General features: G+C 29.5%; 6 protein-coding genes across 10 annotated transcripts; 2 read left to right on the forward strand and 4 right to left on the reverse strand.

Annotated features, from left to right (window-relative positions):
* Positions 1–53,986: 53,986 nt before the first annotated feature.
* LOC129971277 (dynein light chain Tctex-type 1-like) lies at positions 53,987–65,437 on the reverse strand. The gene is made up of 5 exons (XM_056084898.1): positions 65,357–65,437; positions 61,008–61,055; positions 57,981–58,101; positions 55,307–55,384; positions 53,987–54,087 (listed from the first exon to the last, which is right to left on the reverse strand). The coding sequence occupies exons 1-5, from the start codon at positions 65,435–65,437 to the stop codon at positions 53,987–53,989; spliced, it is 429 nt and encodes a 142-aa protein (XP_055940873.1).
* A 359-nt stretch (positions 65,438–65,796) lies between these two features.
* On the reverse strand, positions 65,797–77,632 carry LOC129972866 (venom protein 302-like). The gene is made up of 3 exons (XM_056087167.1): positions 77,451–77,632; positions 70,381–70,510; positions 65,797–66,009 (listed from the first exon to the last, which is right to left on the reverse strand). The coding sequence occupies exons 1-3, from the start codon at positions 77,498–77,500 to the stop codon at positions 65,851–65,853; spliced, it is 339 nt and encodes a 112-aa protein (XP_055943142.1). The 5' UTR covers positions 77,501–77,632; the 3' UTR covers positions 65,797–65,850.
* Positions 77,633–82,089: 4,457 nt separating this feature from the next.
* LOC129972468 (uncharacterized) lies at positions 82,090–95,974 on the forward strand. The gene is made up of 3 exons (XM_056086612.1): positions 82,090–82,386; positions 92,289–92,506; positions 94,528–95,974. Exons 2-3 carry the CDS (start codon positions 92,295–92,297, stop codon positions 95,243–95,245), a joined length of 930 nt encoding a protein of 309 aa, XP_055942587.1. The 5' UTR covers positions 82,090–82,386; positions 92,289–92,294; the 3' UTR covers positions 95,246–95,974.
* Positions 95,975–97,006: 1,032 nt separating this feature from the next.
* Positions 97,007–138,143, reverse strand: LOC129972407 (ATP synthase subunit O, mitochondrial-like). Its single transcript, XM_056086532.1, has 9 exons — positions 138,013–138,143; positions 123,297–123,367; positions 118,345–118,392; positions 114,236–114,346; positions 112,859–112,931; positions 106,856–106,915; positions 101,369–101,481; positions 98,276–98,362; positions 97,007–97,222 (listed from the first exon to the last, which is right to left on the reverse strand). Exons 2-9 carry the CDS (start codon positions 123,324–123,326, stop codon positions 97,109–97,111), a joined length of 636 nt encoding a protein of 211 aa, XP_055942507.1. The 5' UTR covers positions 123,327–123,367; positions 138,013–138,143; the 3' UTR covers positions 97,007–97,108.
* Positions 138,144–138,449: 306 nt separating this feature from the next.
* On the forward strand, positions 138,450–175,051 carry LOC129971464 (insulin receptor substrate 1-like). 4 transcript variants are annotated; one of them, XM_056085252.1, is made up of 14 exons: positions 138,450–138,505; positions 139,396–139,565; positions 140,188–140,503; positions 142,343–142,488; positions 142,573–142,715; positions 147,158–147,370; positions 148,381–148,500; positions 149,138–149,230; positions 149,302–149,396; positions 151,286–151,441; positions 153,521–153,739; positions 156,317–156,432; positions 160,229–160,318; positions 170,872–175,051. In XM_056085252.1, exons 2-14 carry the CDS (start codon positions 139,428–139,430, stop codon positions 172,306–172,308), a joined length of 3,282 nt encoding a protein of 1,093 aa, XP_055941227.1. In that variant the 5' UTR covers positions 138,450–138,505; positions 139,396–139,427; the 3' UTR covers positions 172,309–175,051. The 4 variants fall into 4 exon arrangements, with proteins under 4 accessions (XP_055941227.1, XP_055941226.1, XP_055941225.1 ...); XM_056085251.1 differs by lacking the exon at positions 138,450–138,505 and adding an exon at positions 138,512–138,752; XM_056085250.1 differs by lacking the exon at positions 138,450–138,505 and adding an exon at positions 138,512–138,706.
* A 1,995-nt stretch (positions 175,052–177,046) lies between these two features.
* Positions 177,047–243,273, reverse strand: LOC129971422 (phosphatidylinositol 4-kinase beta-like). 2 transcript variants are annotated; one of them, XM_056085176.1, is made up of 14 exons: positions 243,069–243,273; positions 221,371–222,164; positions 201,401–201,518; positions 198,733–198,864; positions 196,827–196,915; positions 196,566–196,741; positions 194,698–194,788; positions 192,663–192,805; positions 190,594–190,815; positions 189,450–189,608; positions 186,432–186,614; positions 183,893–184,158; positions 182,072–182,204; positions 177,047–178,680 (listed from the first exon to the last, which is right to left on the reverse strand). In XM_056085176.1, the coding sequence occupies exons 2-14, from the start codon at positions 222,089–222,091 to the stop codon at positions 178,375–178,377; spliced, it is 2,739 nt and encodes a 912-aa protein (XP_055941151.1). In that variant the 5' UTR covers positions 222,092–222,164; positions 243,069–243,273; the 3' UTR covers positions 177,047–178,374. The 2 variants fall into 2 exon arrangements, with proteins under 2 accessions (XP_055941151.1, XP_055941152.1); XM_056085177.1 differs by lacking the exon at positions 243,069–243,273 and adding an exon at positions 235,521–235,722.
* Positions 243,274–243,793: the final 520 nt, after the last annotated feature.

The following is a 243,793-nucleotide window of genomic DNA, read 5'->3' on the forward strand; positions in this document are numbered from 1 at the left end:
TTTTAAAACCAGATTTACACAATACTTAAAACTTATTGCCGAGTCTTAATAAGAGTCTTTGACAATTCAGAAGCTCTCGAGGTACGAGTCTTGGTGGCTAGATCAGCAGGGTGTGTCATTGTATTTTGCTGGTCTTCTGTTCGAATCTCGAGATCGACAAATAATTTATAATTTTTCTTTTTTTTAAATAAATTTTATCTTTATTTCTCCATTATTCATAGAGTTACTATGAATCATTCCAAATCATATATTTCAAAACAATATTATAAATTTAAAATATTTCTATATTTTATCGGAATTTTAAGAGTCAAGTTCCCGCATATGCGCAGAATCTATTAATATTCTTAGCATTGCTCTTTTAAAACCAGATTTACACAATACTTAAAATTTATTGCCGAGTCTTAATAAGAGTCTTTGACAATTCAGAAGCTCTCGAGTTACGAGTCTTGGTGGCTAGATCTTCATGGTATGTCATTGTATTTTGCTGGTCTTCTGTTCGAATCTCGAGATTTACAAATAATTTATAATTTTTCTTTTTTTTAAATAAATTTTATCTTTATTTCTCCATTATTCATAGAGTTACTATGAATCATTCCAAATCATATATTTCAAAACATTATTATAAATTTAAAATATTTCTATATTTTATCGGAATTTTAAGAGTCAAGTTCCCGCACATGCGCAGAATCTATTAATATTCTTAGCATTGCGCTTTTAAAACCAGATTTACACAATACTTAAAACTTATTGCCGAGTCGTAATGAGAATCTTTGACCCTTCAGAAGCTCTCGAGGTACGAGTCTTGGTGGCTAGATCGGCAGGGTATGTCTTTGTATTTTGCTGGTCTTCTGTTCGAATCTCGAGATTTACAAATAATTTATAATTTTTCTTTTTTTTAAATAAATTTTATCTTTATTTCTCCATTATTTATAGAGTTACTATGAATTATTCCAAATCATATATTTCAAAACAATATTATAAATTTAAAATATTTCTATATTTTATCGGAATTTCAAGAGTCAAAATCCCGCACATGCGCAGAATCTATTAATATTCTTAGCATTGTGCTTTTAAAACAAGATTTACACAATACTTAACTTATTGCCGAGTCGTAATGAGAATCTTTGACCCTTCAGAAGCTCTCGAGGTACGAGTCTTGTTGACTAGATCGGCAGGGTGTGTCATTGTATTTTGCTGGTCTTCTGTTCGAATCTCGAGATCGACAAATAATTTATAATTTTTCTTTTTTTTAAATAAATTTTATCATTATTTCTCCATTATTCATAGAGTTACTATGAATCATTCCAAATCATATATTTCAAATAATATTATAAATTTAAAATATTTCTATATTTTATCGGAATTTTAAGAGTCAAGTTCGCGCACATGCTCAGAATCTATTAATAAGCATTGTGCTTTTAAAACCAGATTTACACAATACTTAAAACTTATTGCCGAGTCGTAATAAGAGTCTTTGACCATTCAGAAGCTCTCGAGGTACGAGTCTTGGTCGCTATATGGGCATGGTGTGTCCTTGTATTTTGCTGTCTTCTGTTCGAATCTCGAGATCGACAAATAATTTATAATTTTTCTTTTTTTTAAATAAATTTTATCTTTATTTCTCCATTATTCATAGAGTTACTATGAATCATTCGAAATCATATATTTCAAAACAATATTATAAATTTAAAATATTTCTATATTTTATCGGAATTTTAAGAGTCAAGTTCCCGCACATGCGCAGAATCTATTAATATTCTTAGCATTGCTCTTTTAAAACCAGATTTACACAATACTTAAAATTTATTGCCGAGTCTTAATAAGAGTCTTTGACAATTCAGAAGCTCTCGAGGTACGAGTCTTGGTGGATAGATCGGCAGGGTATGTCATTGTATTTTGCTGGTCTTCTGTTCGAATCTCGAGATCGACAAATAATTTATAATTTTTCTTTTTTTTAAATAAATTTTATCTTTATTTCTCCATTATTCATAGAGTTACTATGAATCATTCCAAATCATATATTTCAAAACAATATTATAAATTTAATATATTTCTATATTTTATCGGAATTTTAAGAGTCAAGTTCCCGCACATGCGCAGAATCTATTAATATTCTTAGCATTGTGCTTTTAAAACCAGATTTACACAATGCTTAAAACTTATTGCCGAGTCGTAATGAGAATCTTTGACCCTTCAGCAGCTCACGAGGTACGAGTATTGGTGGCTAGATCGGCAGGGTGTGTCATTGTATTTTGCTGGTCTTCTGTTCGAATCTCGAGATTTACAAATAATTTATAATTTTTCTTTTTTTTAAATAAATTTTATCTTTATTTCTCCATCATTCATAGAGTTACTATGAATCATTCCAAATCATATATTTCAAAACAATATTATAAATTTAAAATATTTCTATATTTTATCGGAATTTTAAGAGTCAAGTTCCCGCACATGCGCAGAATCTATTAATATTCTTAGCATTGCTCTTTTAAAACCAGATTTACACAATACTTAAAACTTATTGCCGAGTCTTAATAAGAGTCTTTGACAATTCAGAAGCTCTCGAGTTACGAGTCTTGGTGGCTAGATCGGCAGGGTATGTCATTGTATTTTGCTGGTCTTCTGTTCGAAACTCGAGATCGACAAATAATTTATAATTTTTCTTTTTTTTAAATAAATTTTATCTTTATTTCTCCATTATTCATAGAGTTACTATGAATCATTCCAAATCATATATTTCAAAACATTATTATAAATTTAAAATATTTCTATATTTTATCGGAATTTTAAGAGTCAAGTTCCCGCACATGCACAGAATCTATTAACATTCTTAGCATATTGCTTTTAAAACCAGATTTACACAATACTTAAAACTTATTGCCGAGTCGTAATGAGAATCTTTGACCCTTCAGAAGCTCTCGAGGTACGAGTCTTGGTGGCTAGATCGGCAGGGTATGTCTTTGTATTTTGCTGGTCTTCTGTTCGAATCTCGAGATCGACGAATAATTTATAATTTTTCTTTTTTTTAAATAAATTTTATCTTTATTTCTCCATTATTCATAGAGTTACTATGAATCATTCCAAATCATATATTTCAAAACATTATTATAAATTTAAAATATTTCTATATTTTATCGGAATTTTAAGAGTCAAGTTCCCGCACATGCGCAGAATCTATTAATATTCTTAGCATTGCTCTTTTAAAACCAGATTTACACAATACTTAAAACTTATTGCCGAGTCTTAATAAGAGTCTTTGACAATTCAGAAGCTCTCGAGTTACGAGTCTTGGTGGCTAGATCGGCATGGTATGTCATTGTATTTTGCTGGTCTTCTGTTCGAATCTCGAGATTTACAAATAATTTATAATTTTTCTTTTTTTTAAATAAATTTTATCTTTATTTCTCCATTAATCATAGAGTTACTATGAATCATTCCAAATCATATATTTCAAAACATTATTATAAATTTAAAATATTTCTATATTTTATCGGAATTTTAAGAGTCAAGTTCCCGCACATGCGCAGAATCTATTAATATTCTTAGTATATTGCTTTTAAAAAAAGATTTACACAATACTTAAAACTTATTGCCGAGTCGTAATGAGAATCTTTGACCCTTCAGAAGCTCTCGAGGTACGAGTCTTGGTGGCTAGATCGGCATGGTATGTCATTGTATTTTGCTGGTCTTCTGTTCGAATCTCGAGATTTACAAATAATTTATAATTTTTCTTTTTTTTAAATAAATTTTATCTTTATTTCTCCATCATTCATAGAGTTACTATGAATCATTCCAAATCATATATTTCAAAAAAAATATTATAAATTTAAAATATTTCTATATTTTATCGGAATTTTAAGAGTCAAGTTCCCGCACATGCGCAGAATCTATTAATATTCTTAGCATTGCGCTTTTAAAACCAGATTTACACAATACTTAAAACTTATTGTGAGTCTTAATAAGAGTCTTTGACCCTTCAGAAGCTCTCGAGGTACGAGTCTTGGTGGCTAGATCGGCAGGGTATGTCATTGTATTTTGCTGGTCTTTTGTTCGAATCTCGAGATCGACAAATAATTTATAATTGTTCTTTTTTTTTTAAATGAATTTTATCTTTATTTCTCCATCATTCATAGAGTTACTATGAATCATTCCAAATCATATATTTCAAAACAATATTATAAATTTAAAATATTTCTATATTTTATCGGAATTTTAAGAGTCAAGTTCCCGCACATGCGCAGAATCTATTAATATTCTTAGCATTGCGCTTTTAAAACCAGATTTACACAATACTTAAAACTTATTGCCGAGTCTTAATAAGAGTCTTTGACAATTCAGAAGCTCTCGAGGTACGAGTCTTGGTGGCTAGATCGGCAGGGTGTGTCATTGTATTTTGCTGGTCTTCTGTTCAAATCTCGAGATCGACAAATAATTTATAATTGTTCTTTTTTTTTAAATAAATTTTATCTTTATTTCTCCATTATTCATAGAGTTACTATGAATCATTCCAAATCATATATTTCAAAACATTATTATAAATTTAAAATATTTCTATATTTTATCGGAATTTTAAGAGTCAAGTTCCCGCACATGCACAGAATCTATTAACATTCTTAGCATATTGCTTTTAAAACCAGATTTACACAATACTTAAAACTTATTGCCGAGTCGTAATGAGAATCTTTGACCCTTCAGAAGCACTCGAGGTACGAGTCTTGGTGGCTAGATCGGCAGGGTATGTCTTTGTATTTTGCTGGTCTTCTGTTCGAATCTCGAGATCGACGAATAATTTATAATTTTTCTTTTTTTTAAATAAATTTTATCTTTATTTCTCCATTATTCATAGAGTTACTATGAATCATTCCAAATCATATATTTCAAAACATTATTATAAATTTAAAATATTTCTATATTTTATCGGAATTTTAAGAGTCAAGTTCCCGCACATGCGCAGAATCTATTAATATTCTTAGTATATTGCTTTTAAAAAAAGATTTACACAATACTTAAAACTTATTGCCGAGTCGTAATGAGAATCTTTGACCCTTCAGAAGCTCTCGAGGTACGAGTCTTGGTGGCTAGATCGGCAGGGTATGTCATTGTATTTTGTTAGTCTTCTGTTCGAATCTCGAGATCGACAAATAATTTATAATTGTTCTTTTTTTTTAAAATAAATTTTATCTTTATTTCTCCATCATTCATAGAGTTACTATGAATCATTCCAAATCATATATTTCAAAACAATATTATAAATTTAAAATATTTCTATATTTTATCGGAATTTTAAGAGTCAAGTTCCCGCACATGCGCAGAATCTATTAATATTCTTAGCATTGCGCTTTTAAAACCAGATTTACACAATACTTAAAACTTATTGCCGAGTCTTAATAAGAGTCTTTGACAATTCAGAAGCTCTCGAGGTACGAGTCTTGGTGGCTAGATCAGCAGGGTGTGTCATTGTATTTTGCTGGTCTTCTGTTCGAATCTCGAGATCGACAAATAATTTATAATTTTTCTTTTTTTTAAATAAATTTTATCTTTATTTCTCCATTATTCATAGAGTTACTATGAATCATTCCAAATCATATATTTCAAAACAATATTATAAATTTAAAATATTTCTATATTTTATCGGAATTTTAAGAGTCAAGTTCCCGCACATGCGCAGAATCTATTAATATTCTTAGCATTGCTCTTTTAAAACCAGATTTACACAATACTTAAAATTTATTGCCGAGTCTTAATAAGAGTCTTTGACAATTCAGAAGCTCTCGAGTTACGAGTCTTGGTGGCTAGATCTTCATGGTATGTCATTGTATTTTGCTGGTCTTCTGTTCGAATCTCGAGATTTACAAATAATTTATAATTTTTCTTTTTTTTAAATAAATTTTATCTTTATTTCTCCATTATTCATAGAGTTACTATGAATCATTCCAAATCATATATTTCAAAACATTATTATAAATTTAAAATATTTCTATATTTTATCGGAATTTTAAGAGTTAAGTTCCCGCACATGCGCAGAATCTATTAATATTCTTAGCATTGCGCTTTTAAAACCAGATTTACACAATACTTAAAACTTATTGCCGAGTCGTAATGAGAATCTTTGACCCTTCAGCAGCTCACGAGGTACGAGTCTTGGTGGCTAGATCGGCAGGGTGTGTCATTGTATTTTGCTGGTCTTCTGTTCGAATCTCGAGATCGACAAATTATTTATAATTGTTCTTTTTTTTAAATAAATTTTATCTTTATTTCTCCATCATTCATAGAGTTACTATGAATCATTCCAAATCATATATTTCAAAACAATATTATAAATTTAAAATATTTCTATATTTTATCGGAATTTTAAGAGTCAAGTTCCCGCACATGCGCAGAATCTATTAATATTCTTAGCATTGCTCTTTTAAAACCAGATTTACACAATACTTAAAACTTATTGCCGAGTCTTAATAAGAGTCTTTGACAATTCAGAAGCTCTCGAGTTACGAGTCTTGGTGGCTAGATCGGCAGGGTATGTCATTGTATTTTGCTGGTCTTCTGTTCGAAACTCGAGATCGACAAATAATTTATAATTTTTCTTTTTTTTAAATAAATTTTATCTTTATTTCTCCATTATTCATAGAGTTACTATGAATCATTCCAAATCATATATTTCAAAACATTATTATAAATTTAAAATATTTCTATATTTTATCGGAATTTTAAGAGTCAAGTTCCCGCACATGCACAGAATCTATTAACATTCTTAGCATATTGCTTTTAAAACCAGATTTACACAATACTTAAAACTTATTGCCGAGTCGTAATGAGAATCTTTGACCCTTCAGAAGCTCTCGAGGTACGAGTCTTGGTGGCTAGATCGGCAGGGTATGTCGTTGTATTTTGCTGGTCTTCTGTTCGAATCTCGAGATTTACAAATAATTTATAATTTTTCTTTTTTTTAAATAAATTTTATCTTTATTTCTCCATTATTTATAGAGTTACTATGAATTATTCCAAATCATATATTTCAAAACAATATTATAAATTTAAAATATTTCTATATTTTATCGGATTTTCAAGAGTCAAAATCCCGCACATGCGCAGAATCTATTAATATTCTTAGCATTGTCCTTTTAAAACCAGATTTACACAATGCTTAAAACTTATTGCCGAGTCGTAATGAGAATCTTTGACCCTTCAGCAGCTCACGAGGTACGAGTCTTGGTGGCTAGATCGGCAGGGTGTGTCATTGTATTTTGCTGGTCTTCTGTTCGAATCTCGAGATCGACAAATAATTTATAATTGTTCTTTTTTTTAAATAAATTTTATCTTTATTTCTCCATCATTCATAGAGTTACTATGAATCATTCCAAATCATATATTTCAAAACAATATTATAAATTTAAAATATTTCTATATTTTATCGGAATTTTAAGAGTCAAGTTCCCGCACATGCGCAGAATCTATTAATATTCTTAGCATTGCTCTTTTAAAACCAGATTTACACAATACTTAAAACTTATTGCCGAGTCTTAATAAGAGTCTTTGACAATTCAGAAGCTCTCGAGGTACGAGTCTTGGTGGCTAGATCAGCAGGGTGTGTCATTGTATTTTGCTGGTCTTCTGTTCGAATCTCGAGATCGACAAATAATTTATAATTGTTCTTTTTTTTAAATAAATTTTATCTTTATTTCTCCATCATTCATAGAGTTACTATGAATCATTCCAAATCATATATTTCAAAAAAAATATTATAAATTTAAAATATTTCTATATTTTATCGGAATTTTAAGAGTCAAGTTCCCGCACATGCGCAGAATCTATTAATATTCTTAGCAATGCGCTTTTAAAACCAGATTTACACAAAACTTAAAACTTATTGCCGAGTCGTAATTAGAATCTTTGACCCTTCAGAAGCTCCCGAGGTACGAGTCTTGGTGGCTAAATCGGCAGGGTGTGTCATTGTATTTTGCTGGTCTTCTGTTCGAATCTCGAGATCGACAAATAATTTATAATTTTTCTTTTTTTTAAATAAATTTTATCTTTATTTCTCCATTATTCATAGAGTTACTATGAATCATTCCAAATCATATATTTCAAAACAATATTATAAATTTAAAATATTTCTATATTTTATCGGAATTTTAAGAGTCAAGTTCCCGCACATGCGCAGAATCTATTAATATTCTTAGCATTGCTCTTTTAAAACCAGATTTACACAATACTTAAAATTTATTGCCGAGTCTTAATAAGAGTCTTTGACAATTCAGAAGCTCTCGAGGTACGAGTCTTGGTGGATAGATCGGCAGGGTATGTCATTGTATTTTGCTGGTCTTCTGTTCGAATCTCGAGATCGACAAATAATTTATAATTTTTCTTTTTTTTAAATAAATTTTATCTTTATTTCTCCATTATTCATAGAGTTACTATGAATCATTCCAAATCATATATTTCAAAACAATATTATAAATTTAATATATTTCTATATTTTATCGGAATTTTAAGAGTCAAGTTCCCGCACATGCGCAGAATCTATTAATATTCTTAGCATTGTGCTTTTAAAACCAGTTTTACACAATGCTTAAAACTTATTGCCGAGTCGTAATGAGAATCTTTGACCCTTCAGCAGCTCACGAGGTACGAGTCTTGGTGGCTAGATCGGCAGGGTGTGTCATTGTATTTTGCTGGTCTTCTGTTCGAATCTCGAGATTTACAAATAATTTATAATTTTTCTTTTTTTTAAATAAATTTTATCTTTATTTCTCCATCATTCATAGAGTTACTATGAATCATTCCAAATCATATATTTCAAAACAATATTATAAATTTAAAATATTTCTATATTTTATCGGAATATTAAGAGTCAAGTTCCCGCACATGCACAGAATCTATTAACATTCTTAGCATATTGCTTTTAAAACCAGATTTACACAATACTTAAAACTTATTGCCGAGTCGTAATGAGAATCTTTGACCCTTCAGAAGCTCTCGAGGTACGAGTCTTGGTGGCTAGATCGGCAGGGTATGTCTTTGTATTTTGCTGGTCTTCTGTTCGAATCTCGAGATTTACAAATAATTTATAATTTTTCTTTTTTTTAAATAAATTTTATCTTTATTTCTCCATTATTTATAGAGTTACTATGAATTATTCCAAATCATATATTTCAAAACAATATTATAAATTTAAAATATTTCTATATTTTATCGGATTTTCAAGAGTCAAAATCCCGCACATGCGCAGAATCTATTAATATTCTTAGCATTGTCCTTTTAAAACCACATTTACACAATGCTTAAAACTTATTGCCGAGTCGTAATGAGAATCTTTGACCCTTCAGCAGCTCACGAGGTACGAGTCTTGGTGGCTAGATCGGCAGGGTGTGTCATTGTATTTTGCTGGTCTTCTGTTCGAATCTCGAGATCGACAAATAATTTATAATTGTTCTTTTTTTTAAATAAATTTTATCTTTATTTCTCCATCATTCATAGAGTTACTATGAATCATTCCAAATCATATATTTCAAAACAATATTATAAATTTAAAATATTTCTATATTTTATCGGAATTTTAAGAGTCAAGTTCCCGCACATGCGCAGAATCTATTAATATTCTTAGCATTGCTCTTTTAAAACCAGATTTACACAATACTTAAAACTTATTGCCGAGTCTTAATAAGAGTCTTTGACAATTCAGAAGCTCTCGAGATACGAGTCTTGGTGGCTAGATCAGCAGGGTGTGTCATTGTATTTTGCTGGTCTTCTGTTCGAATCTCGAGATCGACAAATAATTTATAATTGTTCTTTTTTTTAAATAAATTTTATCTTTATTTCTCCATCATTCATAGAGTTACTATGAATCATTCCAAATCATATATTTCAAAAAAAATATTATAAATTTAAAATATTTCTATATTTTATCGGAATTTTAAGAGTCAAGTTCCCGCACATGCGCAGAATCTATTAATATTCTTAGCAATGCGCTTTTAAAACCAGATTTACACAAAACTTAAAACTTATTGCCGAGTCGTAATTAGAATCTTTGACCCTTCAGAAGCTCCCGAGGTACGAGTCTTGGTGGCTAAATCGGCAGGGTGTGTCATTGTATTTTGCTGGTCTTCTGTTCGAATCTCGAGATCGACAAATAATTTATAATTTTTCTTTTTTTTAAATAAATTTTATCTTTATTTCTCCATTATTCATAGAGTTACTATGAATCATTCCAAATCATATATTTCAAAACAATATTATAAATTTAAAATATTTCTATATTTTATCGGAATTTTAAGAGTCAAGTTCCCGCACATGCGCAGAATCTATTAATATTCTTAGCATTGCTCTTTTAAAACCAGATTTACACAATACTTAAAATTTATTGCCGAGTCTTAATAAGAGTCTTTGACAATTCAGAAGCTCTCGAGGTACGAGTCTTGGTGGATAGATCGGCAGGGTATGTCATTGTATTTTGCTGGTCTTCTGTTCGAATCTCGAGATCGACAAATAATTTATAATTTTTCTTTTTTTTAAATAAATTTTATCTTTATTTCTCCATTATTCATAGAGTTACTATGAATCATTCCAAATCATATATTTCAAAACAATATTATAAATTTAATATATTTCTATATTTTATCGGAATTTTAAGAGTCAAGTTCCCGCACATGCGCAGAATCTATTAATATTCTTAGCATTGTGCTTTTAAAACCAGTTTTACACAATGCTTAAAACTTATTGCCGAGTCGTAATGAGAATCTTTGACCCTTCAGCAGCTCACGAGGTACGAGTCTTGGTGGCTAGATCGGCAGGGTGTGTCATTGTATTTTGCTGGTCTTCTGTTCGAATCTCGAGATTTACAAATAATTTATAATTTTTCTTTTTTTTAAATAAATTTTATCTTTATTTCTCCATCATTCATAGAGTTACTATGAATCATTCCAAATCATATATTTCAAAACAATATTATAAATTTAAAATATTTCTATATTTTATCGGAATTTTAAGAGTCAAGTTCCCGCACATGCGCAGAATCTATTAATATTCTTAGCATTGCTCTTTTAAAACCAGATTTACACAATACTTAAAACTTATTGCCGAGTCTTAATAAGAGTCTTTGACAATTCAGAAGCTCTCGAGGTACGAGTCTTGGTGGCTAGATCGGCAGGGTGTGTCATTGTATTTTGCTGGTCTTCTGTTCGAATCTCGAGATCGACAAATAATTTATAATTTTTCTTTTTTTTAAATAAATTTTATCATTATTTCTCCATTATTCATAGAGTTACTATGAATCATTCCAAATCATATATTTCAAATAATATTATAAATTTAAAATATTTCTATATTTTATCGGAATTTTAAGAGTCAAGTTCGCGCACATGCTCAGAATCTATAAATAAGCATTGTGCTTTTAAAACCAGATTTACACAATACTTAAAACTTATTGCCGAGTCGTAATAAGAGTCTTTGACCATTCAGAAGCTCTCGAGGTACGAGTCTTGGTCGCTATATGGGCAGGGTGTGTCCTTGTATTTTGCTGTCTTCTGTTCGAATCTCGAGATCGACAAATAATTTATAATTTTTCTTTTTTTTAAATAATCTTTATCTTTATTTCTATATTATTCATAGAGTTACTATGAATCATGCCAAATCATATATTTCAAAACAATATTATAAATTTAAAATATTTCTATATTTTATCCGAATTTTAAGAGTCAAGTTCCCGCACATGCACAGAATCTATTAATATTCTTAGCATATTGCTTTTAAAACCAGATTTACACAATACTTAAAACTTATTGTCGAGTCGTAATGAGAGTCTTTGACCCTTCAGAAGCTCTCGAGGTACGAGTCTTGGTGGCTAGATCGGCAGGGTGTGTCATTGTATTTTGTGGTCAAGTTTCGAATAAATATAGAAATATTTTGGTATTAAATTTTATTTTTGACGTATATGATTTCGAATTATTCAATTTATCTCTAGGAATGATGGGGAAAACTAGCTAAAATAAATTTAAAAAAAAAAGAAATATATATAAATATATTTGTCGGCTTCGAGCCTCGAACTGAAGACCTGCGAAACTAAGCACTACACTCTACTGATCCAGCCACCAAGCCTCGTAACCTGAGAGCTTCTGAAAGGTCTAAGAATCTCACTCCGACTGTCCAGTAAAATTTTAATTACGGTGTCAATATGGTATAAAAGCACAATGCTAAGAATACGAATGAATTCTGCGCATGTGCGTGAACTTGACTCGTCAAATTTCAAATAAATATAGAAACACTTTTATATTAAAATTTAATTTTGACGTATATGATTTCGAATTATTCAATTTATCTCTAGGAATGATGGTGAAAACTAGCTAAAATAAATTTTAAAAAAAAGAAAAATTTATAAATATATTTGTCGGTTTCGAGCCTCGAACTGAAGACTTGTAAAACTAAGCGCTAAACTCTACCGATCCAGCCACCAAGCCTCGTAACCTGAGAGCTTCTGAAAGGTCTAAGAATCTCGTTACGACTGTCCAGTAAAATTTTAAATACGGTGTCAATCTGGTCTAAAAGCACAATGCTAAGAATACGAATGAATTCTGCGCATGTGCGTGAACTTGACTTTTCAAATTTCGAATAAATATAGAAATATTTTGATATTAAATTTTATTTTTGACGTATATGATTTCGAATTATTCAATTTATCTCTAGGAATGATGGGGAAAATAAGCTAAAATAAATTTTTAAAAAAAGAGAAATATATAAATATATTTGTGGGCTTCGAGCCTCGAACTGCAGATCTGCAAAACTAAGCGCTACACTCTACCGATCCAGCCACCAAGCTTCGTAACCTGAGAGCTTCTGAAAGGTCTAAGAATCTCACTCCGACTGTCCAGTAAAATTTTAAATACGGTGTCAATCTGGTGTAAAAGCACAATGCTAAGAATACGAATAAATTCTGCGCATGTGCGTGAACTTGACACGTCAAATTTCGAATAAATATAGAAATATTTTGTTATCAAATTTTATTTTTGACGTATAGGATTTCGAATTATTCAATTTATCTTTAGGAATGATGGAGAAAACTAGCTAAAATAAATTTAAATATATATATATATATATATAAATATATTTTCGGCTTCGAGCCTCGAACTGAAGACCTGCAAAACTAAGCGCTACACTCTAAAGATCCAGCCACCAAGCCTCGTAACCTGGGAGCTTCTGAAAGGTCTAAGAATCTCATTACGACTGTCCAGTAAAATTTAAAATACGGTGTCAATCTGGTCTAAAAGCACAATGCTAAGAATACGAATGAATTCTGCGCATGTGCGTGAACTTGGCTCGTCAAATTTCGAATAAATATAGAAATATTTTAATTTTAAATTTTATTTTTCACGTATATGATTTCGAATTATTCAATTTATCTCTAGGAATAATGGGGAAAACTAGCTAAAATAAATTTTTTCAAAAAAAGAAAAATATATAAATATATTTGTCGGCTTCGAGCCTCGAACTGCAAATCTGCAAAACTAAGCGCTACACTCTACCGATCCAGCCACAAAGCCTCGTAACCTGAGAGCTTCTGAAAGGTCTAAGAATCTCACTCCGACTGTCCAGAAAAATTTTAAATACGGTGTCAATCTGGTATAAAAGCACAATGCTAAGAATACGAATGAATTCTGCGCATGTGCGTGAACTTGACTCGTCAAATTTCGAATAAATATAGAAATATTTTGATATTAAATTTTATTTTTGACGTATATGATTTCGAATTATTCAATTTATCTCTAGGAATGATGGGGAAAACAAACTAAAATAAATTTTTAAAAAAAGAAAAATATATAAATATATTTGTCGGCTTCGAGCCTCGAACTGAAGCCCTGCGAAACTAAGCGCTAAACTATACCGATCCAGCCACCAAGCCTCGTAACCTGAGAGCTTCTGAAAGGTCTAAGAATCTCACTCCGACTGTCCAGTAAAATTTTAAATACGGTGTCAATCTGGTCTAAAAGAACAATGCTAAGAATACGAATGAATTCTGCGCATGTGCGTGAACTTGACTCGTCAAACTTCCGATAAATATAGAAATATTTTGATATTAAATTTTATTTTTTACGTATATGATTTCGAATTATTCAATTTATCTCTATTAATGATGGGAAAAACTAGCTAAAATAAATTTTTTTAAAAAAAAGAAAAATATATAAATATATTTGTCTGCTTCGAGCCTCGAACTGCAGATCCGCAAAACTAAGCGCTACACTATACCGATCCAGCCACTAAGCCTCGTAACCTGAGAGCTTCTGAAGTTTCTAAGAATCTCATTACGACTGTCCAGTAAAATTTAAAATACGGTGTCAATCTGGTCTAAAAGCACAATGCTAAGAATACGAATGAATTCTGCGCATGTGCGTGAACTTGACTCGTCAAATTTCGAATAAATATAGAAATATTTTGATATTAAATTTTACTTTTCACGTATATGATTTCGAATTATTCAATTTATCTCTAGGAATGATGGGGAAAACAAGCTAAAATAAATTTAAAAAAAAAGAAAAATATATAAATATATTTGTCGGCTTCGAGCCTCGAACTGAAGCCCTGCGAAACTAAGCGCTACACTCTACCGATCCAGCCACCAAGCCTCGTAACCTGAGAGCTTCTGAAAGGTCTAAGAATCTCACTCCGACTGTCCAGTAAAATTTTAAATACGGTGTCAATCTGGTCTAAAAGCACAATGCTAAGAATACGAATAAATTCTGCGCATGTGCGTGAACTTGACTCTTCAAATTTCGAATAAATATAGAAATATTTTAAAATTAAATTTTATTTTTGACGTATATGATTTCGAATTATTCATTTTATCTCTAGGAATGATGGGGAAAACTAGCCAAAATAAATTTAAAAAAAATGAAAAATATATAAATATATTTGTCGGTTTCGAGCCTCGAACTGAAGACTTGTAAAACTAAGCGCTAAACCCTACCGATCCAGCCACCAAGCCTCGTAACCTGAGAGATTCTGAAAGGTCTAAGAATCTCATTACGACTGTCCAGTAAAATTTTAAATACGGTGTCAATCTGGTCTAAAAGCACAATGCTAAGAATACGAATGAATTCTGCGCATGTGCGTGAACTTGACTGGTCAAATTTCGAATATATATAGAAATATTTTGATATTAAATTTTATTTTTGACGTATATGATTTCGAATTATTCAATTTATCTCTAGGAATGATGGGGAAAACAAGCTAAAACAAATTTAAATATATATATATATATATATTTGTCTTCTTCGAACCTCGAACTGAAGACCTGCAAAACTAAGCGCTACACTCTAAAGATCCAGCCAGCAAGCCTCGTAACCTGAGAGCTTCTGAAAGGTCTAAGAATCTCATTACGACTGTCCAGTAAAATTTCAAATACGGTGTCAATCTGGTCTAAAAGCACAATGCTAAGAATACGAATAAATTCTGCGCATGTGCGTGAACTTGACTCTTCAAATTTCGAATAAATATAGAAATATTTTGATATTAAATTTTATTTTTGACGTATATGATTTCGAATTATTCATTTTATCTCTAGGAATGATGGGGAAAACTAGCTAAAATAAATTTTAAAAAAAAGAAAAATATATAAATATATTTGTCGGCTTCGAGCCTCGAACTGAAGACCTGCGAAACTAAGCGCTACACTCTACCGATGCAGCCACCAAGCCCCGTAACCTGAGAGCTTCTGAAAGGTCTAAGAATCTCATACCGACTGTCCAGTAAAATTTTAAATACGGTGTCAATCTGGTCTAAAAGCACAATGCTAAGAATACGAATGAATTCTGCGCATGTGCGTGAACTTGACTCGTCAAATTTCAAATAAATATAGAAATACTTTTATATTAAATTTTAATTTTGACGTATATGATTTCGAATTATTCAATTTATCTCTAGGAATGATGGGGAAAACTAGCCAAAATAAATTTAAAAAAAAAAGAAAAATATATAAATATATTTGTCGGTTTCGAGCCTCGAACTGAAGACTTGTAAAACTAAGCGCTAAACCCTACCGATCCAGCCACCAAGCCTCGTAACCTGAGAGATTCTGAAAGGTCTAAGAATCTCATTACGACTGTCCAGTAAAATTTTAAATACGGTGTCAATCTGGTCTAAAAGCACAATGCTAAGAATACGAATGAATTCTGCGCATGTGCGTGAACTTGACTGGTCAAATTTCGAATATATATAGAAATATTTTGATATTAAATTTTATTTTTGACGTATATGATTTCGAATTATTCAATTTATCTCTAGGAATGATGGGGAAAACAAGCTAAAACAAATTTAAATATATATATATATATATATTTGTCTTCTTCGAACCTCGAACTGAAGACCTGCAAAACTAAGCGCTACACTCTAAAGATCCAGCCAGCAAGCCTCGTAACCTGAGAGCTTCTGAAAGGTCTAAGAATCTCATTACGACTGTCCAGTAAAATTTCAAATACGGTGTCAATCTGGTCTAAAAGCACAATGCTAAGAATACGAATAAATTCTGCGCATGTGCGTGAACTTGACTCTTCAAATTTCGAATAAATATAGAAATATTTTGATATTAAATTTTATTTTTGACGTATATGATTTCGAATTATTCATTTTATCTCTAGGAATGATGGGGAAAACTAGCTAAAATAAATTTTAAAAAAAAGAAAAATATATAAATATATTTGTCGGCTTCGAGCCTCGAACTGAAGACCTGCGAAACTAAGCGCTACACTCTACCGATGCAGCCACCAAGCCCCGTAACCTGAGAGCTTCTGAAAGGTCTAAGAATCTCATACCGACTGTCCAGTAAAATTTTAAATACGGTGTCAATCTGGTCTAAAAGCACAATGCTAAGAATACGAATGAATTCTGCGCATGTGCGTGAACTTGACTCGTCAAATTTCAAATAAATATAGAAATACTTTTATATTAAATTTTAATTTTGACGTATATGATTTCGAATTATTCAATTTATCTCTAGGAATGATGGGGAAAACTAGCCAAAATAAATTTAAAAAAAAAAGAAAAATATATAAATATATTTGTCGGTTTCGAGCCTCGAACTGAAGACTTGTAAAACTAAGCGCTAAACCCTACCGATCCAGCCAACAAGCTTCGTAACTTGAGAGCTTCTGAAAGGTCTAAGAATCTCATTACGACTGTCCAGTAAAATTTTAAATACGGTGTCAATCTGGTCTAAAAGCACAATGCTAAGAATACGAATGAATTCTGCGCATGTGCGTGAACTTGACTGGTCAAATTTCGAATATATATAGAAATATTTTGATATTAAATTTTATTTTTGACGTATATGATTTCGAATTATTCAATTTATCTCTATTAATGATGGGAAAAACTAGCTAAAATAAATTTTTTTTAAAAAAAGAAAAATATATAAATATATTTGTCTGCTTCGAGCCTCGAACTGCAGATCCGCAAAACTAAGCGCTACACTATACCGATCCAGCCACTAAGCCTCGTAACCTGAGAGCTTCTGAAGTTTCTAAGAATCTCATTACGACTGTCCAGTAAAATTTAAAATACGGTGTCAATCTGGTCTAAAAGCACAATGCTAAGAATACGAATGAATTCTGCGCATGTGCGTGAACTTGACTCGTCAAATTTCGAATAAATATAGAAATATTTTGATATTAAATTTTACTTTTCACGTATATGATTTCGAATTATTCAATTTATCTCTAGGAATGATGGGGAAAACAAGCTAAAATAAATTTAAAAAAAAAGAAAAATATATAAATATATTTGTCGGCTTCGAGCCTCGAACTGAAGCCCTGCGAAACTAAGCGCTACACTCTACCGATCCAGCCACCAAGCCTCGTAACCTGAGAGCTTCTGAAAGGTCTAAGAATCTCACTCCGACTGTCCAGTAAAATTTTAAATACGGTGTCAATCTGGTCTAAAAGCACAATGCTAAGAATACGAATAAATTCTGCGCATGTGCGTGAACTTGACTCTTCAAATTTCGAATAAATATAGAAATATTTTAAAATTAAATTTTATTTTTGACGTATATGATTTCGAATTATTCATTTTATCTCTAGGAATGATGGGGAAAACTAGCCAAAATAAATTTAAAAAAAATGAAAAATATATAAATATATTTGTCGGTTTCGAGCCTCGAACTGAAGACTTGTAAAACTAAGCGCTAAACCCTACCGATCCAGCCACCAAGCCTCGTAACCTGAGAGATTCTGAAAGGTCTAAGAATCTCATTACGACTGTCCAGTAAAATTTTAAATACGGTGTCAATCTGGTCTAAAAGCACAATGCTAAGAATACGAATGAATTCTGCGCATGTGCGTGAACTTGACTGGTCAAATTTCGAATATATATAGAAATATTTTGATATTAAATTTTATTTTTGACGTATATGATTTCGAATTATTCAATTTATCTCTAGGAATGATGGGGAAAACAAGCTAAAACAAATTTAAATATATATATATATATATATTTGTCTTCTTCGAACCTCGAACTGAAGACCTGCAAAACTAAGCGCTACACTCTAAAGATCCAGCCAGCAAGCCTCGTAACCTGAGAGCTTCTGAAAGGTCTAAGAATCTCATTACGACTGTCCAGTAAAATTTCAAATACGGTGTCAATCTGGTCTAAAAGCACAATGCTAAGAATACGAATAAATTCTGCGCATGTGCGTGAACTTGACTCTTCAAATTTCGAATAAATATAGAAATATTTTGATATTAAATTTTATTTTTGACGTATATGATTTCGAATTATTCATTTTATCTCTAGGAATGATGGGGAAAACTAGCTAAAATAAATTTTAAAAAAAAGAAAAATATATAAATATATTTGTCGGCTTCGAGCCTCGAACTGAAGACCTGCGAAACTAAGCGCTACACTCTACCGATGCAGCCACCAAGCCCCGTAACCTGAGAGCTTCTGAAAGGTCTAAGAGTCTCATACCGACTGTCCAGTAAAATTTTAAATACGGTGTCAATCTGGTCTAAAAGCACAATGCTAAGAATACGAATGAATTCTGCGCATGTGCGTGAACTTGACTCGTCAAATTTCAAATAAATATAGAAATACTTTTATATTAAATTTTAATTTTGACGTATATGATTTCGAATTATTCAATTTATCTCTAGGAATGATGGGGAAAACTAGCCAAAATAAATTTAAAAAAAAAGAAAAATATATAAATATATTTGTCGGTTTCGAGCCTCGAACTGAAGACTTGTAAAACTAAGCGCTAAACCCTACCGATCCAGCCAACAAGCTTCGTAACTTGAGAGCTTCTGAAAGGTCTAAGAATCTCATTACGACTGTCCAGTAAAATTTTAAATACGGTGTCAATCTGGTCTAAAAGCACAATGCTAAGAATACGAATGAATTCTGCGCATGTGCGTGAACTTGACTGGTCAAATTTCGAATATATATAGAAATATTTTGATATTAAATTTAATTTTTGACGTATATGATTTCGAATTATTCAATTTATCTCTAGGAATGATGGGGAAAACAAGCTAAAATAAATTTAAAAAAAAAAGAAAAATATATAAATATATTTGTCGGCTTCGAGCCTCGAACTGAAGCCCGGCGAAACTAAGCGCTACACTCTACCGTTCCAGCCACCAAGCCTCGTAACCTGAGAGCTTCTGAAAGGTCTAAGAATCTAATTACGACTGTCCAGTAAAATTTAAAATACGGTGTCAATCTGGTCTAAAAGCACAATGATAAGTATACGAATGAATTCTGCGCATGTGCGTGAACTTAACTCGTCAAATTTCGAATAAATATAGAAATATTTTGATATTGAATTTTATTTTTTACGTATATGATTTCGAATTATTCAATTTATCTCTAGGAATGATGGGGAAAACTAGCCAAAATAAATTTTAAAAAAAAGAAAAATATATAAATATATTTGTCGGTTTCGAGCCTCGAACTGAAGACTTGTAAAACTAAGCGCTAAACCCTACCGATCCAGCCACCAAGCATCGTAACCTGAGAGCTTCTGAAAGGTCTAAGAATCTCATTACGACTGTCCAGTAAAATTTTAAATACGGTGTCAATCTGGTCTAAAAGCACAATGCTAAGAATACGAATGAATTCTGCGCATGTGCGTGAACTTGACTGGTCAAATTTCGAATATATATAGAAATATTTTGATATTAAATTTTATTTTTGACGTATATGATTTCGAATTATTCAATTTATCTCTAGGAATGATGGGGAAAACAAGCTAAAACAAATTTATATATATATATATATATATATATATATATATATTTGTCTTCTTCGAACCTCGAACTGAAGACCTGCAAAACTAAGCGCTACACTCTAAAGATCCAGCCAGCAAGCCTCGTAACCTGAGAGCTTCTGAAAGGTCTAAGAATCTCATTACGACTGTCCAGTAAAATTTCAAATACGGTGTCAATCTGGTCTAAAAGCACAATGCTAAGAATACGAATGAATTCTGCGCATGTGCGTGAACTTAACTCGTCAAATTTCGAATAAATATAGAAATATTTTGATATTGAATTTTATTTTTTACGTATATGATTTCGAATTATTCATTTTATCTCTAGGAATGATGGGGAAAACTAGCTAAAATAAATTTTTAAAAAAAGAAAAATATATAAATATATTTGTCGGCTTCCAGCCTCGAACTGAAGACCTGCGAAACTAAGCGCTACACTCTACCGATCCAGCCACCAAGCCCCGTAACCTGAGAGCTTCTGAAAGGTCTAAGAATCTCACACCGACTGTCCAGTAAAATTTTAAATACGGTGTCAATCTGGTCTAAAAGCACAATGCTAAGAATACGAATGAATTCTGCGCATGTGCGTGAACTTGACTCGTCAAATTTCAAATAAATATAGAAATACTTTTATATTAAATTTTAATTTTGACGTATATGATTTCGAATTATTCAATTTATCTCTAGGAATGATGGGGAAAACTAGCCAAAATAAATTTAAAAAAAAGAAAAATATATAAATATATATGTCGGTTTCGAGCCTCGAACTGAAGACTTGTAAAACTAAGCTCTAAACTCTACCGATCCAGCCACCAAGCTTCGTAACCTGAGAGCTTCTGAAAGGTCTAAGAATCTCATTACGACTGTCCAGTAAAATTTTAAATACGGTGTCAATCTGGTCTAAAAGCACAATGCTAAGAATACGAATGAATTCTGCGCATGTGCGTGAACTTGACTGGTCAAATTTCGAATATATATAGAAATATTTTGATATTAAATTTTATTTTTGACGTATATGATTTCGAATTATTCAATTTATTTCTAGGAATGATGGGGAAAACAAGCTAAAATAAATTTTAAAAAAAAGAAAAATATATAAATATATTTGTCGGCTTCGAGCCTCGAACTGAAGCCCTGCGAAACTAAGCGCTACACTCTACCGTTCCAGCCACCAAGCCTCGTAACCTGAGAGCTTCTGAAAGGTCTAAGAATCTAATTACGACTGTCCAGTAAAATTTAAAATACGGTGTCAATCTGGTCTAAAAGCACAATGATAAGTATACGAATGAATTCTGCGCATGTGCGTGAACTTAACTCGTCAAATTTCGAATAAATATAGAAATATTTTGATATTGAATTTTATTTTTTACGTATATGATTTCGAATTATTCAATTTATCTCTAGGAATGATGGGGAAAACTAGCCAAAATAAATTTAAAAAAAAAGAAAAATATATAAATATATTTGTCGGTTTCGAGCCTCGAACTGAAGACTTGTAAAACTAAGCGCTAAACCCTACCGATCCAGCCACCAAGCCTCGTAACCTGAGAGCTTCTGAAAGGTCTAAGAATCTCATTACGACTGTCCAGTAAAATTTTAAATACGGTGTCAATCTGGTCAGAAAGCACAATGCTAAGAATACGAATGAATTCTGCGCATGTGCGTGAACTTGACTGGTCAAATTTCGAATATATATAGAAATATTTTGATATTAAATTTTAATTTTGACGTATATGATTTCGAATTATTCAATTTATCTCTAGGGATGATGGGGAAAACTAGCTAAAATAAATTTTAAAAAAAAGAAAAATATATAAATATATTTGTCGGCTTCGAGCCTTGAACTGAAGACCTGCAAAACTAAGCGCTACACTCTACCGATCCAGCCACCAAGCCTCGTAACCTGAGAGCCTCTGAAAGTTCCAAGAATCTCATTACGACTGTCCAGTAAAATTTTAAATACGGTGTCAATCTGTTCTAAAAGCACAATGATAAGAATACGAATGAATTCTGCGCATGTGCGTGAAATTGACTCGTCAAATTTCGAATAAATATAGAAATATTTTGATATTAAATTTTATTTTTTACGTATATGATTTCGAATTATTCAATTTATCTCTAGGAATGATGGGGAAAACTAGCTAAAATAAATTTTTTAAAAAAAGAAAAATATAAAAATATATTTGTCAGCTTCGAGCCTCGAACTGAAGACCTGCAAAACTAAGCGCTACACTGTACCGATCCAGCCACCAAGCCTCGTAACCTGAGAGCTTCTGACAGGTCTAAGAATCTCATTACGACTGTCCAGTAAAATTTAAAATACGGTGTCAATCTGGTCTAAAAGCAAAATGATAAGAATACGAATGAATTCTGCGCATGTGCGTGAACGTGAGTCGTCAAATTTCGAATAAATATAGAAATATTTTGATATTAAATTTTATTTTTGACGTATATGATTTCGAATTATTCAATTTATCTCTAGGAATGATGGGGAAAACAAGCTAAAATAAATTAAAAAAAAGAAAAATATATAAATATATTTGTCGGCTTCGAGCCTCAAACTGAAGACCTGCGAAACTAAGCGCTACAATCTATTGATCCAGCCACCAAGCCTCGTAACCTGAGAGCTTCTGAAAGGTCTAAGAATCTTACTCCGACTGTCCAGTAAAATTTAAAATACGGTGTCAATCTGGTCTAAAAGCACAATGATAAGAATACGAATGAATTCTGCGCATGTGCGTGAACTTGACTCTTCAAATTTCGAATAAATATAGAAATATTTTGATATTAAATTTTATTTTTTACGTATATGATTTCGAATTATTCAATTTATCTCTAGGAATGATGGGGAAAACTAGCTAAAATAAATTTTTTTAAAAAAAGAAAAATATATAAATATATTTGTCAGCTTCGAGCCTCGAACTGAAGACCTGCAATACTAAGCGCTACACTCTACCGATCCAGCCACCAAGCCTCGTAACCTGAGAGCTTCTGAAAGGTCTAAGAATCTCATTACGACTGTCCAGTAAAATTTAAAATACGGTGTCAATCTGGTCTAAAAGCACAATGATAAGTATACGAATGAATTCTGCGCATGTGCGTGAACTTGACTCTTCAAATTTCGAATAAATATAGAAATATTTTGATATTAAATTTTATTTTTGACGTATATGATTTCGAATTATTCAATTTATCTCTAGGAATGATGGGGAAAACAAGCTAAAATAAATTTTTAAAAAAAGAAAAATATATAAATATATTTGTCGGCTTCGAACTGAAGACCTACGAAACTAAGCGCTACAATCTACTGATCCAGCCACCAAGCCTCGTAACCTGAGAGCTTCTGAAAGGACTAAGAATCTTACTCCGACTGTCCAGTAAAATTTAAAATACGGTGTCAATCTGGTCTAAAAGCACAATGATAAGAATACGAATGAATTCTGCGCATGTGCGTGAACTTGACTCGTCAAATTTCGAATAAATATAGAAATATTTTGATATTAATTTTTATTTTTTACGTATATGATTTCGAATTATTCAATTTATCTCTAGGAATGATGGGGAAAACTAGCTAAAATAAATTTTTTAAAAAAAAGAAAAATATATAAATATATTTGTCAGCTTCGAGCCTCGAACTGAAGACCTGCAAAACTAAGCGCTACAATCTACCGATCCAGCCACCAAGCCTCGTAACCTGAGAGCTTCTGAAAGGTCTAAGAATCTCATTACGACTGTCCAGTAAAATTTTAAATACGGTGTCAATCTGGTCTAAAAGCACAATGCTAAGAATACGAATGAATTCTGCGCATGTGCGTGAACTTGACTCTTCAAATTTCGAATAAATATAAAAATATTTTGATATTAAATTTTATTTTTGACCTATATGATTTGGAATTATTCAATTTATCTCTAGGAATGATGGGGAAAACTAGCTAAAATAAAGTTAAAAATATATATATATATAAATATATTTGTTGGCTTCGAGCCTCGAACTGAAGACTTGCAAAACTAAGCGCCACACTCTACCGATCCTGCCACCAAGCCTCGTAACCTGAGAGCTTCTGAAAGGTCTAAGAATCTCATTACGACTGTCCAGTAAAATTTTAAATACGGTGTCAATCTGGTCTAAAAGCACAATGCTAAGAATACGAATGAATTCTGCGCATGTGCGTGAACTTGACTGGTCAAATTTCGAATAAATATAGAAATATATTGATATTAAATTTTATTTTTGACGTATATGATTTCGAATTATTCAATTTATGTCTAGGAATAATGGGAAAAACTAGCTAAAATAAAATTTTTTAAAAAAAGAAAAATATATAAATATATTTGTCGGCTTCGAGCCTCGAACTGCAGATCTGCAAAACTAAGCGCTACACTCTACCGATGCAGCCACCAAGCCTCGTAACCTGAGAGCTTCTGAAAGGTCTAAGAATCTCATTACGACTGTCCAGTAAAATTTAAAATACGGTGTCAATCTAAAAGCACAATGCTAAGAATACGAATGAATTCTGCGCATGTGCGTGAACTTGACTCTTCAAATTTCGAAAAAATATAAAAATATTTTGATATTAAATTTTATTTTTGACCTATATGATTTCGAATTATTCAATTTATCTCTAGGAATGATGGGGAAAACTAGCTAAAATAAATTTTAAAAATATATATATATATATAAATATATTTGTCGGCTTCGAGCCTCGAACTGAAGACCTGCAAAACTAAGCGCCACACTCTACCGATCCAGCCACCAAACCTCGTAACCTGAGAGCTTCTGAAAGGTCTAAGAATCTCATTACGACTGTCCAGTAAAATTTAAAATACGGTGTCAATCTGGTCTAAAAGCACAATGATAAGAATACGAATGAATTCTGCGCATGTGCGTGAACTTGAGTCGTCAAATTTCGAATAAATATAGAAATATTTTGATATTAAATTTTATTTTTGACGTATATGATTTCGAATTATTCAATTTATCTCTAGGAATGATGGGGAAAACAAGCTAAAATAAATTTTTAAAAAAAGAAAAATATATAAATATATTTGTCGGCTTCGAACTGAAGACCTACGAAACTAAGCGCTACAATCTACTGATCCAGCCACCAAGCCTCGTAACCTGAGAGCTTCTGAAAGGACTAAGAATCTTACTCCGACTGTCCAGTAAAATTTAAAATACGGTGTCAATCTGGTCTAAAAGCACAATGATAAGAATACGAATGAATTCTGCGCATGTGAGTGAACTTGACTCGTCAAATTTCGAATAAATATAGAAATATTTTGATATTAATTTTTATTTTTTACGTATATGATTTCGAATTATTCAATTTATCTCTAGGAATGATGGGGAAAACTAGCTAAAATAAATTTTTTAAAAAAAAGAAAAATATATAAATATATTTGTCAGCTTCGAGCCTCGAACTGAAGACCTGCAAAACTAAGCGCTACAATCTACCGATCCAGCCACCAAGCCTCGTAACCTGAGATCTTCTGAAAGGTCTAAGAATCTCATTACGACTGTCCAGTAAAATTTTAAATACGGTGTCAATCTGGTCTAAAAGCACAATGCTAAGAATACGAATGAATTCTGCGCATGTGCGTGAAATTGACTCGTCAAATTTCGAATAAATATAAAAATATTTTGATATTAAATTTTATTTTTGACCTATATGATTTGGAATTATTCAATTTATCTCTAGGAATGATGGGGAAAACTAGCTAAAATAAAGTTAAAAATATATATATATATAAATATATTTGTTGGCTTCGAGCCTCGAACTGAAGACTTGCAAAACTAAGCGCCACACTCTACCGATCCTGCCACCAAGCCTCGTAACCTGAGAGCTTCTGAAAGGTCTAAGAATCTCATTACGACTGTCCAGTAAAATTTTAAATACGGTGTCAATCTGGTCTAAAAGCACAATGCTAAGAATACGAATGAATTCTGCGCATGTGCGTGAACTTGACTGGTCAAATTTCGAATAAATATAGAAATATATTGATATTAAATTTTATTTTTGACGTATATGATTTCGAATTATTCAATTTATGTCTAGGAATAATGGGAAAAACTAGCTAAAATAAATTTTTTTAAAAAAAGAAAAATATATAAATATATTTGTCGGCTTCGAGCCTCGAACTGCAGATCTGCAAAACTAAGCGCTACACTCTACCGATGCAGCCACCAAGCCTCGTAACCTGAGAGCTTCTGAAAGGTCTAAGAATCTCATTACGACTGTCCAGTAAAATGTAAAATACGGTGTCAATCTGGTCTAAAAGCACAATGATAAGAATACGAATGAATTCTGCGCGTGTGCGTGAACTTGACTCGTCAAATTTCCGATAAATATAGAAATATTTTGATATTAAACTTTATTTTTTACGTATATGATTTCGAATTATTCAATTTATCTCTAGGAATGATGAGAAAAACTAGCTAAAATAAATTTTAAAAAAAGAAAAATATATAAATATATTTCTCGGCTTCGAGTCTCTAACTGAAGACCTGCAAAACTAAGCGCTACACTCTACCGATCCAGCCACCAAACCTCGTAACCTGAGCGCGTCTGAAATGTCTAACAATCTCATTACGACTGTCCAGTAAAATTTTAAATACGGTGTCAATCTGGTCTAAAAGCACAATGCTAAGAATACGAATGAATTCTGCGCGTGTGCGTGAACTTGACTCGTCAAATTTCCGATAAATATAGAAATATTTTGATATTAAACTTTATTTTTTACGTATATGATTTCGAATTATTCAATTTATCTCTAGGAATGATGTGAAAAACTAGCTAAAATAAATTTAAAAAAAAGAAAAATATATTAATATATTTGTCGGCTTCGAGCCTCGATCTGAAGACCTGCAAAACTAAGCGCTACACTCTACCGATCCAGCCACCAAGCCTCGCAACCTGAGAGCTTCTGAAGGGTCAAATTATTTCATTACAACTGTCCAGTAAAAATTTAAATACGGTGTCAATCTGGTCTAAAAGCACAATGCTAAGAATACGAATGAATTCTGAGCATGTGCGTGAACTTGACTCGTAAAATTTCGATTAAATATAGAAATATTTTGATATTGAAGTCTATTTTTGACGTATATGATTTCGAATTATTCAATTTATCTCTATGAATGATGGAGAAAACTGTCTAAAATAAATGTTAAATATATATATATATATATATATATATATATATATATATATAAATATTTGTCGGCTTGGAGCCTCGAACTGAAGACCTGCAAAACAATGCTCTAAACTCTGCCGATCCAGCCACCAGGCCTCGTAACCTGAGAGCTTCTGAAAGGTCTAAGAATCTCATTACGACGGTCCAGTAAAATTTTAAATACGGTGTCAATCTGCTCTAGAAGCACAATGCTAAGAATACGAATGAATTCGGCGCATGTGCGTGAATTTGACTCGTAAAACTTCGAATAAATATAGAAATATTTTGATATTAAATTCTTTTTTTGACGTATATGATTTGGAATTATTCAATTTATCTCTAGGAATAATGGAGAAAACTGTCTAAAATAAATTTTTTTAAAAAAAAAAAGCAAAAGTTATAAAAACATCTGTCGGCTTTGAACCTCAAAACGAAGACCTGCGAAACTAAGCGCTACACTCTGACGATCCAGGAACCAAGCCTCGTGATCGGAGAGATTCTGAAGGGTCTAAGAATCTCATTACGACTGCCCAGTAAAATTTTAAATACGGTGTCAATCTGGTCTAAAAGCACAATGCTAAGAATACGAATGAATTCGGCGCATGTGCGTGAACCTGACTCGTAAAATTTCAAATAAATATAGAAATATTTTGATATTAAATTATATTTTTGACGGGTATGATTTGGAATTATTCAATTTATCTCTACCAATGATAGAGAAAACTATCTAAAATAAATTAAAATATATATAAATATAAAAGTATTTGTCGGCTTTGAACCTCGAACTGAAGATCCGCAAAACTAATCCGAATACTTTGCGAATCCAGCCACCAAGCCTCGTAACCTGAGATCTTCTGAAGGGTCTAAGAATCTCATTATCTCTTTCAGTAAAATTTTAAATACGGTGTCAATCTATTCTAAAAGCACAATGCTAAGAATACGAATGAATTCTGCGCATGTGCGTGAACTTGACTCGTCAAATTTCGAATAAATATAGAAATATTTTTATATTAAATTTTATTTTTCACGTATATGATTTCGAATTATTCAATTTATCTCTAGGAATAATGGGGAAAACTAGCTAAAATAAATTTTTTAAAAAAAGAAAAATATATAAAATATTTGTCGGCTTCGAGCCTCGAATTGAAGACCTGCGAAACTGAATGGAATAATTTAACCACCCAGCCACCAAGCCTCGTTACCTGAGATCTTCTGAAGTGTCTAAGAATCTCATTACGACGTTAAAGTAAAATTTTAAATACTGTGTCAATCTGGTCTTAATGCAAAATACTAAGAATACGAATGAATTCTGCTCATGTGCGTGAACTTGACTCGTAAAATTTCAAATAAATATAGAAATATTTTAATATTAAATTCTATTTTTGACGCATATGATTTGGAATTATTCAATTTATCTCTAGGAATGATGGAGAAAACTGGCTAAAATAAATTAAAATATATGTAAACATAAAAATATTTGTCGCCTTCGAGCCTCGAACTGAAGACCTGCAAAACTAAGCGCTACACTCTACCGATCCAGCCACCAAGCCTCGCAACCTGAGAGCTTCTGAAGGGTCAAATTATTTCATTACAACTGTCCAGTAAAAATTTAAATACGGTGTCAATCTGGTCTAAAAGCACAATGCTAAGAATACGAATGAATTCTGAGCATGTGCGTGAACTTGACTCGTAAAATTTCGAATAAATATAGAAATATTTTGATATTGAAGTCTATTTTTGACGTATATGATTTCGAATTATTCAATTTATCTCTATGAATGATGGAGAAAACTGTCTAAAATAAATGTTAAATATATATATATATATATATATATATATATATATATATATAAATATTTGTCGGCTTGGAGCCTCGAACTGAAGACCTGCAAAACAATGCTCTAAACTCTGCCGATCCAGCCACCAGGCCTCGTAACCTGAGAGCTTCTGAAAGGTCTAAGAATCTCATTACGACGGTCCAGTAAAATTTTAAATACGGTGTCAATCTGCTCTAGAAGCACAATGCTAAGAATACGAATGAATTCGGCGCATGTGCGTGAATTTGACTCGTAAAACTTCGAATAAATATAGAAATATTTTGATATTAAATTCTTTTTTTGACGTATATGATTTGGAATTATTCAATTTATCTCTAGGAATAATGGAGAAAACTGTCTAAAATAAATTTTTTTAAAAAAAAAAAGCAAAAGTTATAAAAACATCTGTCGGCTTTGAACCTCAAAACGAAGACCTGCGAAACTAAGCGCTACACTCTGACGATCCAGGAACCAAGCCTCGTGATCGGAGAGATTCTGAAGGGTCTAAGAATCTCATTACGACTGCCCAGTAAAATTTTAAATACGGTGTCAATCTGGTCTAAAAGCACAATGCTAAGAATACGAATGAATTCGGCGCATGTGCGTGAACCTGACTCGTAAAATTTCAAATAAATATAGAAATATTTTGATATTAAATTATATTTTTGACGGGTATGATTTGGAATTATTCAATTTATCTCTACCAATGATAGAGAAAACTATCTAAAATAAATTAAAATATATATAAATATAAAAGTATTTGTCGGCTTTGAACCTCGAACTGAAGATCCGCAAAACTAATCCGAATACTTTGCGAATCCAGCCACCAAGCCTCGTAACCTGAGATCTTCTGAAGGGTCTAAGAATCTCATTATCTCTTTCAGTAAAATTTTAAATACGGTGTCAATCTATTCTAAAAGCACAATGCTAAGAATACGAATGAATTCTGCGCATGTGCGTGAACTTGACTCGTCAAATTTCGAATAAATATAGAAATATTTTTATATTAAATTTTATTTTTCACGTATATGATTTCGAATTATTCAATTTATCTCTAGGAATAATGGGGAAAACTAGCTAAAATAAATTTTTTAAAAAAAGAAAAATATATAAAATATTTGTCGGCTTCGAGCCTCGAATTGAAGACCTGCGAAACTGAATGGAATAATTTAACCACCCAGCCACCAAGCCTCGTTACCTGAGATCTTCTGAAGTGTCTAAGAATCTCATTACGACGTTAAAGTAAAATTTTAAATACTGTGTCAATCTGGTCTTAATGCAAAATACTAAGAATACGAATGAATTCTGCTCATGTGCGTGAACTTGACTCGTAAAATTTCAAATAAATATAGAAATATTTTAATATTAAATTCTATTTTTGACGCATATGATTTGGAATTATTCAATTTATCTCTAGGAATGATGGAGAAAACTGGCTAAAATAAATTAAAATATATGTAAACATAAAAATATTTGTCGCCTTCGAGCCTCGAACTGAAGACCTGCAAAACTAAGCGGAGTACTCTGCCGATGCAGCCACCAAGCCTCATAACCCCAGAGCTTCTGAAGGCTCAAATTATCTCATTAAAACTGTCCAATAAAATATTAAATACTGTGTCAATCTGGTCTAAAAGCACAACGCTAAGAATACGAATGAATTCTGCGCATGTGCGTGAACTTGACTCGTAAAATTTCGAATAAATATAGAAATATTTTAATATTAAATTCTATTTTTGACGCATATCATTTGGAATTATTCAATTTATCTCTAGGAATGATGGAGAAAACTAGCTAAAATAAATTTAAAAAAAAAAAAAAAGGAAAAATATCAAAAAAATATTTGTCTGCTTCGAGCCTCAAACTGAATACTTGCAAAACTAAGCGGAATACTTTACCGATCCAGCCACCAAGCTTCGTAACGTAAGGTCTTCTGAAGGGTCTAAGAGTCTCATTACGACTTGCACAGTAAAATTTTAAATACGGTGTCAAAATGGTCTAAAAGCACAATGCTAAGAATACGAATAAATTCTGCGCATGTGCGTGAACTTGATTCGTAAAATTTCGTATGAATATAGAAATATTTTGATATTAAATTCTATTTTTGACGTATATGATTTGGAATTATTCAATTTATGTCTAGGAATGATGGAGAAAACTGGCTAAAATAAATTAAAATATATATAAATATAAAAATATTTGCCGGCTTCGAACTGAAGACCTGCGAATCTTAGCGCTACATTCTGCCGATCCAGCTACCAAGCCTCGTAACCTGAGAGCTTCTGAAGGGTCTAAGAATCTCATTACAACTCTCCAGTCAAATATTAAATACTGTGTCAATCTGGTCTCAAAGCACAATGCTAAGAATACGAATGAATTCTTCGCATGTGCGATAACTTGACTCGTAAAATTTCGAATAAATATAGAATTATTTTGATATTAAATTCTATTTTTGACGTATATGATTTGGAATTATTCAATTTATCTCTAGGAATGATGGAGAAAACTAGCTAAAATAAATTTAAAAAAAAAAAGAAGAAAAATATATAAAAATATTTTTCGGCTTCGAGCCTCGAACTTAAAACTTGCATTACTAAGCGCTACACACTGCCGATCCAGCCACCAAGCCTCGTAACCTAAAGGCTTCTGATGGGTCTAAGAATCTCATTACAAATCTGCATTAAAATATTAAATACTGTATCAATCTGGTCTAAAAGCACAATGCTAAGAATACGAATGAATTCTGCGCATGTGCGTGAACTCGACTCGGAAAATTTCGAATAAATATAGAAATATTTTGATATTAAATTCTATTTTTGGCGTAAATGATTTGGAATTGTTTAATTTATCTCTAGGGATGATGGAGAAAACTTGCTAAAGTTAATTTTTTAAAAAAAGAATAATATATAAAAATATTTGTCATTTTCGAGACTAGAACTTAAGACCTGAAAAACTAAGCGGAATACTCTGCTCATCCAGCCACCAAGCCTCGTACTCTGAGATCTTCTGAAGGGTCTAAGAATCTCATTACGGCTGTCCAGTAAAATTTTAAACACGGAGTCAATCTGGTCTAAAAGCCCAATGCTAAGAATACGAATGAATTCTGCGTATGTGCGTGAACTTGACTCGTAAAATTTCGAATAAATATAGAAATATTTTGATATTAAATTCTATTTTTGACGTATATGATTTGGAAATATTCAATTTATCTCTAGTAATGACGGAGAAAACAAGCTAAAATACATTTTAATTAAAAACGAAAAATATATAAAAATATTTGTCGGCTTCGAGCCTCGAACTAAAGTCCTGCAAAACTAAGCGGAATTCTCTGCCGATCCAGCCACCAAGCCTCGTAACCTGAGTGCTTCTGAAGGGTCTAAGAATCTCATTACGACTGTCCAGTAAAATTTAAAATACGGTGTCAATCTGCTCTAGAAGCACAATGCTAAGAATACGAATGAATTCGGCGCATGTGCGTGAATTTGACTCGTAAAACTTCGAATAAATATAGAAATATTTTGATATTAAATTCTTTTTTTGACGTATATGATTTGGAATTATTCAATTTATCTCTAGGAATAATGGAGAAAACTGTCTAAAATAAATTTTTTTTAAAAAAAAAAGCAAAAGTTATAAAAACATCTGTCGGCTTTGAACCTCAAAACGAAGACCTGCGAAACTAAGCGCTACACTCTGACGATCCAGGAACCAAGCCTCGTGATCGGAGAGATTCTGAAGGGTCTAAGAATCTCATTACGACTGCCCAGTAAAATTTTAAATACGTTGTCAATATGGTCTAAAAGCACAATGCTAAGAATACGAATGAATTCGGCGCATGTGCGTGAACCTGACTCGTAAAATTTCAAATAAATATAGAAATATTTTGATATTAAATTATATTTTTGACGGGTATGATTTGGAATTATTCAATTTATCTCTACGAATGATAGAGAAAACTATCTAAAATAAATTAAAATATATATAAATATAAAAGTATTTGTCGGCTTTGAACCTCGAACTGAAGATCCGCAAAACTAATCCGAATACTTTGCGAATCCAGCCACCAAGCCTCGTAACCTGAGATCTTCTGAAGGGTCTAAGAATCTCATTATCTCTTTCAGTAAAATTTTAAATACGGTGTCAATCTATTCTAAAAGCACAATGCTAAGAATACGAATGAATTCTGCGCATGTGCGTGAACTTGACTCGTCAAATTTCGAATAAATATAGAAATATTTTTATATTAAATTTTATTTTTCACGTATATGATTTCGAATTATTCAATTTATCTCTAGGAATAATGGGGAAAACTAGCTAAAATAAATTTTTTAAAAAAAGAAAAATATATAAAATATTTGTCGGCTTCGAGCCTCGAATTGAAGACCTGCGAAACTGAATGGAATAATTTAACCACCCAGCCACCAAGCCTCGTTACCTGAGATCTTCTGAAGTGTCTAAGAATCTCATTACGACGTTAAAGTAAAATTTTAAATACTGTGTCAATCTGGTCTTAATGCAAAATACTAAGAATACGAATGAATTCTGCTCATGTGCGTGAACTTGACTCGTAAAATTTCAAATAAATATAGAAATATTTTAATATTAAATTCTATTTTTGACGCATATGATTTGGAATTATTCAATTTATCTCTAGGAATGATGGAGAAAACTGGCTAAAATAAATTAAAATATATGTAAACATAAAAATATTTGTCGCCTTCGAGCCTCGAACTGAAGACCTGCAAAACTAAGCGGAGTACTCTGCCGATGCAGCCACCAAGCCTCATAACCCCAGAGCTTCTGAAGGCTCAAATTATCTCATTAAAACTGTCCAATAAAATATTAAATACTGTGTCAATCTGGTCTAAAAGCACAACGCTAAGAATACGAATGAATTCTGCGCATGTGCGTGAACTTGACTCGTAAAATTTCGAATAAATATAGAAATATTTTAATATTAAATTCTATTTTTGACGCATATCATTTGGAATTATTCAATTTATCTCTAGGAATGATGGAGAAAACTAGCTAAAATAAATTTAAAAAAAAAAAAAAAGGAAAAATATCAAAAAAATATTTGTCTGCTTCGAGCCTCAAACTGAATACTTGCAAAACTAAGCGGAATACTTTACCGATCCAGCCACCAAGCTTCGTAACGTAAGGTCTTCTGAAGGGTCTAAGAGTCTCATTACGACTTGCACAGTAAAATTTTAAATACGGTGTCAAAATGGTCTAAAAGCACAATGCTAAGAATACGAATAAATTCTGCGCATGTGCGTGAACTTGATTCGTAAAATTTCGTATGAATATAGAAATATTTTGATATTAAATTCTATTTTTGACGTATATGATTTGGAATTATTCAATTTATGTCTAGGAATGATGGAGAAAACTGGCTAAAATAAATTAAAATATATATAAATATAAAAATATTTGCCGGCTTCGAACTGAAGACCTGCGAATCTTAGCGCTACATTCTGCCGATCCAGCTACCAAGCCTCGTAACCTGAGAGCTTCTGAAGGGTCTAAGAATCTCATTACAACTCTCCAGTAAAATATTAAATACTGTGTCAATCTGGTCTCAAAGCACAATGCTAAGAATACGAATGAATTCTTCGCATGTGCGATAACTTGACTCGTAAAATTTCGAATTATTATAGAATTATTTTGATATTAAATTCTATTTTTGACGTATATGATTTGGAATTATTCAATTTATCTCTAGGAATGATGGAGAAAACTAGCTAAAATAAATTTAAAAAAAAAAAAAGAAAAATATATAAAAATATTTTTCGGCTTCGAGCCTCGAACTTAAAACTTGCATTACTAAGCGCTACACACTGCCGATCCAGCCACCAAGCCTCGTAACCTAAAGGCTTCTGATGGGTCTAAGAATCTCATTACAAATCTGCATTAAAATATTAAATACTGTATCAATCTGGTCTAAAAGCACAATGCTAAGAATACGAATGAATTCTGCGCATGTGCGTGAACTCGACTCGGAAAATTTCGAATAAATATAGAAATATTTTGATATTAAATTCTATTTTTGGCGTAAATGATTTGGAATTGTTTAATTTATCTCTAGGGATGATGGAGAAAACTTGCTAAAGTTAATTTTTTAAAAAAAGAATAATATATAAAAATATTTGTCATTTTCGAGACTAGAACTTAAGACCTGAAAAACTAAGCGGAATACTCTGCTCATCCAGCCACCAAGCCTCGTACTCTGAGATCTTCTGAAGGGTCTAAGAATCTCATTACGGCTGTCCAGTAAAATTTTAAACACGGAGTCAATCTGGTCTAAAAGCCCAATGCTAAGAATACGAATGAATTCTGCGTATGTGCGTGAACTTGACTCGTAAAATTTCGAATAAATATAGAAATATTTTGATATTAAATTCTATTTTTGACGTATATGATTTGGAAATATTCAATTTATCTCTAGTAATGACGGAGAAAACAAGCTAAAATACATTTTAATTAAAAACGAAAAATATATAAAAATATTTGTCGGCTTCGAGCCTCGAACTAAAGTCCTGCAAAACTAAGCGGAATTCTCTGCCGATCCAGCCACCAAGCCTCGTAACCTGAGTGCTTCTGAAGGGTCTAAGAATCTCATTACGACTGTTCAGTAAAATTTTAAATACGGTGTCAATCTGGTTTAAAAGCACAATGCTGAGAATACGAACGAATTCTGCGCATGTGTGTGAAATTGACTCGCAAAATTTTGAATAAATGTAGAAAAAATTTGATATTAAATACTATTTTTGACGTAGATGATTTGGAATTATTCAATTTATCTCTAGGAATGACGGAGAAAACAAGCTAAAATAAATTTTAATTAAAAACGAAAAATATATAAAAATATTTGTCGGCTTCGAGCCTCGAACTAAAGTCCTGCAAAACTAAGCGGAATTCTCTGCCGATCCAGCCACCAAGCCTCGTAACCTGAGTGCTTCTGAAGGGTCTAAGAATCTCATTACGACTGTTCAGTAAAATTTTAAATACGGTGTCAATCTGGTTTAAAAGCACAATTCTGAGAATACGAACGAATTCTGCGCATGTGTGTGAAATTGACTTGTAAAATTTTGAATAAATGTAGAAAAAATTTGATATTAAATACTATTTTTGACGTAGATGATTTGGAATTATTCAATTTATCTCTAGGAATGATGAAGAAAACTGGCTAAAATAAATTTATATATATATATATATAAATATTTGTCGGCTTCGATCCTCGAACTGAAGACCTGCAACTCTAAGCGAACACGCTTCAGATCCAGCCAGCAAGCCTTAAAGCCTGAGAGCTTCTGAAGGGTATAAGAATCTCATTACGACTGTCCAGTAAAATTTTAAATACGGTGTCAATCTGGTCTAAAAGCACAATGCTTAGAATACGAATGAATTCTGCGCATGTCCGTGAGCTTGACTCATAAAATTTCGAATAAATATAGAAATATTTTGATATTAAATTGAATTTTTGACGTATATGATTTGGAATTATTCAATTTATATCTAGGAATAATGGAAAAATCTGGCTAAAATAAATTTTTTAAAAAAATTAAATTTTAATTAAAATTTTTATTATGCTTTCAAAATTAATAATTTATGAAAATATTAGCTCTTGCATTTTTTAAAAGTTATTTGTGAATATTATTTTTGCTTTGATAAAAAATGGTTACAGATGCTAAGAAGATTTTAACATCATGAGACCCCGATGAGTCATCTGTGACTAGACCACCAATAACTCCCTGCTTTACCGCCCCAACATGATTCTCCGACCCAGTTTTTGCTAATTAATTCTATGACTTAAAAAATTCACTCTTCTCTCTATTTTTCTTATATTCATAAAATAACTTATACATATATTATTTCTGATTTAGCACAACCTTCTTAATATGTAATGTCATTGTTAAGCCATTTTTCTTCCATCCAATTTTTGTGACCGGTGGATAAGATCCTTTAAATGAAGAACTCTGCCCTACCTCCACAAACTGGCAAAATTATTACAGATTCATTAATATCTATAATTTGTTTTATTTTAATTAATGTGCCAAAATTTGTAGCAAGTATTTTTATTGTTGCAATGAAATAAAAACCTTATTTTTCACTTACGGGTTTTAAACGTTGCTGAAGTTATGATTACTTACTGTAGATTGTTTTTTTTTATATTGTTGTGCATCCATCTTTTGAAATTCACATGCAGTGAAATACCTTATAAATATTTCCAATGAAATTCGTTTGAATTGTTCAGAAATGAAGAGCATGGAAGCAACGGTCTGAAAGGGTAATTCTTAATTGCTGGACACATGCAGCTAAGTCTCGTTTTTATCTACGAGATAATTTACTAATTTTAATTAAAAAAATCATAATATTGTAATATAAAATAATCATAAAAAAATCATAATATTGTAACTTAATAAAATGGGTACAATTGAAATTTTGATTTCATTGATGGAGTAAGATGAAGGAAAGATTTTTCGTAATATTTGTCAGCAGAGAAGTGCATGGATTTATGAAACTATTTCTGCACTGACTATGAGTCATTTTTACCAAGATTTGTGACAAGATTAGGAATGATATAAGAAATTGACATTCAAAATATTCACTTATTAAATATATGAATGAAATGATGATTTTTATCAGATATAAGCCTCGTGAGTAAATGGATACATTAATATGTTTTTTATTTAAGTATTAAAATTAACTTTAAAAATTTATTATTTCAACTTTTTTTTAATTATTTCAAAATAAGATAATAAGTCAAAAATATTCAAGTTAATAATATTTTCATCAACATATTATCAATTAAATATTCACCTACTATATATTGACAAAAGATTGTTTTATTATTTTCAGAACTTAAAAAAATGGAATGAAAAACAAAAATCTAAAAACAAACAAAAAAAAATAATACAAATATTTATTTACAATTTTCAATAACAGATTTATTTCCGAAATGAATGTAGTATTTTTAAATTATTAATAATAAATTTTTATAATTTATTTTAATCAGAGAACTGTATATTCATCCATTATATATATAATATGCGAGTAAAATGCTTACAACTAAAAATTAGAAAAAAAAACTTAATTAAAATTCACTGAATGTCAGTAAAAAGAATGTATTATATTTGTAAGGCAATTTGATGAATGATAATTCCTTTTAAATAATTTATTAAACAAATTTTTCTATTACTAATAAAAATTTATAAAATCATATTGAGGAATTTTTTAAAAATTTATTTTTGAACAAATTCTATTTTCTGTAAACATTGCAGATTAAAATACAAGTTATTAGTTCTCAGAGCGAAAACCAACTTCTTAGTCGAAAAACCACATGGCAATGGCCCTGCGTCGACAGATTTATTACTTGATTGATTAGTCAGTACTATTCAAAATCCCCGGTGTTTAGGGGGTGGTGATGGTCGAGACGCGGGAAAGTTTACCCCCTGTTGTGAATGGTCAGGGGAAAACAAAAACATATCAGGCCGGTTTACGAACGTTCTGCCAATTTCTTATCTAGTAAATTGTATTCAACCTTTATTTTGACTGAGGCCGTTTTAAGAACATTCTTAAGCTAGACAGTCGGCTCTGGATGAGTTAAAAATGACATCAAATATAGTTTCCTTAAAAATTAAAAACCTAATGTGTACGAATCTAGTATATTTAAGATTAATAGAAAAAAGATTTTTCTTCCGTTTCCTCATATAAAATTCGTCCTTATAAAACAATTTGTTAAGTTGGTTTGGTTTGGTTTGATTTTTTTGGCGCAAAAGCCATTTTTGAGCATGCTGCGCCAAGCAAATGGTAAGAAGACAGGACAGACAGTGAAAGCACACATGTTAAAATATAAATCGAAAGGTATCCAAATACGCATGCAGAAAATTAATGTGCAAGAAACAATTTGTTAAGAATTCGCTAAATAACTTTGTGAACAAATAAAAGTTTACAATTTGGTGCCCCTTGATTTTTTGGCGAATTTTTTTTACGCCAAGATCGGCACCAATGGGATTTTCGGTCGGTAACCCAACAATAATGTTAAATAAAAAAAAAAAATCTGAAAATATTTTGTTTTCATGTTTTTTTTTTTTTTTTTCCCTAAGCGGTGAAATTATTTTGTGAAAAATTTCTACATGATAGAAAAAAATAGATCCCATTACGGAATCAGCATTGAAAATAATGCAATGCAGTAATCAAATCTATACAATTATTTGAAAACATTCTTCTCCAGACGTCTTTGATAATTGAGATAAATATTTCAATTGCGTCTAGACGTTGAGATTTCAACATGCAATACTCATATTCAGACCTAGAAGGAAATGATGAGTCATTTAAATTACTTTCAAATGCAGGTTCTAATTGAGGTATTTATTTCATCTGATAAGGGATGTGCCCAAAAATAATTCCAGAGACAAGTAAATATGTATTTGAAAGAACAGCATATTTCAGTTCGATTACATTTGAGAAGAATAAAAGGACTTTTAAAAAACTGCTGATTTTAAAGTAATTATTAGAATCTCAATAAAAAGAAAGTATTAGCTGCATGTATTCTGAACATTTTTTCATTTTAAAAAGGCATTTATTGAAAAAAATTGGTACAATATATATCAATCAAAGTGTTTTTCATCATTTTCTACAACTTTTCCGCATTTTCGTCCAATAGGTCTTGCAACCGATTGTCTTCAAATTTTTTGGTCTTCCAGGCATTTCTTTTTCATTGGCATCAAAATCACTACTCTTTTTTAATTTAGTGTTTAGGCCGCATTTTTCCAAAATCCGCCGCTGATCTGCAGAGGAGGCGATGCTTCGATTTATTCTTTGTACAAGGAGTCTGCTTTGAAACAATGCTGGAAGCAGAGAATCTCTCCTCATAGGGATGGAGATTCGTGAGAAAAAATCGTTGGATCTCGTGACGAACATGGTCGGCTGGGGCTATATTCTAGGAGACTATTCGATATGATATCCATTCGCTTAGTATTATCTATTATCATCTCGGTCTCAGTATTATTTCTCGTATCTATTCGCTCAGTGTTCTCCATTACCACCTCAGTTTATTTTTCCTTGTTCTTTCAAATACCACCTTTGAATTCAAACTTGTGCACTCGCTCCTAATTATCAAGCAAGCCGATTAAAAATAAAATCCAACCCAAATTAATAGAGCTGAGGCATTAAAAGAAATAATATTAATCCAATCAATTTGCCATGGAAGTGCAAAACATGGGGAAAATATATTGCAATAATTTTATTGCTTTAAAAACAGCAATATGGGACTTGATAAGAGAGGAATGGAAAGGAAAGTTTCATTTTTTTTATGTTTAATTAAAAGACTTTTATTTCTACATTAAGAATATAGATATTTTAAAAAAAATTTTAACAAATTAGTTGTAGAATCTTAAGATAGCTTAAATAGGACCATTGAAAAGAGGCATAAACTTAAAGACATATATTTTTAACTAGTCATCTTTGAAGAACAACTGGTTCTCCGGGATTAATGGTTGTTGAAAATTTCATTTAAATATCCTGTTGAAATATTTCTAACCTTCAAATAGAGATCAGAAGCGGCAGCAGCAATTTTCCGATGAGGGGGGGGGGGGCAAGTAACATTTCTCAAATTTAGCTTCCAGATATCACATAATAATCAATTTTACATTTTAAAGTAATTAGCTTATATAATTATTAAAAACTAATTATAATAAGTAATAATTATAATAGTAACTATAAGTAATAATTCTAATAGTATAATAGTTACTAAGCAATTTCCTTAGTAACTTTCTTTAATTTTTAATACAAATTCCGTTAAAAAAATTTTTTTAATATTTGATGTTTACTGGCCTTTATAGCCAGATGATCTTGATTTCTTGATGCAAAGCTCTATAGTTATCAATTCAGAAAAGATTAAAAATAAAGTAGAATAATTAAAATCAAATAACCAAATGAACAAACAAAAACTAATAAAAAGCGTCAACATATTTTTGATTATAAGTTTAATACTGAAATATTTGTTAGATATATTTATAAATAAAGCAAAAAGGCAGATATTTCAAGACAAGGAATTTAAAGTAAGATAATAAGGTTCTCATTTGCAAAATTTTAAGTAATATAACTGAAAAACTTGGCATTTCAATTTATGGTTATTATTTACATATTAACGATCTATTCTCTTTTGTTTACTAAGTCTCTCTTTTTTAAAAGATTCATTAGAATTTAATATATTAGAAAGAGTCAGAACTGACAAAAATCATATATATATATATATATATATATATATATATATATATATAACAGCTTGAGATATTTAGCCAATCGGAGCTGAGGGGAATGAGTGATTTTACAACTTCCCTCGGCCATAAATGTATAAGGGTCAGCCTATTTTAGCCCCCTTTTTAACAGATGTGGTGTATTATCAAGTTACAAGAATCTGGTAAATGTTTCCAATGTACAAATAAGAAATTGCTCTATTTGCCATATAGTAGTGTACACATGAAGAAGAAGTAGTGCACTGTCGATGCTTCAGAACAAAGTTCTTAAAGATTTAGTCCAGAAAGGCGCACATTTTACTGAGGAGGAAGAAAACTCAGTAAACTATATTTTTATATTATGTTTATATTTTTTTAACGTTAAATCTATACATTAAAGAATATGGGCATATCTGAATTACAGAAATGTATATATATTTTTATACATGTTAGTACTTGCTATTAAACTCCTTTTTCAATTATTATTTACTTCTTAATTCTTTTGTTATAAATTATGTTACACTTTTTTAAAAAAAATCTTTTTATATAGAGAGAAAATGTAAAACTGATGAATTCTTTTTAAGTCATTCGGAAATGAAAATATTTAAAAAGTATATTTTTAATTTTAAAAATTGTATTTATGTGTTCTCTACTCGTCAAACTATCTTCAAAAACTCGGTGAAAAAATTGCCAGTATCTTGAGAGACTTAAAAATGTAATCTTAATATAAATGCCGTCCCTGCGGCTGTGTGTATATGTTTTGGATCTTCAGAACTGCACCGAAATAAATCAAACCTTGTATACTTATTCTTTAAAAAAGAGAGAGACTACTGTTAACTTTTCGAAGTATGGAAGGTAATCAAATATTCAATTACTTAGAATACATCGAAATTGTAACGTTTTTCTGCAGTAACTTCGGTGCAAATTATTCTACAAGAAATGTTTTTATATCATCTTAAAATTCAAACTTCTTCCTTTTCAATGATGCAGTTTCCTTTCCCTTTTCTCAAATTTTCGCCAATTTTTTTTTCCAAATTTAAGAAACAATTAAGTGAATGCTGACGATTGTGAAATAAGGAATTTTATCGGCATTTTTAAAAAATAATCTGGTTCAATTGACATTCTGATTTTAATTAAAAACATGAGACGCCAAAAATATTATGTATATTATAATATTTTATATAAGAATGATTTTTTTTTAAATTTTAAAACTATTACTAACGAAGTATTTTGATTGCGAGCAACGTTGGATGTATAAACTAGTAGTTTAATAAATGAGTACAGACAGAAAACGGGAACAAACAGAAATCTACAGAACATTGTCAACCCCTCTACATAAGGTCAAGGACGAATATATCTCTCTCTTTTATCCTTGAAAGGAGTGTCGGAAACGAACATCCCCTTCCATGAGACAAGTGTAACTATTTTTCGAATTACTGTTGCAATTCTCCCTTGCCCCTTCTTTTGTGATGGCAGGGCACGTTCTTTATAGAAGGAAGAAGAATAGAAGAAAATTGTTGAGTCTGTCAGCCAACTAAACAAGAACAGGACCTCACTGATTTGCAAGCACTCGCATCTGAGAACATAAATTTTTTTTAAAAAATATTCTGAAATTTAAACGAATGTTGATTTTATTTAGAATATGTTCAAGTAGAATGACCCTATAAAAAAAAAATGTCTTTGCACTACAAAAAAAAAACAAAATAAAAAAATTCTTGGATATCCCTGAAGTTGTAAGGGGCCTTAGGCAGTAGCCTATTCGATAATCTAACCATGTAATCACCAACCTAAAAACCTAAAAGAATTTCTGAATAAGGATTTCAACCAAACAATAGGCATTAAAAATATTTTCCAAGCACGCGCGCAGGAACCACATAAAATGTGGAGAATATAAGGGGATGTGATTGTTTTTCAAGATGGACGGAGAAAAATTTATAGCTTTAATATCTTGTAAATATTAAAGTTGTTTCGTTTATAAATGTCATAATATATGTAAAATGCGCTCGTAAAAAAATGAGCTATTTAACATGTAATTATATATACGTGCATATTTAGATTAAAAAACGACTACATTTTATTCAAAAGCAATAAGATATTGAATTTGAGCTGCCTTATTTTTATTTTTAATTCATAAGTTATAGTCAAATACTTTTAGCCTTCAGGGCTCTTGTAAACTAATAATTTCAAAAAAAAATCTTAATTTCGTATTTGTGTGCATTGGTTTTTCTCAATATATTATAAATGAATATTCTATGAACGACTTCTTTAATCATCTTTATATTAAGACACTTCATTCAAAGTGCATTAAACATTCAGAAGTATTTGGAATTATATAATTTTTAATACAGTGTAATTGGCAGAAGAAAAAGGAAAATTGCACTCCATTTTGCATAATTATAATATTGAACATAGAATCTAAAAAAAACTGAGGCACTAACTCCTTGAACAAGTTAAGTGCATATTTAGATAGATTATTTAGTACATGTGTACATGAGTGTATATATGTATATATATATTTCACTTATTCACCTGATATCTTATCGCATGTACTTAAAAATGCGCAAACGTCATTGGTATCCGTCAGTAATTTCTCAGCAAAAAAAAAAAAAAAAATTGCAAACGCAATATTTTATTCACTTGTCGTTTCGTCGGCTTTTCTGCCAAATGTGATGCAAATTATAGGCTCAAGTTATATCGCATATAGTATACCGTTATATTGCAGGAAAGAGCTTAAAAATGCATTGCTTTCAAAATGTTTCCTTATTACTGAGTTTTGAAGCTAATCCTAAATCGTAAGAGCAACAAAATTAGAAAATTTTATTAAAACGATGCCTTAAATTCTAGTAATAAAAAGTAGAAAACGGAAATTTATTCGAGATGGAAATATAAGCTGAATTTTCATGCCTTGATCATAAACAATAGATAGAAATTCAAAATGAAATATGATATACAACTACGGAAAGATTGGAGTTTCACTTCAAAAATGAAATATTTTGTCATAAAGTACACAACAAATATTATTTAAAAAATCTTTAAAATTGACAAAAAATTGAGACAATTGACAAAAATATTAATATCAATCAAAAGATAAATCTTCGAATTTTAAGGCAACGTAAAAATTATTTTTGTTTTGTAATATTTTCATGCGTTGTTGTTGAATAACTCTAAAATTTTGCTTAATTCTTAATTAATTAAAATTTCAAAAGTTATCTCCGAAGTGCACACTCCCACCCTTCAAAGTAAGTTTGAGTAATGCCACGTTTGATAGTTCTAGATCAAACGGTCTGTCCAAAAGAGTCCAAATAGACGCATTCATCTTTATTAGTGATAGAGAATTTTTTTTAGCTTGACAGAAATTGTTGAAATTCGATATAAGCACTTGTTGCACAGAAAGAAACACCCAGTAAAAATTTCAGATCGATGTCTGCATTTGTTTCTGAACAATTCAACTTTATAGGGAAAAAATAGGGGAGCGTTGAAAATTGCTTATTAGTACTTTTTTATATGACAATCAGCATAGCAGAAAAAAACATTTTATCTGAAAGTAAGTTATACAACTTCAATATATATTATACAACTTCAATATATATATAAATAATAGATTTTCAGAAAGAAAAAAGAAGGGAAAATTATTTATATGTGGTTTCTAAAAGAAATTAAACTTTGTTTGCGAGCTCAACAGTATGCAGCCTGGCTATCGAAATCATTCGTTCAAAAACAGTAACCGAGTCGATGTCAAGTTTCAAATTTCACTTTTTACACTTCTTTCTTAAAAGTGGCATTATAAAATCATCTGAATACGTAGAACAACACTTCTAAGGTAGGATTTTTTTTTCCAAGTTTTTCACAATGTTAATTCCGACAACTTATAAGCATTTTCCGACAATCCTGTTGGGTTTTTTTTTTCGATGCATTTGAACTTTACAAAAATAATGGAAATATCGATATGAAATTTTTACCAAGTGTTTACTATTATGTAACACGCACTGAAGTGGAATTCTAAAAATTTATATCCATTCAAAAAATACTTTAAAAAATATATTTCTAAATTTATGCCTTTTTAAAAATTTTAGTTCTGATCTATTCAAACTGTTTTAATACTCAATGCACATTTTATAGGCCTTTTTAGCATATATGACTATTTGGTTAAAATGTTTCTCTTTATACAATAATTTTAATTCGTTAATAATTTTTAACTAATTGATTAATAACTTTTTATTTAGCCGATGTTCAAACTTTCCTGCTCCCAGCCTCTTTACTTAAAAGCGAAAGGCGCAGAGGGATTAAGAGAACAAACTAAGCGAGGGTGGCTTTAAACTGTCCGATCTTTCATATTGCCTGTCTTCTGGGAATCTCTTACAAACATTGTTTCTTTATCCTCTTGAATCCTGGGTTCAAAATGACAAACTGGATTTGTTTTGCAGTATTAACACTGCAGCTGACAGATTCGCAAACAAGCCTGAATTCTTGTAAACAACCGAGTGACAAATAAGTTTCTTCCTTCAGAAACATCTTAATTCTATAATAAAAAAGAAGAAGAACAGTAATATTTCTGCTCGCAGACGAAAATGCGTGGGAAATCCTCTTCCACTCAAAGAAAAATCAACTATTGTGAAAGTTTTGAGGGAAGAACGATGAAAATGTGGCAGTCTTTTGAAACCATGGATGTAAAACTTTCAGGCAATGGAGTGGTGCTAATTTTTGTTTACTATTCAGAAAGCACAGCTGCCAAAGAGGCTTTACATACTAAGTGAAAGCCCACAGAATCGTCTTTCGTCGAAAATATATTCAGAAAGTTCAATTGTGTGCACTGGGACTGAATTCATCCACAAACCCAAGTAGCTTCTATTCATAGAATTCTTAAGATACAATTTAATATATAGAGTTCGGGAAAGTAGTTGATAATATTGCATTCAGTAAGTAAAGGCTTGCACTGGAATGTTTAGCTAGTAAATAAAAAAATGATATCATTTTGAATTCCTTTTACAGGTATATGTAGTATTTTTTCACTTTCTGGTATAGATTTTTAAATCTATACCTAAAATAAGCATCGTTCCCTACTTTTTGTCTTAAATCGATAAATCATGAGTTAAATATTAGTATCTATGGAATCTTAATTCCATATTCTTAGGAAACACTACTTCTATGAATCAGTTTGGTTTAGGTATATTAACGTCCTGTTTTAAAGCAAAACTAGAGCTATTTTGGGATGGACCTCTTACTTTTGAACCGCTGTCAAAGGACGAAGATGGCACCCGAGCTGGCACCTTCCTCTCCAAAGTTCCACGCTATACCAGCGGGAAGACGTTTGCCCACGATGGATTTGGTGATAACCAGACCCACTTACACGCCGGTTCTTCGATGGAATCGGGTCTCGAACTAGAAACCCTCCTGTTCCGAAGCCGAGACCTTACCACCAAGGCATTGCAGTCCCCCATTTGTACGAATAAAGATTTAATTAATTTGGTCAATTCAGTTCTGAAAAATAATAAAATCGTGCGTTTTCAATGAGAGCATTCGAGTGTGTAAAAACTCTAACTCGTAAAGAAGTGAATAAAAATTAGGTTTCCATTTTTACAAAACCAGCTAAATAAAAAATGTTTTAAAACAGGCATTTTTAATGGATCCTGCTTCAAAACAAAGCTTCACTCGTGAACCTAAATTTGTCTTACCTTCAGTGGCGAGCGTCTTAAAATAAATTTCAGGAATCTCGTTTATTAAAATAAATTTTTGGGAATTTCCTAAGAGCAGAAGAATGCCTGGTGAATAAGAATTATGCAAGCTTGACTTCATTTTAACTATGCCTAAGTGGAATAATTTCAAAATATTTTATTTGCTCAGAAAAGAGACATTTGCGTGTCAAAACACTGGAAGCGCATATGGAGGCTTACTGTTTTGCGTTTTGTTAAGTGCCAAATTCCGAATTACTATAATTACGAGGGGAAAATAGCTCACAATGTAATTTCACAAATAGCGAAGTTTAATTGTTATTGTTACTTACTTGTGAAATAATCAGGAGTGCCAACTTATTTTTTTTCGAGGTTTCTTTTCATTTTGACTTGTTTCTCGTTTATGAAAATTTTCATTTTGAAATCGATTTTTTGCTTTTTTTTCTATATGCTGCAAGTTTAAGATGTGTGTTCTCAACGACGTGAACACTATTTTAATACTTTCAGCATTTAAATTTCATTTCACACGAATCTGTGTCAGATTTAAGTATTTTGTACCTCAAAGTAATGTGCATATTATAATATCCCTCTTTGATCAACATTTTACATTTAGCACATTTTTAACATGTTAATGATTTATCTTTGGTTAATCTCTTTTATTTATATTAAATTATAAAAAAATATTTGTCTTTTTCTTTTATATGATTCCAGACTGCCATTCATCCATCCATGTTTGTATACAATATAACTGAGACAGGGTTTCGGTCTTCATAAATATTCTGAGGTAAAAACCTGACCAATTGTACTTGACTAAATGCCAATATTATTATCTTAATATTTCATCAGTCCCACATTTAATTTTTTACAAACTTATTTATCTGGCAAATAAGAAAGTGGTCAATTTGCATGTGACTCTCTTTCAGCTTAGCGTCCCACTGGCGTGGTGTGGTGTGGTGTGGAAGTTTGGACAGGGGGTGCCAACACAGGTATCGTCCTCGTCATCTGACCGCGGTTCAAAATGATGAGATCCGACCCAAAATAGACCTGGTGTTGCTTTAAAACGGGACGTTAGTATAATAACTAAAAACTAAGACTATTTTAAATCTAAGTGATTTAAAATAGTTTATAGTTTTAATTTTCTCTATATATAAAGTTAACTACTTTTCAAGTAATAACATAAATCTATTGTAATAAGGCAAAAAGATTTACTCGAGGTGAAAAAATTTTTTAAAAGTAAGCCACCTGAAGTTTAATTTAGCCAGATCACCGTCTCGTTTTGAAGTAACATAAGTACCGTTATGAGACGGATTTTGAACAACACTCAGATGATTGAAGATGTTACATTCCCCTCCAGACATCACTCAACACGAACGAGAGGACAACAGATGTTTGATGTGCGATTTGACACACATCTAGACCTCTTACAGAGTTTACTTTTCTGTTGGAATCAAGCCCTCGAGCACCAACGATGACCATTACCATGCTTCCCATAAATCATTTACATTACCATAAATCCATTATAACATATTCACCGAATACTCCTATTAATCGGTAATACACAGATTGTTTTGAATCTCTACTAATTGACTGAAAAGTGCCGGGAATAAATGTCGCTCAAAATAAAAATGCTAAAGGTAGAACGCACAAGCAATAATAAACTTTGCTGTATTGAAAAATAGCGTTGATTGAATAACAAGCTGTTAATCTAATATTCATGATTATTTTTTGGGGGATAAAGTTAAATATATTTCACTATAAGTTAGAATTTCACAGGACAATGAAGAAAGAAAAGAAACTCCTTGATAAAATTTAATTTGTCGCTTTATAGCTCCACAGTATTTGATAGTTTGGTTTAGTTTTATTAACGTCCCGTTTTAAAGTAATGCTAGAGCTATTTTGGGACCGACCTGAATACCGTCATTTTGAACCGCGGTCAGATGACGAGGATGGCACCTGAGCTGCGATGAGAAGAATATAAGGATTTCAATTAAAAAAGAAGTAGCGTTGCTTTGATTTTTGCCCTGGGCGCTATTTCCTGTAGATACATTTCTGCATTGATAATGCGTTCGGATTATCAAATAACTTCTGTTCATTCTTGGATACTTAACCTTCCGCACTTTTGTGCGTGAGTCAGGATGCGTTTATTTTGTCGAAATAAGAGTGAGAGGAAAGATGAAAGGAGATATTTACATTTAACAATGACGTGAACTCGAATTATGCACAGATTCAGGAGGCGTAAAACCTGTAGGTAACTCATAATATCGTTGGAGAAAGACACTAATTCGCAATAAAATACTTGAGGGTGATTTTTATTGACTTTTAAAGGTCTGAACATGAAATCACGATGAATAAATGGAAGATTTCTATTCTTACATTTGATAGTTCTCTTATTTACAAAATAATAATAATTTCCAGGTTAACACTTTTAGCCACTTTTTTTATTTGTTGTGCAATTTTTTGATAATATTTTGAGATAGTTAATCTCAGTCACATTTAATGGTACTATATTAAATATTTTCGTATCAGCTCTAAAAGTTTTTTGCCACTTGGACTAGTCATATAAGCAATTAATATGCAATTTTGAGTTAGATTAAAATAGTACTATCAAAAACGACAGGATACTCACAAACATATAGGAAAAAACAGAACGAAAAATGTTCTAATGCGACGGAAATCAAGGTAAAAAAATGAAGAACTTCGGAAATGCATTCATCTTCTGTATCTCATCCCTCAGAAAGGCAGAATCTTTAACCCTTTGCACTTGGAAAAGTAATTCTATGCATAATTATTCACCTAATACAAAGACTTGTTTATTGCTCCGAAAAATAAACATATGTAATTTTTTTAAGTTAAATTTTCCCATATAATTAATTCGAATCTTTTTACTACTCTATAGACATTTTTAACAATCAAAATTAAATAAATAAAATGTTAAAATGATGCACCGTCTTGAATGGTGAGTGGGAGTCACCACCCGAGTGCAGAGGGTTAAAAGTGGAGTCAGGATACAGAAACGAACAGTACTAATGACATGTTTTGAGAAAGACGTAAGAAAAGCAGCAACTGCAGGCATGCTAAAGCTCTCATGATATTAGAACACTTTGTAAAATTTTAGGCGTTTATGTTTCTTGTAGAATATTTTACTTTAGAAGAAATTTATTGGAAAAGCCCCAAGAAACATTTCAAAAATTGTAAAACATTTTACTTTCAAAAATAATCATAATAAGAATTCTTCCAAGTTCAAGATGCGAACTCAACGGAAACGAATAATATTATAATTTTTCATTCAAGTAGTAGATTTATTTATTTATTTTTTTCGTACTGGCGCTTTATTAAAGAAATATGCGGAAATATGTGGAACACCTTATGTTGACATAGCGAACAGCATTTTATATAGATTATAACAGCCCCAAATAAGAGCAATAGAACAACTTGATGAAGAATTACCTGCCTCTAATATTACTCAATTATCCAGAAAACTAACCGATGCTGAATAGAAGCGTTCGGCCTATTTCTTGGCTCCATCTAGTGGAAAAGTAAACAACTAAAAAAATTAGGATATTTCCAGTTTAAAAATGAGAAATGTTCCAATTCCGATTTATACAAAGTTGAGAAAAACTGAATCTTAGTGAGCCGAATTCTCCCGAATTCTATTTGGATTTAGTAAGACATAAAAACTAAAAGGATAGTTAAGGGATTCATTATATCAGTTTGATATAACAAGTATCAAAACAAAACAAAAAAATCTCTTGATTATTCGCAAAAGTTAAATCCAAAATATCGTTTAAATAAGGATCAGTTATACATTTAAAAAATGAAACAAAAAATGTGCTTTAACAAAAAAAATTATTATTTTTGTATATATTTTAAAGCATTAATCATCATACTTTTAAATGCAGAGTTTTACTATTTATAAAGCCCTCCTCTGTCGAGATGAGTTTGAAAATATTGATTACCAATGAGGTCCCACATTGATACCTTTCAATTTTTATTTTTGAATTATTTATTTTTATTTATTTTCTATAACAAATACATAAAATTTTCAAAAAAAATAATAAAATTGAAAAAAAAGTTGCAATTTTTACGATTATATATGAATTGAAAACCTAACTAGAAAAATAAAAGTTAATAATCATAAATAATTTACTCCCTACTTACTCTTAAATTATTTGCATTCTATAGAAATTCATGCGTATTTCTGAAACTTTGCTCGCAAGTACTGGGATCGAGAAAGCTTTCAGAGAAGATTTCGCAACAATTAATAAAATGATTGGGTTTTTTTTATTAATTAAACACATTATTTCCATGCACAAAGAGGATTGGTTTATCGTTAGTGGGACCCGTTGCATGAAAATTCTGTCGATTTTTAATTATTTTGTTCACGCGCTTCCACAATTTCACTCGCAGTGCTTGGTTAAATTTTGTATTCATCTTTAATAAATATTTATATCTTATGCAAAAAAAGGTTTTTCGGTAATTTAATTTAGCTATCTTTGTAATTTTTTAAGGAAGATTAGAAGGTATTCAAAGATTGCTTAGTGAACCTAATATTCATGTGTGTGTGTGTGTGTGTGTGTGTGTGTGTGTGTGTGTGTGTGTGTGTGTGTGTGTGTGTGAAGAAACTTTTGAAAGTTTAAAGCTTTGATTTATTTCACCAAGGGAGACTTAAGTTATGCAAAGCGATTAGTAATGCCTCAGTTTACATCGCGACGCAAAAGCAGAAGAGATCAAAAATTTCCCCTTCAATTATTTTATTACGAGATTTTGATAGGGATTTCTTTGATACGTGCGGATTTAGGAAGGGAATCTTAGGTATCTTTGAAAGAATGTTATAAGCATTAAGGATTTTTCTCCCTTCACTTGGAGCATGAGAAAATGCTAAAGCTAGTAGTTTTACAGAGCACGTGTAAAATTAGTTAAATAAAAAAAAGGGGAAATTGGATCAAGAAATCAGAAATGTAATTATTACGTAATCCTCTCTCAGAACTAACTATCCTGACAGTAGGTGGGTGGTTTTCGTTTCTTATATTCATGACGAAAGGGGAGAGGGACAAAATCCAAAATCGGTGAAAAGACGACAAAAAAAATCACCCAATTAACATACAATTTTAGAAACATAATTACACCTCCATAAAAAAGTGCCGTATGCTGACAATTTTTAATAATAAATCAGTCTTATGCATATGGACTAAGTTGATCAGAGTTTCCATTCCGGCAGGAGGTTTAGAAGAGCCACCGATGGCAGTCAGAATGAAAATTCAACAAGAGATCCAAAAAGCATGAGTATGTGCGTTTTTCTTTTCACGGCTTTCTATTCAGCAACCAAAGTATATAAATGTTTTCATCTAACTTGTTTTCATCCCTTATGAAACGAGCGAGTTCGCTTTTTATGAGACTGGCCCATTATTTGTATGACATGCAACGTCGAAAATTGGAAAAAAAGTCAATCTCCAACAACAAAGCACTCCTCGTGTTCATTTGCAAAATTCATGCAACCTCGCACTTTACTCTTCTTCGATAGGATTTCGGAAATTAATAAAAATCTGAGTGCTCATGTCAACCCGGGTCCAACATAGAAGAAAGAGTGTGCTCATAACATAAAACTTTCGAACTAAGCAACTTCAATGACATTTCCCCGGAATTTGCAGCAGAGTAGGGAGAGTGGGGTAGAATGGATTACCAACCATGGATCATGACGTCATTATTTCTGTGTTCTAGCAGTTGTTGCTGTTCAAAAGCATTCGATTTTTGCTGCATATCTGAAAAATTAGCGACGGAATTGGATAAAATGTGAAACAGCGATGTTTCATGCCTTGTCCCTTCGAGTGGCATCAAAGTTTTTATGATTTTCTATTCAAAAAAATTTGTAAATTTAAAATATAAAATATGCTTGAATATATTTTTAAAATGCATCATTTTTATCTTTTTATTGAATATTATAATGCATAAAAATAATTATTTTCAAAGATCTGTTATGTATTTAAATATATATTTGAAAAAAAGGGAATTCCCATTTAACATTGGGAATTCAAATTTTCAATTGCTTATAGCTCTTCAGCCGTTAAAATTACAAAACGTTATGCGTAATGGAGATATTTTAACCTAGTGAATTCCGATATGAACGCGAAATTAGGTGTTGTTATTTTGAAAAATCGAATTTGTGTCAATCTAAACAAGTCATTTGCATGAAAAAATATGTCATACATTTATAGAGAACATATTTCTGTAGCGAAAGACATTTACAATTTTTTATGTAGTAATTCCTTTCTCAATAAACAGCAGTGTCCGTATACTTTTTAATGGACCATTCCTCTTTTTACCCCACGATTTAAAACAAAATAATAATTTTTTGAAGAATCCAAAATGCTGAGAATTTATTAGAGGAAGACAAATAAACAATCATAACCAGAAAAACTTGGAAAAAGCTGTAAAAGAAGTGTTCTCAAGTAGGATGGGGTCTTGAAAACTGCAAAAACATTTGATATTCCACTTTGTATTTAAGAAGATACAGTAAAAAGACTAGAAACAAAATCAATTAATTTGAAATAAGTGACTATTAAAAATAGATTGAGGCCACGAATCCATGTTTTTTCTGAATAACAACAAAAAGAAATTATACCTTGTTATTTTAGTTCAACGTTGGCAAATGTTCGAAGATTAACATGTGACTCTGTAATGAAAATTAGTTGAAATAAAATTCAATGATAGAATTTTTTTGGCATATTCATATTATACTCCTGCATCAGAAAGAATATATGCGTCTTTTTTTCTCCGTAGTTTCAATAATCTTTATTCAAGATAAATGATTGGAAAGAATTAAGTGTTTTACAAATCTTATATTTTTCTTCAATCTTCTTTCGCACTCACGCTTCCATACAGCATCTGCATGCTGATAACTTGCACGACGCATACCATGGAATCATTTTCCCAACGAACAGTTGAAGAAACTGCAAACGATATTAACAGTGGTAACATTTCCTTTATTCAAAGCAAATTATTGAACATAGTTTTTTAATATATATAATTCAAATTATATATAATCACTTGAAAGAACATTTCAGAATTGTTGGGGAATATAGTAGGGGCTGGTAACGCAATGTCAGAATATATGGACACCCTATTTGTATTTTTTATTTATATATATAGAATAAAGAAATTTTTAAAGTACGTATTGGCAACACTTGATATTTCTTTCCTCCAAAAACAAATCACAAGTCGTACTGGAATATTTGAGATGATAGCTGATTCTTCATAAAAGGATGAATTTCTACTGCTTACAATGTCAGACATCATTCGACGCAAGCTAGTATGTTGAATACAATTTTATAACCGGAGGAAAAATCTCAGTAATTTTAAAGATTACAGTTACTTTCAATTTACGTTTGATAATAATATTTAGTTCAAAATGAAAGAGTTATATAGAGTTGCCCAGTTGCATTGTTTGAAGATCTAATTTAGAGCAAATGTGTACTACAACTTGTGAAATTTGGCCCCAGAGCATACAACTATCCCCGAATTTCTAAGTAAATATATTTTTTATTCCTCAATCTTTACCCAGCACTGCTAAAGTAATAACATATATAGGAATGTTGTTGCTGTTGCTTATCCTCAAAAGATCTGACATTTGTCAGATCAGCTCCAGCAGGTTGTTGACCGCCAAGAAATCTATAATAATAAAGGGATTGGATGTTAAGTCTCCCTTGGAAAGTCCGATGCAACTCAGAATGCGATCCGATGAAGCTGGATGGTCACAACAATTTTTACAAGTGGGGTGGATTTTCTAACACTTTCAAAGGAAAGACACTTAAGGTGACCCCTTTTTAGTCTAAGTAGAGCAGTCTGGGAGCCACGGTCACATTTGATTTCCAGCAGATTGCTGGGGGACCATTGGCGCGCAGGTAGAATACATCATGTTAAATTGAATTTAGGAATGTTGTAGTATTATTACATGGTGGCAAGATAAGTCTAATGTTTACAGTGAATGTGGTTCCATATGTTGTGCGGAAGAAAATGAGGGAGAGAAACAATCAAAGCAGCAATGAATATCGAGATTTGATCCATTTCCTTTATTCTCTTTGTTAGGATTTTTAGCATATATAATATAATTCAAATACTAATCTTTAAAATATAATGAAAGTGAATAATTTTAGTTAATTCATTACCTACCGTCTGTTTCCGCATCCCAGTGTAAAGACACAGCTATATTTTCACCGGCTCCACACTTGCTTTGAACATTGCAAAGTACTGTAACACAAAGCAGGAACATTTGAAAACTTGGGGCAAATTGTTCTGTTAGAAATCTTAAGAGCTGTCTTCTAACATTTAAATTAAGTTGTAAATTCTGTCTTATAATTTCCAACCTAAATTTTACAAAAATGATTGCATACATTTTCTGAAAAGAATTTTAAAAAGACCAATGAAAATATAAAATCGGTTACAGGTCTGCATTACTCAATAATGAAGAGATAATCTATTCATCTTAGTTAATATACATTTTCAGAAAATTCTCGATTAGCTAATTCTACGTTTATTGTTCCAAATCTTGCAATACATAGCGCTTTTGAATTTATTACAGCAGATATGTTAAAAAAGTTTCTGCGGTAAAATAATAATAATAATAATTTTATGACATAAATGACGGCTTTTATTTTATGCACCTATTTGCCATTACTATAAGGATTATCTAATTTTACTTTTAAAAACATTGTTTAGCTCTAAAATTGAAATAATTAACTTTCTAAATAAATAAATTTATATTTAGAAAGTTTTTTTTATATATATATTTAAGAAACTTATTTTGATACGATCAAAGTTTCAATGAAATTAACTTTAAGTAAAAGAAGTTTCAGCAGATAATAAAATTTTTAAAAAAAAAATCTTTTCGTTGATTTTCATTAATAATCTTTATTGTTGTTCGTCTTCCTTTACATGTTAGCACAATAACTCTAAAGAAGACTTTGACTTTCATTCTATAAGAGTTGCCCAAATGAAAAGTGGACACTTGCGATTGCGCAGAATGACTGCAGCTCTAGTAGCGCTACCGAAAGGAATATAAACGGCGGTAGAAAGGGTGTATTGCATACGGCGTTCAACGGTGAAAGCTGTTCGTGGTAGAGGAAATTGATCGAAAGGTGTATTATACATGGATGCGTCCAGATCTTAACAACGCGCGGTAGTACAGTTTCTGATTCTTCGACTGATTCGCACCACTCTTGATTGATTTCTTGTCCCAAGGGAACATTATCAATTCAACACAATTCTACAGTTCTCTGGCGAAACTCGGAAAGTAATCAAAACCAAACGACCAGATTGTCTCACACAACAAGTGATCCTTCTCCATGACAATGCCCGCCCACACGTCTCACGTGACACCAAGACGATCTTTAAAAAAAATTCCGCTGAGGAGCGTTGGAACACCCGCCGTACAGTCCGGGTTTGTCACCCTGTGACCTCCACATCTTTGGCTACTTAAGAGAGCATTAAAGGGGACACGTTTCCATTCGGACAACGAAGTGAAGAAAGCTGTGCAGGACTTCCTGATGAATCAACCACCATCTTTCTACAGCATAAGCGTAGACCTGCTACCTAGCGATGGGATCTGTGTTACAAGGCCCATGGCGTTTTTAGATTTCCAATAAAGATATTCTTTTCTTGCAACTTGTACACTTTTCATTGGACACCCTTTATATTAGATGATATAAACTTTGTAAAATCTGTTTTTCAGTTCAAGCACATTAAGTGAAAATATTTTCATTTCATTTTATCAGCTAATGAAATATTTCTCGAACTAATACTTTTGTTATAGGGTTATCACATGTTTGATTCTTAGTTTTCTCTTTCTAATTACATATTTTTAGCTTCATTTCATTTCGGAATCAATATTTGCCCTCATAATTAAGAAAAAAATATGAAACTTTTACGCATCCAAATATTTAATTTTTGAAAAATTTTGATGTTAATTCTTTTTTAAGAACTAAATATTTTCTTCATTGTCTGTTGTGAAGTTTAGCTTTATTTCTAGGTTATTTTGTTTTTCTTTTCAAAAAGTTGTATATTTTCATCAGTTTTGCATTGTGACGTATGTCTTTTGAAAATTTTCTGACCTGTTTTTTTTTTTTTTTTTTGCTATTATTTTTCCTTTATTTTTATATAATTATTATTAATAATTATATAAACTTGATCTTCAAAATATGTTTAAAAAAGAATGAATTCATTTTTGTACATATTACAATTTTTATTAAATTCGGATTTTTCAGTCTTATCAAAAAATAAAGAAAAAATTCTAAATACTTATGCTTTCCATACAAATAATTTAATAGACTGGAGATCAATATTACGGACGAATTAGTTGATACCATAGGCATTCGTAATTATTAATTACGAAGAAACTAAAATCCTCGTTATTCTCTGTAACAATTCAATCGCTGTATCAGTCACAGATGACTGACAGTATATTTTCATTTCATACCTTGTCAGTCACAAGTGACTATTTTTTTTTTTTTTTTTTCGTTCAGACTATATCAGTCGCTGTTGATTTGCAATATAATTTTCGTTCAGGCTGCTTACTTATTATTGACTGGCAAAAAAAATTATAAAAAATTATATTTCCATAGTAAATTTTCTTCCGAAAATCACAAAATAACGCCCCTAAATGAACCTGTATGAAGTCTTACACACTTTACGTCTCTGGCTGTCAGCATATCCGACATAGCGGAGTAGACGGAAAGGAAGCCAAAATAACGCTAAACGTCTTGATATTCACTGTAAACTGTGCGTGGCGTAAAGATAATGAAAAATCTTTTTTTTTTAATCTAGGAAAAGAAATCCATCAATATTTTACCTAAGTACTTTTCAATTCGGAAATCAGCCAGCTGATCTAATATCTTCCTGAGAAGATCATCGATCCACTGCATCAGCTTGTGATGATCGTACGTCTTTCCCCACAACACTTCTCTTATGGCCTGATGTAAGAAATAAATGTATTATCTTGTGGGAAATGGGCATACGTTTGGTTTTTATTCTACTTGCACATATATGTCAAAAATCTTTTTTAAATATTAGAAGGAAGAAAATATTAAAGAGAAAAAAAGTGCCACAGATCATCAAAATGATTCGTTTTCTACTTTTTTAAACTGATATAAGGGCTGCAGTGGTCTTGTGGTAAGGCCTTATCTTCGGAACCGGAGGGTTTCAGGTTCGAGACGTGATTCCACCGAAGAACCGTCGTGTGAGCGGGTCTGGTGTCAAATTTAGAAATCGTGTAGGGAGGGGTCAAATTTTTAGAAATGAATGGAGCCAAAGAATTTCCATCCGATGATATTTCAGGATAGTGATTTAAATTTACTTTAAATTTTAGTTTCATCCGTATGTTTCAGTCTGCTTATTCATTGTTAGACGCGCTGTTATAACACAAATAAAATGCTACATTGCTTTAATATTAGATATACTGCGTATTTTTCATGAGAAATAAGAAAGTGAAGTTGCAGCCTCATAGACAGACAGTGTGTACTCAAATATTGCACACAAACATACAAATTTGGCATCATATGGCACTAGGGACTCGCAAGCAGAATAGGTGTGAAACTACTAAACATAGTATATGTCCAACACATGGTATATTTCCAATCTAATTTTACGTTTAAAAATACGATGTTGATAAGTGTCAATATTATAAACATCTAGATTGAAGAATATCATAAGAGATTTTATTAAAATGAAACACATTCGGTGAACCAGTTAGACGTCAAAAGGCGTTAGTAATAAATAAACGGGATTTTTTTTCTCCTTCTGATATTTTACTACCGTGTTGGTACTAAAAACAACAACAAAAAATGTTACTCTAAAGAGGCACGACGATCCTGGGACGTAAGTGTTGGGAACTCAGCTGCCAGTTTTTAGCTTTTAGCTGTCCTCAATGCAACTCCAGAAAAATCCGAAAACAAAACGGGGATGGGGTGTTTCTGCAGCTTAGTAAGAAAGCTCACCAGATACCTTACTGAGACCCGGTTATTGCTCTTCTGAGAAAAGATGCTGACGACTACATGAATTTTAAAATCATACTGAAGGACAAAGAAAAGTGACTTCACGGTGCAACATTCAAATAGATGAACTACCATGAAATTGCAGTGTCACATGAAGAGAGATTTAAGAGCCTCCATCTGAATTTTTAATTCGGAGAGTGTTTATTGTTGGTTTGTCTATGTTCAGCTGTGCGAGTCAAAAAAGTAGGTATAGATCATACAGTATGCGCCAAAATATACAATATTGAAACTCGCTTATCTCGAACACGCGGTTGCGTTTGTCGACGGGACATAGATCCAGCTACACGTGTTCGAAGTAGTGAAAAGGAAGTTGTGTTACGTAGTCAGTTGTTGTTGGAAGTGGGTCTCTCATCGGAGGAAAGAGTATTTATAGTTGAGCATTATTTCCGCTCATACGGAAGCGGTCGTGAAGGTGGACCAAGTTTGAAAAAGGTGCCAGAACAATTCCAGGAGAAGTTTAATAAGACGCCACCAAGTAACACAGTTATGCTGTCTATTGTTACGAAATTTTGCCGTTCTTGTAGTGTACTGTGTTAACGGAAGGAGATTAAAAGAGAGTGTGTTCAACTGTGAAGATCCCCCAAGAACTGCGCCAGCATTACGTGAGAAAATCATCTCTTTTTGCGGGAGTCTGCAGCAACCTTTGTTTATGGAATATGTTTGAAAATCTTCGTGAACGATATGAACACAGTCTACAGCGAAGTGGTACATACTTTGAACACTTACATTACGCATATCGTGGTAACACGCTAATAGTGTGTACGTATGTTGTTAATTTCTTTTGAGAAAAAATAAACTCACACATGACAATAATGTAATTTTGTTCATCTTTTCATTTCAGTACTGTATATTTTAGTGCATACTGTATAAGAACGATATTAATCGAAATGAATTACTTTAAGGTGTAAATAACTTTTTTTTTCATTGTGGAAAGTTTGTAGTCGTTTGATTGCAGAAACGATTGCCTGTATCATAAACCGAAAATGCGGTACTATAGAAAAAGCTCATGGAAATTTCAGCTAAATTTATCAAATATAGAGTTGAGAAATTGCCCACAGAATTTGCCTATTTTTCCGAATGAGCTTTCCAAGAGTTCTGATTTGCACTCCTTCAAGTCTAGCAGCTGCTTTACTACATAAATAGACACTGACCACTGGGAGTAAATGATTCATTAATGTTTCTTCATAGTAAAATTCGAGTAACAAGTTATTTTACAATAAACATTTAAGTATCCGGACTAAAATCCGAAGAAATTTTCTTAGGTAGGACTTTGATTTTTTTTGAAAACTAAAGTTCATAACAGACCTGTCTTTAAAAGTTAATTTACATTCTGTAGTCATTATTAATGAAAAAACAAATACAAATATTTAAATAATTTTTGAAAACTTGAAATCTAGATTTTAATTCAATGTTTTTATAGCAAAATTTTATGTATTCATTCCGAAGACTGAATATGATTTTATATTTTCTGCAATGAAGTTATACATCATAATTTACATTAAAATGTATAAAATATTTTTATTCTTGGACTATACAGTAATTTTATTCTTTTAAAATAAATAATGCAGTTCATAAAAAAATTTTATAAATTGCTGGACGGTATTAAGTTCGGAAACAGGAATTAGAACTGTTTTTAGTGTCAAAATGATATTTCCAATGATTTGAATAGAATAGAAAGTGAGCATTTATAACTCTAACCTAAATGGTGGACTGCCCTTTGGCCACGTTAGGTCTGATAATTGGAGACTAACTATCATAAATGAGGAAGATCATTTATAATATATTAGAGTGATTTTTCTGAAATATTAGCGGGGAGTGATATTTACCTTTCTGACAAATCCTTCGTAGACATTTTCATCCGAATCCTTCTGGCTCTAAAAAGACAAAATAAAAGCCTTAGTATGAATTGCAATTCTTGATCAAAAATGTCAGGTTTGCCGACATGTTTTAATTATGTCTTTAACGTTTTTATTTATTTATTTAAATAAATATCTTTAAATAAACTAGAAAAAATAAATTCATTTACATAATCAAGAAGATTTTACTTCTTTAAGTAATGAAGATCGCTTTTTCCTATAGTATCTATAGTATTCATCTGACAGGATATCCTTTTATTGCAATTTTTCATGCACATTCATAAAATTTCACTTGGCTGTTTGTTTTTAATGCATCAGTGAAGTTCACTTCTTCCAGCATTAATGATTCATTTAATGAAATGCTCATAAAGGACTTATAGGTACTTGTCGGTTGTAACGGCTACAAAAAGCGCCAAGAAAAAATTCCGCCAATTTGGCGAATGTGATTCTCACGTGATTTTTTCTATATCTATGTACATATTTATTATATGTATATTTATGCACTTGAATATATTTTTATAATTTGGGGAATTTTTTCTTGGCGATTTTTGTAGCCGTTAAAACGGACAAGTACCGATTTTTATATAAAAAGCTTAATTTTTCGCAGGAAAGATTTTCATATAAAACAATTTTACGCAAATCTGCTTATACTACGTTTAATTTTCTAAATACTTCTGAATGCCATTTTTATGTAGATCGCAACACAATAAATTTTAAATTTATTTAAAATGCTTTCCATTTTATCGTAGACTTAAAAAGAATTACAAGATAGGCCTGAAAAAAAAACCGCTGTTTTCATAAAATGTTTCTAAATATCTCAAAAATGCCAGAAACGCTCGAAGGTGTTTAAATACTTTCCAGAGAGAGACCAAAAAGATACATAGCAACATTTTCAAACGTTGGATTCAACAATATACGACAAAAGAACCAATCGATATAATAATCACGATATTCAATTTGATTCGAGGAAAAGATACCAGAAGTCGAGAAGAGAGTCGCCAAGTTCCCTGATATTTCGACGATCGTTAGTAGTGACTGCCAACCATTTTATTTCGTTCATCTGATTCTTAGTTTACAAATCTGGCAAGATTGGGAAAATTCATTTTGAAACACCAAGCTCTCAAGTCTAATAAAATATTGTTCTCAAAATATTTTTTTCTATAGTAAATAAATAACTAATCATACAAATCCACTTCGAAAAACAAGACATATTAATTTTTTTAAAGTTTTTCTCTTATTACTGTTTCACAATCTCTTAATTTCCTGAGGTGGAAAGGGAATAGTTGAGAATTATTGTACTTATAATTGTAATTTTTGTATTTATAAGCATGTTACTGCTGCCAAATTAGTATTTTCTTTTTTTCAATTCTTCCCTCAAATTTGATATTTAGGATTTGCACGGTAAAGACCTGATGGTTGGCTATCATCACAATAATTGTTGGCGAAACTACTGCGAAGTTGGCGATGCGACATTACAGTGTTTTTCAGTCCAACCGAAATTACTTCCCAATTCATCCATATCAATAATAATAACAAAAACCAAAATTACTTTGAAAATGGCATTGAAAATTCACAAAATAAGCAAATTGCTATTTTACTTTATTTCTTAAAGATATACTAGCAATTTAAAAGGCACTTAAAACATATTAGCCGATAAACAAAAGTTTGAAAACTATCAAATAAAGCAGCGATAAATTACCATTATCGTCTTGATACTTGCAAATATAAAGTAACCATATACAAGCTTCAGATCACACTGTGTAGAAAATAATACTGTCGCTAAATTTGAAATAAAACTCTTCCTAAACAAATATTAACAAAAAAAAATACAGGAAGACGCAAATACATTTTTTTTAATTAGATAAACAGAAAATTTTATGATGAGTAGGATATCAAAAAATAAGCGATCATCATGAAAGGAAAAAAAAAAGAATAACATAAAAATAATCTCACTTTCAATTCTCTAAGCTGAGTGATTATTTCGAATTTTAAAATAGCGATTTCATAAATTTAACTTAAATCAATATATCTAAGTATTTAAACAAGATTTATGTGTTCGTTATTTATCTTTATTTATAGTGTAACAGAGATTAGTGTAAAGCTGGATTTTGCGCCATTTTTAGACCCTTACTAGAAAAGCATTTTTAGGAAAGTTCTCAAAACCCCCTTGTAACCCTTCCAGGCCCCCTTAATGGTTCCAAATACTACTATTTAAGGAGCAGCCATTATTTCTGTAACTAATGATCGAGTTCAGGATCGTAACGGATCGAATTTATCTTATTTTTCCAATGGTCTACAAGTTTGGTTCACTGCATATTCATGCTAAACCGAATGTATTTTTTATATCTAAATTTAGATTACTTGTGAGAAAAATAGTTATTTTTGGTGCTTTAAAAAAATTTCATTTTTTTTTTTTTTTCAAATATTCAATCATTTGAATTTTCTAAACACCTCCCCCATTTAAATTATTTAAGATATTTTTGTTGAAATACTTTATTTTATTTTTATTATAAAGGAATTTTTAATGTAACTTTTCAATCTACAATTTTTTATACAATTTTTAATATTCAAATAAATACAAACGCAATCAAATATTAGGATATTTCAACTAAATATAGTTTTAAACTATTAAAACTATATTTAATAGTAAATTATTAAATACAGTTTATGTTATTCAAATATTTTACTATTTGAATTAAATCAAAATTTACTTCAAATAAAAATTGATGCTTTGTACAGTCTTCTCCGAGTTTTGAAATTTATTTCTTGGTTGGTTCTACAATTAATGCTTTCAGTATAGCAAAAATTAAATTTGTTCAATAATCAACTTAATTGTGTTTTGTATAAAGAAAGTATGGACCAATAGAATTTATTTTATGAGTGAACCAGCTGGCCGCCTACGGTGGTTATGTCATATTTGGTCAAAAATATTTTACATATAATTTTTAGATTTAAACGCCTTTTTAATCTTAGCTCTCCTCTCGACTTTGGTGGGGGTATATGAGAATTGAAGTTTAAAAAAAGGAAGAAGATATATGAGGAAGGCGTATTCACATGGATATGGCCTGGGCTTCATTGTATACGGTTACTTATCTGTCGCAAGTCTGAATCTAGTAGGTAAATTTAAGATGATTAAGCATCTTTATTCTTTTTCAACAGTCATCGGGGTCGCGGTGGCCTGCTGGTAAGGTCTCGGAACCGGAGTATTTCAGATTCGAGACCCGATTCTACCGAAGAACCGTAGTGTAAACGGTAGCACGTAATGCACGCTGAATCCGTCGGGACCAAAATTCCTCCAACTGGTGTGGTGCGGAAGTTTGGAGAGGGGATGCCAGCACAGGTGTCGCGGCAGATCAGATATCAGGCATTCAGATCGCGGTTCAAAATGACGAGGTTCGTCCCAAAATAACCCTAGTGTTGCTTTAAAACGGGACGTTAATGCAACTGAACTAAACTTTTCCACAATCCTCAGCTCCCTGTACTGCTTTTTCGATTTTCTTTATTAACTAAACCAAAAATACTTCTTAATTTTCATTTTATTTTTGTTTCTCTTAAATTAACGAAAGATCCATATTCGTCTGTGGGAAACTTTGTTCTTTCACCCTTCACAGGGCACTAGAGACTCACTTTGTGAATGTTTCTCATGATGTCTTTAAAAAAATGTACGCATTTCTGGATGCAGACGATCCCATTCTTTCAACGCTGAAATTAGCTAGAATTAGATTATATAGAACTAGTAGATTATTTCGTCATTAAAGCTGGATGAAATAATCTACTAAATCTTCTTATTAAACATCCAATAGATTTGCTTGCTTGTTTGAGTTCGCCAGTGATTATATTATAAAAAGTTTTTCCCTAAGCATTTACCAATATGAATGAAAGCGGTCGCATCTATTTACAACGGCTGGCCGTTTTCTAAAACCTCAAGCTATAAATTTAGGATTATGAGAACACGCGTACAGCGGTTGATGCTTTCAAGACATTAATTATAGATTAACGATCTTTTTGAGAACTGATTGTATGAGTTATTAGAATTCTGTATGTATTATTAAAAGTTAAATGAAATCTGCTGTTGATAGAAAAATTGTCAATGAAAAGCTTAAAATATTTACTAATACATGTAGTATAATTCATTGATATATTAATTAAGCAAAGAGAGATTTTCTAAGACTCTGAGTTTTTCTGTCCAAATCAATAAATTTTCGATTTTTGGGTCCTACAAACTTTATAGCGAACAACCATAAAATTTACTAAACCTATACAAATTTCAGCCTACTCTTCTTGGTGATGAGCATTGATTAGACGTTAATGACTCTCACCCAATTGTCACTACAAACAAGTGTCACTATCTCAGATCGAGTACCAATGAAAAATGACATAACCTGAAGAGTTCTAGCCATAAGTGTTTTCTAATTTAAGTGAAGTGATAGCAAAACATTAACTTTTTCTCAAATTTTCAAAATAAAAGCATTTTTTTTAACATTTTGAGCCCATATTTGTCGCTTGTGAATCATACTGTGTTTTCCACATAGAAAATGCCAATTGCTAACGACGATATACGGTTTAAAAAGTTTTATTCTTAATAAAATTTAAATAATATAGAAATCATAAAAGAATATTCCTGCATACATGCAGTCTCCGATCGCCAACATAGCGATGAAATCGGATATACCAGGCTGAAAGACAAAGATGTTAAATTAGGTTTGTCATTGAATGCGTTATTCATGCACAGTGTCTTTAAATAAAAAAACAAAGCTAATAAAATGGAAGAAAATTCTTTATTCTTGATGAAAACGATAAAAAAGTTATTTATCTACATCAAAATGGGTTGCTGCACCGATTGCTGAGATTTGAGAGGAATGCATGTTGCTGGCCTATGCATCTGCTCCAGGTAAGATCTTGTAGGATCGCCGCAACTGTAACCTTCCTCACAAACATCTCCGGCTAAAACGCTGCAAGGTTCGTCCTTACACTAGAAAGAGCAGAAAGATATAGATAATTTATGCAAAATACAAAGTGTCTTTACAGTTTCAAAAGATCGAGTCAAAGGCAGTTGATGTGATATGTCAATCAAATTTATCACTCGTATTTAAAGTGTAGGAACTCGAAATGTTTTTCTAATGCTCTTCGTCAAGAGAGTGACTTTTAAATAAATTCAATAGAAATATCAACTCTTCAAAAAAAAAAAGCTCAACACGTATTAATATTTATTGAAACAATTCACGAAATTATAGGACAAAGTAGGGAAACAGATGTCAAATTTATGGAGTAAATAGAATAGAGAAAGAAGTAAGTTGCCTTCATCGATGATACTATGAAAAACGAGCTACATTCTGATGAGTTCCAGCAACCAATTTTGCCCATACAAGGGTATATTAAGATAAGGGAACAAAAAAAAATTGTTAAACCTCGTATTATCACGACTTCCTAGATTTATTTTATTTATTTAGTAATAAAACAGAGAGACTTCGAACACACACTTCAAACACTTTAGTTTTAAGTTAGTAGAAATATGGATGCATTAAAAAAATTCATTTTTCAACAACAGAAAGAACAGAAATAACAATTTTAGAGCAGAAATAACAAAACTCATCGGATCAGTATTTTAAAATTTGATGAACTTAACACTTAACACCACACCACACCACACCCACGCGTATACCATTAATTACTTGTCATTTATTACTTAAAAATAAAAAATACCCAGATAACACTCTTTATTTCAAGATATGAGACAAGCATTTTTAGACGGTCTTAATTCGCAAAGAGATAATGTGAATAAGCACATTCTTATGATTTTTTTGTTAAACCTTTACGTTCGGTGAATTTCCTTTCAGTTTTTATTTATCCCACGTGCCATTTTAGACTATATTATTTCATTTTAATTTAAACGTCTGGGATATCCTGGTTGGTAGGGGTTGGATACGTATTAATGGGTTGTCAGTTCGTACCCCGCCGGCCGAGGACTCTCCGTGTAAATGGTGGCTGGCGTAAGCTTAAATCTGTCGTAGTCGCAAAGTCCTCCAAGTCGAGACAATACCACTGGAAGTACTGGATCAGAGATGATCGTTTTCTGTTTCAGGTCTAATTTACGATCTGGGGATGAATGAATGAAATTCTCCCCTTGAAAAGGACTGTGGCGCATGAGTAGGTAAGACGTACTCTTGGCTCTAGATGGTGCTACTGAAACAAGAGACGCTAAAACGCGGCTTAAAATCGCTGACTTTGTCAGAGGGCTTGTCCATAACAAGTGCCACAAGCAGCAACAACAAAAGTTTAATTCGAAACATATGTATTTATTATTTTTATAACTACTTCAAGTGTCTCCTCTTCACTTTTCATCTCACCCTTATTTTGGTGAAATAAAATGCCTCCGTGCGATTGCACAAAAGCCATATTCCATATCTGAAAAATAACAATATGCATCCAGCTTGATAACCTGTACAGGGAAAAGCAGAAAAATTCAGGTTTCCTGAAATTCCTTAACTTGATCTTAATACGCACAATATTTTATTCTGAAACGCATCTCTAATTCCTCACACAGCAATACCTCCTGATTCCTCCTTTCATCTCAAATCCAACCCCTCAATTAAAAGGGAATTTTTAGAAAACTCGAAGGTCCCAACGATAAAACTAATGAAAGCGCAGCGGAAATACAAAAAGAAATCTCATAATATTTTGGCCATATTCCACTTAACTGCAACTCTAATTTTAATGAAACACTTTTCAACCTCCAAGATTAATAAGGATTGTATTGACAATAAAGGCACCGCAATTTCTCAAATAAGCATAACGCTAATGCTGATTATCTATTCTATATCTATACTTATAATAAAGCTCAATGTGTGTGTGTGTGTGTGTGTGTTGGCGCTCTACAGGCCAGACCGTTTGACATACAGCTACCAAATTTGGTACATGTATACCTTGGAGGTTGGGAATGTGCACCTGGGGTTTCTTTTTTCGAATTTTTAATTAGAATTTTAATTATTAATTAAAAACTAACTTTCCCGCCAAAAAAATCTTCCATTTTCCCCACCGCCAACTTTTCCGCCAAAAAAATCTTCCATTATCACCAGCGCCAAACGAGAAAGGCTTCAGTTTTTTTTTTTTCTCCCAACAGTAATGAGGCTAGGGTTAAAATTTTTCGGCGGATTATTTCAATCGATTCTGTTTATTTTCTTAATGTTTGATGCATTTAAAGTTAAACATTGTTAATGAATCAATCTTTCAGATTCATTCTGAAGTACTTTTGAATTAAAATAAAACAGAATAAAGGAAATTAAAAATTTCTAATCCGCATAGCGTTACCCCAACTGGCGTAGAAAAAATCACGTATTTGCGTTACGTAACCGGCGAAGAAAATTCACGCATGCGCATTCTGTTCTGATTGTTGCTATGACAACGTTATCAATGGATGATTTAAATTATTTTTGGGTTAGTTGCATGCTTTTGTAAGTAAATTGTATTTATGTTAGTTATATATTTTTTGTATATGCTTATAGTTTTAAGTACATCGTTTTTTAAGTAGTTTTTTTAAAACCTGTTTTCAACCGTTTATTGTAAACGATTCGTTTTATTTTCTTAGTGTTTGATGCATTTAAATTTAAGCATTGTTAATGAATCGATCTGCTCATAATGAATCTAAGAAAATTTTGTTGACCAACTCTTGAGATATTACATAAATTAAAAAAGATATTCTTTAGTGCCCATAAAGTTTAAACGCTGGGTGACTCTATTTTCAGTAATCAGATTATAAAAAAATGCTTTGTTTCAGTAAAAAATATTATTATATTAATTGAAGATAAATTCTTTCCACTTTAATTTAAGGCATAAATTCTACCGTTTTCAACCGTTTATTTTAAACGATTCGTTTTATTTTCTTAGTGTTTGATGTATTTAAATTTAAACATTGTTAATGAATCGATCTGCTCATAATGAATGAGAGAGATACATGAAATGAGAATGAGAAAAAATGAATGAAAATGAGAGAGATACATATTACGTTATGACTGAAGGCCTTTATAATATTATGAATGAATTATATGATAATAATCAAAATTTGAAGTTTTAAAATATTTTGATGAAGAAGCTATTAAAGTAGAAATTGCATAAAATATTTAATTATTAAAATTTTAACGATCATTAAGATTGGCGAACCGGCTGGTCGCCAAAGGCGGCTAGTCTTGAATAAATCTTAATATCATTATATCCCTGTCGTAAATGGCAATTCAGGTGATATTTACATAAAAAAATTTCTAACCAAAGATGAAAATCGTATTTACATACCGGCAGAAAGCATTCTACATAAGCAAATAATGTCCGTAATGGAAACTTCCATTGGAAAATCATAGACATGCTTCAAAAATCCAAGTTGAATGTCGCAAAATGGTAAATAAAATAAAAATAAACTTCTATTCTTCTAACTTTTTTATACTCAAAAACGTCAAAAATCTCCAAATACACTATTATTTGGACGTGGAAACGTTAATGGCTATCCAAAATCATAAAATGTGGTGGCCTACATTTCCATAAAGTGTTAATCCGTATGATGGAATAAATAACGTCAATATATCATTTGCGATAAAGAAAGATACACCGTTGCATAATATGACAGCGAGTTCTTCCAGAAATTCATTCAACTTAGCTGTAGGCAAACCATCTCTAATCTCTCGTATGCAAGATCAACCAGAGACAAAGTAATATAAATCTCTCGAAATGTAAAGCCCAAGCCCTCTATGAAACTCTATGAAGATTTCTGTTATGTACTGTAATGACAATATCTTCTTTTTAATGGAAATGAAAAATATTTTAAACAAAAACAATTTTTTAAAGTCACTCTTTTATTAATGCATTAAAAAGTATTTCTTTTATAATTCCTTATACATATTATAGAATCTTGAAATGATTTTTTTCTCTTATTTAAAAATCAAACATGATGACATAACTCGTTTGGAATCAAAATCAATTTTAAAAAAAAAGATTATATTTATTATCTGCGCAGTTTATACAAGGAATAAGAAGTTACATTATCATTAAAGATGGCATGCTGTTTGGAATAGACATTTAACTTTTAAATGATATTATTGTGACGTGAAACCTGATTCCTTTAAGAAAATTTTTGTTCGTAGGGAATGGAACAAGTTAAATTGACATTTATGACATATTGACGCTTAAATGATGACGTGCTTTGCTGTGGGAATTCTGCATTTAATTGGTATTACGCAAAGATGATATTCGTGACTAACAAGCTGGTTACCAAGACAACTATTCATAAATGTTCATTAATTCAGAATCCATAGCGATTCAATTCTAAAATCTTCGAATTAATGCTAGTTATTGTTACCTTCATACAAACATCACAGCAATCGCATTCATCCTTTAATTGGCCGCATCTGCAGTTGACTTTATCACACGGGTAGCACTGGTCCGCGGGTGGACATTTTCTCGGAGAAGTAGATTCCACTTGAAGGATCCTACAGCAAAACAAATAAAACGTGAGGATTGCATGTGCATGTGCATGTTTCAGTGTGCATGCATTAAAAATTGCATTTATTAAAAAAAATTGCATTTATTTAATTAACATTAAAATTGCATTTATTGCATTTATTAACTTAAATTGCATTTATTTAAATTGCATTTATTTAACTTTGCTTGTTTCATGCTTGCAGCGATCATATTTCGTAATCGATTTTTTACTCGTTTGCTGATGTTCTAAAATTTTGAAACTTGATCAGTAAACGGCTGTATCTTGCAAATGCCATCTGAGAATGAAAAATAGATTCTTATTTTTACAAAACATAAAAAAGAGAGAGATTCGGTTAGGATAGTTTAGTTTAGTTATATTACTGTCCTGTTTTTAAAGCACCACTAGGACTATTTTGGGACGGACCTCGTTATTTTGAGCCACAGTCAGACTACCAGGATGACACCTGAGCTTCCCCCTTCCCTCTCCTAGCTTCCACACCACCTCAGAGGGAGAACGTTTGCGCTGAAGAGATTTAACGGACACCAGACCCGCTTACACAACGGTTCTTCGGTGGAATCGGGTCTCGTACCTGAAATCCGCCAGTTCCGATGACGAGACCTTACCACCAGACCACCGCAGCTCAAAAATAAAAAGAGAAAGAGAAAAAAATCTGCTCCTGACAGCTGCAGCTGAAACCTGAAAGCAAAGCATTTCTGATGTCTCTGATGTTCAGAGCACACACGAAAGGATGGAAAGAGTCGATGGAAATCGACACGCAGTGATTTTTCCACAATTCGGCTACTCCGGAAGTCCCCGTTTCCGGAGGGTGATGAGAGTGGGAAGGCACGTGAGTTGACGAAATGGCAACGTGCTCATATTTAGAATTAATATTTATTACATACTCGCAGCGCTCTGATCTCCAGCTGGTTCGCAGGGAATACTGGTTGTGTTTGATTTCAGTGAAATCCCTTGCATAACTTGGCGTTCATGATTCCCTCGGCACAGAATTTGAAAGCATCACAGACACTAAATTATTTTAATACCGTAATTTATCGCTTAAAAGTCTAATGAATTCGGAATACATCCAAAGTGCACTAAAAACTTAAGCGACTCAGTAAGCTATTTCATTTTTCATTCATTGTCTGTTCACTTACTGATTCCTCATTTACGATTCACGGATAATAACGGGTTCTATCTTCCTTCACTCTCTGTAGCTGTGGAAAACTAAACTAAATTAAAAATATATATACAGAAATCTCATCGAAATCGTCGTAACTCTACACAACCAGATTCTTCGCTTGAAGTACATAAAAATGTCCCTAAAATCTATGCTCCTACTGTCTATGGTTTTCGAGAAAAATGTAACTGAAAAATATTGGTTCATATCTGGTATATAAAAAATCACTTTATTGGAACACTTTACACTTTATTAATATCGATATTTGCATATATTTACAAGAAGTTTAAAATTGTCACTGTGAATATCGAATTGTGATGCGCGCACCATGAAATTGCTGATTGCACAAGTTGCAGCATCGTGGGGCCCACAGAAAGGGCACAAGAAAGTGTCCACAAAAGCATGGAGATGAGCAATTAAGTGTCTCTATAGTAACTCAGTTTAAATAGATCGGTTTAGTTAGATGGGGCTCATAGGAAGAAATCTAAAGATATCAGATCTGGTGAACATGGAGGCCATAAAACCGCACACACATGTCTAACCCAGCGACATGAATATTCCATATTCCCATGAATGTTCCTAGAGACGAAGCTCCATATACCGTACTTTGCTGCTAAGGGGAGTAATGAGGGTTATCCGACATAACTACAATTTGAATTAGATAATGAGCTTTGCTAGTTGTTTTTGTCATTCGATTAAGAAATTAATATGGCAGATGAAAATTTGTTAGGATTGTTACAATGGCTAGGCGTTCGGAAAATACAACAAATTGTGCCTTTCGACTTTCCTGATTCCAGTTTTACTGAACAATAAAGAAAAAAACTGACATTTTATTTATTTAATCTTTCCTGTTAGGAGCAATAAATTTTTAAAACTTTACAATTTATTATATATTAATTTTTTTATGATATTTCCTCGTTTGATGAATGGCTAAAGCCAATCTAGTAAAAACGGAGACCATTGCAATTGTGGTGAAGCTTTATAAATTAGATAACAGGCTTTGGACAGAGGTAATCTTCTTTGTCTATTGGTCATGTTACTCGGCTACAAACCCTAAAGTAGCGAGATCGGTCCTCGCTATCTCCAATAGTTACACAATCACCATTTTCTTGCAATGCATGTTTGGTAAGAAGAATTCTTTTGTAGTTGTAAAATCCTATGAATTCATTCTAAACCAATGGTGTAACTAAAATGTGAAAATGAAAATTAGATTTACTTAATTATAAAGCATCTGTTTTTGCAATTTATAATTTTACTAATAAAAAAAATGCCAAACTGATTTATATAATAAAAAATTATATATAGGATGTGGTAATCTAATTATACCAGAGTACACTAAAATTTTAAACGAGTTCATTTAAAGATTATTTAGATATTATATTCACTATTATAAGTAGGAATTGGTTCTGCCAATTACTTCACAACAAAAACTATATTATTCCGAGTATTCCTTTTTTTTATGTTTTAAGCGCAATTTAAAAAGTTTTTTTTTTAATTGCGTTTAGAAATACGTTATTTTTTAAAGCTTTCAAGCTCTCGATAGTTCTAAGAAGAAAAAAAAAATTCTTGTAAAATAAACTCCATATTTAAAAAATGAAGACAGACGAATTCGAATTCGGTTGAATTATTTATAAAATAATAATTCCATAAATTCCCCATTTTCCAATTAAAAATTGTTATCTAAAAATCCTTTTAATCAACTTTTGTACAAAACGTCATTATAAAATCCAGGATATAAAAAGCTAATTATTTTTCACACACACAAAAAAAATATTAATGTTTTTTTTTTTTTTTTTCCCAGCCTATGAAACTTTTTATCAACGATCCATTTAGAAAAATAACTGTGTCAGGTGAACAAGCAGTCAGGAATTTTTGTTGTTGCTTGGAGAGTTCCAACTTTCTGAATTATTTTGAGGACAACAAAAAGTGTATGTCCACCATTTAAAAACAAATTGCAGTTGAAAAAAAATGAATAGATTCCTTGATTTCCTTGTTTTAGAAACAATCATATTCGGGATCAAAAGTTTATGTGCTAATCCAATGTTTCCATCATCATTTTGTCTATAACTCATGCCGTACAAGATAAAAATTTTTTAGAGCTAATAATAAGTAGTTTTCGCATTTTTTTATCTATACAAAGAAAAGAAATTAATGTTGAAATGAAAGAAATTCTACTTATTGACTGGAGTGCAACGATTTTCACATAATAGTGTGAATAGCATAACATAATTCTTGTTTTTCTTGTTAAATGCGTAGGTGGGTTTTTTTTCAGCATCTATAAATTAATCACAAATATATCTCAATGTATAATCAATAACATTGCACCAGAGATATTGGAATTGTAAAACGTGAAACAAAAAATTAAAAATTTAAAAAAAATAGAAAGGAAGGAGTTTTCCTAGAAATTTACATTTCTGTTAAAAAGTTATTTCATATAAAGAATATTAGAATAAAATTTTTAAAAAATGCATTTGTATTTGGATAGAAATTTCGCACATGCCTTTTTTTTTTATTCACTAAATGACTTTTTCTCCAAAATTTCAGAAAAAAAAAATTTAAAGTATTATAATAAATTACCAGTTTAAAAAAAATATCAGAAAAAGTGTAGTTTTCTCTTTGTTTTAATATTCTACAATATTTGCTATTCTTAGTTATTGTATACACTTCAGATTAAAGCTTTTTTTTTCTTGATAGAAACATTTTTTCTTTCTATTCTCTCATACAGTATGTTTTTCATTGTAAAATGTTATTTATTTAGAACCTGTTAATAATTTTAGACTCTACATATTAAAATTATTGTGATGAATTATAAAATATATGAAGCTTTTTGAAAATAAATTCAATTTATTTTTAAATCAAACGTTTGAGAGGACTAATTTTAGTGTATAATTGTATAATTTGTGTATAATTTTAAATAAGTTCGTGATTAAGTGATTATCCTTTCTTAAATTTTTTCGTCAGTTATATCTTATGCAGATTTCTTGCTTTTAAATATGCAAAAAAAAAAAAAAAAAAAAAAAAACGAATTCAATATTTCGAATATTCAGTTTATTGTTATATCTAATTTCGAAGATCTTTTTGTTTATACGGCATGAAATGCTAACGAATGCATGTGCTACTATTGTAACTTGGCAGAAATATTGAAGGGTAAGTTGGGGAGATAATAATAGTTAAAAAATAACTTTATAGTTTAAATGGTGATAAAGCTGTATAGCTAAAGGTAATTTTTTCCAATTTTCCTGTTTTGAATTTTATAACATAATTTTATCATTTTAATTCATTTTTCCAGCTAAGCATTTTCAGCTCTTACCTTTAAATGTTCGTCCAACTTGTGGAATTTTTTTGGAGGGAGTGGGGGATTTGAATGCTTAAAATAAATCGCAACAATTTTACATCATGTCAATACTTCTCAGTGTTGTTCAGTGCAATTCTTGCTTTTAAAAGAACTTTTTAGTTTGAAGAATTAATAATACAAACTTTCAATTAAAAAAGCATTCTCTTAAAAGTGCTTTTTAATGAAAAAAAATTTGGTAATAATGCTTGAACTTTTTATTGAGAAACAGTAATTTTATTTTAAAAAGGTATTTATTTATTTCGCCAAAAGTAATAGCAATATCTATAATTGATATATTGTGAACAATCAAAATTTGATTTTTAGAAGTTCTTTAATATATGATTTGATCAATTTAATTTCATTTAGTATCCAACAGTATCAATTTAATTAATATAAATTTGATTTCTAATGTATATCATAATATATATCATTCAAAATTTAAATTTGACAATGTAATAATTATCTTCGTTTGTTTCGGTAATTATCTTAGTATGTTATAAAATTAAAATAATGCGAAAGTTTTTTCCAGTATCCATGCAATGCATTTAATTGCATATTATATTGCTAATTCTTCATTTCTATAATTGCTCGTCGCTTGGTTCTTATTCCTCGATATACCTTAGAAATAGTTAATTATTGTAAATAATTATTTATCATAATTTTATAGAAAATAATTACCTTGATATAAACGTGAAATTAATTGCTGTGTATTATTTTGAAGCAAAATTTGGGAGATTTTATTTTCCACCATCTGTTGGTGACGTCTTGCTCTTCTACCAAAAAATTTCTGATGCCGCCTTTATGTTCTTTTATATATAACATTTTTGTAAATGTGTGGACTGTGATCGGAGACGAGGAATGATGATTTTAATCTCAAGATTATTTACGTGCAAGCTTAATAGATGGGGTACAACATAACATCACATATGAACAGTTATCAAATATCAGATAATTATGCTAAATTATGTAATGAATAATGTTTCTAAGTTATGTAAAGAAATAAGCTTGTGTTACACATTTAAATTATGTACCCAAAGTTTAAAAGTATTCCTAGAAACACACTAATATGGTATTAACTTGAAAAATGCAGTTTAAAAGAATTTTTGATAGAATTCAGTCTCTTTTAAAAGTCAACTTCTGGTTTTCCGTTGATTGTTAAAAAAAATTAATATATCGGCTTCTAATAATTTTTCAGAAAGGACAAATGAATGAGCAATCCAAAATATTAAAAACGAAGAAATATATAATTTTGGCCGAAAATTGATTTTTTTAAATATATTCGGATCTGAACAAACGTAATCTCAGACATATGAAGTTAAAAGTATGGAATTAAACATATTTTTTTTAAAAATGTGCAATGTAAAAATGTTATTTTTTAATGCTGACGGAAAAGAATTTTAATACATTATATTTATTTTAACCAAAATATCCAAAAGATATTGTTAGATTTTCGTGAATTTTTTACATTTTATTACGTACGTGATAAATTGCAATGAACCTTTCCAAGCAATAATTCAGAATTCCAGGATTTTATTTTAACTTCTGTAGCTTTAAAGGATTGTTGCCAAAGTGATTGCATCTGTACAGTATCTTTTTTTGGCATTCTGTTTCGTGTAAACCGCGAGATCAGTAAATAATACGCTATAAAGATTGGCGAGATTAATAAAATTTTGTGAATCGCACGTCAAGAATATTTGGTATATAGCATCAAATTTATTTTTTACAAATCCATTAATTAACGTGATCAATAAATCTCCTTAAATTTTGAATCTCTACTCCAAAACTTTCCCTGTGCTTAAAAATGTTCACAGCATGTAGTTACAGAACGAACACTCAACCAAAGGGCGTCGATTGAAACGAAAGTGAAATTTCTATTTTGAAATGAACATCCGAATAAAGCAATACTTATTTTTTATCATAATGTTAAGATCAATAATGAAACAATAAAATTGATGAATTTCATCACAACCATAAAAAGCACAGCTTCAATGTGTTTTCAAAATCATATTTGAAATATTTAATAAAATAAATCAGTTTCATTAAAAAGTTTTTTTATTAATTTTTTTAAAAAGTGTAAAAAAGTTTTTTTGTGCTCCATAGTTAAAGGGGGGAATAAATTTAGAACTTCAACTGATTTTCAATTAATTTACAGTCTAATTAAAATTTTGAAAAAAAAAACTTTTTAGAGAGGATCAAGAAATAACTGCTGAATATTCAAGAAATAACTGCTTCCCTAATTTGATAGATCTAAATTCCCTGCAATGCCGCATTCTGAAAGTAATGATCACTTAGTTTATGGATAATATGCAAGTTTATTAATAATTCATTTTCTAGATTATTGCAGATACAGTTACACGCAAACACACCGTAATACTATAAAAAGAAATCGAGAAAAGAAAATAGTAACATCTTGTAACTAATCCGATTCATACTTACAGCACTCCAAGAAATGACAAAAAGGTAAAAAACAAGATGATGCTCCGCATTTTTGAATTGCTTGAATTACTCTAAATTTCAAAACAAAAATGGGCAGAGGAGCATAGCGATAACATTAAATTTTGACAGATGTTTACCGATATCTGTAGTTTTTATCTGCGTGGATAAGAACGACGACACATCAACAATTCTAGAAAAACAATACAAACCGCTTATCAGAGAAAAGAATTTCATGCGTGGCCTTTCCGAAATATGATATCGTCGAATTCTGGCTGACTGGAAAATGTTTTCCTCATTTGAAACGTGTGTTTTCCGGGAAGTTGTGCAACGACCCTTTCCAGTACCAGAATAGAATACAGAACTGAATTATCAAACAGGCAACTATCTAACAACTTCAAAACAATTCCAGACAATTTAATCTTTTACTTCCATTTGATTAATACAGAATATGTATTCATCAGTAGTAATTCAAATTAAAAGCAAACATCATTTTACTTCACACTTTTAATTTTACCTAATCCAAATTTTTTCACAGATGGTTGAACTATTCCCAATTCTGGTACAATGTTTTGTTGATGTCAAAGAATTCTATTTAAAAACTGCTTTGAAATTTGAATTAAAAATTTTATGCGCGAGATATTGAAAATATCTTGTAATTTATTATTCTGTTAGTTCTGTTTGTCATAATATTTATTTCTCCAAAATTGTTTGTATAGTTATGAAATTAATATCAATAAAAAATATAAGCCGGGTGTAAATTTCATGGCAATTAAGACTCCTAAAATGTTTAATTCACCCCGATTTTGCATCCATGTGAAAGTGTTTTTTTATCTATAATTTAAATTGTGTGTTTTTTTATATTTAATTTTCACCATTATTACCTAATTTAACAACATGCCAAACAATGAAGGAACAAAACTGTTCTTACGGAAAGTACTAATTCTTCACTGATCGGATCAGCGAAAAAAAAATTTTTGAACACATTTGGAAAATAATTAAAAATCAATCAATGAAGGTATTTTGGTCGTTCTTGTTTAAAATTAGAGAAAAATGTTTAAATAACTACGAAAAAAATTTGAGAGTTTATGGAAATAGAATGTTGGTTGAACAAATGTTAGTTTCAATCTTTAAAATATTTTGGAAAAAAAAGACTAAATTTAAAAAAATTCTTAAAATCATGTTAGAGATTAGAAAAGAGGACAAATTTGTACAGAACAACAATGATTGCTCGTTTTGTTGGTGCAGAGATATTTTTTTCCTACGATTACTAGATATCATAATACAGAGAAATCATTTCAAACCACACATTAATTAAAAAATTTTAGACTGAATTTTAAAATTTGAGCATTGAGAAATGATGAATTACTATTACGACTACTTGTTGCCACACTTCATAGCTGTAGATACATTAGATATGAGGACATTGCCGACATCTAAACATACTACTAACAGATACACAAATACTTCCCTTTATAAATATAGTCAAATAAAGCAGCGTGCCCTGTTAGAGAATGCCCTATAAAATTGGAAAATATGGAACTTGGATGCAATTGAATTTTTGAAGAAGTCGGAAATTTTTTTTAAAAATGGGACGCCAGCGCAACTAGACCTTTTTTAAGCTCACATTCAATCTGTAATCTTGTAAATTGCATATTGTAAAAATCGTTACGCATAATCTTCAACGTCTGATGCAATCAAGCCGAACTAATCTGTTACGTTTTCTAATAAAGGTTAGGAGCTTTTCCTTTCATCATTTTTCCCTTCTCATGGGAATTTCCTTAACAAAATGACATAAAAGCGCTGGATTAAATACATGAAACAGAAGAGAAATAAACAAACTATTTAGCAGAAATAGAATGTTTTTATCAAACTCTTTTTAAAACTCGTTGCATTTTGATTTAAAAGTTTAAATCATTCCTTTAGCAATTCCAACTTGAAAATTCTACATTTCGTGTTATTGATATCTGAAAGAAAGTTGTGATTGAACGTATGAATAATATATATTTTTTTTAATGTTGAGAAAGATAAGGAAAACCAAAATGATCAAAATGTAAAATTCCAATGCATGGATGTTAATAAACAGGAACTAAACTAAATGAAAGGTTAAGAAAATAGACGACGCCATGAATGTTATAATTAGTATCTGTTATTTCAAAATAATGATTATGTATATTTTCTCATAAAGTTTTGGCAATTTATGGTTTATAATGTTTGGATTCACTAAATAGTTCAATCTCAAAACTTTGATCGAATTATGTTTTACATTATTATCATTGGTAAAGCACGCACTGATTCAAAGAACTGGCAACAGAAGGTGTAAATTGGAAACAATCTGGGTCAACTACCTTTTTCTGTTATAGTTTTTAAGTGTCTTGCTCTTTTGTTAAGATTCATATCTAAATGAGGAAAAATCAGGGTTGTTTGCCCTTCGATATACTTGTATTTAAACTTGAAAATTCTGCTTTATTTAACTGTTTCTGAAAAGCTTTTTAAAAAAATCATGGCGAAGCAGTTTTAAACTTTCCTTTATTCTGATAATCGTGGACGAGTTTCAAAAATGGTATTTGCCAGTTAATTCTTATGCATAAATTTCACGTAAAAATTAAATCAGATAAAAATACAATTTATAAATATGTTGTTTCTATATTTTTCCCCGATTGAAAAGAATAATTACCTATAAACACTCATTTCGCATACTCTTAATATAATCTAAGAATTTCCTTTTTTTTTTAAGCTCGCAGAAAAATAAGATCATGAATTTATTCTTCCAAAGAGATTTTTTTTAATTCTGTTATCTATCAATAAATTACAAAAACAATTCAATTCGGCTCAATCATTAACTTGAAAAATCGTTGTTTTTTATTATGTTAATTATCATTTTCAAGAAGAAAATAATTATTTGTCAGAAGTTATAAATTGTTTTACTGCACATTTTCCTCTTCTACTATCGGCATGCTTTTGTCTTTATTTAGTAGTTCTGATTTGAGAGCTTTTATTAACGATTCTCTCGCATTAATAAACCGTGAGTGGCTTTATTTCCTGATCTGCATTAAACTGCAGAAAAAATAGATGTACATGAAAGCCAAAAATGCAAATGAAGTTATTAATGAGGTAAAAACTAAATTAGGACATTTAATTATAAGAATATTTACGGAGGAAATGGAACTACATATGGACTTTTTTTCAATTTTTTATTTTTTATTTTTACTTTTTAAAAATTGGTAAGAATTTTAGACACAGAATCAAAAGAGATATATCTGAAATTCTATATCTGAATGAATTATATTCTATATGAAAGTCTATATCTGAGATATAAATATTTACACTCACATAATCAAAGAAAACTCAGAATACTTTGTACAAAGGAAACAGAAATTGCATTTTTTAACAAATCATTTTAAATGTTATCTTTAAGGAAATAGTAATCATTTTCACATTCACTGAGTCATATTTTTTTAAATCCATTTAACATTTTAGTGTTTATAATGTCAGTTTACCGCACAGGCGGTGGAGGGGGTCGCCTCGTGCCTTGCTATTTATAAGGGTCTCAAAATCTGTTTCGACATATATCACAGAACTAAGTTTCTGGGAAATTTTTTTGTTCACATTATTCTTCTTCGGTCTGAACATAGCATTTTCTTTCTTTACTTTTTCTTTGAAAAAAGAAAGAAAGAAAGAAAATGAATGAAACAAAAAGGACAAATGAAACGTTGGGAAAATAAGTATTAACGAAAATATGGTGCAAAAAAACGAATCGTTAAATAATTTCTAGAGTCGCTGTATTCAGGGTGTTTTTAAGATTTAAATATGACAACGAAAATATTATTATTAAATCAACCAATCTAAATTTTTAAACAATAAGAAAAAATTAACCAGCCACCCAGCCTCAACCACTGTCGCCGATTTCTATTTCATTTGAAAACTTATAATCCTTAGATGAACCATCAATGATCGCTTCTACGTCTCCATTTCGAGAGTTACCGGAAAATAAAACAAAGCAATACAATCTTATAAATTGTAACATGAAGACATTGCTTTGGCTTGACATACTTTTTTTATTAAAGAAGCTTTAAAGCAATTATTTTGTAACTATTTTTATTCAAAAGAAAGCAAATATTTTTATTATATAAATTGAAACTTCCTTTATTTGGAGTCGTTCTGATCAGTCAATATGTTAAGGAACAACATATTGACATTATTTATTTATAGCTATTATAAGTTGAATTTATAACTTATAATAGCTATAAATAAATAATGATATCACGATATATCAAAAAATATCGATATGTTTTGGACGATAGGAAGTTCGGTCATCGCCCAGTCTTAGTAAATATATCCATTATTCTAGATATTAGTGTGTATACTTTAATAGATCAAAACTTGGGCCTCTTTTTCCGTCTTTTATAATAGGTAAATAGGCCTTTTATCCCTCTCAATTATTTTGCGAGTTTAATATCTTCGTTTGACCCACAGGCATTCGAAGTCCTTCTTGAGTATTTTAATGGGGCGACGACGTACTCTATCTCAGGGCGCTCAAGTATGTTGCCTACATCATCATCCGGCCCTCAGTTCCTCGAGGGCTTGAAAAAGACTCCCACCCTTTCATTTCGAGACGGATCGGTGCACTGATTAGTCTGCGATGCGCATCGAACAAAATGGGTCATCGGACATTTTATTAACACGAATTCTCGCATTTGAAGAATAAAAATAGTATTTTTAACTTTGGAGTTGCATTAACGGTTGTTTCGTCTTTCTTATGACCTTCATTAGATTGCGGCTCTCCCAATAGATGACGGAAAAAAAGTTCGACGACATTTGTGGATCATTTGTCTTCGGCGGGGAATGCAGGAGAGCAAGATGTCCGTGAAAGACTTTTCGAAAGTATTGCTGCACTAAGAGATTTCTTAAAAACGAGGATTACTTCGGTCTCAAATTAGTGAGTATGGTTTATATATTTTTCTATCGGTTCATTAAAAGTGCCAAAGATAAAATATTGTCTCAAACTCTTCGATCTCCCTACTGTCAATAACAATCTGTGATAGTCAAGGAAAGTAAAAGTTTATTCTGGGAAAACATGATGAATTTTCAGTTTTCGATAATCACAAAGAAGAATTTTTATCCGAAATAGTTATATTTATTCCATTAAAAATTTCGTAGGCATTAAATTAATTTTTTATAAACTGCTAAAATATTTGATAGCAATCCTAAGCCAAAGAATGGAGATTAGCTGTTGAAAAGAAACTACGTTGATATACAACTCACCTGACAGATAATAATTAAGTTAAATCTATTAAAAGAAGAGTAAGAGCATTTAAAAACGAAAACCATGCTATTTCAAAATTTATTCCATGCTAGATTTTTAGTTTTACATATCATTTAATTAATTTTTCGGTACTTTTGTTAACTCTGTGGACGAACAATAAATTTGATTTTGGAAAATATTATTTTTGTATGATATTTGTAATATTAAAAAAGTTCATAATAAATATTTCAAGCCACAACTTCTCTAAAATTCTTAATTATAATTTTAAGTTTTAATATTTTGTATTCGACTCATTAAACAAAGAGCATTTCAAAAAGTTAAAAGCAATTGCTAAATGCTGAAAATGAATCAGTATCATCTGGATTTTCCGATTTCATAAGAGCGCCATATTTTCCATTGTTAAGAGGTTCCGGGGCACATTTATAAAAATAATATTAATTAATTTAGAATTTTGAAATTTTTTGTACTGATTAACCATATAACTAATAAAAAAAATTACAACATTAAAATGTTAAAGACTTTTTCACTTTAAATTTAATTTTTTAAAGAAAAATCGACGTGATTTGATTTTAAATCTCTAAAACTCAAAATATTCTTGATAAATTTTCAATTTAAAAAAAAATAAACACAAATATATGAGTTTTAATTTTGATTCAGTAATTTAAAACATAATTATTCAATAAAAAATAAAATATATTTGAATGAAAATTTCTAAAAATTCTAATACTTTTTTTAGAAAGTCCTATTTTTAAAAGTAATATTTTTTTCAAATTTGCTGAATCAGAATTAAAATGAAATGCTTAAAAAAGATATGTTCCAAATTTTACTCTTTAATCTGAATACAAGAAATTTTGGAAAAAAATGTACCATGGAGAAAAACGCGTCTTAAGTTTGAACTCCTTTCCGACAGACTATCTGAAGCTAACCTTTGAATAATAAACATCATTTTGGCGACAGCATCTCGCAGAGTTTTAATGACTGTCTTATGAATAGTGGGTTTTTTTTTTTTTTTCTGCTTCAGGGTTCGATTAAAGAAACACCAGGATTCAGGCATGTTGCATATTTAGTCATAGAGTCTATGGACCTGCAGTGATGCAGAATCGCATAAACATCCCTCTTTATCCCTTTGACATTGTTTTTGTTTATAACTATGGAGTTTGCGGGAATATGTGGTAATATTTTATCATTCAGGCTTCCGGACTTTTTTCCAGCAAGTGTTACGCCCCATTTCTTTTCATTGTTTACTTGTATACGTAGATCATGATAACAATTGTCTGAGTACTAGATTTTGAAAACAACACATCACAAAAAAATGTATATCTCTGGTAGATAGAAGCATGATTCAAACGTCATTTTAAGCGGATAAAAAACAGAAAATTTTACAATTTTTTATTTATTTTTTTATTTTTATTTTATTTATTTATTATTATTATTTTTTTTGACGATTTTTGTGTCCTAGACCTCTTTAATGAAAATAGCTTATGTCATTTAAATGTATGATTTTTCACAATTTCCTTAAAGTCGAGTTCTATCCAAGTTGTTTTGACACTCTTCTTGAAGTCTGATGCTCTTTTAATATATAAAAAAAATGTTTTTATAACTCACCAAGAATAATAATGAAAACAATCCGGTTTCGTATGTTAGTTGTATTATCAAATCATCTGGTTTTTTTTTAATTATTTTATGTCGAAATAATTCGTACTTGATATCAATCGTTAGTTTAAAAGTAAATAACGGAACATTGTTCTTTTGTACTTGAATGACCAATAAGCAGTTAATTTTTTTAGCAGTTAAAATTAAAAGAGGGTATGATCTTGAAGATAGAATAAATAAAATAAAGGAAACGGTTGCCTTATTAGTTAGTATTAAAATCGTATTTTTCAGGATTTGATTTCAAATTAATGGTGCTTTTTATTTACTTGTATACCAAGGGTACGAAGAGAAAATGTTGTGGTCGTCAAAAAAAAAAAAAAATCCACTGTAAGAGTTTGAGAAATCTTCTTGCTTCTTCCTGAGCATTAAAAGTAAAAGAAATTAATGGAATTATATTTATTAGTCTATGAACACAATAATTCTAATAAGTTTAGAATTACTTGTATGAAGCCTTTTTACCAAACTTGCAGTCCAGTTTTGGACAAAATTCATCTATCGAAAGACAAAAACATTATTATGTGATCTCAAAAACATTTAGATTTTAATTAGATTTATTATTACTGATTTGAATCAAATTTTAGATGAAATCTCCGAAAACCAGGCCGTTTGCCTATCTGTATATTTGCGAAATCGATGTTTATATAACAGTATGTGGTTTATCTCCATCTTTCTAAATCTATATTCATAAAAAATTACCAAGATGGTACTAATAGTGTCAAATGAAACTTTGTGCTCAGTATTTATATCGCAGATGTATATTATAAGAAGTATATTATTATTCCCCTTATTATTCACTTATAATACTCTACTATTATTATTTTAAAAAATGGTTTTTATCGTATCTATTTAACAAAAATTATGAGAAACATTCTTGACGAAATATAAGAAAGAAAAGAAAATCTTCGTCTAGCACCATTCGAAATTTCATGAATATATAAATTTTATAATCCAATACAATTGAACTGAGTAAAGTTTGATAAGTTCTTTGATTCCTGATTCGAAAAAGTAATTTTTCGACTTTATGGAGAGAACAAAATACTGCGTTAAATAATTTTACATTCTGCTACATTAAGTATGTTTCCACAGTTTCCAATCCCTGTAAAGCTTCAGAAAAATAAAAATTTTAATTTCATTACTGATTTATGCATCAGCTATTTATTGGTTCCCCCTTGCAACTTTTCTCCGCATTTTCGCCCAACGATGTTATAATTTTTCTCATAAGCAACACAGAACGGTTGGCACCAAAGTCTTGTGGCTGAAAGACACTAGTGCTGGGAAGAACACGATTTTGACGTATTTTCTTAAAATGGTAAATTGGATGATGTGCGAGATTTTGATCGATAAAAGTAGAATTTTTCTCTATCGTATCTTCACTTATCTACAGATGCAAATAAATCTTCAAATTAAGTTGGATTTCCTTATTTGTTGCGTATTTGTTGACAAGATCTTTACTTTTTTAAAATACCGCTGCTTCGCTGTCTTTCCGGTCATAAACAGTTTGTCAGTTCCATGAGTATTTACCGGAAGCAAAACCGTAAAGCAACATTCACACGAAGCCAATTGTTGCACGCAATAGAAGGCCACGCCTACCTCATTGAGACCAAGTGACCGCAATGGGACAAAGGCAAATGATTCGGAATCATCTGCCAATGGCATCAGAACAACTATTTGCAGATTAGAATCACGTGATCTTCTTGAAGTAGGAGTGGTCTTTCATTGGCGCGCAACAGTTGGCCTCGTGTGAACGCTGTTTTATCCCCATTTTGCTTTTTTTCACCACCAAAGCAATTTTCATTTCTATAGCAAAGAATTAGGAGAATACTTTAGTCAGGTAGAGCAACTTTTCTTTTCAAGCCGTTACTACATTTTCATTCACATCCGCTTTTTATCCACACCCTTTCCTTTGAACTATTCGGTATGCTTTCTTAAAATTATCGATTCAGTAATTGGATATTTTGCATTAAAAAGGGGAGAAAAGTCTTTCACATTATGCGTTTCAGGAAATTGATTTTTTATTATTATTATTATTATTTAGAGGCCCACTAAAAAGTATTTTCTTGGTACAAGATTTAAGAACAGAAACCGGAGAGACTTTCTTATTTTCGGCGATTTTACATTATACTCTGCAGATGTTTTTTCAATTTCTGATCGTTATGGCTGCTTGACTGAGTCCTACTCAGTGAAGCAGCCATAAGCACCACAATCGGAAATCCGCGTTAGGAAATCCGCCACTGCACATCACGAAATAAAATTGGGACCACAAATTTCTCTTTTATATCATTCAAATCCAACCTTTTACGATATATCTCTCTCTAAATTCTCAACTCGCCTAATGTGATGAAAAGGAGGAAAAACCTGCTTCGGTAAACTTATTTAACAACTAGATGCTTTCTGCGACCAGCTGGTTCGCCATGATAAATGGTTACTAAAAAAATTTTATAAATCTATTATGCTTAACTTAGTTTTAATGATATCCTCAGGAAATCATTTCTAAACATCAAATGTTGATAGGAATGCTAATGCATATTATTTCAGAAGCTTTATATCCATCTGTTGATTGTGCTATCATCGATCAATTAATCCTGATTTTCTGTCATTTCACCTAATGTTTGAAATTTAATTTAAAATGGGAACTTCAACTAATCTGATAATTTTCTTGCTGATTCTACGCATGTTCTTAAAAAATATGAAGTAGTACATGAAAAATGTTAGGACGATTTGTGTGCGTTACATAATACGTTTCATAATTTACTCAATATCTAGGAATATTACTTAATAAAAAGATTGCTTACTTTTGAAGCTAAATTTTAATTGTGAGCACAAAAATATTTCAAAAATTTTATTGAACTATATTTTAAAAAGAAGCTACTCAATAGGGGAAGATAAATTAAACATCATGTCTTGATCATCAGCAATACAAGAAGCAGAATGCAAGATGAAATACTTGTAGCAACAATTTAAACGATTTCAGTTTTGTTACATCAATGAAATATATTGCGGTAAAATCGATTTTAAAAAATTAATTAAAATCTGGAAAAAAAAGAAGCAAAACTGAATAATAACAAAATTGTTATAACTGAAAAGATTTTTAAAAAATTTAAACTGGTATAAAAATAATTTTTGTATATCTATGAAGTTATAGAGGCAAAATGTTAAAATTTCACTTCATTTTTAATTAACGAAAACCTTTTCGAAGTGCACCTCCCCCCCACACCACCACCAAATAAATATCTGTGCCAAATTTAATCGCTATAACAGTCTGTCCTGTAGACGGCCAAAATACACAGTTTCTCCTCTTTTATTTGTACCAATTTAAGAACGAATCATTTCACGAACAAGCGCAGTACGCCGAGTGTGACGGTTCCTGCCCATTACATTTCGTGAAACAATCGCTTTCTTGGAGAGGGAAATATTTTCGCCAGAAAATCGTTAAACCATGCATAAATAAACAAAAAGCGTTACTAAACATCGTGCGTGACATTTTATATATATATACAGACCGATTCTAGATATTTTGTGCATTGAAATGGAACGAAGATGCACTTTCTTCAAATATGTATAAGTTCCATTTTTTTGTTCTTGACCAAATCACTCGCTCGCAATATTAAAGTTGCTCTTTCATCAGACGTTTTTGTCTTCATGTTTGTTACTTGCGCATTATTTGAATTTGTAATTGCTGGAATTTTTTTAGTCGGAGTTTATATTTCGAGTTTAAATGTGTCATTACAACTAATATTAAATCATCCGAGGTAGAATAGTTTTTAGGTTGTCTTTTCTTGGCATTATTAATCTTTCAAAGTAACATTAATAATCACTAAAAAGCCAGTATGAACAAAGAAATATATTTTATCAGCGGTCAGTAGTACGTTATTAGCTCCAAGCAATCTTTATATGTATGTGCCGAATTCGGAATTGGAAATGGCCTTTATCCGAAATCTTTAGGTGAGTAATTACGGCTGAGGTTCTTAAAGCTTCTTAGGAATAAAAAACTGTAATATAAAAATTGTACTGCATAAAAGTGTATAAGATTTTCTTTTGGTACTAACATATGGAATAGTTAAAGCGAGCCTAGCAGTGAGTATAGCGGTTACTTATTGGATGTATATAGATGGAAAACAAGGTAAAAGCACACACACACACATATATTATATATCTAAACAGAATTTTTGAAGCAGAATCATGGCCGAAGTCAAAGAAGACACTTTGAATTTTTAACTTCGTTTTATTTCCATCCCGGGAGGCATGATATTTTGAACAAGCAGAAGCGACGAGAACAACATAGAGCAAAATGAGGAAAAGTTAATGAAAATTTTATCCCTATGAATATATACTGTGAGATTTTAATAGGGATTTCTGACACTCGTCGACCACACAGGCGAGGGAATCATTTCAATCTTTTAGAAGAATTTGTTTAAGTCAGCAATGTTTTATCCCTTCACTCGTAGTGTGAAAACTTGTCGGCTTTTAGCCGATGTAGCCATTTTAGAACTTATGTTGAATTAATTAAATAGAAAAAATGGAATGGGATCAGGGAATAAGAGAATATTTTAGATGAAGTAAATATGTGTTGAATTGAGCAAAAATTAGGAAATTAATTAAATTTAAATTAGATTTTAATATATATATATATATATATATATATATATATATATATATATATATATATATATATATATATATATATATATATATATATATATATATATAAAGCCATAAAGATCAACTTATGTAAAATATTTTATTGAATTTTTTAAATTTTTAGTAACTATTAAACCGGCGTACCAGCTGATTGCTCATGGCACCTAATAATTAAAATAAAGAAAAGCCTGATGTTTTGTGTGCGAATGAAAGTGGGGTTTTTAAAACTTTTTAGTTAAATTTAATCATGAACACTTGTATTACATCCGCTTTTCAATTACAAAGTATTACATCCGCTTTGCAATTTGTGATGCTTTAGAGACACATGCCATAAAAAACCAGAGATAAAACATGAATAAAAAAACATAAATATTTTAGATTAATCCAAATTATACTGGAAATCAATACGAGGTTATAGTCCAGTAAGTTAAGCATTTTTCTATGAAAAAATTTTAAGCTAAGTTTTATTTATATAAACCTAATTTATATCATTATAAACGAAATCTCAAAAGTCCTCGATATTTCATCGCATGTTCCCATATGTTGTAGGGATACCCAAACATTACATCTATATGGGCCGAGGCCAGTGACCAGCGAAAAAAATTATGGATCAAATATTAGTGCATAAATCACTTAAGTTAGGATGCAAAAATAATTTTTTTTAACTAGTATCTGTTACAATGTTTGAATACATTTTTTGTAAATATCGGAAAAAAGGGTTTTTAATAAACAAATATTTAAAAAAACACGCAAAGAAATGATACATCTGAAATTTGTCTCCAGATACAAATACCGAATATTTTGCGTCAAAGCTAATATTTCGTACACTAAATAACTTTTTTAACTGAAAAGTAAGCTCCTGGAAAGATTCCTTGTTGTATTTCACAAATCCAGTGTCTCATATATAATTTTATTGATTAAACATTAAGGAGTAAATGTATCAGACTACCTTTTATATTAATTATATAAATTAATTATTAATTATATAATTATATATTTGCAATTAATTTATAGGCGCTGGAAAAAGCCCCCACACATTTAACAAGAAAACAGAGGATATTTCATCATTTCCCGAAAATTGCTGATCTCTAGTTATATATCCATCGACATATCAAATTTTAAAAGGAATTTTTTTTTTTTTTACCTCCAATTTGCAGCACTTCTTTTCCTTGTAATGGTCAGAAAGCAGCACAAGACATCTTTTTTTAATTTAAAATTTTGTTCAGGGTGAAATATAGATACAATGAAGACGGAAATCCCTACTGAATGAAGCAATCACTGAAACAAGAATTACTTCAATTCACCTTCAATCCACAAAACAATTCACTTTGTTTTGCCCTCTCTTTCTTCTCATCGTAGAATAACGACCTGGAACATTCGAACCTGTTTTAAGTGAATTTAAAACTTTTTTCAGAATTTGATGTTCTCAAGGAAACGGAAAGTTGGAAACTCTCCAAGCAGTAATGGGAATTATTGTCTTTTTCTCCTCTGAATGCATTAATAATTTTTGTAAATTGATTTTTGATGATTGACAGAAAAGAAAGTCAGTGATAAAAAATATGACATCTTACGTATACCCTTTTTAAAAACTAATTAGCGTTTTATCTCTTGAATTTTGTATAATGGGAAATGTAACGGAACATTGCTGAAGCATAGTAAAATAAATCTTAAAAGGCAGAAATTTTAAATTTCCATTTACACATTTTACTTAACCATTTGGTTTATGTTGAAATCATATCATTTAACAACAACAAAGCGATTCTTCTTGGAGAGACTATATTGCAAGTGACAGCAACTCCATTTGCTTTTAATAGATTGGCTCTAACCATTCCCTTGGCTGCGGTGGCCTGGTGGTAAAGTCAGTTTTTAGACTGGATTCCGCCAGAGAACAGCCAACCGACTCACAACAATCAGCAAGACGCAATCTTTATTTCACCTTCTCGCTATGTTGATTATTGCAGGTTGAATTGGCGACAACAAAATGGCATGTTGGACGTTCTAAAGACTTAACCTTGTTCACTGGGCCGTCAAATTCGGGGGGAAAAAATCGAATTTGGAATTAAAATAGGTTTTAAATTATTAGCATCTTTCATTTCCAGTTCGCCACTTCCCCCATCGGAAACTGTGATTTTTACCGATGAAATTCTGAATTTCACGCCGGTGAGGGGGCTAGTTTAGTTTAATTTTGTTTATATGAACGTGCCGTTTTAAAGCAACGCTAGGGATATTTTGGGACGGACCTCGTAACTTTGAACCGCGGTCAGATGCCGAGGACGACACTTGAGCTGATGTTTTATAAAAATTAGATCAATAAATACAAATAAATTTAATGTACAATCCTTCAAAAACGGCATTGCAAATCTACTGTGGAAATTTTACAATTTTCGTGAATATTTCAAAAACTATTTGGGGTATGCGCACAACTTTTTTGAATTTCGACATTTTAGTATGTCAGCTTTGCTTTAATGTAAAAATTTTATTATGTTATAATTCATTTTTCTCCCATATTTAAAAATTCATAAAAAATATTATCATTAATATTCCATAAAATTTTATTGAGAAGGTTAATTTTACTACGACAAATCAGTAAAGTTAAAAGATAGCCGTAATGGAAACATTTCGAGATAGGCGTTAATTAACTATATTAATTAATTCGATTAATCAGCTTGTCTATTTCAATAAATCTGTCCCCTTGAATCATTTCCATCGACTCCAAATTGCGATAATAAATAACAAAGCTACAGAGGTGATCCATATTTTTTTTGTTGATGACTGTACATTTTTCTAATTGAGCTTTTTGATCGAACTTTTTTATTTTTCAGGTTATCTTTTATTTAGCCGCTGGGGGTACAGCAACCTGTCTCAATAAAATCAGAATAGTCACTTTACTATAAGTGCTCGTTACTTCCTTGACTGTATTAGAGGCTGTTTTGATTTTAAAGGGGTTAAAAAGATTTTAACTAACCCCTATATGAATAAAAATTTCGAAACGACATTAGTGCATTTTTAAAAGATACTCTAGCATTTGATTAAAATTTTTTTCTAGCAACATAAGATGAACCACAACATCCAAACATACCAGATGATTTTTTTTCTTCAATTTAACTTTATTTATAACAACTTTCTACCAAACTTTTTTTCACAAATTTTGTTTTAAAAAAAATCTCAAAATACTCCCGATTTTTGTGTAGACTATTACTAACAATTAAGATTCTTCCACAACGGGCAGTCACGGTGAATAATTGCATTTGTAGTAACATATTACTCATTTTCTGCCCCGACAGAACGAAATGAGACTCCTGATCTGGATTCCAAGATGGATCATTACGCTGCTGTTGCTGACCAACATACACGTAGATTCTCACATGCTTCACTACTTACATCTGAAAAAATTCCTGACGGCGGTGGCATTTGCAAGAGCTCTTGGCAAGAGGCCGACCATCCTGCCCATCCCTGTGCCAATACCCATTCCTATAGCACAAAACGAAGTCATCAGAATCCCGTAAGTACATTTCAATTGGCTGCCAATTCAGACAGCGTGATAATACTCCGATACATCGACATCTTCGTTAATAACGAAAGATATAGAAATATATACTATTTGAAGTTCGGAGATACGAGACGATCATGTTTAAAGACCATAATATACAGAAAATTTTACGTTCGAATATCGTGACGCCATGCTTTTGTCCAAAATGAAACTAAAGAATCAATTCTGTCTCCAAATATCATTTGGGAGATTCTGGAATAATACCCGAATTCGGTGGCAGATATTTCCGTTTTAGCACGGACATCTGGCCACCGATGAGCTAGCTGTTCATGGACGATAGCAGTTGAGAAAGCAAATACTATACTTTTCCTAAAAGTGGGAGTCAACTCATTTTCTACTTTTTTTTTCCAAGTTTCAGTAGTTTCACTGGTAATCAAGTAACTCGTAGTCATTATTCCAATATCGGTATTTTTTCTCAACCTTAGATTTTTTTAGGGTTATCAAACTGTATCAAAAATAAGTGTCTAATGTTTTTGCTTCTTTTGATATTTCTCATTAACTGTTTAATAAAATTAAAATTTTTTCATCTAAGAAAATTGGTTGGTTGGTTGGTTCAAAATTGAATTTTTTAAAGAAAGGCTGATAAATATTAGCAATATAAGAAAAGTTAATTTTAAAATCAATTTATCCTGTCAAACATTTATATCACTCGTAACAGATCCCCCCCCAAAAAAAAAGTTTTTTTTTTTTTTTTTTTTTCAAATTGAAAACTATGTAATTCTTTACGTAGTCGAAAACATTTAGAGAATTTTCGCTATTTTCTACGCAGTGAAAAGGACAAAACTTCAATGAAAATTCAGAAGAATCAATAACTTCAGGAAATCAACACGTCCAGACGGACTGTCTTTTAAATATTCTATATATTGCTCTTAGAATAACATCTGCTTTCCATTCAGTAGATATATGTTCATACTGAAATGCTCAATAAATTATGTGTAGTTCACAAGTACTTAGATCTAAAATACGATTATTAGAAAAAAAAAAGGGGGGGGGGGGGAAGGCGAGTAGAAAAGTGGTGTAAGTTTTTCGCGATTACACAGCTGTTCCATTTTTGGTGCTATATCTACAATCTTTTATTTCTGCAATGTTCAAGAGATCAGCATTTTTTAGATGAAAAAGATTTAAGGAATTAAAATTTCTTGTATTTTTTCGAGTTTTTTTTTTTTCAAGGAAATTTACAAATTTCCCTGTTTTTTGGATGACTTAAACTCATTGTATTTGACCAGTGCCTTGGGAATTGCGTAATATTCTTCCAAAGTAACCTAAAAAAGATAAAAACGATGAAGGTTTTTTTTTAGAGAAATTTTTTTTATTGGCTGAGCTCGTTATACGCCAAGCGATAGGGTTTATAGTCAGCGTGACACCTCAGCCAATGAACAAAAGAAAGGGAATGTTATAATGATTTTAATATTTCTTTTATATAATCTATTTTCAATTTTATCTTTAAATTCTTTCATATGATTGCTCTCGCTGATTTATTTCATATTTTACACCACTTTTTTAAAATTTAACTTTATTAGTTTAGTATTATTAAATTATTTAACAATCATTTATCCTATTTCTTCGTTTATGCTTAAAAGATGCGTGCAATTTTTAAGACTCAAAATTTGAATTAATGAAACGAAGTATTTAAATAAGTTTAGTTTTGTAAAAGACGCTGTGGTAGTCCCTCTATAATTCGGCATTTTCAGAAAGGTGAATGGAAGACACTGAACGTTATCTTGGTGTGATGTAACAAAATGTTCAACAATGTTTTGTAACAATATCTTCACGATATTGCAAGTCATTTAGAATATCGAGCACCATCGTGAAGATATTGTACAATAACTTGTGTTGAAGGATTTGCTCAGATTTTGAGCAATAAATATGGGATTTTCCTATTAAAAGATTTTCAATGATATTTGTCAAATTACCGAGGGACTACTTCAAGCAACTATCTAATGGAACTAACCAAAATGTTATTCCGTTTCCAGAATAGCAGGAGGAGGGAAAACAATGGTTCTAGATGGTAACAAGGGAGACAATAAGGGGATATCCCAAATTCTCGGAAGTGGAGCGCCACCCATCGACTTCACGGGGTCCTCGTCGTACGGCTATGCGATGCCAGGCATTAGTATTCCTAATGTCATCAACTTGTCTTCCATGAAAGCGAGTGACAGCAACGTGGTCAGTCTGGCATCTGGATTGGGTGGGAGCACCAATGGCGAGTCCCCTCGCATCATAGTGTTGGGAGGACAAAGCTCTGGAAATGCTTTGAATTCGCTGGTTTCAGGGAGTGCCCCATCTGTCATCAGACTGAACGATATTGGCTCTTCGAACATTCAATTAGGTGCAGGAAGCATGAACCCTTTCGGCTTGGGTGGCAGTGGATTGATCCGCGGTGCGAGAGGAATGAACAATTTCGGCGATTTAGATTCATCTTTTAGCATTAAGAACCCTTCCATATTTCAGAGACCATACAACGTTTATTCGGATAAGCCGAGAAGAAAATTTCCCTTAAAATTTCGCGGGCGAAGAACCTACAATAATATTCCAGAATCCCACAATCAGAAGTACAGAGAAAAAACTTACGACTACAGATACGTATCATCTCAAGAAGAACGTCGACCATATAATGTGCCTGAATCCTTCACCGAAGAAAAGTATAAGAAACCCATTCCAGTTGGAGAAAAATTTACTTTCAGACCTTGATTTATATTATTTAACATGAAAGTTTCTTCATGCACCTTATATAAAAAGAATTGAAATTATTAATATTCTCCAGGACGTTCCTAGAATAAATGTAACGATTATATATATATATATATATATATATATATATATATATAAAACCCAGATATTATCCTAAATTAAAAATATTAATGAGAAAGATGTTAAACCTTGCAATTTCAGTTATAGTTCAATACTTTCCATTCGGTTGCTCAATTTAAGTCTAAGTAGAGTAACAGTAATAAAAAAAGGTCTCACAATAATTCAGTTAGAAAGGCATAAAAGATATCAAGTTATTATACTATTTGCAGGGAATTCTGTTGTCTATGAACCCAAATCTGGAAATGAGAAATGAAACTGTATATATGATCATCATCTCATCAATAAATGTGTTTGATTATTTTGTTACATTCTACAAGGGAACTTTACACTTCTGTAAACTTCCATAAGGTCTCAGAAGTTTAGGCAAAATATTATAGCAATCAATGGTTGCAGTATGCAGGCATACAGGAAAAAAAAAAAAAAAAAAATTATGAAACTGAAAAAAAGTTTGCGTTTAAATCTTTTTTATATCATTTTTATATTTGAGAGAAATTAATGTCATGGATTTTTATTTAACAATCACTAAGTTATGTCAGAAGAATTTCTGGCTGAATATAACATTCATCATCTACACGAATTTAAAAGTCAACAGAAGTTGCAAGTATTGTGTCCAATTCATATTAGATTTATAAATGAATAAACAATTTTCCAATAAAGCATCTTTTTATAAAATGTGTTTTATTTTTTTAAGAAAAGAAATGCAAATTTTTCGTTATAATCATTCCAGTAGACTGCTCAAACAATGTATTTTGGATTTTCTTCAACTACACAAAGATATTTTAAAATTTCTTCTAATTAAAGTTTAAAAACATCCCATTTAAGTGCAATTACAGCACTTTTATTGTCAAGAAATCAATAAAATTTATTAAAGTGTTACTAAATATTTCATGCGTGTTAAATCATGTATTTGTCCTAATTTTTTTAAATGCATCTAATTATTTAATCTTCATCTAACATTTATGCATTTAATTTGAATGGAAGTATAATCTTTGCTATAAACAAAGAGTTCTTATTGAATTATGTCTTAAAATTTATAGTGATTGGAAACAGATTTCATCAATTTAAAAACAAAATAAATGAAAACACAAAGAATAGAAATACTTCCAGGGATCACCGGTCAACTTTAGTCATAAAATGAATAGAGTCACGAGACTCACTGTGAGTTCCAAAGTAGTCTGAATTAATTTCTTACAACATATAATACATAAATATAGCATATACCAAATTATTTGCATGGAAATGAAAAGGTATGAGTTTCCTGAAAATTCAATGATAAACCAAATTGAAACACACGACTCCTTTTAAGATGTCATCAACAGAGTAACATGCTTTTCTATACATTTTCCAATTTCATTTGAGCAATGGAGAGTTTTATGTGACCTAGATAGCAATGTGATCTGAATACAAAAGAATAAAACTATGAAAATATTTAATCCACTATTACAGATGTGCAGGTTTAAAGTTAACATGTATTTCCAATTTTTTTTTTTTTTTAACAAACATATAATAATATTATGAATCAGAAAAAGTTAGCAAGTAGAATATACTTATAGTTAAGTACTCTTGTCATTTTCATATGTAGATATAAAGAGAGGGAAAAAAAAATTACATTTATTTTTGTTAGATAAAACAAAACATCAATCAATTATAATAAATTTATTCACTCATATGAATAAGTGCTTAATATTTCCTGCTGTTAACTATTACATATATATAGCATTCCAATACTACACAAAAATCCTATTAAACTATTTCTCTCAACACAGAATTGTAGGCTTTGATTTTCGAAGCAATGGACATATCCACATATTTGTCTCCTATAGTAACAATAGCACCACCAATGATGGAAGGATCAACCTAAAAAAGAATAAGATTTATTAAGTGTTTATAACTATATAAGAAAACATATTTTCTTATATGTGAAAATTTCAAAGTTAACTTTACTTTATAGTTGCAGTTGCAATGTAATTATTACCTTTGCTTACATGCTGCAAGTCCATTAAAAAAGGCATCCAGACACTGTTCATTATTTTAAAGCTAATTATTAACAAAACTGTAAATGCTTTTCACAGCTCATTATTTTAAAGCTAATTATTAATAACAAAACTGTAAATGCTTTTCACTGTAAGAGCATATTTTCTTTCAGTGTATGAAGTATTCTTTCAAGTAAAGGCTCATCCACATATTTAAATTTATAAATATTCAATTAAAAAAAAGTATGCTTGGTTACATATTCTTCAGATTAAAATATCATGAATACATATAACATTTCATAATTTTGAGTAAACAGTTGCTGAATTACAGACAGTAAGTGCTGAGACTTGCAAATCCTTTCTAAAACAATATAAGTTTGAGATTCTTTCTCATGCTTTCTTTCACCTTTTCTGATTCCCTACTCAATTCCTCAGTTTGTTCACACCATGGCTTCGATAAAGAAATTTTGACAAAAATTAAAAATTGGATTATATCCATGAAATTCTAAAGAATAAAAAAAGTGCTTAATAGCCCCTGCCTCGACCCAAGATTTACATACAAAGACCACAAATTTACTAAGACAAAAAAGAGGTATAAAAAAGTAATTAGTAGAGGTATTAAAAGTAAAGTTAGAATTGGTAAATTTCTCTAATTGTAATAAGGAGTAAACAAATCAATATGTTGCACTTATATCAATCTGAATACCATGGCATATAAAAACATTAATATGCAATACATGATGATAAATTAATGAAATATTAGAAATTTCAATAATAAAAAATTTAAACTGAAAAAAAAAAAAAAAACGCTGCAAAAAGAATAGCTTTAGATACATTTTATATAACAGAATATTTATTGTATAGTCACAGAAATAAAATAAAAGAATTTTAATCTAAAAATTTTAATTTTTATCGTTTTTTAAAAATTCCAACTTACCTTTGTTTGTAATAAAACTTTTTCATTTTTCTTCACAAAAGATTTCAAAGTTTTTTCAAATTCTGCCAATGTGGGGGCATCAAGAGGCTGCAATAAAATGTGAAAGCACACTTAAATCACAGTGACCAAAAATTCTTCAATTGATATATCCATCAATACAAAAAATTGTAAGCATAATTTATCTTGTTTCCATATCTTTTTACTTGACTTGTAAATAAAATGAAATTTTACTAAACAACTTCTGAAGTAATAAAAAAAATAAGCTTCGTAAAGATAAACAGACACGGGGATTTTTTTTTTTTTTATTTAATTGCCAGTAAAATTTGTTTAAAATACCTATCTCAAAAATTTATTCCAAGTAAGATGAATTAAACAAATACACTCGGTACATTCATCAAATTACGGAAATTTCAAATATCAAATAATCTTATTCATACTTTAAAATGAACAAGTAAATAAGAGAAATGGATAGTAATATAATGCAATAGAAGATTATAATGAAGTATATGTACCAGTGGAAGACATAATTGCTTTAATTAACAAAGCAATACAAATTTTTAAATAAAATCAGTAGCATCTTCCCTTTTATTTTTGTACATTTCTATACTAATATCTTTTGCAAAGATCACATGTGGAATTTCACTCTTTGTAACTTGATGCTTTTTATTTTTATTTATGTTATTTACATAAGGTAAACATTTTCTTCTTTGAATGAGATGAAGGCATTTATTAGAATTATGAAGTCAAACTTTAGAGCAGTTACGATACATAGTAAAAAGATCAGCATTGAAAATGTGCAACTGAATGTTAATTGCCTGAGCAGTTACATTTGTCAAGTGGATTAACTCAGCATTGTTATATATATATATATATATACATAGTATAAAATGAAGCCTCCTGAAAGCATTTGTATACTGAAACCCTAAAAACTCGAGAAATATTTAACTAATTTTAGAGATATTTGTATCATTTTGTAGGGCATTTATTGGGGAAGGTTTTAGTAGTTGAAATCATATTGAAAAAACAAAGCAAAACAACAACAAAAAAAACCCCAGAGTTTTATAACTGCGATTTTAATTATTTTCCTACTACGATTCGCGCATGCGAAAAGCAGCAGTATCTATGCTTTGCACTTATCCGTGCGTGAGCGGAAATCTCAAACTTCGCAAATGCAAATAGCAAGAGCTATGGTATTCATATGTGATACATTTCTTTCATACAGCCATTTTCACCCAAAACGTTTATCACCAAATTTTAGCAAAATAGCTGAATGTTTCAAATCTAAAGGTTCTGAGGAACGCTGCAGCAAGTTAACAGAAATATAGAAAAAAAGTCAATAAATGCAAAACATCTTAATCGAAAATAATGAAAGTAAGCAGAAGAAGTATGTGCAGCAGGAAAAAATCAAGGCAAATGAACAGGAAAGATCGAAATACAGTAGCATACAGTAACATAAAAAAAAGGCAGCCATGTAACCCCAAACAAAGAGCCACCAAAAAATTGCCTACCTCGCAAGCTGCCAAATGACTGGCTATCAAAGCTTAGCCCTAAACATTTTTGAATATGTGCTATAAAAAATTGTTTTGTAGTTATTTTTGATGACTTCTAAATATCTTTTTGATGACATTCCCATGCCATATTGTGTGGAGGCAAGACTTAAGTCTAAAGCTCATTTTTCCTCTTAGATGTTGTGCCATGGGCAATATTATGCGGGTACTGACAATATATATATATATATATATATATATATATATATATATATATATAGCACTTTTAACATTGATCTAAATTTTATCAAATGTCCGTAGAAAAACATAATTAAAAAAAGAACACTCTTATTAGCACATAAAATTTTTTTTAATTACTAGCAAGATGCCTTAAAGTTCTATCTAATTACCAGGTTAATGGTGGTTACATAATTTGCATAACATAGTCTTAAAGGCTTCTTCAGAAAAATATTTCTTTAAACTTCAAATTTTTTTAGACAAAAGCCTAATACTATTTTAAAATCATTATACCATTCTGCTCATTGTGCATTTGCATTTTTGTAACCTTTTGTCTATAGCTTTATACATCCAATTATGTTACAAGAAACAGAGTTTAAAAATGGACAAAATTAAAAAATTTTTCACCACTGCTTACTTATGAAATAAAATTTTATTGTAATACAATGAACCTTCAGAAGTTTTAAATGGGTGCGTAATAAAATTAAACAAAACTGCAAAAATTAAATTCTTTAAACACCTTAGCCAAAAGAAATAAATAAAAACATATTTATAGATGTACACATATGCAAACTTGCATATTTTCTAAGTAAAGGATATTTTCTGTTCTTTAAAAGCATAGATTTTATAAACTATTTTAAAATTAATTTTAAATGAATTATTTAAATTTCAATATTTATTTCTGTTTTAGCACAATGTCTTCTATTGTAGAACAAATAACGTCTTTCTGGCTTTGACAACAGCAAACAAAATTTTTTTTTAAAAAAATCAAAAAATGGGGAAAATTATTAAGATAAAAAAAATTAAGTTTTTTATAAGATTAGCAATACAGGTCTATTAGCTTTTCCAATATTTCTAAAAATTAACAAACTATCAGTTTATTTAGATGGATACATATCCAAAAATGTAAGCATTGATGTAGTAGCATAGACATGGATCTAACAGTTCATATTTGACTTTTATATATGCAACAAAAAATGAGATTCGTCAAAGCTGGGATGGAAAGTGTAAATTTCCACCTACATTAACTATTTTTTAGAAATTTTAATTTAAATCTTATAAAACTAAGAACTAAGCATTCCAGAAGCATGGCAATTAATTAATTTATTTATTACTATTATACTTTTCAACACATATAAAAGAATATAAAAATAAAAATTGCCTAAAAACAAATCCTAATACATCATTTGGAATACAAGATTCAATGTGATCCAATGAAAATAATCCTGATAATAATTGTATTAACTGAAACGAGTATTAATTGAAAATGATACTTATAAATCAAAGAAACGAATGAATTTTTATACAAACCAGAAGAAAAAAACTCAAACTGAATCATTAAAAAAGTTTAAAAGCAAAAACGACTTACTTTAGCAGTAACAATCTGGCAAGCAATTTCACCTCTAATGTTGCTCATAATACCATTAAAACAATCAAGAACTGACATTAATGCTTTCAAACGTCCATTTTCAGCCATAGCAACTGAAACACAACCAAGAATTAAAGCAACATCTTGATATTATTAAACTATATTACAATGGCATTTTCACGATAAAAAGAAATATTATAAGAGTAAATTTCAGACCATTTTTACAATGGTCATTAAGCAGAGTTATATATAAATATTTTAGAGCATATAATTTATGAAAAAAATAATTGGAACAAAAATTTATAATAACTACTGCTTAATTCAAAATTTCTGACAATGATTTCTAACATACAATTCAGTTCCAGATTACAAAAGTAATGCAAATATCTTGTATATTGTAACGCTTATAAATCAGCAAACTAAAGAGTATTAGCTACATACCATCAAAAGTTACTCAAACTATGAATGCATATTATATTTATAAACAGGTAATGAGATGAAAATTTTCTAAACATTGAAATATCAGATTAAAAATAGAACTAAAATCACATTTGCCAGATTTCTGATATTGAACTCCAAAATGGCTGTTAGGAAATAAAAAAATATTTAAAATATGAAGAATCTAAAAAACTTCTATTTTTGAAACTATTTGTAGATATAAGCCTCAAATTTTAAATAGAAGTCAAATAAGGAGCACATTATTAATCATGACAAAGAAGCATACACACAGGAGTAATTGCATATAAATTGCAGATCTTTGGTGGCACCTTAACATTACAATCTTGAAGCTACCAGATCAACATGGTTTACCTGCCATTAATAAATTTATGAAGATTATATTTAACATAAGCCATTCAGGTAAAAAAGTATATCTAAGTGAATATTGTTATTCGACTCTAAAAATAAATTAAATCCTCATAAAATTTTTATTTTTCAATGAATTTTAATCTTTTCCATAAGAAAAAAATAAGCATTGTTTTCTTTTCCTACATGAACACAGTATTATTTCTAACTCCAAATAGAAAGATGAATATAACTTCTGTCATACCAAGATACATACATGTAAAGTTTTTTATGTATGCACATGCACACTAAACTCTTTAATATAAAAAGAAGACTTTTCTTGATAAATACAATTTCTTGTCATACAGCACAGTTAGAATTCTGTCATATAGCAATGACACAAAGAAGTTTGTTTAATGTTACTTTATTGCCCACAAATGTTATTTGTTGTAATAAATGTTTTTAATATTTTTTTAAAAAATTGGTATTTATTACAGATCAATTAGAATGTATTTATCAGAGTTGCAATTCAAATCTAGAAATAAATTACCTTTATTTTCCATGTACATATATGCAATATAACAGGAAATGTGTGAACAGCACTCATTCAATAGTTATAATGGATTAACAATACCTATAGTTTCAAAGAATGTGAAAAGGTAGGAAAGGAAGCAATAATTCAACATTATTTGAAATAATAGTATATTAACAGAAATTATTAACAGAAACACCCTGTATATATATATATATATATATATATATATATATATATATATATATATATATATATATATATATATATATATATATACAGGGTGTTTCAGTGAACCGTTTCAGAACTTCTAAGAGGGGTAGGGTACATCCTGACAACTCGAAATCATAGAGCAAAGTGAGGTCGGAAATGCTTTCCTGAAGCGGTGTTGTACACAGAAGCACCATAAAGAAAAGAGACCGTAAATGGGAATTGTTTTAATAATACATGAAAAGAAGCAAAAGGTACATGGATTAAAGTAAATGTTCGAAGTTTCTTCCACGGGCTACAATGCACGTCTCACATCTCCGACGCATGGACATTGGACATCCGAACATTCTGGAATACTCCAGGCATATCTCTCCGGCAGCTACTGCGATTCTTGCAACGAGCCCCTCAGCAGTGTCAATAGGGGTGTCATAAACTAGCGATTTCATATGACCCCAGAAATAAAAATCAAGACATGATAAGTCGGGTGACCGAGCAAGCCAACGCACGGGACCCCCACGTCCGATCCACCGTTGACCAAATGTGACATCCAGGTAGTTACGAATATCTCAGCTATAATGGGCAGGGGCTCCATCGTGTTGGAACCACATTGTCTGTTGCGTCAATACAGAAATCTGTTCATCTCTCAAAAGTTGTGGCAATACTTGCTGCAGAAAGAGCAAGTACGTAGGTCCGGTTAGACAACCCGGTAACAGGTAAGGTCCGATGAGGTAATCTCCCACAATACCGGCCCATACATTGACCGAAAATCGATTCTGTGCTGCACGACGTCGTACTGCATGCGGGTTCTCGACCGCCCAGATATGGTCGTTATGCGTGTTGAAAATTCCTTCCCTTGTGAAGGATGCCTCATCGGAAAACAACACTTCAGCAGGAAAAAGTGGATTTGTAGCACATTTTCCCAGGTACCACTGTGCGAAAGCAATACGAGGTACATAATCCTCCAGTTTCTGTGTCTGGACCCGCTGCACGTGAAACGGATACATGTCTTCTGCTCGGAGAATCCTCCAGACGCTGCAATGGGAAACCTCGACTGCGTTTGCTACACTTCATGTACTCGTTCTTCGATTCTCCTGTACATGCTGCAGCACATTCTGTTCGGCGTCTGCAGTTTGTGTTGTTCTTACCCTGTCCCTGTGAGCTCTTTCTAATGAACCTGTCTCAGCTAACCTCTGATGCAGTCTTGCAAAGAAATTATGACTGAGAATACGCCTCGTCGGATATCGTTCCGCGTACAAACGCTGTTCGGCTGGCCCACTACAATTTGCAGCCCCGTACGCCAAATGCATATCGGCTAACTCTGCGATCGTGTAATGATCCATCCTACTAACTTGGCGTTCTTGTGCGAAATGAAGATTCCCTGCACGAAAGCTCGGACTTTTCGCACAACGCCATCTACCGCGTCAGGAAAGCATTTCTGACTGCCCATGGGCATATGATTTTGGTTCGTCAGGATGTACCCTACCCCTCATAGAAGTTCTGAAACGGATCACTGAAACACCCTGTATATATATATATATAATAACTTTTCATTTATTGTCTACAACTTAGCAAGACAAAATTTATATATTAGGGGGGGGGGGGATTGATAACCTCTCATGCTCTTGAATTAGAAATTGCAAAATTTAGAACTCGGGCAAATAAAACACAAAATAACATTTTTGCTATCATGATACAACCCATTTAATGATTATTTAATAAAAAACAGTATGAAGCAAGATAAATTTTTTACTTTTGTTTATTTATTTTTTGCAATCATATATTTGGACATCAATTTCTGCAGTTTTTTCAATCATCAACTTCCTTTTTTTTCTTTTGTAACAATTTTATATGCAATGCTGCTTTGCATTTATTAGACTTCATTTCTTTTTCCTTTCCCTGAGTAATTTTTTGCTTTTCCTAATACTTCATAATATCTTGTACATACTAATTTAGCATAATGACGCAAATATTTTGGAATCGGAACATTAAAAACACCTCTGTAAAAGTTTATGACATTATACACAATTTTTAGACCAATTAAAGAATATTCTTCCAGATTTTCAATAAACATAACCTTACTGATAATAAATCCACTTTCCATAGATGTACTGCCATTTGAAAATAGAAGAATTATTTTTAGAACTTGGGGGAGGGGGGGAATCGGGGAATTCTTTGGTCATCAAAATATTATAATAGAAATCATCAAAACAATCCTCCCTCCCTTAATTCAATCAAACTATTCTATGTATTAACTTTTTAGCTTTATGAAGAAAATTTTCAATTGGATCTTTGCAAATTCAGAACTCACCAGGGAAGTTTGTGCTTTGGAATAAAGAAATTAAAGGAAATCAACCATTCATTTTTTATATAATAACACATGGGTTCTTCCATAAATGTGGATTTAAACAAAATGCAGTTTTTAAAAGAGCAAAATTTTGGGACATACGTTCAAACATATTTTTATAGTATTCTAAACAAATATAAAACAGTCTGTAAAAAAGCCTCTTTCTCAGTTTCAGTACCTGCACTTTCAAATAACTTGTAGTCACTATTCCAATATCAAATTTTTTCTCAGATTTTTAGGATAATCAAGCTTGACTAAAAATAAGCAACTTCATTAAAGCCAACTACAAATTTGTTATTGTTTAAAAATTTCTAAAGAAATTGTTGAAAAAAGTTTTTTTCCCCATAAACATTTGTAACAAATATCATCTAACATCTTTCTACAGCCTAATGTAGATTGTTTGACTATTTCACCATCAATGAACATTTGAGAAAATATTTCTAATATATCATTAAATATAGCATTCTAATATAGCATTAAAAAATAAATGCGATGCAAAATGTTTGAAATTTGCTTACTTCCAAATTTGATATTTTCAGACTTCACACATCATCTCCTCTATTTCTTTTAGTTTAATATCAATGATCACTTTTATGAACTGGCATGTAATTGTGTTAGCTCTCTTTTAACATGACTAATTAGTGCTAATTTTTTCATTATTCTAGATAATACGTTCACTCACTAGAAGATAATAAGTTCAATCTTCTTACAGAGAGAGCAGCATCCAGAAAACAAATTATATGTCCAATCCACATTAAATATGGATATTGCGCAGCTCATTGTTTTAAAAAAAAATTCTTAATCTACTCTGAATTAGGTCATAATTTCTCAAATAATAAACCATTCAATAAATTCATATGTAAGTGACTAAACATCACTACAACACTTAATGTTGCTATTCCTGTCAGAGAAATTTATTCTATTCTCTCACGAAGTTATAGCAGTCTCGCATATGTTCATTAGCTGTAATCTGAGAAACTCATGAAAAGATAACAAAAGAGTCTCTAAAATTGTAATCACACTGATCTATAATACAAAAAAAAGAGGAGGGAGTGAAAAAAGGGCGAGTTTCAACTATTACATAGTCATGAATGGTGTTCCATTTTTAGAGCTATGGTTACAATCTTATTTTTGCAATGTTCAGATATCACCATTTAGATTTTTTTTTTTTTTTTAAATATGAAAATATCCCATGTATTTACCCAGTTTGAATGCAAATTTTCAAATTTGCTTGCATTTTTCTTGTTTTCTTTTAGAAGATTTTTAATTTTACAGTACTATCCCAATGCTATGGCAAATCATTATTAATTTGCAACATGAAAATATCTTAAATTGCCAGATAATTTTGTTATTACTTTCATAAAAAATTATTGCATTAATTGCTACATTTAGAAAAGTAATATAGTCTTATGTTTAATATCATATTTCATATTAAGTCTACTGAAGAGTTATTTAAAAATAATCCTCTATCGTGTTCACGAGTAATATAATAATCCATAATAAATGAAGAAATATACATTTAAAAGTAATGAAAATGCACTTAATATTCTTCATAGTTGTCTTCTTTTGTAAGAATATATGTTATTAATATCAACATCTTCTAAAAACTGAAACTTACCTAACAAATTCAGAGTGAGTGGAGAGTAGTTTTTCTTTAAAAGCATTTTCTTCAAAGCATCTGAAATAATATTATTCAGTTATTAATGAATATTAAATATTTAAAAATTTAACCATAGTGTAAATATATAATAAGTTTTAAGCAACACTTAAGAATTTTTAAATCTTCATTTCAGAGTCTAAAGAAAAATTTAGAAGAAAATAGCAATTTTTCTATTAGCACAGCAACAGCCAAAACATATGCTGTGTGTTGGAGCTGATACATTTTTAGGGTGCATAATGAGAAACTGTTGTAAAAATTAAGTACTTTTAAGCACTTTAGCCCCCAAAATTAAGCACCTTTGTAAAAGTATGCATACATAAATTGCGTATTTTCTAAGCATAGTATTTTTTCTGTTTTATAAAAATGCATAGTTTTCATTGAAAAAAAATTCTTAATAATTAATTTTAAATGCTTATTTTTTAAATTTTAATATTTATTTCTATATTTGAAGAACATTATCCATTGCAAAATTATACCTTTTTGGATTTGACAAAAGCATGAAAAGGATCATAAAAATTGAAATATATATTAATTAATACCAAAAAAATGCTAGCTTTTAAATGATTATCAATAAAGATTTAAGAGCTTTTTCCACATTTCTTAAAATTGAAATAAAATATCAGATAGATACAAGATTTCTCAAAATGTTGCTAGTGATGTAGAAGCTCAGCATGACCACAAATTTTGTATTTGATTTTTATATACGCAACAAAAATTAAAATCTAACGTGGCTGGGATGAAAAGAGTAAATCTCTCCCTGCACTGACGCATTCTATTAAATAGTTTTATCTGCAATCATATAAAGTTAAAAATTGAAGCATTTCTATGGCTATCATCATATGACTGGAAAACTGCCATGAAATTGATGATAGAACAATGCCATGTTCTAAATAAGTTTTTAAAGTCATTTTTGATACAAAGTAATAGAAGAGTTCACAAATGATCAGACTTAAAAGAAATTGTCTTATCATCTCTTATTTTCAAAGTGTAGTAAAAGTCTTTTTTGAACATTTAACATTCCTAAAATTTCATGAAAATCTGCTGTTTAACTTAAAAGTAAAAATTTTTACTTAAAAAAAATTGCAGAAGAAATGTTATATATATTTTAAGAAGAAATGAAAATACTTTAACAAATCTCAGTTTTCATAAATAACAGAAACAAATTCATAAAGTAAAAAAAAAAAAAAAAAAAAAAAATCAGTTCTGTAGTTAGAAGCAAAATGGAAAGATAGCAGACAGAAAGTCTAACCAAAACTTTCCTGCACATTGCCAGAAAATACCTTGTGTGGCATTGGTGTACAATAGATATGGAATATTAACACTAGGTGTGAATTAAATATTTTTACTGATTCTATCATGTGATCGTTGGCAAGTGCTTGGGGATTAATCTCTGGCATACGGTTGAAAGCATCCAAAAAGCAAATTTCGATTTAGATGCATTCATCTTATTTTATTAAAACAAAAATTTAACTCAAAACCACACTTATAGTCACAAAATTACATACCATATTTGATGTATTTAAGTCACAATATTTTTAAGTTAACGAGTTTACAATTTCTGAAAGTACAGACCGACATATGATTCTATCAGTCTTATATTCAATCTATCTTACATCTATCTTATATTTGAACAACAGACATTCCTCGAAACGGATGTTGCTGAAAATTTGATCGAAATCTACAAGTTTGGTGTAAAGACCATATACCAAATTTCATCTATCCAGGTAAAAGTGTTTCTGTGTTATCTTTGTCACAGACAGACATTTTCCAAAAATGTGTTTTCGAATTCAAGGAGACATAAAACGTGAAGATACATAAAAATAGCGTGCTCAAATTTTTTGACGATTGCAAAATTTTCTCTAAATCTTGCATACAGCAATTTTTAAAAAGTCGAAGCCAGCGAGAAGCAATATATCGCATTGCTTCAAAACTTAATAAAAATTATCAAATGAAGAATTTTACTCAATGAACATGCTTGAAATTTTTTAAAGTTTAAATAAAAGCAAAAAGAGTTTTTTTTCTTTTATTTTTACTATAACTTTAACAGCTGCAGAATAATGTGATTCCATGATTTGAAAAAGCAATATCATTTTGAATTTCATTATAATAAAAATCTTTGTTATAAACTGTCCAAAACTAATTTCTCCGAAATTATTTTTAAAAAATTACATTTAACCAAACAAAATTTTTAGTATTCAAAAGCTATTCTATTTTAACCTTTAAAATAGTTTTTTTTTTTTTTTTTTTTTTTTTTGCGATAATATGTTTTGATATGATGAAATCACATTAAAATTCTATTTTTCAATTAAACTTTGATATAAATAAATAAACTTTCAATAAACTTTTATATATATATATATATATATATATATATATATATATATATATATATATATATATATATATATATATATATATATATATATAAAAGTATTAAAACCAAGTTAATAGGAAAATCAAAAAACCAAATAAAAATTAAACCAAAAAAAAAATATATATAATAAAAATATATATCTAATATATAAATATATTAGATATAAAATCATAAAATCTAATTTCAGGGGATTTTCGGGTCATGAGGAATCATTATTAGACTAATGTCTGCATTTCCTTCATAGAAAAAAATCCCTTTCTTTGAATCCCTGCCTGAGGGTGACCCTTGAAAAAGTCTTCAGGCCGGATTCTTTTTATATATATATATATTTTTTTTTTGGTTTAATTTTTATTTGGTTTTTTTGATTTTCCTATTAACTTGATTTTAATACTTTTGTATCAATTCATCTGTGTTTTAGAAGTAGCTGCAGTTGCACTCTCTAAATACTATGAAATTTCTTTCCTTTTCCTTTTTTGGTTTTAGTTTGAATAGGTAATAATTTTTAGTAGCGATTTCGAAACTGTTTTGTTTCGTTTTCAAACTATTTCTTACTTTAGATTGGTTATATATATATATATATATATATATATATATATATATATATATAAAGAGAGATTTTATTTGGGAAAAAAATTCTATAAAAGTTATAAAAAAGGAAAAAAAAATCTTTGCAGAACGTAAATCCTAAAAACCTTTTTTTTTTTTTTAATTTTTAAAAAAATATTTAAGTATTAGATCCAGCAATTTCTTTTTTCTTTAAACAAATTTGGCAAGATTAGTCCAACAACAAAAACATTCAAATACATGGGGACATTCTAAAAATACCGCAAAAGATATCACGATCATTGAAAATTTAAGGCTTCAAGTTAAAATTTCATCTTACTAGATTTTACGCAATTTACCAATGTAATTACATACCACAATTAATTACAATTTAATATAGTACAGTTGAATATCTTTAGTAGGTCATGCAAGCGATTGCTCAAAAAACGACATATAAATGAAAATGATGATCGAATATATGAATGTTTTTAAAGCAGTTTTATCCAAATTCGATATATCGTTTCGGCACATTTTCCATATCGTTTCATATTTTCCGTTGATCGGACCACATTGCATATTCTTCTTTAACAACACACAAAAATTTAAATATATATACTTACTAAGCATAACATAAATAAATTCTTAAGTTATCTATATACGTTAAAAACTGAAATTATAATGTTCATTTATTTGCGATAAGTATGTCATAGTACACATTTCATACTGCCCCTTTCATATAACTATTTCAGTATTTTAATGACAATGCACATAGTCAAAAAAAGGAAGCAAAAAAATTCAAAAAGAAAGGGAGCAGGGAAAAGAATTATTAAGCGTTATTTTAATATGAGCTGGAACCCCTGGATGCCTTCCTCGAATTCTTTCCTTTTGTTGGTTTTTCTTTTTTGATACAACCGGTAAACAAGCTTGTACAATCATGAATTCAAATTATCATATTCAACTTGTGGGGAAACAAAACAAAACGAAAAGCTTTATTCCTCTCCACAAGAAAATTAAGCACTTTTTGGTCCTTAAAAATGGTTTTCAAATTTAAACACTTTTCCTGATGCTATGCACCATGATTTCTTTCATAATTTTATTTCAGTTGTATTTCACAGAGTTTTCCCAAGTCAACACAATGCAACACTTTCTTGACGTCAAAACATAACTACAGCTGACATTCATTCAAACACCTCTCTATATGAGTATTTCTACCAAAATTAAAAATATAAATTTTTATATTACTTTCTCCTTTTCTGTGTGACAATGCAAAAACTATAAATTTAAAAGATTAAAATGTTTTATGCTTGCTATTTATCTTATTAAAATGCCTTTTAATTTAGTTTTTAATATCAAAGTTTTTAAAAATTGTTTTCAGTGAATATTGTATGGCTTTTCAGAAGCTTCACCAGAAAAGTGAAATTATATTCCAAATTAATCTCACAATATTTTGCACCCCCCCCCTCCTCCTTTCCTGATCACTCCTGTTTTGTTTAATAGTTCTCATTGCTTGCGATTCTGTCAATCTAAGCTATTAAAATCAGTTTATCGATGTAAAACTTTTAAAACCTTCCTTCCTCATAACAAAAAAAAAAAAAAAAAAAAAAAAATCCAATATTCAACACTATCCCAGGCTCTAGATCACTGGCATTTAAAAAATTACTTGGCTATTCATTTATGTTTTCAACCTTTTCTTGTTATAGTACAATATATTGTTGTAGCTTATGAATGAGTAGCAGCTTATTAACTCATAACTGTCCGCTATTCTACATATCAGATAATTACATTTCAGTACCATGGCTAGATTGAATGCATTACATGTTTCTTTTCTTTTTTCCTTCTGGTTTTCAGACTATAAATTGATATTTCAGTTAAGCTCCTGAAAAATTTTCAACAAGTATGTATTTCTCTTTAAATATGGAAAGAATTTTTTCTCTTTTTTTAATACAATTTTTAAAAATCTTTTAATATACAGAAAGGCCAAGAAATTATGTTATAAAATTAATGAGTATAATTAAACCAAATGTCATATAGAAATTGTTGAAAGCATGTGGAGATGAATTCTGGAGGAAGGGAAAGGAAAAATTCAAGCAAGAGGGGAAAAAATCCTGTAAAATTTTTATACCTCAAAAGTTGCATTTAAAATATAGTAACAAAAATCATCAGTAGGAAAGTTGATCAGTCTCAACAGACATGGATTATGTAAAATTTGAAAGATACAAAATGGATATGCATAAATTAATGGAATGCCATACGAAACACATAGATACAGTTACATTTTCAAAGTAATACTAAACCAGGAAATTTTTTTTAAAGTAAAATCGTCTATCCAATGCTTTCTACTGTGATACTTACTTTCATTCCAGTCTTTAAATTTAACTACTAATACTTCCAAAACAGGGAAGGCTATTTTATGGTCATTCTTTACAAAAATTTCTAAAATTACCTTTTCCTGATTTTTTTTTCTCATAATTTTTGTTTTAAAAACATTTGTGAGTCAAAATTCAGTTAAGAATTTTTTGTCTCACAATTATTTCAATCTTGGTATTTATAATATTATTTAGATAGAAACTTACAGAAATCTATGCCTTAAATTAATTGGTGTTAAATAACTTCTTAAATATTATAAAACTAAGTTTTGTATATTTGAAATTTATCCAGTAGTATATATACATGCTCTCATCACACCTATGACAAATTCCAATGAATGTTAAATTTTGTACAATACTTGTTCTATATATTCATTTTATGTCCAATTTGTAGTAATCCAAACTTCTGATGTAAAGCAGAGAACAACGTTTCCCTTCAAGTAATTGACAGATGCACCCACCCCTCTCTTTCCTTAACATGTTTGCAATAATGATACAAAATGTCTCATCCAAACCAAAAGAATTAACCCAAAACATATTTTACAGCTGAAAAACATTCTTTTCAACAGTAAAGTCTATGGCTTAATCATAATTTGAGAAAAAAACTCATTTTCAGCTTTGGAATTTTCAATAATAATACAAAAATTTACAAATTCATTTATGTAGAATTTAACTTACCAATTTTAATATTGATTTTCAACAGTGGATTCATAACAAATTCGGCAAATTTTCTATCTTTTGACAGTAAATCCTAGATTTGAAAGAATATATTGCATATTATTAGATCATTTTAAAATGGTAATAAATATCTATCTAATAAATTACACAATGCTGCAATTACTGTTCATGATACAATTACTGTTAAATTACACAATGCTGCAATTATATATTTTAATGTGCATTATGCATATTAAAAATTATACATAAATAGATTTTACAAAATGTGGCTTTTTTTTTTATTACTGAATATGTTCCTTGGATATTCAATTGCAAAATACATGCATCGATAGGATAAAACTGTTTATTGGAGGTATCTGCTAGTTAACATATGCCAAGTACGCATAAATTCCATCTACTGTAAAGACAATATTATATATACATATAAGTATGTATATATGTATGTATTGCTGACTAGGAAATTATAGTTAAAAAAGAATTAAAGTTTTAATTTAAACATAATTACTAAGCACTGAGTATAAATATATAGATAAATAACTTATAATATCATCTGATTTTGAAAATGGATTGGGTGGCGGCAATAATTTTAAAATATAGTCTGACAGCAAAGATATTTGAGAAGACATTTTGCTATCAAATTTTCATACCGTTGGGCAAATTTAAGAGACAGCAACTTCATGTACATGTCAAAAATTTGAAGAATTTAGATATTGAAAATTTTGACTGACAATGTTAAAGGGTAATAAAAAGGATATTGCTCATGCTCTGTAATTTAAGGTTACCCAAAATTGAGGACTTAAAATTAAATAAATCACAAAATAACATTCTTGCTATCATGATAAAAATTATTGAATGATTTAGAAAAATATAACAAGGGTTTATTTTATTTATTTTGGTCATTTCAAACATTTTGGTATCAATTTTGGCAGATTTTTTTTCAGCCATCGCTTTTTTTTTTTTCTTCCCTTCTTTTCTAAAATGCCAATTTAATAGCAAAAATAAATTGTATTTTTTTCAGTCCTGGAAAATGGGCTGATCTACGCAGAAGAAAAAGGAAGCGAGTAGAAATGGTGCAAGATTCCACAAATTGTATCTACAGATAAAACGATGATCTTTTATTTTTCTAATATTTAAAAAAAGGTCAGCATTTTTCAGATGGGGGAAAAACCCTAAGATATTTCAAAATTTCTGTGCTTTCTCTGTTTTTAAGGAAAATTTCAAAAATCCTTGCATTTTCCTTGTTTTATAGTTGATTTTTAAATTCCCTGTGTCTTCCTATTTTCTTAGTGCTATGGCAAATCCGATACTAGAATTAAAAATTTTATTACAAAATAGTTGAACATTTATAAAACATTAAAAAAAAAGTGACAAACCTACTTTCAAATCTTTAATGTCCTTTTCAACAGCATCAATCTTTTTCTCTTTCATAGCAGCAGAATACAAAGCAGTGGCATAACGACCTTCAACACCGAACACTGATACAGGGGGCTGTGTCAAGTAATAAAATAGAAAAATATTGATGAATCCATCTATATTTATCTATATATATGCACACAACGCATATATGTAATAAATGCAATTTATTCTCATTCTAAAAATAATTATTTTCTAATCACATAAACTTTTGCTTCTCCTTAAATTTTGAGCTGCACAAGTTCTTATTTTCCAACAATATCATTTCATGTATTAAAGCCAAAAATACTTTTTCATCAAAATTCCATTATAAAGCTATACAAATTCAGAATTCTTTCTCACTGCCTCTTTTTTTCAGCTTTCTGCTTATCTCTGAACTGGGTTTCCATTGGTCATGGTTCTTACAAAGACATTTTGATAATGAATAAATCTTAACATCGCAAATAATAAAAAATATTGCTGAAGAAATCCATGTCTGCATCCTGCTTATTAGTCTTTCCACGGTTATATATAGCTATGATTTAACTTTCAGAATGCTTTTATAAAATAAAAGGTGTCAATAGTTATTACATAACCTCTGATAACAGAATCACTATATATCCCTAATTATAACGCAATTCTGCAGAAAAACGTTTCAATATTCAAACATGTTCTAAAGTCATTTTTATAAAACCTTTCAAAGTTTATAAGAAGCTTTTTTTATTATTATTATTTCATCAATGGATCAAATAGCAGAAAGAAATTTTAATTAATGGAAAAAAAAAGTGCAAGGAAATACTATATCATAGAGCTTGCTTGTTCATATTTGTTGAATTTTTTCTGAAAAATATTCAAATAATAATCAAAATGAGAGGGTGAATTATCAAGGTGCAAAACCCATTTTTCACTCACTTTCAAAGCATTTTTAATGAATTGCCTTCTTTATTTAATAGTACAAAATACACAAATAATATTCTTTATTGACAGTTAGGCGAGTTCATAGAAAGACATGATGCATATTTATCAAACAAACAAATAAAAGTAATATTGCTCTAATTTTTGAGCAATTTTTCTTTGTCTTTTCAGTCTTTTTTCATCTTTCAAGAGAAATTTATAAAATAGTTGAAATGTTCCTTTACCAAAAGTATAGATACATGTTCCATCTTTGACAGGACTGCATTTCAGAAGGAAACCTTCTTTTAAAATATTTGTATTCAAACATGTTATCTGAACTAAACATTCTAACAAACTCGCAAAAACTAAATTTTTCTGAATCCTAATTTTTACAATCAAATTTGATAATTAATTTATTTATACAACCTATTATTATACAAGTTATTTATAACAATACTTTAATAAATAAACATTTTAAGAAAATTTAGTTGGATTCTAAATTATTTGACTGAAAATTTATTCATTAAATAATTTGCTACGCATAATATTGAGGTAAAAAGCAAAAGAATTTCTACGCTTACCTTTATGGAATAGCTTTAACAAGAAACTATGCACAAAATATCCATAATTTTAAATTGTACACTTTCTATTAAATAGCTAAAAATACAGCAAAAAATTACTTACTAGTTAATTTGAATTTTAAAATATGTATTGAATAATGTTTGAAAATTCTCTCGATTCACAACTCGAAAAGTTCTTTTTCAATTTTCAAATCATTATTTCAACTTTTTTAGGCATGAAGAATATATGTTATCGTTTACATCCTGTTGTATTAGGTATGTTTTCAGTCTCTAAAAACATAAAGCATCAGAAAATGTAGCAGTTTGAATAGGAGTTTCATTCCCAGTTTCTGCATCAGAATAACTATTCATTGATTATGATAAATCAACAATTTCATTTGCATAGATACATAGTTCATCATTACATGTGGCAATCATTAAGTCTATCCCAGGAATGACTTCTTTCCATAAAAAAAAATATTCTGAAATGCACATGGAAATCCTTCTGAGAGCATTTTTCAATTGTATTTTTAGAAAATCTAGTTCCAAGACTGCCTCACAAAGTATAGAGCATCCAAAATATTGGCTTTTCATCTGTTCTTTATATTTTTTTCCAATGATGCTAATAATTTTTCTCAAAAGTAACTTTTTGTAATTAACTTTTAAAGAACAAATAATACCAAGATCAAGTGGCTGAAGCTTACTTGAGTAGTTCGCAGGGAATAACATGACTTTTAGAATTGTAAATTGGAGGGTGTGCAGGACACTGACCAATAAACAAAATAATTTTTATCTCTAGGAATAAAACTTAAATAAGATATCAAAAAGTCTATAAATAGAAACAAAGTCCTAGATTTTTATTTGCTGATTGTTTGCTAGATTTTTGTTGCCCCTCTTTCCTTCAAAGTATTCTTCAATTCTATAGCAAAGAATTTGGCGAATCAATCCATTCAATCAGGCAGAGCAACTTTCTACCCAATTTTTTATTACATTTTTATTTACATCTGCCTTTTCTTCATACATATATTTAGACTATGAGGCTTGCTTTTTAAAACAGGTTAATGAGTTTTTTCTTTGATGAGTAGGTCAACTAATGGCTATTTTCTTGGTACAAATAATGTTGAACCATTTCACTAGGTCTAATACAAGAATAAAAAAACAGGGTGGTTAACATTTCTGCTGTTTGAATTTCCCTGATTTTTCCAGGTTTTTTTAAGAAACTTCCCTCACATTTTTCAGATGTTTCTAATACCTACAGAATTATGTCGTTTTATTTTATTCTCTTTAATTATTGCACAATATGTTCTTAACTTTATTTGAAAATTTTTTCTACTTTTTTAACTAAAATGTAATTTAAAATTTAATTCTCAGAAAAAAAAAATTTTTACTTATTGAATTTCAGATAAGCTTCAATTATGTAAAAAATCTTCAACTTTTTTTTTTTTTTTTTTGGAAAATATATAAACCAACGCTAGAAGATGCATGCCCATCTAGACCAAGTTTTAGCCAACCGATCATATATCAGAACTGTTTGTCAAATTTACTCACAAAAAATGCAGTATAAAATTATATGCACATTGATAGAGTGCTCACAAATGAAATTATTTGTTTCCTTCCAGTGGGGTCTCCCCTATCCATACTGATTACTAACACGTCAATCAGAACTGAACAATAATTTTACTACCAGAAAGAAAAAAAAATTCCTTTAGAAATACAAAATGTAATCTGCATCAAAATAAGAAAAATTCTTCAATGAAATCAAAACTGCATGATTTTTAGCTCACCAACTATAATAAAAAATCACTTGCAAGCTGGTTCGTTGCTTAACCCGTAAAATAGAGAAAAAAGAGGAAAATTTGCCCTTATCAATTCTTTTTTATATTGCATAAAAAGAAAAATGTTTTAGAGGTATAAATTTCAAAAAAGAGAATATGAATGAATTTTGTAAATTTTTGAGGCAAATAATTTCATAAATATCAAATAATAATTTTAAAAAAATACTGCCTTTCTCTTTTTAATTTTTTTTTTCTTTTTTTTTTTTTTTTTTTTTGAAAAAATAACCGGCATGTGTACCTATAATGTATCAAACAAATTAATTTCATAAAACCTAGGTCCAAATGTAATTTAATAATACTGATTCGTTTTTTTTTATATGGATAAATTCTACTTCAAGATGTTCCAACTTTTTAAAAACAGTTTCAGAAATTAACAATTTATTTATGTACTTATTTAATCTGCTTTTCATTCTTTTTGTTTATAACATCAGAATTTGCTGTTGCATATGAAGATTATAACCAAGAATTAAAAATTAAAATGTAAGAAAAACTCAATATTTACAGCACCATAATGCAACAGTATTATGAGGCCATAAAATTATTAGAGAATGTAATACTAATAGTGCTAAAATATATACTAGACGAAAATATTTTAAAAACTTCCAATTATATATAAAATCCAGCACTTGCAGAAGCTCAAATTAAAAACCAAAATGGAAATATAAATAGAATCTCATTAAAAAAAACTTCCTTTTGGATTAAAAAAAACATTTTCATTAGAATATAATTTTAATTTTCCAACAGTAATGTTTTACAGCATGTAAAACATGTGCAATAAAATTAAAACATTGAAGTACAAGCTTACTTTAATCATAGCTGCAGATTTTACAGATGTACTGCTGAACTGACGAGCCTAAATTAAAATAAAAAATACATTCAGATATTGCAGTGATAGAAAATAAAACAGAGGCAAAACTAATTCAATTTTATTCTATATTTCTCAAAATTGCTTTCATATAAATTTCTTATTCTCAGAAATTTGAGTAAGACAGTTTAAGTGTTTTATGTCAATAAATAAATTCAGCTTCACAAAACAATGAAATTACAACAATTCAAACTGAATGTTAATGTTTTCAACTCATGTAATAAGTATAAATTAGCTTATTCTTTTATCTATAACTATTTAATTATTTATTTAACTATAGAATTTACAAATAATGTTAATCATTTCCATCTCCTGTCACAGCAAGAATATTTATAAATATTTTTTTTACCAAAGAGCAACTAAAATAGTAAATATTTATTGTTGCTCAAACATGCACTGATAATAAAGATTGATGCTCAAACTGCAAAAATTTTAACACAGATTCAAACACTTCTAAATTCTGTGTCTGATCAGAAACTAAAATTTAAAAAAATCAATAAAATGAAGCAAACTAAAATTTACATTTTCCAAAACAAATAAATTAGAATTCCCAACCCACCATTAATCCATATTTCCTCGTAGTCATGAAAGCAGCACATATATGTCGTATTTATATAAATTATTTCGAAAATTTTAATATAGATTAAAAAAGTACTCAAGATGACTTTATCACAAATTTAAATTAGTTTAGGTATTTTTAATAAATTTTCAAATGGTTATTTTTAGAGATGCTTCTTTTTATGTTCTCAATGTACAAATTTTTAAAGGTTTTGAGCTCCAAAAAAAAAAAAAAAAAAACTAATTTGAATTTATTGATGTAATATTCAATGTTTTTATACCAGTAAAAAATCATTGCCAAGCAAATTATTTAGAAGACCAATTTTCTTTTCATTTTTGAAAGTCTGAAAAGAAGATGATGGTACAAGACTTTAATTTTTAACCTCCAACAGAAAGGAATATAATAAATCCTTTCTTTCTCTATTAAATTCTAAATATTGTTGTATTATAATTAATGCAGATGCTTAGCATTCCATATTACAGGTTTATATCATATACTGGAGATGGGAAAGCGGGAAAGAAATTTTCTCAAATTTTTATTGACCAACATGAAGACAATCTATATTTAGAAATTCATTGAAAAAAGCAAGAAAAGGAAGCAGTAATTTAACATTATTTGAAATAATATATTAAAAGAAAGTTCATATTTACACACAGAAAAAAAATCTTTATTTATTATTCAGAATTTAACAAGACAAAATTTATATATTAAGGAGGAAAGAAGATATTACCTCTCGTGCTCTCTAACTATAAATTTTTTAAAAAAATTAAGGACTTGGGTGAAATAAAACATAAAAATCTTTTGTTATCATGGTACAAATCATTTAATGATTGCTCCAAAAACTTTACAAAACAAGAATACTTTCTTTATTTATTCATTTTTGCCAATTCTAGTAACTGGGAATCAATTTCTGCAATTTCAACTTTGAAAATTTTTAGCAATCAGTTTCATGGAGCTAATTGTTAACAAATAAGGTATTAAATTTTTGTATGGCTTAACATACATTTTTTAACTATTTCACTTTCACCAGTGCTCGTGTAAGCTGCCCCAGTCTAGGCTACAGCTTCAACTTCTGTTAAACAAAAACTGGATTCCATGCAACATAATGCCTCAAAAATTATAAATGGTGCTGTCTCCTCAACCAACAATAAAAAGGCAAGACAGAAATGTGGCCTACCCCATAAGAGAGCAGACACAACCTTTCCGCCATCAAGTTCACCAATAGACTTAGCTGCAATAGCAATGATCATATCTCTACAAGACTTTTCAATGATTGGAAATGTTCTACAAGGCTTAAAAGATTCTCACCTCTCCAGCTGGATAGAGATATTAGAAGACTGACCCAACTGGAGCATTCATCCCTAAATTTTCTTATGGAACCTTTCTTTACAAAAACACCACCAGCAAATGATAAGATTAATCTGAACTTGCTTCAACCCTGCTAAAAAAGAAGAACCCCATTATACCCCCTCAGGCAAAAGGGTCTTGAAACCATAAATAAGCTCTCCCAGGAGAACCTGGCAGTTACTTTCACCAATGGTTCTTCAGATAAATGTCTCAGCAGGGATCCTCATTCTTCCACAGGGTGAAAAAGTCAATCTTAAAATTAACACAGGTTTGATTGCCTCCAACTTTGTCAGCGAACTTTTGGTAATGAAAGAAGCCCTAACTTTTTACCTGACTAATTATCAACTGCATTGCAAGAGGAAATCTTCTGTGCTGCAGTGGATACCTGCACATGTAAACACTGAGGGTAAGGAGTCTTTGGATGCTTTGGCCAAAGCAGTATGAAATCTTGTCCAACCTAGTTCCACCATCACACTTGCAGATGTGAACAGATGTAGACTTATAAATCAGTCTTCTAGGAAACCTTTAATCACCGACTTTAATTTCCCTAAAGTAACAACTACAGTGGCTAGATTAAGAACAAATCACTATAAGGGAATGAAGATCCTTCCTGAAGGGACAAGAACTTACATTCACTGCAAGAATTGCCTGGAAACTAAGCTCACAATCAGACACATCTTTGAATGCCCATCTATTACAGCAGATATCTTAAAGCTTGGGTGGTTACCACTGATGGATCCATTTCAGGAGTTCCTTTATAGTCTTAAAGAACCAAAGCTGGCGGCAGTGGTCCTGCAGACCTTTGACAATATCCAAAACTTTCTTTCCTCACTTTTTGCATTTCCATGGACACGACAACAACGAACATATGTGAAAATACTGTCTGAATCAAAACTGGACTGATCTACAGAAAAAAAGGGGAGAAAGTAGAAAAGGAGCGAGTTTCCGCATTACACAATCACAAATGATATTTTATTTTTGGAAGCTATGACAATGATCTTTTATTTTTGCAATCTTTCAAGATTGGCATTTTTAAGATAGGAAAAAAATAACTAAGAAACCTTAAATTCTCGGTGTTTTACTAATTTTTATAAAAAATTTCAAATTTCCCTGCATTTTCTCATATTTTTAAATTTCCCGAGTTTTCCCGATTCTCCTGGTGGCTCCTTAATTTTCAAAAACAGAAAGCAATTGCCTATTTCCATGAATCCTTCTAACAGAAATTGTAAGTTCAAAGGTTTATAGAGATTTTCCGACGCTTAAAAAAAAATGTTATAGTAAAAAAAAAAAAACACCTTAATAGTCAAACAAGCAATTTGTTAAAAAAAAGCATTGAAGTATACTTAAGATTTGTAAGTAAAGTATGTAAGATTTTTCTCCCATTTCAACTAAACAAAAACAAATAATAGTGAATTGCAACATTTTTAGGACAGATGGTGTGACAATACTAATAAATGTTTGATTTTTTTTTACTTCATATTACATAGATAGACTCAAAGAAAAGCAGATTAAAAATTTTTGAAAACAAAATAATGGATACTTTTCTGTAGCCAGGCACAAATGTCACCAATTGTGAACCTCCATCATTTGGCGATTTTTCACTTGCACTCGGCTAACGGGAAAGTACCAAATAACATTTTCAATGTTTGCCATGGTACGGATTAAACTAATTATCTTTTAGTCATATTAAAGTCAGTAATTTCCATTATAACTTAATTAAAATGCAATATCTACATACAACATTTTATTCTCCTCTCCTATATCAAATGAAACAATCCAAGTTATATCTTAAATGTATGGGAATTAATCAATTATTAGTTCAGAGAAGAGGTTAAAATTCATGTACAATAACATTTATTTTATATTTTACAGTAGTAATTCAAGCACTTGCCTGTTAAAAATTATTTTAACAGTTAAACTACAATTTTCAACACATAGGAGTTAATCAATTATTAATTCACAGAAGTTAACAATTTATTAACAATGATATTTATTCTACATTGTATAACAGTAATTAATACAGTTGTCTAATCAAAGCATATTTTTCAATAAAATTTCCTAATTAATGTTTATATTTTAAATTAAGTCACAATGATTCATTCATTAAGAACAGTCAATTGTGTTATACAGTTGCAACAAAAACTGAACTATTTCAAAATTTGGAACTATCAGCTTTAATATTGTTCATTTTTCCATATTTACAATTCAACAGAAATGAATAATACCTAGAAAATAAAATAAACCAACAAATAGGAGAATCTTAGAAGATTGTATACTGAAAAGCATCAAAATTTATTCAGTGCTAATAGTTCAGATATACTTCAGGTGGAAAAAAGCAATGCTTTTTATCCTGAATTTTTGGAAATCTGAAATCAAATTTTTTCGGAATTTAGTAAATCTTAAAGTGCATTATCTTCACTTAATTCTTTTATATTATTATTTTAGTTATCGTATCAATTTCATGTTGTCTTTATAGAAACTCATCAGCTTTAATACATATGTTAATTAAATATTAACAAGCTGAAGGAAGCTTATCATGGTTAATACTTTTTAAATATATTGGAAATACAAGTAACTACAAACATGAAGCTGTAAATAAATACTTTTCCAATCATAAACCGAAATTCAATATATAATTGAGTCCAACGAATTCTGTTCGTTGTACACTATTGTAAAAATGAGTAGTTCGAATAAAATAAAATTATTAAATTATAAAACTGAAAATGTTCCGGCCCACATTTGCTAACATTCAATGTATCTCTCATTAATTTCTTTTACCAATATTGCATGCTTCAAATAATTTACAGATGACTAAATAAAAATTCTATAAACATTCTAAGTACCTATTATTTTCACTAGAAAATTGTTTATAAATTAAAATATTTCATTTAAAACTTAGAAACTAACACGCTTATTTTGAACCGATTAATTCCGTTTAAAACAGTCCGAATTCCAACAATCAATAATATAAATATTAAATACTTACAAGAGTAAGAATTGTTTTACTTGCCGACATTTTTGTGAATTTCTAATATTAACAAAATAAATTTTCTACCGATACTTTGGGAGACTCGTTAACCGGAGGACGCTTGAACCCCCCATTTGAAGTTGAAAGGGGGGAGCAGTGTGGGGGAAGAAGCACTGGAGGACGGATTTCATTCCGGTAGTGATGGAAATGGGGGAATCGATGTATGGTTGCTTACGGAAAAGCTTTTTTCGCCAAAATTTGAAAATTTATTTATCCGCCAAGAATGAAGCGCATTTTTGGAATGTATAGGGTGGAGTGTGGACGAATGTCGGTTGTATCTATGATGAAGGCAGACCTTATTTATGCACGATCTTTTTTAATAAAAGAATAATACCGTGTTATAATATATTTATTTTTGCTCATAATTAAGTTTTATGAATCTAATTTTTGACTAGAAATTAATGTTGACTGTGGCTGGGAACTTGGAAAAGCTGAATTTTCTACAGGCGCCTTCTATTTACAATTAATTAAATGGCAAGAAACTAATATGTTAACTCATAATTAAATTCTATCTTCTATTGGTTTGTTAAATGAAATTTAAAGTTTTCACAAAGTAATGGAATGAACTTACAAGTTTCATTTAAATTCTTAATGGAAGCTAAAAATGATGCTTTATTCGGAATACAAATTCAATGTAGTTTTAATTTTATTTCTTGCAATTTGGCTGTATTCATTGGAAAGTATTTTAGTTTTTTTTATACTATTAATTTTAATGCCCATATTTTGTTTGTTTGTTGTTGTACAAAGCTAAATGTTTTTTTAAAAATTAGCTAAAAATTTTTTTAAATGATGCTTTTAAAAAATTATATATATATTTTTACCTAATTAAGTAATAAATTAGTGTTATAGAACATTTAAAACATTTTTTATAACTGCAGGCATGCTTTCATTTTGTTATTTGCTAGTATTTATAGTAGCAATAAAGCATTTATATTTTGTGGTCTAAAAATTGCAATAATAAAAATCTATAATCTCTTTCTTGCAGTTTTGTCCATTTTTTTTTTTTTTTTAATGTGGATAATGTGCATGATGAACTCTTTAAAATTTGTTTTCAAATTGAATAATTCATACTTGTAAAAATCTGCATTGTAAAGATATATATATATATAATTTTAGCTAAGTTTTTGATAAAATATGGCTTATTCTCTGTTAAGAAAGTATGATAACCAACAATCCTCAAAGGAATCATCAAAATATTCAATATTTTCTATTTAATAAAAACTAATTTTTGTTTTGTTAAAATAAGATTTATATTGAATTAAAAATTATATGCATAAGCTGATTAATATTACATGATTTTAAAAAGTACTTTTTCAATACATATATTTCTTATTCTAATTTATTAATTTTTTTTTTCATAAATGCTTAATACATTTATTTATGCATACAGCAATTTAATTCTTCTTTTAATGCTAAAAATCAGAATTTTGATTGAAAGTAGCCAAACTAAATTTGAAAAGGTAATAGAATCAATTTATTTCTAATTATACGATTGGTGTAATAATATTTTAAAAGAAAATTTGTATTAAAAATTCTAATATCGTGGATAAATTTGTTCTAAATGTTGAATTTTCTACTTCTATAATAATGCACAGAAGTTAAAACTTTTAAAGAAAATTTGGAATGTAATTTTTAATTTCAAAAAATAAAAATTATTTTTTAATTTAATATAAAAATATTAGTGTATTCTAAATTAGTCAATAGAATTTTCAATGAAATTGTAAAATATGATTTGTTAATTTTTGAATAATATTTAAGTCATATTTTATTCAACACTTACATTTTCTCAAGAAATTTTTCTTTTTCTTAGTTTTTTGAAACTTAATTTCTTTTCATTTTGATTTTCAATAATAGTTCATGAAATAAAAATGATTTGCTTCACAAGCATTCATTATTGTAATATACAAATGTATATTAGTTAACCAAACCATTAACAAAATAAACATTTACTCCACCTTAAAAAATGCTATACTAATATTGTTTTAACTGATTCAAATGAGTGGATAAATACCAAGTGATGAATAGTTCTGAGATATTGTGTAAAAAAAATTATAAAGGATGATGAAAATCCTTAAAACCTATAAAACTTATATAGTTTATTTACCTACTTTATCTTTTAGAATTAAGGTTTTGACTAAATTATTAAAAAAGACAATTTCTATGAGGATATAGAAAAAAAATGTTTTAGGAAAAAAAAAAAAATTGGAAAATAATCTTTTTTGTTTTAAAGTAATGAATAATTAAAATGGAATAATGAATTTTAACACTGTTTATGTTAAATTGAAAAAAATTATTTACAATTTAGAATCAATAATAAAAATAATCATAATCTCTGAATCAAATTATCCGCAAATTCATTTGTTCAATAGGAATTTAATAACTTGGAGAATATGACTTTAGTCACTTGGAGACTTTAAATCAACTTCCATTGTCCCCATTACAAAAACGTAAAGAAAGGCTTATTTCCAAAAATAATTTAGTATTGATTCAATTCACCTTCAGTAAAAATTTTAAATTACTAACGCAAGTAGGTTAAAACTGTATGAGTGGTTTACATATATCAATTGGATCAATAAAAGAAAATAGATGGCAATCAACTGAAGACAGATTTTATTCATTACAGAAAAAAGGATGGACAGAGAATGAATAATATCAGAAGGATCACAAAATATGTTCTGATCATTGTTTTGATGAAGGAGTTTGTATGAAACCAGTATTTTAAAAATCAAAGTAGTTTTGTGCATTTTAAATGCAACTGAAAGAACTTCCTGGGCCATTGTATTCACAAAAGAAGAAAAAAGAAATCTTTTAGCATATGAAAGAGCAGTTGAACTTGGATATGTATCATATAATTGGGAACTTGACAGGAAAAAAAAAAAAAAACTTAATGAACAAAGAGAAAGCACAATCATTTACAATTGGAATATATGAATAATATATTCTCAAGATATTGTATCAAAGCTGATAATCTATACAACTCCTCTCAAAATTCAAATTCTACCTCTAAAACATGATTCTTATTAATGCTTAAACCACAGCCTGAAAATTGGAAGGAAAAAAATTGAAAACAGTATCTTTCACTTTTGTTTCCAATATCATTTTAAATAATAATAATAAAAAAAAAACTTTCTTTTTTATTTAGTTAAAATTACTTTTTAAAAAATCGTCTACCTCATTATTATTCATTGTCACTAAAAAGAATTTAAATTAAGTATGTTAAATGTATGGTGTGTTATTCTTTGTTTTTTTATTAATTTTTTAAAAATTTTATGAAATAAAAAAAATTATATGCTTTCCTCCCTTTCTCTCTTTTATCTTTATACTTTTTCTGCCTCTTTATAACATTAGCATATAAGATCATACAGGTTTTTTTTATATGAATACAATTAATTGAAAAATAAATAACCATTGTGGATATTAATCCTTAAAATTAGATACCTGAATGCCTTCACTAATCAACTCGCACTAAAAGAAAATTTTACTTTTGAAGAAAAATAATTATTTTGCGAATAAAAGAAACCTTGGTTAATGCTTCAGAAGAAAATTTCATAATTCCCAAATGTATTTTTTGAAGTTTTAAATACTAAATCTGAATGATAAAATGGTATTTTAACAAAATTTCGAATATGACTGTGTTCATTTACCTAAGCATTTTTATTGAACAAATAAAATATCTTGAAGGGTACGAGAAATTGTGTTGTTTCAAGATGTCATAAGGAATTGTTTACCTCGTTTGTAGATTTTTCAGCTACTACTGCAAACATAATATTCCATTTTTTTTTTCAAAGATTATTGTTATCAAATAATATTATTGATGTCATACTGCTTTTTTTTTTTTAATCACTATATTGCATACAAACAAACGCGTAATGTTGAGTGACAGAAAAAACAAGTTTAAATTAATGACAAAATAATAAATTCATCTTTACTTGATTAGTTAAATTTTGATAGTCTTGGGAAGGAAATGAATTTTATTACAATAATAAAAATTATTGTAGAAATACATTCTAAAATATTTGTTTAGTTTATTTATATTAAAAAGACAATTGTATGATAATGAAATTGATATCAATAAAAGGATTTTGATATTAAGTTTGGAAAATGGTGTTAGTATCATTTTTGTACAATAATATATTTTGGGAATTATAAGAGGAAAACATCAACATTTTGTTTAGTTAAAATTATAACTGGAAATTTTGATGCATTGCATCAAAGCACACGCTTTCATCTTTTAAAGCATGTTTGATAGATTTTCAGTTTCTGGAGTCGGCAGTCTGTCTTATAACTCATGTTAAAGTATAGATAAATCTATGAACAACTATATATTTCTTCAGTAAGATTGAAATTACAATTGCATATCTGTATATTGACCTAATGTCATTCTTTGATTTCATATCCACCGGAATGCAGCATCTTGTAAAATTTTTATTCATCTACTATTCTCTTTAAAAGTGAAGGGTTTTTTTTTATCAATTAATTTTAATAAACATTATTTTGATATTTTTCTCTTTTTTCTTTAGCATTTTAATCATCAAAATAAAATTGCTTAAATGTAGTTTCTCAAAAAAAGCTTATTTACAGAAAAGTATTTCTTAGCGCAGTAACCGATGCTTTTATGAGCATAAAGAAAGAAAAATAGATACTTATGACAGTTCTGTAATTGATTTTTCCACTTCCATCTACTTATCTATCTCTGCTGCTTATGAAAGGCTACCCCAATTTGCTTACGGCAACAAAACCACCGGGTGGTGGTAAGCAGATGCGCTCTTATCTAGTATCATATGTGCTAAAGTTGTAGGATTAACGGAATTTAATTACCTTTTAGAGAAAACTTGGTAAACAGTTAGAAAAGCTGTAGGGAATGCATATTTCTCATTCTTATAATGCGAGTGATTGATGGATAATGATTCTTTTTTATGGGATAATCAACATTTTTCCCACGCGAAACTTGATAATTACACTTTAACCCATGCCTGGAGATGGGAAAATTCAGTGAACTCATGATCTAATTTCCTTCAAACAAATGACTTCATTTTATAAAGGCAAATGAATAAATTTTTATTGAATTAAAAAAAAGACAAATTAAGGAATAATTAAACAGACAGTTATTTGTTTACACAAATGATATAACAAAGTATTTGACATTCGCATTGGTCTGTGAATATCCATTTTGAACGGATGATTTTTAAGTAAAGTTGATTAAACTGAATCTATTTTTCCCCTGTAGCATATAAATATTACAAACACTTGATAAAGAATATTGGAATTATTATTACGATTTATTTCTTATTTAATACTTTTTTATCGGTGTATTTTAGTCAGTTTTTGAGTTCGCTGTTTTGAACTGCATTTTAATATAGTTAATGTTTTGATAGCAATAATGGACAAAACCATTTTTTATACAACCATGTCGAATGAGTTTTATTTCAATATATAGTATGTATATATATATAGAGAGAGATTAATTAAAATTATAGTTGTAAATTTTGATAAATTGCCTAAAAGTACACATTTTTATCCTCTAAATCACGTTTGCTAAATGTTAAGCTTTGGGGAGGCAGTCTGTCTTGTAACTCATGTTAACATATAGATAAAGACATTAATAATTATATTATTCTTCAGTAAGACTGAAATTACGAACGGGTATCAGCATCTTGTTCTAACGTTATTCTGTTGATTTAATATTCATTAAAAAGGACCGAGAAGAGCTATTTGGAAGACAGCATATAGCAAAATTTTTATTATTTTTATTAATCTGCTTAATGATGAAGATTTTTAACCAAAAAATTTTTATAGCATGAGTTTTATATTTTCCTCTTTCTTGTTTGGTATTGTATTCATCAATGAAAGAAATCGCTTAAAAGTAGCTTCTCAAATAAAGGCAATCGTTTTCAAAAATAAATTCAAGTTAAAATATCGATTTTTTATTTATTATTTTTTTTTTATTGGGCCCGATTTTTCATTCGGTTGACATGTCTAATTTTTCTGAAAAGGATGTTGCATTACTTACAAAAATTTTAACATGATTAAATTTATAGAATGGATGTTGTCTCTGAATTAAGTTAGAACATTTATAAGGCAAAAACATATTCGAGATTTCTGAAGGCTAGACCGTTCGACCGAAAGTTGGTTCGTAATTTGAATAATAAATGTTCACTAAGAAAAGTTTTTAAAACTGCAAATAGGTTTTTTTTCTTTAAAAATTTATTGACGTTTTAACCCTTTGTCTCAAAAACTTCGGAGCGTATTGTTGCATAGAAGTCATTCTTATGCCATTTTAAAATTCAAAATATTAATTATTCAGTGATATCAATTTTATTTCTGTGTAATTTCTTTTCATATTTTAATTAAATATTTGAAAATATTTTAAAGAATATTTTATAATAATACTTTCTAGTACCTTTGTTACAGGGTTGGTCTTAGAAAACGCGAGGCCCAATCTGAAACTATTTTCTATAATACTTATTTCTAGACAATTTTTACCAGTTATATAAAATAACTTTTGTAAAAAAAACCACTTTTTAAAAGATATTCTAATTAGTGAATTAAAAGTAGATTTAAAAAAATTTTAATTGATTTTTAAAAATTTTTTTAAATTATTGTTACTATTCCCCTTTGGCAACTAGCTGGTTTGCCTAGAATTAGCATTTGCTTTTCAATTAAATATTTTATGTAACTTGCTCTCTTAATAGATTCTCAAGCAAAATGTTTTTAAGCTTCAAATTTTTATAAACATATCACCGATACTATTATAGAAGCCTTTCCTTATTCTGTTCGTTCTTCGATGCCTTTCTCTAATTTTCTATGAGCTCCCGTAAAATGTAAACTTGAAATTGAAGCCGGAATTGATAAAACTTCAATAAATACATTTTTTAAAAACCAAACACGTCTTTAAAAAATATATGAGTTCAGAATTAATATCTAATTTGTATTACAGAATATTTACATATTTTATGAATTAAATAAAAATAAAATTCAATAATATTTTCTTTGGCCTCGTCATAAAATTTTATTTTTAATTTTGCTTTCTAAAAGATTTAAATGACGTAATATTTTATTTTATTTCAATTAAAAAAGTACTTCTGTAAACGATTATGAAGTCTAAATTTTATACGATCCTTCAGACCTAGGAATCCTATTCAGTAAAATAATCTTGACCATCTAACATTTCCATCTTTGCGGCAAATCTGACCGAGTTATAAAGCCTTGAATATCCTTATTTTAGGACAATCAAAAATGTAATTATTTTAGATTGATCAATCTTGGAGAATCTCAGGGCACTGATTTTGTATCTTCGAGGCAGTCAATGGAGTTCCGCGTTTTTATAAAACAGTGACATTCAAATTGTCATAATTCACTCTGTTTTGGTCACAAAAGGGCGAACTTTATTTTTATATAATATAACAAAATATACATAGAAAAATTATTAAAAGCATGCCTCATATTTAAGTCAACTCAACATGGGAAAATAAACCAAACCTTCATATCAGTGGGAAAAGGCTAAGATGAGGTATTAGGAGCAACAATGTAAATGGTTTCAGTTTCTCTTCAGTAATAAAATAGAATGTTGTAAAATAAACTTAAAAACTTTTAAAAAAATTTTCATCATTAAAAAGATAATGTTTTGAATTATAAGATGCTGTACAAATTGTTTTTCTGCTATAATATTTTCAGAAATTATTGCAAAAACACCAAAATTTCACAAATTTTAATTAACTGAAAATTCAAAAAATCCCACCGAAATTTCAAATTTCCGCACTGAATATATGTGCAAAATTTGGTTGTTATAGATCAAACGATTTTCCCTGTACAGTACTAATACAAACACACACAAATTTATCTTTATAATTAGTGCAGATTATATGCATTGTGTAATTTAAAAATAAATTGTTTTTTTTTCCTCATATTCAGTACCGGATGACACTACTCATGTGAAATTAAAAATTAAGTAAATTGACAAGTTAATTTCTAGCAAAATTATGTATAGTCATAGAGAATACAAACGTGTAGTGCAATTTTGAACTGTGTCACTTGAGAGGGTGAATAAAAATTCCATAACAAAACTTCATCTTTACAAACATGAAATGCATTATCTACTAATAATAAAGCGCATTATTAGTAGAGCGATCTTTACTAATAATATATGTGTTTGCGCGTTTGTATATCTGGGTGTTGACGCTCTATTAATCAAACCGTAAGACATAAGCTACCAAACTTAGTACGCACTTACTATGTTGGACGGATAAAATGTGCACTTCGGAGCAATTTTTTAAAATTTCATTTAGAATTTTAATTAATTAAAAATTAAGCAAGTTCTTGATGTTTTTTCCCCTCGATAACTTTCGAAAATATTACAGTATAAATGTTATTTTTATATATTCAGAAATTTTTTTTTCAATGATTGTAATTTTTTGCAGTATAAATATTTTTTTCATATTTAATCAATTTTCTAAAAATATTTTAGGCACATTTTCCAGCAAAAATCTTAAGAATTCTGAGCAAATATTAAGAATAATTATACAAAATCATAAGAATTCTTGATGAACACCAAAGTTATTATTAAATTTGCGAAAAAATGTTCAGTTTTCGTTTTACTGTGCGAATTATTATTTTGTCCTTTAAAAAAATTATGACTGGCAAAGCTGATCTCAGGAAAGTAAGCAATATAATTATCTAATTCTGCAAAAAAAAAAAAAAAAAAAAAAATCTGAAAAATTTACATTTAAAATATTTTTAATATGAAGAAAAATGCCAATTTTTGTTTTGCCCTAGGTTAGATTAGATTACAAAATTGTATTGTTAAAAGACTAAAAATATCAAAGTGCATCCACGATGGTTAGTGGCGTTGGCAGAAAATAAGGTAAATGCATAGTAAAATGAATAGAATCATAGAAGTCTTCTAATATAATATTTATGATAGACTATCTATCAAAATTCGAAGCTTATAAATAATTTGCTAAAGAAGCTATTAATACCCAGTTACGTAAAGTATTTAATTGAAAATTTTAGCGGCCATTAACTTTGGCTAGCCAGTTGGTCGGTGATTAGTATTAAATAAAATGTTGCTATAGATATAGCTCAGCAATAGAATGGAAATCACAAATAGAAATTAACGCTAAATAGAAAATGATTAAAACATCTTTTTCACACGGATTAATAAACCAAACATACTCGTAAATTTATATATACTTTAAAACATATCCTTTAATATTTAATTCATGAATGCACATAAGCTAGCCAACAAATGGACAAAAATTTGTATACTATTTGTAATAAGTAAATAGGTCACTATACTATTTATTTCAGTGACTTAACAAAGATTTATGAAAATTCTTTATTTGGTACAAAAAGAAAATTGAAATGCAAGAACATTGTCAGAAATAAATAATTCTTAGGACTAATAAATAATTTTTAGGAAATAATTTGTAGGAATAATTGAAAATTCATAGATCATTATTGTCGTTTATTATTAGGGAGCAATTTTTCTTGTTTTTATTTCCTTTTGCGAACTTTTTATATAAATCCGAAATCCAGCTGATTTCAGATCCAATCGATATAACTGCCCAACAATTTAAGCGTCCTTGCTGAATTAATGATCGTAAGTTTGTTTTATAATTAATGATTTAATGATCGTAAGTATGTTTTATAATTAATGATTTAATGATCGTAATTAATTTCAAGTTGGAAAACTTTCTTTCTACAAATGCTAAAGAAACTGAAACTGTCAAGAGAATCCGTAGATGAATATATAAATTTGAAATGCGTCTTATCTGTTATCACAAGCCAGAAATTCAAAATTTTCATGGTTTTTTTTTTTAATTTTTTATTTTATTTTATTTCCAAATGCATTCTTCAATTTCCTCACAAAGCATTCAACTATCATATTTTCATTCAAAAAAGAAATCGGAATGGGATTTTTTCCCCTTCTGCAAATTATTTCACGGAAAAAAACTATATTATTCGAAATGTTCCCATTAATGACATATGGATAAATGCGTCTTGTTAAAATGGTGATTAATAAAGAAAAATGTTGATAGAATATCCATAACTACTATAATGAAAAAAAGTTTTAAAAATTTAAAAAAAATACTTATTTTTGTGAGCATTTGAGCTCACAAAAGTTAAAATAAAATTCTTAAAAATAACCCTTCAGGATTACAAGAGAATTCGAATTAAGAACAAATATCTTGTTTTTGAATAAAGTCAGTGCAGAATAATAATATCATATCAGAATAATAATTTCATAAATTCACATTTCCTAGTTAAAAGGCTTTTATTTAAAAATTCCTTTATTCAAATTTTATAGAAAACACCACTTTTATAATGAACCAGAAATCAATGCATAAAATGCTAATTATTTTTTAAAGAAGAAATGCCTTGAAATTTTTATTTTTTACTCATGAAAAGTTTCGCCACAGATCCATTAGTAAATAGCATGTTAAGTGGATAAGAAGTTAATTTTCGTTGCTGAAGAGTTTTAACTTTCCGAATTCTTCTAAATTGTAAATTCTAAAAAAAGATAGAAATAATGATAGACAAAAAACTGGTAACAATGATGGGGAAAAAAAAAAAAAAAAAAAAAAAAAAAAAAGCTGATACAAAATTAGTAGTAACATTGAAAACGGCTTTGAGCTTTTTTTTTCAACAGTGAAATATATATTGTTGCAAAATACGTTTAAAATATATTTCAAAAAATTTATTAAATATTGTAAGAAAAATTGTATGATAAACAAATTTTGTATCATTAAAAGGATATATATATATATATATATATACTATTTTTCTACTGTAAACTTTTAAAAAGTTATCCTGAATAAAGACCAATATTTCGCTTAATTTTTAATTAATTAAAAAAAATTTTAATCACTCTGAAAAGCACATTTCTACCCACCAAACTAAATATTTGCCAAATTTGATTGATACATGTCAAAAAGGCTGGTTTGTAAAGTCAGCACATGTACAGACAGTCAGAAGCTTTTTCCTTATATTTAAGTATCAAAATTTAGTTAAAATACCAATACTTTTTCTCACTAAACATTCTTGCCAGCAGGCTTATGTGTTTTTAGCAAAGACTAATCACTCCCTAGCCCCTTTTTTCAATGGGCTAAGAATGATTTATTGGACGTTTGACTCGTACGGAAATGTCTGGTCTCAATACGCTTCTCGTGCCCCCCCCCTTTCCCCTACTAAATCGACAAACTAGCTGTAAATTTTATGTTATGAACATACAATACCCTTCGTAAAAAGACTACTAGGATTCTTTTATGTTTGTTAAGGTCCATGGCAAGGCGGAAGAAAAATTAACCCTGTATGCAGGAAATAAGAAAGAGACCTTATGAACGTCGCCCAATTGGAAGCAATCGACTAAAGACCGATCCTGCTTAATTCTTGGTCTTATACTCAAGAATGTGTTTGATATTGTCGATATTAAACACCATTTTTATTTACTTTATTGCTGTTGTAATTAAGGGAAAAGAATAATATAAAGATAGATTAAAATGAAACCTAAAATACTATTATACTACGATATTTCGAATTAAAGGTTCGAATCACCTTAATATTTATTTTTTGTATAATTTCTGTGATAAATTTGAAAAGAGAATATAAGCAGTCTATAGAAAATATAAGGATCTTTTTGATCTGCCGTCAAAGACATTTTTTTCCTTAATCTGTTCTCTCCTAGCAGATAACAAGTGGTCCAGATCAATTACATGATGTCATTGATACCGGATAAGATTAATGTATTAATCATAGGAAGGAGTAATAGGATTTAATTGAACAAAATTAAAACACAGTGCCTGAAAATTTGCCATTGTAGGATATCCTCTTTCCGAAAACTAAGAGAACTGCTCCACTTCGGGCTCCTTCATGGGTTTTTTTTCTATCATTTTTCCTGACGGGTTTTCCAATATCCTTCTATTGATAGCGTTTGAAAAAGTCATAACAATAGTTTTTGATGCAAATTTAATTGAATTTTTTATTTCTTAAGATTTGAAGTCTGATTGGAAGAATTTACTTGATAAAAACAAATATCATAAATCCCATAATGGGTTTGAAGGGGTTTATACATTCCAGCTTATTTTCATCAAATAATCTACAAACAAGTTCATAACATTTTCAGAGAATAAATGTAGATTATTCAAAGAATAGTAGTTGATTAGAAAAGATATGTAAAAATTTATAGAAAAATTAAAGGTCCATGCTACACATTCAACATTAATATAACAATATAGGAGCATACCCGGTAGCTGAACATAAATGCTAAATAGAGAATCGGTCAATAAATTAATTTTGGATTTTAAGAGGAGTCGGTGCATAACTAAACAGGTATTCCATGTATGACATGGCTAGAGCCGAAGAAGAAACATGAGCTCTAATGTTAGCTAACTATGTAATAAATGATATAAGTAATGGTATAAGTAGACCCAATGATATAAGTAGACTGTTTTGTTTCACATTGAAAACACATTTACATTATAAGGATGATTATTGTTAGATGTATACTTTGGAAACGAAATCGAAATAATTAGGGATGTACCAGCTGCTTTCGGTGACCAGCTGGTCTGTCCATCATACATTTAGTATTACTTTAATTATGTCAATTAAAGTATTTGCAATAAATTTAATTTTTGTTAAATTAATGTATGAATTGCAAAAAAATAACAAGTTATATATAGTTGTAAATTATAAAAAATACTGTTTATGAGAATTTTTTTGAGAATTATTTTTTTAATACTTAATTTTAGTTTAATTCTTCTTTAATTCTTAGTTTTTTATGAGAATTACTGTTTAAGCAAACTATAATATATAAATAATTAACATAACCTTCGAAAAGAATTATCTTGCAGTTGATAGAAGACTTATTTAATGATTGAGCTAAGAAGTAAATATATTAAAACTAATAGAAAGTTAATTTTTAAAATTGCTTTTTATTAAATGATAGAAAAAAGCCATAAAAAGCTGGTCAAATAAAAAAATCAACTGTATTTTATTAAGGGAAAAAATGATGCTCCACTTATACCTAATTTCTAATTTTATGTTAACCTAAAATAAATGAAATAAAATAAATAAAAAATAAATAATAGAAATGAAAATAATAAAGTAGATTTGAATCTTCATCCAAAATATTATAGAAAGCCAAGATTGTAGATTTTAATTGTTTAGTTTTATATTATCTTTAAAAAATTAAAATGACAATAATATGCGCATAAAATTGTATTGAATATCACTGCAATGTGCTCATGTAGAAGTATAGTTTACTAAACCAATGAAAAATATTTTTGAAAAATATGTTTAAAAGTATTTTGAAAAATACTAAGATCAAAGAAGAAAAATATTGAATGGAATTAAAAAAAAAAAAAAAAAAAAGATAACTGAAAATCTAATTTTTTTAAAATTTAAAATGTTTTTGGTCAGTGATATATTTCGAAGTTATAAAGAAAATGCTGGAATTTTGTTAATTTTTTGTTAAAATTTTAATTTAATTTTTGAAACAAGATTTCTTAATATTGCTATCTAAGAAATAACTAATTGCCAGCCAAATTTGGAAGCTCTAAGTCCAACAACCTGCCTCGAAAGATGCAATTTATTGATAGCATGCCACCCTTTAAATTTTATTATATTAAAAGTATGAATAATTTTATCTCATATTTTTTAACAAAGAAAAATCGTTCAGCTTTGATTGAAAAATGAAAATGATTTGTCTTTCATTTACGATATTGCTGAAAATCAAAATTTAAAAATTTATTAAAATAAAGAATATCATAAGATTTTATACTTAAAAAGATATATATCTAAATATACTTTTATTTTAAAGATGAATTAAAATCTTTTTTTTTAATTTGGAAATATTTTCGAAAGTTATTGCAGAAAAACTTCAAACTTTTTCGCTGTTTTTAAATAATAAAAATTAAAAAATTGCTCTACCAAACATTACACTTTCCTACCCTCCAAAACATATTTATTCTTCTCTGCGTACACACACGCACGTTCTCTTTTATTAGAAAAAAAATTTGCATATAGTAAAAAATTTATATATATATATATATATTATATGGAGAGTCCTTGCAGTCAAATATTATTTCGAATCGCAATAACATAAAAGCATTTATTTATTCAAATTTCGCATGAAAATATTTCTATTATTTTCGACTGTTGGAGATGTTTTCTTTCAAATGAAAAATAATTATACAATAATAAAATAAATAATAAATAAATACATTTATATTTTCAATAAGTTATTTAATAAATGATAATTTTTAACAAATGACTTAAAAAAATTCTTAATAAATAAATACATTTTAATAATAATAAAGAATTTATTTACATCAAAATCAATTTAAAATAAAAAAAAATATCAGATGAATTTCTGAAAGAGTGTAAAAGAAACGAGTAAAGTTTGAGAAAGAGTAAAAGAAACGAAACAGTTTGACGATTTCAAGTTTTGGCGGAATAAAATAAAAAACAAAATCGCGTAATAGGAATTAAAAAGATTGGCATAATTCGCCACAAATACGCTTATTTGCCAAATCTTATAACCCCTATTATAGCTAATCCTGCAATTGGCATAGTTCTTGTTAGCGCCTATAGATGGCTGTAGACTGCTGGCGCCGTCTACAGGCACTAATTGGAACCTAGCTTGATCCTCCAATACGTCCTCCGGTTAACTCTACCCATACTTTGGAGAGCAAAAGACAACAAAGGTTACGGTCGTCAACTCAAAGTTACTGCCACTCGTTTAAAAGGAAATAAAATATTCGCACTTATTTTTAATGACTATCATTAATGGCAATTATTTTCGTTTTACTAGAAATAAACAATAAAGCTTCAATTAAATGAAAAAAACCTAAGTACAAAATGCATAAATGCATATAACATCTGACTACAATAAATTTTTATAATCACTCATTTTAAAGGAAAAAAAATATCTGATACTTCTTATCGAACACAAATATTGGAGATCATTTTTAAATACTAATTTAGTTTTTATTTATGAGCAGCATTGTGTTAGTTTTCCTTTATTTATTATTTTGATATTTAACAAAAGCGTGTTACTCATTTTTGGGAATCGGATTTAAAGAGACGTATTACGCAATACCCTCTTTTGCTTATTCAAATTTCAATTCTGCACCATCGCCATCTGCCGTTTATAGCTGTAAATTGACGTGGTAAACAACATTTATTTTGTTGAAGTAGATCAGTGTTGCAAATTAAAAAAGGATGTCAGCATATTTTCCCCTTATACTCTTTGGTAGTTTGTTGATTGAGTGCTATTTTTGAAAGAGCTGGTATTTTTATGGGTATAAATGCTATCAAAATAAAGCAGTGTGGAAAGTACATGATAACATTCTAAAAAACGCATTGTCGCAGTACGTATTATAACTTGTCCCACCCCTTATTGCATCTTTTGATTTGGTTAGTAATTTATATTGTATGAGAAAATTTGAGTGTTTCAGGTAGTTTCATTATGTATCAATATCATTGTGATACCTTCTTTTCGTTGGATACTAAAAATTCTCTGTTTATGTTATCGATGCATTGTACATTTCCTGGTAAACAGATCTTCATGACGAGGTCGTTTACGCACATGACGTGATTGTTATTTAAGATGTTCAGTGCATTGTTTATCTTTCACGACCAACACATTTAAGGTTTAAAAAAAAAATTGAAAAAGGTGAATTTAAAAATTAGGTAGAAATTGCTGTCTGGAATCATAAATAAATATATAACTTTAAAATTGCTAACTAAGTCTAATTAATAAACATTGTTCAACATTTGTGTTTGTTTTGCTTAAAAATAACATTTTTTTGTATGTTTCTTGTTTAATTTAGTTTTATAAATTTTTATGGAATTTATCATTATTTTCTTATAAAGACTGTGTGAAAGACAGAAATGAAATGAAACTGATTTCGAATATCTTTTTTGTTAATTTGTAGATGGGATCATTTGACTCTTATTTTAATATTTTGTAATAATGTAGATTTTTAAATCTAGTATTTAAGATATATTTTATATTTATTATTTAATTATAAAGAGCTTCTTAAAAAATCTCTTACAGGTTGTATAAACTATGTAGTTATCTCAAATTTTATGGTTCTACTTTTTGAGTTTCTTCTGAAGCAAACCAGAAGGTCTAACAAAAAGGAAGACCAGAACAGTATGTCGGGCTTGTCGGGGTCCATTCTTCCTCGGGATGTAAGGAAGGCTGGAATTTTAAGAAAGTTGAAAGTAAAGAAAATTCTTTCTTAATTTATATTTTTGTTATTGAAATAGTGTTTGTTTTTTGGTGCAGTTTTATATGCATTTTACTTTTAGTTGAATAAATCAGTTTATCACCTTTTGATTATACTTTTTAATATCTGTATTAAACCTGAAATTAACTTTAAAAATTCTTTGTCGTGTTCAGTGTGTAATATAATTATTTATTTAGCTAAGATTGCATGAATTTTTGATTTTTCAAGAAAATGTAGTTATTTAAAATATTCTAATTCAGCAGTTTATGCATTTCGAATTTTTTAAATTGTCTTTTATTGATGCTTATTTTTTTGTGTATTTTTCTTGATTTTTAAAGTATATTTTTATAAAATAAAATTGTTAAATAATTTTTTAATGATTTGTTATTTGTTTACATACTAGATTATATATTTATTGAGCCATTTTTTTAATGATTATCTTGATGCATTTGACTGTATTTGAATATATATGTTTGTTTGTTTATATATTTGTATTATTTTTTTTAAAATATTATAGTGAATATGTAAAAAATACTGTATGTCGCGAGTTGTTCTATATTCTATAGAATTTTATATATTTTTTTTAAATAAATGTTAATATCTATTTTTCTTTGCAGACTATGAAAAAGAAGTATTTTGTTTTAAGAACTGAATCTGAAAGTGGACCTGCTAGACTCGAATATTATGATAATGAAAAGAAGTTTAAAGCTGGCAGTACAGCTAAAAGAAGTATTCCTATTAAGACTTGTTTTAATATTAATCGCAAAGTAGATGCCAAGCACAAATATGCTATTGCATTATATACAAAAGATGACTGTTTTTCTGTGGTTACTGAAAATGAACAATCGCAAGAAGATTGGTTGAATGCCTTGTTGGAGTTGCAATTAGATGGACCTTGCATGAATGGTGGGGCAAAACTAAAGCCAAAATTTGGTATATATATTCATATTTTTTTTAAAGTTTGATAGGTTATAGAATATATTGATATCCATCATCTTCAAAGGATTTTGGAATCGATAATACTAAAATATATAATAGATACTAATGTAAATAATAAAATAAAATAGTTGTATTTAAAAATGTAATGTAGCTTTCTTCCATTCAAAATGTAATGTAGCTTTCTTTTTCTTTTTTACCAGACTTTATTTCTTTCTCCCTATATGGTTTATAAATGTTCCGATGCTTTTATTAAATCTATCCCACTGTGCTTGTCTTTGTAATATATTACATTTACCTTCAAAAGCATCCTGGAACTTTTAAAAATATTTTTCAAATATAAAGGAATTACGGCATTTCCTGCAGAGCAAGTAGAGATTATAATGATAATTTAATCAAATTTGAATATATAAAACTGCATATTACTTATGATAACACATAAAATGCCCCTATGCTCCATTACAATCGGTAAATTACAAAGGTGGATGCTCTGTTGCAATAGGGTATCTCTTGACAAGTCTCTTCTTTTGTCAAATTTATGCTTTAAATTGTTTTCAGAACTCTGTGCTTTAAATATATAGTTACTATTCTTAGAAATAACTTGATTTGTTGAAGAATCCATCTTTTTCCATTAGATCTTTTAAATTCTGTTTTGTAGTCAATTTAATGGGACCATAAAATCAAATGTTTCTAATAAAAGCAGTCAGTCTGCTTATATATAGACAAAGCATATTGCTTAACCTCTTCAGGACCATTGCACAGAGAAGGAAGTCCTGTAAAGGCACCGAATGCTCCAAAATGGAGCGTTGTCACAAGTCCACACATTTTTAATAGTCATGTGTAATTTTACCAAAAAATATTCTTATACATTTTTTCTCTTTCTTCTGAGTATCAGAAAATTTTTGATGGGAATAACAATAACCTTGCAATCTGTGGTACATTCATTCTTGATTAAATTATCTTTTATATTGATGTTGATGTATTTATTGAATATCAAACAGCATCATAATCAAACTTCAAATGTAACTGTCTTAAATGTAAATGTCTTTTTAACTTGCTCCTATACAAAGAAAGTATTGCTACTGCTAAAAATTTCTTAAATTCTGAAAACACATTTTTGGTTTGTTTGTGAACATAACTTGTAAACATTTTGAGTTTTAGTTTCAATTGGCTAGAATAAAGGCATCCAAATTGCATATCGAATTTTTTATTCATATCAATTAATGTGCAAGATTCTGAAAATAAAAATCTAAGCACTTGTGGCATTCTTGACTTAACTGAAAGTCTATAAATTTTACAAGTGATGGGGGGGGGGTAACACCTTTATTAGCGATTATGCAAGAAAGCTCTGGTCTGTCTTAAATAATATTATAAATTTAGTAAAATTCCCTTTTGTTCAAGAAATTCAGTGCATGAATTTCTTGATAAATGAATAAACAGAATGAAGAAAAACAGACACAAATAAAACAATTTCCTTAGACAAGTTATTTACTGTACAAGGCTTACACATACAATTATCACTTAAATCATTAGATTTCTGTACTTAGAAATGTGTTGGTTTAATTGAGAACAATTTATTTTTACTCTCTCCCTCTTTTTGTGTTAGAACTTTGTTCAGTATTAAATGGTTAATAGGTTGTTTTTTAATGTTGGCTTAACATTTGTAAATTATTAAAAGTTTTAAGGTAGCTTAGCATTTTTTTTTTAAAATTGAAGTTAGAGAATGTCAGAGATGCTTTATTTCAGGATTTTTATAATTCTGTGTGCTAAATAAAAGATTAAGGACTAAATTTATTATTTTAATTATCTGGTTAATGCAATCCTTTGGCTTTCTAGAACATGTTTGGCAAGTTACCGTTGGCGATAAATCATTAGCTTCCTCAAGAAATATGAAAGGTCTCTACAGGCTTTGTTTAACTCCAAGTGCATTAGCTTTGATTAAGGTGGACCAAACTGATAAGCCAGAAACACTGGAATTTCCTGTAAGTTCATTTTAATGGTTATTGATAAATTCTGTGCATCTTTTTGACAGTGACAGAAAATAAATGTTGTACCCTTTTTTATAGCTTATGAGTATTAGAAGATGCGGACACACCAACAATTACTTTGTTATCGAGCTTGGTCGATCCTCGGTAACTGGGGCTGGTGAACTCTGGTTAGAAACAGAAGATGTTGTCATAGCTCAAAACATGCACGAAGTTACATTAAAGTGAGTACATGTAGTTTGCATTTGCATCTTTACCTTTCTAATGTGCCAGTTGTTATTTTGATTATTTTCTTACCATACAATTCTATTTCATCAAGTTTAATGTGAAAGAGAGGGCATTATATTTTTCAGTTAATGAGCATTGGCAAACATCCTTTTTGCTTTTTCATATTTACTTTTTAATGTATATTTCTATTGTATTCAGCAGTTTTATATTGACTTTTATTTCTTTGCTAGAGTGGGGGAAAGGCAACGGCAATATTAATACTTAACATATATTTATTAAGAAAGGACATATAACTTAGCACAGACAAAACATTACTTAATTGGCATAAAAACATACATATATTGTATCAAGCATAAGGTAGATGATGAATGCGAGTGACACGTCTTGTCTACTCACAGCTGCTGCTTTTCATCCTTGATGTTAAAAGATCATATAGGACTATTCATCTTTGCATCTCATGTGAAGAGATAAAATAGGACTGTTTCTTGTTTCCTATACGCCATGCAATATATTTTTTATGTATTTTTATAATACTTCTGTATTTTTCTTTTGTATTTTTATAGGTTACTCAAATATTTTTCTTGTAATTTAATTACTTACAAAAGAAAAAAAAAGTGTTGAGTTCATAAATTATTGAAGACACTAAATTTGCTAATATGAAAACTTGAATTCAACTTCATTTGATTATTATATCATCAGGCATTGTATATATAATGTAAGCAAGAAAATTATTACATGCATTCTGAAAATGTGTTACAATTTGCTAGAGTTTGTACATTTACATGTGAGTGTAGTGATCTGCATTGATGCAGTTTTGTGTAAACATTTTTGTTATAGGCTTATTTCTTTTCTGAATGACAAATAACAATATAATAGATTATAACTACCTTTATGGGATTAATTTAATCTTTAAAATATAATAATTTTTTACTTTATACTGGATTTTGGGTAGATTCCTATAAGAAGACTACCTATTGCAATGGTTTTCATGACAAGACTTCGGAAAAATTTCTGCAGATCTTCTCTGAGTATGGTCCATAGGACCCCAAACCCAAAAGTGCATAATATGCATATAACACTAGTTAGAAAACTAACTAGAGTCATTTTGTTTGAATTTTGACCAGCTTGGAAAATGTTAGAAATGTAAAAACCATGGATGAGTTCATAAATGGGCTATCTGGCTCAAAAAGGGTGGAAGTGGTGGGGGGAGGGTGAAATATTCATTTTGCTATAGCTTCCCTAATAATGAAGATAGAAAATTAATCAAAATAGTTCCTCATTGCTACAAATAACTTTTGCATTTAAAATTTTTCAGTAAATCCAATATCTTCGAAGTCGGGTGATTTTTCAAGCCATAATTTTGATTGTTTTTAACATTGACAAATTATGTTACAGGTTTTAAAAAAATGAAATAAGTCTTGCTTTTCATTCATTTCCATGTCTTTAAATTGTTTCAGTGCACATGGAGTAAAGATTAAAAGCTTAAATAAAACTAATTAAGATAAAGAAGAAAAAGATTTAAGGGCAACATTATACAAAAACGATCAGTTTAAAAATTTCCAGAAGCTGCATGTTTTTTAGCTCATTACATATAATTTTTAAGGAACTTTGTTATTCCGGAGCTTTTGTTAATTTGATGTCTACCGCATTACTAAGAATATGCTGTATTAAAAAAAATCTTTAAAAGACAATTATGACTTTAACACTAATATGAGTACTTTTATTAACCAAGTAATTAGTTCCCAGAGAAGATCGGAGATATGTTAATCTATTGACTGTTCACCAATAACATGTGGTTAAACCTAAAATTTGCCAATAGTATGTAGTTAATAATAAATACAATTGTGCAAAAAAAAAAAAAAAAAAAAAAAAAAAAAAACATAATTTTTTAATATAATTAATATATGTAAATTAAATATTTAAATGTGTTATAATAAGATCTTGTTCCAATATTATGAAAAGCAGACCGGTTTATTTTTCCAACCAATATAAATGAAAAATTATTCGCCACATTTGTGCTTACTACCATAAAATGTTATTTTTTTGTATTTGATTGAAAGAACAATATTTCCAATGATAGTCAATTTCTTCAAATATAGTTAAGATGCAGAGATAAATTTTCAATTCTTGTTGAATAATACAATCTTTTGGCACTTGCTAAGAACTTCACGTTTTTCAACAGTATGAATTTTGTAATAAGCCGGAATTTGTATATTTTTTATATTTGTATTTGATATTTATTTTGCAATAAATATTAAATTATTTTATTAGAAATATAAACATTACCTATGGTTGCTTCAACATGTAATATTTGATTTTTACCTTATCATATACAAAGTTTAGAAAAGGTACTGTAATTATCAGATTTAAACTCGGGATTTTGACGTTTTTCCATGTTTTAGATGTCTCTAAGTTCGAAAAACACATTTTTCAAAATTTCCTTGTATTTGTTCCTCTGTGACAAAGCTAACTAAAAAAAAAGCTTTGAGTTTAACAAATGAGAGTTCATATATGTTCTTTTTCCTAAATTTGTGGATTTCTCTGAAATTTTGAGCAAAATCTATTCAGATGCAATCTGTCCAGCTGTTTGGGTACAAATGGACTCAATAATTGCAAAAGCTAAGAGTTATCTAAGTAAAATTTGGTACACAAATCATCTGAAATGAAGAATTGTATCAAAATTTGATACGATAAAGCAGTTCAAATCAGAATTTGATGGATCAAAGAATTCGAGTCAAAATTTGATGTGATCAGGCAATTGTGTGGTTCAAATCAAAATTTGATAACATCAAGCGGCTGACCTCTATCGGTCCATACTTTCTAGTGCATGTAAATGTGATATTTCATAAACACAAGGATTTAAATCTATGAAATTTGTTATATTATCTTGTGACTACTATTGTACTTAAATTTAAGTGTGAATTGGTCTGAAAAAAGATGTCCAAGACGTGTATTTTCAAAATGGATTCAATAAAAATAGTAGATTTATGCCAAAAATCTATATTATCTGTAACTTTTCATGAACTCGTGCCATTCAAGGTATATGTGGCCTTATCCAAGGTTCACAATTTTTAGTGGTATGAGGGGAAGATTAATTGGAGGGTATACTAGAATGTTGCAAGAGGAACATTCCTGTTGGCTTTTGTCCAAGGATTTTAAGAAATTTGAAGTTGATAACTTAGATGAAGAGGAATATACCTTTTTTGTTTTTACTTGCTGAGAAGTCTATCATATTCCTTCAATATCCGAGATCTAGTATCAATTCATCATTTTGTCTAAATTTCAAAGTCATTTTTGATTTACCAAAATTGTGTCATGTAGGTATAGGTAAAGACGCTTTCCGGTTAGTAATATCTCTTGTTTCTGCCCTTGGAAAGCGTAACATAACATAGGAAATATAATCAATGTGTAAAACATGCATCTTTTTATATGCAATACAAATACAGCATTACTTGCTTTGAACAGTTTCACTTAAATTAGTAAATTTTTGGTTTTTGAAAAATTTTATTTTAAATTTTGATAGTTTCAGTATAATAAATATTTAACTTTTGCATATTAAATTTTTAATTTTATTTTTAGTTAATATTTGTAAAATTTGGTAGTTTTATTATTCTTAAATTACATATATTACTTAATGCTGAATAAATTTTGTTGAAGATATATAAAATTGCATATTTTTAATATTTTAAGTAATTGAAAGTTTTTAGAACATAAATATTAATGAACTAAAATATTCATAACTAATTTTAGTGTTATAAGAAATCACAATAATTAGCTCTTATTTTTTAAATTGATTCTTGTAGTTGGGTAGGGCCCTTAAATGAGGGCACTCCTTTGAAGGTTGCAAGTTTTTATTACTGTAAAATCCAAGTTTACCACCAATTAAATACATTCAAGACATTTTTTCATTATATTTGAAAAATTTTAATATTCTATACTGGTAAGGGTTTATATCTTAGTTATGAATGTTTTATTTTTCTTTTCTGTTTAAATTTTGTAATTTTGTCTCCAATTTTTTATGGAAATTTAATTTCAGTTTTATTATCTTTGTAAAAATTTTTATGTGTTTCGGTTATCTTCAGCAAAGATATGAAAGTGTAAAATGGTAATAGGAAAGCTGTAATTTAGAATTATGTCCTGAAAATGGCTTGATGAAAAACGGTTTACTGAGTGTTAACTATTAATTTTAGCCAATTCTGAAGAGGAAATGATTAATTGCTTTATTCACTTTCTCAAATATTTTCTAGATAGTTATTAAAAAATTTGTATAAATTACTTGTGGTAGAAACTTCAGTTATTTCAAGGACAAAGAATTTAATTTTATATAAATATTTAAATTATTGTTTGATTAGTTGAAATTTTCCTTTTATAACGCACTTATATAATGTATTTTCTTATGTTGTGATTTATTGATTTACTTTTATGTATTTATTTCTAGTGCTATGAAATCCTGCAGAGAGCATGAGGATTTGGGACCATTAGCTAGGCCTCGAAGTGCTTCAAATAGTGAAAATTCTCGACCCATAGCTACAAGGCGCCCAGTTGCTGTTGTTAGTCCTCAAGCAATATCTTATGGAGGCATAAGGGATCGTTGTGATAGTATGCCTTCTCGGCCTAGAACTATTAGTGAAGGTCAAGAAATTAATAACAGGTAAAGCAAATTGCTTGTAATTTGCTATGTTTCTAAAATTGCATATCTATTTATATTTATTTTATTATTGTAATGATTATAGGAATAATTGAATTTTTGCCAGTTTTTGCTTTTTTAAAAAAATTTACAATGAATCTTATTTACATTTTTACATCCTTTATATTTTAAATCCAGTCTTTCTTTGATGGCCTAATCAAAATATCACAAGTTTATAATGGTTATTTATGTTTTCATCATAGTAATAAAAAAGTACATGTTTAATTATTTATTAAAAAAAATAAGTTTTATATGAATTTAATCTTCAAATAATATTTGTGGATTCCTATTTTATTAGCTTAAGAATTAAGTTTTTATAGAAATAAAATCTAGCTTTAACTTTTGCAGTGTGACAAATGAATTATTTTCTGTCATAAAAAAAATAATTTATTAATGTACAATTTATCATATTAAATATATTTAACTTTTTTTTTTGTTTCCTGTTTGCAACATTTTAGAAATCTTTAAAGTTATATCTTTCAAGTTTTTAGAATTATTTTTTAGATATTGTGATAATTTAAAAAAAAAATTGATATTTTACTTTATTTCACAAATTTAATTGTTATTTGTAACATGATTTAACTGAAATTTGTTGTAATTCTGATGCTATGGAGTTAAAATATATCCTGTTTAAATAGTGTATTTTTGTTTTGATTTAATTTTATATGCTTTTCCCCTTTACAAATAAGTCTTTCCCCCCAAAAAATTGAACAGTTTTATTTGTGGCTCGGACAGATTTAAAATCTATTGTACTATTTTTATTATGGTATATATATAGTAATTCTAACGTCAATAAACCATTCTGTGTATTCCTTTAGTGTTAATTTGTATTTTAAAATTTTTTTCAAAATTAAAAATTAAAAAAAAATTGTTTATAATCTTTAGAAAGGTTTGAGTTATTCGTTAAACCTGTTACAGGATTTTCTGGGTTATAATCTGTTTGAAAGGGCAAAATTATGACATTTAAAAATTAGTATTTTTCCTTTAAGGGGTTATTATGCTCCACCAGGCTATACATTAGATTCTCTGAGGCCTCACAGTGGTTTCTCCAGAACAGTTTCTTACTCTCCTCCTGCACTACCAAATCCACTCAGGTAAGTTTTAATTAAGAACAATATTCTGTGCTTTTAAAATCTAAATTTAATTTTGTAAATTCTTGTTGAGGCCTAAATAAGCTCCTACTTCTAAGTAAGTTGGTTACACTTTATTGTAATTGGAATTATTCTCTTAGTTTTCTACTAAAGTCTGATGATTGGGATTTAAAAATCGGTTAAAGGAAATTGGAAAATGGAATTAGCAGATATCATGTTTTGGAATTTTTAAAGGCTTGATTTTTTTTCTCCAATTCCATTCACTCGTTGATTGCATCTGATAGTATAGATTTATTATTATTATTTATGCCCCCTCCTTGCATACACATATTCCTTCATTTATTTCCTTTGTTTAAAAAGTTGCTTTTCTGGTGTTACAACTAATTGCTAGTTTTTATCTAATTTGAACATATTATGGAAGCATCTTCTTTTTAAACACTGCAAGCTAAACAATCTAGGCAGCTTTCATGAGAAACATAATTATTTTACTGAATATAAACATATGTTTTTGATTTATTTCATAATACTTTTTTTTAAATCTATTGTAAATTAAGCTTTTTAAATATAACAGCATCACAGTTTAGAATCCTTCTATTCTTGAAGTACTTCTGTCTTGATCAATTTTCTTTTTTGAAATTAGTCCTGTTTCGGCCACATGTTCCACAGATAGTGCTGGTAGCTCCCTTTCAATTGACGAGTTTGATGCTGGGCAGCAAACAGATTTTGCTCATAGGTTAGTATTTTTTAAAAACTTAACTAATCTTTAGGAAAATTGGCAGCATCTAAGAATAATTTCTTTTGCAGTCGTTATATTCATAGTCATCCTACTGATGGGGCTCTACATACTGAACCGCCAATCAAAGAAGAACAATTAGATGAATATATGCCTATGTCAATAGGTAATTTCTTTTTATATTTTAGAATTGGTTACTTTCGTAATAATATAATGTTTTTTTCTTGCTTCATTTATTTTTTTAAAATCTATTCTGTATGAATGTTAATGTTTTTCCTTTTATAAATAGTATAATATGGGGATTCTAATTCTTTTAGAGTAGTTTCTTTAAATTAATTCTTGTTGCATTATTTAGATGTAATTAATTCGGAATTCGCAAAATCTCCTGGAATTTTATTTGCTGTGCCTGGAAGTTTCGGAAAATAACCTGAATTTAAATTTTGAAATAATGAACAAAATAGTTAAGTTATTTCTTGGAAAGGAAGACAAAGCCTGTTTGATCTAGCCTTATCTTGAGGGCACCACTGGGGTATTATCATGGGATGTTGTAGTTTAGAGAAAGGGAAGGTTGTGCAAACAGAAATATAACCATGACTGTTTTGTCTTCATTATATCTTCACAATGCTTAGAAGCAAAACTGAACTTATCTTTGAAGTGTGTGGTAAGTTATCATACATCTGATTTTTGCAAGGCATATTCAAATTTATTCTAGAAATGTTGCCAGGCTGCAAAGTTCTCCTTTCAGACAACAAATTATTCTTACTTAATTGTATTTAGCTTTGGTCCATATGTTAAAGGTGTTATAATTTAATCCCTGGCTGATTTAAATTTATATAATATAATATTTAACAATTCAGCAAATCTCTTGAAATAAGGCAAATGAATTTTCACATTCAAAAATGAGCAAGTGAAATTGGTAATAGTATAATGTTATATTGAGAGTGTTGAAAAGGTCTTAATCCATATAAATTTATTGCAAAGATCTGATACTAGTCGTTTTTTCTTATCATTGGCTAATATCTATTTGTTATAATTTTAGTTGAGAAATGATAGACTTTTTTTTTTTTTTTTTTTTTTTTTTTTTTTTTTGCATAGGTTATGAAAGAGGTGTTTACTAGCTGTTTGAAAACTTTCAATGTTAAAAAAAAGGGATGTTCTTGATGGAGTTTAAAATTTTTTAACAAATTTTATTTCAACTAAAGTATAGCATTGTGAAGCAAGTGTCTTCTAGTATTTTGCAGGAATTTAGCATCTAGCAGTAGCTGTGTGGTGGCTAACAGGAAAGGAGTTTGCATTGCATTGGCTACCCACTTTGTCCATAAATTTTGATTTATTTGTCATGATATGTATAAAGGGTGTCCTTAGTGCTTTTCACTTAAGCATTTAAAAGTCGAAAGCATAATGCATGTTAATATTGTATTTATTTTTCCTAATAGCTAAAACATGTTTAAAAATTCAAAATATATGTGTGCGAATCAAAGATTTTTTGAAAAATAGCTTTGTTGTAATGTGTTTTAAAGAAAGTATATTTTTGCATTACAATTTTATAAGAATTTGTAAAAATCAAACATTTTATTTATTGCCTAAGAATATTTAAAATTCTTATTAGGAGTTGTAAATTAGGTGTCCAAAATATAATCTTTCATAATGTTATTCAACATGCATTAAGTTCCTATAAGTGCTGAAAGATTTCTTCTATTATCAAATTCTATTTTCAAATGACATGACTTTAAACCTCAATCTTTAAAGACTTTTTAGCAATCGTAACTTTTAATGTACATGCAATTTATACATACATTAAATTTATAAACAGCTTTTGCAGTTTGAAATTCTTCTACATTACATTTTACTGTAGTTCTAAAATTTGTATTAATGAAATAATATAAACAAAATCCATTTAAATTTAGGTAATAAGAAACATTGATGTTTCTTTAACAATTTTGTTGAAAGTCAGAAATTTTATACAATACAAATCTTAATATAAAAGGAATTTTTACTGATCATAATTTCTTTGACATGCTTCTGTTTATATATATCGATACTTTTGCTTTGCAGGAAGTGATTCTGGTGACAGCTATTTGCATATGGCACCTATGTCAAGTTCCGCACCTACTGGCCCCAGTGTTTATTTGAACCTAAACTGTTCCGATTCTAGTTCCTTGCCTCCAGTGATTCAGGACAATGATTACATGGAAATGAAATCTCCTACTGGTATGCATTCATGCTTGAAAAAAGTTGACTTTTAACTCGCCCTCCCCCTCAAATATTGGAGATTTTTATTTTTTGCCTGTTTTAAAAAAAATGCTGTACAACTACTGATATTAGGCTAAAATTAAATATTTGTATTAATTTATTTTATGCAATGGAATTCATTTAATCTCTAAACACATCTTACTTGGTTTTGTGCAAAAATTATAATAGGTATGGTATAACTTTAGAAAATCTTGCTTTCTTATTATAAACTCACTATAAATCTATGTGCTACTCCCCCCACTTAATTGATGTTACATAACTTTTATTATTATTATTATTATACCTATATCAATATTTAAAATAAACTGCTCACTTAGTTTTCAGCTGCCTTAAGAGTCTTTTCATTTTTAATTTCATTTAAATCAGTCAGTATCATTCCTATTTATATTTGTAGTGGACTGATCCAAAGGGTTCATGACCAGTGTGAGCATACATGATCTTGTACTTCTGAGGACCTTATACGCCTATTTGATTTTGCTAAAAGAAAATACAGTGATTTTGTTTTAATCTAAATATATGTAAAGGCGAATATTGCACTTTTGTTTTCTTTTGGAAGTTTGTTTGCCAATCCAAGTCAAAGTTAAATGAATGTTTGCTGGCAGCTAGTAGTCACAACTACTTAGTTCTACTCATAATTAAAAATGTTAGTCTTTTAAAAAGATGAAAATTATATATAGTTTTTTTTTCAATGTAATTTGGATAATATCTTGAAAAGAATGATTGTAAAAAATCATTTCAAAGATTGCAACAATGTAAATACATCTTTTAATAGACAATATTGAGCGCATTACTTTCCATTGAAATCAAAATTTGTTGCTGAGTTTTGCTTTCTATGGTCACAATTTAAAATATTTATTTAAAAATAATTTGTTTAAATTGTATCTAAATTTTTAAAGAATTTGCTATCAAATATACTTTAAAATGGGGTGCAGGGAAAAAGTAATTTCTGGTAATTCAATATTACGTAGTAATTCATAATTTTGGGTCAAAACATTTTTTTTATTTATTAACAATTATCACAATTGTAATGATAAACTTTAGAAGAATTTATTATTTACATATATTTTTTTAGTTTTTTACACCAATTTGTGTAATGTCATAAAGAATAATTGGTTTGTTTCAAGGCCATACAAATCACCTTTGTTCTAGGTCTAACATTTAATGCTGACACAATTTGTAAAAGTATTAGAATAAAATTTGTAATGACATATTGATATTTTAAATGGAATTTGTTTTTTAGTTACTATTTTACTACTATAGTTACTAGTTACTATTTAATTATTATTCACTTTTAGTTATTATATATTTTCTTTATATTAATTGAAATATTCACTGTGTATATTTTGATATTTTGCCAAATTTCAAATATTTCAATATGGTAACTCCTGAACTAACAGCCTTCCATACTTTGTATTTTACTTTGCAAATTATAAATCTGTAATTCAGTATATTATCTCGTTTTAAGTTTGACTATGATCCCCTGAGTGATATTAACATTAATCTTGATATCATTATTTCGTTAATGGACAGAGTGTGAAGGATGACAAAAATGTTGAATGTGTCAGTCTTTCATTTGTATTGAAAGAAATTATAAAGACTGTATGCTTTTACTACCATATGCTATTTCTTATTTGAGATCAACTTGTTAACAATTCAGAGATTATTTTAAAAAAACATTTGTGAAGAGAACAGGGAGTGGAACATGAGATATTGCATATAAGCAGGCCCTATGCTATAATTATAAGCATATTAGAAATTTTTAAAAAATTTTCTTCATCTGATAAAATTATATTATGTTATTCTTTCAAGTTTTGCAACTTCCGATTATTTTATCAATCCGCTTTAAAATAATTTGTTTATAAATTTTCATTCATTTCTTTACTGATGGTATACTTATTTAATGGAAGTTAAATAAACAATCAATAGATATTGATGAAGTTGCTAACTATTGTACATTTTCTTTTATTTTTCTTGTTAAAGTTCCTTTTGCAATGTAAGTAAAGTTTTTGATTGTTGAAAGCCTAATTTGTTTTTTAGAAGGTTACATAAATATGAGTCCTGTTGGTGCTACTCTTGATGTGCAGGGCAACAAGTCTTCGTCGCTTGATTCTTCTAATGATGCTAATCAAACTAAAGATGGTTACATTCATATGGCTCCGATTCGTGATCATTATTCTTCCTCGCTTTCATCAACTGGACCAGATGGCTATCTTGACATGGCACCCTTGTCTTCTTCATTGCCAAAAGCTTTCCCTGGTGAGAATTTTTGTTTCATATTTTAATTTATTAATAGGAAACATAATATCATAATTTATTGGTAGGAAATGCTTCTATATGTTGAACAAAAAGGAAATATTCTAATTTTCATATGTGGGGTTAATAAAGCCGATTCCATACGTCTTCACTGTGCAGTCAAATGATAAAGAACTACTAAATTATAATTTTTATTTTTGTTGTTGGAATAAATGTCCAGGCAAGAAAAACAATTACGAGACTGTAAGCTTATCTCGAAAAACGGTGACTTATAGAATCGAACTCGTTGATAAAAATTTGACTTCACAATTAGAGTCAAAGATTGGCCAGTTTAAATTTTGCTCCATAGCTATGGATGAAAGCACAGATATAAATGATACTGCTCGGTTAGTATTTTTTATAAAAAGTGTTGATGAAAAGTTTCAAATTACTTTTTTCAATTTTTGGCCTGCGATTGAAAAACGTTTGCCCATCCCTGGTTTATACTAATAAATCAAATCTATATATCAACTCTAGAAGTGCAGAGCTCCAACTAATGTCAATACATAAAAGTGAAATGCCATATGACTCAGACGTTGAAAAACAAACATTGCTGCATTGTAGAAATTAATAATATTTAAAAATTATAATAAATATTTTTGTTTTGAACCTACAAATGCGCGGCAAATGGACTGGAAAGTGAACCTGAGCTCTCAGGATAGACGAGATGCTGGGCTGATAAGGGTATGTTGCTTATACATGACACTGGTCCTGAAGGAGTTAAAGATAATTCTTTCCCTCCTTTGTTAGTATCATGCTTTCATCTTCCTTATCATCAGTTTAGTTATTTTCTTCCATATTCTATCTATTATTAACAACCAGCTTTTATGTGTGAAAAGTAACATGCTTGTAGATTACAATATTAATTTTTTTAGTTTGATAAAATAAGCATCAATTTCAGATCAAAATACACTTTTTATGGTAGACTTAAAATAATTTCCTATTTTATAATAAATTATATAAAATACACGGTAAAACAGGAATTTGTTACATTAAAAATCAGTTGCTTTGATTAAATTTGAGGACTATGCTTGTTTGTAGGGGTTGATTTAAAAATAAAAATCAAAGTTCATCATAACTGTAATATTCTATTGATTCAAGAAATATATAATTTGGCGATTTACCATAAACATAACAAGAGTAGAGAATAGACAAAGAAACTTACAAAAGTTTTCCTTTCAAATTTTCTAATTCTAATTTCTAAGCTTAATTCTAATTAAACAGATATCATCATATCCTTATAAAAAGCAGGAAAGTATTTTCTTCTTTCTGTAAGGCGTATCAACTTAAGTACCCATTTTGCAAACAACAAATCACGTTGTAAATGCTGTTATTTGCTGAGTAGGAAGAAATTTTTGGCTTTCATAATATTTATGAGTTGGAACTCTATTATTTTAACCATAATTTGTAATACCTTAGAAAATTATTGTGATTAGTAGAATCAATAATAAAAACTTATTGCTCTAATAATATTTATAACTATTATAGTAAATTTGAGTCATCTGTTTTTTGTTATAAGCATTTTGGATTTCAGTCAAATTTGCTTATAGTGTTTTATTGATTTATGTAAATTTAAAAGTCTACTGAATGTTTTTAATATTTAAAATTTGAATGTATAAAAATATGAAAAGAATGTATAATAGATTGAATAAAGACATTTCTCTCTACAAACTCTGGTTATGCATTTAAATATCATAAAAAAAATAATTTGAAGCTGAGAATGTTCATAGATGAAATTTCGTGCAAAGAATTATATTTTATCTTTCAAGGAAAATTTGTCTGATATTTGTGTTCCGATGTAAAAAAAAAAGTACGTTTAACATTTTTTAGCAGCAAAAGATAAATCGTATTGTGTATTGGATTAAACAAACATGTTAAATTTCTTTAAAAGATAATGTATTTATTTAGCTCAAGTTTGGATGGATTCTGAATACAATTATTATAAAAAAAAATTATTAAATCTAGAAAAAGATTTAAAGCAAATTAAAATTTGTTGGATAGAAAATCAAAAGAATAAATTCCATTTTTCTGTCCCCTAAATTATTACTGATATAAAATCGGAATATAACCCAATAAATATATCTTGCAGTTGTTTTAAAAATTTGTCTTTGAAGAGTTAAGTGTGGTTTAATTTTTTTTTGTGTGTATGTATATATAATATATATAGTATGTGTTCACTACATAACATAAATTTTATTGAAGAAATGTATAGAAAATGATTTGGCAAATGAATAAAACTATTAAAAGCATGAAGAAAATTTTAAATGGTATAAAAATGATGGAAGTGACACTTTCTAGTACTAATGTTTTTAATTCGGAAAGTGTTTGTAAAATGCATCTTGAAAACTATCCAATTTATTACAAAAAATTCTTAGGTCTTTAAAATAACTTTATGAATGTATAATCTGGAATTTCAATTTCTTTTTGCTAAAATTGTTTTTAAAATAGAATATGTTTCAAATAATTTCTTTGCTTATTTATCTAATAAATGATTAGGAAAATTTGCATATTTATCTCTACTGGTCACTTTTCTTTTTTCAGTGATTACTAACCATACTGCTAGCTTGTCATCACGAAAAGACAGTAGTTCAAAACTATCCGAGATTTCTGTGTCTTCTCCAAGCAGCACAAATCTGGAAGACTTTCCTCTAGATAAAGTGAGTTTGTTTTCTTTTAGTATTCTTTTAAGTCAGTAATTCCAAACATTAGATTATTATCACGAAAAGATAAAAGGCCTAGATTCGTATTGGTAAAAAAAAAAAAAAAAATGTAGTTTTTTAATGACTTTATATTTTGGACTAAAATAAATGTATCGTTTAGATCAGTACAAAAATTTGTGCCCAATTTTTGTAGCTATTCGCAGAATGTACTTTATAGTGAAATGCCAATGCTTTAGTTTCTTTGTACTTGAACAAAGTTGCTACAATATTGGGAGGACTAGAAAAATACAGGAAATTGAAAAATCATGTATAAAAACAAGGAAAATTTCCATAAACAGGAAATTTTAAGTTTCTTAGTTGTTGCCCCCCGCCCCCACTTCTTCTTTCCTGTATTGAATTTCGATTTGAGAGACGCTTCTTTTTCCTTGAAATTCCTGAATTGTAGCTAATGAGCATGCAAGGTTTCTGCTTGAGATAACAGAATAAATTTCTCTGGCTGGAAGAGTAACATTCAATCTGCTGAAGCTTTGCTGTAATATTTACTCACTTGCACACGAGTTCATTGAATGAATTGTTTATTTTTTGATAAACTACACACTTTTTCAAAGTAAATTAGAGAATTTTATTAAAATAATGAGCTACTCAAAATCTGCATTTAATATGAATTGGACAGATAAAAGAAATCAATCCTGGGTTTTTTTAACGAGTTAGAGAAATTTCGTAAAATCCAGCAAGAGCTTATTGCTTTCCTTGTAAAAAGATAAGCTTAAGTAATGGGAGAAAACAGGCACTTACTATTTTGCCAAAAGTGGAAAATATACAACATGTCAAGTCAAAACAAACAAATAAAAAAATCCATCATTGATATTGGACCTTGTATCTAAAAGGAATACAGGAGAAAATGGCATGTCAAATAAATCGATTGATTTGTTGATCGTTGATTTGCTTCTCCTTTCTTATTCTGATGCACAAATTTCCCCACCATGTTTAGAACATGCAAAGAACCATTTTGAAAAAAAAATTTCATAAAAAAAAATTAACTTGATTCATTTTTCAATTTGTTGATGGTGTCTATTCTAATATTATGAAGTCTAAAAAAATTTCCTGATTTAGAGAAGTTGTAAAGTTAATTCTTGAGTTGTCACATGGTAATGTGACAGTGGAAAATGAATTTAGTATCAACAATATGTTTGTTAAAAATCTGAAAGAAGATTCTTTTAAGAACTGTGTGTGTTATGATTAATTTTTATGGTGATGTTTTAAATGCTCTGATTTAAAAAGATTTGCTTCAGTTAGCTAAATGAGCATGTGTGAGATATTATGAAGCTCTAGAAGAGTATAAAAAAAATCAGGGGGTAAACAAGAGGTTCAACAAACACAAAAAAGCATTGCAAATGAAATTGTTGCAAAAGAAGAAAAAATTGAACTGATGACTGGAAAATCTACAGAAGTTGCAAAAATTGATGCTCAAATATATGAATTGGTAAAAATAATAAATCTTTTTTCATAATGTTCTTTTGTTAAGTGATCATTAAATAGTTTCTATCATGACAGTAAAAAATGTTATCTTGTGTTTGATTTCATTCAAGTCCTTAATATTTGTGTCCTTAGAAATTTAAATAAAAATTTAAGTAAACATGATTTAAACACTAATTATACATTCATTTTTGTTGATTGCGTAAATGAGTTGTCAACAAACTATATACTATATCTTTCAAAATTTGGGGCTCAATCCCATTTTATACATACTTAATAGATCTCTTGAATTCATTTGCAGTGAAATATTGTTTACCATAACTGTAAACTTTGTGGCACATGCCTTGGGATTCTCTTATGGGCTACATGCTGACTAATCAAGGATTTTTAGATTCTGAAAATTAAACTAAATTTTTGTGTTGTTTGTGGTATAAACTAAAGCATTGTCTATCAAAATTCCCAGCTCCTAATCATCCTCTAGTGTCTTAGTATAGCATTGTGATGCAGCAACCATTGGTAAAGGTCACTACAATGCAACCAATGGTTGATGCAGCAATCATTAGTTGCATGTAGCAAAATACTGCTCAAGGCATTGCCAATACATCTTGTCTGTGACAATAAAAAAAAACATGAAGATACCTTGTGGAAATTATGGCATTATAGTGCTAAATTAGGCATTATAGTGGACAATGCAGTTACTGCTTTTTTCATTGCTAAATATTGCCATTTCAGTTCATATGACATATGATTTTAAGTGCAAAAAGTTCTTTGTGATTTATATGGCTACAGAGCTGGTTTCTTTTTCATTTTGCAGCTAACCATTGTTCCTGTTTTTAAAATACATCTACAAATCGTATGTTTCAATATTGAAAGTCCTGAAGATCAATGAGGTCTTTGAATCTAATGATTATTGCCTTCATTTGTCATATGCAACCTTCCAGAACTGCATTTTGCTTTATATATACATCTACTAGATAGAATTCGATGAATAGATTTCTATAATTATTAATAACTAAACTTTTAGAAATGAACTTTCCCTCAGCTTTCAGCTCACAAATCTATATAACCTCATCTGTTTATTCACTTTTTCACAAAATTTTCGCAACCCATGATTACCGCACATGGATGCATTTTTCCATCTTTTAAGCTGTGCAACTCGCTCTTTTCCTGTTCATGGTTTTATTCAGATCTGGATTAACATATTATGTTAGTTGCCTGTGTCCTTCTCTTATAAAGTTGTTACTAAAAACTTAAAAAGTTTTTATTTCTCCCACAACTAAGATCACATTTGTTAAACTATGAATATTCATAATTCAGAAACTTTAGAGTGGTAATTAATTAATTAGTAATAATTAAGTTTCAAGGTCTTAAGTCTTCCCACGATGAATATAAGAATTCAAAAGCTGCATCACATAAAAACATATGATTTTGCTTTTTCTCTCTGTATAGAACAAAGAAATATAAATCGAACCATAGGTGCAGTGGAATAGTGAAATATAAAACTACTGCTTCAATATTTAGTGGATTTTACTAACCTAATACTGAATTCCAATAATCAGGAATCTGTCTGATAGTGTTAATTGATGGTAAAGGCTACCTTATCATCGTTTTGTCCAATTTGGAATGGTTTAAACGCTATTTCCATGTCTACTGTGACTTGGATGATATTCTTCTACATTGTAATGTCATGTTTCTTGAAATTGAAGGTCCTGATTCTATTTTATTATCAATAATGCTGACCCGTATTGCCAGTCAATATTTAAAATCTGAAATACTGTTACATTTGAAATAGTATTTACTGCCTAATTTGAATCGCACTGAATGTATCAGGCGTACTAAAGAAAGGTTTGCATTCCCTCCTTCTTCTAACGTAGGTAAAGTCTGAGGTAAAAAATAATAATAAATAAATGAAACTCTTCTTGAGGCAGTTTTAAACCATTGCAAATAATCTTATTCTTTGCAGAAATAGAGGCTGTCAGGTCTGTGCTACCATCAAAGATAATCGCATTACAAATTGACACATTTCTACCATTTTGTACCCTCAAAAAGTTCTTGCATGGTCCTATAGTTTTTTTAAGATTTATTGAGTTTTATTTTGTATATTTTATTTTGCCTCAAATGTTGTGAACGTTTCACAGAAATCAAATAGTTACCTTATCTACTTTTTTTTTACTTGGTTGTTTTAATTTTAGATATCGGCGTAGTTTTTAAATTTAAGGAGTGGATGAATTAGTTTCTGAATTATGGATGAATTGGTTTCTCTGTATCTTATATAATTTTTCAAATTCCTTCAAACAGACGTGTAACTTTATTGCAGGTGAAATCTTTTCTTGCCGATACTGATGATTCGTCATGCGATTCATATATTCGTCCAGTTCGTGCTTACTCAATGGGAAGCCGTCCTCAGGTTTGTGATGATAGCTTTGAATATTCTAATGATTGTTTCTGTTGCCCTTTGCTCAAAGTTTGTGGATTTATTTGAGATTTGCTAAATATATTTTTTGCAATATTATTGTTCTGTAAATTATTAAATTGTTAATTCTCAAATTTTTATCTTTTATTTTAACTGATGGCTGTTGGTAATAAATTTGATTTATAAGAGCTTTAATGTTAATAAAAGGGATTGTTTTTTTAGGAAGGTTCTACAATTTATGTAGAAATATATTAAACATTCGAAACAATGCAAATACTAATCTTGGAATTGGTACATGAATAGTATTAAAAGAATTCTTGTTTTAGGTAATATTTGATAGTTCTACCCATGTAAATATTGATTAACCCCTTTCATTGTAAATAAAGTTTGCGATATAATGTTCTCGCTATGTCTTGTTCATATCTTAATATATTACATATATTTTAAAAAATAAAATGCATTGTCATGGAAGTTGTGCTGATAGTCTTTTTAAATATGTAATTTTTAAACTAATTATTAGCTTGATTGGGTAAATGTTTTATTTTCATTTTACAAAAACAGATCAATGAATAGTTTACATTAATATCATTTTTAATAATATTAGAGTAAATTCTTTCTATTAACAAAATTTTTATATGGAAATTTGGCTGCAAAATCAATTGTAGTTTGTCATTTAATCATTTATTACTTAGTAATATTGTTTTTACAATGTCTTTCATTCTCATTGGCTATAAATTTTTACGATTGCTTTTACAAATAATACTTTACTGAAGACATTTAAAGTTAAAAAAAAATTATTTGTTTCTAAATGGATTTTCTTTAAAAATCTCTTCTATATGAATTCATTTTTATATTTGTGAAGAAAATCCACAAGGGCTCAGTGCCTTAGTATTCCAGAGGGTTGTAGCATCAAGCCAAATTCCAAAAACAGATTTATATTATGTCCACCAAGACTAAATGCCTTTTAGTGTAGCTTTGAAATTTGAGGCATCTTCCTTAGAAATCTTTTTAAGATCATTCTGTGAAAATAATTGCCTATTATTTAATGGTTAATTTTTTGAAAATAAGAAAACATAAGATTCTTTTGAGAAATTTTCAAATTTGTTTTTCCATTTTTGCTTCAATTGAAATGCATTTTTTTTTCTTTCCTATTCTGCATAAATTGTGAAGAACTTGATTATAATTTATGCAGCACTGAATTGATCACAAAATTAATAGTAAATTTTTTTGACATTTTACCCATTATATTAAAATTGCCATTGAAAGTGAGCATTTAGTTTGCAAAGGTAAGTTTATCATTAAATTTTATATTTTTGATTGTATCAGTTCTACTGCGCATGATCCATGTGCAGGAATTCAAAAGAAGGGTCCTCTATTTTAATGTATTAATGTTATTGTAAATTATTATCTTCTCTTTCAATTAATAAAATGTTCAAAACATTTTATTAAATAGTGAACTTTTTTTTTATGCAGAAAATTTTTAAATACATTTTATATGTGCAATTTAAACACAAGAATTTTGCTTAATAGCATGAATGACTAAATTATAAAATTCCTTTACTCTTTGGTTTATTATTACTTGTTATTAATTGTTATTTTTAAATATTATTCAAGTCCTTATTTATCATTGATATATGTATCACATATTTGCCTGAAGCAAACAGATTGATTTTTCATTACATTTAGAAATATTTCAAATTTATTTTGAAATAGGTGATATTTTATTCATCCAGATGTGTTGCATTAAGTTATTTCATATTAACCGACTATTTATTATAGATTGATGTTAAGAATTGTTTTTTGGTATTGATTTAATATTCTTGCATAACTCCCCTGTTTTTTAAAGTGCATTATTCGCTTTTGTGAAAATGCGAATTTTGTTGCCTTTGAAATTAAATTTTATTATTCCTGAGATTGATTAATTTTCTTTTATGTAATAACTTTATAATATTCTTAATATCTTAAAACACTTTTGCATAACTATATCTATTTTACAGTTCATTTAATCTTACTTATTTTACTTCTTGGTTTTTATGTTTGACACAATTCATATTTTGTGAAATTTATTTGCCTAGTCTTTTTTATTCCAAGTTGTATCATGCCTGGTGTTATCAACTGAAAATGAGGAAGCATTAGTAAGGTTTGACTGCTGATAATGTAGTTCATATTGGCTTCAGTTAAAATACAGAAGTCTGCTTGATATTTAGCATTCCAATCTCCAAAAGCAAGAAGATATTTCGAACTTTAATTAGTTGGCTTCTTCGTGGTTCTTAGCACTGGTGCCTTACAATTTTCAATAGTATTATCCATGAGTCTTGATTGCACCAGAGAAATGCAATGCCTCTTTATTTCTAAAATTATGAAGCAGAAAGTGGACGTAAGCACTAGTTTGCGACATTTTATCAGTTCCGAAAAGGAATTTGCAATTTTCATGAGTGACACTGAAATGGAAACTAAGGAATTACTTGGGCAATTGTTTTAGATACTTAAAGTTATTAACTAATTATTACATCTTGAGATATGTGGAAAATACTTGTAGCTCGGAATCTCTTTTAAATATGAATTTAAGTGAGTAAAAAATATTTTTACGAGCACAATTTAAAATGTAATTATTACAGACACATGTAATATGTTAAATTACTTTACAGGTTTTGATAGTTTGATGGGGAAAAAGCAAAATAGCAAACTCGTGCAGTTGTAACGCTTTTTCATGGTGCATAGCATCATAAAAAGTGCTTAAATTTAAAAATTGTTTTTGTGCGCCTTGAAAGTGTTTAGTTTTTAAAAAAGATCCTTAAAAAGTTCTTAATTTTTTTAAAAAAAGGTCCTTTAAATGTGCTTAATTTTTAATAAAATTCCTTAAGAAGTGCTTAATTTTCTCAAGTGCTGTCAACAGGTGTTAAGATAAAACTTAATTTCTTTTTTTTTTTTTTTTCACTCCTTTTTTCTTCATCAGTGTGCATTTTATTTTTGGAAATACCGGGAAGATTATTCCTAAGGGCCAATACAAATTATGTCATACTTGTTGTGATTACGAAAAACATTCGAATTTCAGTAGAATTTAAAGATGAAGTATTTTTTAGTTAAGTCAGTAAATGTATGTTTAACCTTTTTATGCATTTTTAAGGAAAAATACACTGATTTATCCAATGAACGGAAAATGAGTATACAGCAAGTTGAATTTGGTTCCCCAAAGAAATATATAGAACATGGAAGATGCTGCTCCAAAAACACTTATAATGAAGCATCTTTAGTTTGTTACAAATTCGATCATTGCTCTAAAATGAAATATTAACGAGAACAATCTCTTGTACAACCTTTTAAAGGGATTTATTATCCTAGGAAGTTGATGGTAGGGTATATTGAATTCTTATTCATTGCGATGTATAGTTACGTTAGTCAATTGCATAAAATTCAGAGGAAATTTTAATGTGAAACCATAGGCTTTAAAAGATCACGATTTCTTTCATGCTGTTGTTTTTTTAATGTCCCCATCCAATTAAAATTTTTTATTTGTTTGACCAATCTCGGCAGGTTTTAGCTTATATATATATATATATAAAAATCTGCTAGATCTAATACTTAAAACTTCAAAAAAGATTTTAGAGATAAAAAAAATTTCAAAACTTTTATTTTTTTAAAGATTTTTGCTTTTTCTCTTTTTGTAACTCTTACATATATATATTGCCTCCCATCTCAGGTAACTCTTGCATATATATATATTGCCTCCCATCTCGGGTAACTCTTACATATATATATTGCCTCCCATCTCAGTATTCTTGCAGAGGTTTTACCTAGATAACAAAGCAACATGCAGCACAAATCATTGAAATTACAAACATGAAATTTAGCAGGAAGTTGCTTCCGAGGTATTAGAAACCCACTAAGAAAGGATTTTTCAAAATTACAATTAGAAATTTAATTAAATAAAAACAGGATTTAAACATGTTTTTGCCATAACATCAAAATAAATTATTATTAAATATAAATTTTTACACCATTTAAAGATTTCAAAGGTTGTTTAAATTCCAGTTTCGTTAAATACTTTCTTTCTTTGTATTTTTTTTTAAATTTTAAAAATTTATGAAAATGAGTCTTGAACTCAATTTGTAACAATTTGTATTGCAATAAATTTTAAAATGTCATTTCTTCATGAAATTGTTCAGTTGCATTAAACTTGTTAGCGTTTTTGATTTTTTAAAAAACTTTTTTTTTTTTTGCTTTTAATATAAAATTCAAAACTTTAAAACAATTTATTGAATAAGATTCTTCACTTCATAAGTGCTTTAAATTTTAAGACAGTGTGATATATTGTCTCCCTAGCTTCAAAAATTACAATTTAAAGAATACATTAACTATCATTTTTTATTTTAATTATACTTGCAATTACAGAGCTATTGTTTTTTTATCTTCGCAGATTTCTTTCTATTATTTGTGAAATCATTTTCATTTCTTCATAAAATGTATAATTGCGTGTTTTAGCCCTTTCTTTTTGGCCGCGGTGGCCTGGTGGTAAGGTCTCCACTGAAGAACCGTCGTGTAAGGGGGTCTGTTGCTCGTTAAATCCGTCCTGACCAAACGTCCTCCCGCTGGTGTGGTGTGGAGAGGGGGGTGCCAGCTCAGGTGTCATCCTCGTCATCTGACCGCAGTTCAAAATTACGAGGTCTGTCCCAAAATAGCCCTAGTGTTGCTTCAAACAGGATGTTAATATAACTAAACTAAACTAAACTGCCCTTTCTTTTAAAGCTAAAGTAAGCAAATTTTATTTGTAATTGTATATAGGTTTAAAAGCATGCTTTTATTAACGTTTCGAATTTTGGAACATTCAGAAATTTTCTTTATTAGATTTCAGATGCAATAAGATTATTTTTAGTGTGACCATTTCTAAATAATGCCATTCTTTTCTATTTAAAAAAAATTGATCTGAAAATTTCAATTGGAACATCACGTGTTTTTCTATCGCCAATTTTTGGCAATTTTGCCAACCTTATGATGATAGTCATCCTAGAATGCTTTAGCTAGTAGCTTTATAAGATTGCAAATAAAATGTTCTAAACTGCTAAGTGTGATGAGTTAGAGCAGGAGGAAATTTTACTTTCTCTTCCAGCCATGTTGAACTTCATTTGTTGCTGCATATATAAAAATCCAAATTGGTCATGCTCATTGGTAAAATTTTTAGTCATACTATGCATCTGTATCAATATTAATGTATTTTAAGAAGCAATATATCTGTTCCAATTAATTAGTATTGTGTTAATTTTAAGAAATGTTGAAAAACAGGCCAGGTTTTTATTGTTAATTTTATAAAAATTGACTTGATTTTTTTTTAATAATGATTTTTTATTTCTATATTATTTTTATGTTTTTTTAAAATATAAATATAAACACAGATATGTTTTATAATAAAATCCATAGTGCAATGCTACTGCAATTTTATAGAAATATTAAATTTATTATGTGGTTTCTGAATTAACTATTAAAATTTCAAAAATACCCATTTAAAATTAATTACTTAAAATATGCTCAATAAAAACAATGCATTATTGAGAAACGAAAAACATCCTGCGCTTAGAAAATATGAAAGTTCATGTATGGATAAATGTAAAAAAGGTGCTTAGGTGCTCAGAAGTGCTTAATTTTTGTAGCAATTTCTCACTATACACCCGGTTTTTTACTCCACTATTTGGCGTAGAAAATTCAGCATTATATTAATAGGAATTTGTTTATTTCTTGAGGATGCGATGGTATGAGTTGTATATATGTTTAAGTATTACATTTTTTTTTTTTTTTTTTTTTTTTTTTTTTTTTCACTCCATAATTCTTATGTGGAATTTTGTAGCAAGAATATTATTACTTGAGCAATTGACGTATTTTCTAAGTATAATGTGATAAATTTATAATTGTTCCAGAACATTTGAAATAGCTCTTGCTGTCTGTCTTCACAGAATTGTTTGTCATCTATTAAGTGACTGGATACTATCATTGATTTTCTTATATTCCCATCTAAAATGTCAGGATTATATTATGTGATAGCCTGCTCCTTTCATTTTTTAAAAAAAAATAAATGAGCAACTGCACTGCATATTAACAACAAAAAAATTAATTTTGAATAAAATATATTTTTATTTGTTGTTGTAATTTGTTCAAACATTCGTTTTCACAAAAAACGGGCAGTAAAAATTTTTAAAATATCAAATTATGGCATTTTCATTGCATACGAATTTCTTTGATGCTAATGTCAAATTAATTATCTATGCAATAGGGGTGGGGGGGCATTTAAATTTTTTATTTCTTTTCTATATTTAATTTCTTTAATTCTTAATTTTTTTTTTTTTGTCATTTAAAAAAATTTAATATAATTGTTTTCTTGCTGTCATATTTTACATTAAAAAGTCCTTCCAACTTCATTAATTTATAAAAAAAGCTCTGTATATTAGAAAATAACTTTTTTTTTCTCACCTTCCTTTTATTTGCCAAGGGGAAAAACTGAGGTGGCAATATATCATGCAAAGTTTGCATTCAAGAAAGATACATAATTAATTCTACAAAAATTATATATTAAAAAAAATATTGTGCAGCACGTACGAAAATTCATCTTGTAATATGTACCCACAAATTAAAATACCATATATATGGTGTTGCTTTTTAAAAGCAACATAAAAATTCTAGATAAATATTTATTTATTTAATCACATTTATCTTGTACAGTCTGCTTTTACATTTCAATGTATACAATGCGATTATAACATTTTTCTGCAATAATTTCATATTGTTGCACAAAAGTAATTTTTACGCCATTTTAAAATACAAAAACTTTTATTATTAATACCAATATACCAATCTAGTGCTTTTTAATTTTTTGTAATTTGTAAAAATATTTCTTGCATAATTTGCAACAATATTTTTCATTGTTGCATTAAAATTAAAATCATTTTCATGTTTTAACTATTTAATTGCATAATTCTTTTTGCTATTGTTGTATTCTAAGCAAGATTCTGTTTATTATCTGTGCTCTTTACATGAATAAGAAAGTGAAGAAGTTACAGTTAAAGACCATGTACAGTTAGGAGAGACATTACATGGTCTATTATATTTTAATGTTATCATGATATCAAAACATGATTAATTTCCATTAATAAAAATCATGTACATGAGTAACAGAAAGTAAGAATAAGGTTAAAGGACTTAACTGAAATTGAATCTTTTATTCTAGAAACAATAAAATCAATATATTTGTCAAATCAGCTGGTCCTCAAAGATTGCTAATTATTAATAGATAGATGAAATTGATGGGGTTTTTTTATATATAATTTTACTTTAAAATAAAGAACCTCTTTGTTGCTATCAAACTTTCACTTTATTGCTACTAGATATATTATATAAAAATTTACACATTAAATGTATTTCTAGAATTTTTGATTTATTAGCTAGAATCTAAGACTACTAGTACAGATGAGAGATGGCAAGATGCATGTCAGGATTTACCATACATTTTTGTTGCTTTATGTACCCATAACCAGACCAAGACATTCACATGGGCAATTGTTGTTGTTGCTGTATATTTAGCAAATTATTTTGAATCCCAACTCCAAAAATACCAGTTACGTCAAATATAACCACTATACTACCAATTAATTTCATCCGAGAAATTTCAGTTTTTATATGATGTGGATATAGTCAAGATCTGCTTTTCCTGTTCTTTTATGCATGCCGAGTTAAACTTAAAATGATGAAGATACCCAATTAAGTACTAAATAATGAATTTGTGTGTAGTTAAAAAATGAAATAAATTGTATGCCTCTCATTGAAATATTTTTTCTTGAAGTTTGATCATTTCTCTTTCTGTGATAAATAAATAAATAAAAATCCTGTATTCATACATTGCAAACTTGTTTATTAACATTGAGAGTACTAAATATTTCCTTTTGTTTCTCCCATTTACTTGTGTCAGTTTGCATACTTTTAAACCCTATGGTTAATGAAAATTTAATATTTGTTATTATTACATAATTTTCTTCATAGACTTTTTGAGTCTGATATGTTAATAGAGACCATGTTAGTAGAAAGAGCACTAAAATTTTGGCTAAAATTTTCAAATTCTCTCTATTTTTCGTTTCATGGAGTATATAATTGTGTAAAATTATTTAATTGCGTATTTAATGTCACATTCCATCTCAAATTGTAAAGGATATGTTCTTTCCAAAATCTACAATAATTATTGGATAGTAATTAGCATAATCCTTTCGTTATTTTGAAACGATAATTTATAAATATATAACTGAGAGAATGTGAGATATTGACACAATCAAGATCAGCATCTTACCATGTAATGCACAAATCTGCAGTTCTGTAAGAAAAAAAGAAAAAAAATCTATTTTATGTTACTTTGAAATGTCAAACATTGTACTTGGATATTGTGGAAATTGCTTTAAAGTAGTTGCTTTTTAATACATTCTCCCCCCCCCCTTCTGCAATTAGATAGAAATTTTTAATCATCATGCGCTTGCACTCTTAAAATTTCTCAAGTGTCAAATTCCTTTTTCTAAAAAACAATTAGAGATATAATTGTTTTTCTATAGTGACTAGTTTTCTATTATTTAAAAGTCACCTTGTTGTGATGAATAATCTCCCTAGTTGCAGTATGTCGGATGTGATGTTTATTGAGATCGACTACAAAATAAATTCTTATTTTTTGCTAGGAAAAAAGGATGGGGGGGGGGAGAGTTTTTTTTTTTTTTTTTTTTTTTTTTTTTTGCTAAAGATAAAGGAAGTATATTTGAAAATTATGTGTAATATATAGGGGGGGGGAAGCTTTTTAAAATAAAAGTTTGTTTTATCCTCTTATCATCAGTAATTTTTATTAGTTCCTTGGGTTATAATTTAAAATCATAAATGTGATTATTTTAGCAATCACTACCTACTGGTGTGAATTTCTGTATCTTGATTCTTTCAATAATATTTTCTAAGAATGAAATAAAAAATGATTTTTCTGTAATCTTTTAAATTTTGTAGAGGAGAAAGGAAATATATTTATCAATTTGTCTACAGTAGCTAATATGGTAGTAAGTGCTTGGTTATACATCTTATATTAACGGTATAAATTAATTTTTTATGTGAAGAATCTGCTTTTTCAAATTGAATTATTTTATGTAAAATATAATAATCTACTATTATCGATTATTATCTAAATCAGATATGCTATTATATATATTGATAATTCTTCAGCAATTTTTATTTTTTAAAAATTTTTCGGATCATATTACATGGAGGTTGATAGTTCAAAGTAGTACTTTAAGATAATTTTCTCTATGCTAGTAAAAAAGTAAATAGTATTAAAAATGCAATTTTTTTTCATTTGATATTCCATTTTAATTATTTCAAAATACACTTTCAAAAATCAAATTAGTCTCTTTTTTGAAATGCTAAAGAAATGCTACTAGAAATTTCCAAAATGCAATTTACAAACTCATAAGAGTAAATTATTGTAATATTACTAATGTTCTTAAAAGCAAAATGTAAGGGGAAGGGGTTAGAATTCTGTAATGAAGCATGTATAAAATACATGCGAATCTTAAAACCTATTTCTTCGATAGTAGAGTACCAAGCATTCAGAGTTAAACCAATAAATTATTTAATCATTTTCACAAACACAGAACTTGTAAAGTAAACATGCTTTTCTTATGTGTCTTTTAAAAACAAATATCCCAATGAGCTTGATGCAGCTCAAGGTATAATATACCTGTATTGAAGCTTAATTTTATGAAGCTCAGTTCAATAAAACAAATACAAAAATTGTATTGAAATTATCTTTCCATTTGAATGGTTGGTTATCAGAATAGTCAACTTTCATCATGAAAAATTGATTCATTGGTATGATTATTTGTTCTGATGTGGAATGAATTCTATTATAAAAGATTGAATAAAATGTAAAATTGAATATAAATCTTTTGGGTGTCATGAATATATAATTCAATACATTTGAACTCTTTAACTAACCTAAACATTAGCAATAGAATCTTTGCTTTAATAATTGGCTAAAGAAGATAACTGTAGGATTACTTAAAAAAGACTTAAGAGTATAAGTATAAGAGATCATCGCCACTATTATAAAGCATTAAATTCTGTTTCAAATATTGTAAAACATTTTGTCAACATATTTATTTTAGCACAAATTTTTGTTTGAAGAAAAAAAAATTTAATGATTCATTAATAAACCAAGTAACATTAAAATCTAATCATATGAACGAAGAGAAAACTGTCAAAATAGACATTGTATTCCAGATACAAAGCACTTTTTTCGTCAAACATTATTGTCTTTGTTGTGATTGTAATCCATAATTATATTAGTTTGAAGATCTTTTCCACTTAACAGGTTACCTTCAAAATATTTATGTAATATTAATTTTTTTGTTGTTGTTGTTTTGAAGTAGAAACCAAATTATAAAATATATAATCAGTTTGAATGCAAATTTCTTATTTATTAAAAATATATATAAATGAGCTGTCGAAAACTTTAATATTTATGGGTCATTTTTTTTTTATTTCAGCCAAAAAAGACGCATTTGCCTGTACAGGTCGATGGCTCACGAATTCGAGCTTATTCTGTTGGTAGTCAAGCTTCAGGCCAAAAGAAAAGTAATCCATTGGAGCGAGAACTGGGCAATCTCATGAGGATTGATCCTAGAACTGGAACTAAATCTTCAAGTGCGCCTCTTTTAAATAATAGGCCTCCAAGAATACGATCTTCCACTAGTCGAGGAGATGTGGGGGAAGATTTAATGGAGATTGATTACAATAGAATAAAATATACAACGGGTGGAATCGATCTTTTGGACTCAAATTTTACTATTGAACCTGTTGGCCGTAGTCGCTCTGGCAGTTACTCATCTTCTCCAAATAATGCTATGAAATTGTTACACGATCGTGACAAAGCTAAGTCTCATTCCACAGGACACAGCTGTAACCCTAACAGTAATGATTCAGAAACTCCAAGTGATTATTTGTCAATGTCTCCTATATCGGACAACTCAAAATGTTTATCAAGGTCATCAGCTTCAGTCAGCTCTCCAATTACAGTTTTGAATCACAATGCTACAAAAATGTGTGAGCCTTTGCATCCCCCTGGTGATTATGTGAGCTTGGATCCGACTTGCACATACCAAACTATTAGTAATAATAAAAGTAGTGGCATGTTAAAACCTGCTTCTGGATCTGTACTTCGACACCAAAGATCCCGAAGTCCCAGCTCACTTGCAAGTACACCACCTACTGTCATTTCACACATAGAAGTGAAAAATATCAAAAGTCTGGATCAAAACAAAGGAGTTGTTGATAGTAATTCTCTCACTACTAAACAGTCAAATTCAGAGCAAAATGCATCTTCAGATTACATGTGCATGAATTACAACCAAAAGTCAACTAATAGTCAGATGTCCCCAGAGGGTGGAATTTTAGATAATTCCTGCACTGACCCTGAAACTAAAGATAGTGCTGAGTTGCTACAAAATCTCAGCAATAATAAGAAAAGCCATTCTTTACCACCTCTGCAACAAGTGAAAGAATCATCTCTACCATCGTCTCCCACTTCAAAATCACCACCTATTCAGTCACAAAACACTTCCTCAGATAGTGTGGTGCCCAAGACACCACCCCCTTCTCCTTATTATGGTGCCATGCCCAATGATCTTTCAGGTGCTCCCTTGGTAGAGAATGTTGTGAGACGTCTCTCGCAGCCCAGTAACAAGGGAAGCACTCTGTCCGATCCAAATTCACGTCCAAACTCTGTCTGTGGCGAGATCCGTCTGAACTATGCATCCTTGGAATTGCCACCAGCTTCCGAAGAAGACATCAAAGGCACAGGCACTAAATTACGAAAGTCAGTTGATGGTGAAACCAAAGAAGCTCCTCTTACATATGCACAAATAGATTTTTCTCCAGTGAAACAGAAATCTTTTCAAGACTCTGAAAATTTGAGTCATTTGTAGTGTATATATACTATATATATATATATATTTACGTATATATATTTCTAAATTCATTGATCCAGTGCCTGATCATGTGTGCAGTTAAGTTTCTTATAAAGCAGAATAAATTATGTCTCTTACATAATTCAGTATTACTTCCAGTTGACGCATTAATTCATAGGAAGAAAGAAAAATATCATTAGATTAGTTATTTATATTCGCCTAATAGCTTTCTGTATCAGTTCTTCTAATTTAGTGTTTAATTGAATGCTTTGATTTTTAGTGCATAGAAATATATCTGTATTAAAATAGTCACTTTGCAGTTTTATTTTGTTTTTGTGTCATAGTAAAGTATCCACTATCCATACAAATTGAAATTTGACAATTTTTGCATACTTTCTTCCTTTCAAATGCAGTTATAAACCAGTATATTCAATTTTATTAATTCTTAAAATATGATCTTATTATCAGATGCAAATGAGTTTGATAATAAAGAATTTTGAATTTAAAAAAAAATTCTTCTGAGTTGTTACAGATATATTTTTTATTGAAAAAACTTAAATGGTTAAGGTTTATAAAATAAGAACTTCCAGAATTAGTACAATCTAGTGTCTTTTTAAAAAAAAAAAAAAAAAACATTTCTTTGACTTAAACTACATAACCAAAACTTTTTAATTTTCATTCTGAAACTCTAGTATTACACTAATTGCATTTTCATCGTATAAATATTTTTAACAATAAATATGATTTTCAATTGAATGTTTTTGAAAGAATTCATGTGATATTAAGTGATTTCTTGTAATATTTTCAATTATTGTATGCACTCTGTACAATTCTAGTGAGACCAAGAAGTTATTCTCTTGAAATTTAAAAAGTGATTAAAACTTTTTGTAATTGAGGGTTCCTTCCAGTGTATCATTTATTTTCAGATCTCTTTCAAATGAAAAAAGCATAACTAGAAGAACTAACCTATTTACTGTTCCATTTTTCATGGGAATTTGTTTACTATATCAATTAATAGTCATACTTTTTTGGTTGCCTGTAGTGTGTGGATTTTTGATACTCTACTGCATTCAGTTCTCAAATTATTTGTTTGATTCACCATGGTTTGGAAATATGTCCTTCTATATATCATTAGGTGTACTTGTATATATAATTGGTCTTGGCTTTTTTATTGTGCCTTAATATGTTTTTAAATATAACATTTAAAAATTTATTTTTGCTTGATACAATTTATAAAATATTTTTTGCAAATTTGTAAAATAGGAAAATAAAAATAGAGATTTAACTAATATATAGAGAGCATAAATAACAAATGGAATTCAGTTCATATTACAAATAATGTTAAAAAGATTTATCTCGATTGAGTGATTTATTTGGTATGAAAAATATATAATAAGCAGTAAATTGTTAAGATTTTCTCAAAGTGCTTATATGTCAAATATAATGTATTCCTTGCAGACTGTCTTTCAGCAATGAGAATGAGAAATTCTATATAGTAGATTGAATGAAAAAGTATTTCTACATCAAATTAATTCAATTAGTTCTGTCTGAATTTGTAGAAATATTGTTACAAAAATAGGAAAACCAAAACTGAACAAAATTAGACTGTTTTACACCTTTACTGTATGATTTCCTTCAAGCAATCTTGTTTTGTTAATAGATGTGTAAGCAAGATGCTGAAGAAGAGTTTGCATTGTTGCTGAAAATTACAAATGGGGATGGGGGGAGGGCAAGATCATTAAAATTTAAATGATGCAGTTTTAATAATACAAGCTTGAATAAGATTGTGAAGTGAAAAATTTTAATTTCAGATTATCTAAAAAGTGGATATTTGGCAATAGTAGGATGAAGCTTTATACTTTTCTTCTCTCATGCTAATGTAGAATAAATTATTTATATACTCTAAAAACTGCATGCATCTATTATATGAGAAATATGGATTCTGGAGTTTATTTAATCATTTTATTATAATGCATGTAGTGCTTCAAAAAAGAGAACAGGAATTCTTCTCTTTTAATTTAAAAATGAGCAAAAATTGCTTACCAACAACTAGAATTGTATTGAATCATCAGTGGCTAAGATTTTGAGAAAAAAAACACCTGTCTAAAGTGGCTATTGATTTTCAATCTCAGACCTTGTCTCTTTGACCTATTAAACAGCAGTTCTCTATTTTTCATGGTCAGTTCGAAGATAAATAATTAGTATTTCTAGATATACTTTCTTTAAAAAATCATATGGAAGATATTTTTAAGATTTTGTAATCCCGATGTTTAAAATGTTTACTCATTTAAAAACTAATTTTTTTAACCTGAAAGCTGCAATATCAAGCTAATTGGTAGTCGGGGGCTAATTAAATAATTTCCGCAGGTGTTCCATTTTGTGTAAAAGTGTAAGTGTTTCTCTTCAAAAGGATATGTCTTTTTTAACACATTGTAATTTAATATTTATATGTGTATATGCATGTGTTTATTTTCTCACAAGTATGAAAGTATTTACACTATGCATAGTTGAATATGAAAGATACCAATTCCCTGCCCCCATACATACATGATATAAATATCTTAAATTTTATTTTAGAGATATATATATGAAATAATCTTGTATACAACCTTTCTGGAGTGAATGACTTTATTTCTGGCTTAGCACCATAATCTGGCACTGCATGCAATTTTCATACTCATTAATCAAATTGATGATAATTTGTATAATTTTGTTTTTTCATTGTTCTGTTTAGAGAAAACTATTAAATGTTTTTCTTTTTTTTGTGTTTATTTGAAAATTTATTATTCTCTGTTGCCTCGCAGTTTTCAATGGAAGTTCAAAACAATTCTTGTGCCTGCACACTGAGAGAAACTGTTCTGATATTGTCAAAAAAACCATGTTTGTTGTTGGAGATGGTTGTTTCAATAGGAAAGTGTAGGAAATAATTTTACAAAATGTTAAAATAATATGCTTGTTAAAATAGATGCTAGAGCTATGCTGTAGTTGCTGTTCAGAAAATTTTAAAAGTGTGCTACAATTTTAATTTTTATATGTGTGAACATTAAACAAAATAATACAGTTAAAATGTACAGAATTTGTGATTTTTTTTTTAATTTTATGAAAAATCATTTTGTTATACTTTTTGCCATAAAAGTATTGGATTTTGTAAACTATGAAAATTTATATTTTTAATGGATTTCACTTGCAACTATTATTACTACTTGCACAAATGTGTTGTAGATTATTCTCAAACACTGCCAATGATTTCATTTTATGTAAAAAAAATTACTTGAATTAATAGGAAGTTTTCTTTGCCAAAAATAAAGCTTATTATGCTTAACTGTCCTAAAGTATGTATATATATTTTCTAAATGTGAAAGTGCCTATGGAGTACGTTAGGAAATGAAACATCTTTCATTTCTTTTAAGTTGAAAGAACAAATATTTCCATCATTTAAAAAGATTTTTTTTTTTTACTACCTTAAATTTTTAAAAGAATTTATATTGGTATACTTGAAACAATTTAAAAATTTTCTACTTTTTAGTTTGTTAATATAAATATTATAGAATTTAAGTCAGTGTATTCTGAAATTACTAAATATTGTCATAGTATAGAATTAAAATTTTATTAAGTTCTGGGATTAATAAGTGTATAATCATCAAGAATTCTAAACTATACAAAATTCTATCTTTTCTGACATCAGACAAGTCTAACTAAATGAAAGTGAATAAATATGCTGATGTGTATGTAGTAGGTTCACAAAGTGCTTTTTTTTTTTTTTTTTTTTTTTTTTTTTCCCCTCTAGCTAATGTTCTGCCACTTTTCCCAGATAGTAAATTCAGGTACTTATTTTCAATGATACTTCTATATTTAATGAATATATAATGAGCAATAAATAATTTTTTCCTAAAATATATTCTAAAAAGATAATTGGCATAAAAGATTTTTTTATTTAACTTCAAATGTATAAATTACTTTCATACCAAGTTGCATTGTGTGCTGGGTATCAAGTAGTCTTGATGGATTCAGTTACAGAGCTGTTTTGGGAATATTTATTTTTCCATCATAAGTTTCAATTTTTTAAAAAGCAACATATGTAGATACGCTTACATAAATAAAAATGTGTTTATAACTTTATTTGCAAAAAGTGTTTCCAAGTGGAATGGGTATTTTTGAAAAATGTTTGACCAAAATAGTCAAGGCTTTTGGTCAAAGAAATATCTTATGGATTTATTAATTACTATGAACTTTTCATTAGTGTTAACTGATAAAAAAAATGCTGTACTCAGAAAAGCATACCTATCTGTGCATGAACAATGGTACCAAATGTTCTTTTGATTATGCAGTTTCTGTGAGCATTGCAGTAAGAGCAACATTCATCTTGCACCAGCAATTGATAATGTCATCATCTTGATAACTTTTAAAAGTAAGTAAATCCAAGATGTAAATTTTTTTATCATCAGTAATTCAAAATTCTCTTAATTCCTTAATATTTTTAAAACATATAAAATCATTTATGGAGTTAACTGTATGCAGACAGTAAAATTATATATAGCACATTCAAAGTGAAAGAATAATTAGTACTTGTATATTTTAACTTAAAATGAAGATTTTATTTTCTGTATATATTAAGCAATAAATTTCGAATGTGCTACTTAACAAAGTTATCAAAAATCTGCCAGTTACTGTACCATGCCCTCTCCCCTTAAAACTCATACACCTATTTTTGTGTCATTAAATAAACACATATAAAATGAGAGAAAGAAATAGAATATATATATATATATAAAGAATTTATTTGATCCTTAAAGTACATGATTAATAACTGCATATGTACAAAAAAAATCATGCTTCCATACAACAATCTACAGAATGGATAATGCTTTTGCATACTACAGAGAATTCACATGCAAAATCTAATAAAAGATCAAAGTTAAAAAAGAAAAGAAAGAATGGAATTCCATACAACTGCAGACTGGAATAGAAAATTTCTTAAAAAATAATCAGACAAGAAGCATAATTTTTATCACTATCTCTGAAAGAAGAAATATATCACTTATATTTTACATGAAAATTTAAGAATATATAATCTTTCATGAATACTATGGAAAAAATCAAACAAGTCATTCAGGAGAACAAAGTCAGTCCATCTATTTTTACATCTACAACTTAACTTTATGCCTAGGAAATCGTATGTATTTTTGATGCAAGATCAAATAACTTGTAAGATTTTTTTAAAAAATATTATTTTGAAAGACTAGTGATACTTTCCAGATAGTACTTTGTGGTTGTTAGTAATATTACCATAGTAAGAAGATGGCAGATGACATTGGTCAAATTATTCATTAAAGTATTAAAATTTTTTTCTATAATACTGTTACTTCCATAGAAGTGAATGAAAAATCATGTGAAGTAAGAGAGCTGGATACGGAATTGTTAAAATATAAAATTATTATACAAGGATAAAAAATAAAATTGTAAATAAATATAAAGGAAAATTAAAAAAAAAAAAGTTCAGTTTTTGAAAATTATACATAAAAAAAATTGTTAATCAAAAGAATTATAAAATTTTTTTAAATAACTAGTTTATCATGATGTAAAATATTTCATTTCCAATGAAAATAGACAAAATCAACTGCACACATTAAAATCACCTTTTAAAATTCAACTTCAATGAGGCATGATTTTAATGTTTACGAAAGTCATTAAAAGAATGCAAAAAAACAAACTGTCAGACGCTTTTCAAAACACATAAATTACAAGAGTTTTTTTGCGCTATGGAACATCAAAGCTGAGGTAAATCACTAGTTTTTAACAACAGACAAGACCTGCAGTTGATGCAACAACAGTTAAGAAGTCACAGACGGAGACTAACATGTATCTGTACAGCAAAAATATTTTCTTCATAACATATTACCATACTTACAGAATTACATACATCCTCTTATAATACACACTACAGTAGTTCAAAACAGGATGAGATAACTTCCTGTAAAAACAGACCGATTCAAAAGCTAGTTCAGCATTATCCAATCCTATGCACAGGATTAAAGGAGAAACAAGATTAAAAAAAAAAAAAGTGCACTTCAGTTGGTGGAATTCTTACAGAATACCATTGGTAATATATTGGAAATTGTCGTATAATTTGGTAGTTATTGAATGCATGCTCGATTCTACCATAGTGTCAACAAGAAGTTGAAGTTGCTCTTCAGTAAGGCTCATGTGGAACCTATCTTTGAGTGCTCGAATAGCACTAGCACCATTTTTGAAACAAGGAAGTTGGCAAGAGGCTTGCATTATTTCCACTAAAGTAACAATCTTCTCATGGTGCTTACGAGCTGCAACAAGACCTTGGAGCATAAGGATTTTAAAATATTCAAACATATCACTCCCTGGTCCACCCATAACCTATAAAATAAAATGCTCTATTAGAAGTTAAATAAAATGATTCAGTTCATAAAAACTATCAATATGCATTAAAATTATTCATTTTACATAACAGAGCTTCCAAATAAAAATGAATAAAATATTCCTCTTTATTAAAACAAAACTATTTAAATTGAATTTAAATTATTGAACTATTAAATTTTTATGGTGGAGGTTTTTACAATACTTTTCAATGAGCCACATCTTATTGTCAGGTGTTTCATTCAATTAATCAGTGATAATGATTTAGTTATATCAAAATTTAAAATATGCAAGTTTATTGTTATTTGGCAAATTCATTATCATTTTTTTATAATTATATTTATAACTTGGAAAAAAGGTATGTCAATTGAAGTTTTTGAATATAATATACTATTATGTTTTAAAGATACTTGATAAACCTAAAGAATTTATCAAATGATTACTTCATTCTGAATTTTTAGAAAAAAAAGTTTCAAAATCAGAAATTTCTCATGCATTCAGAAATCAGTGAAGGGCAAATGATCATCAGTTACATCAAATTGAACTTCAGCATTTGTTTATTGATAAATTAAATCTAATGATGACAGAACTGCGAATGAAAGTTATGATCCACTGCCTATTCTGAAACATTGATTTTAACTTAAATAAAAATGCATTTTAATGTCAGATAAATATGGCATGAAAATAAAAGAATGCAATTTTGGAATATAAAATGCAATAATCCCTGGCTCCAATCAATATTAGATAACATTCAAAAGATTATTTTTTTGAAAACACTATTCAAAGCTTTTTTAAAAATATTGCATTATATTTGCGATTCATAGAGATTTAATTCAGAAAATAATCAAGACCCAAAAAAAATTTGGTAAAATACTAAAAAAGCTGCAAACTAGGAAAAAAAGAGGGGAGAAGTAAGTTTCCAGCATTGAAATATGAAATTTGTTTCTCCCGTTCCAACCACTTATCTATATAGTTTCGCCTTATCCATCAGGTTACAACTCCCCTTGAATTATCTTGACCCCAAATCATTATAATTGTAAAATCTGTAAAAATGGAACTAAATATCATATAAAATCATTGGAGAGGCAACTGCATTTTTCTATGGTACAAAAATCATTTTAATACGATATTTTCAGAAGTTGGTGAAAAGGCGGAAAATTAACCGCCTTTTAGCCCCGAAATTTCGCTTTACTCTCAAATAATTAAAATTTGAACGAAAATTTGAAAAAATTTGCCTCGAATAGCACATTTTCATTATTTATAGCATATATGTACCAAATTTGATAGTCCTAAGTTCAATAGTTTGCCAACAATCACTAATAGAGATAGACTTTAGTCTTTATTAGTATACAAACAGAAAGTTGTACAATTCTAGTTGCTGTGTGAAGTAATAATTTATAACTATTATAAATTGTTATAATATATTAATTAAGATGCCGGCGTCCTGGCATAAAGGGTAGCGCGTCTTCCCCGTGATCTGGGCATACCGAATTTGAATCCCAGTTCGGACATGATTGTTCTTCTGTGTTCTATATGTGCGGTGTTTGAATGTGTCCCCCTGTAAAAAGAGGTTGTGCAAAAGAATGTGATGCATGAAGTAGCTTACTCTTGGGCGTAGTTGGCGCTACAGAAAAAACGAGACACTCACTCGACTTAAATCGCTGACAGATAAGTCAGCAGGCTTCAGAAACAATAAAAATCAAAATAATCCTTGCACATAAGTTATGTGTTCATGATAAAAAATGTATTGCTATTTTGTTTATTTGGTTGGAAAAAGAATATGAAAAAGGTACATTAAATTATGACTATTACTGTATAATTAGGATAGTTTGATTATTCATCACCATTCGATTTTTTTTTCTCTGGTCTTTAAAATTTCCAGTAAATTAAAATTATAATATCTGCAAGAAAAAATTATTTTATTTAAAATCAAGACTATAAATTGTAATTTATTAAAAAATTTTGAATTGTTTTTCATTAGTTAAAATACAGTCATTCTTTTTCACAGCGATCATGAATAACAAGTTTATATGACTCTTACAAACTAGATTGAAATTTAGTGTATCCAATAAAAGGGCAATTCTTAATTTCTAAATTTTTTTTTATAATTTAAGTAAGTTTATTATAATTATTAATATAAAATTTTATTAAAATATTATTTGAATAGTTTTCAAAATACACAGTTTATTTGTTCATTAGAAACTATTAAAACTGCTGGTTATGAATGATATGCTAATTTTAGTTTAAAATTCGTCCTTTACTTTTACTGCATTTTTGAATTATTTCTTTATGCAAATTTTGGAATATATAAGTTTTTCTGGCAGCTTTGAATTAATCAAATTCGACTCATTTCATTATTTTGCATTTGCTTACAAAATAAATCTAATATAGTTCTGCAAATATATATTACCTTAGATGTTCATGATAGAATAAATCAGAGTGAAACTTTTTTAAGAACATTTATATGAGAAATAAGCTTACCCCTCCCCCCCCCCATTTGAATGCTGCATACATAATTAACAATGATTAAGTGAAACTCAATTTAAGTTGAATGTCAAAAATAATTTTTTAAACATCAAAACTTTGTTATTTTTACTAATTTTGATAGTCCAGAATTATGACATTTAGCTCTTTTCTAAGAAAACCATTTAAATAATAAAATTTTTTATCTCAATCTGGAAATTTTTATAAATCTCTTCATTAATATATATTGTTTATTTCTCTTTTTTATATACTTTTAATGGAATTCTCAGTGGAGTAATTAGTGAAATATCTTTCTTAAGAATGGAAATTTTATTCATTTCTTGATGTGGTAAAGGTTTGAAATTGTACATTTGTATCTTTTATAAGTGCAATCTTCATTTTCCAGTATTTACTTAACTCATTTATAAATTTATCATTTTTTTTTTAATTCTACATGAATGTTTTTATTCGATAGTAAATTTGAGAAAAATATTCATTTTAGTCATTACTTAAAAAAATTTTTAATGTAAAAACCTTTAACTATATTTTTAGTTTAATAATAAACATGTTTTTTTTAATTAAACTAATTTTATATTCTGGGTGAAAGTTAGCTGGTTTAACAGTTTTAAAAACAGTTTCCAGACAAAAAAAAAAAAGAAAAGAAACAGCAGGCCATCTTTATCACTTTCTTTCAAACCTCTTATTTCTAACCAATACACAATAATAGCACACTATCTAAAAGAATTTAACATAAGTATTTAACAACAATATTACACAATAAATATCCATAAAAATTTTTGAAAATCACATTTTAGATAAATACTGGTCAAGAGATTAATATTAATAAAATAGTGCTAAAATTCACTTTCCTTCACCATTAAAAAGAAATAAACATTTTGTTAAATTGTCATAAGTGATCCATACATACATCAACAAACTCTTGTGTCAACTTGAAGGGAGAATTTTCGAAACCCAAATTCTTAGGCGAGGAGGATAAAATAAATCCAAAATCTATATGAATGATATGGCCTTCACCATCCAACAGAATATTTCCATTATGTCTGAAAATATACAATGCACAATTATGTTATAATACTGAAATTATCTTAAAATACATTTTCAAATACAAACTAGATCAGTTACTAATAAAATAAAAATATGGACACCTTTTAATTATTTAAATTTAAATACAAAATTATATATGAATTCACATAATATTCATCCTATTTTTAAAAAATGGTTCAAGAAATTCTTGTTTATACCTCAATTAAAACAAAATTAATAAAGCTTGATTTTTTTTCAATCTTTACTATTTATAATTCAGGCTGAATTGCAGCAAATAAAATTTATCTTTCTTTGCCAGGCAGACAGCATATAGTTTGTAGACAAACGAAATCTGCTGGACATTCAAATATCCTCCATTCCTTCCTAAAAACACTTTTTTCCAGCAATAAAATTAATATTTTTTGCATCCTTCAATTTTTTTAAATAAATTTTAAAAAATGGAAATCGTCAATTCTAGTTCTATTCTTAGTCAGAAAAAATTACTGAATCCTTTGTGGCTGAAGAAGGCAAATCAGCACAGAATTTTTTTTTTTTTTTTTTTTTTTTTTTTTTTTTTAAGCTATTGTTGTCACTTGCATTTGAAGTTTCTAGATGGTTAAATGATTTGGATAAAAATTTATGAAGAATAAATATTTTTTATTAATTGAAATGAAAAAATTTTGAAATGAAGTATTTCTAAATTATTTTCAAGATTTAAATATTTTTTAATTTACAAATAATAATTTGAAATGGAGGGTTAATAACAAATGAAAGAAACATTGATCACAATATTAATGGTTATCAACTTCATTCAGATTATTTTAATATTAGCATGGCAGAAGGTTTCCTAACAGATAACTCATATCTTTAAATCCTGGCAATAATACCGTTCAGGGGTTTTTAAAAAATAAGAAGAAAAAAAAAGATTTTTATCTTAATTTTTTATAAATTTTTAGATTTTGGATTATATTTTTAAAATCTATATAATGATGAATAATTTTAAATTATTTTACCAAATATATCTACAAAAATTTGAATTTAAATTAATTTACAATTTAAAAAACATCAATGGAAAAATTTGAATATAAAAATATAAAAACTTTAAGAAAAATTCCATTGCCAAGAAAGAAAAACAATAAATGGGCAAGATAAATTTTTCATGATAAATTACATTTGAACGAATCCAGTATAAGTATTATTTATTGACACAATAATATGAAAAGTCTTAAATAACGATTAATGAAAAAATCCATTCAATTGCCAGTGCTCATTTCATATTAATTAAAAATGAGACTCTAATGAAGATTTTATACTTCTGGGGGAGGGGGTAGAGGAATATAATTCATAACATTCAAGGAAACCAATTCTTTGATTGTACAGTTTTTATGTTCTTAGAAATAAAGTTTTAATGAAAATAAACCAATCTTTTATATATAACCAAACAAATTTACAAGAATATTTAACACATATAGTTTTTAAAAAATATATAAAATATATAAAAATTATTTACTTTTCAGATGAACATGAAAAATCAAATTTTCAATTTTCCAAGTAGCTAAATTTCAGCTTTTATGAGAGTTAAATCTCTATGCTTCATGAAATCATTCCCAAGATTTCTTATTAATACAAAACTTATAGCAAATTTGAAGTTACTGGCTGTAAAAAATAGTCACACAAAATCAGTCATTTAGAAATTTAACCTCACCTATCTTTGACTTGAACAAGGTACGAAACGAGACAATAGGCTGCACAACTCTGAACAAAATTTCTCTGTGCAGTTAAGAATGCCTCAGATGTAGTACCACCAAATTCTTGAAGGAAATACTGTAAGAGAGACATTTTGCTATGTTTCTTGATCTGGTGTAATGAGACTGTGTTCAAAATGGGTTCGATCATGCCACTGTCTTCTGAAGTTACAAGGATGCGATAAGGCCGCACCCAAAGGGGAACTCGCTCGTGTTCCCAAATTTTCTAAAAAGAATATGTGCAATTATTTTCTCCCACAAATATATATATATGAAACATATGTCATAAATCAAGCATCACAATTTGTCAACAAATAAAAATAATATATTCTGACATTGCAAAAGATAAAGGTTTAAATTCTTTTAATATTTTGTGTTACTGCTTTAATTATAAGATTTGACTTTTGTACTTTAGATACAGAAAATTGTATTATATCTTTAGTGTCTTAATTCATCATACAGACTTAATTTTTAGGAGAGCAAAATAACTTTAATAAATTTCTTTAGTATGACATATTTTTAATAACTTTCATTATTTAGAGAAAGAGGGCAGGGATTTTTTAATGGTAAGAATAGAAATTAACATTGCATATAAAATGTAATTTGTTAAGCTTATCAGGGAAAGAATCCATTTTGTCTGCAGTAATATAATGCATAATTATATTGAAAATATTTTTCTTATTACAAATAATGCAATTTTTTTAAACAATTTCTATATCAATTCTTTTTTATTTACTGTGAGGTACATATTTTCGACTGCTTGGAAGTATCATAACCAATATTTTTTGTCATCAATTCTCTATAAAAATGTAAATTCCTGCAAGAACTGTTGATTGTGCTTCTTTATTGAAACAACAAATCGAAAGAATTGTGAATCTCATAATCAATATTAAGGTCCAATGAGAGACAAAAGATCATATATACTAAAAAATGCAGTCATAAAATTGGGCAAATCTAGCATGGTTTTAAACTGACACTTTTTTTTTTTTTTGTACAAAGAATAAATAATCACATAGACAAGAAATAAGCCTTTTTAAAGCTCTTATATAAAAACCATTACAGATAGCAGATTTTAATGAATTTTCATAGTGCTATGAACTTTATATTAGCCTCAAATAATCTGCTGCAATAATTATCTTGCACTTTAAAAAATATTACAGTTACTGAGGTTGCAGGGGAAAAAAAAAAAAAAAAAGTTTATCCAGGGTTGTCACTCAAATCTAGAAAAAGAATTCCCTGTTTTCCCCTGTCTTTTCTCTGAACATACATACTATAAAGGAAGAAATGCCTGAGCAACAATCATGTGCTAATAATAATGGAATAACAATACCGCATAGTTTTAATGAATAGAAAAACCAAGATTTTTCCATAAATATGGATTTAAACAAAATGCAGTTTGTAAAACAGTAAAATTTTTGAACATGTGTTCAAATATCTTTTTATAGAATTCTTCCGAAATATAAAATACTTTGCTAAAATGCCCTCCCCTCCCCCAGTTTCAGTGGTTTTGCTAGTTATTAAGCAACTTGTTATTATTCCAGTTGTGCTATTTTTTTTTCAGCCTTTTATATTTATGTCCATCAAGCTTTTTCGAAAGTAAACTATCTAATATTTTTGCTACTTTGATTATATTTCTTTTGACACTATTTTTCACTATTGCTCAACAATAATGCTGAAAAAAATCTGTCACACAATATGTTTTTGAAAAAATATCCATAGCAAACTATGTCCGACATTTTTGTACCAATTTTAAAACATTTTTTGGTTATCAGTATACATATTTGAAAATATTTCCGATATATAGTTGAATACATTAAAGGATGAATAAGGTGCAACAATAAATCTGTTTTCAATTATTGTTCTTGAACTAAAATAATTCAAAATCGGCTAATTCTCAAATTTGATGTTTCAGATTTAGCATGGCATTTTCTCTTGTATTCCCTATAGTTCGATATCAACGATGACTATTTTTAACTGGCACAAAATTTTGCACCTTTTTCCTCTTTTGGTATGACTAGTAAATGCCCCCCTTTCCCATATTATTTCAGCTTATAAACTTCTTAGAAAGCGAAATTACACAACAAACGTATTTTGTGGAATTTCTCTTACCAATTCAGCTAAGACAGGGTTCATAATTTTATTCATCAAATCTGTATTAAATGCAGATTTTATATAGCCATTTTTTTTTAAAAGTTCTCTTATCTAGTCTGATTAAACTCACAATTTCTCAAATAATAAACAAACTATTCAATAAACTCACATGTGAATGACTAAACATATGCTACAGAAATAAAAGCTGTTCCATAAATAGCGGCATTTTGGACCTTTGAGGGTTTCGGAGAAAACTTTAAAGGTATTTTTTGGATTTTAGTAAAATTGCTTCTCTAGCAGTAAATCATTGAGGTTTTGTAAAAGAAAAAAATTAATGCATTTTCTGAAATATAATGAATGACACTGTGGCTTTTGAGAGACATTATAGTTGCACACTTTCTTCCTAACCTGCAATGTTGCAAGTAGCTGATATGCCATCAGCTCTTGCCTCAAATCATCCCCACATTTGATGATGGCAGAGAGCAGATTCCAGTTTGGCAAGTGACCATATGGGGAGGATTCCTTGATACGCCTCACTTTCTCTTCCCAAGGCTCTTTCAAGGCAGCAGCAGATGGATCTTCAGGATCTCTCTATATAAAACAATATATAATTTTTTTAAAAATTAATAATGCTGCATTATTTTTCTAACTTTCATATTGCAAAAAGTAACATTACTAAACTATAATCAACTAGTAATCGAGCAACAAAATAAAATAGATGAATAGATGCCATCATATCAATTATAATGCATAGTTTAATAGAAAAATGTTCGTTTTTATGAGTGACGCCAAAAAGATAATAAGATACATAAGCAAAGGAAGAGCAGGATAGCATTATCTGCAATGTGCTTCTAAAAAGGTTTGAATTTTTAAATAAGCAGTTTTCAACAATGAAGACAGAAAGGATAAATCTTCATTTATTAAATGATTCAATATTTTCTTAAATAAAGAACTGTGACATAAAAAAAGTGGATAAACAGTGAACAATGCTATGCACATGTTGTTAGAATTGCTTCCAGATTTTTTTTTCACTGTTTGCAAGCAAAAGCAGCTAAGAAAATCATCTTAATTAAATGTACATTAATAAAATCATAATATTATTTAAAACCAATTATTTTTATTAATCATTATTTACTAATTTATCATGTCTTCCAACTTCGGATTATTAGATTTTCAGAGGAAAATGGGTTTGATAAAATGAATCACAAGAATTTATGAGGTTCAGTTCTAGATAATTTCTCTTTAAAAAGTAATGCTTAAAATGAAACATCTAATTCATAGAAACTGATAATACCATGTTGTTGTGCTAGAAAGTTTCCAAAATAAAAGAAAGCCATTTAGTTTACAGATTAGAGCAATAAAAAATATTTTTAAAAAACTTTACAACATATTTACAATACTAGTTAAGTATGTTAAAACTGAGGGACATTTTATAAATTAAGTGTTTATTCGTATTTCTAGACATTACTTATAAATTTTTATACACAGATTTGATCTCTGTTCTCTCAAAACCAGGAAAGGGGGGGGGGGGCATTCAGAAGCATTATCAAAAAACTATTTTGTGGCTACCTAATTGTAGTAATTATTTCTCTAAAATATCCAAAGTCTACTGATATTTCTATAACTGATTAAAACAGTCAAACTCTGTTACAGAATTTTAAGTAAATAACGTAAATATAAATAAACAAATAATTTAAACATCATAAAAGTAATTCAGGAAACACATAAAAATTATGAATCTATTCTTCTAAACTAAATTTACAAGCTTTTAACAATTGTTTAGTTGTTGAAAGCTTGTAAATTTAGTTTTAATGCCCATAAAACTACAGCTTGAAATGTTTGTTCTTGAATTAAAAACTTTGAAACTGATTTTCAGAAATTAAATTTGACGTTTTCAGATTTGGTGGGTATCTTTTCCTGTACTCCTTTCAAATTCAAAGTCCAATATCAATGCTAATTTTTTTTTTATTTATTTTTTTTTTTAAATTTATTTATTTATTTATTTATTTTTATTGAATCAGTATGTTGTATGTTTTTTACTTTTGGCATAACTAGTAACCTATTTTCTCATATTACTGAAGCTTATCATTTTACAAAGAGTGCATTTGTAACAATTGGATTTTGCAGAACTTCACAAACCTATTTAGCAAAATCAGGGTTGATTTTTTTTTTAAATCTGTCCAATTCATATTCAATACAGATTCTGAGTAGTTCTTTGCTTTAATAAAATTCTCTAATCTGCTTTAAATAAGCTCACAGTTTTTCAAATAATAAACCATTCAATAAACTCAAGTATGGCAGACTAAACACTACCCTGCTGCTTCCACAGAATGAATGTTGATTCCGCCAGAGAAATGCAAACTATTCTTTCACGCATTTACAGAAGTCTGACATGCTCATTAGTTGCAATTCGAGAATCTCATGGAAAAAGATTAATACCCAGCGATTCAAAACTGGAATGATGCAGACAGGAAAAAAAAAAGGGTAGAGAGAAAAGACACAAGTTTCTGAATTACACAATCGTGAATAGTATTGCTTTGTTTTAAGAAGCCATCTTTTCTTCTTGCAATCATTAGAGATTGGTATTTTTTAGATGGGGAAAAAAATAATAAACAAAATTTCCTGTATTTACCCTCTTTTTATGAAAATTTTCAAATTCTTCAGTATTTTACTGGCTTTTTTTTAATTTGATTTTTAAAAGTCCCTGTGTTTTCCCAGTTTTCCTTGTTCTACCTGTGTCTTGGTAATCCTGATCTATATCAAAATTGCTTCATGGCAGTTCTGATAAAACTTCTATCCTTTTAAATTTTTACATATCCAATATTTCAAGTTAATTTCCTTAGTTACACTTAATTTCTTTTTATGAGATATTTTTTACTTCATTAATCTGTAAACTAAATATCTGTTCTAGAGTATATTTCAATTTTTTTGATAAAAGAGGAATGCTTTTATTTAACAATACTATTGAATTTTCATGCAAGATTTACAAATTAATTTTAAACATCAACACCTGTGCCTTAGCTGTACTTATACTGTGATACCTTTTCTTTAGCAGTTTGATACAAAAGAATCATATACAAGAATTCTTGTTAAGATGTACAGAGTATATTTGCTTTTTTTAGCTTGTAAAGTATCATTATTCACTACAAATTGCTATAGCAAACTTTGGCTCAATGTTAGAGATTTCTAAATCAGATTTTATATTATATATGAGAGAGAGAGAGAGAGAGAAAGAATGAAAATTATTTGAGATAAGGCAATAGTGGAGTAAAGCTACATAAATAAAATATCACTAAATAATATAATTTTTATAAGAAATATAAAAATGTACACAAGCAGAAAATTCTGAAAATATTTTTAATTGAAACCTCAAAAGGTGTCGGATAACACTCTTGGTAAACACAACACAAGCTAATTCAAACTTACCTTAAAGGTACTCTTCGGAGCATTAATATTTTCTGATAACCTCCTACGGATTTCACCAGCAGCCACATATGCAGGTTCCCTACTATCTGCACTAGTTCCACTATCTTGAGACATTTCAGATAGGGCATCTCTGTCTTTAGGTTTCAGACGGGCAGCATACTAACAGAAAATAAATTATTCGCGATTACCTTTATATACTGACAGCAAAATGGTCTGAATCAATATTTAATTATCCAAAATAACCTAAACAAAATTATTTAAAAATTTTCAACTTGATTATGAAATGAATCACACCCTAATTCAACTGAAAATTGTACTGGAACTTAATGAAATCAGTTAATGTTAAGTGGGATTGCTTATTTTCTTCCAGAAGATGAAAATTAAACATTTAGTAAAATGTATCCGGTTCTAATCAACAGTTTTAATTTCAACATAATGAAAAATGAAGTCACTGTGTTATTAAACGTATATGAAATCATGGTGTTATTAAAAATGTAATTGGCTAGTTACCTATTTATAAATCTTTATGGTACTTATAACTTCACTTTCTTATTCCTTATGCAAATCACATATATATTGAGCATAATTCTTACTAAGCTTACAATTACAAAAGAAAATCACATAATAAATATTTGATGAAAGAATAAAAAAACCCATTTCATTTAATAAAAAAAAATTAAAAAATTAAAAAAAAAATGTATACTTCTGTTTTTTATAAAACTATTATTCTTATGTCTAACAATAGGTCTCTATTAAATATTTGATTAAATTAGCATATTCCACGCCATTTTTAGATAATTTGAAGATCTGCCTTCTTTTAGTCAGAGAAATCTACAAGATTGCTAACCTGCAATCTTTCTAGCTCTTTTAGCAGTCACTGAGATTTCAACTATTATCCCATCCTTCCCCCCACCCCCACCCCCAAAAATATATAGTAAACACTTAAGTGTAAGACATCTTCTGCAATACCTGAAGTACTGAATACTAAAGCTTCTAACTAGCTGCAGCCATATTATGTATCAAATGAGCATGTGTTATTTATCTACATCATTTGACAATAAGTACCCAGTTGTCTAACAATCTTAAATAGAATTAATTTTTTGATTTGGCTTTTTTAAAGGGGACGGACAATATTAAAGATTACCTGCAAAGAAATGTCATCATCTTCTTGTGTCCAACAATCAGCATCATTATCCATTGCAGGATGTATTGAAAAAGACACACCACTGAAATCTTGACTATGAAAATATTCGGGGAGATTCTCTTCTGATCTTGTTTGCCTTAAAGCATTGATCATTTTGGGGGGAACAGGTGAACCATGGATGTCGTCAACTTCAATTACTTCAACGTATATCAAATAGGGTGCCTAAGAATTCAAAGAATTTCTTATTCTGAAACTGATATTCATTGAGCAATAATTACAGTTTTCCTTAATGATGCCAAGAATCATACATAAATTTTAAAAAAAATATCAAACAATTAAATCAGATTTAATATAGATTAATTACAACATAATCATTGGGTTTCAATACAATATATTTAAAAATTAGAGCTCTTTAATACAACTAGGATAATAAGCAATATCTCTTAAAGCAAACCATTGTAAAAGTTCTAAATGTAACCCCAAAAGCAAAAATTAATGAAATCTAAAGATTTTTGCAACCACCGAAAAAGGACAACTTGCATCAGTCATTCAGAAGGGTGGAATGACCAATGACCATGGTGAAAAACACATTTTATAATTTCTATTTAACATAGCCAAAAAAGGATGCCAAATGGTATTTTGAGTTCACATATAAAATTTTATTAGAATGCAATATTACCTTCAGATTCCAGAGTGACTTCAAAGTCTATGTAATAACATATTTTGATTTTAACTTTTTTATATATATTTAAAAGCTTTTTCTTTTTTATATATATTTGCAAATATGTGTTTTTGAAACAAATTGAAATTTCAAGGGTAGTATTTAGACATTATTATTGCAAGAATGAATTTATCAAAATGGCATTTATAATATCATAATTACATTTCAAGCAGTAAGAATTTTTAAATTTGACAACAGAAAGGGATCAATCTTTTTAAATCAAGCCTCCTTTTTCAGATTTTAGGCAGAATGTAGCCGAAGCATCTGCGACAGTGTTCATTGCCCTTTCAACTGCTTGCATGAGACATGGTAGAGGTAAATATGAAAAAATGAAAAAAATATTTTAAAAAAAAAAAATCAGCCCACCCTACTACCTACAGTCTTGAGATACAAAAAACTTCTCTAACATTATACTGCTTGATGGGAGAATGTATTAACATTGCATCTTCTGACTTATTCAGAAAAATGTATAAATATGGAGATAGAAAAATTTCTGCTTCTTATTATTTTAAGCAAAAACAAATTTCACTTCAGTGCTAAAATTAGAAAACGCATGATGATTTTGTAATTAATATTTACATCATTCAGTTATATTGAATATTAATGAAAAGAAAAAAAAAGACTACATCCTCAAAGCCTACAATTCTGGGTATAGTGAAAATTTCTATTACTCAAAATGTTTAGGAGGAAAAAAACAAATTGATTCTTGTCTTTCAAAAATATTACAAAATCAAATTTTTAAAATTCAATAATCAGTTGATTGAATATTTTATAAGCAACCGTAAATGACATTTATCTTCATCCATTTATATTATGTATTTATCAAAAAGTATGTAAGGTGTATGCAAGCCAGTGGGGAAGATCACAGCAATATAAAAATAGATTAGAATGTAATATGGCATTAATTCTAAATACATAATAATAGATGTTCTATTACAGCTAATATGTTACCATTAGTACTCTCATAAAGAAGCACAGAATAACTAATTATTTTGATAAATGACAAATGAAAGAAAAAAAATCTGCATTTAGTACCTAAATCGGCAGGCATTTCTAATGCATCATCTACATAACATATTTAAATGATACATTTGATGACAAGAAAATCAAGCAAAACTTATGGTCATTTGATAGTCAATTCATTGTAAATTTTAAATACACTAATGATTTAAAACTGGAATGGGAAACTTTAAATGGATGATCATATGTAACAGATCAATATGAAATTCATCTTATTTTAATGTTTTTTTTATGATTTCAATAATATTATTAATTATTATTATTAATTAAAAAATAAATAAAATATGCCAAGACACAAGGAGAAAAATAATTTTTAAAAATCACTTACTTTATCTTTGGAATTCAATACTACAGAAGCCTGTGGTGGTATACGCAGGATCAGGTGTTTCATCGTATCTGAATGGATAGGAAGCCATACTCGAGCAGGAAGATTGAGATTTAGCATTGACAACTCAGCTTGTAGTTTTTGAGCTAGAAAATGAAAAAGCTTTTAAAATTATAGTTTTACCCCTCTCCCAAAGTGATAAGTATATAAATAACATCAAAATAGTTTCAAACAGGGATTTTAAACTGGCAACGGAATATTAAATTATCTTGCATGAACTGTAAATATGTAGAGAGAAATTCAGATGTTATTGTAATTATAAAGAATAATTTTCAGAAAACCATCAAGCACATTACATTAAATAATTTCCAATTTCAAAAGCCCTAACAAGCATACAATATAAACTAGTTAAGTGCAGTGGATGTGTATACAAAAAATCTTCAACCTGGAGCAATCAAAGTGTAATTATTTATCTTGTAGAAATAAAATATTATAAATAATAAAACTTTATAATAAAATTTTGACCATTTGTATTATATTTGAAAAGCATATGGACCATTGCCTGACTTTAAAAAGGAGCACACAAGGGACTTAAAAAAATAAATCCCGGTATAAACTAGTTCATAATTAAAAAGTATTGTAATTATCAAAAAACATTTTTAAAAAGATGCAATATTTGAATAAAACAAAAAAAAAGTCAGCATCTCATGTGAGAAATCTGAATTAAAATTAAAGAAAATTCTGTTCTTTGTTAGAAATATATATTAAGTAAAATATATCAATAAACATACACACAAATGTAACAAATAAAGAAGAAAATCCAAGTAAATATCAAATAATTTTAATATATCTACAATATTTAAAAAGCATAACTATCAACAACTTATAGAATTAACAAATTATGTAATATAACAAATTCAATTAAAAGAATTCTTATAATCAATAATATCCCTGCCTTTGAACCTTTGAGATATAAATCAAATTAGAGTTATGTTAGCAGAGTCAAACAGCCAAAAAGTTATCCATTCTCTATAATGTATCTCAAAAAAACATCTTTTGGCTAGAACGTAAGAGTCCCAAATTATAACATTTTCTTGCTCATAATTTTTTCAGTCAACTTTTACATATAAAAATTTCTTATTTTATCCTTATTTACATAATTTAATTCTAAATGATACATTTTTATTTTAAGTATTTTTTTTTTAATTTTATCACCATCTTCACTGAAGTTTTACTAAACTATAAATGGTTTTTAGCCTTCTTTTGGCAATATTCCCAATGGTAATTAATACTCAGTAAACATCTGATAAATACTTTTGCCCAACACACAAAAAGGATGTCTTTTATAATTCTCTTTTAAGATATATATTTTCTTTTAATTTCTTCATACTATATCCCAAGTTCATATCTGATTTAATTTTCCATTATGCACATTTCTTTTAAATTATTTACATTGCATTTCAATTTTACAGCATTTTTGCTAATCAAAAATATAAATTATAAAAAGTCATTAATAGGTTAGTGGGAAAAAATAATAACCATAATTTTCATCAATAACTATATTAATAAATTACTAAATATTATTTACACTTATTAATCACAGTTTAAATTTAAATTTCTAACAGTCCCCTCTCACTCTGCTTTGAAATTCCACATTTGAACTAATATTGTATTTTAACTGAAAATAACATTTTAGGGGCAGTTAACAGTAAGTTTAACCTATTATCACAATAATCAAAAAATATTTTATTAAAAAAAATTTAAATCAATGTTTTTTAATGGTAAATTATAGATGAAGACTTTTATATGACCTGGTAGTGAGAGAAATGGGTAATCATTTTAGCAGGGGAAAAAAAATCACTGTACAATCATTAAAAGATTTTAATGAGCAAAGATAAAACAAATCATTAAACTTTGAAATAATTTATATTTTTTCATTGGAGGGTTTACTTATTTTTTTCACAAAGGGATATTTTTGCTAATTATTTGTTGTTTCTTGAGAAGTAAAGAGGGAGAAATAAGAAAGTGAAAACCTTACTTTTCAATTCCTTGGTGAGAACAGGTTGTAGACGTAGACCTATTGACATTAATGCTTGAACAAAATCTTGTTCTGCTCCTAATCGAGGGGCCTAAAGAGAGAGACATCATTAGACAAGAATGATTTTTTGTAATTTCTAATGTGGTTATTCAGACATTATGTGTTTGTTCATTTATTTTTTCAGAATAAAATGATAGCTAAACAGTAAAAGAATCTTATAATTTTTTTAAACTTCCTCTACTTAATACAAAATTGGTTTTATCCCTAGACAGAAACTTACAGAGATTACTTTAAATACTGTAATATCTAAAAATGGTATAAATTTAGTAGGTAAAAAGAAAAAAAATAGTTGTATTTAACCACCAATGTTATTTAATGAGAATTTGAAAAAAATAAAATTATCCAATATCACTTTAATTCCAATGCAGTGTTTATTCCAAACATTTTGATCAAAATAATTTAACACAGTTTTCCTTCTAGAATACATGGTACTAACAGAATACGGGCATACATGGGCATACAGGCTAAATACTCTCATCAGCAATTTGTCCTCAGTTTTACATATTTTTATAAGTTTTCCTTTTTTTCTAATTTTTTCAGATCAATAAAAATTCTTGATTTTAACCTGTTTCTCAGTTCTGTCGTCACCCTGTATATAAACACGTGCAGTTTATAACAATTACTTAAAGTTCTTATCTTCATAATTATACACAGGCATTGCATGGATTTACAAACATTCTTTAATATCTATCTATTATATATAAATATATAAAATTGTAAACATTGTGTTTTATTCACTTTGGTAGATAGCAATTCACCTGACCCCATACAATTGAAATTTGTTTTAACAGCATTGATTGAAATATTTAATGAAAATTATTACATTGTAGTAAATATTTACTATAATGCACTTGACAGTGAAATGGTGATAAAAAAAGGCTTTAATTAACATTAAATTAGTAGCAAATGAGTTTAAAATGATATTATTAGTTAATTCTACATTTAGACACATCATTTGTGGCAACACTAATGAATAGCTTTCTGGTTTTTCTTTTTTGAGTAACGGAGACTTTTCATCTCTCGCTAGCATTCGTCTGAATACCTCACTAATAGAAGTGCTAACTTTTTTTAATAGTAATGAGGCGCTCTAAGATATCAGATGAAAAAAAAATAGGAAGAGAGATTGAGTGAGAATCTGGCAATTTGAAAAGAAAAGCAGATTATGAAGCTGCTAAGTTGGTGCCAAATTTATTCAATATTTAGATTTTTTAGACATAAGCAAATAATGTTCTCATTGTGAGGGTTTTGAGTTGAAAGTAGGCCAACTGGCAAATGCTTGTTCACATAATGGAAAAATAAAACTTCCAGCATTGAACGAACAGCCAGTGGAGCTTAAAACTTGCTAAATGGAACTGATGAAGATCGAGTATATTATCGAGCAATGGGCAAAGCCTCCTGGTATCAATATATTCAAATTTTTTTATTTTGCAAGCAGTTGCAGCTCCACTCAGGATTTCTTCATGATAAGATCAGCTGCAGATCAGGGTATCATAATGGCTGCAGCATGGCCAGCATTCATACATGTTCACAAATATTTGGTGTAGCACATACCTGCTCATACCATCATGCTGCATTCCCTTTTTCATTGCCATGAGTTACTCTTGTACTAAACATATCTGTCAGTTCAGCATTCCTCTAATTTATTCAGTTATTGTTTCTAGTCATAATTTTCTGTTACTTAGTTTGCTTTTACTCCCCGATTTCCAGCAGTAAGTATTTTAAATATCCAGCATCTTGCATAATAGTGCAAATACATTAGTGCAAACAGCAACATTAGTTATATTCAAATAATAAAAAAATGTATTTACCTGACAAGTGCAGTGTACTACTTGGCCCCTGAGATCACTACAAATGCTTCTGCAACTATCAAAGCATCTGCATCCATTATCAAATGCACTTCCAGAAGCCAAATCTTTGGGAGCATGTTTACTTAATGAGCTAGTTGTGGACACGCTTCTCCTCATAGCAGTATTTCCTCCAAGACCTGTGAAAATCCCAATCAAGTTTCACCGGGTTCACACAAATGATAAAGTAATCCTTTTAAAAGACAGAAATATTAACTTTCTTACCGGTAGCATCCGAGTAGGATCTCTGGTGAGTTTTTTTTGGTGATAAGATAGGACCAGTAGGGGGACATGGCTTAACTGACTCTCTAGGCCTGAAAAATAATTTTAATCATACTGCATTCATTACTCAATGTATAAAAATAAATTTCTTCACATATTTAAAGTGGAATGCAATAAATGCAGAACTAAAAATAAGTTATTTCAAGATGTCTATTAAATCACAAGGGCAGAAAATAAAAAGCATTCTATTAAATCAAATAAAAAGAAGAAACTGCTTAACCATTTAGAGCCATATCACTTGCAATTCTGATTTACTAAAATCTTAAAAAAACATTGTTTAAAACATCATTCAAAATTCACAAATCTGTAGGAACAAAACAACTTCCTATTCTATGAAACATCAAAATTCAGAATACTAAGTCAACTGCCCATCAGTTTAATCATATAGACTAATAGAGAAAAAAATAAATAAATCTGAAAGCTCTATGAAACACACATAACAAATTAACCTAATTCTATGTTCTAATGCTAACAAAGAAATGGACTTAAGAGAACTAGACTTACATTTATTAAGAGAAATACCCATATCTAACGTTTTCAGCAGTAAGAATAATTATCGCTTATGAAACATTTATAACCATAATAATAAGCAACATAGAAAAATAAGTCTGATGTACTGATCCTCCTGCAGTGGTGTAGGAGAAAGGGAATAAAAATATTCAGAGTACCAGTCTCAGACGGCATAATGGGGATAAAACATTAGTGTAATTATATCACTTTTAAAGACAAATATTAAGAGGGTTAAAAAAATTGTTATGCTGCCTTACCACCCTGCACCTCTGAGTCTATTTTACTTTGGATTCCTTCCTCAAATTCTTTATGCCCAATAGTTTTCTTTCTTGATATATCCAGTCAGCAAAGTTTTATTTCTATGCTTTGCATTTATTGTATTCAACTTCTAGGTAAACAGAAAAATTATCATCTTTCTGATCTTAAGCTCCTCTCATGCTGCTATGCATCTTGCATACAGCAAGAAACAAATATTTTATCTGATAAATGTAGACATATTAACATCCCATCTAGAAATTACACAAGAGCTGTTTCAAGATGGACTTCAGATTTGAATTTTATCAAATGACAAGATCAGATTTTATTAGATTCGAACTACAATCTCCAACAAATAGAAATGAAAAGAAATACTTGCACAGATATTTTAGATGTCATTACAGTTGTCTAAACAGAAATGGAATGCGAAAATATCCCTTTCATTACTCTATTTTTCTAGAAATACAAATGTAAATTCTGCATTATACCACAATTTTAACTATACTACCACCTTTGATGACTAACTTATTCAAGATTACTTACTTTTTAGACAACTAATATAGAATAAAGGTTGTGTTGTTTTTTTTACCATGTTACTTGATAACATTTAAAAACTTGAATTTAATCAAACCCTTGTATTCAAATTAGAGCACATGCAAATTGAAAAATACATGTAATAAAGCAGAAGTCAAAACCTTGCTCCTGAGTTAATATATAGAGTAATTTCATTTATTTTAACATTGGCAAAAGCATGTGATTGAATATTTCCAAGGATAGATTTGAATTTTCTAAAAACATTAAAAACATCATAGGTATTAAATAAAAATTTTTAAAATTAATAAAGAAAAATCATTTAATAAACATTTTTGACAGGGAATAGTTTTGGAAAATATGATCAATTTTCAAAGGTAAGTTATAGTGGTTATCCATTTGGCAATGGTTAAGCCTATTTTCACATTTGCTTAATCTTCCCGTTTGACACTTATTTCTTGATTTTCTTTAAATCTTTTTTTCTCTGACTGAATAAAGCTTTTGTGGATAAAAAATGTTAAAATATGCATATTAAAATAGTTTGTCAAGTTACCTTAGTTCTTCAGACAAGATCATTTTCTTCAGCTTTGAGCCCTGTGACTTTTTACGGGACGGCGTATTTTCAGAACAAAATGCTTGCAACAACCATGCAAGTTGAAGAGAAAATTCTACACTATTACGACACCTGAAATAAAATACAAAAACTTCAAATAAATGTAAATGTACTAACATTGAATAATATTAAATAAAGATTTGTAAATATTCTTTTAAAATAAAAAGATCTAAAAAAATATTTAATAAATAAAATCTTTCCTTTAAATTTCAAAATAGGAAATATAATTTAATCAGTTATTTAAGCTCTGGCGGATTTAGCATGCATCAGACCCAGTCACACGACTGGTGGAATCAGATCTTGAACCTGAAACTCTCCGGTTCTGAAGCCAATGCCTTACCACATGGCCGCTGTAGTTCGACTTCCCTGGGCAATCTAATCTTAAGAAAGCTATTCTAGGCACATTAACTTTTTAAATAGGAAAGAAGTTTTATTATTTAAAATTAATCAGTGACCACTTTGACAAAATATAATTCACTCAACTGAAGGTCTTCTCTAAAGCAGTCATTATAATTACTTAAAATTGTGACTGCATAACTTGCTCAGTTTGCCAAAGTAGAATGGATATTTTTGTTTATTTTAAATAGTATGTTTATTTGTACTATTTTAAATAGTCAAAGTTTATTTTAAATATATCAAGAATATTTTGCTAACACATAATTATAAGACTAGGGAAATTGTATAAAAATACAGACTTAATAATTCTTAATCATAACATAAATGATAAACATAAGTTGCAATTCTTTGTGTCATTTCAAGTTATTTTTTCCCCCTATAGGAACTATATACTCCAATGTTTGGAAAAAATCTAATAGCTAATAGAGTGGGCAGATGCATAAATTAATTATGGGATATGATATAAAATATAGGTTACCAGGCTCAACTGATTACAGATTTTTTCTTCCTCTATTGTTATGAAGGATGTAAAATACCCTGCTTTATAACTATCTGAAGCAGCTAAAAAGAAACCTGTGAATTGTAATAAAAAACAAAACCAGGAATGCTACTCAAATCTGGGGGAAAAAAATCTTTATGTTTTCTCTGTAGGTACATTCAAGATATGAGGAAATGCGCGAATGCCACTCATGTGCTAGTAATATTGTAATATGGTTTTAAGGAGTGGAAAAAGCAAGGAAAAGAAGCAACAATTTAACATTATACGAAACAGCATATTAAAAGAAGATTTATATTTACATGCAGAAAAAAAAAATTATCTTTATTAACTATCTAGAATTTAAAAAAAAAAATTATATATTAAGGGGTGGGGGGATATATTACTTCTTATGCTCTTGAATTTTAAGTCATTCAAAATCAAACTCAGGGGAAATAAAACACAAAACATTTGTTACCATGATAAAAATCATTTAATGATTATTTAACAAAAAACATTACAAAGCAAGAATACTTTATTTATTCATTTTTGCCATTTAAAGTATTTGGGCATCAATTACTGAAACTTCTTTTTCAGCCACCAGTTTCATGGAACTAATGGACATAATCCAGAACGAATAAGATACAACATTCCTATATGGCCTAACGTACATTTTTTAGCTATTTCACATTCGGTGAATATATGTGAAAATATTTCCTATATATCGTTGAATGCATTAAAAGACGAATATGGCAAAACAAGTTCTAATACCTATAAAAATTCAGCTTGAAATTATTGTTCTTGAACTAAAAAATTTGAAATTAATTTATTTTCAGACATTAAATTTGATGTTTTCGGACTTGCTACATCAACTTCTCCATTCCTTTAAGATACAAAGTCTAATATTAAGATTTTCTTTGAGATGGCATGCAATTTTGTCTATTTCCCTTTTTTGGCATGACTAATAAATGCCTGTTTTCCCATATTACTTTAATTAGGTTCATTATCTTACAAAAGAGACTAGTATAAACTATCAATGGATTTTATGGAAGCTCTCGAACCCATTCAGCAAGATCAGGATCGATTTTTTTTATTTGTCCAATTCGTATTAAATAAGGATTTTGATTAGCTCAATGTTTTTTAAAAAATCTCTTATCTACTTTGAATGAACTCAGTTTCTCAAATAATAAACAAACCATTCAATAAATTCAAGTATTGTGAAATAAACACTACCGTGCTGTTTTTGCAGATTGAATGCTGCTAATCTCGCCAGAGAAATGCAAACTATTCTTTCACGCAGTTACAAAAGTGTCTCGTATGCTCATTAGCTACAACTGAGGAATCTGATAAAAAAAGCACGGTAGATAAAAACTACCTCGCGAATCGAAACTGGAATTATTTATACAGAAAGAAAGGGTTGAGAGAAAAAAGGTGAGTTTCCGCTTTACACAATTGCGAATGGTATCGTTTCATTTTTTGAAGCTATCTTTGCTACTATCTTTTATTCCTGCAATCGCTGGGGAAAAAATAACTATGAAACTTAAAATTCCCAGTTTTAATGAAAATTTTCAAATTTCTCTGCATTTTCCCGGTTTTTTTTAGACCATCCTTACATTCCCTGTGTTTTCCTTGTTCTTCTGGTGGAGTGGCAATCCTGAGAACAGTCAGATTTATAAAATCTAAATGGAAATAAATTATTCAAGTTGTATAATTAAGGATACAATAAACAGGCGTTACCTGTACACAAGATAAGGATGTATAGCTTCAGCAAGATCGGAATGATGGACGTACAAGCTCACGAGCTGAGGCAGATAAAAATCAACACTTTGATCATCAAAAGTAAACATTCGATTGCCTGAAAAAAAATTGTTAAATGTCAGAGCTTCATTCACACACATCAAGAAAGTATTTTAGAAAATCAAAAAATTTCAATATAAATTTTGAGAATAATATAAAAAGAAATTTCAATGTCATTCCTTTTTCCAAATTATATATCTTCGAAATTTTGCTTTATAAACAGTTTAAAAAATAATTTAATTAGAAATTGTGAAGACACCTGATTTGTGCATCACCCCCAGTGAAGAGATAAACTGCTTCAGACGACTTCATCACCAGGAAAATTAAAATGAGACTGAAGGAACAGATAATTTTAACAAAAATGAATATTATGCATATACATCAGTTTAAATTAAATTGAAAACTGCAGAAAAAGTAAGTTCCTGCATCTCATAACTGACACTATAACAAAAAAAGGGGGTGCCTTTTTAACATTTACAAATAATATGTTTTAAATCATTTATATCCGCCTACATGAGAAACTTACGATAACAAAGAATAATTTATATTGTTTGCTCATAGAAACCTAATAATTCTTAAGGAAAATCAGAAAATGAAAATACCCCATGGTTTTTGCATATAATTTTTTTTAAATATTCAAGATTCACTATAAAAATTTGCATCAATTGAGACCATCCTAAATCCCTTCAACATGCCTGGCAATATAATATTCAGGTGATAATTTTTAATTATGCCTCTACTATAATTATATGAAAAGCTCACCATCTTACCGAAACATTTTACTTTTTTTCAAGCCAATCTTGCGGTAAACAACTGTGTTGCAAATTAAACCCAAACGTTAATGCTTTTACGTCGTCAATGGTCACTTAAAAGATCTGATTCAATTTCACGTTAAAAAGTTCATTTATAATTCAAAAGACGCAGTCTGTCTAGATGGATCATTCTAGTCTAGTCTGTCTAGATGGGCAGCGCATGGAACTTGCTGACCATCTGGCAAAAATCACTTCAAATTCTGGTGGATGGGGGGTTAAAATCTTCGCATTGAATATTTCTTAAAATATAAAAATAACTCATACTAACTAAGCAACTGGTAGAACTATTGAATGATTTTAAATCAGAAATTTGAATTAAGAATTCATTTCTTTTGCACTAACATCTTTTCAAATCAACCTGAATACGAAATTGTAAATGTGGTTCACAAAGTGATGTAGATCAATATTTTAAAAAGTATTTATATTAGAGAAATAGAATTATAGACAGAAACAAAACGACAAGGCCTTAAATTTTAGTTAATAAGTAACTTGGTAAAAATTAAGAAACTTTTTAGGATTTTCAGCTGCAGCTGCAAGAGCTCGCTGAGTGAAGGAGTGTGTCGAAAAAATGTAGTTTTGATTCTTCTAATACTTATGAGAAGATTGATTATATTTTAAATAGTTATATATGCTGTAAATATTCTATTCAAATTTCTAATTTTTATTTGACTCCTGGTATTTTTGTATTTTAATTAATTAATTGATAGTCAGTTGCCGAACACTTGTCTTTCTTGTTGAGTTTGGTCAGGACTTTGGTATATATGTTTCTGGCATTTTTAATTCTGCATAATGTAATGCATAATGTACAATAATTTTGTATAATGTTAGTAACTTTATATAATGTTTTGTATAATGCAATAATATGACGATCATTGTTTTATTTTTATTTATTTATTTATTTGTGTATTCAAATTTCCAACAATCAGTATCAATGTCTTATACCTTTTCGGTAAATTGTGTCAGAGTGGGCAAATAAATGTGTATTTATCTAAAACTTTATTTCCCACCAAGTTTTATTTTCAATGATATTTCAATAGCATTGTTCAGATTTAATATTCAGAAGGATACATACACTCAAAAGCTAAGCAAGATTCCGAAGCTAAACAATAAGAACTAATCGAACAATAAGCCAAATAAGGATCAGAGGAATTATCAGCCAGGCGAATGTTTTATAATTCGATCGATTTTAGTTTTATTATAATTGTTGTTTGTTAAAATGTTACTAAGTCAAGAACATTGGTAAAGCGTCGATATATTCTGGAGACCCTTCAAAGAACTTGGCTAGAGAATTAGTCGCCGAACACAAAAAAAAAAGATGGGGGGGGGGGGGGGAAGCAAAAAACAGTGACACATGAAATAAGGCGATTTGGTTTTTTCTGTGCGTGATATGTATGTTATCATATTCGCCAAATATGAGAAATAATTTTGATATTAAAATCATTTCTTGTTTCCAATCAGAGCTCTCACATTTTCAAAAATGCCAAAAGTAAACCATCTTACAACAAGTATTTTACGAAATGTGACTGATAGGATCGGAAAACTAACTATATTAAAAAATCAATTTCGCAACTTTTTTTTTTTTTTTTTTTTTTTTTTTACCGTCGGCAACATAAAATATTCTTCCCGCCGTTTAGAACATTTTCCAACTGAACATATATGCCTATCAATAACAGTTTCAAACTTCGCTATTGAGTCACGATAAAAGTGAACACACTGTATATGCAACTCGGATAATATTCACAAATTGATTGGAGACGATCTTCATAAATATAGCAAAAATTTAAATAAGATTTTCAAAAAGATATTGATGTGCCCGAAATCCCATATAGAACCGGAAATTTGGTCAAAAGACTGCATACGAAATTTCATTCCCGAAACTCGGGGCATTTTAGAATTATGTTCGCGGACACATCAGTGTTGTAGCTTTGGATGATGCGCATATCTCGGTGGATCAAAATTTCCGGCACATTTAAGTAAAATAAGCCACTGTGCTAATGAACTTACTTAATTGATGAGGATACTAAAAAAGCCCCTCCTTAATTTAGTGATGGACTTAAATGAAATTTGATGATTAGAAAATGCATAACATAAAGTCATCATCTAACTTAGACAACCAAAATATTCCAAAGCTGTATTTTTTGAACTCGGGTTACCAGGAAATAACAGATTCATCAATTTCTAGAACTTATTAAAAAAAAAACTATTATAAGGGTTCCTGTTTGTTTACTTCGTACTGAAGAAAGTAATGACCGCATGGGAGAGGGGGGGGGGGGGAAACCGTCCAAACAACGTTTTATGAGATATAACGAACAACTATTATCAGGTATTGCACTAGAGGTGGAGCCCCGGTACGAGCGCCCTCAGTGACCTATATTTGGGGATTCCGTGACCGGAGGAGAACGCGGTAGACACTCGCCCTTTCGCGGCCCTGACATTTCTACCAGCCAGAGAAGTGGGCCGACCACTTGGCAGAAATATTAATCGCCTCGCCCAAAGAGAATCTCGGCCTCCACCGTCACGAATGGCGAATTCAAAAAATTATCGAACCAAAAGTTAGGATTGAAACAAAACAAGAAGGAGCCCTACCTTTTCCTGTATGATTTATTAAAGTAAATAGGAATTTTTATAACAGTCGAAAAATTCAACCTCGATATTCTGATAAACGAAACTGAGTTTCAGAACATCATAAGAACAAACAAACAAACAAAAAAAAAAAAAAAATCAAATTTTAGAACTACAGTCAAACCTCGACCTCGCTTCACGAGCAAACCAAAATATAAAATTCGCTTAAGCAAGTGATGTTTAGCAGAACGAGTGGTCAGGAGAGACTTGTGAGGTCACGTGACGGAAAGGCTTGTGAAAGAACATATCCAGGACTGCCGCGGAGCTGCACTCTATATCACATCAAAAAGCTGCGGAAAAAAGTTGGTCACGAAAGGAGGATAAATAATAAACGCAACCGAACAACCAATGAAATAAAAGATATGCTGGAAGAGTGGGGAAATAATTGCGTAGCATGCTGAGAAGTACCAACCTAAAATAAGACGATAGCTATACGCGCTACAAATTCATTTAACGATAATACTGTGTCATATGTTCTCCAAATTTTGAAGCTTAGTCAAAAACAAGCGTCTTTAGACAATTTTCTTGTAAAAAAAACTATGCATTATAAATAATATTATTATAAATTTGAGTACTTTTTCGGAATGGAATTGTCCTATTTTACATGGCTTGTAATGGGGGTGGGGGGAATTGTATCGCTGATACGAATAAGATTCGGGAACGAATCAAGTTTCGTTGTATACGAAACAGTTTCCCTCGCCAAATAATACACATTGTTATATACTATTTGAAGTAAATGTAAACAGAGTAGCATAGAAATCGGAATATGTTTGTTCAATTTTCTGATCACTACCAGAAACTGTTCAAGAAGTATCACTTTTTTCTGACGGATGTGACAGTTGTAATCAAAACGAAAATATAGCATCTTTATGGATGCGTTTGGTTCTAACAACTCGCATCCAAATTACTGAGCAAAAATTCCTGACACTGAATGTGCGCAGCTACCGAAACAATACATGTCAGTCTGCATGAGTGGTCAAAGCAGCCCACTCCACTAGGAAGAAGAATCTCACCCACAGAAACTTTAGCTTTGTGATATCATTAATCTCTCAGCAAAGAATACAGAAGGAAATAAAGTAAGGTGGTTGAAAGTAAAATTAACCGATTTGAAACACACACACACCCTAGATCGATATCTTTTAGATGCCGTCATTCAGGAAGTCATTAAAAAAATCAATGCCTGTGATCAAAACCGTTTAACGACTCCTAAATTATCAAAGTTTATACTTCTTTTCCAATCTCTGAACGGAAGTACAGCGACCTGATTCAGTTACGTAAGACACCACGAGAGTTTCATTCTTGATATAAATCTCTGCCAATTTCAAAAAACTCGAGGAATCTAAATTCGCAGCCAAGCCAGAATAGCGAATCAGAAAATAAAGCCTTTAAAAAAAACGTAATTAAGGTGTAAATAAAATAATGTCTGTTTTTGCAAAACTGTTAATTACAATGATATGATAAACAGATTTTCTAAAGAATACAATAACAAAGGCAACTTTAAAAAGATAACACAATGCATCAGGACACAATATAAATTATCTCTATATACAAAACGCTCAAGTACGTGGCACAGAAATGGCGCTTATTACATACTATAGAATGGCAACATTCAAATATCAACAAATCATTAGAGGAATTGTAGGCTGCTTCATATTCCATTTCCTTAGGTAACATCCCTAGCACTGAAGCACTGTCTCCCTGGTCCAAAAATCGAAGAGATGTTGTTTTGGCCAGACTAATCAGCAAGACAATTATAACACCAGGACTTTTGAATCGTTTTAATCTTCATAACGAACCCCTTTGTCACGAATGTAATAGCATTAATGATATTGAACACATAATTCTCTCGTGCAAAAAGTATACATATTGGAGACAAATTGTGGACTTTTCTACAGTTAGATAAACAAGATATCTCCTTCAAAAATGTTCTGGGTAAAATAACTGCAAACAAGACCAATCTGCAAGTTTCAATTCATGGGATGAAGCATTTCAATATCTACTAACTTTATTGATCACATTCTGTTGAGACTTTTTTTTAAATCACCATTCCGTGTTGCGGGAGTTGTGCGCCTTATTGTACCTCTTCTTTTCACTGGAACTTTAGAATCTCGAATGTGGACAAAATCGCATCATCGGAAGTGCTTTGTTACTGTCAAACTTCATCTGGAAACAGGGGATAACAGCCATTGATGCTATACATCCCAATCTCCTATTTCTTTCAAGATCAAGTTCATTGAATATTTTTATAGATGCATTAAATCCAACGCGTCGCTCATCTAATTAATGGAGTTGTAAAATATTATCTATACTTATAAATAAAGCTCAGTGTGTGTGTGTGTGTGTGTGTGTGTGTGTGTGTGTGTGTGTGTGTGTGTGTGTGTGTGTGTGTGTGTGTTGGCGCTCTACAGGCCAGGTCATTTGACCTACAGCTACCACATTTGGTACATGTATACCTTAGAGGTCGGGAATGTGCACCTGGGATCCCTTTTTTTGAATTTTTATTATTAATTAAAAACTAACTTTCCAGCAAAAAAAAAAAAAAAATCTTCCATTTTCCCCACCGCCAAATGAGTAAGGCTTCAGTTGTTTTTCCCCCCAAAAGTAAGGAGGATAGGCTAAACATTTTTCGGCCGATTATTTCAAACGATTCTGTTTATTTTCTTAATGTTTTATGCATTTAAAATTAAACATTTTTAATTAATCCATCTTTCAGATTCATTCTGAAGTACTTTTGAATTAAAATAACGCAGAATAGAGGAAATTAAAAATTTCTAATATGCATAGCGTTACCCCAACTGGCATAGAGAAATACACGCATGCGCATTGTGTTCTGATTGTTGACATGACAACCATTATTAACGGATGATTTATATTATTTTTAGGTTAGTTGCTTGCTTTTGTAATTAAATTGTATTTATGTTTTTTTTTTTTTTTTTTTTTTTTGTATATGCTTATAGTTTTAAGTACATCGTTTTTTAAGTAGTTTTTTTTAACCTGTTTTCAATGATTTAAATTATTTTTAGGTTAGTTGCATGCTTTTGTTATTAAATTGTATTTATGCTAGCTATATATATATTTTTTGTATATGCTTAAAGTTTTAAGTACCTCGTTTTTTAATTAGTTTTTTTTAAACCTGTTTTCGACCGATTATTTGAAACGATTCATTTTATTTTCTTAGTGTTTGATGCATTTAAAATTAAACATTGTTAATGAATCGATCTCTTCATGATGAATCTGAGAAAATTTTGTTGACTTCTTCAGATATTACATAAATTAAGAAAGATATTCTTTAATGCCTATAAAGTTTAAACGCTCAGTGACTCTGTTATCAGTAATCATATTATAAAAAAATGCTTTGTTTCAGTAAAAAATATTATTATATTAATTGCAGATTAATTCTTTCCACTTTAATTTAAAGCATAAATTCTACGAGAGGTAACAGAAAATTAGAGAGATACATATTACGTTATGACTGAAGGCCTTTATAATATTATGAGTGAATTATATGACTCTCAAAATTTGAAGTTTTAAAATATTTTGATGAAGAATCTATTAAAGTTGGAATTGCGTAAAATATTTAATTATTAAAATTTAAACGAACATTAAGATTGGCGAACCGGCTGGTCGCCAAAGGCGGCTGGTTATAAATATCCCGCAGATGTTTCGCCATCTTCCAAAAAGTACATTCAATCAGAGAAAAAAAATATAAATATTTTTTTTTTTTTTAAATTTTAATCGCGCGCAACAGTAGACTTAACCATCTCGAAATGAGTAATCCTGGTAAGGTTTAAGATTAATTAATGATTTCTCAATAAACATATCAAAATCATATCAATCGTCCAAAAACTGCTATTCTGGATGGATACCAGAAATGGTAACAATGACTTTTAGTGATTGTAAAAAAAATGGCGACAAATCGCCTCAAAAATATTTCAATTTTGGCAAATGTACGATAATTTTAAGTCTAATTGTATCGTTATGACTTTTCTATGGAAATTGATATTCATATTTTCCAAAACAATTAACTTACAAAAAATTACCTTTGTATTATCTTGAAGACTCAAAAAATGCTTTTTAATGATACCAATTTCATTTCTGCACAATTTTCTCTTTAAAAGAAATAATATTTTTTTAATTCTATTTGATACATTATCTGAAAAACTGCTTTAAAATGCTATGAATGAATTCAAATTATACATCAAGACATTCAATTTTTACCAGTCATTAAACTCAGTAATATGATTTTCGCTTCCACTTTTATTTCGTAATATATATACTTTCTCAATTTTCAGTATACTGATTGAATTGGTGTTTTTCAGTCGAATCAAATAAATTAATCATTTAACAACCTAAAAATTCGATAAACTGGACGAAAGATCTGGTCGCCAAAGGCGGCAAGTAATTTATACTCTGCTTTCCTGCGCCAATATTGATAATGCATGATTTTTATTTATATAAATAAAAAAAATTGAGAATATACAAAATAAATTTCATTTAAATAAGTATTACTGATTCAAAAGAAGTCATAAAAGCAGCTTACATTTTGTCAGTAAAAATCATAAAGTCCAAAAAAAGTTTTCCCACGAATTACAGCAGCCAACTAAAACTTCCAATTATTTATTTCATGTCATAAGTTACCTATTTAATCATCAGTAAACAGAAATCAACAGTAAGAGTTTTAAATCTATAAAATAATTTTTATCCTTTTTCATAGGGAATCAAAAGTTAAAATGGCCATATATCAAAACCATAATTTGAGACTTTTTAGTGACTTTTACCTGAATAACGACAATATAAATAAAAATGCAGTGAGAAAAAAAATATCAATTACATCTAATCATATTTTACAAAAATCATAGAAAGCCTGTAACTTTTTGCAACATGTTAACTTATTTGAGTGTTTACCACAAAGAATTGGGGGCGATAAAATACAATACTTTCAATAAATGTATAGAAGAAAAATATTTCTTCTATACATTCATTATGAATACACACACCACAGAGCTGAATTCATAGAAAGTTGTGCGACTTCAAATTAATTCATAATATGTACACAAATATTTATTTTTGTATTTTTATTATTTTAAAAAACCTCAAAGCGTGCATTTGATTTATTAAATAATTAAAAATTCCAAGCAAATATAGCTCCCCCACCTCCTTTTTAAGGCTTTCATCAAATATATAAAAAGCCTCTTCGTCTTTTAAAATCAGCTGCATTAATGAAGAAGTCAGCCTTTGCATCACGTTTCTGTCGTCCACCAAAAAAGAAGTTGCAGCCTGCATTCCTAATCACACAGACGATTCAATTTATATTTTCTTTTTCTTGGAAATACAAAAATAAGACTTTGACATGAAAAAATTCCATTGAGTGTTCCAAGATTTAAATGCGCGAAGCGATTAAATCTTGGATTTTAATTGCAAGCCAGGCTATCGCAACCCAAACTGGATGTATGATCAGCAAACATGAATCTAGAATGCGTTATTTGAAAATATCGATTCTTAAACGTTACAACGGAAATATTCTTTTTTGCTTAACCAGGATGCCACATGCAAGATTCAACGTTCACAGAAAAGAAACAGCAAACATTCCAAAAGACTGGTTTTTCAATGCTAAGAGACAGAAGATTCTTCTGTTTTCTAATGGCTCCCAATTCGATTAAAAAACAGAAACACGGCAGGTATGTCTTAATAAATGAGAATCGCTCAAAATGAATGAATTTCTTACTGGACAATGGGAGAGAGAAGGGAAAACGAGCGGTGCGTGGAAGTATGTCAGTCACGCCAGGGTTCCATCTACGCCTGAGTGCCGTTTAGGAATCAGATACGCGGAGACACATGCTCTCCACCACAAAATGAATTCTCCCAATTCACAAGAGGATAATAAGAAAGAACGGAACAAAATATAACCTGCTACTTGAATTCACTTGTTCATTTAAATACGTAATTTTGATACATAAATGTGTTTCAATAAAATAAATCAAACATCCCAAATAAGCTTATCTGACTTATTTAACATTGTGCTTATCTCCCAATTATTATCTTGTACAATAAATACGATTACTTAAAATATCGCTGCGAATTCCTAACGAAGTACACCCACGTCTGACAGCACGCACTTTAATTCTTCAGAATTTAAAGCCAAAAATATTTAAAATGCGTATTTTGATTAAGGCACTGAACTGCAATAAAGAAACATCTGTGTAAACGATTTTTAAATATAATGTCAGATTCTTATTTTCCAACGTATCTGTACATTTCAGATCACGACAAGAAAAATGCTGAAGACCATTTAGTAATGATTGGATCATCTCCATTTCAAACTTAGATGAAAGCTCTCCCTGCATAAAATGCATAAATTATTGCCGGTTTCAGAGAATGAGTATTCCGATGGCTTATTAAATTTAAAAAAAATGAGGATTAATACAAGAATTAGAGGAAGCTCCCATCGAGCTGGGTGGACCCGCTCTCCATGCAACATAAACATCTACGGTTCAAACCCAATCAAAATTACTCCAAGTCTTAATAAAAGGAATTTAACTTAGTTGAATGATCTTATTTGTAAACTTAAATGCAGTGTTTCCAAACATTTGATTTCGTTGTTTTCATGAACCCACCGGAGAACGAAACTCATTAACCACAGCAATACTAAGAAAGTAGAAATTCTCATTCAAATTTCAAATGCATTCAAGCTGTACAGCGCAGAACTGAAATCTAATAACACTGATGAATAAAAATAACCCGACCAAAAATTAAATCAAATCAGCAACACATTCTTGTTTTCAACTAGAAACAAAAACAATTCTCATTATATATACGTTATCTTAATTTTTTTTTCGTATATTTTGCTCAGTATAGCACAATTCGAGTGTGAATATCTCCAGGAAAATCATTAGAAGGAGAATGCAAAGCCTAAAATAAATCACGTAACAGGATGACAAAACATTCATAAAGTAAACCAATACGGATAAAAAAAACACAAAAATTCACCTATAATGCAAAAATAATAAAATTCTTACTTTAGCTTTATAAAAGATTACAGAAAATTATGATTATATATTTTATGAAAAAATGAAAACGATTTAACCCCTCATTTTCATAAGTAATGAAAACAAATTTATCAAGTTTTAAAAAAATTCCAGCTCTGTTATTAAAAAAAAAAAAAATCACTTAGTTTCTAAGCCAGTTGAAGAATTGTTAAAACGTATTTTTTTCAAGCCAGAACAAGACAATATACCGCACTGCCTCAAAATTTAACCAAATGAAAAATTTTATTCAGTGAAGTGTTTTAAAGTTTTTAAGTTTAAATTAAAGCAAAAAAGAATTTTGTTTTATCACAACGTTAATATGTTTAAAGATTCAGCAATTCGATGAAGTAATAATATTGTTTTGAATTCCACTACAATGGAAATCAATTCACAAAACTAACTTTTTCTAAAAATTACAAAAACTAAAGAAAAAGGTATCCATTTAAAATTATTATCAATGAAAAGCCACTTTTTTTAACCTTTAAAAGGTGTAAAAATAATTTGTGTAATACATGATTTGATTTTATGGCAAAAATTCATTAATCAAAAAATCTGTTTTAATTTTTAATTAAAAATCTTTACTTACAAATCTGTTTTTCATTTTTAATTAAAATACAAAAAAAAATGAAAAATCCACTCTCTGGTAAACAAGAAGCAACTTCCCACCAGATTTCATGTTCCAAATTTCGATGGCTTTCAATCATAACAAACCTTTACAAGTATAAAGAGATTTCGCTGAGAAATAATTTTTAAAAAATGAAATACAAAAAGAGAAAATTGTTAAAAAGTAATAGAATAAAAAAAAAAATTTGAAAAACCTTTTTTATTTATCGAGAAAGAAAGTTTTAAAATTTTTAAAGAAATAAAAGTTTTTCAAGCACCAGATCTAGCACTTTTCCCCCTTTATTAAAACTAAAATTTCACGACAATGGTCCAACAAATAATGATTTTCAAAATTCATTTCATTTTTTAGATGGGGGCATTCAAAATCACCGTGTAAAAATTCACGATCAATGAAAGCTTATAACTTCCAAATTAAAATTTCATCAAGCTGGATTTTAGGCAATCGACTATCGTAGTTACACATAGTAATGAATTACAATTCAATATAGTATACTAAAATTCCTTTAATAGATCCTCCAAGAGATTGCTCTAAAATAACACATTAACGATCGAATGTATAACGTCCTAAAGAATTTTACTATAAATATTATTAGCGCAGCTTATCCCATGTTCTATATATCTCTGGCGCACCGAATTCTTCCGACTATATTCTTATTTTTCAATTGATCGGATCAATTTGTGTATTCTTCTTTAACAACAGATAAAAGGTAAAAAAAAATTATTTATCACAGACAACTAAAATAAATTCTTCAACTAAATCACTAAAAATTGAAATACGTATTTCGTACTGTCTCCCCCCTCCCTCTTCAGAATAAACATTTCATTATTTCAATAAACAGCAAAGCACATTGTTGAAGAAATAGGGAGCGTGGTAAAAGTCATTGCCTTAATATGTGTTAGCACCCTGAATTCTTTCTCCGAATTTTTCCCTTTTGGTTGATGTTTTTTCTTGATACACCCGGTAAACAAATTATTACGACGGTGCTTTCAATTTATCGTATAAAATGCTAAAAACTTTTTTTTCACTTGAGAAAATTAATTACTTTTTAAGGAATTTTTCCAGAACTAAGCACTTTCAAAGTTTTAAAGAATGGTGTTCGAATTTAAGCAACTTTACGCACCCTGTATAATAATAAGATCCACGTGGATAGAATAGATAAGTAAAATAAAACAAATAGACTGGATGAATGTAGAAAACCTAAAGATAAACAAGGTCAAGTTGAATCGTTGTTCTTTTTGAAAACCGAATTTGGATTCGAAATTCAACTTATATGCCTGAAAAAAATCTAACAATATCCTGCTCTGCCTCTTTTTTAAACACAATCTATCTTGAAACAGGATGCTTTCAAAAATGAATAAAAATTATGTAAAAAATACGAACGTGACAAAGAAATTCACCGAGCCGTTCCATAAAAAACTAAAAAAGTAAACCTTAAAAATTTGGCCATTAACAGACTCTCTTCTTACAACATTTGGAATGTAAAAAGGAAAAGAAGAAAACACGCGCCTTACAAACAGATGCAATGTGGCATTTAAACAATAAAACTCTATCTCTCTCTTAATGTGAATGATATTCATTCTATTTTGATAAGAATGTTGTCTCTCATTCCCGAACATTCCATGGGTGATACAAGAATGCACTTCACTCAACTACAAGATCACTCATTCTTTTAATGACGTCTGGTTAACAACATATTGTATACAGCTTTTAAATTTGTTTACAAACCTTTTTACAGGACAAATAACTATTAACATCGAAACAGCCAAAAATCCGCAATGAATCACTATCAATATCGTTTATAATTATTTCGAACATGTTTCAAAATGAACAACTGTCGGACCCGCTTTGCATTTGGGATAGTTCAGTTGTATTAACTTCCCATTTTAAAGCAACACTAGGGCTATTTTGGGACGGACTTCGTCATTCTGAACTGCGGTCAGATGACAAGGACGACACCTGAGCTGTCATACCCCTCTCCAAACTTCCACACCACACCAGCGGGAGGACGTTTGCCCCCTACGGATTTAACGTGCACTAGGCCCGCTTACATCGACGGTTCTTCATTGGAATCGGGTTTCGAGCCTGGAACTCTGCGGTTCCGAAGTCGAGACCTTACCACCACGCCACCGTGGCCCCGCCTTGCATTTGGGAATGCACTGCGAAGCCGAATCTGGAATAGATTCATATTTGGAAGTCATGGATGGTCTTTACCAAGATTTTTTTTAACACTAACTTCATGTAGATCATTTGCTTCAAAATTTATTACTAGTACTTTCTCACAAGTAAGCAAATGTCTGCCAAGAGAATAACACTAGTCTCTTCAACCAAGCATTCACACGGAATGGCAGCAAGTGAAAATGAACCATAACAACGTCATGAGCAACACACCCTGTGTTTGTTGTAGTGATATCACAACCAATCATTTCTAGCTACTTTATTTGCACTTTTCACTACGTGTTTCACTGGCCGGAGTTATTGTCTACTAGGCCCTTGAATCACGCTCTTGTGCTCCTACCTCCTTATTCTTTAGTATATTCAACTCCAATTTTTTCTTGAGAGAATATCTTTTCTGGCATCAAAACATAATCCTTGTGTCGTTGTGAACCGATTCATATCATGTCCTACAACCTGCCCTTTTATAAAATGCTGTGAGTATTTAAATAATCTCGAATTTTCACGGAAGTTCGAACATTTTAAGAAAAATGCGCAAACTCAATAGTAGCTGATTGTTTTTATACTATAGATATGTAATGAAATATATAGATGATATTAAGAACAAAAAACCCCTAATTTGTATATTTTTAGGGTAAAGGTAAACTTAGGTACAGTTCTCTCCCAACCCCCTCTAAATCTTAGAACCTTTGGGGTAATTAAGATTAAATTATGCAGACTTAACTTTGGAGCTAAATCTATGATAATCCAACACTAAAAAAAATAAAAAATGGTCTCCCCCCCATGCACAATTTCAAGATTTCTGTATTGAAATTTTTAAACCCGTTTTTGTCAGATTGCATTTTCCCTTAAATCCCATCTGCAATAAAATACTAAAAGTCTATAGATTTTATTCGGATTACTTGAACTTTTTTTCTGCACTTAAAATATCAGTATAACAGAGGGTATTGGAGAGAGATTTGTGAAAATTAGATTAGAAAACTGATTAAAACCATCAGTGAAACCATTACCTGAAAATTTCTAAAAAATTGCTTACTGCAAATTATTATGCATACCAAAATCGGATCTCTAGTACTAGGTATTTTTATAAATTATTTTTAAAAAAAACTCATCAACAAATAAATGTTAAGTGACAAAGTATTTCTCAAAAGACTTATTTTTAAAGAAAATATTAAATTTTAGGTTTCCCAACCCCCTCAAGAGCACTGCATGGCTGCAATCACAGTAAAATAAATTTGATTTAAACTATAAAAATAAAAAATATTTTTTTGTGTATGTATTAAGAACCCTTAAATTGTAAAAAATAGGTATTTATATGTTTGTAGCTATATAAAAAAAATCATTAAGAGTTATCGTAAAAGAGAAAAAAATAAACGAGCTAAAACACCTCCTCCTAAAGTACTTTAGGAGATATTGGTTGAAAGCGTACCGAAAAAAAAGTGAAGCTAACGTCGGAAATTTTTAAATATCCATTTCTTGTCGAAATTTTTCTTTTCATTGCCTTCAGTTCAATTCGCTCCTGAAGTGACATTCTGATAACCGGTACCATCTTCTTTAAGAGACAAAGTTGTAAACTGGCAGGATTTAGTTGATAACTTCCGAGATAAGTGCTCTAGCACTCGAGCGTGCAGCCGCCAATTTACATATCCGCCGCCGCTGGCTCGCCGCCAATACGAATGTTTGTTTCTTCAGAAGGGGCTTCGACGATTTGCGTCAGAGGCATAGACAACTACCGGTTTTTAGTTGAATGCGTTTACTTTCTGCACTGTTTACTAGCTACTACCTTTAAAACTTTCTGTGACGTTGGACTGGAAATGGTGAGCTCAACATATTGCAAACTCCTTGAAAATGCAAGTACCAGTAGCAAATCTAGTTCTTAGATTCTATCTCTCCGTCTGATGCCCACTAATTATAAAAATGAACGAATCTGTTCGCATTCCACAGGGAAAATGGTTTGATCTAGAGTTACCAAATTGGGCAAATACACTTTTTGAAAGTGGGAATGTACAGTTTAGAACGGTCATTTTTTTTTTAAATTTTTGTAAGAATTTAAATAATCAAAAAGAAGCAAAAGTTTTATATTTTTAATGATTACCTTTTGAAAATATATTGCATAAGGCATTCACTGGCTTAAATTTTTTTTAAAATATAATATATGTATATATTTCAAGTATACCAATTTAATTCTCCTCCAATTTTAACAAACTATCAAATACATTTTTATATATTAAACAATACTTCAAATAAACATTTAAAGTATTAAATGTTTATTTAACGATACTTTCCATTCTTGCAATAATACTTTTAACTGTCTACCAGCTGCCTTTGGGAACCAGCTGAGACATCGGTAATATTTTTAATTCCTTATGCATATTCTCACTCTCTTAAGTCGATTTGTGCAAAATTTGATAGGTCCAAATCAAGCGTTCTGGCCTGTTGAACACGCGCCACAAATACAGAGAACTAGATTTTCCTGTATTATTAGCCGTTTTTGGCGGCCAGAGCTTGTTCGCCTAAGTTAATAGATAAAAATTTCAATTGAATCTTTTATGCAATTTGTTCTTAATGGCTACCTTAACAAAGTATTTTTTAACTTGACATAACTCCTACTACTTTTGAAGAATTACGCCGTTCTGTCCACTGTGCTATGCATCTTTCTAATTTTCAATCAACACACTGAAAATTTTAATTTTAGTTTGAAGGAAAGTCAGTAACAAAGTCATTACCCCATATAATAATATCCATGAAAATTAACATATTCACTTAAGATATAAAAATAGAATTTAGAATCACTCAGTATCGAGCGTACTAAGAGAATGTTTAATTTACATAATATCTCAAAGGATTGTGAAAAAATCTCTCATTCAACAAACAAGTCCACGTGCTTCATATAGAATTAAATTTTCAAACATTAAGAACGACAATATACTTTTATACTTTCAATTATATTCTTGAAGAGCTATCGCGTTTAAAACTTTTTTTTTAAAAAAAATCATTGCTCACTTGTGAATGAAACATCAATTATAAGTGCAATAAAATTTCACAAATTTTATTTATTTGGATTTTTATCCAGATAATGAATAGAATATGTGCAAGATTGTTAAGAACATGGTTTAAATTATCACAATTTGAAATCTAAAATGGCTTTGTTAGTGACGGTCAAATGACACATTAGACATCCAAAGAAATTGAACATAATCAGTATTTTCGGTGATAAAACTAGTTGTCGGAGGCGACGCAACTAGTAACCAAGAGAAAGATAAAAGGTGTTAAATGAAAATCTGACACACGCTTCCTTTGAAAATGGCATTTAAAATAGACTCCTATAACCATCAATAGGCCGATGGTTGTTGCCCTGTCTCCAACAGACGCACTTCGGAATAATTGATTCAGAGAATTGGGTGTTCAAACTTTGATAGGATGATAATTTATTGATGTATGTTGAGGTTTCTTCAATGAATTTGGATAAAAATTTGATATTCTGGTTATATCAGATTTTATTCATCTTCCTGGCAGCATTTTTTAAATATCTTGTTTGCATTCCCGTTGAGGAATTTCAATAAAAATGTGCTGAAATCCTACCGTTTTCACAGATCAAAATTGATTTTTTTTTAATGAATTAGTCACGGATAGTCAATTCTAAAAATGGGTTTTTCTAAACACCCTTCATCCAAAAATTTATAAAGTGCGCGTGTGTATCGCCTTGCCAGTGTTAACCTAAACACGATAATTAGAGCAATTTTTATTGTATTTTAGCCGGTTCGGGATGGACCATAAGAATTATAAAAACTGCAGATGAGCTCGAAGATGGGACTTAGCTCATAGGGGGCCGAAATGGTGGGGAGTTCAAATTTTCTTTCCATATGATTTTCTTAAAATTGATGATAGAAAACTAATTCGAATGAGCATCTCATTAAGAGGAACCCCTTTTGTATTGAAAGGTTTTATATGCCTATAATTATATAAATGAGGCCAAAATGGAATTTTCAAATCCCACTTTTTTTTTTCTTACCTTCCTTTTACTACTCCTTACTAGAGATTTTCAACAGCTTTAATATCAACAATTCATGTTAACTATTTTAAATGAAAATTGAAATAAAATTCCTATCTTTATTTCATTTCCTATTAAGAAACTGTTTAAAGGACAATTTCAACGTTGGGAAAAATTGTTAATAAGTTATAATAAGTTAATTCTTTAAAGTATTGTCTAAAGGACAAAAGCTTGAATGAAATTTAAAAAAAATGAGAAAGATTTAATGGTAACATTATGAAAAATGATCAGCTTAAACATTTTCAAAAGCTGCACGTGTTTTATTTCTCCATTAAAACAGAAGTATCGAGTTCTAACTTTCTCGCCAAGACGGAATAAATTCGAACCAAACTTATCAAAAATCATCAAACTAACTTATATAATATTCTAAATAAATAATATAATAATTTCTTATTATATAAGAAATTAAGTAAAAAGATTACAATATTCAAAGGCTTGCTGTTTTTTTTAAAAAAGTTGTTATTTGGAGTCATGGTCCAATTCTCTTGTAAGGCTATTTCTCCTTTTAAAATAAAATAAACTTTTCTAAAATTGTATTTTCTCCGTGACAATATACATAACAGCAAAAAGATCAATGATGCAATCAATGATTATGGAGGTCCCCCCCCCCTTAATCATTAGAAATGTACTTGAAGTTTATCAGTTTTGTTTCTTTGGCAGTAAATTCTTTAAATGTGGTTCAATACTGTCGGAAAGATTTAAATCATATTTTGCTATTCAAAGAAATTACCTATGATAAAACTGACTACTATAGTGATCAATCCATTAAGCAAACAATGCCAGTTGTCAAAGCAAAAACAGGCTGCAGCTCAAATTTTGAATTATACTTTGCAATATTTATCATATGCAGAATGATATCAATATTGTGTAGTATCAATTTACGGGATATTGATTCCTTACATGTGTGAAATGAATGGTGATCGACTCACTTCCCCGCCCTCCAAACGCTCTTCACTCATTAAATACTTGATTGATAAATGATTTTCAAACTTCTGTGCAAATCCATGTTCATTTTCAGAAGTACGATAGACATTCATCTTCGAATTTCATGATCTTGATATTAGGTTTTATATTACATAAACATCCTTCATAGATACGCATAGCTAATATTTAACAACGGATTTTAAAACCTTCCGCGCTTTTGCACATGTGTTAGGATGGGTTTAATTCAACAAAATAGGGGTGAGAAAGAAAATGATATTTTTGCATTTAACAATAAACTGAATTTCGGTGGTCTCAGGATATTGAAACGAACAATAGCTGTCGTCATTTTATTAAGTCTCGTAAATATACACACGAAACGTATGATTTTTTCTTTTTTCAAAAATTTTTCGTAGTGGAAAGACGCAAATTTTGATCCCTATTAAAATTCAAGACACGAAAAATGGATTCCTCCCTCACCTTAATATGAACCTCAGAAATGTGGGAAGAGGGGAGGAAGGGGAATTTTAATTATAAATTTAGCTAATTAAGTACTAAGCGCACAAAAACTTCCAAAAATATAAGAGTTTTAAATGTGTTTTTTAATTACTTAGTCATCAAAGAATTAGCCTTTTAATGATATCACCAATTTATTTGTCGCACAATTTTTCTGAATTTTTACAACTTTTTTCAAAAAAATTCTATAATTTTCATTAATATATTTACAATGTTATAGGTTACAATGAAATTGAAACGATTTTAATTGTTTCTTCAAATATTTAAATAGAATAATATTAGAAATCTAAAGAAAGAAAAAGATTCCATTTAGTATATTTACAATTTGCATGATTAACAAAATGAATTCCAGAGCAGCAAAAGAGAACATGCTATTAGAATATGCACAGCCAGAACAATTACATTTTTAATGACACGGAATCACGGGACTTCACTCCATAAGGTAGGAGTATTTACACAATAAACAGAACAATGCCAGTTTATTAAGATAACTCGGCTTTAATATATAGCATAATTTAGTGTTTAAAAATACTTTGAGAGAATCGTGAGTATCAAGTTATGAAATGCATAACAAACATTCAATGTAACAAATATTGTCTGCGAATCAAAGGACAGCAAAAAACACCGGCAGTAACAAATAATTTTTCCGAAAGTTTCTAAAGATAAAGAAATTTAAAAACCGAAGTAAATCTTTCTTAATCTCTCTCAGTATTTCAAAGACGAGTAAACCCATCAAATGCTTCAACTGAAAATTAACATATCAGCATAATCCAAAAGACGAACAGAAGAGTTATGCAGAATCCAGTAATACCTCGACTGAAGGAACTGCTCTGATTTCGTGTCCGCCTATTTGCCATATAATTTTAGAATATAATGTTATAGGGGAATTTAAGAAATAAAAAGACCTATTCATTCTCTTTCAAAAAAAAGTTGTGAGCCAATTGCATATTGCAGTTGGTGAACTATTCCTGCACCTTTTTCATAAATCCGAACAGCATGTAAACTGAAAATGGTAATAATCGAACACCAACTATATTTTGGCCACCAGGTAAATGTGCTCATCAGCATCCGTTCAGCAGTGAAAGGCGAAAATGTTATATGACGTTTTAGTAATGCTGAGATCACAGACATGATAAAAACTGAAATGAGGCAAGATGGGCACTCACCTAGATATGTTTGAACTCCAGGCTCTTTCGAGTTGAAGAGATAAGTAATGGCTATGGACATATCGAACAACGTAGACTCAAACAGACGAAGCAAGAGCGATTCTTTGGGTGGAGGCTTAGGAAACATCACCACTTCAGATTTGGATTCACTCAAATTGGAGAGTCCTTCGCTCACAGATTCATCCACCGTTTCTTCGGACAAGTCCGTGTTTCTGGGCATTTCGCAAGACAAGGAATGTTGGGACAGGCAGCTCTGAACAGAGTCCGTCACTAACCGCTGCTGGCGTTCCCCATCGTCCGAGTTGAAGATTCCACTGTCATCGGATGCTAAACTAGTCCTGTCCGTATTGTCACGGACAGGGTTAATGCAAGATGGACTGGCAGACGAAAGAGGGGTGTCCAGAGAGAGGGAGACACTGTCACTACTGGCGTCATGGAGTTTAGTTATCTGGCAATGGAGCGGTTGGTGGTAGTGGGAAGAGCCACTTTCTGGAATTTGTTGAAGAACAGAGTCCAAACTGCGGTTTCGGTGGTGAGTTTGTTGCTGCACACCGTTGGTCAAGCGAAAATCCAAACTGTGATTACGGTGGTGAGAAGTAGAGTTTTGTTTCAATTTCGTATAAGTTGAACCAGCGTGGCCGTGGACACCCACGTCCAGAGACAGACGAAGTCGCTTAGACAACGAGTCTTCTTCATGAGGTTTTAACGAAGACCCTTCCATGTCAGACTGTCATTTGCACAGTCTTCAGCTCCTCCACACACCACAACGATTCTTGCCTCTGTGCAATCAAAGCCTATAAAACAAAAAAGAATATTTATAATTGACGAAAGAAATCGGAACTTTAAATGTTATCTATCGTATGCTATTTTCTATTTAACACATTTCAATGCTAAAACAATATTCATGAAATCTATATCTAAATTTGCCCTGTTAAGGAGATGTTTTTTCCTCCTCGGCTATCACAACCAACAAAAATTTCATTTTTTTTTTCCCCTGTTTGTATGCTGAGAAACCGTTCAATCAATATATTCCTAAATAAGTTTTAAAAAATGATCGATAATTGGAATATATTCCCAACAATTATCAACACTGCGTTATGAAGGGAAAAGAGCAAGGGAAAGAGCATAAAATATCAGGAAACGAATATGATAAACTTGCTTATAAACTTAAAATCGCTCTGAGCTACACATTTCCATTCTCCAAAGTATATATGTGGTAGCTCTAGGTCAAATGGTCAAGTCTGCAGAGCGCCAACACACACATACATTATCTTTACTGTAAATGAAGATATAACAAAATATTTTATCAAAAGAAGTTATATAAAGATAGTTCCAACTTTAGGAAAAGATCTTTCCCTCGCTTTTATCGTTTAGTAAAAAAAGTGGGAATGGTTTCCCTGACATTTTCTTGTCTACTTCCTAACAAAGGTGTCGCATCCTTCCATTCTGCAAAGAAAAAAGAATAATGTGGACGTTGGAAAAAGCAGAATACCATGAATGAAGACTCAGATTTTTACTTTTTGCGCATGTACACGCATTTTATACTTTGTAATATTGCAAGAAAACAAGTACGCATTTCATTTTAAATGCCTATATTTTTTTACCAATTGAAATCAAAATTTGGGACAGAACTACAATTTTAATAAGAAAATCGGCAACCCAATTTAATTTATCAAGCCGTTCCACTTTTGTGATTCTTATCCCGTTTGAAGTCATAATGATCAATCTTTTGACGGATTTGGTTCCAAAATTAATTCGAATCTATACATTAGATGCTAAAAATGCATGATAAATTTTGAATACTTAGCTGTTTGCGTTTTGTAATTATTCTGTTCATTTGCATTCAGACAAATTTCCTGTCATTAGATCTTTATACTAAATTTGTAGATTTCTGTCGAATTTTAAAAACCAAACATCAAGTTTCATCCGCCTATTTCAAAAAGTTTTTTTTTTTTTTTTTTTTTTTTTTTTAAGTTATCTCGTTAGATATACATAATTTCCCAAAATGCTATTCGAACTCAATTAAGTCTGAAACATGAAGATTTGTCGAAATTTCGAGGTTGAATTTTTTGACGGTTACAATATTTCCTCTTTCTATAACATCATGCACGAGAAAGTAAAAAGAGCTAGAAAGAAAATAGTACGAAATTCTTTCCATTGCATGCAAAACAATGCAATTTTTTATCACTAGAGGAAGTTGGAATTCACTGAAGTACGTAGCCAGTTAATGTGTTTAAGGTTACAGCTACAGAGTAAAATACTTCGCCCTTGACAAAAATCCCCGAGATCAACTCAAGAGTTCCAATAAGAAGAAAATTATTACAAAACTATAAATAGAAAGATAAAGTCTTTATTTGAGGGCTTACCCAATTCGAAGAAAGGTCTAACCGCCCCCCACCACCACCTCTACGTTATGGGTTTCGACACTAATTCTGGGTTTTCTAAAAAGTGCACACACCTTTCTTCTAAATTTTTTAATCAGTTACTTTTTTCAAAAGGTCAATTTGTGAGAGAATGGGTGAAGTGCTTCAATTCAATGTTCTCAACCCCCGAGCATGACTAATGGAAGAAAAGAGGCTTAACAACACCACGACTTAACAAGATGGCTGTACTTTTCTCAAAATTCTAAAGTCATCCTTAGAAATATATCTCTTCCTCAGTTCAAATGAAAACTGACACATTCAGACTTCTGAATTTTCGTGGAACAGTTTAAAGACAAATTTCGCAATTGAATACAACTATTAACCAGTAAACCCGAGAGAAATTTTCGCATATTCAATATTTCACTCCCTAAAAAAAAATGATGTCCTTCTTTCTTAGTAGTTGAAATATTCAGGGAAGTGGACCAGAAAATAGAACAGTTTAATGAGGAAAACACATTTACAACAACACTTCGTAAAACAATATTTGATGTCAGAATAAACCATTTTCTATAATAAATACAAAAACATTATTAAATTTACAGATTCTTGGAAAAGACTACATAGAACTATCCATGAATTCATACAACGTTTGGCAAGAATAATCCAGATTAAGTTTGATACATGGCAAAGTTTTAATCTTCTATACAAATTAAATTTTGGGCAACCAATGTATTTTTGACTTGAGTACACTATTCCTGATGTCAATAAAAAAAAAAAAAAAAACAGCTTATGCAATGATAACTTATTCATCAATAAGATCTTATATTAGTTGAAAAAAGGGGTACTAAACAAAATTTTGTCTTTTTTAAAAACTAAACTTTAATTTTTAAATCAAACTGAAGCAAAAACCTACAATTCGGAAACAATTCTTTGAAGCAAAAAAATATCCAGATAGAAATTAGACAGGCACTCGTAATCGAAAGACAATTTGCATAATTCTAAATTTATTTGAAAAGATGCACACGAAAATAGTTTAATTTACACTGTAACATACGGCATTACAAGCAGCTAGCAATCGTGCAAGATACATAATCAACATGTGTTTAGTTGCCTACAGAATCAGGGCAGCAAATCTGTCACTCCCTTGAAAATATGCTACTTTATTTTTCGCAGAAAATAATGGAACACATAGGGAAGAGTGTTGTAAACCTTGAATCGAATTACAATATTAATCTTTTATTGGCTTCGCATGTAAGTTCATCATTCTGTTGCGAATGCTAAACTTAATTCTGCTTTATTTTGGATTTATTACAAATTTTAAAAAAAATCAGCAATGCTATACTTTTGTCCGAAGAACACTATACCTTTGTTTACACTTGTTATGAAAACATATGAAAATCTATGACAAATTTTGTTGTTAATCAGAAGGAAAAAAAGTGTCCAAAATACAAATTCAGATATGCTAGTACTGGAATATTAACCGTCTGTCAACGATTAATCGTACATCCCCCCCCCTTAAAAAAAATCCCTGCTAATTTCAAGACAAAAAGTACGATATTTCGTAATTATTGCTCGCCTACGGTATGCATTTAATATACAAATGCCATTTATTTGCTTACGAGAGTGTGCAATTCTTGTGTGGGATTCGCAAAATAAAAATGTCAACACTGGTATCGTTCACGGCTTTGTCCAAGGTCCATAATCTTATGTTGGGGGGGGGGGGGGAGAGACTTTTATTATACAGTATGCGTGAGTTTCGGGAAGAGCACTCCTGGCGAGCCTTAATAGAGAGGCGACGGTAGAAACATAGAATTAGTAGATTTCATTAAATGGGCATAACTTGTACAGAATTATTCCTTCAATTCAGTGAAGTTCAGCAATGAATCTCCGTGAGACCTTAAAGAAAAATATTATAATTACTTCTAAGTGGAATTTCCCATATAAAAAGCTAAAATTGTTCCTACAACGAAGCGTCCGTATGCAAAAATAAACAGACATCACGAACATGAATCTGTCTTGTAGGCCACTAGATGATGTTATGCTCGGCTGGTTCCCGACTACTTTCTGTTGCAATGGTCCCCCCCCCCTTCACCTCTCCTTAAGATGAGGAGGAGGAAAAAATGGGCAGCGAATTTCAAAAGACATGCAATTTTAAAGTAAACCAATATCACCCAATCGGAGTTGCCAACGTGCTCAGGCAAAACTGGTTGAATGCGTGAGAAACGCACCATCTATTTGGAATGAAAGTGTAACACTCAAAAAAAAAATAAAAAAAAAATAAGCTAATGGATTTTGTCCCGCTCCATATTTCCCAATCCAAAAGAGCGCTAATCCTTTCCGCGTAGGTTGGAATGAAAACACAAAAGAAAGCTGTTGCAGGCGAGACACTGGAATCATTTTCTTTAGGGATCGTTTCTCTTTTCATTCTAGTTTACTACTTCTGAAACCGGATTTCAAAGCTGTATCACCGTCTACACCGTGCTCTCCAACCCTGGTCTGGCTACTGCAAACCATCCCACTACAAAGGGTAATCGGACAAACGTATCAAAATTCCTCTGACATAATGCGTATTGCCAAGTATTCGTTCTGCAAATTGTGTGGAGAAAAAAATAATTCCTCAAAACACAATGTGCAGACATTTGAGCTTGTAGCAATCAAATTTTGCACAAAAAATTCGAAAGAAGGCGAACCAGAATACAGTAGAGACATTTCAACTAAATCAACGAAGTGGTCACTCCGAAATTTTCTCATATATTCTCTAATAAATGTACTTGGGTATTATTAAACGAATGGCATGGATGAATAATAGTTACGAAAGAGCTTATAACCACGCGATTTTTTGGCGATTAATCGCTGAGATGTGATTAAGACAAGGGACAGGAAATTAAACACGCATTTTGAACACTTTTTTTTTTTTTCTCGACTGATTGAAATCAAAAATTGACGCAAAACTGCAATTTTAGTAACAAAATCGAATATCAAATATCACATATCAAAGTGACTGCGTTTTTGAGATACCGTGTTTACATGCTTGTGAAAACACAAACCAATAGAGTTAATTCCTTGATCGATATGGTTCCAAATTTAATATGCATTTCCACTTTTAATGTCAAATCTATGTACCAAATGTTACCCATCTAGTTTTCATTTTGATGTTATTGTCTTAACTTATATTCGGACAGCCGGACTTCCACGGAGCGAATTTCGCTCAGAATTTGCCAAAAACTCTACAAATTTTGAGCAAAGACCGCATACCAAATTTCATCTGTAACTCACACAGACATAATTCCAAAAATACGTTTTTAGGATTCGGAGGGGAGGGGTCCGAAATGAGATGATTCGTCAAAAGCTCGAGATCGAAGTTTTTGTAATAAAAATACTTTCTTCTTGTACTACTTTCGTATACGAGAAAGTGATAATAAACGGAACTGGGATGGAATTTTTATTGTTTTTTATAGCTTTTAAAAATATTAAAGCACAAAAGAAAATTTTCGTGCACTATCCTAAAATTCAGAATGATTTTTCTCTTACGGTATTGAATTCTCACAATTTTACACTAGAATAAATTTTTAGAGATCATTTAAGCGTATTTAATAACAATTCATTATAGCAATGAAATTCAAATCATTATTATTATTATTATTAATAATATTTCATCCTGGAATTTTCCTCCGTTGTTTATATTCAAAGTATAAAGCATCGAATAATTACCACCATATTGAGTAATTTCCTTAAAAACACACTTTTATTATATATTTGCTGTAATTTTAATTAAGGTTTAATTTAAGAAATAGGCATTAATGAATTTTTTAAAACACAATTGTTCTCCCTTGCAACAAAAAGCATTCATTTCTGGACATGCGCAATACGTTAATTCATAGAATGCAATCCAGCACCTAATTCGTTCTGGGCAAACGAATCACGCTTAACTCCTTGACCTATGATTATTACTTACCTTTCTTATTATATGGCATCCTATTTGGGCATTTATCATTTTAATTCCAATGATAATATAAAGGTCTTTCATATATTGAAGCATATTTAAGTGATTTTTGCATTTTGAATCAATTAATACTTTCACTTTATTGCAGATTTAAAATTAAAAACTCAGCAACTCGATGCATGAGGCGAGACTACTCATTGCATTATCACATTACGGTGTTTCGGACCGTAGATGAGGGTTTTGTCTTAGAGCAATTGCCTGAATAATTTTAAAAATAGTCATTGCTTTTTGAATCGAGTTTCTTTCCAAGGACACGCTTCCAGACAATCGTCCGCTTTTCTGCAATGTTTAAAAAGAGTAGATTCGTCTTTACAACACAAGACACGAGCTGCACAATGACCGCTCAAGGTCTGACGAAATACGAGGTCGTAAAATCGTTTATCGTAATGAATTTTCACTCCCAAGAAGAAATTCGATATAGGTAAGGTCATTAGACCACACCGTCAGTTTACATTAAGCCCGTAATGTAAACCTAAAAGAAGGCCAGACAACTGCAAGTAGTTGTCCCCATGAGACGGTTTCAATATGACGTTTTCTATGCACGCTTCTTATTGGCAGTAGCTTAATGCACACTCACCTGAAGGAAACATGGTACATAATTGGATAACATTGTAAATTAACACTGAAATGAAATCAGCTTAGCAAGAAAAAAAAATTCATGTGTCTAATAATAGCCACAATTATCTACATACACCTATGATCTCTACAGATCTGCTAAATATCTGAATTCTTAGTTCAATGAATTTGTCGATTTTTTTTCCTCGTGATTTAAAAGTTTCCATAATGAACTCAGAAACTGCATCTGCCATAACAATGTGGACTCAATACAGTGAAGCTGAAATGTCTCTCAAGCACTTACCCCGTATCACATTACACTGAGAATATTTTCGTTGTATTCTGTATCAAACATCTCACGGAATTTACGGATCAAATTTTTCTAGGTTCGATTAAATCCTAAATTTAAACTCCGATTTAAAAACAAAGTCATCAAAATTCACTGAGATGCTAATTTCAAAAATAAAAATTCGGTCTACAGACGATTATACTATTATTCAGCTCAAACTATAGATTCCGCATTATTCTATGGTTTGAATAGTGCTGTTTTTTTTTTATACCTGAGAGAATTTTGATTCATTTCAAATATAATTTAGTTTTAGTTATACTAACGCTCCGTATATAAGTAACACTAGAGCTATTTTGAACCTCAGTATGATGGACTTTTGAATTCTGAACCTCAATTAGATAAGGAACCTGAAATGCGTCCGGGTAAATTATCCGAGTTGGTTTAGTTTTTACAAATTTTTGCGCCATACCAACGAGGAAACGTTCGATATATGACATCAAATTTAGTGCACGCAATGGATTTTCAATGACATCGGATTTCAAACCTGAAGCACTCCAGCCTGTCTCCCCCGAAGACCTAGCCATCACCTTCAATCCAAAATATTAAGCGCATTAGACAGCGGTATGAAAACCGTAATAAAAAAAAAGGTTGTCATACTGCAAATAGGTAGAATAGTGAAGAATGTCGGAATCACTTTTTGGTGACTACTAATCCAAAACTTACGGGTACAATTTCAACCTACCGAATTTAATTTACTTCGGAAGCGATAACATTCATCTGACATTATCTTATCGAGTTTCAGTTATCAGTACAATTCAAAGAAGGCAGCGATTGTGAATTGCTGATAGGACTGATATTTGCAGAGGACAGAAAACGGAAATGCACTATCGAATGGTGCGTGTTTATTTTTCGTACATAAAGACTTATCATCGAAAAATATGGCTTCAAAATTTTAGTAGATCTTTATATTTTGGACCTCCTGGAGTCGGAATAACAATCCAATTTAGGGTATACTGATCTGTCTGAACATAAAACTAAATAGACGGATGAAAGTTGGCATGTGATCAAACGTCAATGCTATTTATTCCCATAAAATCTTGAGTGAAATTCGACATCATAATGCCAACCTATACATTCTTTGGGATGCGATGATTTAGAAATGCAATGAATGATTTAGAAATGTAGGAAAATGAGATGCATTTGACCTCTTCCGAGTTCTTCAAAAATTTGACACAGTGTTCAACCTGGGATATAATGAACACAAAAGAATCCAATACTCTAGAGCTAGTTGTGTCTTTCAAACATCGTATTCAATTATATACATTATTAAAGTCGGCATTCCATATTATACTTGAGCCTTTAATAGAACACCTGGCAATTTTAGGCAAAGTATGAAATAGGAGAATTTTCTCGAATCAGACATATATAAAATATCTAGGCTTTCTATAGAATGACAATTACTTTTTAAACAAAGTATGAAAAAAAGGTCATGATGAAACTATAATTTAAAAGACATTCATTCCTCTAAAATAAAAATATTTTTTAAAAAATAAAAATAAATTATAAAAATTCTTATTCAAAATACGTTAAAAAATTGTACAAAACGAAACCAATGCTTGTCTTATAAAAAAAAACAAATAAAACGTGAAACTGCTTGTCTAGCCTTGAAAAGATATTTTTAATTGCATTTAATTTTATTTCTTGCTATCCGCCATTGAAAACCACCCGGTTCATCGCGATTGATGGTCGCTAAAGGTTCCAATTAAATATTTTACATAATTTGGTTCCTCAATAGTTTCTTCAACAAAATATTTTAAGCTTCAAAATTTGACTGCCATATTACTCACACTTTCAGAAGCTAAAGCTTTCTATTCATTATACGAAAGTATCTCTAATTTTCTATCAGTTCCCATAAAATTTGAACTTTAAATTGAAACGAAAATTACTAAACCTTAAAACCATATACTAAAAAATTTTTTTACTGTTGTTAAAACAAACTTTTTTTTTTTTTACCATTATGACTACAGAAAAGAGAATCGTTCAACACTGAAATCAACATTGACAAATGGGTTGTGTGCTACATATTTTTTATAATTTATGCAATATATCAAAGTATTATTCTATAAAAACTTCTGATTTATTAATTCAATTTCTAGTTTTAATTTCAAAAAAATTTAAATAACAAATAATATTTATTTTGTTTTAGTCAATAAATGTAGTTCTGGAAAAATTACGGAACCCTTTGATCCTATAAAATGATATTCAATAAAATATTCTGACACTTTAGTTCACAAAAACTTTTCGAACTTCTCCGACCAAATCTGATCGAAATATGTAGCTTTGAATATTATTTTAAAGCAATCAACAATTTCATTATCTTGGGCTAATCAACGTTAGCAAAACTCCAGGCACTGAAAGACATTTTCCATGAAGCGATCACTAGAGAGGTCTAAAGTTGTACGTTTTTATAAAACGATGGTATTCAGATTTTTATAACCCAAATCAGTTTTTAAAACAAAAGTGATGATTTTTTTTCATTAGTATCTCAAGAATATTTTATTAAATAAAACGCAGAGAAATGAGAGTCTGTATATATTTTTTAAATTCTGTAATTCATCAGAACATTTATTGATAAAAACTGCATTAAATATAATTCACAAACCTTGCTGGTGAAATATATATATATGAAAAGACAAGAACTACAATTTTGGCGATTAAATATGCAAAAATGCATACACCCAAGTCATATGTTTTGAATATGCCACTGCGTTCATATGCAAAAGAAAAGAGAAAAAAGGGGGGAGAGGGCTTTCTCCGTGGATTTCGTTCACTATTTGACAGAAATCTACAATTTTGGCGTTAAGACCACATAAAATTTCGTTCATTTAGTTGTGCGATCATGAGTTATTCAGATCACATATTCAAAATTATATATTCATCAAAAGCTCGGAGTCGAATCTTTTTGACGAATCCAATTTCCTACCCCCCTCCCTTTTTTATATTTCATCTACTTGAAGAAAAGAAAATTATTAGATAATAATAAAGTTATTAGAAAATGCTCATATTTTTTACTTTTTATTAATTTTTAAAGGATTTCTTTGTACATGAAACTCATCAGGAGAAACGGGTCTAAATAAAAATCGGAAAGGGATAAAAAAATTAAAAAATTGACTGCAATATTAAATTCTCATATAACAAATCCACCTTCCCCCGATTCCGACATTCCTTCACAAAAAAGAACTTTTCTGCCTCAAGTAGTGCTTAAAACCAATAGTATTAATCCATTTTCGATTAGGAGTAAGTATAAAGAAAAAAAAACTCTCGTCGCGCATAACAAAAAATTGATCGCTTAAACTGAAACATTAACAGTAGTTTCTTATAATAAAAAGTCAATATTTATATGTAGTAAGTACTTACATTTTAAATGTAACCATCTGTTTTGCTAATAACATGCTGTTTGCAATATCAAAATTGTTTTGCTAAAAACAATTTTTATATTAGCCATATATGTTGCATATAGTAATGGAGAAAGTTAAAAAATGACTTTTTTAGAAACTAGCCGCCTTTGGCGACCAGCCGGTTAACCAATCTTAATGTTCGTTTAAATTTTAATAATTAAATAGGTTGAACCGGAGTTTAACCCCCTTCTTCGCCAAGTTGCGATAACGCACCAAAGCTGGCAATCTTTATTATGCACTATAATTGAACATCTGCTTCTTTGCTTTTGAACATTTCGCATGGCCGCTGTTTGCGATTCTTAAAAATTTCGCCAAGCAGGGGATAAAACTCCGGTTGTACCATTAAAAATTTTACGCAATTCCAACTTTAATAGATTCTTCAGAAAAATATTTTAAAATTTCAAATTTTGATAGTCATATAATTCGCTCATAATATTATAAAGGCCTTCAGTTATAACGTGATATATATATATCTCTAATTTTCTGTTACCCCTCGTAGAAATTATGCTTTAAATTAAAGTGTAAATGATTAATCTGCAATTAATATAATAATATTTTTTACTGAAACAAAGCATTTTTTTTAATAATATGATTACTGATAATAGAGTCACTGAGCGTTTAAACTTTATGTACACTAAAGAATATCTTTCTTAATTTATGTAATATCTCAAGAATTTGTCAACAAAAATTTCTCAGATTCATCGTGAACAGATCGATTCATTAACAATGTTTAATTTTAAATGCATCAAACAGTAAGAAAATAAAATGAATCGTTTAAAATAATCGGTCGAAAACAGGTTTAAAAAAAACTACTTAAAAAACGATGTACTTAAAACTATAAGCATATACAAAAAATATATAACTAACATAAATACATTTTACTTACAAAAGCATGCAACTAACCTAAAAATAATTTAAATCGTCCGTTGGTTGTCATGCCAACAATCAGAACAATGCGCATGCGCGGATTTTCTTCGCCAGTTACGTTAACGCAAATGCGTAAATTTTTCTACGCCAGTTGGGGTAACGCTATTCAGATTAGACATTTTTAATTTCCTTTATTCTGTGTTATTTTAATTCAAAAGTACTTCAGAATGAATCTGAAACATGGATTAATTAACAATGTTTAATTTTAAATGCATAAAACATTAAGAAAATAAACAGAATCGTTTGAAATAATCCGTCGAAAAATGTTAACCCTAGCCTAATTACTGCTGGGAGAAAAAAACAACTGATGCCTTACTTATTTGGCGACGGGGAAAATGGAAGATTTTTTTGGCGGAAAAGTTGGCGGTGGGAAAAATGGAAGATTTTTTTGGCAGGAAAGTTAGTTTTTAATTAATAATTAAAATTCTAATTAAAATTTCAAAAAAAGGGACCCCAGGTGCACATTCCCGACCTCTAAGGTATACATGTACCAAATTTGATAGCTGTAGGTCAAATGACCTGGCCTGTAGAGCGCCAACACACACACACACACACACTGAGCTTTATTATAAGTATAGATTAGCGCTGTACTGAATAGTCAAACGATAAATACAAATTCCTTTTGCAAATACCAGCAAAAGATGTCGCGCTTTTTGCCAGGAAGGAAATCGAGCACCCTCCTTTCCACCTATTTGATTGTTTTGAAGATCGCACACAGAATTTCTTTAATGCCAGTTTAGTTATATTCAAGTCACGTTTTAAAGCAATACTAGGGCTATTTTGGAACGGAACTCGTAATTTTGCACCGCGGTCAGAATGAGCCCCTCTCCAAACTCCAGCACCACACCAGCTGGAGGAAGTTTGGCCCCGACAAATTTAGCGTGCATCAGATCCGCTTACACGATGGTTCTTCGGTGGAATCGGGCCTCGAACTTGAAGACCCCCGGTTCCGAGGCCTTACCACGAGGCCACCATGACCCCTTCATTCGTGCCGGAGAATACGAACAGATAGCAAAACCCTTGAATGGATTTGATTAATCTACAATATCTATGATCAATGTATATATGCTTAATTTCCTCTGTCTAGCTATTTATATTGTTGACTTCCAAATGTTCACATGACCAGCGCTTCTAATAAGGATTTTGTTCAAAATTTAAGACATCTGCAAAGTGTAAATAACAAATCTCATAGTCTGTAACTCGTTGAATATTTCAGAGGGGCAAACAAATTTAAAATCAGTTACAAATTTGTGGTTTAGAATTCTGAAAGTCATCAAGATTTCACGATCGAATAACTTTTTGACAAATTTTTACTTGGCATATTATGCACATGAAAACGTAAGAAATACATTCAATCTAAACCATCATGATCTAATTTGTACCGGAAAAACTAGTGATTTTTCCCAAAGCTGTTTCAAATTACTAAGTTAATAAAAATGAAACGAATTTCAGTTTTTCAAACAAGTTTAAAATGTGTTTATATCTATAAATTATTATTGCGTTTAAAATAATATAAAGAAAAAATTAAAGTAGATATTTTCAATATCTTTTCAGTTTGTAAATTAGGGTATTCTGATGCAAAATAAAACATCACAAAACTTTTTATTGCACATCATAAGTAAGTAGGCTTCGATTCTCTTCTTTTAAATGCGATTCCAAAAAAAGTTTGATTAAAATTAAATAAACAATCTTCAACCAAAGGAAATTCAATGATTTTACTATGTTTTTTTAACGATAAAAAAGTAAACAAGTCAGTGAAAAGATAATATACACCCGTCAATGCAACTGTAAACAAAAAAAATTGACGGAAGTGTTCTCCCTTCGAATTTCTCGTTTATTAATACACTATGGCGTAGTTTGTACTTCGTGATGAAGAAAAGCTATTACGGATTTGAAGTGTTTCCTTTATCAGCGTAAGAATCTAATAATTCATAGATTGTGTTGCAGACTGCAAATATATATATATATCACTTCTATAAATCATTGCGTATTCAAATTCAAGTGTTTACAAAAATGCACATCGACAAATTTACTTTTTGTCGCGCTGGGTCCAAAATTTCATTGCATCTACAATTTAATTATGAATCTATACATATAGTTTAATACATCTGGCGTTTCACGTGTTTGATATATTGTGTTCGAATGGAATACAGATGGAATGACAGACAGACTTCGCTTAGCATTTGACACAATTACCTGCAAATTTGCTGTTTTTTTTCCTCCGAATTTAAAGAAGTATTCAACGTGGAGATCGATTGCAATGCTTTCTCCTTGTACATGAGAAAGTAGCAATTGGTATCAGAAAACGTAGGTGGAGGTGCACAATTCACGTGAAATCATTTATAATAACAAGCAATACTGTGTGCTGAGAACACAAAATGAATCAATGGAAAATAATTTTATCCCCGGAATTCCAGAAAAAGGTGCTTGACCGACAAACACAAGCGTGATACGAAGCTCTGCACAGCAGTCTAGACGCGATTCTAGTGATCAGCTGTCAGATGGCAATCCCGATGCGGAAGCATATCCTTCGGTTATTAATCAAATCTACTCACCTCTTATATGCTACGGAGCAGTGCATCTTGAACCACTTAAAAATCAAATTTCGTAAACAAATCCACAATTACATACAAATAATATTAATACAGCATTCAATCGATTCCAGTTTCCGTAGGTCAACGAACCGAAACGTGAAATACGGAGAGTTCCGACAGATTACCACTACAGAGGGCGAACCTCCTTCGGACACCGCGATATTATGGTTAAGAGAAAACATTCGCTTCCTGGGCGAGTGTTGAAGAATATTCTGACCAAAAGAACAATATTGGCGAGCATTAAGAACGGAAAAAGCGCCAAAAGCTGTGAGTGCAAGGTCAGGCGCCGCTCTCTTCACAGTTTGACGAAGTGACAGTTAACAGAGCATGCTCACAAAATGCTTGTTTACTCCTTTGTGGCGGACTGAAGATATCCCAAACAGCACGATTATAATACTATAGAACTTCTACTGTCGAAGCTCCAGTTACTTGAATCGCTTTGAGGATGGGGGGGGGGGATCTTTTTAAATAATAAATAAGTAAAGCAGTGATATTCTAATACAGATTGAAAATACACAAGTAAAAAATGCTTTTACAATCACTATATTAATATGTTATAAACAAATTTCGTTTTTCCTACATAAGAAATATTTTTTTTTCGTTCATTAACCAGATAACAGGTTATTCCGATCATCCTAATAAAATCAGTTACACTATATTTTAAAATTGTTATTAATGTATTCCATAGTAAGAATTTCAAATAGATGCGCAATCTATGCACTAATACGTAACAAAGGATACTTTTCTAAATAAATTTAATTTAATTTAAAAAATTTATCTCAATAAAATTTTCAAACGACTTTTGATGGGGCTTTTTTCATATTGGAAAACAAAGAAAACGCTTTAACGCTTCCAATTCAATTTTAAATAAAGTTTGCAGATTTCAATTGTTGGGAAGAGAAACTTTTATCAAATTTCGCAGATTGGTACCTAGAATAATTTTCAAAAAACATGCTTTTTGTATTCGCCCAGCCACTGACCTAAATATTGGTTAACATTACCCAATTAACTTTAATTTTAATTGCAAAGCACAACAACATGAATGCGATTAATTTTTTTAGTTAAATTTTAAAATAAATCGTCTGCCTACTTTCATTTTTTATTAAAACTTTTACTGCCCACGAAATATCAAAAAGTGAAAACGTATTTTCTTCATTTTGAGCAAAGATAAAATAGAACAGATATTTATTTTCACATCCGTGAGAACTTAAGAAATTTACCGAAACAATTTCCCACTTTAAACTAGTACATCCGCTTCATTTTTAATAATTTAGCGTGCAAACAAAAGCAGAGTTCCGAACTGCCGGCTAATATCTTACTTTGAAATGTCTACAAAACAAAGTAATAAAGCAGGATTTTAATGTTTGAGATCTACCCAGAGCAATGCAAAACAATCACCCATTTATCTCATAGGTCTCGCACTTCGATAAGAATTTTTTTTTTTTTTTTTTTTTTTTGCTCAGTGAAAGAGGTAAAGTAAAATTGTAGAAAAATAAATAAAAAGGAAATAACAAAACTTTTCGATCTTATATTTTACTAGCCGCTTTTGATGACCAGTTGGTTCGCCGAAATTAATAGCTGCTACAAAAATTCAATTAAACAGTTTGCATAACTATACCTTAATGGGTTTCTCATCAAACAGTTTACAAACCTCAACTTTTGATAGGCATATAATTCGTACAATGTTCATTCATTTCTCCGCTTTGTTCATTGTGCTACGTGTTTCGTTAAATTTCTGCCTATGTACGTTCTGTTATATTATGGGAACGGACAGCAATATTTAAAATAAACTTTCAAAATTTTCAACAATACTTAGTTCTGAATTTTAAAAACTTAATTGCAAAATATCACAAAATTTTATTATAAGCATACCTTATATCGAATTCTACTAAGCTATGAAGTGAAATAAACAGAATCTTTACATCTTCGTCATTATCAATGAGAAAATTAAATTAGGATGAAATATAAACAACCACCATGAAAACGATTTCAGCTCAGTAGAACATTAAAATATTTTGTTGTAAAATGCGCATAAAATATTTTTACAAAATGTTATTAAAAATTAAAAAAAAAATGGAATAATCAAAAAGATTTTTCCTTTCTTTTAATTTTACGTTAATGTAAAAAATGTTTGTTGTAATATTTTTGGAAGTTATCGCGGAAAAAGAAATGACCTATAGAGACCGACATCTTTGTTATCAGTAGAGATTACAAATACTATTGATTCTTTTATCGTTAAATACAAGAGTCCTATCAATTAAAAAAAATGCATTTTCTAACATTCCTGAATCGATTTTAAGTACGCATTAAGTAGCATTCTGCTTATTGCATGTTGTTACCGGACATCTGCAAAAATTGAAAGAGAAAGCTTTTTTTTTTTTTTACATAGTCTCGAAATATCCTGATATTCGGAAAATATGGATTTGTAAATGCAACATCTTTTCCAGATTCCAATATGTTCTCAGCACTTGAACAACAGCGATTACCATGGATGAAAATCTGAATTGTTTAGTTTTCGTTAAGGGGGGGGGGGGAAGAGGTGCTTTAAAATTTAATTTGGAATTAAATTTAGAGAAGAAATTAAAAGCTAATCACGTACAGAGAAAGTGATATCTTCCGAAGAGTGCAGGTGACTCATTTCGTAATGCACAATAATGAGCTTTCCAGAGTACTTGTTATCACCATCCAAAAAGATATATTTTTTAAAAAATGAGTAACAAATTTAATTGTTCTGTTTAAAAAAAACGTAAAATAAGTAATTACGCTATAATTTATGAGTAATATAGTAAGTATTATTACGTCAACAGCAACACAAAAATGTCAGTATTACATGGAATGACGAACATTTTTTTTTTAATTTTAAATATGAACATTTGAATATTTAAACATGTTATATACATTCCTCTAGCATTGAAATAATTACTAGACACGGTGATTAATTAACTGAAAATGGTAAATAATATTTAGGAAAAGTATGAAAAACGGTCTCGATAAAGCATTTATTTAAAAAATGCTACACTTTCGTCCGTTGAAAATGCACCAAAGTGTAGCAACTTCTAAGCCTGATATGAGAGTTAAAAGTAGCGTGCCTGGACACATGACATTCGAAATAAACGGGCGATGTATTTCATACTTCGTCTGCTTCTCAGATGGCATCATATAAAATGTCCAAGAAAAGTATAAAATATCAATTATTTTATATATTATCTAAAGAAATTATTAGCTGACATAAATAATCTATTCTTTACTATAGAATATCAAAAACCAATATATAAACAATGATTGTGCTGTGTTTAACATAGTTAGTCAAAGACGCATGATAATGGAGGAGAATAATAGTTGGTCAACATGACCTTGAATTACCTGACATATAAATCTAACTTCAGCTCCAGCACATGAAGGTAATGAGTTTCAAGAAGAATTGGACCTTTGTTATTGTTTGTATTTTGCTTAGAGGATAACTGCTCACTAGACCCAAATAAGCAATTCATCACTAAAATACATAATGGTCTAGCATCTGTGAGTAAAGTTGGATAAGAGAACAGACTGAAGATAGAATTCACAACTTTCCAACTGAAGTTTCTCAGCCAAATTCAGCTTACCCCATTCGATTATTGTAGGTATTATAATAATTAACTGCAATTTATAATAATTGTTGGCTGTACTTTACATACAAGTTTATAACAGTAATAAAAATTTACTTATCAGAAGCTAACAATCATATTTACCCTAAACAATCAGCAAAAAAGAAGTAATAATTACAAACTAAAAAAGTCTTGTTCGAAGAGCAAACACTCTTTTTCATTGTAACTTCTTAGTTCATTCATAACCTATGTCCTCATTTCAAAACAGTTCAGCTTTCACTTCTATGGCTAAACCAAGCTCATTCCATGGGGTTTTTTTTATTTATTTATTTATTTATTGTCTCACGTCAATATTTATTCCTAAACAGTTTTCAATTAGCATACACTACATATCAACCAGATTTTTAAGTCAAAGTGTCGCTAATTGAATTTCACCACCTTTTGGTATAATTTCAATAAAATTCAGTAATTTCCAATTTTTCATATTTTAAAAATCTTTTAAAATTTATACATAAAAAGATTTTTGATGGCTTTGCATTTTGTACTGATTTCCCAATATTTCCCTTTAAACTTTTTTTTTAGTTATAAGAGTTTATTTCAATTATCCAACTCTTAGTACTTTTAACATTGAAAAAATTTTTACAGAAGTTTAAGTTTCAAATTAATTTAGGGATTAACAGCATAAGACAGGATTATAAACTGTTTATGGGTTTTTTTAAAAAAATTCAAATATATCATCTCTACATAACAATCTGAATACTAAATATATATAAAATTATACTGTTTAATCAATAAAATGTTGTATTTTAGCTAAAATAAATAAATGAAAATTTAAAAGAATGCCTTTATAACTGTATTTATCGGTTTTGGAAACTTTAAGGCCGGAATTGGACAATTCGAATTTTAAAATATGATTTTCTCTTAGAAGAAAGAGTTGCATCACAAATAAAACTGTTTCCTCATCCTGAGAGGATGTTTTGGTCAGATTAAGCTAAAACTATTCCCTAGAGGATGTGTCAGTTGGATCTGGCTCTAAGCCATGTGAATGTTGATTTTTATTTGTAAATATTATTAAAAGTTATAGTTTTATATATTTAATATTAATAATGAAAAGATAGATTTTAACCACCAACTGAAACTAATTCAACACAAAATTTCAGAAAATAAAGAAAAACATGCTTTATTTTAGTCTCAAAATAAATGCTAGCATACATCCCTCTCTTTAACACATTGTTGACCAATAATTTCATGCAACTAGCTGTTTTTGCAACTCAGTATAAAAGTAAAATGTTTTGAAGTCACTGCTGAACTAGTGAGCAGTCAACAACATTCAGGGATAAAGGTATGTTAACTTATAGGCAATAATGTGCTACTATCTTATGAGGCTATTTCATTCTTTTACTGAAGGAGACTTCATGCTTATTAAGGTAAAAAAAATTGGAGATTTCCATCCTGCATTCAGGTCTTAAATTGTAGTAATATTTTTAATAGCTTTTCTGTTGTTATTTTTATTAGGCTTGCTATTTCATGATGTTACATTATATTTTTAAAGGAACTTTTTCCGTAAAAGAAATGTTATCTTTTTCTATTTACTTTTAGATTGTTTTATGAAGAACAACATGCGATTCATTAATTTCTATTAGTGTATTTTTTAAAAATAGCTTTTCTTCTAGATTTTATTATTAATATTCACTCCAAAGAATTTGAAGTGTCTACAATCAGAAGGTAAACATAGTCACCATAATTATGTACATTTCAATGTCACATTATCACAAAGTCATGGAGAAGGCATACATAAAATTGTTGCTCAAAGTATATCTTGTATTTGAATCCACAATCAGAAAAAAACTAAAAAACCTGAGTGTGCTGAAACACCCACCAATCCAATTGCTTTAAATGAGTTTTGCACACTTCCTGCAAATGGCTTCATCAAACAACATTTTTAAACACAAAAAATAGAAGTATAAATGCTTTCTTTCATATATTTTTATCCTAAGAAAAGATTTATTTGTATAGATAATCTACATCCCTAATATGAAATGCAACTCTATACATAAAAAATAAATAAACACAATAACAGGAATTTTATAATATATACTGTCTTCAGGTGTATACAATTAGAAATAAGGAACTTTTTCTCCATAATTTTGCTATGTGATGATTTTAAACAAAATAATTAATTAAAAATGTGAAAATATTTCCAATACATTTTGTATGTATTTGTTGACATTTTATCAATAAGAATTTAACAGCTTCATTTAAATGCAAATGAAAATTACTTATCACTGCATGAGTTTATTTCAATAAGAAAATCAACTATCCTATAAAACACGAATGAATCAGAATAATAAAGAAATACAAGCAATATGTAAAGCTGTACACAAAATTATAAGTGCTTAATTAACCAGGATAGTAGTTATATATAAAAAAGGAAGTATTTTTTAGATGTTAAACTTAAATCCCCAAAAAAGGTCTTTTCAAAAACAATTTAAAATAAAGTATATTATATTATAAAATAAACTATTCTGGAAACAGATCTTTTCTTTTTATTTATAAAGAAATCAAATCTTATTTTAAAATATGAAAGGAAACCAATATCAATATATCACTAGAGTGATTATAAGCAACTTTTCAATTTACAATTTAAACTGAAAATTATTCAGCAACATTCATAAATATACTAAACACATACATGCAAAGAAGTATATTGCTTAGTATGCTTAAAATGAAACAATTAAAAAATGCATATATCATTTCCGAATGAGTTTTCAACAACCAAAATTTAATTCAAAAATAGCTTTTGTCTACTTAATTTTAAATCCAACAATTCCACATTTCAGTTATCCAAGTTCATCTTATAATAAATATATAAGTATATAATTAATTCAGTGTTATAATTCAATCAGTGATTCTGATAAATACAATGGATGTTTTATTGCACAAAATCAAATAATGCCTTATTTAGTGAAAATGAATTTAAAAAATTATATTTCAATGACTTATTTTCACCCAAAAACCTTTTCTCTGGGCTCTTTCAATATAATTAATAATATATGGAATATATCAAAAAATTTAACAAGATGAAATCTGAAGAATTGTAAGTATTAAATGCATGATAAAGACATTTTTATTAATAATAATACTAACAGAACATAAATAAGGTAATATGTTTAATGCATATGCAATTTTCAAAACTTTCACATAGCAATGAAGATTTATCCAGAGCATTTAGAGCAGAGAATTCTTATTAGTAATTTAAAAATAAAAAATATTAAGGTAGTACAGACAATATATAATGTGTGTTGTCTCAGACAGCAATTTCATATTTTAATATATTATTTTTAAACAGACCATTATACATTAACAGGAATATTTTTTCTAATTTCAATACAATATCAAAGAAAACAAAATAACTTTTTGCTTGTAAAATATGTGAATCATTAATATAATGCACCATAAGCTACTTTAACATTACCCTGACAAAAAAAAAAAAAAAAAAGGTGTAAGAGAAAATATTGTTTATCAGATAAAAAAAATTTGAAACAGCTAATTTACAGATAGTAAGATCGTTAATTAAAGATTAAATTTTAAATGAAAAAGAATTCCCGAATCTTATGTTGGGAAAGAATAAAATTAGTGCGCTTTTTATTTCATTTAAGTAGATATGCCAATTCATTACAAATGCTCAAATTTCACTCAGAACAAGATTATAAATCTCTGATAATAAGAAGTTAGTTCCAAATATATATAGGTGCAATATCCAAACAGATGCATAGTACAAATATCTATGACATACGGATATTTATTTTCATAGAACAATTTTTATAACAAAATAACTTCTAAAAGTTGCGGGACATATATTTTACTCGTATATAGAAAATGTATTAGAAAAGTATTTTTAATAATGTGTCATAAAGAAACTTACTTCAGACTTAGCTGGCATGACCTAAATCATTAAAGCAATTAGTTGAGTGATGAAAAAAATAGTTTGATAATAATTTCTTAACGATAGAAATTCAACTACAACTTGATATAAATCATACACATTTCATTTCTGATATTTTTAACTTGTTTAATTTTGACATCAATCAAACAACAGCTGACAATATCTCCCCAAGCTAGGCGTAAAATGAGTCATACTGCTAAACCTAAACTCATTTCATTTCACTCCATATTCACAAAGTTTTTTTTTTTTATTCTATATGAAGACAATTTAGTAATTAATATTATATATGCTGAATATATATCTAATTTAATTGTTCATCAGTTATTATAATATTTATTATCTATTGCAATTTTATTTTTAGCCATTTTTTTTTAAATTTTGCGTTTCAATTTTAATTTTTCGCTGCAACTGAAATGAATGAAACATTATAAACAATAACTGGCGGTGTGTTATATTTCTTGATATGTGAAATTATCAACTTTATTGACTGTATTAATGCACCGAAAGTATAAAGTTTCCACGATTCGAGTTCATTATATTATATCATAAAAAATTGATATATGAAAGCATTACTTACTTACACAATAATAATTATATGCGTCCAAATATGAGTAAAACGCGCCAGTGCAAATGGGTTTGGCTGTACTTCACAGAGCTATACTAACATGGTTTTTATTTGCCATATTTTTGGTATTTGTTACTTT

This window comes from Argiope bruennichi, chromosome 6 (genome assembly GCF_947563725.1).
Source record: "Argiope bruennichi chromosome 6, qqArgBrue1.1, whole genome shotgun sequence".
NCBI lineage: Eukaryota > Metazoa > Arthropoda > Arachnida > Araneae > Araneidae > Argiope > Argiope bruennichi.

Excerpts from the sequence above, each read along its gene's own strand:
- LOC129972468 (XM_056086612.1), top strand. The coding sequence starts at position 92,295 with ATGAGACTCCTGATCTGGATTCCAAGATGGATCATTACGCTGCTGTTG. Across the intron at positions 92,507-94,527 it reads AACGAAGTCATCAGAATCCC|AATAGCAGGAGGAGGGAAAA; the intron begins GTAAGTACATTT and ends TTCCGTTTCCAG.
- LOC129971464 (XM_056085252.1), top strand. The coding sequence starts at position 139,428 with ATGGTTCTACTTTTTGAGTTTCTTCTGAAGCAAACCAGAAGGTCTAAC. Across the intron at positions 139,566-140,187 it reads GAATTTTAAGAAAGTTGAAA|ACTATGAAAAAGAAGTATTT; the intron begins GTAAAGAAAATT and ends TTTTCTTTGCAG. Across the intron at positions 153,740-156,316 it reads ATTGCCAAAAGCTTTCCCTG|TGATTACTAACCATACTGCT; the intron begins GTGAGAATTTTT and ends TTCTTTTTTCAG.
- LOC129971277 (XM_056084898.1), bottom strand. The coding sequence starts at position 65,437 with ATGGCTAGAACTCTTCAGGTTATGTCATTTTTCATTGGTACTCGATCT. Across the intron at positions 58,102-61,007 it reads ACGAAGGATTTGTCAGAAAG|GCCATAAGAGAAGTGTTGTG; the intron begins GTAAATATCACT and ends TTCTTACATCAG. Across the intron at positions 55,385-57,980 it reads CCGAATTGAAAAGTACTTAG|TACTTTGCAATGTTCAAAGC; the intron begins GTAAAATATTGA and ends TTTGTGTTACAG.
- LOC129972866 (XM_056087167.1), bottom strand. The coding sequence starts at position 77,500 with ATGCGGAGCATCATCTTGTTTTTTACCTTTTTGTCATTTCTTGGAGTG. Across the intron at positions 70,511-77,450 it reads TTGTCATTTCTTGGAGTGCT|GATCCTTCAAGTGGAATCTA; the intron begins GTAAGTATGAAT and ends GTTTTGCTGTAG. Across the intron at positions 66,010-70,380 it reads GCTGTGATGTTTGTATGAAG|TGTAAGGACGAACCTTGCAG; the intron begins GTAACAATAACT and ends TGCTCTTTCTAG.
- LOC129971422 (XM_056085176.1), bottom strand. The coding sequence starts at position 222,091 with ATGGAAGGGTCTTCGTTAAAACCTCATGAAGAAGACTCGTTGTCTAAG. Across the intron at positions 196,742-196,826 it reads ATCCTACTCGGATGCTACCG|GTCTTGGAGGAAATACTGCT; the intron begins GTAAGAAAGTTA and ends GGATTTTCACAG. Across the intron at positions 178,681-182,071 it reads TGACACAAGAGTTTGTTGAT|GTTATGGGTGGACCAGGGAG; the intron begins GTATGTATGGAT and ends TTTATTTTATAG.
- LOC129972407 (XM_056086532.1), bottom strand. The coding sequence starts at position 123,326 with ATGTCGGCAAGTAAAACAATTCTTACTCTT. Across the intron at positions 114,347-118,344 it reads AATCTGCAGCTATGATTAAA|CCCCCTGTATCAGTGTTCGG; the intron begins GTAAGCTTGTAC and ends TACTTGACACAG. Across the intron at positions 98,363-101,368 it reads GCCAGATTGTTACTGCTAAA|CCTCTTGATGCCCCCACATT; the intron begins GTAAGTCGTTTT and ends ATTTTATTGCAG.